The sequence below is a fragment of the Peromyscus leucopus genome, chromosome 14 (genome assembly GCF_004664715.2).
Source record: "Peromyscus leucopus breed LL Stock chromosome 14, UCI_PerLeu_2.1, whole genome shotgun sequence".
NCBI lineage: Eukaryota > Metazoa > Chordata > Mammalia > Rodentia > Cricetidae > Peromyscus > Peromyscus leucopus.
In genome coordinates, this window is record NC_051075.1 from 38,639,676 (window position 1) to 38,928,033 (window position 288,358).

General features: G+C 43.8%; 4 protein-coding genes and 1 pseudogene across 17 annotated transcripts; 3 read left to right on the plus strand and 2 right to left on the minus strand.

Annotated features, from left to right (window-relative positions):
- The first annotated feature begins 7,572 nt into the window (after positions 1-7,572).
- Arid4a (AT-rich interaction domain 4A) lies at positions 7,573-79,637 on the plus strand. 2 transcript variants are annotated; one of them, XM_028858454.2, is made up of 24 exons: positions 7,573-7,799; positions 8,753-8,810; positions 10,825-10,935; positions 13,711-13,776; positions 15,192-15,282; positions 29,386-29,465; positions 29,549-29,643; positions 33,021-33,153; positions 35,518-35,597; positions 36,423-36,499; positions 37,651-37,817; positions 49,483-49,555; positions 50,393-50,487; positions 50,642-50,739; positions 51,573-51,804; positions 54,957-55,207; positions 57,347-57,547; positions 61,013-61,097; positions 61,791-61,932; positions 65,259-66,386; positions 66,561-66,665; positions 72,968-73,174; positions 74,073-74,219; positions 77,922-79,637. In XM_028858454.2, the coding sequence occupies exons 2-24, from the start codon at positions 8,805-8,807 to the stop codon at positions 78,023-78,025; spliced, it is 3,774 nt and encodes a 1,257-aa protein (XP_028714287.1). In that variant the 5' UTR covers positions 7,573-7,799; positions 8,753-8,804; the 3' UTR covers positions 78,026-79,637. The 2 variants fall into 2 exon arrangements, with proteins under 2 accessions (XP_028714287.1, XP_028714294.1); XM_028858461.2 differs by lacking the exon at positions 7,573-7,799 and having other exon boundaries at positions 8,564-8,810.
- Positions 71,925-72,970, minus strand: LOC119088985 (annotated as a pseudogene).
- A 12,322-nt stretch (positions 79,638-91,959) lies between the features above and the next one.
- On the plus strand, positions 91,960-104,065 carry Tomm20l (translocase of outer mitochondrial membrane 20 like). Of its 2 annotated transcripts, XM_028858398.2 has the most exons (5): positions 91,960-92,135; positions 92,266-92,309; positions 98,441-98,522; positions 102,879-103,021; positions 103,899-104,065. In XM_028858398.2, the coding sequence occupies exons 1-5, from the start codon at positions 92,000-92,002 to the stop codon at positions 103,950-103,952; spliced, it is 459 nt and encodes a 152-aa protein (XP_028714231.1). In that variant the 5' UTR covers positions 91,960-91,999; the 3' UTR covers positions 103,953-104,065. The 2 variants fall into 2 exon arrangements, with proteins under 2 accessions (XP_028714231.1, XP_037066501.1); XM_037210606.1 differs by having other exon boundaries at positions 91,961-92,135; positions 102,879-104,065.
- Positions 104,022-117,187, minus strand: Timm9 (translocase of inner mitochondrial membrane 9). Of its 7 annotated transcripts, XM_028858419.2 has the most exons (6): positions 117,100-117,185; positions 112,589-112,678; positions 110,027-110,060; positions 106,962-107,026; positions 106,213-106,308; positions 104,110-104,524 (listed from the first exon to the last, which is right to left on the minus strand). In XM_028858419.2, exons 4-6 carry the CDS (start codon positions 106,998-107,000, stop codon positions 104,390-104,392), a joined length of 270 nt encoding a protein of 89 aa, XP_028714252.1. In that variant the 5' UTR covers positions 107,001-107,026; positions 110,027-110,060; positions 112,589-112,678; positions 117,100-117,185; the 3' UTR covers positions 104,110-104,389. The 7 variants fall into 7 exon arrangements, with proteins under 7 accessions (XP_028714243.1, XP_028714252.1, XP_028714279.1 ...); XM_028858410.2 differs by lacking the exon at positions 110,027-110,060 and having other exon boundaries at positions 104,022-104,524; XM_028858446.2 differs by lacking the exon at positions 110,027-110,060 and having other exon boundaries at positions 104,110-104,437.
- Positions 117,188-118,057: 870 nt separating this feature from the next.
- Positions 118,058-226,890, plus strand: Kiaa0586 (KIAA0586 ortholog). 6 transcript variants are annotated; one of them, XM_028858379.2, is made up of 30 exons: positions 118,061-118,641; positions 120,471-120,544; positions 122,254-122,323; positions 123,910-123,979; positions 132,155-132,329; positions 134,244-134,465; positions 137,687-137,837; positions 140,198-140,365; positions 141,403-141,526; positions 148,378-148,513; positions 149,731-149,948; positions 150,524-150,596; positions 152,364-152,591; positions 153,844-154,018; positions 156,436-156,630; positions 160,929-161,116; positions 163,325-163,435; positions 165,984-166,064; positions 168,007-168,200; positions 169,349-169,467; positions 173,101-173,300; positions 177,289-177,454; positions 178,627-178,846; positions 179,479-179,729; positions 181,055-181,128; positions 183,176-183,298; positions 186,306-186,480; positions 201,155-201,309; positions 203,556-203,664; positions 226,562-226,890. In XM_028858379.2, exons 1-30 carry the CDS (start codon positions 118,443-118,445, stop codon positions 226,708-226,710), a joined length of 4,593 nt encoding a protein of 1,530 aa, XP_028714212.1. In that variant the 5' UTR covers positions 118,061-118,442; the 3' UTR covers positions 226,711-226,890. The 6 variants fall into 6 exon arrangements, with proteins under 6 accessions (XP_037066496.1, XP_037066498.1, XP_028714212.1 ...); XM_037210600.1 differs by lacking the exon at positions 134,244-134,465 and having other exon boundaries at positions 118,062-118,641; positions 226,562-226,710; XM_037210602.1 differs by lacking the exon at positions 120,471-120,544 and having other exon boundaries at positions 118,556-118,641; positions 226,562-226,710.
- The last annotated feature ends 61,468 nt before the right edge of the window (positions 226,891-288,358 follow it).

Genomic DNA, 288,358 nt, shown 5'->3' on the forward strand with positions numbered 1-288,358 from the left:
AAGGTCTTCGCAGACAGGAGTAGTATTGGTTGGACTCCTGGTGCTTTAAACCTGAGTACATGAAGTTAAGAGAGGCAGCTCGGGATGGTTTCCAGTTAGACTCTAGTAGCCTCAGGGGACTGTACGGCCTCAGATGGAGATGGAGCTGCAGCTACAACGGATGGCAGAGGTGCTGACGGCGCGCTGACAAGGGCACAATTCTCACCAACGGGCTTCTTAGGGTCTGGTCCATGTTTTGAGCTGTTGTAAAATCTCTGCTAGCATGCTTTTTACAATTTTCCTCCAATGGGGCTCACAGCCACTGTGGGCAGGAAAGAACTGCATATATCTAGCAGACAGGGAATGGTACTGGATCCCTTTGACAACTCTCAAAACACAAGGGCAGGGAGGGAAAGAGGATGAACTCCCTCCATCCATTACTAGCCACATCTCCTTGGGGATATTTCATGTTCTTTAGTCTTCGTGGGTCAGAGCTAGAAATCTCAGTATTGGGACCCCAGTAAGGCTGGGCTAAGGATCACCAGGAACCAGAGCAGACTCAGCTACTGCTTTGGCCTGTGTGGTCAAGTCCCTTGTCTGACTCCTTTAAAGATACTCATACATTTCCAGCTCGCCATGCTACCTTGAGCCACTTTAGAAGTCCAACCTGTATCAACTACTTGGGCTAGTCCTGGGGTTCCAGGAAGTGGTCAGGCCCCTCTTCTGGCTCCCAGGACTTAGCAGGTTCTAATGTGCTTCAGGGGTCTCTGCCCTGGCGAAAAGGGAGGCGAAATCACCATCACCAAATCCCAGACAGAACCATCAAGAACAAAGAGACAGGACACCAAGGCTTCTGGAGGAAAACGGTTTTTATTTGTGGTAGACAGACTAGACTGTCTAGACTATGTACAGCCTTTGATATGATTTTTGTTTCTCTGCCTCCCATACATGGCAACACATAATTTCACTGGCTATTTTCAAACCACAGGGTGGGGGGATTCTGGAAGTGCCAGAATGCAGAGGAAGCAAGCAAGGGCTGCGTGGGTAATGGACAAGGTCACACATAAGCATTCTGGCAGAGCCTGGAGCACATGGTGGTCTCCTTGCTCTTCCTCCAAGGTCTACGGGAAGGCCTGCTACCAAGTGCTGAGAGTAAGTGACTGCTGAGTGCTCAGCTCTAAATAGGACATTTATATAACCCACTTCAAGGCTCAGGGGACATCACAGAGGAGGCAGAAAGAATGTAAGAGCCAGGGGAAGCCAAGAGATACGCAACCCTGACCTGACTGTTGCACCCTTGAACTCATGGTAGCTACTCAAGATCCTCCACTCAAGATCCGAACAGGATTGGGCCTGCTAACATCTGCTAACATCTCGTCAGGAAGGGAGAGGGTCTCGTGGGGCCTCACCCCTCCCTGAGTAGTTACACAGCTTGCTTGATAGAGGGAGCTTTCTTCAGGAGTGTGTACTCACTGATAGGGTGCCCTACACTTGTAAGCAAAGCCAAGAGACTTACTGGACGGGAGAGGAAAAACCCTCGACATGGGGACAGACATCAGAACACATCCAAGTGCAAGTGGGGATCAGTGGGAGCAGACGAGTACAACATTAAAAACAAAGTAATAAAGACGCCAGGCACAGTGTGCACACTTGTAACTCCAGCACCAGGGCCCTAGGGAGACTAAGGCAACATGCCATTCCCAGCTATATGATGGGAGCCTGTCTCAAAAACAAACAAAAAACCAAACAGACAAAAGCAGACTAGTTAAGGTTCAAAAAAAAGGAAGTGTATGGCTTAGAAAACTGAGAAACAAACCAAATAAAAATATCTTGTCGGGCAGTGGTCACACAGGCCTTTGATCCCGGCACGTGGGAGGCAGAGGGAGGCAAATCTCTTGAGTTCAAGGCTAGCCTGGTCTACAGAGTGAGTTCCAGGAAAGCTAAGGCCACACAGAGAAACCCTGTCTTGAAAAAAACAAATCTTAAGGTGAGTGTGATGGCCAATGCCTTTAATCCCAGCATTTAGGAGGCAGAGGCAAGGAGGATTTCTGTGAATTTGAGGCCAGCTTAGTCTACAATAGTGAGTTTCAGGCCATCTAAGATTTGACCCTATCTCAAGAGGCAACAACAAAAATTAAAAATCATCTTTAATTGATGTTCATCCCCCAGTCTCAAAGTCCTCTGGAAACCTGAGAGGGCAAATGCTCCACAGGATTCCGGCGTGCAGCTGATTCTAGCAACTCTGACAACACAGACCTCACTTTTCTGCCCTCATCTTTTTGCCAGGCCTCCTTTCCCAACTGTTTTACTATCTGAAACAGCTTTTCTCAAGAACTCCTGCTCACAACTTTCCATTTACTAGCCCTGGGTTCTGCTTGCTTAAAGGAATGCTTCTACAATATGGAACCTTCACTGACCTTTCACCAGGAACCACTATTTAAATCTTCAAAAATAACCAGCTGGGCACGAGGTTGCACCGCCTTTCATCCCAGCACTTGGGAGGCAGCAGCAGGAAGATCTCCTAGTTTGAGGCCAACCTCTTTTGAAGTATTTAGATTAACTTTGCATGGTTAATCATGGTATTTATTTTATTCACACTACACTCCCTAGGCAAAGGTCTTTGGAGGAATGTCATTAAGTAATCCAGGTCTGCTGTAATCCCTATGCTGAAATGTGCTGTCATTCTAGTTTAATTACTTGTGAATGAAAACCACCATTCATGTGGTCATAAAACCAACAACGAAGTCCAACAGGGCAGAAGATCATCCATGTATGTAAGTATGCCTTAAAAATAATAACAACAGCACCCATTCTGGCTTTTGAGCTTAGAGCCCTGTGGATGGCAGGCAACACACTTACAAGCAAGATCAACATCCCTGGTGCCCAAAATAAAAAGTCTGATTAGAATTATGTAATCCCCCAAACTCAATCTTTTGGGGGAGCAGCTACAGTCAACTTAGCTGAATCCATTCTATTTCTCAACATATCCCAATGCTTCCACAAATAAACTGTTTTCCGAAGGGTTACACAAGTCCACACATGCATACACATATAACATGGCCAATCATTCACTTAAGGATGAAGTAAAATTACAAACCAGAACCAGGCTTTTAAAACAATTAGCAGATCCTAGGTCTTCCAGAGCCAGAGCACCTCGGTTCTCCCCACAAAAGCCAGTGTTATTCTGAAAGATAAAGAGTGCATTATGAGCATGTTTCACCTTAGACCAGAACACACGGTTATGTTAAAAATGATTTTGCCTCTGAACTGCCTTCACCAATACGAACTTCCTACATCAGGCTTTTATGAATAGTAAAAGAATGAAGCCAAGCACACACACACCATGTTCTGTGATAAAAACATCAAGTACTAATAAATACAAAGTAGAAGCAAGGAATCACGGGGTATGCACAGGAAGTAGTCCCCCACTACTCTGGACACTGAAGCAGAAAGTCCTCTGAGCCCCAGAATTTGGAGTCTTCAGGTAAAAGTGAAATCCTATCTCAAAAAAAAAAAAAAAAATCCAGACATTGGAACACATAAGCGGGCAAATAAATAAATACCCAGGGCCCAGGAGATGATTCTGTAGGGCAGAGTGCTGCTAAGTCTGGTGACTTGAGATGGAGTGTTAGAACCTACATGGGAGATGGAGAGAACCAATTCTCCCAAAGCTGTCCTCTGACCTCCACCCAGATGGTGCCATGTGCACACCATACCCTGAAATAAATGTATAAAAAATGGGGGAAAAGCATTAAAATGTCCTGACCTACTATTTCAGTAAGAAATACCACCTATGGCAGCTAGTTACATTCTCACTGGAATCTGTAAAAGCTCGTTTGTTCTTTCATTTACACCTGACACAATAATCCAGCAAAAGGTCTAGGGGTAAGTATGTTGATACACTCTTTTTGTTGTTGTTTCTGAGGCAAGATCTCATTAGGCAGCCCTGAATGGCCTCATGGCCCCACTCTCCAAAGTGCTAGAACTACAGGCTCGCATTACCAGGCCCAGCTGATATATCCTTAATGGGTTTTTTCAGTCTTCATATTGTGCATGCAGTGGAGGAATCCGAGCTCCTGAGGCACCGAGGCCAAAAGGCTGATGATGTCGTGTGTCTTCCTGTCCACTTTCTACTATTTTTCCTTACTAAAACTGGCTTCACTGGCTGGCCATCCAGGCCTCAGGGATCTACCTTGCTGCCTCTATTCACTGAGCAATGGAGTCAGCTCTGTGTGCGCACACTGGGGATCTGAACTAAGCTCCTCATGCTCCTGCAGCGCGACTTCTATCCACTAAGCCATTTTACCAGCCCTCAATCCATATTATTATTAATAATCAAAACTCAGTTCAATTGTAATATTAAAAACTTGATGATCAAGACAGGATGTCACATTTTTAGAAAAGAATTACTGTTAGCTGTGGTGTATTATCTTACTGTTCTATATACTTTATTTACAAATATACACACAATTCATGTTTATATACACATGTACTAGGTGTAAAATGATCAAGAGTGATTCAAAACAGCTTTGCCTTTAGCAAACAGACAACTGATTGTCAAGAAAGTGGGGTGAGAAGTACATTAAGGGTCCTGTAAGACTACCAAAGCCCCGAGGGAACTTTAGGAAGAAGACTCTGAGGAAACAACCTGTTCTTAGTATACCTAGATGCCATTTTCTGTGTGGAAAAATGTTTCAATGTAGGAATACCTCATGTCCTCTGAAATAAAAAAATAACAACTTTTGAGAATTATTCTTAGGGTCCAAGAACAAACTTCCAGTTTACTGTATGTGTAGCTTGAAGATGATGCCCTTTCTGTGAGGGGCAGAAGGGAGAACGCATGCAGACCTAGCTAGCTGGGAAGCTGAGGCTTTCGGAAAAGACCTCTGGGTCTAGGCGTTCTGGGACAACACAGGGAACAGAGAAACAAGGTCTAAGGAGGGAGGGGGAAAAGTAACTATCTGAATAAACAAAAAGTTGCAGAAAATTTTTGTATTCTCATTTCTGAAAATCTATATCAAAGAAAAGCCAGGGCTGTTAAAGAAAACTAAGAAGCCTCGAAATGTTAGCCATTGATATTAGTTTTTAAGTGTAACATTTTCTAAAACTCAAGGCTTATCGTGGTTATTACAGCTATTACAGAAAAAAAAATCAGGAAAACTATGACAAATTAAGGATATCACATCGACTGAACAGTTCACTGGAGGTCACCTGGCTGCCATGCTGCCCAAGGGCCTGCATTCAATCACAGCACAACCAAAAATTTAAATCATGATTCATCTATCCCAGGTATCCACGGAACGTGTTTTATAGGCAAACTACTTCTGAGGATCCTACGTTTTTCCTTAGTAAAAAAACTAGTAACAAAATGAACACAACTGTATCCTTAAAAATAAAATCATTTTAAAAAACATTCCAAGTCTATGTGTACAGAATAAACATAATTCTGTAGGAAAGACTGCTAGAGATTTTTATTTTATTTTTCACTAATTTTCAAAGGCACACTGGTGTAAATTATTTATATTTAAAACCGAATAGTGAAATTATGTGTGAATGATTACCACCAGGGACGATCAGAAGTATATTTTTCTTAAAAAACAAAATGACTACAACAGAAAACAAAGAAACCTTCACTCCTAAACTCTCACTCCTAGGACCTTTTTAAGAGACTTTTAAATCAGAGTGGGAGGTCGAAATCATGAAAATATTCAGATTCTGACTTAAAACATTGAGTGTTTAAAAGTCCAGAAATAAAAACCAGGCACAGTGGCACCGTGAGATCAGGTGAAGGTCATCCTTGGCTACTTCAAGGTCACGGCAAGGTCCAGACCAGCTTGGACTACCCAAATCTTGTCTCAAAAATCCAAAGTCCAGAAAGGAGACCACCAGGAATAGGTGAACGCAAATACTGAGGGTGGCTTTAGCTGTGGATTTCATTCTGGTTTGACATCAGGAAGCTAATTAAACCGACTCATTTGAAAGCTTGAACAAAACCTTTCAATAAACACTCACATTCTAGTATTTAATTGGAGTCTACAGAAAACCTCTGCACACCCTCCTTCCACAATTCACAAGATTTCAATATACACTAACACTCACCTGTGATTGAGTTGTCACAGAGGTGTCTTGTCTTCAGCACCACTCTAGAAAGACAAAAATCCTCAATGAATTATTTACTCCCTCCACTATTTTCTAGTTTTGAACATCACCGAAAACAAGCAGTAAGATCTGAAACACAGTTACCACTAGGGCACTTAGTAAAACGACCAAAATAACACTTCACAATCCTAATAATAATAAATTTGAGAAAAATAAGTTACAAATAAAAAGTTGATTTGGCTTTCGTTAAGGTGTCCTCTATCGGGCAAATTTAGCGTGGTTCGTATTTCCCACCTTAATTTAGTGTGCAAGCTATCAGCAGTAATCCAATGGTGAAAGAGTTTTTTGTCTCATTTAACAAGGCAAGGTGCTGACGAATAAACCCACGCCTGTCCGATCGGGAGAATCCTTTCATCTAAGACAATGTCGGGGCTTCCAGCATCACCACTGCCGTCCGTGAAAAGGTGCTTATGGCACACGCCTCATGCAGTGACAAGAGGCGCTTGTCTAAGGTCATAGTGGCTGCGGCGTCCGTCCCGGCAGGTACATTCCTCAGCATTCCGAAAGCCAGGGCTTCCACGTTTCCTCCCCGCTTCGCAGTCGGAGGGACAAACCTTCCCCGCAGCCCCCGCAGTACGTTTCGAGAAACCACACCTCCTCCGCCTGAACCGGGGCGGCTGCCCTTGGGCTCCTGGGGTCCCCAGCCGGCATGTCAGCAGCCTCCGAAACGCATCCCGGAGGGCGGAGAGGCTGCTCCGTGGGGCGATGTCAGTCAATGTCGCCCGCGGGCGCACAGGGGCGCCACGGATCGCCGGAGACAGCTACACGTGCGGCCCCCCGGCCTCGCCCCCTGCCTCCGCCCCCGCCCGCGTCCCCGCTCCGCCGCCGGACAGCAGCTGCTCCCATGACTGCCCTGGCTTCCGGTGCTCCCGGAGCTGCGCCACCCGCCGAGGCCACCGGACACCTGCAGCCTCCCACAGACCTTGCGGACGGCTCCGCCACCCTGGGCCAGGCGTGGTCCGGGAGCGGACGGTAAGCCGGTGCCGCTCAGAAATAAACCTACCGGAGAAGAGTCCGCTTCCTCGCTCCCCGGGACACAGAAAATGGGATAGCGCCGTGGCCGCCGCTGCCGGGACAAAATGGCGCCGGGAAACCGGGTCGGCGCAGGCGCCCGGGGAAGACCCGGCTCCGCCCCCGTGCCAAACCCTGGCTGCAGTTCTGGATTCCGTTTCCATGGGACGCGCCGCCGCCCAATCCCCGCGCGGGACTGCTCTTCCTGACCCCTCTCTCCTCCAATCAGTGCTCAGTCAGGCACATCCGGAGTCGGCTCTTCCAATCCCGTCTCTGGGCTCCCTTACTCAATCCCCGGCCCTCCAATAACGTGAGTCTCCGCACCCAGCCAATCAGAAGTGGGCGAGGTCCTACCTGCTGTTTTCCGCACCAATCATGGAAGTTTCGCGGCTACATCCAATGAGAAAGGCAGACAGCGAGCTCCAATCCGAAGCTCTTGGGCGTCATGAGCAGCCAATGGGAGTTCGTGTAGAAGCGAGTCTGCTCAACAGCTTGTTATTTGGTGGATTGTGGCAGTAAATCGGGGCGAGTGGGGGAACCCGGCGCAGGAACTGCCGCGGCGGCCGGGAGCGGTGCTTCCCGGACGGGGGCCCACGGCGGTCAGTAAGGCGGCAGGCTGGAGAGCTGACAGCGCGCTGCACCCGCAGTAGGTGGGTAGGCAGCGGGGCAGCGGGGGCCGCTGAATGGGCGAAGCGGCGGGAGCAGCTGCTGCGGTGATGGGGTCCCGGTGCAGTTGGGAGCTCCGCAGGCGGGGAGTGGGGGGTGATGCAGAGCGGGCCGTGCCCGGGCTGCCGGGGCAGCGATCGGGATCGGGAGCCGAGGCGGCAACTGCGGGCACGACCGCCTCGGTCGCCTCCCCGGGAAAATGGCTGTGGGGCTGACCGCGCCGCTAAGTTTGCTCCGGAGGAGCGGGCTGCCGGGGGTGGGGTGGGTGGGGGGAGCCGGCCCCCCAACTCCGCTGCGTGTCCTCGGCGGGGACCCGCGCCTCTCCGGGCTCTACAAAAAGTTGAGGCGGGCGCGGGAGGAGGCGGCCGCTGCGGCGGTGCGGCTCGCTCCCCTCCCACACCCTGTCCGGCCGCCTCCCCGCCCCGCGCCTCCCCCCGCCGGGTCCCCCCGCGCTCGTTCGCCGCCGCAGGCCGCCGCCTCTGCCCCCGGGTGAAGGAGCGCTTCTCCTTCCTGACATGGTGCAGAGCGGAGGCAGGAGAGCAATGGCGCCGTGACACTCCGTTGCCGCCGCCGCCGCCGCCGCCGCCGCGGGCCGGGCCGGGGCGGGCCAAGGGGGGCCGAGCGGCGGAGGCGGGGCGCGCGCTAGAGTCGGGGCCCGGCGGGGCGCGGACCCGCGAGGCCGGGGCGCAGGGCTCCCAGTAGCCGGCGAGGCGGGGGCGCGGTGGGCTGTCCGGTGGTGCAGGGGCGGGACGCCGCTGCCCTTTGGCGCGCCTGGGGTTCTGCTCCCTGCCCGCTGCGCTGTGGTCGCCCGACGGGGGTCTTGTCCCCGGGCCGCGGTGCTCAGCCCCTCCCCGCCCGCATTTGTTTACTTTCTTTCCCGGTCGCACCCCGCCTCGGACTGAACCTCTGCCTCTCTTTCCCCTGCTTTGGCTCCCAGCGCCCGGGAAGAGAACTCGTGGAAGCTGGAACCCCACAGGTCACCAGTCAAGATGAAGGTAAGTGGAGCCAACTCTTCCCAGCCTGGTGCCCTGGACGATGCCAGTCGCGAAGTGGCTGTCGTGGAATGGCAGCTTTTTTTTGTTACTCCAAATTGATTTCTCTACTAAGCAGCACTTTCAGGAAAATGACGTGTGAATGGTGTGTGTGTGTGTGTGTGTGTGTGTGTGTGTGTGTGTGTGTGTAAAAATGCAGGCAGTTCAGTTCTCTCTTTAGCAGTTAGCACTTTGGAAAGGTCGGTGCAGCCTTTCGATTTTCAAACACTTCCTGTGTTGGCAGTACCTTCTAGAAGTAAAGCTAGTAAAGCTTTTGACCTGCCTTGGTTTTTTGGAGGCTTTTTGTTTTGCTCTTGTTTTCTTTAAAAAAACAAGCAAACAAAAAAACCAAACACACTTCCCCCTTTCCACTGCCCGTGCCATTTTCTAACAGAAATGACGCGTAGCTTGAGTAAGGGAGATAGTTCTGGGTATTTCTTCTTGGGATCAAGTAAATTAAGGTGATGGCAGTGTTTAGGTTGATTAATTCAGGCTTCATAGTATATATCTTAAAGCATGCATTCCATGTATAGTTTTTTTGAAGCTTCCTAGTCTTACAAACGTCAATGTCTGCCTTTTAAAGGGAAAGGAAGCTTTCTTAGCATTAGGATTCTATGTATTTCTGATCAGATACTTAGTTGCCAAAAAGTATTCCTCTTCAGTTTCTGTTTTCTAAGTGGACTGACGTTTCAAAGTACAAGATCTATGTTGTACTGACTGTTTTGGTATGTGCGTGTATATGTATATAACATAGTAAATATATAGTGTTTGTTTTGGTTATTGGCGACAATATCCTGTAGCTGGGATTGGCCAGGAACTCAAGATCCTCCTGCCTCTCTCCAAGTGCTGTTGACAGTCACGCACCACATACCTGACTCTGTTTAAGTATATTTCCTAATGAAATTCTCAAACTTTCTCTTGTTCTCTTATTTGGGAGTGGCAGAACCTCCTTTAATATTACTTCAGAAAATGAAAAATTGTTTCTTAAAAATATTTAGCCAAAGTATACATTGAGAACTTTGCACTTGTAGTGTTGAATTGAATTGTATGAATACATACAGCTTTTGAAATAGGTAAAATGACAGCCTGAGATAGCAATCATCTCTTACTGTCAAGATTAATATGAATTGTAAATGGAAATTTCTCACATATTTCAGTGTATAACTCTGATCATGATCAGTTTTTTTGTAAGTGGGCATTTCTTAATAAAATTTTCTTTTAAGTATACTGAGAAGATTAATGTTGCAGACTAGATATGGCTACAGTCTTTTGTGATCAGTTTATAAATGCTTTCATCAGTTAATAGACTTAAGCCTTCCAGATGCAATCTCTGGCCAATGCATTTTCTCAACGAGTTTGCTTGCTCTCTTGTCTGTAGAGATACACTGTATCAAAAGAGACTGACTGCCTCAGCCAGGCTCGGTGGCCCTGTCCTGTCCTAGAGTTTAGGAGACTGAGACAGCCTGCACCTTGTCTCAGAAGCCCAAAGCAAGCAAAAGATGTTGCCTTTATAAAGCTGTCTCATTAAATGTTTAATTATGTATTTGTTAATACTAATTTTATAGCAATATTTCGTTTTAAACTAGGAAACAGAATTACCTGGAGGCCCCAAATTAATAAAATTTATGAGACTTTTAATATCAATGCATTCCTGCTGTTTTTTCTTATCTTTCTGTTTCCTATATATTAAATTGTAGAATTTCTTAAACTTGTTGTATCTGAAAAAAAAATCATTTTTTTCCTACTGGTAGTTTCCAGTTGTAACTTTAAAACATTTTACAGCACCAGGAAATGAGTTATAAAATGAAGTAGTGTTAATAAGGTGTTTGCTTTAGGAGTATTTCCCATATTATCACTGCTATTAGGCCAGTAATTTTAATGTTCCGAGGTGACTTGAAATGTAGCCCCTTCTGATGCTGTTGGAGGCTGGGGTCGGGGAGAACAGCAGTGATGTGCAGCGTTTCCCTTCTTTCCTCAGGCGGCCGACGAGCCTGCCTACCTGACAGTGGGAACTGACGTCAGTGCCAAGTACCGAGGGGCCTTCTGTGAGGCGAAGATCAAGACTGTGAAGAGGCTGGTGAAAGTCAAGGTAAGGTGCTGCAGACGTTCAGACCACCAGGGCTTCTGAGGCCGTTTGTCCCACAGAACACAAACGGGTTTATTTGGTGGGCTGCACGTGACGGAAAGCTAGGCAGTAACTAGGGTCACTCCTGTCAGGTGGCAGTTTCTCGGAGGACATTGAAGAGATGGTGCTTTATCAGTCTTTCTAGTGAATCGGTGCTATGAGCAAGCACCATTGTATACTAAACTTACAAGGTGTATTAAGAATTGAAAACTAAAGAACTCAACCTGAGAAATGATTCCAGAATATCCAAACACCAAGGTGTGATGCTTGTGTGACGTGCCTTGGTCCTGCCGGTGGAAATGTGCTCGTGCTGTTATTATTTAGTCACTCCCTTTTCTGCATCAGATAGTGGCAGTTCCAGTGATTAGTAAGAACAATGCAGTCAGATTATGTTTTCAAGATTACACTAAAAGTGATTCCGGGAGTTGAGGGTGTGTGTGTGTGTGTGTCTGTCTGTCTGTCTGTCTGTCTGTGGCCTTTTCAGACACTTTCTGGTGATCATCTTGCCTTTGCCTCCACTGTGCCTGGCCAAGAGGTGCATTTTTGAGACCAGACAAAGAAAGTTAGTGTATTCCTGTATGGAATTTAGAAATATAGAAGGAAATACAGAAAAGGACAGGTGGATCAATATCTGCAACTTTTCAGAAATCGGTTAACATAGTTTGTTTTTCTGTAGAAAATTTTCCAATCTACAGTTCCTTTTTTTTTCTATTTTTTTGAGATGGAGTCTCATGTAGCCCCAAATGACTTCAAACTCTTGAGTATCTGAGAATGACTTTGAACTTGATCTTCTTGCTTCCACCCTAAAGAATTAGAGGCATAAGCTACCACGCCTGGTTTTTATGATGCTGAGACCAGAACTCATAGCCTTACTCATGCCAAGATACCTTAAGCCACATCTTAAGGTCTGAGCCACATCTTAAGTCTGTTGGTTTAAATACCCTTCTAATGGAAATACAAGAATAGCTTTGTGTATATAAATGTTTTTTAACAGTATAGAACCATAAAATATTATTGAAGGAAGTCCTTACTAACATTCCAAGTATTTTCTTTTTTAAAGATTGATTTATTTACCAACACTGTTTGACAGTATGCCAGAGGAGGGCACTAAATCTCATTATTAGAAGATGGTTGTGAGCTGCCATATGGTTGCTGGGAATTGAACTCAGGACCCCTGGAAGAGCAGCCGGTGCTGTTAACCTCTGAGCCATCTCTCCAGCCCCAAATATTTTCTATTGGCTTCCATATTTTGTTGTAACTGTCATAACATTATTTTTACTGTTATTGTATCATGTATTATAGCTTGTTATATGCCTTATTCAGTTACATATCTGATTTCTTACCAGAGTTAAATACCATGAGAAGGAGAAGACATTTTAGACTTTCTACTCTTGATTCTTACAGTAGTGCTTCATATCTTGTGGCCACTCGGAGTTTGTTAAATGTGTGAGTGAATGAATGAATGAACAAATGAATTAGCTAGAACGTTGATTCTTCAATTGTGGTTCCCAGATCAGGAGCGTTAGCCCCTTTTAGGGACTTGCTCAAGATACTATAAAAATGTAAACCTGCTTCTAGTGCATTTTACCAAGTCATAAAAGGTTTTGATTGTCACAAAATATTTTTAACATATATATAACATAGATTATAAATCTATGGTTTGTTCATTTGGCAGAACTCAGGACTGTATTTTATAGCTTCTTAGTGAAAACCTCTGAGAGTAGTTTTACCAAGCCTAACTTTTCAAATACAATTACGATTTAGGAGTCCTTGGTCGCAGGGAATGCGACTCATGCAGTCACAGGCCCGGCTATAGATCTGCTAGGGATACTTAATTGTTAGGATGCCATTTGACCTTCGTTCCTTCTTCATTTCATACAGGCTTTTACTGTGTAAACTATAAAACTGCACCACTGAGTATTTGAGAATCTTTGACAGTTTTAACCTTTAGAAAAATTGTTGTGGCTCGCAGTTGTTGATCTAAAATAATACAGTGGTTGTTTAGGACAACGCATACTACACTTGCTACCCGGAATTTGAGTTACTTGGGGAAGTGCTCTGCTGTGACGTTTCCCTGTACGTTTGGTAGACACGAAGTGCCAAGAACATTGGAAAGGGATGCTTGTTCATAACTGAATCCCTTCTAATATCGTAAGAGGTTTGTTTGCTTGTTTGTTTGTTTTTTGAGACATGGTCTCTCTGTGTAACTTTGGCTGTCCCAGAACTCGTTATGTAGACAAGGCTGGCTTCAAATTCACAGAGATCTGCCTGCCTCTCTCTGTCTCCCACGTGCTGTAATTAAAGGCATGCAACACCAGGCCCAGCCTCATGAGGCTGAAGGACCACGAGAGCTCTGTTTTTAAGTAGGCAATAAAAATTGAAGGGTTTTAAAAATATTTTGTGACAATCAAAACCTTTTATGACTTGGTAAAATGCACTAGAAGCAGTTTTACATTTTTATAGTATCACGGGATTATAAATCTATGGTTTGTTCATTTGGCAAGCAGTTATTAAATGGCTATAATATGCACTGACTTGCTAACTACAAGGGGAATAGTAATGAACAAGGGCTCCGGCCCTTGAGGAGCTCATAGTTAATGAGAAAGGAAATAAACATAAATACAAGACACTGTAATAACTGTTAGGCCAGAGGTAACTACAGGGTATTAAGGAGGCATCTGCAGTGGTACTACAGAGGCATTGCTTAAAAAGTAACTTGCAGATTCTTTTGTTTTTCAGGTATTGCTGAAACAGGATAACACAACACAGTTGGTGCAAGATGACCAAGTAAAGGGGCCTTTACGAGTACGTATGTCCAACAGTTCGGAATCGAAACTAGTGAACCACAGGCAAATGCCATAATTGATCAGACTTTTCATTTGTACATACACTTATGCTTTTATAGAAATGTTGAATCAGAAAACAAAATACAAATGATACCATAGTGTAAATTCAGATATTGCAATGATTGTATCTTTGAAGAACATCAAACATTGCTGGATAATTTATTTCTTTATTTTATTTTGTTTTGTTTTGTTTCTGGTTTGGGTTTTCAGATGGTCTCGTAGCCCAGGCTGCCCTAACACTCTGTAGCACAGGCCTCTCTCTGCCTCGTAAATGCTGGGATTACAGTTGTATACCACTGTGCTTGGCTGACAGAGTGGTTTCATACAGATTTTAGGATGTGCTTTCACTTGCCTTCTTCTTCTTTTTTTTTTGGTTTTTCGAGACAGGGTTTCTCTGTGTAGTTTGGATGCCTGTCCTGAATCTCGCTCTGTAGACCAGGCTGGCCTCGAACTCATAGAGATCCTCCTGGCTCTGCTTCCCGAGTGCTGGGATTAAAGGTGTGTGCCACCACCGCCCGGCTTCACTTGCCTTTTACAGGTTTGAATTCATGGACTGATTACATACATACATATGTATATATAGCTTGCTCGTTGTTTGTTTTGAGACAGAGTCTCACTATTTAGCCCTGGTTATCCTGGTGCTCAGTATGTAGACCAGGCTGGACTTGAACTACCTGTGGTTGTGTGCTGCCTACTCAGCTTGAAGATATTCCTTGTTATTTTTTTACATTGTTGCAGTATTTAAGATGATGCCTGTGATGTCGTGCCAAATATAAACTTTTCTTCTGATTTATCAGATAAACTGTATTTGTTTTATTATTCAATTTAATGAATAGCTATGTTGTGTTTTCCATCCATTTCTGACCATTTGTTTATGTAGTAAACCTTTGTTATATCGAAGTACCTCTTTGGTTCATAGCTGATATACAATGGTCTGGAAGTTGAAAGAAGGCTAACTGGTCCATTCCTCTCTCTCTCTAACTGAACCTTTATCTAAAAGGTTTCTAAATATAATTATATAAATACAAGTACTGAATTCCATACTCAATATTTTGGTGAAAGAAAAAGTATTTTTGTTGTCTTATGGTTTGACATTTGTTATAGCTAAGCTTATTGGAGATAATACAATAAAGTAAACAGGCTCTGAAGTAAGATTTTTAGTCAGGGTTTGAATCCTAGACTCTGCAAATTATCTTTTCAATTTGTAAAATACAAGCATCAAGTCCCTTACTTATGCTTAAGAACTTTGGGGCTCAGATTACATAATGAAGATATGAGCATCCCAACTGAGAATTCTCCCTAGCTTATGCATTTATCAAAATGGTTCAGGCTGTGTGTTTAAATCTTTAAGACAATTTGAGTTTCATGTTTTAGGTCGGAGCTATTGTTGAAACAAGGACATCAGATGGATCCTTCCAGGAAGCTATTATCAGCAAGCTGACAGATGCTAGTTGGTATACCGTGGGTAAGTAGTAACTACACATGGCTCTGATTGGAGGCGTGCACACCTCTGCCTTATAAATACACTGAGGGGTGTGTCGGCAGAGAACGTGAATTCTTTCCTGTGAATTTACTGCATATAGCTAGCTAAAATTGTACTGACATTCAGTTGGGACAAAAGCAAATATCATTCAGATAACTTGGCCATTTTTATTTTTTATCTAAGAGTACTTCTGTTGTGGCTTACTTGGACATTTTGTCTTCAAGAAAGTCCAATTTTTTTTTCTTTTCATAAGACAGTATTTTAATGTGATTTCTGTAATTGCAGTTAGGATTGAGCGGGAGTTACTGCCACTTGTTGCACTAAGGATAACGTAGGTGTTACAGCAGGATATAAAGATGGAACAGCTTTGCCAGAGTAGATTCAAGCCTAGGTGCTTGTAGCTTCATGTTTGAGGATCTATACAGTGGATTCTCATCTTAGGCGCTTTCAGGAACGACATATAGACTGTTAATGTGAGTTTATTCTTATCTATGTGTAAACTTGTGTTGGCTTAAAAAAAAAGTAGCTAAAATGGAGTGGTGGCTAATAACTTTGTTCCCAGTATTCAGAGGCGTTGGGCCAGGTGGGTCTTTATGAGGTCAAGGCCACCCTGGTCTACATAGTGAGTTTCTGTCCAGGCAAGGCAACATAGCAAGACCCTATGATTATGATGGTCCATTCCTGTAATCCTAGCACTCAGAGGCAAGAGGCAAGAAGATCTGGAATTGGAGGCAGTCCTTGGCTTTGTACTGAGTTTGAAGCCAACCTGGGGTACATGAGACCCTGTCTCGGAACTAAAATCTTTTAATGAGAAGCAATAAGTGTCACAATACATGCAAATTAAAACTGAAAAGTTGCACTGAAGTCCTGAGGTTCTATTGAGTAGAATAGCTGGAGTGATGTTTCCAAACCTCCTCTCAGTACTTTGAGAGTAAGCACCTCTGTGGACTTTATCCACGATGTTTACACAGACACCCAGAACCTTGATGGTTCATAAATGTCTATCTTGGGATAAGTAATATAGTGTTAATGGTTTTCTTGCCTAGTTAAATTTACTTTCAGTTTAATTAATTTACTCTTTCCAAGTACTTTTTTCAAAGGTTTTAATTCTTCTTTGGCTTCCTAGAAATTGTGGTTCATGTGGTACTATAATTCTCAAGATGTTTTCCATTGAGCTAAGTTATTATTATTCATAGGTTTTTTTTTTTTTTTTTTTTTCCCCCCAAGACAGGGTTTCTCTGTGTTGTTTTTTGGTGCCTGTCCTGGTCTCTGTAGACCAGGCTGGCCTCGAACTCATAGTGATCGACCTGGCTGTGCCTCCCGAGTGCTGGGATTAAAGGTGTGCGTCACCACCACCTGGCTTATTCATAGTTTTTAAGTATTTAAAAACTGCAATTATTACTGACTCTGAGAGATAAAGTTGATAGAATTGTGCTATATTAAGCAAGGTACAAGGTATTAAAGGGTTGATAGATGCAGAGTTATGTGAGATTGTATGATGCATATTCACATACTGATGTGTCTTCTTTGGCACTCACCTTCTTCAAGGTTGCATTCATGACCTGTATTAAGCTTTACTATGTTCTGCAGAAGCAATACCTGTACATCTTCACATTTCCTGTTTTGCATTCCAGAATGAAAAATTGCATAATCATTGAATTATGAGTCCATCTTCTACATGATTAGCATTTTGTCATTTCTAGAAAGTAGTTGCTAGTAAGCATTATTTATAGTGCTCTTCTGTGCTGGGTAATTAGAGATGAAAGTACACATTTGTGACTTACACTCAAACCACTTAAAAGCTAACTTGATTGAGATACAAAAGCATGTCTAAGTATATGTAAGAACAACTGGTTCTTTTTTTTTTTTTTTTTTTTTTTTTTTTTTGGTTTTTCGAGACAGGGTTTCTCCGTGTAGCTTTGCGCCTTTCCTGGAGCTCACTTGGTAGCCCAGGCTGGCCTCGAACTCACAGAGATCCGCCTGGCTCTGCCTCCCGAGTGCTGGGATTAAAGGCGTGCGCCACCAACGCCCGGCCAGGAACAACTGGTTCTTATCTAAAGAATATAAAATGAGGACCCCAGCCGGGCCGTGGTGGCGCATGCCTTTAATCCCAGCACTTGGGAGGCAGAGGCAGGTGGATCTTTGTGAGTTCGAGGCCAGCCTGGTCTACAGAGCGAGATCCAGGAAAGTCACAAAGCTATACAGAGAAATCCTGTCTCAAAAAATCAAAAAAAAAAAAAAAAAATGAGGACCCTACCCTCTTAAATTCAGTAGGTCTAGGGATGGGCTGGCAATGCCAGCCTTCTTTTGGTTAACACACTGGATGATTCTGATGCACATAGTTCATGTATAGAAAACAAGCTATATGAGCCAGTGTGATGGCTCCATGGGCAGAAGTGGTCCATAAAAGCCTGACGACTGAATTGGGATGGTTGTCAGAAGTAGTAGTAGTAATAGTAGTAGTAGAAGAAGAAGAAGAAAACTAACCCTTCAAAATACTCACGTGTGCATGCATGCATGCACCCCCCCCCACGCACACACTAATAAATAAATATCATAGGGCTGGAGAGATGACATACTGCTCTTCTAAAGGACCCAAGTTCAGTTCCCAGCTCCCTCATTGGACAGCTCACAACTGCATGTAACTAGCTCTAAGGGGATTCAGTGTCTCTGGTCTCCATGGGTGCCTACACTCACATGCACATACTTCTCCCCCCACATAATTAAAAATAATTAAAATATATTTTTAGTAAGTAATTCTTACAAAAGAAAAAAAGAAAGAAAAAGAAAGGCAGAACATACAAACAGAAACACTTATTTTGGAAAAACTAAAAATCACTAGGAGGACCTCAGTTACAGTTCACTGATAGAGTACTTGTCTACAAGGCCATGACTTTGATCCCCATACCATAAGAACAGAACAAAGAATACTAAGGAGTTTTGCACTTATGTGCATGAATGAGATTGCTCTGTCAGTGTTTAAGGTTTTGAAATCATTATTCATTTACGTGTGCTCCAAATACCACCCTGCTGTAAATAAGGTCTTACAGGGATGTGGACCGCACAAGGCTGATGAGAGGATAATGAGTATAATTACAATTGTAAAAGATGGCAGAATGAGATGTGTGAGCTCTCACAGGTCATAAACTGGATGTGTGTGTGTGTGTGTGTGTGTGTGTGTGTGTGTGTGTGTGTGTGTGTATGTGTATGTGTATGCACGCATGTATATAACAGAAAGTGCGTTCCGGGGAGCACTTTTTGCCTATTGGGTTTTATCGGTTTTTTTGTTTGTTTGTTTGTTTTTTCCTTTTCTTTATTTAAATTTCTAACAAAGTATTTAGTAGATTAGAAAACTACAGAAAGCACTATAAAAGGTCTTTGACCTTCTTTGACCTCCAGAGATATCTGAAGTTACATAGAACTATTGAAAGTGAAACAGAACAGGACCTAGGCTTTCTGGTGGGGCCCACATAGGGTTAGGATCAGTCATGATGGGAAGTTACCAATATAATCAGTGATAGTAAATCTTTAATGTAATAGAGACAGTTCTCTCTTGTCATAGCTGAGTAACAAGTTTGGAAGAGAATATGGGGATGGATGTGGCCCAGTGGAGAGCAGTTGCTTAGTAAGCCCTGGGTTTGAACCCCAATATTACTTCTCTGCTGGGGGATTCTGTATATGAAGGAATTTTTTTGCTTTTTTTTTGTTTTTGATTTGTTTGTTTGTCGTTTAGTCTAATAGCACTTTGCTTTCTAATATTGAACTGTATATAATCTCAGCTCATCGGGTGTTTTGTTTTAAAACCCGAGTCTCACTGTGTAGGCCAAGCTGGCCTCACACTCACGGTCCTTGTGCCTCAGCATTCCCAGTAGCAGCAGTCTTGGGGTTTCGTTTGTTTGTTTCTGAGGAACATTAGAAATATTTCTCATCAGGTATGATAGCTCATGTGTGGTACTTGGGAAGATGAAGTGTGAGATTCTCTTTCTTCCCTCAGATAGTTTTCTTCTGCTTCCTCATCCTCCGTAGCCCATTACCGTCTCTTCCTGCCTTTCCTTAAGTTCCCTCTTCCCCTCTCATGGTTCCCTTTATAGTTTCATCACATACACACACACACACACACACACACACACACACACACACACACACACACATTTGGAGTGTAGGTTTCTTTCATATAGAAGAGAAAAATTATAGTATTTGTCTTTCTGAGTCTGGCTTATTTCCCTTAACACAGTGACTTCTAATTCCATTCATTTACCTGTGGATGTCATAATTTCAATTTTCTTTATGACTGTATGAAATTCTGTTGTCTGTGGACCACATTTTTGTACACCTGGGCTGTCTGATTTCCTGGCGTAAGCGACTGTTCAGCATTGAAGATGGATGTGTCGAGTGTCTGTCTGGTATGTTGGCTTAAATCCCTTTAGGTCCAAGAGTGGTACAGCTGGATCATTTGGTAGCTCTCTTTCGTGGCTGAACTAGTTTGCTCTCTTCCCCTTCTCCCAGTGTCTAAATGTTCTCCTTACCGTGTGTGCTTGCCAGAATTGCTTACAGTTTGTTTTTTTTTTTTTTTTTTTTTTTTTTTGGTTTTTCGAGACAGGGTTTCTCTGTGTAGTTTTGTGCCTTTCCTGGAGCTCACTTGGTAGACCAGGCTGGCCTCGAACTCACAGCGATCCGCCTGGCTCTGCCTCCCGAGTGCTGGGATTAAAGGCGTGCGCCACCACCGCCCGGCTTACAGTTTGTTTTTGATGACAGCCATTCTGACTGGGCTGAGATAGTTGCAAAGCAGATTTAATCCACATTTCCCTGGTGGCTAAGGATATTGAATACTTTCCTAAATATTTCTTGACTGTCTGTAGTTTTTTTTCCAGAACATTCTGCTCAGTTCATTAGCTCATTCATTGTTTTTTGTTTCTGTTTAATTTTTGCAGTTCTTTATATATCTAGATATTAATCTCCTGTCTGGCATATAGTTGACAGAGGCTTGCTTTCATTTCTAGGCTCTGTCTTCACTGTAGTAGTTGTATCCTTGGCTGTGTAGAAGCTTAATTTTATGTAAAGCATTTTGATATTTCTTGGGCTTATCTCCTGTCCTGTTGGAATCCTGGACCTGTGAATTGAAGTGTTGTGACTGGATCTTCCTCTAGCACCTTCCAACTTCCAGGCTTATATTGATTTCTGTGTACAGTGAAAGAGGAGGAGCCCATTTTTATTCTTTGATGTGGGGATATGAAGTTTTATGAGCATCATTTGTTGAAGAAGGTGTCATTTTTTTCAAGGTTTGACATGTTTGTCAAAAATTCATTGTCTGTGGAGTTATTTCTGGGTCCTCTGTTCTCTTCCTCTCATCTGCCTGTCTTTTCCTGCTCATGTCTGTTTTTATCACCCTGGCTCTGGAGTATAGTCTGGGGTCAGGTACTGTGACACATGCCTCCAGCATTGTTCTTTTTGCTTAAGATTGTTTTGGGTATTTGAGGTCTTTTGTGCTTCCATATCAATTTCAGAGTTCTTTTCATGGTTCTGTGCAGAATACTATAGTAGTTAAAAAAATAATTTATTATTTTTATTTTATGTGTATTCGTGTTTTGCCTGCATGTATGTCTGTGTGAGGGTATCAGGTCTTGGAATTACAAACAATTGTGAGCTGCCATATGGTTGCTGGGAATTGAACCTGGGTCCTCTGGAAGAACAGTCAGTGCTCTTAATCTCTGAGCCACTTCTCCAGCCCCAAATATTACTGTAATTTTGATGGGGGATTGCGTGGATAGTTACTTTCAACAGTAAAGGCGTGTTTACAACATTCTGCCAATCCATGAGTTTGGGAGGTCTTCATACCTTCTGTTACCTTCAGTCTCTTTTGTCAGCCTTCTAAGACTTTCAGTGTAGAGGTCCCCCACCTCTTTGGTTAAGTTTATTCTTTGGTGTTGCATGCTGTTTTGATCAGGTTTTTCCAGATCTCGTTCTCAGTTCGTTATTGGTATACAGAAAAGCTAATGACTTCCATGTATTGATTTTGTGTCTGGCTGCTATGCTGAGGTGTTTATCAGGTCTAAGAGTTCTGGTGGCATATTTAGAGTCTTAAGTGACAAGTTTAAAGCAGTTCTGGAGAACAAGCTTCAAGACATTACTAATTTCAGTTTGTTTATTCATTTATTTATTTAGTATGTGTGCCAGCCATGGGTGTTGTTGGCTTTTTTTACTCTTTGCTTTTTGGGGCACCCACCACTCAGCTCCCAAATAATCACATGGAGACTTACCCTTACTTATGAATGCCCGGCCTTAGCTTGGCTTGTTTCTAGTCATCTTTCTTTTCTTTTTTTTTTTTTTTTTTTTTTTTCTGAGACAGGGTTTCTCTGTGTAGTTTTGCGCCTTCCCTGGGACTCACTTGGTAGTCCAGGCTGGCCTTGAACTCACAGAGATCCACCTGGCTCTGCCTCCCAAGTGCTGGGATTAAAGGCGTGGGCCACCACCGCCCAGCTCTAGTCATCTTTTCTTAACTTGAATTATCTCATCTACCTTTTTTGTCTCTGGGTTTTTGCCTTTCTCTACTCTATATACCTTTGTTTACTTCTTACTCCATATCTGCTGTGTAGCTGGGTGACTAGCCCCTGGTGTCCTCTCTCCTTCTCCTTTTTTTTGCTCTTCCTCTTCCTCTTTTTCTCCTTCTACTTAACTCTACTTAACTCTCTCTGCCTACCAGCCCCATCTATCTTTTCTCCTGCCTCGTTATTGGCCATTTCAGCTCTTTATTAGGCCATCAGGTGCATTACAGTAATGTAGCTTCATATAGTTAAGCAAATGCAGCATAAAAGAATCCAACACATTTTTCATCATTAAGCAAATATTCCACAACATAAACAAATGTAACACATCTTCAGCTAATATTCCACAACACATTTGGGCACGTACATGTCACAGTGCGCATGTGGAAGTCAAAGGACATCTTTTGGAACTCAGTTCTTTTTTACCATTTGGATCCCAGTAATCCCACTCATGTCAGTTTGGTGACAGTTGATTTAAATCTCTGAGCAACCTTGCCTGCCCTTTATTACCTACCTGATCTACTAAATTACAAACATTGAGATAGTTTTTTTTTTTTTTTTAAGATTTATTTATTTATTATGAATACAACATGATACAGCATGTATGACTGCAGGCCAGAAGAGGGCACCAGATCTCATTACAGACAGTTGTGAGCCACCATGTGGTTGCTGGGAATTGAACTCAGGACCTCTGGAAGAGCAGTCAGTGCTCTTAACCTCTGAGCCATCTCTCCAGCCCTCATACAGTAGCAAAATTAGTTATGAAGTAGCAACAAGAATAATTTTATGGTTGGGAGGGGTCACCACAACATGAACTGTCTTATAGGGTAGGGTCACAGCATTAGGAGGGTTAAGAACTACTGCTCTAAATAATGACATTTTAGTTATGCTGAATGCATTTTTAAAATTTCTATTTTTATGTGTGTATATTTGTGGGTTTGTATGCACCTTGTACATGCAGGTGCCCATAGGAGCCAGGACAGATCACCTGGAATCTGGAGTTATAGATGATTGTGAACTACTCCATGGATGCTGGGAACTGAACCTGGATCCTCTGCAGGAATAGCTGGTGCCTCTTACCGCTGAGCGGTCTCACCAGCCCCTGGTGTCTGCGGCTTGTTTATCATTCATATGTCAGAGTTCAGCCTGAGACAAGCCCTTCAGGCACTGTTCCAAGTTATCATCGGAGATGACCCCACTCTGCGTGTTATTGTCCCTGAACACCTTCCAGTGGGACCAGATGTAGAGTTAGAAGACCCTAGTTCTGTGTTGGCCTGGACTAATATGTGTTTGAATCTGAACTTTTTAGCAACAAAGCTTTAAGAGAAACGTAAGCTTATAGAATAGAATAAATACAGAAAGGAAAAAAGTAATTTTGTATAGTTGTACAAAGAAGTTTGTGTTTTAAGCTGAGTATTATTACATGAGACAAGTTAAAAGATACCAGGCGTGGTGGTACATGCTTTTAATCCCAACATTTGGGAGGCAGAGGCAGGCAGATCCCTTTTAAGTTTGAGGCCAGCCTGGTCTTCGTAGTGATTGCTAGATCTGTCATGAAAACAAGTTTAAAGATAGCCTGATAAATAAACTTACGGTAATCTAACATTTAGTATTGCAGAACAACATAATGTCCATCATACTGTCTTTATGAAGAGTGGTGGTTTGGAGTGATATTCCAGCCCTTCACACTCACCCTCCTCTACCTGACTTTAGTTCTGTATGTTTCTTTCACAGTAAGTGGCCTTTACGGGTCACCATTTAAAGTTTATGTATGTGGGTATTTTGCCTGACTGTCTGTGTACCGCGTGTGCCTGATGTCCAAGGAGGCCAGAAGAGGGTGTCAGATCCCCTGGGATTGGAGTTAAGGTTGTAAGCCCATGTGGGCACTAGGACTCAAACCCAAGTCCTTTGGAGGAGCAGCCAGTGCTCTTAACACTAAGCCGTCTCCCCCGCCAGTCCCTATTGTATCTTTCGTACTGTGTGCTTGCTGTTCGTGTCTGTGTCTAAATGTTTCAGTTACTAGATAGTTATGATCATGTTGTTGAGACCTACAGTACGGTACTGTAGTATGCTTGGTGTGTAGCCTGAGGGCAGTGACTCATGTGTTGTCACCTAGGTGTGGCTGGCGGCTCTACCATCTAGGGTTGTGATGACCTCACAGTCCTGCAATCACCCAGCCGTGTCTTTCTCAGGATAGACTCCCACTGCTAAGGATGCGAGACTACATATTGATCATGAAGGAAGTTAGAACCGTCATGAGATATCATCTCATACTTATTAGAATAGCTGTTAGCATAAAGACAAGACATACGGCTAAGAATGGGGAGCAAAGGAAGCCTTTCCTTCCTGTTGGTAAGAGTATAAATTAGTAAAACTGCTATGGAAAACAGTATGGAGGGTCCTCAAAAAGCTAAAACTTTAACTTTGTTTTTTCAAGACAAGGTCTCTCTCTGTGTAACCCAGGCTGGCCCTAACTCACAATCCTTCTGCCTCCGCTGTCTGAGTTCTTGGGATGCTACTGGCAACACATGACTGCAAAATGGACAGACCTACTATGCATCCAGAGATCCCATTTCTGCATTTATATCTAAGGAAACATGAAACTAGTACATCAGAGAACTTTTGTATTCCCATGTTCACTGTGACCCCCCTCCTGCCCAGGGATGGTAGGGAATTACCTAAGTGTCCATCAGTGGGTGACTAGATGGAATTGGTCTGTTGCCATGGACTACTGCTCAGTCTTAATAAATCTAGAAAGTCTTCCACTTGCAACTGCGTAGATGAACCTGGGGACATTGTGCTAACAGAAATAAACTCGACACAGACAATCAAATACTCCACCATCTCCTTTATATGTAGGCTCTGAAAGGGTCAGACTCACAGAAGGCAGAATGAAGGGAACAGGGGAAGGGAGGGCTGGGGGTGTTTGTCACATGGTACGGATTTCCGGTAAGCCGAATGGGATGTGGTGAGCTGTGTAGTCCTTGCACTCCAGGCAGAGGTAGGAGGGTTGCAGGTCAGGCGAGCTTGGGCTCCATGGCGAGAGTCTGCACCAGAGGGAAACAGCAGGGCTGAGGGGGGGACGGGGCGCCAATTAAAGAGGCGGGCTAGTGAATACCAGCACCGAGATAGATCTGAAATGTTCTCACCACAAAAAAATGTGAGGTGGTACATGTGCTAACATGTTAGCGTGTACACACATATTTCAAACCGTGTTGTATGCTGTAAATGTTCATAGTTTATTTGTCAGCTAAGTAAGGAAAAGTAAATGATATTTAAAGGACAGTTGGTTCTACCTAACACAGGCATATTTACAGTTTTCATTTCAATATGTGAAATACTTTGTTCCGTCATAACTGCTGTATACATATGTACCGAAAATTTGATTTTTCTAACCCTTTGACTTCCTCCTCCTCCCTTATAACAAGCCTAGGAGCAATAACCTAGTGTGCAATAGGCCACCTAGGGTGGTGCACATTCTTTCTTTACTTCTTCCTCATACCTACCAACTGTGTCTTTAGTTAATTAGATTGTAGCTCATTACTTAACCTTCTGATTCTAAATTTACCTATAAAGAGAAGATTGCGACTTCTAGCATCCAAATGCTGTTTTGTGGATTAGGATGTGGTTGAAGTTTAGTAAATGATGGTCAGTTATAATATCTTTGGGTAGATGACTTACTTTAGATATTCTGTTGTCTTACAGTATCAATCAGTTTTATGCTAACAGGTAGACAAGTCTTCTATGCTTAGTAGCATATCATATTGCATTCCTATTGATTATCTGTTTCTTTGAATTCTAGAAGATTGGGGCTAGGGCTTATACTTGTTTGTGTTTGCATCATTCTATTTAGAATGATTAATATTGCCAGGCAGTGGTGGCACACACCTTTAATCCCAGCGCTTGAGAGGCAGAGCCAGGTGGATCTCTGTGAGTTCAAGGCCAGTCTGGTCTACAGAGTGAGATCCAGCACAGGCACCAAAACTACACGGAGAAACCCTGTCTTGAAAAACAAAACAAAACAAAACAAAAAAAAAAAAGTGATTAATATTGCCTTGAATCTCAGCTTTGCCATTTTTCTGTAACTAAGCTTTAGTATTTATTTTTATATAATAATCAGATTTACTAATTTTGGGCTGTGATAACATGTTCGATGAATTATCTCTACAAATGATGTTTTTAGCAGTAACAAATGTTTCCAAAAACGATTAAATCTTCGTAGTTTTCACTTGACATGCTATACTGTAAGTCTGAGCTAAAAAGCAGCTACTTAGAGAGAAATAAACTGTTCAGTTTATTTCATGTGTTGTTGTTTGAGACATTCTTGCTGTGTAGCCCAGGCTGGCTTGGAAGTCAGGGCAGTCTCCTCAGCTTCCCAAGTGCCTGGACTAACCCATACCTGGCTTTCATGTCACTGTGATACCTGCGCGTCTCTTATGGTTTTAATACTGGAGATGTCAGGATTGGTAAACCCATTGTGTTGTTGTGTTCTCCATGGCTTTCAGAAAAAGTGCAAAATTTACTAACAATCGTAAAAAGTACTTGAATATCTACATTTGTATAGTCTGAATTAAGACAAGCTCTCATTATGTAGCCCTGGCTGGCCTAGAACTTACTGTGTAGACCAGGCTGATATGATCTTGTACTCACGAAGCTCAGCCTGCCTCTACCTCATGAGTGCTGAATTAAAATCTTACACTGTTTCTCTTTGTTTACTAGAAGGTTCTTATGTAAGATGACAAAGTAGCTATTTATACTACAGTTCCCTTTCTAGAAATCCATTTGGGGGCTAGAGAGATGCCTCTGTGGTTAAGAGCACTGGCTGCTCTTCTAGAGGACTGGGGTTTGAGTTCCAGCACCTACATGGCAGCTCTCAACTGTTTGTCAGCCCAGTCCCATGGCTTCCGTGGGCACCAGGCATAAATGCAGTGCACAGACATACTACCCATGCAGGGAAAACACCCACACACAGAAAATACATAAAAGTTTCTAAAAATTAAAAGTAAGAAATCCCACCAGGTATAGTGACTGGCGAATGCCTTTAATCCCAGGCAGAGGCAGATGGATCTCTGAGTTTGAGGCCAGCCTGGTCTACAGAGCGAGTTCCAGGACAACCAGGGCAACACAAAGAAACCCTCTCTTGAAAAACCTAAAAAGAAAGAAAGAAAATTTTTGACAGTATTTTCTACCCATAATAATGAATGTTGAAACAAAATATATTTTTCTCATCAAAATTACAATTTTATTTCAAAGTGATACTTATAAAACAAGAATTACAGAAAACATTGTTGAGGTTCCCCCACTGGAATATTCTAGAGTTTCCACTGATATTGATAAAACACTGTGGAGCATATTTTCTTATATAACTTTGACAGTGCCAATTGGTCTTTAAATTTTTTTCTTAGATTTATTTTATGTGTACTAGTGTCTTGTCTACATGTATGTATGTGTACCATGTACATGTCTGGAGCCTGTGGTAATCTGAAGGCGATGGATCTCCTGGACCTGAGTGAGCCACCATGTGGGTGCTGAGAACCGAACCTGGGTCCACCGTAAGAGCAGCCAGTGATCCTAATACCCAGATCCCATAATGGTATAGTTACATTTCACCTCCTCATACTTCATTCAGATGTGTGTCCATTGTCATTAGAGGCAGGAAGGAAAACTGGAATGCGTGTGTGTGTGTGTGTGTGTGTGTGTGTGTGTGTGTGTGTGTGTGTGTGTGTGTGTGTTTTGAAAGACAGGTTTCACTCTGTAACTCTGGTTGTCCTGGAACTTCCTAAGTAGATCAAGCTGACTTGAGACTCACAGAGATCTGCCTGCCTCTGCTTCCTGAGTGCTGGGATTAAAGGTGTGCTTCAATATCTTGGCTTGATTTTACTCTTTAAAAAAAAGTTTTTTGTTTGTTTGTTTATTTTTGTTTTTCTAAGACAGGGTTTCTCTGTGTAGCTTTGGTGCCTGTCCTGGATCTCCCTCTGTAGACCAGACTGGCCTTGAACTCACAGCGATCTGCCTGCCTCTGCCTTTTTTTTTTTTTTTTTTTGGTTTTTTTGAGACAGGGTTTCTCTGTGTAGCTTTGCGCCTTTCGTGGAACTCACTCTGTAGCCCAGACTGGCCTTGAACTCACAGAGATCCGCCTGCCTCTGCCTCCCGAGTGCTGGGATTAAAGGCGTGCACCACCACTGCCTGGCCTGCCTCTGCCTTCTGAGTGCTGGGATTAAAGGTGTGCGCCACCACCGCCTGGCTTGTATAGAATATTTTATTCTTTAAAATATTTATTCTTTTAAATATTCTTTAAAATTTTTATTCTTTAAAATTTGTATATTGACACAAATACATGCAGAATTATATTAAGTTTGGTTTGTGAGGCCAGGGATTGGAATTTTTCAAAGAATAGTAATTCACATGTTATGCTTGATAATGCTGCATACATCACCCTTACCCATACCCCTCACACACTGGGGATCAAACTTAGGGTCTTGTGCCTATTGCATAAGCATTCTATCACTGTGGCAGCCCGTATATTGTAATTTTGACACACATATTTTGGACAATGATAAATAACAAAGTTAAAAGTTTATCAGAATATCTTTTTGACATTTTCTTTTCAATTACTTATGGCCTTTTCTAGTAAAAGAAAAAATTTGCATTATGGAAATTTTAGATTTGGGTAGCCAGGACTTCTATTAAAATAAGTTATTTGTTAGGCAAATAAGTAGAAATAATATAATCTGTCACCATTATCAGAAATCAGACACAGAGGAAGAAAGAACAAGGAGGATCTCTGTGAGTTTGAGGCCAGCCTGGTCTACATAGTTCCAGGACAGCCTGGTTACATACTGAGTTCCAGGACAATCTGGTCTACATAGCGAGTTCCAGGACAGCCAGGGCTATGTAGAGAGACCCAGTCTGAAGAAACGTGAAAAGGGGGGGAAAAAAAAGAACTCAGACATCTGTGGAAAGTAGAGGTATTCCATTGAGAACTGTGCAGAAAAATACTTGATGCTTTGTTTTTTTAGAGACCTGGTTCTATTCAGTCTAGGGTTGAAGGCAATTTTACATTTGTTCTTTGACTGAGACCATGTTAAGAGGGTGATCCTAGGGTTAGAGAGATGGCTCAGCAGTTAAGAGCACTGACTGCTCTTCCAGAGGACCTGGGTTCAATTCCCAGCACCCATATGGCGGCTCACAACTGTCTGTAACTCTAGTTCCAGGGGATCTGACACCTTCACACCAATGCACATAAAATAAATTTAAATAAATTATTTTTTAAAAAAGAGGGTGATTCGGCAGCATAGACACTGTAAAGCAAGTGGGGATACTGAATTAGTTGACTTACGGGGACAGCCACGTCACCTGTGTTTGTTTGACATGTATAAAATGACATCTGTGGTGTATTCATTTTAGAAGGTTTTGAAAAGTAGCTGAGAGATAAATAATGAGTATTCAGCTCTGAAATAGCAGTAATGGCATTGTTTACATCTAATTAGTTTTTAATTGAACTGATGTGCACAGATTCTCAGACATCTCTCGCTTGTTGCAGTATTTGATGACGGTGACGAGAGAACTCTGAGGCGCACCTCTCTCTGCCTGAAAGGGGAGAGACATTTTGCCGAGAGTGAGGTAAGGTGGTATGGTTGATTTGTGAGCTGCAGTGACTGATGGGGATGTGAGGTGGGAATTGAATTCATCTGTCTCTTCTGCAGACGCTTGACCAGCTCCCGTTAACAAACCCAGAGCATTTTGGAACACCAGTCATTGCCAAGAAGACGAACAGAGGGAGGAGGTCCTCACTTCCTATGTGAGTTTTCCACATTTGGTTCATGTGTTGGTGCGTTAAAGCCTTCCACAGTTGACTTTCCCAGGATGGCCATGTTCTTTTGGGTAACATTTCCATAGCATATTGTAAGGAGGACATTGTACCCAGGGTAGGCTTTGTTCTTAATTACTCCCTTTACTTTGCCCAGACATTATCAAAACTCCATTTTCCAAAAGACTCTTTCAGCTTGTTTGACAACATCATTAACTGGTATGAGTTTCCATTACTGAGTAATTATTTGTAGTTTTTAATCTTTTTATTTAAGAACAATTTTGAACTTAAAATAATAATACAAAGGGTTTCTGTGTGTCCTTTGACTAGATTACCCAGCTTTTAATATTTCTGGCCTGTTGTCTTATCTTTCCATCTCTTTCTTATGCTTATTATAATTAGTTTTCAGTTTTGTAATTTTTTTTTGTGGCCCTGGCTATAGACCAGGCTGTCCTTGGCTGACAGATCTGCTCCTGCCTCTGTCTTCCAAGAGCTGGGTTAAAGGTGTGCACCATCACCACCTGACCAGTTTTATTATTTTATTTTACTGAGCAATGTGAAAGGAAGTAGAGAGCATAACAATCCTTTGTCTTTAAGTAAAATACTGATATCATAATCATAAAATTCAATTTCACATGTGTAAAATGTGTAACCCACAGCCAAACTCAGGATCACCTTGCCTCCTGGTATAAAGTACTGGGCCTACAGGTCTGCACTACCTGGCTTACAAAGTTTACCTTAAGGAGACTTTTACCTCCTGCTGTCAGCTTTTCAAGGTCCATCTGTCCTCCTAGATGCCTTCAGAGCATCCCTTCAGGATCCAAACCAAGGTCATGTTCATGTGCTTCATTTCTGTGATTTGGTTTGTGAGTTCCCTTTAATCTGGAAACATTCGTTAGCTTTTTGTTAGTTGGTTTTCATAATACTGTCATTTAAGAGTACAGGCAAGTTGTGTGGGTTTATTTATTTATTTGCTTTTTTGAGACAGGGCTTCTCTGTGTAGCCCTAGCTGTCCTGGACTCACTGAGATCTGTCGGCCTTGGCCTCCTGAGTGCTGGGAAGGCAAGGCAAGTTGTTTTGTAGACTGGTCTTCAATGCAGATTTTTCGTGTGTTTTTTATTTATAGTTTAAGATTATACACTTTTGGCAGTAAGTAATATGTCTTCTTCTCAGTGTAAGTACATCATATACACATACTATCATTTGTCCCATTACCAGTGACATTACCTTTGATCACCAAGTTAATGTGGTTCCTGCCTAACTTCTGAACTTGGAGTTCTCTTAGTTCCCTTTTCTGCCTGGGTAATTAAATAATCTATTTGGAGCTACTTTGCTATGATATGCTGTTCTTTCTCCAGCTATCATTCCTTCAGTGGCTTTATCACTCACTGAGGCTCCTTTGGTATACCAGTACCGTTATGATAGCCACATGGTGATTTTGTAATTGTTTTGTTCCTGCTTCATTTTTTAGTTACATTTAGTTACCATTTTCCTGGGCCAGCAGGGTGGCTCAGGGCTGAAGGCAGTTGTCACCGGGTCTGACTATCTGAATGTCACAGGATGGGAGAAGAGGACCAACTCAGCGGGAGTTGTCCGTGGACCTCCATGTATGTGCCGTAGCACATGTGCGTGCAAGCAAGCAAGCACGCGTGCACATGCACATACACACACACACACACACACACACACACACACACACACACACACACACACACACTGAATGGTTAAATGTAAAAATAAACTTTTTTGAAGAAAATCTTATCATCAGTATGTATTCATAGACCATAATTTGACTTAATGGGCTATGACTCATTGTTTAAAAATTTTTATTTTGATATTCAAGTTATTCTAGATCCAGCCAGTGGGCACCTCTCCAGGCCGGTTTGTATCTTTTTTATACGTGTCTCTACTTCTTGAGTACATGGCCACTTCTGGCACTGTGCAGTGTCATGAGTTCATGATCTTCTTTTTCCAGCCTCAAACCTTGATATTTGCCAGTTTTCCAGGGACCTTTGTTCCTTTCGATAGGAAAGAAATATTTAGGAACCCAGATCCAGGTACTGGCTGTGTGCATTCCTCCCGGAAGCATATATAACGAAGATGTAAAAAAGGCCAAGTCAGACATACACGTGTAAAACCAAAAAGCAGCCAGAGACCTTTGAGGCCCCTGACTGGAAATCTCGGTCCAGCCACTGAGTGGCTGTGTCTCCTTATTGCATTGACTATGTTTACATTATCTAATCCTAGTCCTCATACACACAAACAGTTGCTACAAAGTCCTGGCGCTAGTTCTTAGCTGAGGACAACGGGGTTGATAATGTCCACCAGTTTGGGAGAGGATTATATAGTGCTAGGTGCGTTTTTCATAGTGTAGCAAGTGCTCAGCATCCGATAGTGATTTAGTAAATCGTTAATGCTCTGTGATGTTCTTATTCCTAAAATAGCACTGTAGTCTTTGATAATTATAATTTTTAATAAGTCGAGTAAACTGATATTTTAGCTCAGGACACTCAAACGCAAGTAGAGGCATTAGAACTAACAGGAAAATTAGTCACTGCAGAAAGGAAGACGTGGTGATTCCTAGGCAATGAATCTGAGAGAGGAAGAAATGAAAATACAAAAAGACAAGGAACCGAATACCTCCAGATCTTTTAATAGTTAACAGCATGGTATACCATAGTGAATGACAGATGTCAGTGTATAGTCATCAAGATTTTAAATGAGAATGCATGCTCATTTTTATTTAAAAGTATAGACTTATAATTAATGCATATTATGGACACTTAAGAGTAAATGATTATCCCAAATAAATTATCTGAATAAATCCCACATATGCTTTTTCTGGACTATTTTCAAAACCCACTAGAAAATTAAACTTACATTATTTGGCCTCTGGCATTAAAAAACAGAAAGGTAATCTGTTTTTAAAGTGCATTTGGTAAGCAGGGAGTTGGTGGCTCTTGCCTTTAATTTCAGCACTTGGGAGGCAGAGGCAGGTGGATCTCTGTGAGTTCAAGACCAGCCTGGTCTACAGAGCGAGTTCTGGGACAGCCAGGACTACATAAAGAAGTCCTGTCTTGAGAAAAACAAACCAAAAAAAAAAAAACCCCAAAAGTGCATTGGTGATATAATTAGGCTTCTCTGTCCTGGCTGGGAACCTGAGTCCAGGTATTCACTGATGCAGTGACGTGAACTCAGAAGTTACTCAGGTCGCTCAGTTCCTTGTGTGAGGCCAGAGAGTGTCCATCTCCTCAGCCCTGGTTAGAATGGCAAGGCGGCCTTGGGAGCCAGGCTGAGCATGCAGCAGTCGGCACCGAGGACCGGTGATGGTTGTGTTAGCATAACGACTGGGTTGTTCTGACTCTTAGCACTGAAGATGAAAAGGAAGAGGAGAGCAGTGAGGAGGAAGAGGAAGACAAGCGGCGTCTCAGTGATGAATTACTAGGAAAGGTTGTCCAGGTGGCGTCCACGGCCGAGAGGACAGAGTGGTACCCTGCTTTGGTAAGTGAAGTGTCACTGCAGATTAGTCAGCTGTGTTTCTTGTTGAAAATGGCTTTGAAAAACTTATTGGAAATATATTGGAAATATTACAAATTTAATGAAGATTTTATTATGTGTTTAGAAATTAAAAGTCAGGTCTACAGAAGCTGGCCATTGTCTTTGATTACCCATTCTCAGTTATCATTTATTGACATCTGTCAGGTGTGTTTCCTCTGATGTGTTCTTCATTCTGTCCCTTTACCTTTTTACATCTTTAGTGCTTCTAGGTTGATCCCTAACCCTTTTTATTGTTTGTCTCACAATAGTTTAAGCTGGCCAGGAACTTACTGTGTAGCCCAGGCTGGCCTCAGATTCATAGCTATCCCCCTGTTCCAGTCTCTATAGTCGTAGGAAAGTGGTATGAGCCACCAAACCTAGCATCATAATCTTTACTACATTCGAGACTACTTATCTAGATGTCAGTTTTGAGGATCAATCATTTCAAATCAGGGATAACCTCACACAGTTTCCGTGTGTGAGGTTCAACAATCTAGTCAGACGTGGTGCTGTACAGCTGTCATCCCAGCACTCAGGAGTCCAGAACAGGACGTTTGCTCCAGGCTAGCAGCTGGACACTAACTCGGTATAACATAGAGCTTGTCTAGTGGTGATGGCGCACGCCTTTAATCCCATCACTCGAGAGGCAGAGGCAGGTGGATCTCTGTGAGTTCAAGGCCAGCCTGGTCTGCAGAGTGAGTTCCAGGATAGCCAGGACTACACAGAGAAACCCTGTCTCAAAAACAAAAACAAAAAAACAAAAACAAAAACAAAAAAAAACCCAAAAACAACCAAAGAGAAGGTATATAGTAATTCTTTAGTACTGGGACATAAACTAGAATAAGGACATAATAAAGAGGAAAGATGCACTTAGATTTTCTTAAGTTTTAGAAATGATAGTCTTTGAACAATAGAGGATATTTTATGAGAGGAAAAAGACCTCTTGGTGGTATTTATCTCACAGAGGGTCCTCTTTGACTGATTGTCAGGTGAAAGTTGAGGGAGACGAGACTGTGCACTCACAATTAAAAATAACTCGGGAGATGGAGACAGGCAGAGCTCTGTGTGTGAGCTTGAGGCCAGTCTGATCTACATAGTAATTTCCAGGCTACATAGCGGAAACCCAGTTTCAAAAGAAACAAAAATCCTTACCACTTCCACCAATTAAAAAAAAAACCAAACCAAACTGTAATGCAGGTCACACATTCACGCCAGCCATGGTACCTCCCACCTGCAGTCTGCCCTTAGTAAAGAGGGAGGAGTTCCGGGGTCAGTCATCCTTGCTACGTTGTAAATTTGAGGCCAGCCTGGGTGGGCTGTAGAAGTCCGCATCTGAAAAAAAATAGAGACCAGCCCATATATCCATAAATGTTACTGCTTTGGATACAAAATAGTCTTGGGCCTGAGAGATCCTTCCAAGGTAAGGTGCTCAAGCCAAGTCTGTAACCTGATCTTGATCCCCAGGACCCCCATGGGGCAAGGAAAGTATTATAACAAGTATTGACCCTCACAGAATGCTGTGACACATGTGTGCCCTCCCACACAAATAAGTAAACGTAATAAGAAATTTTCATTTAGCTAAGAATTCTTAATTTATATTTTGTTATTTATTTTATATTATCTAATGACTATGTTAAGTATCTAGAAAGCTAATGAAATCTTTTTTTTATTAATATTTTAAATTCTATTTCTTTGTGTATGGGGTGTTTTGCCTGCATGTATGTCTGTGTACCTCAGGGTGGCTGGTACCCGTGGAGGCCAGAAGAGGGTGTCGGATTCCCTGAACTCAAGTGACAGACAAGTGTGGCCATCATGTGGGCGCTGGGAACAGAACCTGGCTCGTCTGGGTCCTCTCAACTGCTGAGCTTTCTCTCCAGTCCCCCTGCCCCCCAGGTTATTTTTAAAATCACATTTTTGGGCCTGGCGAGGTGGCTCAGTAGGTAAAGATGCTTGCCACTAACTCTGACAGCGTGAGTTGGCTCCCTTGGAGACCCAGTGGTGAAAGGAGAGAACCACGTCTGACAAGTTGTGTTTTCAGTCTTACAAGTTGTACATTGACCTACATGAGTGCCATAGCATACTTGAACTCTCCCCTGCCCTGCACACAAACGAATAGGCATAGTAGAAAGGTTAAACATGGTCTAGGTTAGGGGTGTAACTCAGTGGTTGAGTGTTTCCCTAACATACGAAAGGCTTTGGGTTTAATTACTTAGAACTTCAAAAAAATTTTTTTTTTATTTAGTAAATAAGTAAATAAATGTGTTTTTTTGTCTTTTTTTTTTTTTTTCTGAGCAAGGGGAGTCAGTAGATTCTGAATTTGTATTCCAGGTCATCTCTCCCAGCTGCAATGATGATGTCACAGTGAAAAAGGATCAGTGTTTAGTTCGATCATTTATTGATTCTAAATTGTGAGTATTGAACCCCCGGTAATGATTCATGGGAATGGGACATGGTGATTGGCCACCCACCGTAAAGGCGAGTCACTCAAGATAGAGTTGAGAAGTTATTTAAGTTTTTATATAGGGTTTAAGTTTTTATATAGGGTACTTTTAGCTGATACATTTTATATAAAAATTGAACAATAAGTGAGAACAGTATATTAAAGACATTTATTTGTTAATAAAGTGTGTATAGTTTTTTAATTGAAAAATTCTGGATTTTTATTGTGCTATTTCATATTATGAATTATGAAACTTCTTAATAGACATTTTATTAGTAAAATAATTACTTCCATGTTTTGTTTTAAGAAACAGACTTTTAGAAACTTTCCCTTAATTTCATGTTTTTTTTTCAACAAAAACAGTAAAATTAAGTATATATTTGTTATTCTCTGTGAAAAATACACCATAATATATATGACAATCATAAGAATATTTTAACAGATTAACAAAAATTAGGAAATACTGAACAAAATAGGTGTTATTTGTAAGTATTGAAATATCTATGTTCATAGAAACTATTGTCTATAGGAAGGTTGTATATTTGGAACTATTGTGAATTTGAGGCTCTCAAATAAGAGTACTTTGAGGTCATAAAACTTAAAAAATACTAACTTTGTTTATATTATCTGCAATACTTTATTAAGGATTGGGATATTCATAGCCTACAACTTTTAAAACACTATTTACAAAATAATTTTGATTCTTGAGGTCTTATGCATGTATTAATGTGGACTGTTTAAATGGTGTTTTTTATTTAATAAGTAGTTCTCCCCGTTTTGTTCTTTTTCACAGTTACTCTATAGCAAGAAAGGACATTAAGGAACTAGACATTCTCAGTCTGCCGGAAGCTGAGCTCTGTGCTAAGCCAGGTAAAAGAAGCTGAATCAGTGTATCATTTCATGCTGTGACTGTGTCCGGAGACTCACATAGGGAATAGTCCTGACTGGTCCCTGTTACCACATTAACTCTGGAATTCTGTGTCCAGCCTGTGGTCCGTGGACTCATGGGGTCCAGTACAAAACCATTAACTTAAAACTATGAGTCGTTTGGTTTCTTCCTTCTCTTGTTGCTTGGTTGCGTGGTTCCTAAGTATGAATCTCACAGATAATGTGTTGAACACACCCTTACTTAATGGCATTTTTGTCATGTCTCGATAATACCCAGTTTATAAATTTTACAAATTTAACTTTGCATGTTTGATCAATAATATTTCTTTTTTGGTTTTTGAGTCATGATTTCTCTGTGTGGCCTTGGCTGCCCTTGAACTCACTCTGTAAGACCAGGCTGGACTTGAACTCACAGAGAGCTCCCTGCCTCTGCCTGAGTGCTGGGATTAAAGGTGTGTGCCACCACTACCCAGCAATATTTCTTCTTTTTGAAGGGTACGGGAGAGTGTCTTTCTACATAGCCCTGGTTGTCCTGGAACTCACTATTTAGACCAGTGTCCTTGAACTCACACAGCTCCACCTACCTTTGCCTCCTGAGGGCTGGGGTTAAAATCGTGCACTTCCCCACCTGGCTGGCCATTATTATCTAATAGTGGGGCTGGAGAGATGGCTCAGTGGTCAAGAGCACTTACTACTCTTCCAGAGGACCCTTCCAGGTTTGGTTCCCAGCACCCACATGGCAGTTCACAGTCATCTGTAATCAGTTCTACAGGTAGAACACTCACACACATACAATAAATAGAAATCTGTTTTCTAAAAGACTGTTTCTAATCTCTGCCAGACATGATTTCACTTGGGAGGTGGAGGCCTGTGGGGCACAAGATCCAGGCTAGATTGGGCTACATAGTGACGGTTGAGACTCCTATCTCACAACAATAAATAAACAAAAATTCCAACAGACTGTCAGAAAGGCTACATAATCTTCTAACTCCTGACACACTCAGATGCCCTGTACTATTTTATGAATGATGGCTGGGTGTGGACTGAGCTTTCTGACCCTGAATGCCATGCATCTCCCTTAATTCCATGTTCTTCATCCTGTGGGAGCAGCTGAAGTCCATGTTTCCTTTCAGGGCTCCGGAGAGCAAGTGTCTTCTTAAAAGCTAGAATCGTTCCTGATAATTGGAAAATGGATATAAGTGAAATCCTCGAGTCATCCAGCAGTGATGATGAAGACTGCCCAGCTGAGGAGAATGAAGAGGAGAAGGAAAAAGAGCCCAAAAAGGAGGAAGAAGAACCAGTAGGTTAAATTCCATGCAACGTGGAAACTTTTTTTTTTTTTTTTTTTTTTTTTTTTTTTTTTGCTTTCTAGTGAAAATAATACCTCCATGTATTTGTTCTCTGTCTAGATTTTCTGTTGTTTGTTTTTGTTTGAAACTTTTCTTAGCTTAATTTGGTTGAGGAGTTGTGGCTGTTGGGATCATAGTGTAGTGTGTGAATCAGCACCGGGTTTCAGGATGAAGTTACCGAAAAGTGCTTTTCAGGGATAATCAACAAGATTAGGGGTATGGGGGGGGGGCTAGGTGTTTCTGTGTATTCACTGTCAGTGCGTGAAGTGATTGTCATCCTGCTTTCAGGGTGCCAAGAGAGTCAGAAAGGTGCTGTCCAGGGCTGGTACAGCTAAACTGGAGCTGAGGGATTTGAACCCTGGTCTCGATTCTCCTAACTTGGAAACCCTCTAGGAAATCTTAATTACACCCAAAGAAACATTCTTCTGGAGTCTTGGCAAATCATAGATGAGATTTAGGTTGTATTTTTATCAGGAGTGGTTTTCTTTGCAATATTGCTGTGTTGTTCACAGGATGGTTATAGAAATCATCCATGAGTTACCATGGTTGCTCACATGGTGTTTGTCTGTTTATTCACCAGTGTTTTGTTAACTGGGATAAATATTCTAGTGTGATTTGGGTTGTTGAGAGGCAAAACAAAGAGCATGAGTTTACTGAAAAAGAAGATCTATTTGAGCATGAAAAAATTAGCCCTGGAAATGTGGGCTGCTTTTGTTTGTTGAAATGCACAAATGTGCACTTCTGGAATGCCGGGACTAGACTTGTGCGTGAGGAAGAGTACATGCTAGCTCTCTCTTTTGACTCCTCTGCAGCATTTGGCTTTTTACACTCTGGATTCAGAATGGCGGTTCATACTTCCAGGCTGCCTACAGAGTTGCCATAGTAACATGCTGTTGGTTTTAAGTGAGCATGCTCAGAAAGACAGGAAGGTTTAGCAGAGGCTTGGCAGGTTGCCAATGGAGGTTTGCCAGCCGCTTTGAAATGGGCTGTCTTTCTTTCCCTTTCATGTAATGTCTGATTTTTATGTGGAGGAGAATGTAAGTAGTGCTGTATAACCCCGCGGACGCTGTGCCCTAAGAGGGACAGCAGAGATTTGCCAATCAGCCTGGCATGTCCAGACCCTGCACTGACTAAGTAGAAGTGGAAGCTAACCATTTTGCATTTGAAAGGAAATGCAGCACATAGGTAAGATTTTTTTTTAAAAAAATATTTAGTTATTGTTTGGATTGCCAAAAATGGGATTAGGTAAAAATTTTAGGTATTGATTGTGTGGCTGATGTGGTGGAGCTTATAACCAAGCGTAATTGTTTCTTGTAAAAAAGACAGTAGGAATCTATTTTTAGAGGATTAGAGGGTAAAGGGTATTTTTCTCAACCATAAGATAGCTTTAGGAATGACAGTCATGAGACAATTTGGTAAAATCCAGGATTTAAAAACTGAATATTGGATGTGGTAGCTGTATTTTATCTGTATTTAGGTTTAGGTTGTGTGTTTCAGGGTAAATAGGCCACATTTTCAGGGTGTGAACTGTTAACAGTCTGTGGTTTAGCTTCTGGATTTTTATTTAACATCAATTAGGATCTTACATTGCCAAATGCCAAAAAAGGGTTAGTCTCTTTATTTTTGCTAATACTTTTAATAGGTGTTCCTTCCAGAATGCATTTTACCTACCCTTCGAAAATACCCTGAAATTTTAAACAAAGAGGCTAAAAAGAGCTTTGTAAGAAGTTGCAGAGGGTGCCTATAAAATAGTAAATAGTGCTCATGTTACAGTGATTAATTTTATAATATTGTAAGGTTTCATCAAGCTGTGAGTGATAAATGTTAGTAAAAATGAATAGAGCAGAGGCTATTATTTGAATGTAATAGTAAAGAAAAATTAAAATGTAAGGACACTTAGAAAAATAGTATCTTTTTACAATATGTTACTTATGAACTTGCTAAAATTTAGTGAACATGGTTGCTTTAGTCCTAAAAAATAACAGCCAAAAAAAAAAAAAAAAATCACAATGCAGGCATGATTCATACAGTTTCTTTTAAATTATTTTCCAGATGCTCATTTTCATAGCATTTGCTTTATTGACACAGACTTGTTGTAAACTAGTTCTCTGGCCACCTTAGTGGGGTTTCTTGACTGAGATTTAGGTGGTTTTAGGGGGGAAAATCAGCTGCATTTTCTTTGCTCTTGCATTGGAGTGAGATTTAGTTGCTGAATCATTCTAACTTGTCTTGAAGAATAATTTTAAAACATGTAATATACTGATCATCCAAGGAATGCTTTAAACTATACATAGCAAAGGGAGAAACATGAGCATGGTATATAGTGAATAATCTGATAAGCCAGGGCCTACCTGGCTTAGTCATTCTGGGCCTTTCCCACACCAGTGAGGCTGAGCTGTTGTATTGCATTACAGATCATGATTCTACCTAAGATGTATTGATAGTGTACTTCTTAGGAGGACTGGACGATGCTTTACCAGAATCTAGAGATCCTTTGCAGCATTTTGTAAGCCGTTACACTGCACCGTCGACTGTCCCCCAGTGTGGACCAGCAGGCAGGCGTATGCAGCAGAATCCCACAAGTGGTGTCCATCTCTGCAGTGGGGACGAGCAGTAGCCTCTGTTTACCCATCGTGTGTCAGACGTTTCAACATGAGTGGGAGCAGCAAGATTTGGGAGTCTGCAGCTTTCCAATGGAGCAGTAGCTCTTGGCTTTAATACTTTATTTCCTGCTCATAGCTACTGCAGGATTTGAGAGTAAGCAGTATGTCTCATACTGTGCTGGGAAGAGAATCTGACAGAAAGTAGTTCCTGCCTGTATTGGTAACTGCAACAAATAGATAATTATGCTGGAGAAAACCTAGAGATTATCTTGTCGGTGTTATTTAAATGTCTTTGTTAAGAAAAAAAATTTTTAAGAAAATTTTATATTAGAAAAAACATTACTAAATTTTTTTGAGCTTGGAAATTTATTGGAAAGTCCAGATTAATATAAATAATGATAACTGTTATTCACTTTTCTTGGCTTATGATTATATTGGATAAATATAGGAGAAATAAATATTGGATAAATATAAGTTAGAAGATTAATTATCAAGAGGAATTTAACTAGTTTTAGCTTAAATCATCATTGATTTAATGGCTTTGTATTTCAGATTTTATGTTTAGCAATGAAAATTAAAATGAGTGAAGTTTTTTTATAAGAACTGTTCTTTTTAGTCTAATGTATTAATACACTCATTTCTCCAGTCTTGAGAATTTTCTAGGGATTACCATTACATTTGGTACCCAAGATAATTTTCCATTATTGTAAAAGTCATAAGTGCTTGAGTTTTTTAATTCCTGGAAATATGAATATTAATTTTTTGGTATTTAAATCAAATGTCACCTTTGTCAATCTATGACCGAGTTTAAATTAGATTAAAGACATTTGCTGATGATTATTCAAAATCACTTTGTATATAGATCCACAGTAAATACCTGATAACTCAGGAAAACTGTCAGTAAAAGCTATAGGTTCTTAAATGTAATATAAATATTATAGCTATACCAAATAACTTCAATTAAACTAAGCTTTAAGTAAGTCTGAAACACCAACCTTCAATGAATAACTTAGATACTCGCTTACATTCAAATATAACAACTTGCTTAAATTTAGACTTCTAAACAAGGAAATAAAAAATGTCCTAACTGTAGGCTGGAGAGATGGCTCAGGGGTCCAGAGCACCGCTGATCATGCAAAGGCCCTCTGGTACTTAGCACCTACATGGCAGTTTACAACCATCTCTAACTCCAGCTCCAGGGGATTCAGTGCCACCTTTTGGCCTCCTCAGGTACTGCATGCATATGATAGATACACTTGTATACCTGCAGACAAAACATGCATACACATAAAATAAATAAGTAAATCTTTTTTGAAAAGTCTTAATGAGTTTTAAAGAATCTTCACTGTTTTAGCTTAAAGCTTTAACTGCACTAATTCACCTAATGAGACCAATGAGGTTTATACGTTTGTTCACACAAATACAGCTACATTTTCAAAATAATTACTGTGTATAGGTGTTATAATATCTGCATGTGTATCAATGCACTACTTTCATGCCTGGTGCCTATGCAGGCCAGAAGAGGGTGTCAGATCCCCTGGAACTGGAGTTACAGATGGTTGTGAACCACCATGTGGGTGCCAGGAATTGAACCTGGGTCCTCCAGAAGAGCAGTCAGTGCTCTTAACAGTGGCGCCATCTCTCCGGCACTCTAAATACAGCTCTATTTGTGTGTGTGTGTGTGTGTGTGTGTGTGTGTGTTTTTAAAACACTTTTAGTGTAATGATACTTTATATCTGTGTCATCTAAGAGGTTCGGGTGGTATGAAAAACTTGATAGCCCCAATATCATATCCTGATGGATACATACAACGTATGCACCATTTCAAATGGAAATAGTTAAGGGCAGTAGTTTACGAGTCATGTCGTTGTTTTAAGGAGACGTTGTTAAGCTGTGAAACAGTGTCTTACTGTGACTGTATCACATCCTTTGGGCTCCCGGAAGTGCTCTACATGTGTGTAACAGTGGGGGATGGATCCTGTGAATTTTAGGATCAGGTGGCATGGGGTCTCCAACTATCTCGGGTCAGTTCGGTGTCGGTGATCAGGTCATCTTCTTCGAATGTTACCGTGTCTCCACCCCGGCTTTGGGAAGAAACTCCTAAGTTCCAGTGGGAGCAGCCTTTGCCTTTAAGCCTTATCCACTACCCGGGAGTAGCTTTAGAGCCCACAGCAGGCCGCCCTTTCGGGCCCAGTCGCCAGTGTGGCATGTCTGAGAGCCAGGTCCCTGGGGTTCTGCTCTGGAGCAGGAAGTCTCTGCCTCCTCGAACGCTTCCCATTCTGTTTGCACTTCTGGTCCCGGCGTCCCCCCACCCGCTGCCCGTGCCTGCCCTCCAGCCAGGCTGCTCGGTTACACGCGGCGTCCCTGACTCCTCATGACTGTCTCAAGTCTTGTCATCACAGGCAGAGCAACTTTGCTGACAGTCACCAGAAACCTTCAGCCAAGCAGAAGTGTGTCTTAGCTCATCTTACTCCTTAGTAGCATTCAGCTCTCATGATGTGACATTTGTTTTCTGGGTTACTTCCCAACCAAATGATAGAATAACTCAGAATCTATATGCACATCTCAGCTGTCTCTTAGCGACAGGCACTTAGATTAAACTGTTGGTGGGAATTTCTTTTTATTTGGAAGTGTTCAAACTCAGTATGCACACAGCCTCACTTACCTTCCTTTCTCCTTCCCTGACCATTCCTAATTTATTTTAGTGGAAGCACCATACCCAGTTGCCTAAGCTAGATACACGGAATACACGGACAGCATCTGGACTCTTTTCTTGGTCCTCCCCACCCAATCCATTTAGGCACACAAATCCATTGTCTTCTACCAACTTGAAGAGTCCCTTAATCTGCCCACTTCTTTCAGTAACTACTCTGCCAGCCGAAGTCCAGGCAGCCACCGTCTTCCCCTAGACTAACGCGGAAGCACCTGCCCGCTGATGTGTTCACACTTACCCTCCTCCATGCCCGTCTCTGCGCTAGATCTGAAGTCAGCTTTTTAAAAACAGAAACTCCATGTGATCCCTTGGGGAATAAAATAATTTTAGGGCACAAAAGAGGTTGTGGTTTTTACCTTTTTGAATTGAAATGTTTCTAAAGCATGTTATGTAATGCCATCTCTCTTTCAAAGCAGTGTGCCGAGCATTACTTAATGTCACATTTATTCCAGGTCTACTTGTACAGGTAATTCACTGCCGTCAGAGCTCTTGGACCTTACACAAATATTGCCCATTTAGTTTTTTAAACTTATTGTTCTTGTTTTGTATTGACTCATTTGTGTATGCATACATTTATTTGGGTGGAGGAGGCAGGTATAGGCCGTAGAGTCCGTCTCAAGGCTAGAGGACAACTTTTAGAAGTGGGTTCTCTCCTACCACATGGGTCCTGATGCTTTTACTTCCGACTTAATCGCAACCACCCTTCCCGGCTGAACCATCTCGCCTCTGTATTTAAGGCAGGCGCTCTGGAACCTGGGTTGTCTTCAGACTTGCCCTGTAGCTGCCAATGACCTTGAACTGCTCCTCCTCCTCCCTGTACCTCCCAAGTGCTGGGATTACAGCTCTATCCCACCGTTTCCTGCTCAACTGTGGCTTGTGTACTTGAAACTCTGTTCATCAAAGATCAAGATTTTAAACTCTCCCTCCCTCCCTCCCTCCCTTTCCATCTCCCTCTCTCGTTTTGTGAGATGGGTGTTGCTGTGTACCCAGGCTGCCCTTGTGCTCACGCAGGTCTCCGGGCCCTGCCTCAGAGTACCTGAGGCTGCGGCGGCGGCGCAGATCACCCACTGTGCCATGCTTTTTCTTCTTACATTTTTTTTTTAGATTTATTTATTTTGTTTTATGTGTGTGAGTTTTGTTTGAATGTATGTTTGTACACTATGCACATGCTTGGTATCCACAGAAGTCAAAATAAGGCATCAGATCCCCTGGAACGGGAGTTACAGATGATTGCGAGACACTGTGGGTACTGGGAACCAAATCCTCTTCCTGCAGGAGCAGCAAGTGCTCTTAACTGCTGAACTCTCTCTCTAGCCATTTAAAAATTGTAAAGACTTTCTTTTTAAATTGAAGTCTTTCGTAACTGTTTCACTGAGGTGTTGTGATCTATTATATCAAAACATCGGCCACCAGGAAGATGCATCTTTTCTTATCATTGTTAAAATAGGCAGCTCTGTATTTGAGCAAGTGAAGATGACCAACTCAAATAATGTCCTGCTTATTTTTAAGGACTTGTTGGTTTTGAAATGAAAGCGGCATAACCCTCTTACCAGTTATATGTATGTATATTTCAGAGAGAGAGAGAGAGAGAGAGAGAGAGAGAGAGTGTGTGTGTGTGTGTGTGTGATTATGGAGGAAACTTAGGCACATTACTCCATGATTCCTTTAAAACAGACTGCCCACACTAGCAGTACCTTCTCTGTTTTCTAAGTTTTTCTTAGGAGAACACTTAGGCTGAGGTTTCACAAGTCCTGCAGGTCTTGGTTTCTTCTTTCCTATGCTGTAAATGAACCCAAGGCATGCCAGGGATTTTGTTTTTCACCCTTACTCCCCAGGGGACCCAGACAGCCAGCACTGAGAGTCTGGCCCATATTAAACCCTCATCACCTAGTTTCTGAATAAATGAATAAGTGTGGATTATGTAAAATCTTGCGAAATTACTGTTTGAAACAAGGTGTCGGACTGCTGTTTGAAGGTTAATTAGAAGTCTTTGACACAACTTCTCTTTTTTTTCAAAATACCTCTTCTTAGACAGTATACTCTTAAGTAATCTCTCTCATACTCTTGTGGTTTTTAAATAACTTTTTTCCTTTGTCCATTTTGAGATTTTCTGGACCTTGCCAAAGAGTTCTTCTCTAACAATGCTTGTTTGTAATTGGCCCACAGGAAAACCTTTAATAGCTTTCAGCCCCTATCAGATGAACACTAGATTTTGGTATCAGTGTTGCTGTCTTATGTCTTTTCATCACTGACCTGTGAAAGTCTGGCTTTCACGGATTGACCCCTGTTCACATTCTTGTCTTCACTTTCCCATATCTCCCAGCTGCCTCTCAGATACTGCTCGGAAGGAAGCTCCTGGTGCATCGTTGGGTATCTGAGTTAAATGCTGGCCTTGTGGTCCCGTTTCTCTTCTCACTGTTGACTATCACAGGGTAAATACAGCGAAATTAAACCAGTGGTGATGCTCACTTGCAATTGCAGCATTCTAGTCAGGGGCAGAGGCAGGAGGATAGCTACAAGTTCCAGGCCAGCCTCCATATGTATTTTGACAGTTTGAATAATTCCTGATTTACAGTCAATATTGTCGATTTTCTAGCTAGGAAACTTAACAGCAAGCATGAGGTGTATGAGGTGTGTGTTACTTCATTTGTAGCACATGCCTGTAATCTCAGCACGTGGACAGGAGGATTGCCGCTATTTCAAGGCTAGCCTAGATTGCAGAAGAAAACACTAAATAAAAAAAAAAAAAAAAAAAGTAACAAATTGTATTCATCTTCCCATAAAATGGCATAAAATCCATTTGTCACTAGAATTTATGCCTTTTCGGAATGAGCATTCATTCCCAGAGGTATGTGAGGAAGGTACAGGTGAGCAGTCTTGCCTGTCACCTGTGTCTGAAGAACATCTGGGGCCATCCTTCTCCTTCCATGTTTTCATGGCTTTGTTGCTGAGCATTGGTTGTTAGCAGCCAGTGTGAAACACAGAAGGGAAATCTTCTCAACTCAGTTGCAGAAATGTCTTTTCATCACACGGTGACTGTCTAACTGCATGCCGGTCATCAGAGATGAACGCCATGAATACAGTAAGCCCGCCCCAGAGCTAACAGGCCTCCTGAGCACAGCCAGCATGGATAAGGACGAAAGACAAAAGCAAGCAACCAACAGAACCTCTTACCCTTAACTCCCTCCCTCCCCTTCTCCTTCACCGAAGGCAAGGTTTACAGCATCCTCCTCCTCTTCCTTCTGGACTGCTGTGATAGCTTCCTCTTCCTCTCCAATGTGTCAGTCCCATTCATGGCTGAGAACTGTAAAACACGCACCTAATTCTTTGGAAACTTCATATCTCCTATGGTATCGAGCAGGTTCTGGGTCTTTTTTTTTTTTTTCCTCCCCAAGACACAGTTTCTCTGTGTAGCCCTGGCTGTCCTGGATCCTCTTGCCTCTGTTCCCAAATGCTGGAATTACAGGCGTGTGCACCCAGCAAGTTTAGTTCTTTATCACATTGTCCTTTTCTGATCACAGCGTGCCTCAGACCCATCTCCTGCTGCTTGCTGTACGGGGACTACCAGCCACACTGAAAGACTTTCAGTGTGGACAGCAGCCGCACCCCAGCAGAACCGTTCGGTCCACCCCTGTTCCCGCACTCTGCACTTACGCATTATGTGCTGTTGGCCTCTTCTGCCTGTCTACAGCACTTTCCAAAATCAAAGCAGCCAAAAAAGAAGGTGCCGTGTGCTCTGATTTTCATCCACAGTGCTCTTGTACAACTCCTGAGTAATGCGTTAATGGTTAAGAAATATTTGAACTTTAAGACATAATGCGTTAATGGTTAAGAAATACTTGAACTTCAAGACATAATGCCTCTTGTCAGAAAAGTCAAAATCTGATAGTGTAGACAAACAGCTACTTGTAATACTAAGTAGAATATAGTGGTGCCCATAACAGTAGACATTTCTTAACACTATAATCGTGTACATGTGTTGTCTGGATCCTTAAAATCCTCTTCCTTGAGCTGGCATTGTGACTAAGTGTGTAGTTACTCTTCCGGTGCTTGATATCACGAAGGGAAGAAGGCTGGTGCTTCAGAGAGTCCTCTACCTTTCTTCTTCCTGCTCTTTCCCACACCTACGTCCTTGAACAATGCAGCAGCCCCTGGCTCCCAGTCAGGAAAGAGGTGCTAGCGGGGCGAGACGGATGTGTGGACGGTGACAGCGAACCCAGTAGCAGATCTGAATCCCAGGCAGAGGCAGCTTTTAGGACAGGGAGGCGTCTTCTAGTGTATGCAACACAGTCCCTTAAAATGACGGTGAGATGAAATCTGAAAATCCTTAGGAGACGATTTATGTTTTGGTGGAAATTTCCTTTCAAGAAAGTAGGTATATGTAAATTGAATTTTTATTTATTTTTGTTTTTGTATCTTAGAACTGTACTTAAATTTTGTGACTTGGTTCCTCACAGAGTCTAAAATACTCTTTTTTTTTTTTTTTTTTTTTTTTTTGGTTTTTCAAGACAGGGTTTCTCTGTGTAGCTTTGTGCCTTTCCTGGAACTCACTTTGTAGCCCAGGCTGGCCTCGAACTCACAAAGATCCACCTGGTTCTGCCTCCCAAGTGCTGGGATTAAAGGCGTACGCTACCACTGCCCAGCTAAAATGCTCTTTATTATCCACTAACTTAATGCCTTTAAGCTATCAATTTTTAACCTGTAAAAATTATAGTCAATCATGAAAAATTTATCATGACTTGCTAGTACCTTATTTGTGCCCCATTTGTAGTCAGTGGGTTGATTTTGCTTCTTTGTATTGAAGAACAACGTTTTATTTATTTGTTTGTTTATTTGTTTTCAAGGTAGGGTCTTACTATGTAGCTCTGGCTGTGGTAGCACTCACTATGTAGACCAGGTTGGCCTTGGAATCACAGAGATCTTCCTGCCTCCTAGATTTTATTATATATTTTAATCGACTACATGTTCATTGATCCTGGCTCTAGTATTAGCTATTAAAATTCTTAAAGGCTAACACGATTTTAAAGTGCCTGCTGCCATCTAGGCACTGAACAATCGATATTTATTGCTTAAACATTGCTTTTATCTGAACATCGTTTTTAATATGCAAATAGTCTGAATTATTCTCTTAGAACACAGTAAAGTTATCCTCTAAAGTCATGATCCTTTATATGGAAGAAACATTAGTGTTTTATTAATTTCTCCAGTGTACTGCTGACTTTTCAGTGATTTCTGTAATCAGATGTGGTGTATTCTTACAGTCTCAGCATGTGGGAGGTGATGGTGGGAGGTTCAGGAAGAGTCGAGGTTAGCTTGTCCTGCCTGGGATACCGTCTCAAAACAAAACCAGAAACACTGTAAATATTTGCTGGTGGGTAATCTATCAACAGATGTTATACTTTTGAAACACTTATTTGTGTGTGTGTGTGTGTGTGTGTGTGTGTGTGTGTGTGTGTGTGTGCGCGCGCGCGCATGTGCCTGCCGTGACATGTGTGATGGACTCAATTCTTTCCTCCATGTGGGACACAGGGATTGAAGTCTGGTAGTCAAGCATGGTGGTAGTGCCTCTACCCCCTGAGCCATCTTGACAGCCCAAGGATATTTTATTTAATCTATAATTATATTATAGAAAAATACTATTAGATTTATATAATTATTAAATAGGAACACTTAAATAGATACTTTTTATATAAAAACATTTTTGAGCAGGGGCGGTGGTGGTCCACGCCTTTAATCCCAGGGGAGGCAGAGCCAGGTGGATCTCTGTGAGTTCAAGGCCAGCCTGGTCTACAGCGTGAGTTCCAGGACAGGCTCCAAAGCTACACAGAGAATCCCTGTCTTGAAAAACAAAAAAACAAACAAACAAACAAAAAAATTTGTCATTGTTGTGCTTATCTCCCAATATATTCGTATGGACCATATGATAATTATTTTGTTGTTGTTGTTCGTTTGTTTGTTTTTTCCCAAATAATGTCAAATGAAGTAAAAATCGTCTTGCTACATTCTGGAATATCTTCCTCTTGACTTTTATTAGTCTTTTGATGATACTCAAGGCAGGGTCAGAGTGGAAGATGAAAGGGATAGCCTGGTCTACAGTTGAAGCAGGTCTTTGTTATCAGAATGTGACTTAAGGGTAGAGAACAGACTCAGTGGTGGAGCACTTTTCCTACCCTTTGGGAGGCCTAGAGTTTGAGTCTGGCAACAGCAAAAAAGCCAAAGCATTCAAATGTGACTCCCAGGGGTTCCTGGATACCAAGATAACATTGTATCTCTTTCTGTTCACTGTGCTTGCCTTCACAGCCTGAGGAAGAACTTGACCCTGAAGAGAGGGACAACTTCCTCCAACAGCTTTATAAGTTTATGGAAGACAGAGGTATGTCATTTCTATGGCTCTGTGTTTGAGGTATAGGCATTGTTTCTGCTGTCTTAGGAATGCCTTATATCCCACTGAAAGCCCACGATCAATCAGTTATACCTGGTGGTAGTTAAATGTTTGCAATAAAAGCATAGGAAATCAGTATTTACATAATTAAATTTGGTCTCCCTTGTATTTATGAAAAGATTAAAATAGAAGTAGAAAGTGACCAATCATAACGTTACTCTGGGTAGTCATTTATTACAGTGGTAATGCTGTGCTCAGGCGAGTAAATCCACCTGATCCTTGGTCTCCAAAAGCTGAAGATAATGGACCACGTTCTCTTTCTGAGTCGGACAGGATTTCTGTAGCAATAGAAGAAATAGAACCATTATAAATCATCACACTCTGACATGTTAGTCCTAGGAAATCCTCAGGTAATTTGGCCCCAGCCATTCTGGGGCTTTGAGAAGTAATCCTGCAGAGACCTGCACACAGCTTTCCATGTGTTTAAGAGCCAGAGTGGAGCCATAACCTACCTGCTTCCTTTGCTTAAGCTGTAGTGAACCAGCAATGGCAGCCATACATAGCAGTCTTAGTTTTTAACTTGGTTTTAGCCATTCCGTGGTAGAGAGGTAACTTGATTGGTAATAGAAGTGTGTGGCTTCTAAAATCCAGAGAGCCTACACAGCTGTATAAAGAAGACAGAGGAGATTGTCTTGTGTGATTTAAGGACCTTTAAATGTATACCTCCAATTAATGGATTTTGCCAAACTAGAAGTCACTATCTTTACTTTCAAAGTAGTGTTTTTCGTTTGACTAAATGCTTTATTTTTCCCTCTGACATTGAAAAAGGTACTCCCATCAACAAACCACCTGTTTTGGGCTATAAAGATCTCAATCTCTTCAAGCTCTTTAGACTGGTCTATCATCAGGGGGGATGTGACAAGGTAAGTATAACATTGCTTGGGAAATAAGTGTTTGTGTGATGAGGAGTTTGATTGTTTGATGTTGCATTGATGTATGCATTTTTTTAAAGAACACAGAATGCTAGTGTAATGATTATTTCCTTTGACAATTGTTAACAAAATTGTAATTTTCCAGATTGACAGTGGTGCTGTGTGGAAGCAAATTTATATGGACCTTGGCATTCCAATTTTGAACTCAGCTGCATCCTACAATGTAAAAACTGCTTATAGAAAGTAAGTAGTCTGGCTTCATTAAGGAGTAAATGTCAGCCGGGTGTAGTGGTACAGACATTTAATCCTAGGACTTGGGAGGCATTGGCAGGTAGATCTCTGAGCTCAAGACCAGCCTGGGCTACAGAGGGTTCCAGGACAGCCAGGGCTACACACAGAAACCCTGTCTGGGAAAACCAAAAGAATGAAAAATGAGACAAACATTTGCAGGGAACAGCCTTTTAAGGCATTAGCACTCCAAACAAGGAAAGCAAATGTTCACGTGTGGGCTGGGAGACACTTGTGACGGAAAGGTATTCTATTTCCCATGTGATGCTGATTTCCTCTTTAAAGTCAGGGATGTGGGGTGCTAATCATCTGCAGTTCCAGCTCATAGGCTATAGTTTTCATTACATACATGTTCTAGAGCAACGGTTCTCACCCTTCTTAATGCTGCAGCCCTTTAATAGAGTTCCTCATGTGGTGGCCCCCAACCATAAAATTATTTTGTTGCTACTTCATATATGAATCGTGATGTAAATATCTATGTTTTCTGGTGATCTTAGATGACCCCTGTGAAAGGGTCATTCAACTCTTAAAGGAGTCGTGACCCACAGGTTGAGAACCTCTGTTCTAGAGCAGTGTTCTGAGGTGGCTTTGTTAAATTGTAACAGTCTTGGGTTCTCAGGACAATGTTTTAGTTTTTGGTACCTGTGTTTATTGTATCAAAGGCGTTCAGAGATTACTAACATACAAAGAATGCTTTTTAAAGCCTTGGGTTTTGCTATTTATGCACCTTATATTCATGATAAATGCAAAGACTAAGATTTCTTAAGATGAACCTTATGTGTGTTTAGATATCTCTATGGTTTTGAGGAGTACTGCCGTTCTGCAAATATTCAGTTCCGAACTATTCACCACCATGAACCAAAAGTAAAAGTGGAAACAAAAGACTTGGAAGACTCAATGGAAGAGGCTCTAAAAGTGGACCAGGAAATGCCTTTAATGGACGTGAAGAGTGAGCCCGAGGAGAATACCGATTCCAACAGTGACAGCGACAGAGAAGACACAGACCTGAAGTCTCCAAGAGTGAGTGTTGGGTGTCATCTGCTTCATGCATTAGTTTAAAAGTTTTACTGTGGACGGACATGGGTGGGCATGCACACGCACGCGCACGCGCACGCGCACACACACACACACACACACACACACACACACACACACACACACACACACACGGTTTGGGTAGTCCTCCTAGTTTCTGTTGCAGTATTTAGTAAGGTTGTAACAAGGTTATCGTAGCGACCTTTCCCGGACAACACGTTTTACTTCCTCTACTTGGAAAGCTCCTCCTCACCAGGCATGGTGGGTGCCTCATGCCTCAGCACTCAGGATCCCGAGGCAAGGGCCTTGTCATGCGTTCACCTGGGCTGCACAGCACGAAACCACCTAACCAGGTGGACAGAAGCGACACACACCTACAGAATTCCCAGTCTGCTCGGGTCCGTCTGCTGACTCAGTCCCATGTCCTCTCTCTTCTTAAGTTTCTTGCTAAAATGTCACCCCAGTGAAACCTGCACTGTCTTTATACTTGCTGCTACCTTCCTCCTTTCTCACTGCAGTCTGGAATGTCTGGGTTGGGTTTCTCTCTTTTCCTCCCTCTGTACCAGAGCTGCATTCCTTGAAGGCAAGGGTGAGTGTTGATTTTGCTCATTAACGAGACCTCGGGCTTCCAGAATAAAGAAGCACAGCACATAGGAAGTGCTCATTAACTAGTTGAGTGAATTCCTCTTGATAATTCCTGTGCCACATCTGTAAATCTGTGTGCATACTGTACGGCTTGATTGTGCACACATTGATTTTATCTTCTCTCTCTCTCTCTTTCACACACACACACACACACACACTCACACACACACATACACACACACACACACACACTCTCATACACACACACATTCTCTCTCTCTCTCTCCATTGACTAAAGATTTATAAAGGATTACCGTTCACTCTTCTGATCCATGCTCAGTGGTAGCTACATATGATTTATGATTTATCATTTTATGGGTTGCCATATGCTCAAATTTTGGTTCCTTCTTTTGTTTTTGTTTTTTGAGACAGGGTCTCTCTGTTATGTATCTCTCACTGTCCTGGACCATGCTGTCCTCAAACTCACAGAGATCTGCTTACTTCTGCCTCCCAAGAGCTGGGATTCAAAGCGTGCGCCATCATGCCTGGCTTTCAGTTCTTAATGTGTCTTATTTGTTGAAGCCATATTTAATGGAAGGGAAAAGTGAAGTTACCTTTTCTTGTAGTTCAGAAATTGTGGTTTTTTTTTTTTTTTTTTTTTGTTTTGGGAGGGAGGCACTATTTTTCTCTCTTTTTAAAAAGGTTTGTTCATTTTTATTTTGTGTGTATTGGTGTTTACCTACATGTATGTCTGTGTGTCGCATGCATGCCTGGAGCCCTCAGAGGCCAGGAAAGGGCACCAGACCCCCTGGAACTGGAGTTAAACTGACCATTCTGTCATCTAATAAGTGCAATCTTTTAGTGAATTTCATGAAATATGTAAAGTTAAGTTCTTTATTTTATTTTAAAGTTTTGTTATTTATCTTAATTTTCGAGGGGGACTCATAATAGCTCATGCTAGACTCAACTCACTATATAGCTGTGGATAACTTTGAACTTCTGACCCTCCAGCATCCATTTTTCAAGTATTGGGATTACCGGGGTGAACTATACCTAACCTTATTCAACTGTTCAGTTTTTGTTTTGGGGTGTGTGTGGGGGGGTCCCTCTCTGCCTCGGTCCCTTGAAACTTGTCCTCTCACTACCCAGAAGTAGGTTGTGGCCAGCAATCCTAGTGACCCGCTATCTGGCCCTTGCCCCACCCCCAACAATGGGGTTATTGGTGCATGTGTGGCTTTTTTTTTTTTTTTTTTTTTTTTTTTTTTGAGGTGGGTGCAAGGGATTTGAACCCAGGTCCTCAGGCTTGCACAGTGAACACTCCTACATGCTGAGCCTCCTCCCCAGTTCCTTCTTTATTTTTCACTTTTTTTTTTTAAATCCCTCCTGTGTTCTGCCATCATAGTAGGCTGACTTGCAGGAAAATTGAGAAGGTCTTGAAGAGGCTCGCGAGTTTCCTAGTCAGTTGGTGTGCTGGAGGTTTGGTAGAGGCCATAGGAGACAGCACAAGTGCCTCCTGGGACCCCGTGAATGCTCTGGGTCCTCACTCAAAGAAATCTCCCTCTTTAGTTCGTTTGTTCGTTCGTTCGTTTTTATATGTATGTGTATGTTTCACTTGTGTGTGGGTACCCTCAAAGTCCTGAAGCTGGGTCTCCTGGAGCTGGAGTTCTAAGCAGTAGTGAGCACTCGATAAGAGTGCTGGGAACCAACTCAGGCCCTCTGGAAGAGCGGCCAGTGCTCTTAACCACTGAGCCACCTCTCCAGTCCACAATCTCACTTTTTAGACATTGGTGCCATTAGGTCCTTAAAGCATAATAACACATAAATATACTGATATTTGATTTTTATTGTAAGAAAATATATTGCTATTTGATTTTTATTCTAATAAATAATGAGATTGAAGATCACAGAACTTTCAAAGAGGTCATAAGTTAGAGGGTGAGTTTATGAAGATTATCCTTAGTAACTTAAACATTTTATTTAAAAACATTTGCTCTGTGTGTGTGTGTGTGTGTGTGTATGCACGCGCATATGTGCATGCCTATATGTGAAGGTCAGAGGATAATTGTGGAAGTCGCTCTCTCCTTGCACCATGTGAGTCCAGATAGGTCATGAACTCATGTCGTCAGGCCTGGTGGCAAGTGTGTACCTTTACTCTGGCCCATCTTGCCAGCGCAACATAACTAGTAGGGAATTCTGTCATTAGCGTGTAGATAATCATCTCACATTTCTTAACCATGGTTAGCAGGTATTGTAGCGTTCCCACTGAGCTGCACTCCTAGCCCTAGGAGAAAAGAGTTTTCTTATGAATATGCATAATAATGTGTCCAGGGATCATGTAGTGTTGGACATAATTAAGAGATTGATAGTGAGTCATCTTTGACTTCCAAAGGAATAATACATAGGCGTGAATTGTTGTTCAGCTGCTGCTCCCAGGCCAGGGTGCAGCAGAGTCACTGCTGTCCACGCTTCAGAGAAAGCTGCAAAGATGTCTTTCTCTGCCTTCTCTTAATTTGTCGTGTTAGCTCTCTAAAAGCTTTTATCCCCTCCATTAGGGGCGGAGGAAAATTGTTCGAGATGCAAATTCTATTAAAAAAGAAATAGAAGAAGAGAAAATAGAAGAAAATTTCATCAGAGACGATACAGAAAATAAGGATGTCGATGACGACTATGAAACAGCCGAGAAAAAAGACAATGAGCTGCTACTCGGGAGAAAAAGCACACCAAAGCCCAAAGAGAGGAAACTTAAAAAGCAAGAGGATTCTGAGAAAGACTCAGAGGAAGAGGAAGAGAAAAGCCAAGAGAGGTACATTGTCTTATGTCTGTTCTCCAGAGGCACCTGTCTGGGGTCCAGCAGCACTCTTCCTGCTTAGAGATTCAGGTGTGAGGGAATGTCTTCTTATTGGGACTTCCGTTCCTCTTGTCTGATGAAGGTGAGACACATTGTGAAGATGATGTGTATTGCCTTTCGGGATTGGAGAATATACTGGTCGCACCATTTTAATAGCACTTGTGCCCTAAACAGTGGCCTCAAAGAAGGCTGCGCCACCCAGTCAAAAGAAAGGCCCTGCAGTTGACAGCAGGGAAGGGAGCTGGAGAAAAATGGAGGAAGTGGACAAGAGGAAACAGCGACAGCAAAATTTCCATGTTAAAAAAGGTACAACGTGGGAAAGCTAACAGACACATGGGTGCACAGTGCTAGCAGATGTTTCTGTGTGTTAGCTTTATTGACGCCATTTGTCTTTTCCAGTTGTATAGAGTAAGTGGCATGCACCCCTGATTCCAGTTTGTAAAGACATTCTTGCCCCACATCTCATCATAAATTCCAGCTTTTTAATGTCCATTCTATTTGCTGTTGAGTGAAAACTGTATTTGTTTCCATGTATTAGACTTGCATGGATTGAAGTGACTTAAAAAGCCCAAAATTAGGCAGTTGAGCTAGATCAAAGTGATGTCTCACTGGGCCGTGTCGTGGGCCATTTTGTCGTGGGATCAAATGGATTTACTAATTTTTTAGATATTAATAAAAAGGAAGTTTTAGAACAACAGCATAAGGTACTTACTTGAAAACAGAAGATCTTCTCCAGTTTTTTTTTTCCAGTTGTTTTATTACATAATGCTAAATCTTATAGAAGTTTGAGATCTGGAGCCAGATTTGGGGAAAGTGACTGAAGAAGTTTAGTTCTAAAAAGTTGTAAATAAAGTGTAATTAGGATTTAAAAAGTAGCAGGAAATAATTGGGAGCTGAGAATAATGAGTACAGTATTTAAATATTTAAAACACTAAATAAAGGTGAGCTATTTAAAAAGTAGGGTCTAATTATAATAATGAGTCTATATAAATAAATATATGGCTAAAATACTTGATACATAAATGGAGCAAATATTTTAGAACACAGAATTCAATCATCAATGTGAAGGATAATATTCTATTCTATTAAATAAAAGTTGAGTGTACAAATAACAAACAGGGCATATTCTTAGCCTGTATCAGGAATCCTGGAGATTTCTATATGTGCTTTGGAATGATTTCTTCAGGATATTCATGAGAAGTGTCCCTGGAGAGCAGATATCCTTGATGCAAACGAGTTATCAAGGCTTCAGTCGTGTGCCGAGGGGCGCCACTGCAGTGACAGCCTGTACACGAGACCTTAAGACTGCTCCTGAAGCTTTTGAAATTCTTAGAACACCTCATGCATGTCTTCTGAATCCTCGCCAGGTTAATAGGCAATACACTTTATGGTTACAGTTTCCAAATACCATCGGACTTCTCATGTGAATTCCCTCTATGTGTAATTATTAAAACAAAGAAAAGCTGATGGCAAAGGAGTTGGAAATGGAACTGGAAACCAACAAAACCTAGAAAGCTTTGTTCCACCATCACTGTCTTATAATTTCAACAAGTAGCCTCATGTCAACATGAATCAGTTTAAGAGACAGGGTTACTAAGGGAGGCAGCCCTTGTTCATTATTTTACACACCAAACAGTGTGTCTTGCTAAGAACCACTCTGAAGTGAGAACACAGTACTGCTAAAGGAGATTTAAGACAGGTAGTTGCAAGAAGTTACAAAATAGCTTCAGAACATTCTCACAAGTAAGGTGGCACTTGAGTGTGAATTCCAAAGGCCATTCCAGGGCATATGGTTTTAATTTTTTGTTTGTTTGTTTAAAGTTACTTATTGACTGCATCATCATTAACTGTGATTATTGATTGGCCTTTAAGAAGTATGGGTTTACCTTTGTACAGTGCACTTCTACATAATAAATTCCTTAGTAAGTAGTCCATCAAATCTTCTCCTTCTCCTCCTTCTTCTCCTCCTCCTCCACTGACATGTTCCTAAGGGAACGTAGGTCGTACAGCCCCTCCACGCTGGGTTCTCTTGCCCTTGTTTTTGGTCCTCCCCGGAGTGCTTAGTAGCGTTATCAATGTTGTAATCCGCTGCAGGGAAGAAACGGAAAGCAAATGTGACTCGGAAGAGGACGATGACGAGGGAGACGACACCGAACCCTGCCTGACCGGAACCAGAGTCAAAGTGAAGTATGGCCGAGGAAAGACTCAGAAAATTTATGAAGCCAGCATCAAAGGCACCGAGATCGATGACGGGGAGGTTTTATACTTGGTGCATTATTATGGATGGAATGTCAGGTGAGCAATAAAGCATGTTCTTTTAGGTGGTTAAAAAGGAGCAGTGTTGTAGGAACCTCTTGAGGGTATTTGTAAGGCACACCTTGGTTCCATGTTTTTGAGGACTTGGATTTTTGCACTGTTTTATAAACTGTCAGTGCCTTCCACCAGAGACCAGCCGAACATTCTGCCATTGGGACAACTGAGTTTATTCCTTTTTTATAGGGTGGCAGAACACTTGAGGGGAAGCCATGGGGCATCACTGTCCCAGGGTGATGGCTAAGTCTGTGACAGCCTGGGGCCCACCTCAGGAGTTGGCGATAGTCCAGCACTCTGGGGTGAGGCCCACACCTCTTGGCCATGCACATCTTTGTTTCCTTTGTGAGAAGTCAAGCCCGTGTCAGGCACTGTAAGAATTTTGAGTTGGTTAAGTAATTAAAATCCATACTGGGTAGGACGTAGACTTGAGCTTTTGTTGTGCTGTAGGTTTAAGAAAATCTTTGTTGTGTGTGCACACAGTCAGGAAGCTGATGTAGGTCTGTGATTGGTTCTCTTAGTAAATCTTACCTAGAAAGAGGGAAGGCTAGATCCAAGTTAATCCTGTAATTGGTACAGAAGCGGAAGTGGCTCATTAGTTAGAGAGGATATTTTGCCATTTTTGTGGCTTGGACAATGTTCCCTGTATTTTCTGTGTTCAGACACGATTAGGGAGTTGTCTGATTTGTTTTGATCCTCCATGGGCATGGAGCAGACTTGTCTGGTGTGATGTTCTGTGCAAACTGGTCACGTTCAAGGGAAGACAGCTCAGTCTGGCCTCGAGAGTCAGACCAGCTAGACCCTGAGGCCCAGCCATTCTGAGTTTGTTTGACTTAGAATGGCTTTTCTCTTAAGCCTTTTGAAAGTGTGAGTGTCTGTGTGTCTGTGTGTCTGTGTCTGTGTGGATGCAGACTGCTCTGGGTTGACACATTGCCACACACCTTTTCTACACACTAGTTGTGTGCTCTGTCCTGACTCAGGTCCCCCCTCTCCAGATTGGGGACTTCAGGGTCCTTACTGTATAAATAAGTTGTAGAATTATAATCCCCATGTTAACTAGCACATATAGTGCATAGAACGGTGCCTAGCACATAGTGAGTCTCTCAGCCGTGAGCACAACCTCACAGGGTCTTAATAACGAGGCAGAGGCCGGGCGGTGGTGGCGCACGCCTTTAATCCCAGCATTCGGGAGGCAGAGCCAGGCGGATCTCTGTGAGTTCGAGGCCAGCCTGGGCTACCAAGTGAGTTCCAGGAAAGGCGCAAAGCTACACAGAGAAACCCTGTCTCGAAAAACCAAAAAAAAAAAAAAAAAAAAAAAATAACGAGGCAGAGTCTCTGTGTCTTGATAAATTCGGAGCAGGACTACTTCCCAACTCAGGCAGCAGCAGCAGCATGTTCGGTCACATTTCTCCTCAGATTCAAGTTTGTTCACAGCCGTCCACCCTGTGTGCAGCCTGTTGTGCTAGGATATCTCTTTCCTGTCACTCTTCTCGTTTTCTTAAGGCTTCCCTTTCTGACTCTAACCAGTAGTCCTTTGTCACATGCTCAGGTTCTGTCATTGTCCTCATTAGTCACCCACTGATGACTCATGCGTCTTTGGTTGTCCATAAATCTTCCTGAAAGCTAGTGTAATTCTGGCTTTCAAAGAATCCTTCTAGTTTCTAGATAATTTAGTCATGTTTCTAAAATGGGAGAATCCGCAAGTGTGAGCGGAGCCCTATTGTAGCTGCTAGAAGTACCTGCCCGACACCCCACTCAGACCAGGCCAGGGTGGGCCACCCGGAGTTCCTCCACACGGGACAGAGCCTGGGCTTTGTTTGGTCCGGTGTATTCTGGGAAACTTAGGAGCAAGACATATTCTTCTTTTTAGCCCTAGGTTGGGTATATATATATCTTTCTCACTGTATTTACTAGACTGTACTCGATTATACAGTATCTCTGTTTTTATATCAGACATGGAAGCAAGGCCTTGTTCCATCTATTCTCTGTATGTTTTATAATGCCTGGTATTTTAGTAGGACCTCAGGAAATGACCAAATTAAGAAATATTTATAGGTGGGACAGTGGTGGCACACACATTTACTCCCAGCACTCAGAAGGCAGAGTCAGGCAGATCTCTATGAGTTCAAGCCAGCCTGGACTACAGAGTGAGTTCCAGGACAGCCTGGACTACACAGAGAAACCCTTTCTTGAAAAACCAATTTTTAAAAAATGTTTATGAATAAGATTTTAATAGCCATCCCTGTTCCGAAAGTTTTAGAGTCTGGTAATCTACCAGGAAATGGTTTTTCGGCTCTAGTATAGGCTTCATGGTACCAGGGCAGCTAAAACCTGTACATACTTGGGCCATGTGCTTTGTTGTCTCCATGGCAACTAGTTTACAATGTTACTGAATACTATAAATAACTGCATTTGTGTAATGCAAGAAGTGTTATTTAGTTCTGAATAATTTAATCTATTTATCTCTTCCTAGTAATGGGAAAGATTATGTTGAAATTCAAGTGTTGACAGTGTTTTGAAGAAGGGTCAAGGGACATGAGTCTTCATCTTGGGCTAAAGAAAACAAATGTAGATAAAGGAAATTAAATTAAATACAAATATCTCTAACTTCCGTCTTAATAGTGACACATTTCATAATAAAGTTTTATTAGGAATAACTGATACTAGGACTCTGGGGAGGACAAGAAAAGGGGACTTGATAAATGATTGGGAGCTGATTGCTTGCAAATTGACATCTTTATATTATCCATAGAATGAATTCTAGTACAAAAATCTTCTGATAAGTTCAGATTGTGAGAGTTTTGGGAAAAAAAAAAATTCAGATAGTTTAGAATCAAGAGTTTGCTAACCCAGACCCCTGAAACTCTTAATTCTGAGAAACACACACACTCTCTCTCTCTCTCTCCTCTCTTTTTTTTTTTTTTTTTTTGAATTTTTTTTTTTTTTTTTTTTTTTTTTTTTTGGTTTTTCGAGACAGGGTTTCTCTGTGTAGCTTTGTGCCTTTCCTGGATCTTGCTGTGTAGCCCAGGCTGGCCTCGAACTCACAAAGATCCGCCTGGTTCTGCCTCCCAAGTGCTGGGATTAAAGGCGTGCGCCACCACTGCCCGGCTATTTTGAATTTTTCAAGACAGGGTTTCCCTGTGTAATGTCCTGGAACGTGCTTTGTAGACCAGGCTGGTCTCGAACTCACAGAGACCCACCTGCCTCTGTCTCCCAAGTGCTGGGATCCCAGGCGTGCACCACCACCGGGTTTGGTTTTTTCTCTGTAATTATGGCTTTATCACTAGTGGCTATACTGAGTACCTAGGACAACTGCTAGCATGTCTTACCAACAGGCAGTTCCTAGTCTCCTTACAGTTTTGCCAACACTAGAAACTGGAGCATGCAGGGTGTGTGTGTGAATATATTTCAAATAGGATATCATTGTGAAAGCTAAACTTTTTTTTTAAGGTATGATGAATGGGTAAAGGCTGACAGGATAATCTGGCCCTTGGACAAAGGTGGACCAAAGAAAAAACAAAAGAAGAAAGTTAAGGTATGTTCATACATTCATATCACTGGCGATAGAGAGATTATTCAAGGTGTATCTTTTCTGTAAGATGCTGATGTAGAGTAGTTTTACATTCAATGCAAGAATGAGAAGGTATGGGATTTCCAGTGTGCTCTTTGCCCTAGGTGGGTATGGCCTTCTGCACTGTCGGCCCTACCCCTCACCAGAGGAGGCCATTTGTTCTAGCTGGTAAAGGCCGCAGTCTACACTGGGGTGGTGTGTACATCCGAGGTGTCAGGCAGCTCTGGGTCCTTGTGCCTTCAGAAGGTTTGGACAGATGTGCAGTGCTGTTCTCATCATTAGAGCTACCCAGAGGACCCCATCACTCTGGAAATCCACTGTCCTTCCTCTTACCTCCACCGTGTCAAAGTGGTCTGCTGGCCCACGGTCCACTTGCCCACACCTTCCAGCCACAGTTCCTGCTGTGGAGCTCTGCCTAGTGTTCTGACTGTTTCTGGTGCCTTTCATTCCCTCAGCAGGACATGAGGAACCAGGGGAGTGTTGTACTCATGTGAATCGGGTAGAAAACTGTTGTGGATTTCTCTAGAAGCACATAGTAGGAGTTGACATAAAGTTAACTGACCTTTTATTTTGGAGTTAGTAGTTTTTCCTGGAGAATTGGAATGTTTATTTTTGAAGGTCTTGGCCCTTCTCATGCCTTTTGTTGTTGTTGCCCAGAATAAAGAAGATAGTGAAAAGGACGAAAAGAGGGATGAAGAGAGACAGAAGTCAAAACGGGGAAGACCTCCTTTAAAATCTACCTTTTCGCCAAACATGCCGTACAGTTTATCTAAGACGTCCAACAGTGAAGGAAAATCAGGTACCAGAAATGCCCATGGCAGCATGACGGGCAGCTCCCCTCTGCCTGGTGAGACGGAGGGGCTCGAGGTCTGAAGACTTCACTTTGAAAACATTGTACATACATCTGCATCACTTGACAGAGGGGACTCATTCTAAGAAGGGTCTCATCGTTGTACAAATGTCATACGGATGCTTACCAAACTCAGGGACTGCAGTGTCCCGAGGAAATAGAACCACAATATACACAGCCATCATTGACCAAAATGTAGCTATGTTGCCCATGATAAATAAAACGGCCACTTTGTGAGAGCCATAGCAGGTTATCTTGATTTTAACCTAACATGATTAAAACTACACAATTTAATTGGCAGCTAATACTTATTTTGTTGTTTATTTTAATTTAAACTCTAGTGATATTAACCATGGATACCAGTCTGTCATAAGGATTTTAGACACAACTAGTTTAATCGTAGGGAAGTTAAACCATCCTTGAGTCCTCGTGTGTGATGTGCTCAGCATCAAACCATGATGCACCAGTGTCTCCTGTCGTTTGTGACCTGCAGCCTGTTAGCAGAGCTGAGACTTGAGAGCAGAAACTAAGGGTGTAGGAGTACTTGTGATGAGCATGGGTGAGCACATTTTACTGTGCCTTAATATTTCCCTTCACTTTTCTGTCCTTGTTTATCTTATCTATGCAATTTAAGAGATTTGAAATGGTGATATTCTAAAATTACCCTCCTTGGAGAGAAAACCTCTCCTGAAGGTCAGGTTCACCATTAGCTGCCATGTGCTGGCCATGAAAGCTTGTCTTTCCTCTTCCCTGCCCCCTGCTGGCTGGTTATTCACTAACGCAAGGTTTCTGGGCCCTGTGAGCTTGCATTCCTCAGGAGGCATTTCCTGGTGCAGTGACGGCCTACAAAAGCGACGTCATTGACACTGAACTGCTAACTGAAGAATGTTTGGACACGAGAAAATGGAATGCTACGTTTTACTTTTACTTTTTTTTTTTTTTGTTTTTTGAGACAGGGTTTCTCTGTGTAGCTTTGCGCCCTTCCTGGAACTCACTTTGTAGACCAGGCTGGCCTTGAACTCACAGAGATCCGCCTGGCTCTGCCTCCCGAGTGCTGGAATTAAAGGCGTGTGCCACCAATGCCCGGCTACTTTTACTTTTACTAAAACCACAAAAATATTATATACCTTTTTCCATAACCACTCAGGGGTCTGGGGAGATGGCTCAGTAGTTAAGAGCACTTGCTGCTATTACAGAAGACTGGGGTTCAGTTCTCACACCCACGTACTGTTTGTAAAGCCTGTAACTCCTGCTCCCCGATATCCGACACCCTCTTTTGGCCTCCACAGGTACCAGGCATGAACATAGTACACTACATACGTGCAAACACTCCTATTCATAAAATAAAAGTGAATCCTAAAAAAGAAAAACCAACAAGCAGAAAACATAAAACTTTGTCAAGTATAGTGGCGCACACCCTTAATCCTGGTACGTGGGAGGCAGAGACAGGTAGTTCTCTGTGAGTTTGGGAGCAGCCTGGTCTCTATATGGAGGCAGGCCAGGGCTACACACTAAGAACCTTATCTTTTAAAAAGATGAACGCATTCAGTGTTTCCCTTTTTAAAATTCTTTTGGGAGGGTGTAAGTGTTGGAAGTTCATAAATTTTTACATTATATAATTTTATACAATCCTAGAATGCTACCTTATTATTTGAGAATTTTTCTGATATAAAGAGAGTAATTTTGTCTTGCAAGCAAGTGGCTTGCCTGTGCTTTCTCTTGTGCTAATAACATTTGAAGTTTGGGGAATTCACATTGCTCGTTTTAAACATCCCTTCTTTCCAGAATAATTTTAGGTGGAATGTCGTATTTCCTTCTTAGGGTACAAAGTGATAAGCTTTTGTATCACGTCAGGTCAACTCATTTAACATACTAGCTTGTATCTTTTTTTTTGAGGGGGGGAGTCTTTTGTTTGTTTGGATTTTTTTTTTTTGACAGGGTTTCTCTGTGTAGCACTGGCTGTCCTGGAATTCACTCTATAGCCCAGGCTGGCCTCGAACTCACAGAGATCCGCCTGCCTCTGCCTCCGCCTCCTGAGTGCTGGGATTAAAGGCGTGCAACACCACCACCCGGCATAGCATTGTCTTAATACAGTTCATGCGTGCTTTCTCTCTCTCTCTCTCTCTCTTGTTGTTTTGAGACAGGGTTTCTCTGTGTAGTTTTGGTTGTCCTGGAACTCGCCCTGTAGCCCAGGCTGGCCTCAGGGATCCGCCTATCTCTGCCTGCAGTGCTGGGATTAAAGGTGTGTGCCACCACACCCAGCTCTTTGTTTTTTCAAGTGGTACTGTACCTAAGTGTCATGGCTACTGAAGACCTCTTCATACAGAACTGACTTGGTAACATGCTGTGCATTGTGTTTCTACAGTGTGGTTTTATTGTTTGTATGTACACACATGCACACATGTTTATGGAGGAAGGGGAGCACACGCACATGTGTTCACATTCCAGTGGACAATCTTGAGCAGCCTCCTTGGGAGCTGTCAACTCCTGTTACCATGGTATCCCATTTGTGTGTTGATTTTGGGGAGACAAGCCCATTTGGAGGTTAGAATTGGTCCTCTCCTGCCACCATGTGGTCCTCAGGATTGAATTCAAGTCATCAGTCTTGGTGGTGGCAGGCACTTTTATCCTCAGAGCCTTCCTTCTAGCCCTGACTTGGTGTTTTTGAGACACGGTCTCTCATTGCCCTGGGGCTCAGTGATTGAGCTGTGTTGTCCGACCACCGAGAGAGCCCTGTCTCTGCCTCCCAGACCTGGAATTGCACGGGAAAGCCAGCCAGGCTCGGCCTTTTTACATGGACTCTAGGGCTTGAACTGAGATCATGCTCACACAGTACATTTCACCAGCTGAGCTCACTTCGTAGTCCTATCTTCACTTTTTTTACAGGTTTGGTTGTTTGGGAGGAGTTTTTTGTTTGTTTTTGTTTTGTTCTGTTTTGTTTTTGTTTTTATTTTTTTGAGACTAGGTTTCTCTGTGTATCTCTGGCTGTCCCAGAACTTGCTCTGTAGACCAGGCTGGCCCTTAACTCAGAGATCTGCCTGCCTCTGCCTCTTGAGCACCGGGATTAAATGCCTACACCACCACTGCCCTCTGTCATCACGTTTTAATCCTAGTCTTTCTCCCTATATTTTAGCACATACAGATGCTATGATTTATTTTATATATGAAATTTCTATAGCGATTAGAAGTCTAGGTCTTGTTCATATTTCATAAGATTTTAATTATTACATTGGTGTTTAATTTAACTATCTGTACAATGTACTGTCTCCTTACAGACTCCTGTTCATCTGATAGTGAAGCAGAAGACCCTTTGGAGAAGAGCTTGATAAATGAAGAGCTTTCTCCTGATATCAAAGAAGAATTAGAAAAAAGTGAAAATGTAAACGATGATAAACTAGATGAAGAAAACCCAAAGATTGTACATCTATTAAAAGAAAATGACAGGACTCAGATGCCCTTGGAACCCCTGAAGGTAGAGGTCGGGGACAGCGATCACATAGTACATGTTTTTGGAAACAAAGCGGAACAAGTGGAAGAAATTAAGAAACAGGTGGAAAAGTCCCCTAAAGGGAAGGGAAGGCGGAGTAAGACGAAAGACCTTTCTTTAGAAATGATAAAGATGTCATCCTTCAGCCAGGAGGAAGCAGGCGGAGAAGCTCATGCGGACACTCACAGCCTGGAGTTTGCTTCACTAGAATGTAAAAACTTTTCTTCTACTGAAGATGAGGTTGACCAATATGAGAAAGAGAAAAGGCTGAAACGAAAAATACTAGGACACTCATCCCCAGAGAAAAAAATAAGGCTTGAGAATGGAACCGAAGCGACCGCTGGCGGGTCCCAGGAGAGGACCAGCGATGGCGCGGGAGCTGAGGGCAGGAAAGGCTCACATTTGGAGCAGCACTTTGAAACAGAAAATGAAGGAATGCCATCCCTGACCGCGGAGCCGAACCAGGGCATCCAAGAAGTGACCAGTGAGAAATTGGACAGTCCAGCGGAAGAACCTGTCCCTACGCCACTCAAGGAGGAGGAGGACGGGATGCCTCTGATCGGGCCCGAAACCTTGGTGTGCCATGAGGTAGACTTGGACGATTTGGATGAGAAGGATAAGGCCAGCGTTGAGGATGTGCTCGTCGACGGCTCTGAGTCTAACTGTCTGGTCTCTGTGCCGCCCGCGCCCCCTCCCGCAGCACAGCCTAACTTTTCCGCAGCCTCCCCACTTACTCTCAGTCAGGACGAGTCCCGCAGTGTGAAGAGCGAGAGCGATATCACAATTGAAGTGGACAGTGTGGCCGAAGAGTCGCCAGAAGGTCTCTGCGAGAGGGGGCCGGCCAACGGGTTCGAAGCCAGCGCTGCCCCTGGCACCTGTAGTATAATCGTCCAAGAGAGAGAGAGCAGAGAGAAGGGTAAGGCCTTCTAGGGGGTGCTTTCGTGTGAAATCAACAATTCAGGTGTTAGATATGACAGACGTGTACTGTTGTCTTCTTTAAAAATAGAGAAATGATGTGGACAAGTGCGGAAAACGGACCTGTTTCTAGCTTTTGGTTTGTTTTCAAGGTTTTCCTTTTCCTTTATTTCAGGTCAGAAGAGGCCGAGTGATGGAAGTAGTGGGTTGATGGCGAAAAAGCAGAAGCGAACCCCGAAGCGGACCAGTGCCGCAGCCAAGAGCGAGAAGAACGGAACAGGTCGGTGTTTCCCGGGGCTGGTGTTGTACCGCGGCAGAGGTGTGGCTTGATCACCTGAGGCAGTCCTAGAATGAGGAGAGTTTATTTTGTTCCGAAAATCATTTTTCCATTTTTTGGGGTGTGTGTGTGTATGTACACATGTGTCCATGCATATGAGCGCATAGACATGCCCCCAAGTGTAGTAGAGGTCAGAGGACAGCTTTGAGTCAGTTCTCTCCTTCCATCTTTATGTGAGTCCCAGGGGTCATACTCTGATCTTCACGCTTGCATGGCATGAATTCTTTCCCACCGAGTCGTCTCACCGGCCATCCATTTTAATCTGGAAATATCTAGTAGTTTTACTTAGAACTGGCATAGCTAAAATTATTTCATGGAAAGTAATTGACTATTAGAAAGGTATTTTAGGATCTTGAAGAAAAGAAAAATAACCATTTGTTGTGCTGTGCAAAACTTGCATTTCTACTGATAATGTTTTCTGTCATCTAGAAAAGCTGGTTTATAAATAGTATAGAAATATTTATTTTATGTAGATGAATGTTTTACTACATGTGTGTTCATGCACCATGCACCTGCTTAGTGCCCACAGAGTTAAGAAGAGGCACCAGATCCTCTGGAACTGGAGTTACAGTTGTGAGCCACCGTGTAGGTGCTGGGAACTGAACCTAGGTCCTCTGCAAGAGCAGCCAGTGTCTTAACCATTGAGCCATCCCTTCCTCCTGAAAAGTTAATTCTTACCAAAAGAAATGAAAATAGTAAATCAGTATGAATGGATTAGATTACATGAAAAGCAAACTCGGTATGAATAAAATTAAATAGTCAAAGTAAGTATGATTGATTTTGACAAGCTTGTTGCTAGACACCGCCTTAGGTAAACCAGCTCATATCCTAACAAAAGGACGGTGGAGATCGTACAGGAACAGACACCTCCAAGGATGGGAAACTGTGTTTCAGGTTTTTAGTAGTCAGAAGTGGCTTGCAGCTGCATGCTTCAGGACTAAGGAAAAGAGTGATGGAGAGAAGACTAGATGAGAAATGACAAAGGGAATATGCATAATTTTATAGTTTATAAATCCAGAAGGTACTACCTTAGTGTAATCGAGGTGAACACCCAGCTGGGCACAGTAGCATATGCTTTAATGCCAGCATTTGGAAGGTTAGAGCAGGAAAATTCCTAGCTTAAGGCCAGCCTTGGCTACATAGCAATGGAACAAACTAAAATCATGTACAGCTGGACAGAATGCAATAAGAAAAGAGTAACACCAACATCTGAGATAGTCCCATCAAAGATGCATAATGTAAATCTAATCAGTACTTCAGGACCACAACAAACTCAGCCTGGAGGCTATCCTGCACAGCAACAGGCTTCTACTAGTCAGGCCTGGAGGATATCCTACCTACACAGCAACAGGCTTCTACTAGTCAGACCTGGAGGATATCCTACCTACACAGCAATAGGCTTCTACTAGTCAGGCCTGGAGGATATCCTACCTACACAGCAACAGGCTTCTACTAATCAGGCCTGGAGGATATCCTACCTACCCAGCAACAGGCTTCTACTAGTCAGGCCTGGAGGCTATCCTGCACAGCAACAGGCTTCTATTAGTCAGACCCATAAGGTCATGAATGCAATGAGAAGAGAAAACGTTCTGGATTGAAAGAGACTTCAGGGACATGGCCACTAAGTGCATACATGCTTCTCACCTGGATCTTCTCGATTTAAAGAGTACTTGGATCATCAAATGGATGTCTGAAAATTACAATCTCTGTGAATTCCTGATGTTGATAGTGGTATAGGAATATATTGGCCTAAAATTAAAGTCTACAAATTCATTGATCTTTCCCTTTAAGAAGTGAAACCTAACTTGCCTCCCCTTGACTGAGATGAGCTCAGTGATTAGTGTCTAACAAAGCATAGTGGTGGTTATGTGCCTGTGATGGTTAACATTGACCGTCAACTTGACAAGATCTAGAATCACATGACACAAACCTGGGCACAACTGTGAGAGATTATCTAGATTAGTCCTCGACATGCCTTGATGCCGGGACATTATCTTGATGAGATTAATTGAAGGTGGAAGACTCACGCACAGTGGGCAGCGTCATTCCCGGGGCTGGAATCCTGGAGTCTGTACAAAGGTGAAAGTGAGCTGAGCACAAGCGTTCATTTCTCTCTGCTTGACAGTCCTACACGGTGACAGCTGCCCCCAGCACTCTCTGCTGTGGCTTCCCTGCCACGGTGGACTGTACCCTTCAGCTGTCAAGCTGCCTTTATCACAACAACAGGAGAAATAACTGAGACAGTGACTTTGGAGAATGGATCATAAAAGGCCCCACAGATTCCTTCTTACCCTGATGCAGAGTCACTGACATATTATAAGGATATTTCCGTGTTTGGAGAAGTCCGCAGTGAGGAGCTATAGGCATTCTGCGATGGGCTAGAGGAAAACCAAAACTGGACCAGTGGTCATGCCAGTGAGTCAGTCAGGACTTCCGAGACCAAAGCCCGGGCTGAAGTTAAAGTGAACCCTCCCAGCGGTCCTGGGGCAGGGCAGCCAGGCAAGCTGCTCCAAGGTTCTGATCCTCAGAAACCCTGTGAGATACCAAATGTTTGTTGTTTCAAACCAGTTGAGTTAGGGCTAGATAACTAATATGAAAAATGGTTCTGATTTTAAGAAATGTTTCATGCTGAAGTATTTGGATGTGATGAAGATTTTAAAAAAGAAAGTGGCTAAACAGATGTCTCAGAAGGTAAATGTGCCAGCTGAACCACTCACAGATAGAGTTTTCTGATTTGTAAAGAATGAAAGAAGGGCATGATTGGCTTTTTCTTTTAGAGGGAGTCTGGATTAAGGCGGTGACAAGAGATGAAATGAAAGATGGAGTCAGGAAAGTTAATAGGATTCACTGTGATTAGTGCCATCACTAACTGAACTAAGGACTTAGTTAACTTAGATGCGGAACACAGGACCTAGCAGCAGAGTGTTGGAAGAGTTTGGGGAGTGTGGAGTTGTTGCTACCCGGGATTAGGAAAGTAGATGGCGTGTGGTGGTTAGAAGAAAGTCTGTGTACAGAGGTCTGTGTTCACAAGAGGATGAGACTGCTGTGGGAAAGGAGTCGGAGTGAGAACACAGTGGGGTGGGAGCTCGGTCTGTCAAGTGCGTGCAAGCCTGAGAACTCACGTGTGATCCACAGAGCTCGTGTAAAACGCCAGGTGGGCTTCTGCACACTTTGAATCCCAAGGCTGGGGAAAAGGGGACCGGCAGGTCGTGGGGTTCACTGGCTAGTCAGCCTCGTCAAATCTGTGAGCCCCAGTTCCCACTGAGAGATTGTTTCAGAAGACAATGTGGACATCTCCTGAGGAATAATGCCTAAGGTTGATCTGGCCTATATGCGCGCGCGCACACACACACACACACACACACACACACACACACACACACAAAGTAGAGTTGGGGGTGAAATCAACAAGAGTGGGGTTGTATGGATTGTCTTCACCTGTTGAATTTGGTCCCTAGTGAGTTCCAGGCACAGTTAGAGAGAAGGAAGTCAGGATGACAAGACATTTCTCTCTTTTGTTTTTAGAGACAGGGTTTCTCTGTGTAGCCCTGGCTGTCCTGGAACTCTCTATAATCCAGGCTGTCCTCGAACTCAGAGATCTGCCTGCTTCTGCTGGCCGGGTGCTGGGATTAAAGGTGTGCACCAGCACAGCCTGGCTGACAAGACTTTTCCTTTTCAAGAAATTTGAAGAGATGGGAAAAAGCTCCCACCAACGAGAGCTTACTCTGCCCCCACCCTCCCTTAAGGTTGAGGCAGCTCTAGAATCTGGAAACAGAGGAATCCGACAGTTAAAAGAACATGGGTACTGTTAGTTATTTAGCTGCGTTGTGTTCTTACCCTGCAAGGAAGTGTCACGAAACACGACAGAATCCGCTTATAGAGTTTATCAGAGATAAAGGGACAGAGAGTGCGCAGGCCTGTGGGAGAGACACGTGCGTGGAGAAGAAGAGGAGAGGACCGGGAATATGGCGCTCTGCTTTAAAACCGGCTGGGGGCGTGGCCAGGTCACGTCACTACTCCACGCGTGTGCGTAGATCACATGGTCACGTTGCGCGCTTACGTGGCCATGTAACGTCACGGATCCTGGTCACGCGAGACGCCCTGGCCCGGAAATGGCTATCTTGACCTGGAACTGGCTAGGCGGAAGTGTTCGCCTGGTATATGCGACCGTGGGGGCGTGTTGTGAACCCTTCAGGTACTTGACCCAAGGGTCTTCATTCCAGGGGACCGGGTAGTAGAGCATTCCAAAGCAAACTCTTCTTTTGAGGACAAATGATAATCGTACTGTAACCTTAAAATTAAGACCCAGTAAGGGGCCAGTGAGATGGCTCATTGGGTAAAGCGTTTGCCACACAGTCCCGACCCCTGAGTTCTGTCTCCAGAGACCCATAAAGGTAGGACTGTCACGTGTCCCCCACAGCATGTGCATGCAGCCTGTCCTCCATCCTGCACACAGGAGTCAAGTGTTCTTCTTTTTTTTTTTTTTTTTTTGTTTTGTTTTTTTGTTTTTCGAGACAAGATTTCTCTGTGTAGCTTTGCGCCTTTCCTGGGACTCGCTTTGTAGCCCAGGCTGGCCTTGAACCCACAAAGATCCACCTGGCTCTGCCTCCCGAGTGCTGGGACTAAAGGCGTGCGCCACCACCGCCCGGCCTCAAGTGTTCTTAAGGGTAGTAAAGACATGCAGATGGTGCAGACGCAGGGCAGGAGGCAGGCTGGGAAACAGGTGTGTAATCTTCGGCTTTGGGAGTAAAGATAGGGTAGGGGTAAAAGGTACATGCCTTGAAAAAATGTAAAATGAAATTCCAGCTTGTTTTTATGGGAAAATCCGAACATCTCTTAGGATGAATTGGTGAGGAGGGAAGCAGAGTTGGAAATGAATTCTCTTTTGTTAACACATATATCAGAAATTGAGCGTAGACCACCATGCCTATAATCATAGCACACAGGCAGCTGAGGCAGGAGGATCAGGATTATGAGTTCCAGGATAGCTTGGGCTAGGTACTGACTTTCTGGGCTATCAAGGCCATTTTTTGTTTGTTTGTTTGTTTTTTGTTTGTTTGTTTTCTGAGACAGGGTTTCTCTGTGTAGCTTTGCGCCTTTCCTGGAACTCACAGGCTGGCCTTGAACTCACAGAGATCCGCCTACCTCTGCCTCCTGAGTGCTGGGATTAAAGGCGTGTGCCACCACCACCCTGGCTTCAAGGCCATTTTTTAAAATAAATGTTAAAGAGGAAAAGAAAAAAAAATGTTGGGCATGTTTACAACAGGATCTATTTGTGTTCTTCATACATAGTTGAGCTGGGTTGTTGTTTTTTTAAGATTGTTTTTACGTTTTATTTCAGCATCCATGGAGCTACAGAACTACAGAATATTGTTTTATAATTCTCCTTTCCCATTTAGTAATATATTAGATTTTTTATCATTATCCTTGTGAACTGTAGCTCATTCTTTCTTCTCAGTGTGTGTGTGTGTCAGTGTGCGTGTGAGTGTGTGTGTGTGTGTGTGTGTGTGTGTGTGTGTGTGTGAGTGGTCACCTGTAGGAGCCAGTTCTCTCCTTTCATCTTGTACCTGAGCACAAGCTCCCATCATCAGGCCTGGCAGCAGGTGTCTTTACCCGCTGGACCATCTCACAGGCCCTGTAGCTCATCCTTTGAAAAGATAGAAATCAAACAGTGGGGGAAAAGTCAGCAGTCAATAATAGATCACTTTGAAACATTTTTTCTGCCTAGGGTTATATATCCCTCCCCATTTGTTTTAAACCAGAGTATTTACTTTATGACGGATTGAAATCCTCAAGATGAACCGGATGCCGCAGCAGCTGCCCTCGTGGGCTTAGGTGTTGTCCCTTCCCGGAATCCATGTCTGAATCTTCGATAGACAATTTTTAGGTGTCTCCTCCATCCAGTCCCGGCAGGGTTTCGTCTCTTAGCCTGGACACTCCACTATACTTTCTCTTGCCTTGGCAGGGTAGCCATACTTGCCGCAGGTCGACTCCTGAAGGTGGTGAGCCGCAGAGCCACAGCGGCGGCACAGCTTGTGCGTCTTATTGTGACGCTTTCCAAAGATGACCTTCCTTTGTCGTCTTGATTCTGCTGCCAGAGCCCAAGAATTCATTTTCCCTTTCTTCTGTTGTAACTCTTGATGTACATGTTTACCTGTGTGATACCAAGCAGTGTTACTGCTGCTGCTGCTGCATTTTGATCTTTGAAGCTGTCCGTCATGTGTAACTGGAGAAACTCTTTACAGGACAGAGCAGTGACAGTGAAGACCTCCCTGCCATGGACAGTTCGAGCAAGTGCACACCAGTCAAGCACCTCAGCCTGGCTAAGCCGCAGAAGCTGGCTCGCTCCCCTGCAAGGATCTCGCCTCACATCAAAGACGGAGACAAAGAGAAGCACAGAGAAAAGCATCCAAATTCATCCCCTAGGACGTATAAGTGGAGCTTCCAACTCAGTAAGAATCTCCCAGATAGCCTGAATGTATATTGTAAAGTGTAACATTTCTTGAAATGTCGATTTGGAATAGTGTTAGTAATCATTAACAAATTATGTAGCCATTCCGAATCAATAGTCATCACTTGTACATAAATCTGCTTTTCTTTTCTTTTTTTTTTTTTTTTTTTTTAATTTGGATAATGCTAACTTGGTAAATATGACAAAATCTTCAGTTAAGAAACCAAACATGAGCTGAGTGTGTGGTTCACCCCTGTAACCCAGCACTCACCAGGGTGAAGCAGAAGGATCATAAGTTTGAGGGCAACCTGGGCTACACAGACTTTGTATGATATATGAGTTATATGAGTGAAAAGAAAGTACCCTCTCTGCCACTGACACTTAAAACTATTAGTTACATTACAGGTCAATTGCTTTCTTTTAATTTTTTTTTTTTTTTTATGTTTTATGATCATTGGAGTGATACATGTTTGTTTTGGGTTTTTTTAGATTTCTTTCTTTCTTTTCTCTGTTTCTTGTCTTTCTTTCTTTCTTTGATGTGCACTGATGTTTTGCCTGTATATACTCTGTGTGAGGGTGTCAGATCCCCTGGAACTGGAGTTACAGACAGTTGTGAGCTGTCAGGTGGGTGCTGGGAATTGAACCTGAGTCCTGGAAGAGCAGCCAGAGCTCTTAACCATCAAGCCATCTCTCCAGCTCCCCAAGTGATACATGTTTAATATAGAATATTGGGCAAAGAACTCTTAATCGTAGATTTAATTTAATCATATCTTCCATATGTTAGGTCACAGTAAACTAAACTTTTACTGATTTGCAAGTTAGACTATTTATAGAATTACATTCTTTTTGTCTTACAGTTATTTTGTTTTAAAATTCAGATTAACTTTCTTTCCTTTTAGATGAATTAGATAATATGAACAGTACAGAGAGAATCTCTTTTCTCCAAGAAAAACTACAGGAAATCAGAAAATACTACATGTCTTTGAAATCTGAAGTTGCAACCATCGACAGGAAGAGGAAAAGATTGAAAAAGAAAGACAGAGAAGGTAATGCTGTTTGTTTCTCCCCTCGTTTTCGGATACACTCAGATCATTTTATAAGTTTATCTCTCTCAGTTCATGTGCAGTAGATGCTGCTTTCAGGTTTAGGGCTTTCTTCTGAAGCAAGAAGTGGATGTGTCTGTAGCCGAATGAACCAGAGGGACACCCTTGAAAGGGTGCGAACTCTTCCAAACAGCCTGTGATTTACTGAGCATGTTGAGTTTTCCAGGAGGGCATACTCTGCTCAACAGATGATTACTGGGTGCCCCTATAGTTGTTATTATGAGGTTCACCAAGATGAATAGGCCTTAGGTATCCTCAGCATTGCCTATCTGGAACCATTAATCATTCATAAACATCTACAATCTAATGCAGCTCAGCAACACGGATGAGCATGTGTCTCGTGCCAGGGCCTCTGCAGGTGGTGCAGAGGTAAGACAATTAGACACAGACTTTGATCTCAGTATCTTTTTAACGTCTGTTGGGCAGTGTGTGCCCTGAGTGATATTGCCCGTCTGGCCGTTAGGCTACTTTAAATAATCCTAAGGAGAGTGCTGTCTGTGCCAGACCTTAAGAATGCAGAGTTGCCAGCTAGTCAAACATTGGACAAGGAGTCTACCCAAGCTCAGGAAAGGAAATGAAGGTTTGTGCCCTACCTCGTTAGTAATCAGATCAGAACACGCGGAAATGATCACTCACAGTGTGACTGGAGGGAGGAATAGTGTCTGGGATGATAATGCCCCCTGCTGGAGAAAATAGGAAGGGGGTCTCTGTGTTGTGCGTGCAGAGCAAATCGTGATGGCTCTTGTATTAGTTACTTTCACATCGCTCTCACCAAAAGAACGGAAGAAGAAATCAGGACAAAGTTTAGTCCCAAGGAGGCACCCCCAGTGATCTTTTTCCTCCAATGGCTCTGGTCCAAGCAGACCATCCTTTGTCACGGGATTGCTCCACTGATTAGGTCAGAGTGCTTTGTTTCTGAAAGCCCTCATACACACATACCCAGAGGAGTTCTTTACTAATCTCCCTGGCATTTCTTGATGTAATCAAGTTGACCACTGAAACTAACTGCCAGAAGATTCTTCTGAAGAGGCTAACTATGCCTAGACAAATGGTCTACCCTAGAAACCAACGTTTGGATGCTTCTGAACCTAAAAGCAAGACCCTTGCAAATCACATGTGTTTTGACCACATTAAAAGCTGCAAAGCTCAGACATGGCTTCTAGTCAGCTTATTGTGGCCCTTTCCTGTGTCTGGAAGCCACTTGACCAGGGATTTGAAGAAATCCTTCGTGTAAAGACAGAGGCTGAAATAGGAGGGGGGCAAATCCCAGAAAACTGTTACTTTTAAAAAAGCACAGAAATATACTAAAAATTTAAAGCCGGTCATGGAGGCTCATCATACCTGTGATTGTAATCTTAGCACTTGGGAGGTGGAAGCAGGAGGGTCAAGAGTTCAAGGCCAGTCTGGACTAGGTAGCTAGTTCAAGACTAGACTAGGCTATATAAGACCCTATGTCCAAGAAATGGAAAGCTTTCAGAGATAAAGAAGAATCTATGAAAATAGGACAGAGGGATTATAAAAAAAAATAGTAAAAGGGATATGTGTTGTGCTGGAAAAAAAAATCCCATCAGAAAGTACAAAAGACAGATGTTTGGTGTATACGTGCAGTGTCAGCACTTGGGATGTGAAGGCAGGAAGTTCCACTAGGCATGCCTGGGCTACATAGAGGTACCCTAACTCAAAGAAGTGGAGGGTGAACAGCCTGGGCTACATAGAGACACCATCTCAACAAAGCTACATATAGCTATGTTGTCCCAGAGAAATGGGGTAGGTGGTCAGGAAGGAAGCCGTGGGTGATGAGAGTAGAGAAGAGTAACAGAGCAGTCTGGTGAGGGCTCTGACTGATGGGATTTCTGCAAAGAAGACTGAGAATATAGGGAGAGCTCCAGGGAGGTCTGTGTTAGAAGACAGAAAGGTTAACATGCCTTTATGGAAAGTCACACCACAAAACTTACTCCACGGGCAAGAGTGAGTTCTTAGAGCTTTTTGTTTTCAGTGGGAGGTGAGGTTGGTTTTAAAACTGAGGCAGGGTCTTACTCTCTGGCCCAGGCTGGCCAGTATGCATGGCGATTTTCTTCCTCACTCTACCAAGTGCTGGGATTACAGGTCCAATTTCAGATGCTAAAAGCTTACATGTAAAAGGTACACACAGAAGTGGGTGGACAGCATCCTGTTTCTTAAGCCGGAAGCCAGACGAAGAAAGAGTGTGTGGGATCCTGCAGACAAGGAGTCCACATAGAAAAATGCTGAGTCCTCGCATGGTTCCAGGGACGCTGTAGAGTAAGGACAGAGAGGTTATTGCATACAGCTGGGCCGGGCTGTGGGGTTACCACGGGTGACCGAGGAAGCAGGGCTATGGCACACAGCTGGGCCAAGGAGACCGGAGCTAACCCCCGAGGGCGCAGGCTGTAGGGAAGCAGTGGAGGGGCTGTGAACATGAGTGGGGGAAGGCTATGGAGGCACTTCTGCACACACTGTGGCACCTACGCTCAGGCCCTTGAGGAAGGCTCTGCCATTTCCTGGGCTTCACCCTGTCGGGGAAGACTTTGCTGTTTTCCCATGGGTCTGAGACTGTGGCCCTTGACATGGCCATGCCCGACAACACACACTCACTCAGGGCTGCACATTTCTCGGGTCCCCCTCCGTTCCCCACAGGAAAACAGGGCAGACCTTGGGGTGACGGCGAAAGGCCATGGGGTGCCCAGTGCAGAGCACGTTTGCCAAGCACCTTCTCCAGGACCAGGTAGAACAGAAATAGGTGGAGCAGCTGGCTCCAGGAGGCGTCTAGATAAACCTGCCCATGCTCACACACACCTGCACACCTGATAGGTTCAACCTGGTTGAGAGCATTGCACTCCCTCTGACAACTTCTGGGGATGACCTGTGTTATATGTGGCCTTGACCAGTCCAGCAGTTCTTAATAGTGAAAATAGCATGGAGCAAATGGAAAGAGATCAAACTCTAGAACTGGTCCATTAAGTAAAGACTGTAAAGAGTTAGACGTCGTTACAGTATTTGTAATCCCAAGAGGAAGGGCTAGCAGTGTGTAATTCAGTGGAAGTGCTTAGCTAGCAGAGTAAGGCAGTGGGTTCTGGGCCCAGTTTATCCCCCACCCCACGCCTGCCCACCAGACTTCAGGCTCTTCACTCCTTACATCTTGTGATGTCTGGTTCCGTTTGGTCGTCCCTTTTGTTTCGCAGTGCTGGGATGGAACCCAGGTCCTGTGCATGCCCAGCACACTGGATACTGTGTCCTCACCCCGGCCAGCCTGTGGCATCTCTTCTGAACTAAGTCCCTTAACTGGTCACATGCTGGCTTCCCTTAACTGGGTCAGACAGAGTACTTGCTGACAGCTCGTTACCCTTTTGGACAGCATTCAGTTGGCCTGTGATTGAAGTGAATGATGTTACAGATCTAGTTCTAGCCGGGTGTGGTGGGGCACGCCTGTAATCCAGCACTCGGGAGGTAGAGGCTAGACACTCAGAATGGAAGGTCCTCCTTGGCTACAGACCAAGTTTGAGCCAGCCTGGGCTGTGTGAGATGGCCTCAACAAACAAACAACAAATCTTATTTCTAATTTAGCTTCGATTTTCGTCGTCTTTGTGTATCATTCCTTCGTCTAACCTGGCTGTGTTGGCTCCACAGTGTCTCATGCAGGAGCTTCTATGTCATCCGCTTCATCCGACACTGGAATGAGTCCCTCTTCATCCTCTCCCCCCCAAAACGTCCTTGCTGTAGAGTGCAGGTGATGAACGTTTTCTCCACCCTCCAGCAGATTGCTGCCATGGACAGAAATTCCAAACCCTGAAATACAACCACAGAAAGCACTCAGCTGGCTAAGTATCTCCTGTATATTTTTCCAGGATTGTAGCTATATCCTCCTCTTCTTTTTTATTGTTGCAAAAAATAAGCTTATTAATAATTGAAGGGTAGGTGACCTGCCATATTAGTCATAATTTTTCCTCTGTATTTTTTTCCTTTTTTTTTTTTTTTTTTTTTTGTGATAGAGAAAAAAGGGCACTTAGCAAATTTGAATTTATATAATAAAGCTTTCAGGTGTTCTAGAGTCATAGACAAGCAAGTGCACATGATCAACATCAGAATATTACCTGGCTGAGTAGTGACTGCTGCACTTTCACTGAGCTGTATTTGAACACGAACACTTGGTGAGTAGGGGGATTATTTTATGTTTGTTGTTTTTTTTAATTTCATTTTCTGTGGAAGCACTTGCTGTGTAGAACTGCCAAAGTATGTGTTGAGTAGTGTGCCCAGATCTCAAGTGTAAAGGGGACAAAATCAATTGTGAAAGGAAGTGTAGTTGACTGAAAACTGCTGTTGTAATAAGTCTTCCACTTTTTATAGGACTTTGGAGCACACAATTATGCAAATATTTTAATGTTTATTAATGTTTACAGTGGAATTGTGAATAAGTTTTCAGTGGACTATCTTATCCCTTGACAAAAATATTTTGTCTTTTTTCTATGTAATTTCAGAGTTTTTATTTTGTTACAAAAATACAAAAATGAAATATATAACAACAATGAAGTTATTTAACAAGATTTCTAAAGCTGAAAATTTTTGTGTAAAATAAGGTATTATCTTGCAACTTGTTAAATATATTTATTCAGACATTGGATGGTTGTATTTTTATGTATTTTTTAAAATATTAATAAAATTGAAAAAAAGAAAATTCTAGGTTACTTCACTCTTTGGATGGCAGTGGTTGTCAGCTGCCCTTTGGCAGGGGCTGCATCCCGCAGCCTCACGTGCTGAAGGCGGTCTGTGTGAGCCCTTCCAACAGAACAGCTGTAAGCGGGCATCTGGATCACTCAGATGGCCTTGTGTAGAGACTTTGGCAGTCCTGGTATTGAAACTGTTTGGAGGATCAAATTTGTGGTTGCCCTTAAGATGCTCTGTCACAGTTTTATGTTTGCTCTACTGCCGAATAAATTTATATCTCCCCAAGTCGAGATGCAACAATCACATGACGCCACTGTGTATGCCTTGCCTGTGAATTGTTTCACAGACTGATACATTTGTAAATACTTCTTCCAGAATCATGTATTTAAAGCAGTTTTGCATATACATTATGTAAAAAAGGCGATTTTTTTAAAAGCCGTTTTTAAATTCATGTTTGTACATTAAAAGGGGTTGTTTTGAAGCCTCCTTTGCTGTGTTTCGTACGCTGTAAGGTGATAGCCTGGGCGCTCCACACTGTGACGGCAGACAGGCACAGCCCACCTGCAATGGCAGAGCATTACTGCAGTCACTGTTCCTCAGCTTCCTTTCGCCACGTTGTGAACTGTTATTCAGATTTCTTCCATTTTCTCAGAGAATTAAAACAAAAAAGTACTCTTGTAATATGAACTTTCCTGTCTTTTCTTTGCAAAGCAGAAGTATTTCAATGTAAAATAAAAACAGAGCCCAGTGGGCGTGTCTTAAACATAGGCTTTACATTTTTAGTTTTCTTTTAAGTGATTTTTTTCCTAAATGCCAGTAACTTATAATTGGAAAATTATATTCTGTGAAAAGAAGCATTTCAGTACATTCTTCAATTTTTAAAATATTTGTAGTACTTAATTATAAAAATGAAAAAGTGTTATTCAGAACTAATTGGAACTAGGAAGCAACTTTAAATATGTTAGTGATTTCCTTGAGTAGCAATTTGGTGAATCTGAGATAAGTTACTAGTTTGAATATTGTCCCTCTAGCTGATAGAAATTTGGTACCAAAGTATTGGGATGTAGCTCCAGAAGGCAAAATTACATATTCACTAAATACATATGTAGATACTATCTAAACCATCTTATTAGGGGGCTAGAAAAAATGTGAAATTGAGTATTGATTAGGCATTATAGGTCAAATGTTGGGCTTATTTTGAGTTTGCCTAAACTTTGAATAGACTATTGCATATTGCATGTAACTAAGAAAGTAAAAGTATAAAGATATATAAAAAAGGATGTACTATCTATAAATCAAGATATTCAAAATACAGCTTTCTGTGCTAGTATTCTTCTGTGTACTTTTACTGTTTATTATTATTAAATTTCAAGTCTTTTACTAAGAAAGAAAGCACATTTTATTTATTTTTTTTTAAGATTATTTATTCATTATGTATACAATTTTTCTGCCTGTGTGTGTATTTGCAGGCCAGAAGAGGGCACCAGATCTCATTATGAGTGGTTGTGAGCTACCACATGGTTGCTGGGAATTGAACTCAAGATCTTTGGAAGAGCAGTCAGTGCTTTTAACCACTAGCCATCTCTCCAGCCCAGAAAGCACATTTTAAAAGACTATTATAACAACTATAAAATTGGCTTAGATCATAGGAATCCCTATGAATTGATTTGCTTATGTACTTTCCTTATGGGTCCTATAATTTAACATATATATCAAACATTCAGTGCTATACTTAACATCATGCAAAAACCATTAGCAGAAGAACTGAATCATTAGCAATTTATTGAGTAACTTCTGTGTATCAGCTTTTTTTTTTTTCTTCGAGACAGGATTTCTTGTGTAGTTTTGGTGCCTGTCCTGGGTCTCGCTCTGTAGACCAGGCTGGCCTCGAACTCACAGAGATCTTCCTGGTCTGCCTCCCAAGTGCTGGGATTAAAGGTGTGCGCCACCACCACCCAGCTGTGTATCAGATATTATATCCTGATGCCAAGACTCAGCCACATGAGTGAGCAAGACACAAAGGCTCCTATCTTCATGGAATAAGTGAGATCAAGTAGGGTAGACATCAAACAGTTACCCTTTTGAATTAAAATACATTATTTTTCCTTTGGCTTTTTGAGGCAGGGTCACATGCAGGCCAGGCTGATTTTGAACTGACTGTAGTTGAGGCTGGCTTTGAATTTCTGATGCTCCTGTTTTTACCTGTCAAATGCTAGGATAACAGGCATGTACTATTATACCTGGCTAAACTCATTTAATTTCTAGAACTCATTGTATAGCCCAGGATGACCTTGAGCCTCTGTACCAGGCTTTTTCTTTTGGGCTACTAACCAGCTCCCAATCATGACTCGAATTATTAATTTTGAATGCTTAGCCTAGTTTAGGCTCATTTCTGGCTAGCTCTTTTAACTTAATTAAACTTAATTCTCTGTATCTTCCTTTTGCCTTGGGGCGTTTTACTTTTCCTTCTGTATATCTTACTTCTGCTGCTTCTCGTGTCTGCCGGCTGGTGGCGGCCTAGCTGGTGGCTGCCTGGCTGGTCTGGGGCATCTCTTCTCTCTCCCTACCAGCTCCGCCTGTCTTTTTCCTGCCTAGCTATTGGCTGTTTAGCTTTCTAGTAGACCAATCATTTGCCTTAGGCAGGCAAGGTGAAACCAATGCAACACATCTTTACATAGTTAAACCAATGCAGCAGAAACAAATGTAACACACCTTTACCCAGTTAAAGTGGTTGACATTCCACAGCATAAACAGTTATCACACATCTTTGCCCAGATAAAACAATATTGCACAAGAAGCCTCAGCCATGCACGCACTAGGGCTGCAGGTATGGTAGGCATACGAAGTTACGGTTGCCAAGACCTCCTAACATGGTCACTGTTTTAAGGCTGGAATGGCTTGGGAGGGCTTTGAAGAGAAAACATCAGTTAAACTGAGGCCCACTGAGGAAGGTGATGAGGTCCAGGAGATGGGAAAGTGCTGTAGGAAGTGCAGTGTTGTAAGCAGGAAAGGGAGAAGGCGGCTGTAGAACCGCGCCGCGGCCACACCAGGCCGGAGACAGGACGTGGGTCAGGCACTCAGGCGTTGCTCAGCCTTGCACCGCTCGCGTGGCTTCTCGCCGCTTTCCCTTTCCACTGTCACCCGTGAGTGTCCAGGGCTGTCTCGGCCACTTTGCCAGGAAGCTTTGGTTGCTTCTGAACCCACAGACCATCACCCTCTTTTATCCCTGATAGCTTTCCAATCTGTTTCACCTCACGGCTCACCTTGTGCGTGTGTGTGTGTGCACGCGTGAGTGCGTGCGTGCGTGCGTGCGTGCGTGTGTGTGTGTGTGTGTGTGTGTGTGTGTGTGTGTGTGTGTTTCCCTCCTGGGCAGTCTCCTCCCTCAGTGTTGCTTGGTCACAGGTGTGCCTCACAGTTCTAGCCCAGTGTCTTAACACAGAGTAGTCAAGAGTTACTAGCTAAATCAAATCAAAGGAAAAAATTACTCAGTTGCTTTTAAAAAACTGTTGATCTGTATAGAAAACCAGACTTTTAAGATCTTAGGGCTCTTTTTATAACATGATAATGTTGAAATAGCAACTCCATGGAATTAATTAAAGTAGACTTGCTTAATGACCTAATTGCCACGAAAAATATTCCTACGCCGGTGAATTCCTTTCCCATCCTCCCTGGCTGTCCTTCCCTCCCCCATCATTTCCATGTGGCTGCAGACACGGTTTTACTTCATCACAAGAAGATGGTATCTGATAGCACTTATCATGGGGTTGAACAGCTCGGGATGGAGTTTGGAGCTGATATCAAATTTCCAACAAATATGTGCTCAGTGCTTTAGCACAGTACAGTTTGTTCTAGAACTTAATTAACTCTTCCTGAAACTGGGCCTTATGGGTAGTTCCAGGCTGGCCTTGAATTCAAAATAATTCTCTGAGCTTGGGGACTCCAGGTATGTACCCTATACTCAGTTCTTCAGCTCGCTCCCTCCCCAAATTCTAACAATATTTTCCATGTTGACAAGCACAAGATACTCTTCATTCATAGAGACCTGTTATGCATCTTTTAAAACAGCATTAAGGACAGGATAATTTTGATATTTGTAGTTAGCATAATTATGAAGCTATGTTCATTTTGTACTCTGTATCATGCAAAATTCATTTTGAAAAGCTCTGTTGTGAAGCTTAAGGAACTTTATGTATATAATAAATGAATGTATGTATAAGTAATTGGCTTTCTTCTTAAATTACATCCAACAAGAGAATCTGAGTTCAGAGTGCTGTCTGCTGAGTCGCCAGAGGAGAGGCTGCTGAGACGCCTCCGCAGGTATGGGTGCTTGCCACCAAGCCTGATGACCCGAGTTCAATGCCTGGAGCCCACGTGGTGGAAAGAGAGTACCTACTCTCTGACTTCTGACCTCCATACATAATAAATTGAAAATGAATAAATGTAATTAACTTTTTAAATTGCCAGAGTAGATGTAAAAACAGGAGATATTCTGTTAAATTTGAATTTCAGACAAATAATTACGTAATATAAATAGACCCCTGTGCAAAACACATGCTACTCATTGAAACTCAAAGTTAATTAGGTGCCCTGTAACCTGTCTTGTTCCCTTCTCTACGTCACTGTCCTCCAGGAGACCCTTTTTGGTCTCTCGTAGACAAAAGCAAATTACTAAAGTTTCTCTTGGTTTCCAAGGATGTATCAGTATGGAAGCCACATCTGATTTTTAGAAGTACACTATTCCCAAATGGGCCCTGTCTTGTTACATTGTGAGAGATGGCTGTGTGTGTACTCAGTTCTTCTGGCTGTGTGGAGGGGTACCCTCTCACTAACCTGTTAACTGCCCTCCAGAGTTGTCCTCCTTCATCCCTTGCCAGAGTTACTCTGCAATAAAACATACGTTTCTCAAAGACAAGTCTTTGTAAATGAATTAGGCCACTGTCGTTATGGACACATCTTTTTGTGTAGGCACATTTTCAGTTTTGGGGGTGAATATCCAGAATTGGGATTCTCAGGTCATCTGACATTCCCACCAGCCAGTACACAGGGGGTTCCTGTTGCATGGCACCCTCCTCTCACTATGAATTGTTAGAGTGCGGTATTAGGGGTTTTTTGTTATCATTATATTCGGATTGTAGTTGTGGTTTGCCATTAATGGCGGTGGTTTGCTGTGCTTCTGGTGCGTACTTCCTTAGTGCAGTGATGTCATATGTCACTAACATGACCAGCACCTTCACATGTTGGAAACTCTTACACTGTTAAGGCAAGTATAAATTAACCCACCGGTGTGCCCTGCAGGCAGTAAAGAGAAGAAAATCCCAAGTATCCTGAGGAAAACTGACCGTGTGCTCAGGGTTCACAGACTTGCAAATACTGATGCTTTCACACGGATGGGAAGAATTTATTGTCAGTGCTAGGAACTGGACCTGTGGGCCTTGTGCATGCTGGACATACCCGCTGCCACTAAGCTGAACTCTGTCCCCAAGGGGACTCTCAAGTGCCCATGAGTAAGTCGGGCAGTGGTGGCCCATGCCTTTAATCCCAGCACTCGGGAGGCAGAGGCAGGTGGATCTCTGTGAGTTCAAGGCCAGCCTGGGCTACCAAGTGAGTTCCAGGAAAGGCGCAAAGCTACACAGAGAAAGTCTGTCTCAAAAAAACACTTAAAAAAAAATGCCGATGAGTAAATAGTGGATAAATAAGACGTGGCATGTTCAGGCAATACATGAATTAGTTCAAGGCAATACTACAGAACAGTTAAGACAAATGAACAAGCTTGATATGGCAATATGGGTTTTAAACCTCACAAGCAAGTTGGGAAAAACAAGTTGTCAAACTGTATCTAAAGTACACAGTTTTTATAAGATCTGGATATTCAGACTACATCAATTTTTGTGTGTATAATCATAAGAACAGGAGCGGGGGAGTAACCACATGATACATGCCTGTCATCCCTGCACTTGGGTGTAGACAGGAGGATCAGAAGCTCAAGGACATCCTTTGCTATGTAGTTTGAGGCCAGCCTGGTCTACGTGAAACTCGTCTCCAAATATAATATATATGTATATGAGATACATGTATATATTATAGACAATACATATTATGTGTGTGCATTATAACATGTATGCATATATCATAATATACATAAATATATATATTCACATGTGTGTGTATATACATACATGAGGAAAAAACAAATACCAAATTCAAGGGCGTGGAGCAGAAGGAAAGGCACGGAGAAGCAGGTCTTCTGCCCCTCCGCGCACACACGCCAAAGACTAAAGCAGTATGGCAGTAAACATTGATAAGCTGAATGCTGATGCTGTTCTTCTCTGTCATTATTGCTACAGTTTGAATGTCCACAACTAAATTTGATGTTGAAGTCAATTCTCCTATGAGGTAGCAACAGGTGGCACCCAGGCTGCCTGTGCTGGCCCAAGCCTGTAATCCCAGGGCTCAGGACGTTGACCCAATGGAGTCTTGCCAGGTGACTGGCTCCGAGTAGTGGACAAGCCCATCCATTCATGGGTTAAGGTGTTATCCCTCACGTGAGTTATAAAAGCTGGTTTAAAGCCTGCATCCGTGTATGTGCACACGCCCACTCCTGCTCCCTCATCCACTCCCCTGTTCCTGTCTATCCTTCTCTTCTACACCTCCATTGCTACACTGCCTTGGCTTTTTCTTGTATGTGCCTTCGATCACCTGGGCAGCGCCAGTTCCCTTCTCACACAAGATGTTAATGGCCTTAACCATGGAGACTGCTGTGCTGCAGAAGTTCTGCTGAAGACACCTTTTAAAATGACCCAGTCGCATTCAATTATAACAGGGAATGGATGTAAGGTAACTGTTCACATATATTTAACAATTTAACTACCCAATGTAGATGTAATTCTGAACGGTCTTATTAAGTAAGAAACACAGAGCCAAATGCAGAGTTAAAAGCCCAGAGATCGAGCAGCAGCCAAGAGCTAAGACCAAGACCCCCTTCTTACCCCTCGCTGTCACTGTCACCCTTCCCCTCAGAAAGAGACCTACTTCCTGTGTGTCTGTCTTCTTATAGACTTTCTGTTCTGCCTTCTCATTGGATCTAAACTCAACCATATGACCTCCTCGTCACTGCCTGTCTATACAGACCTCCAGGTCTCTATGGTTGGTATGGAGATTAAAGGCATGTGTCTCCATGCTGGCTGTGTCCTTGAACACACAGAGATCTGCCTGTCATGTGATTGGCATTAAGGGCATGTGCTACCACTGCCAGACTTCTGCTCAATGGCTTGCTATTAGCTCTGACCCCCAGGCAACTTTATTAACATACAAATAAAATCACATTTCAGCACAAATAAAATATCACTATAACCTAATGAAGTGGTTGACGGTAAGATAAAGTAAAGAGTGGGATTGAATGCAGCCAGTGAATCAAAGGCCACATTTATGCGCTCAGGGCTAGAGTGCTTGCCTAATGCACAATTCCCTGGTGGAAAGACACTCCACAGAATCTCAGTTCTATGAAAGCATTGCTCTTTGGTTTTGAAATATGAGAAAACAGGTTCCAAGTTGTCAAGATAGTAATAAATAACAGAACTGAAGCTTGAAGCCATTTCTTCCGACTTTCCGGGTGGCTAGCCTTCTTTTTTAGTTTTTTGAGGCAGGGTCTCTCTACATAGCCCTATTGTCCTGGAACTCGTTGTGGAGACCAGGGCTGGTCCTGAACTGACAGAGATGCTCCTGCCTCTGCCTCTGTCTCCTGAGCACTGGGATTAAAAGCATGTTCCACTATCCCCTGCTCTATGGCTTGCGTTCTTAGCAAAAACCATGGTTTGCTAGGCATCAGAACGTCGGCAGGCTCAGTTCTTGAGAAGCAGGAAGACTTAATTGCCTGTGCTATCCTTAGGTGCTAGTTTGGTTTGTTGTTTTGAGCTCGTTGGCTTTGTTTTCTTCTGTGTGTATGTGTGGTACGTGCTTATGTATTTGCAGGTATGTGTGTGCATGCATATGTGTACAGAGGCCAGAGGAGTGTGTGGTGTATGCATATGTATGTGCAGGTATGTGTGTGCATATGTGTACACAGGTCAGAGATCATCATCCTGGGTCCTGCTCTCTCTGCCTTATTCCTTTGACACCTGGTTTCTCACTGAGCCTGAACCTAGGCTGGTGGCCAACCAGCCCCAGCAGTCATTTCTGTCTTCAGCCCCCACATGGTGCTACAGATGGACACACTACCATGTGCAGTTTTTTGTGGGTGCTAGGATCCAAACCCAGGTCCTTACACTTCCACAGCAAGGGTTCTTACCATTGAACCATCTTTCTTTTTTGAGACAGTTCTTCAATATGTAGGTCTGAGAGTTTTAAACTCAAAATCCTTGTGCCACCAGGCGGTGGTGGCGCACACCTTTAATCCCAGCACTCGGGAGGCAGAGGCAGGCGGATCTCTGTGAGTTCAAGGCCAGCCTGCTCTATAGAGCGAGTTCCAAGACAGGCTCCAAAGCTACCCACAGAAACCCTGTCTCAAAAAAAAAAAAAAAAAAAAAAAATTCCTTCTGCCTCATCCTCCCAAGTACTGGGATTACCAACACAAGTCACCAGACACAACCAATTTTTAGTTTTTAATCTCTTGTTACTTCCTATTCTTTATTTTTCCTTTTAAGCTGTCACATGCTAAAATATGATGACACCAAAACTTGGTTGATGGGGTGGAGGGAGTGTAAAGTTTAGACAATCTATTAACGTTTTCATTTTGAAGGGTACCTTGGCTCACTGGCCTAGTTTGTCTCGCTGGCCCAGAAAGAACCACTTTTTACATTTTGGTGAATTTACTTGTATGTCTTTTGCTCTGTGAATAAAAAAAAAAATACCAAAGTTGAAATTAAAAACACTAACTTGAGAAACATCAGTAAGGCCCATTGAAATGGCTCGGCAGGCAAACACGCTTGCTGCCAAGCCTGACAACTTGAGGTGGATGCCTGGAATTCACATGGTGAAGGAGAGACCCAACAGCTCTGACCGTCGCACAAACACCTTGGCACATGCGTGTGCACCCATGTACACATTCATACACAAGTCAATATGAAAATTGCCTTAAACATCAATAGATATTATTTTTACATTGTTTTTACTTCATTAATGAAAATTACAGAAGTGCTGACTTGATAGGACATATTCACATTCAACTTTCACATTCACAGTTTGACAGGTCAGTGAATGCAGAATGCAGAGGAACTGCTCTGGTCTTTATACACAGCAATGCTGCATTCTTGTTTCCAAAGTTGATTCCAGTTCATTTCTTCTATCATACTGTACAGCGTCATTGTTGTTGGATGAATAGGACCACAGTAAGATGGAGACAGTGGTCCCCACGCTTAGACCAACATCCAGCTAGTTGGGTTGGTATTCGTAGAACTTCGAAGGTGCTGAAGGATGAAGAGAGACACCTGCCGACTGCTCAGGAGCCAGCAGCCACCAGAAGGGACTCAGCGGCGTGGACAGTGTCACCCTGCTGGAGGATTTCACCTCATCCCTCTGGTCGCTGGTCCCAAAGCTATCTGTTTTCACTGGAATGTCTACCGTGAACACCGTTTTGTATTAATGAGTGATTACTCCACATTAACTATTGTTTACCCCACTGTACTGCATATCTCTTAATCTATTTTTGAGTCGTTTTTCTAACTTCTAGCCATCTTAACCACCAATTACAGAAGATCTTGTAGCACAAATTAGTACCAGTCTGTTGTAGACATCAGCAGTTTCTATGTCTTTCAAACCAATACTTCAGTAAGATTAGCTATCACCTAACCAAATAACAAATACCCCGCAGTGGTGGCCATCTTAGTAAGCTAAAATGTTCATTACAAACAGTGCTACAACTTGTCCAGGTCCCTTTTGATAGATACAGTGAGAATTACTACAGAATAGATTCCAGAAACTGGAACTTGTAGGTCAAAGGGTATGCAGAATTCACATTTTCTGAAATCTTTTCAGTGATGACGGGAGCATAAGTATAGAAGTGTATTTGGGGAGGGTATTTTGGTAATACCTTGATGATACTTAAAGTACACACATACTTTGATCAAGATAGACCACTTGTAGGAATTTATTCTGTAGTAATTCTCACTGTATCTATCAAAAGGGACATGGACAAGTTGTAGCACTGTTTGTCATGAACATTGTAGCTTATCAAGATGGCCACCACTACGGGCTATTTGTTATTTGGTTAGGTGATAGCTAATCTTACTGACGTATTGGTTTGAAAGACATGGAAACTGCTGATGTCTACAACAGACTGGTACTAATAAAAGGACTTTTATTTGCAGAAATCACTTTTTGTTCCCTGGAAGCACCTGGTCCAACATAGTAATAGAGTGCTTTTTGTATGTCATGTCCTACAGCAGCGTTGTAGTGCAACCGAGTGGGTGGAACGGGGCAGTGCTGGACTCCAGAGCGTTCCCTGGATATCTGAGGAAGCAGATGGAATGGATACACTTGTTAGATGCTTGAGAACTAGAGCAAAGGGCTCTCAACCTTCCTAAGGCTTCCACCCTTTAACACAGTTCCTCATGCTGCGGTGACCCCCAACCATTAATTATTTTTGTTGCTACTTCATAGCTGTTCTGCTGCTGCTGATATAAATCGTAATGTAAATATCTCTGTTTTCTGGTGGTCTTAGGTGACCCCTGTGAAAGGGTCATTCGGCTCCCCAAGGGGTCATGACTCACTGCTAGAGGAAGACACAGATTACCAATGTCAGGACTGAAGGGGGCGGCACATGGCAAGGACTGAGTCTGGCCATGTCCTGGTTTCAGTGGTGGCTTCAGGCTGTATATGGATGCCAAAACTGACCTGGTTGTGTGCTTTATAAACGTGTGTCATCTACTGTCTCTCGGCCATGTCTTCAGGGCTCTCTAACAGGGCAGCTATTACTCAGGTTAGAGCCATGCTTTGGGAACTGCTATGAATACAGTCTTAGATTGAAGACATCGGAGCAGATTGGTGTCCGTATCCGAGGTGAGAACATCTGTGTTTGCCGTAGAGACTTGCCTGAGTTTTTCCCAGCCACTTTCTTCATGAGGTCTGGTAATTTTAAGTGACGCTGTTTATTTCTCATTTCTGTGGGAGTTGTCGCTCCTTTTTTGTTTGTTTGTTTTACAAGACAGGGTTTCTTCTGGGTAGCCCTGGCAGTCCTGGAACTTGTTCCGTTGGCTTTGAACGCACAGAGATGCGCCTGCCTCTGCCTCCCGAATGCTGGGATTAAAGGTGTGCGCCACCACCGCTGCCTCCTTTCTACGTCACTGTTCAGGTTCCACTGGAACACGTGTCTGCCCCACCCCTCTCTCTTAGACTAGAGACTCACCCTGTAGGTCAGTGAAAGTCAAAGACCACACTATACTGCAGGTAGGCTGTGACGGTAGAAGTTACAGCCAGCCTAACACACGCACCTTTGGGAGCTAACTGCAGCACTCGGGATCTCACTCAAAAGTCAGTCCCAGGGTGCCGGGGAGACGGTCCGGTAGGTAAAGTGCTTTGCTGTGCAAACCTGAGGACCTCGGTTTGGAACCCGCAGCATGTGAGACCACGTTCATTAGGCCCCTCCCGGCCACGGCAAGCGATAAAAGCTGAGACCCCCTCAGAGGGAAGGAAGCCGCAAAGAGGACTCAAGACCGGACCAGCTCTCTCAAAGAAACAGAGACCAACCAAGCTGCCCGGAAGAGGTTTAGAAATGTCGCCTGGAAAGGATGCTCCAGCCTAGTGAGCTGATGCAGGCGGCGGTGTGGTCCAGGTTCCCCGCTCCTGTGAACTGCGACCCACGCTGGGGGTGGGGTGTGGGGGGGTGCGCCTTGGCAATTCATCTGTCTTCCAGTCATTTCTGCTCCGCTAAGTAACCCCTTGGCCCATATTCCTGTAAATAAATCAAACTCATTGGTCGCTTAGTTGGACTTGGGTGGTATCCATACTTTGGCCGTGCGTGGGATCCCTATCTGGAGTGAGTATGTGTGTGCCGTGTCTCCCCTGGAAATTTTCCTGACACGACAGTCCCAGATTACACCAGATCACGATATTGCCCTGTGTTTACAGCCAGGTTTTCATAATAAACTTCCCAACTAGAAGTCTCAAGTTATCATAGGAATAACATACACTACTCATGAAAGCCGTATGTAACTTCCACTAAGGCTAAGACTGAGGGCCACGGCTATTTCTTAACCCCACTGGAATTAGAGCGGTCGGGATTGCCTTGCTATGACAATAATAACGCCAGTTAAGTAGCAAATTAGTGGTAACAGTTGACTAACCCACAACAAAAATTATTTAAGTACTCTTGGAACTTGAGGCAGGAAGAGTACCAGGCCACCATGAGCTGCATGGAACACTGTTGAAAAATTAAAATGGGCCTGGAAGAGATGGCTCAGTGGTTAGAGCATTTGTTGCTCTTGGAGAGGACCAGGTTTGCCAGCACCCACGTGGTAGCTCACAACCGTCAGTAACTCCAATTCCAGGGGATCAGACGCCCTCTTCTGACCTCTGCAGGCACTAGGCATGCACGTGACACACATGCATTCAGGCAAAACACCCATACATATAAGTAAAAAGAAAAAAACAAATTTTAGTTTTATTGTCGTTATCTGGGTTATGGTGTTTGGGACAAAATCTGGCAATTTTTTTTGTTGTGTTTTCTGAATAAAGCAAACATAAAAAGAAAAGCACCAACAAAATAACAATTTTGTTTGTTGCGTGTTGTCGCCTAGACTAATTACTTCAGAATCCTTCCGTTCTCCGGAGTTACGGTGGGTGGAGAACTTGGATGGCGAGTGCTCCGGACACCCAGGAGGGCAGACTGGCCAGCACCGGCTAGGGATGGGCTGAGAGAACCCGTGCTGATCTGGGACCAAATGAATCACAAGGGAAATCCAAGCAGCCTTTAGAAGGCCAGCGGGCCCCGGCCGCGGGGATGGGTCTTGTCTGGAGAAGGCTCGGAATTCCGAGTCCTGCGGATCTGGGTTCGGGACCCCGGGTTTGCTCACGCGTGGCCGACCCGCGCCCAACGCTCGCCGGGCAGCCCGATGCGCAGCGTCCGCATCGGCGTCGGCCTCCTGGCGGCCCTGGCGGCGGGTGGCGCGGTCGCCCTGCTCGGCTACTGCGTCTACCTGGACCGGAGGCGGCGCAGAGACCCCGAGTTCCGGCGCTCCCTGCGGGACCGTGAGTGCCAGCGCGGCCGGCGGGAGGGAGGGCGGCCGAGCCCGGGCAGGTTCCCAGGGTGGCGCCCCGGGGAGGGCACCCGGGCCCACGCCATCCGGCGCTCCCAACCCGCCCGTGCCTGTGTTTGCAGGGAGAAGAGCTGGAGAGCCCAAGGCCCAGGCGTGGGCCAGGCAGGTGAAGTGTCAAGGAGCCTTCTAGAAGCCCAAGGGGAGTCCTGCCAGTGCCGGACACCTGCTTCACCAAGCTTCAACCTTCTTTACAGAGGGGAAGCGAAGAAGGGAAAAGTCGGTTTGATAAGGACACAGTAGGAGCGGTGGAGAGATGGCTCAGTGGTTAGGAGTCCAGGCTGCCTTTCCAGAGGGCCCAGGTTTGATACCCAGCACCTACACGATGGCTCACAAACCATCTGTAAACCAGTCCAGGGGATCAAACACCCGCTTTTGGCCTCCAAGAGGCACCAGGCATGTGCTCACAAGATATACACGCTGGTTAAACACCCATACACATAGAAAATCATGTGGGTTTTTTGTTTTGTTTTTTAGTATGAACAGGGCTCAATGCACACATGGGAAGGCTCAGCACTTGGGAGGCTGAGACAGGAAGAAGGAGTTCGAGGTTAGTCTGGGCCAAAAAAGATACTATCAAAAAAAGAAAGGCGTCTGTAAAGCGAATGTAGGAACAGGCACTTTTTTATTTGGAAGAAAGAAGAGAAACTTGCACGTCCCGTATAACCTCACAGGGTACACAGGTCCCCAAGCCAGCCAACAAGAAATATGATTGACTAGTTGAGATTTTATGTTTTTGTTTCTTTGTTTTGTTTTTGTTTTTTGAGACAGGGTTTCTCTGTGTAGTTTTGGAGCCTTTCCTGGAACTCGCTTTGTAGACCAGGCTGGCCTCGAACTCACAGAGATCCGCCTGACTCTGCCTCCAAGTGCTGGGATTAAAGGCGTGCGCCACCACCCGGAAAGCACTTTTACTGCCGAGCCATTTCACTGTCCTGGATCGGTCGTTTTATTTATTTGTTTGTTTGTTTGTATATTTGTTTGTTTGTTTTTAATGGGTATGGACGTTTTTCCTGCCATGACTGTCGACACACAGCTGCACACCTGCTGCCTGTGGGGGTCAGAAGAGAGCATCTGACTCCCTGGGACTGGAGTTACACAAGGATGTCAGCTGTCGTGTCGATGCCAGGGATTGAACCTTGGTCCTACAGAAGAGTAGCCAGTGCTCTTAACCATGGAGCTATCTCTTCAGCCGCACCCCCCCAACTAACAATTTTTTTATTCATTCATTCATTCATTCTTTCTTTCATTCATTCATTCATATGGGTACTTTGTCAGCATATACATCTGCACACCAGAAGAGGGCATCAGGCAGTTGTGAGTTGCCATCTGGGTGCTCGGAATTGAACTCAGGACCTTTGGAACAGCAGAGAGTGCTCATAACCACTGAGCCATCTCCCCAGCCCCCAATTAACAATTTTTAAAGAGAAGCCGGTCATCTTGGTTATTGGCTCAGCTTTAGTTAACTCCCACGAGCTCAAAAGTGCAAGAGTCTCACTCCATCTTTCAGGCGGTCACCTGTGCCTACTTAAGGTCCAGTTATGTGTGAGACACTAAGGCTCAAGTTTTCCTGTGTCCACCTGGCTCCTACTGACCCAAGCAAACACACAGAAACTTATATCACTTATAAACTGGATGGCCATGGCAGGCTTCTTGCTATCTAGTTCTTATATCTTAAATCAACCCATTTCTATTAATCTATAAGTTGCCATGTGGCTTGTGACTTACTGGTACTTTACATTTCACTTTTCATGGCGGTGGCAGCTGGCAGCGTCTCCTGACTCAGCCTTTTACTTTCCAGAATTTTCCTCTCTCTTTGTCCCGCCTATACTATACTTCCTGCCTGGCTACTGGCCAATCAGCGTTTTATTTATCAATCAATCAGAGCAACACATTCACAGCATACAGAAAGACATCCCCAGCAGGTAGGCCTGGCAGAGATAACAGTAACAGGGGTGTAAGAATCACCCCAAAGCAAGGCAGTGGACAAAGCCAACCCATGTAACAAGATCCTAGAAAAAACATTTTCAGTGTGGGATTAGTAGAGCAGCTATTCAGCTTGGTTGAGCTTAGTGTCTGTAAAATAGTCCTTGGCTTCTGAGTCCGCAGTTTGAGCCGGTTTGGGTGGGAATGACACCTTTGTTCTACTCCTTCCGCAAGGCAGGCTCCAGGGCAATCTGTTGAGTCAGGCGTCCGAGAGCACTTCCTCACGTTTCCCAGTTGATGCTGTTTGGTTGGTTATGTTTTACTCTCTGGGATCTTCTGTCTCTTTTTGGGGGCCTGCCACCCAGTTCCCTAATAAATCACACACAGAGGCTTATTCTTAATTACAAATGCTTGGCCTTAGCTTGGCTTATTTCTTGCCAGTTTTCCTTAACTTAAATTAAGCCATCTGTCTTTTGCCTCTGGGCTTTTACTTTTCTCTATTCCTGTATAGCTTTCTTTCTTACTCCATTGTTGGCTGTGTGGCTGTGTAGCTGGGTGGCTGGCCCCTTGCATCCTCCTCCTTCTCCGGCTACTTCTTTTTTCCCCTCCCAGATTTCTCCTTCTGTATATTCTCTCTGCCTGCCAGCCCTGCCTATCCTTTCTCCTACCTCACTATTGGCCATTCAGCTCTTTATTAGATCATCAGGTGTTTTAGGCAAAGTAACACAGCTTCACAGAGTTAAACAAATGCAACATCATCAAAAGTAACACACCTCAAAATAATATTCCCCAACAATGCTGGGTGTTGACTTTGCTGGAACTGGTTTGGGTTCCCAGGGGTAAGCAGGCAGGTATAGATCCTGTATATGCACTGAACACAGAGGAGAATGCAGTGCATTGGAGTACATGCAGAGACGGGAGAGCATGCCAGGCAATGCTTCTCCTCATGGCCCCGCCCAAGGACTGCTCCACTTCAATCAGAGAGGAAATAGACTCCAGACAAGGTTCTGAAAAGAGATGCTAAAATAGGGAATATTTGTTGTGACTGGTTTTTTTAGGGGTGGGGGGTGGGGAGATAAATTTTTTCTACATAAGGCTTTGGGGCTGTCACTGACCTGGGTCAAGAATGACAGTGAACTTGGGGTATGGTATCAGGGAAGTCTTCAGGGTTGAAGGTGCTGCACAGGCACAGGGATGCAGGGACTATGCTGGGGCCTGATCAGTAAGTCAGCTTGGCAAAGGAATCACTGCCGAGAACTGTGTCTGGGAAAGCTGAGCTGCGTAGGGACAGAATCTGAGAGGGCTTGGTCTGAGCCCAGGCTAAGGGATCCAGATTTAGTAGGAAACCACTGATGATTTTGGAGCAGGAACATTTTTAAAGAATAAAAGGGGGGGGGAAGAAACAAAAACTCTCAGATTGATCAGGAATGGGTGTGCTAGAAGGATTAGAAAAGAAAAAAAGTTATTGCAGCCACATTGGGGAGCAGCAATAAAAATCACAGTCTCTGGTGATGTCAGGGGTGACTGAGCTGGCTAGAGCAGAGGCGACTTACCTGGGGAGAATAGGCAGGTCGTGCTCACTAGTTAGAGGATTGAGACAAGGAAAGAAAGAACAGAAAAGGAAGAAAATATGTTGACTTTTAAGGAAGCACACAGGGAGTGTCCAAGGAGCAGGGCACATGTATAGAGAGAGAGATGCCTTTCCCTGAGCACTTTCACTTGGGCAGGGGCTGATACAGCTCAGCCCTCCTCTGTCTCCATGATGGTTGCCTTTACACTGGTGTGTGTGTGTGTGTGTATTAGATTGTTTCTTATTTATTAGACTAGGCTTCTCACAACCTTGTCTGGGTTTTACTCCACTGACTCTGTATCTAGACTAGTGTCTGGCACATTGTATTTGTCCATCAAATATCTGTTGAACATTGTTTGGGTAGGTGGAGGGCTAAAGACAGACAAGTCTGCATTTGAAATCATGAAAACCCAAAGGACTTCAAGTATGGTCGACGAAGAAGCAGGTCTTTTCAGATTTTTTTTCACATAATTCTTAAACTAACTTTTTCATTGTGTAGATGAATAAACCAAAACAAATATTCTCTCCTCACACCAGGACCTTCCTTTCCCACCTGTACTCCACAGGTCCACCTCATTAGATCTACCTATGGCCTTGAGAAAGGAGAAAGTGCAGACAGAAGCCAGCCATTATGTGGTGGGACATATCTGTAATCCTATTGCATTTAGGAATCTTAGGCAGGAGGACTGTGAGTTCAAGGCCAGCCTGGGTTGCATAGCAGAACTCCGCCTTAATAGGGCTGGGAGAAAGCTCATTCAGTACAGCGTTTGATCCCAAGCACCCACACTGGCAATCAAAAACCAAGAACAATAGAACTGGATCTGGTGGAGGGTGCCTGAAACCCCAGTGCTTGGGTGGATCCTCTGGTTTCTATGTGCACGCACACACATGCACACTTGCACTCATATGCACAAACACAAACAAAACACGCAGAACAAACAGCAGCAGACCAAACCAGAACCTCCTTTGATGGTTCACAGTCAGACGTAGCCAAGGAAACCCTAACTGCACCAGCGAGTCTAAGAATGAAGAGTGCCTGAGAGCACCTGAGAGCTTGTAGGAGATGCTGACTTCTGAGCCCTGGTCTGGTATTTCCTTTGCAGGTCTGGGTGGAGCCGAAACACTACAGTTTCACCAACACACTCAGTTGATTCTTTCTGGGGAAAATCAGATTGCCCTCAGGCTCTAGACCTCCACCCCTTTCTCCTTGGAAGAGCTTGCTCCCCTCCCAAAGTGATCTTAGCTGTCCTGAGATGTGTCCCGCCTTCAGCCCCGTCACTATTTACCTGCATGTTCCTGTTGGCATTTCGGCCTGTGTATTCACAGGTAAATTACTCCTGCCTGTTTTGGCTTCTCCCATTTGTGGTGTCGATGGCATCTGCTGACCTTAATTCATTTTGCATTAACAACCACCTCATCTTCCATACTCAATAATCAATCCTTATTTTTCTGTTTTATCTCATACCCCATTCTCATTTCCATTTCTTCCACATTGACTTTGGATTTCCTCGGAGTAACTTCCCATCTTGCAAATTAAAGGCCAGCTGTATCTTGGCACACCGCCTTCTGTCTGTCTTCCTAAGTGTGCCTGTCTTCCTAAGTGTGACTACTAATTTATGGTTAAGTCCTATTCCATAGCTGGCCTTCAGTAACTGGTCATTATTATTTTGGTTATATTCACTCTGGTATAATCTAAAGATTCCCCAGAATTTTGTGTTGTTTATGTGTTCATCAAAGGTTGTTAACCTTCCTATCTCAAGTGCTCTTTTCTAAGGAACCATCCCTGATTCTCCACCCTGAGCCCCAAAGGCCATTAGACTGGGCGTAGGTCGTGCTACCAATCCTTTTATAGACTGTGGGGAGGGGCTGGTCTCAGGGGCCTCCATTCTAGTGGTTTCTAGACCTCGGCTCTTGCTAGTGCTCGCTAAACATGTACCCAGTAAAACCTATCACCACTAATGGTTCCCGTTTTAACTGACCTAAGGTGATCCCTTTACAGAGCTGCCTGAAAGCCCAGCCCTAGGCACGGTAGCCTTGATGACGCCACCTGTGGCCTTGGCTGCAGCAAACCAAAGTGTTCTAGCCAGTCACCAACCACCATGCCACCCCACCCTAACCATGCACTTTGACCCTCCCTGAGAAACTGTGTGACTATGGAAGCTTTGTTAGCTCACTGACTGGGAATCACAAGTAAGACAAAAACGGCCCCTAGTCGAGAAAATCACACTGCTGCATTACCAGGCACCGCCACTAACCCAGGCAGGGAATCGATCCTTCCGCAAAGCTACAATCACTGTGTCCATACCCAGGTCTGCTATTCAAGGCGGGGCTACGAAAACAGGGAGGAGGGTTACTGTGAGCATCTCAACTAACCAATGCCATGCTTTTCTCTTGTCCCCTGAAACTGTAACTCCATTAGAAATTGATCAGAGAAACACTTGTCATCCATTGGATTTAGAGATGAGAGTTAAGAGGTGTCTTTTATGCTGTTTATCTTTGAGACAGAACTTCATTTTGTAGTCTTGGCTGGTCTGGAACATTCTGAACACAAGGCTCTCTGTCCACCTGCCTTTGCCTCCCAAGTGCTGAGAACACAGATGTGTCCACTAGCCTGGCCTAAGAGTCGCTTCTTTTTTAAATATGTGATTTATTTGTTAAGAGGTACTTTAAAAATAGTAATAAATTTTGAGAGCATCTATATACCTTACATTCATTACTCATTGTTACATATTTTATAAATCCTTTAGTTATGGGATCCAGCAAGGAAGGAAAAACTCCAAGAATTTTTTTTGCAAGAGGTGCAGATGGGACAACTTTGTTTAGTTAGAGGTAAGAATAAAAACATTCTTTTGTAAGTTTTTTCTTTGTTTGTTTTTTCTAAGACAGGGTTTCTGTGTATAACCCTGGCTGTCCTGGAACTCAATTTGTAGACCAGGCTGGCCTCAAACTCACAGAGAAATGCCTGCCTCTGCCTTCCAAGTGCTGGGATTAAGGGCATGTACCCAGGGATTTTGTAAATTTTAAATCATTTTTCTTCAAAAACTATTTGATTCGCCAGGCATGGTGGCATATTTGTATGAGAGGCAGAGGCAGGAAGATTGAGGCTAGCCTGGACTATGACATAGAGAGGGGAAATAGAAAGGAAACACTGGTTAATATTTAATATCAGGCAAATTAGCTATGTAGTAACCAACTCACTTCAGTTGGGGCCAATAAGGACCTATACTTCATGACCACATTTGATTTAACTTTTACCCAATTCTAGAAGCACCTGTGAAGACCTCACAACATTGTTACAATGTTAGTAGGTGATATCCGCTCTGTACTAATGCAGTAATGGGGTCTTGATTCTGGTGCTGAGTACAGCTAGGGAAAAGAGAAGGGGTAGCTGATAGTGATGGAGGGTCAGCGACATCTTATTAAGTATTGTCCTCAAGCGTGACAAGCTCCCTGCATATCACATCACCTGTTTTCTTTCTTTTTAATTTACTTAGGAGTGTGTCTGTGCACCACGTGCATGAAGTGTCCTCAAAGGCCAGAAGGGGGAGTCAGGTCTCCTGGAACTGTAGTGTAACTTCTGTAAGAAGGTTGTGAGCCACTCAGTGGGTGCTGGGAATTGACCTGAGGTCCTCGGAAGAGTAGCCAGCGCTCTTAAGCCCCACAGTTCCCGTTTTTCACTTCAAGAAATACTTTTGATTACATGTAATTTAATGTATGTGTGGAACAGTAGGACAAACTATGCATTTCATTCTCTTTCTCTCTCTCTGTCCAACCCCCACCCCAAGGTTTCTTTGTATGCCAGGCTGTCCTGGAACTCAGAGATCCACCTGCTTCTGCCTCCCTACTGCTGGGATTAGAGGCATGTGCCGCTGGGCCCTCTTTTTTTTTTTTTTCCAGAAGATCTTATGTATTAGACTGTATGTAAGTGGGTAGGGTAGCATTATCCAGGACTTATAAAAACAAGGAGGAAGGGGCCGGAGAGGTGACTCAGTGGTCAAGAGCACTTGTTGCTCTTGTAGAGGACCTGGGTTTAGTTCCCAGGACCCACACGGTGGCTAGCAATCCACAACTTCAGAACAGGGGAACTAGTCTCTTCTGACCTTTGTGGGCTCTGCATGCATGTGATACACATACATACACACAGGCAAAACACTCATATCTATGAAATAAACTCTTTAAAAAGAAACAACAAAAAAAAAAATCTTTCTAAACAAAAAAAGGAATCAAGATCCTGCACAGCTTGTAACAGTGCCCATGATTGTTACTCAGCTTGAAAACATGATAAATAATTTTTTGGGAAGGGGTAAAGCTCTTAAAACTATTGTACATTAATCATAATTTTAAAATTAATATTTTATTCAACAGCTTTCAGGTAGTCATTTTTAATTTTTTAAAACTTTATGTGCCTTGATGTTTTGCCTGCATATGTACCTGTGTGAGGATGTCAGATCCCCTGGAACTGGAGTTACAGACAGTTGTAAGCTGCCATGTGGTTGCTGGCAACTGAACCCGAATCTTCTGGAAGAGCAGTTAGTGAACCATCTTTCCAGCCCCCAGATGGTCATTTTTTAAATGAACTAAAATTCAACTTCAAATTAGAACTGACCTGGTGATGTAAGAGTAACTCTACACATGCCAGTAGAAGTTATGCTAGATATCGCAATTTTCAAGTCCCAGTTCAATTTTCTTATTCATAATTTTATGTACATTTCCTAAACAGGATTCCTCAAATTGAATAAACCAGGGGGTGTAGCTGGCTCTTTTACTCTGGGGGCTCACCACTCAGCTCCCAAATAAATACACAGAGACTTATTCTTACTTATGAATGCCCAGCCTTAGCTTGGCTTGTTTCTAGCCAGTTTTTCTAACTTAAATGATCCTGTTCTTTTTAACTACATTTTGCCTCTGGGCTTTTCGCCTTTTTTATTCTCTATTACTTCCTTTCCTTCTTACTCCATGGCTGGCTGTGTGTCTGGCCCCTGGCATTCTCCTCTCTTCTCACTCCTCTTTCCCCTGGATTTCTCCTCCTATTTATTCTCTCTGCCCATCAGCCCCATCTAGTTCTCTCCTGCCTTGCTATTTAGCTGGTCAGCTCTTTATTAGACAAATCAGGTGTTTTAGGCAGACAAAGTAACACAGCTTCACAGTTGAACAAATGCAAAACATCTTTGCATCATTAAATATTCCACCGCATAATGAGTGCACAACATCTTCAACTAATATTCCATACCAAGGGGGCTCATAAAATATGGAGTAATTGCTAGCTGTGGATGTGTTTGCAATGTACCTCAGTGGTAGAACTTGAGTTCAAATCCTGACACTGCATGGGATTCAGACATTCACATAGAACCACCTGGATGCTTCCTGGACACGGAGAAACTGAAATGGACAAAACTTTTCAGCTTTAATTTTTATTGAAAATGTGAGGAATTAAAATTTGAATTCTAAGTCAACAGGGAAAAATGTCAGGCTGTTTCTGTTAATAATGAACTGCACGAATGAGTGTACACTATATGGCCTAGGCATGCAGTAGGCTATTCTAAGTACACTCTTCAATTAAACCATCCAATGATGTCTGAGAACTAATGAACATCTCTGATGCTAACACAAAACTACATACATATTATATCACATTTTATTTCCAAAGAGCTATCACATAATAGTTTAAACTTACAGGTGAGTAAGGTACAAATTTGGGAATGATTGGAACAAAAATGCAAACTTGGGATTTTTTCCTTCTAAAAAGTGGTGATCTTTTTTCATCAGAATGTGTAATTCGTGTTATATTAAGTCTTGTTTGGTGCTTTGATAGTGCAGTTTATTTTTTAAAGGTTTAACCCACAGAGGCAGTAGCTTGATGCCAGACTGACATAGTTCTAGGCCAGCCAAGGCTACATGGTGAGACCTTGTCTCAAAACAACCAAAATGGGGCTGGAGAGATGGCTCAGTGGTTAGGAGCACCAGCTGCTCCTCCAGAGAACCCAGGTCCCATCCCCAGCATCCACATGGTGGCTCCCAATTGTCTAAGTCCATCCAGTCCCAGGGGAACGCATGTCTTCTTTTGGCTTCTGTTGACACCCTGCATGCACACAGCGCACAGACACACACGCAGACAAAACACTAATACCACGCCAGATGGTTCAGCTCTCACACTTTACCAAACGTGGATGATCTGCCCCGTACTACAAGACTGAAAAACCTTGCATGGCCACCTTCCATGTGTCAGTACAGAACATTCCCATGCGAGTGTGCATGCCTAAAGACGAGTAAGCTATGTAACCTCACAGAATTACTCACCCTGCGGCAACCCCACATAAAGGCCAGTATTCCCCCTCACACTCATGCTCTTGACTCGTCAGTCATCACGTTCTTTTAGGATTTTTTTCTTTTTGATTTTTTGAGACAGGGTTTGTCTGTATAATAGTCCTGGCTGTCTGGGAACTTGCTTCGTAGACCAGGCTGTTCTCAAACACTCACAGAGATCCGCCTGCCTCTGCCTCCTGAGTGCTAGGATTAAAGGTGTGCGCCACCACCACTCAGCTACTTTTAGGATTTTTGAGACAGGGTTTCTCTGTGTAGCCCTGGCTGTACTAGAACTTGCTCTGTAGCCCAGGCTGGCCTGGAACTCAAGAGATCCGCCTGCCTCTGCCTCTCAAGTGCTGGGATTAAAGTAGCGTGTCACCACCCGGTTGATATGCATTTACCTTTTAATGCTTGCTGCCTTCTTGGTAATTTGTAGAATATCCATTTTAAAGAGTATTAAAATCTTGGCCTGAGCTCTGGAGAGATGGCTCAGCAGTTAGAGCTCCTACTGTTCTTCCCTTACAGAGTACTAGTTAGTTCATAAGAGGCTCTGGTTCTATTCCCAACATTCACATCAGGTACATCATAACTATTTGTAACTCCAGTTCCAGAAGGTCAGGTGTGGTGGCGCATACCTTTAATACCAGTACTCAGGAGGCAGAGGCAGGAGGATCTCTGTGAGTCTGAGGCTATCCTGGTCTACATAGCAAGCCAGGACTACATAGAGACCCTACCTCAAAACAAACAGGACTCCCAAACTCCAGTTCCAGGCATTGCACTCATGTGTACACACACACTCATAGACCCCCACACATACACATAATTATTAAAAACAACCCTTTCCATTTTATTTCTTGCTTAACATGTACCAATCTGTTTCAGGAGAGCCTGGAATAGGGATTGAACATCTCACCAATGCCCTTTTAGTGTGTGGGCAGCCGAAGGAGCTTCTGATGTTTTTCAAACAAACCCTCCCTCCTGAGGTATTTCAGATGCTATTGTACAAAATTCCCCTTATTTGCCAGGTGAGCACGTATTTAATTATCCTTGTGAAAAATTATCTAACCGTGGGGGACTTGATTACACAGAAACAATGACTGGATGTGGACTCCTCAAGGTTCTCAAGTAGTATCTATTTCTGGTTCTATTCTTTCATTAAGGTAAGACTAGCTTATTTTCTGTGTTCTACTATAGTGAACTGTGTACTTTGTTATTGTATGTTTTCACCTTTCAATGTTAAAGCAGAATGGTACTTCTCACCAACTTGACAAAACACAGAAACAGCTTTGTGAATGTAAACACAGGCTAACAGTGCTCTGTAACGTGACTTTAGATGGTAACTAATAAAGGCCACTTCGAAGCTCTTCCTTTTGCCAGTTCCATTAAAAAACAAAACAAAGTACTTAAACTTATCAGCTAGAATTTTCTGTGAATGCATGAATTTGCTTCAGAATTTATTAGCCATAAGATGCAAATTTAACTGGTTCATTTTTCTCAATTGGTCACATTAGTTGTATATTATTATTTACACTCAAACCATGCATGTTGGGGTGTGTGTGTGTATGTAAATGCATTCACACAGGCACCACAGTGTAAGTGGAGGGCAGGAGACAACTGGGTAAGTCAATTGTACTGATGGAACTCAGGTTGCCAGGCTTGGTACCAAGTACCTTTAGCTGCTGAGCCCTCACTAGCCTGGACCCCCAGTTTTTAAACAAACTGCAAGACTGTAATAGAGCGTAACAGTCATGAACATTTCCAAGCTAGCCTCAAAAGGGATGTTCCCTAAAGATTTATTAAAATGCACCTAGGAGAAGAATGTGTAGTATCTAATGTGACAGGAGAAGCAAGGAAAAGGTGCCCTGAAATGATTAGCAAGTAACTGTTTTGTGTATTTGCCAGCAACTTGAGGCAGACTTGTATGAACAGAAGTGCTTAAAGGATGGCCCTGACTGAACACCTCAGCGCATCACAGCTCAGACAGAATACTGTGTTCTGTGCAGTAAAAACAACGCTCAGTGATACTTCCATTTATTTTACTTTTAGTAATAAATTTTTTCTATCTCGTACATGATTGGACACATATTTTGCTTTTAAAATTAACAGTCACAAAGAAAGGAACAATGGTTTATTTTTGTAATCAAGGTGACCACGCAGCTGAATCTTAAGGCCTCAACAATGTCGCCTCTTACCACTCTTACAACCGGACGGACTTCTGTTCCGCTTCTTTCTGGTGAAGGGTGATTTGTTTGTCCAGGGGTTCCCATTGGTCAGGCAGTTAGACAGCTGGCTCCCTCCACTCCTCTGGGCTGCTGCAGGGTTCTTCCCAGTGAACCCGCATGGCCAGCGCAGCAGCTGCGGCAATCCCAGTGCAAGTCTGTGTCTCCCAGCTTCTACCGGGGCTGGCCCAGGAGTCCTGCCTTGGCCGCCAGGGCTTCATTCTGCTGGATATGATATTCCTGAAATCTCATGGATATTCTCTGTGTCATTTTTAAATATTTCTGTAAGCAATGTTCTGAACAGGTAACCTAGAAATACAAGGGGGAGGTCCAAAAGGCAACACAAAAATAAACATTCTTGTATTCTGAAGGAGCCACCACTGGAACTTTGCTTTTCTTTAGGTAGATCTGCACATTAAATGTATCCTTGGCTTAAAGCAATAATCAGCTTCAAATTGTTTATGCTTTCATCCACTGGCTAGAATGAAAGTTGATAAAATCCCTATAGTCTACAGGCATCAGAAACAACGATGTGCTCTGCCTTCACGAAAGGTCTGGACCAGATTTTCTATAAACTCAAGGCCCACAACCCCACCTTCTTCACTAGACTGATAAATGTATCCCCAGCAGAAGGTTTCTTCCTTTTTAATGAGAAACTTGTTTCTGCATAGTCTTAACTCACAACCTTTACTTTTCTCTTGAGCAAGGTCTTGTTATGCAGCCAGGACCAGTCTGGGATTCCAGAATCTTCTGCCTTAGCCTCCCAAATGCTAGGGTTCCAAGCACGTGTAACTTCACCCACCTTAACCCTTTTCTTTTTAATATCAACTGAGGTGACCCAAGCTCAGAAAGAATGAACCTGCCAGGTTCTCCTCACAGGCAGATCCCAGACTAGAATGTATACATGTAAATGGGTGTAAATGCTGGTAAAGTACAAAAATTCACAAAGGAGACCACGAGAAGGTAATGTAAGGTGATAAGGATGGACTGTGGGCAGAAGGACACATCTCAGTCATGAAAGAGGATAATAAAGCTATTTTTTCCTAGTTTAATCTGTGGTAATTTGTATTTTTTCATGGTGGATCTGAGGTCAAGTTTCTGGATATTCAAATAGTAGGAACCACATCTGCATGGAGGAACATCTGTCTGGCATGTGTTATTCCTGAGGCAAGACTGAAAGGTGGGTTTGTTTTTCAAGTCCATCCACCACCTGTGCAGTGGGAACTCGGCATGACTGGTCACTGAGTACATCTGTTCCATTTTGGAAAAGGGACTAAAAATTTTACAACCTTAATCTTTTCCCGTTTTCTATCAAAACATTCTACTATAGTGTTACTTAATATGTAAATTATATTTCTATAGATAAAGTATGGTTTTAAAAACGAGAGTATCACATGATACATGATCAAGGTCCATCATCTACGAGTATGAAATTGGCAAGGAATAGTGAAAACATATTCCTTTAAAAAATAAATATCATACTTGGTATCTCAAACTTTGTAAGTTAAATTATAAATGAAATTAGATTTTGGCACAATGTTTATTGACTTCTCAGCAGATATATAAACATCTTTCTAAGGACACTCAAAGTTGAGATGCCGGTTAGGACTGGGTTTTAGTCTACGCGAGCATTATGTACCACCACGCTCACACTTCACGTTTTCTAAAGCCGACCTAAGTTCTCAGGGCCCGGTGAGAGCTGTGCCAGGCTTCTTTAGCCTGCTGCCGACTTGACCACCAGGCAAACACAGACCACCTGCCGTGACGTGCACCTCGGCCATCCATGCCACGCTTGGTCTCTGGAGTCTGCCTGGTACAGTGAGACTGTTAAGTCCCAGCTGGCATCATGGTCTGGTGTCACGGGTTCATGACTGATTTGGTTTCTCTAAGCAATGGTGGATGTAAGTGGCAGCCCGGCCAGAAGAACATGACATGCTTAGACGGCTTCTGTGGTTTGTAACAAACGGGGAATTTTTAGTGGGCAACACTTTTCCTACCTCTTCAGGCTTCACCTCTCTTGTTGTGAAGTCTTTAACACAGTCCAAAAAGCAGGTCTCTGTAAGTTTATTGTAGGTTCCCAGGAACTCCTTAAACTAGAAAGAAGAAGTGCTTTCAACTCAGGCTTACAGCAAAGACGCTCTGAACCGTCCTGACGCGTAGACAGACTACCCTGGTGCCCCCCGCCCCCCATCCCCTTCATTTAGATTCCTTTGCTAACTAAGTAGCTTTAACCTACAACACAGGGTCTTATTCTCTAGCTGGACTTCTCTCCTCACCCACTGGTCCAAAACAGTTTGACAGCCAGCTGCAGTGGAGTGATGTCTGATAGCCGGGTACTTAAGGGGCTGAGGAGGAGGAGGAGGATCACTTGAGTGTCAAGGCTTAGAAGCCCAACTGAGCAACATAATAAGATGCTTTTGTGGCCTCAAAAACAAAATAGAAAATGCTTTATGTCATCTCACAGACATTTTAATGTTTTAAAATGTGGTTTGGGGGCATATATTCTTCAATTTGAGTAAATATTTAACTCAACAATTCCACCCTCAAGCATGTAGCTCAGGCTGGCCCACCTCTACTGCCTTTTGAGAGGGTGTTTCTACATAGCCCTACTGTCCTAGAACTCACTATGCAGACCAGGCTGGCCTTGAACTCAGAGAGATCAGCTTGCCTCTGCCTCCTGAATGCTGGGATTAAAGGTGTGTACCACCATGACAGGCCAAGGTCCCTTCCCCTTATAGTATCTTACCTGTTTTATCTGGTCGGATTCTGGTATCTGTGCAGCCATATTCTTTCAATGTGTTTATTAATCACCTAATTTCAAAGTAAAAAAAAAAAAAAAAAAAACACACAAAACTTGTCAATTTATGTAGGGCCCTGGTCTCCTCCCATATTGAGTAAAGCCGTTGCCTGCTTGCGGACCTTGACCAGATGTCCTCCCTATGCTAATTCCCTGCCAGGTTCCACCCTCCTGAATGCTTAGGGAAAGTTCCTTGTTTATCCTGCATATTGGGTGTTAACAGCTTAGATGCAAGATTGTAAACCTCCTGAATGCTTAAGGGAAGTTCCTTGTTTATCCTGCATATTGGGTGTTAACAGCTTAAACGTAGGGAACTTTGGTCCTCTGAGGTTCTCCCATAGCGCTGTAAGCCTGTATTTAAGGTTTCCTCCCTCTTTCAATAAAGGACATTTGACATTCTGCTGAGGGGAGTGACCCGCCGCTGTCCTTGTCTCTGTTTTTCGATCACTCAAACATGGTAAAGGGGTGATGGTAGCGTGGGCGCTTATATATTTTTAAGATACTCAAAGAGTAAGGTAGCTGTTTATATTTTATAAATTTCTAATTACATATAATCACAAACCATCCATAATCTCAGATTTTAATGTCAAGTTATTTTTGAATGCTTGCTATGGAACTCACAGGCCCTGTCTTAGTCACATACCCAATAAGACAGTGCCCTACTGTCTTGTAAGCTACTTACTAAAGTCCCTTTCATAGTAAGGATTTAAGGGAAACCAAGGAAATTCGTAAATTCTTCCTCAATTTTCCTAACTATCCTTTGGTTGTAATTCAATCTGTGTTACTATCCTCTGTAATACAAAGGTTCTATCAATTGCTGACAAACACCATTTACTTTTAGCAAATCTTACTGATGATCAAATCAACACTGGCTCATGAATGACACTGGAGTTCTCTAACAAAGTTACAGGAGTTTTATGGAGTTGTGAGTTACCATGCGAGTGCTGGGAATTGAACTTGGGTTCTCCAAGAGCAGCAAGTGTTCTGAACCCCTGAACCGTCTCATTTTGATTAAATCATGTGTGATACATGATAATCCCACTCATGACCATGAGTGAACCACCCCGCCCCCACTGAGTTTTCGATCCTTTTTTCCTTCCTAAGACGTTAGATGAGCACTGACATTTTTACAAAGTCAGACATAGGGAAAGCATTGGACCTTCTGCACTTGCTGTTCTGGTCCCATTCTACATGGTACAGCCCAGTTTTCTCTGGAGTAATGACTAATGAAAAACATAACTGTGTTTACTTCAGAGGATGCCTTAATAGTAACAGGATAGAAATTCTTCTTCTGTGTGCCAGGTAGAACAGTACTCCAACTTCACGGGTGTTAAGGATCACTGACCAGTCAAAGAAGCAGGCCTCTACAAACACCATGCACAGTTCAGGGGCGGTGCAGATGTGCCTTTTCTTTATCCACTTGCCACACACAGCTGGAAAGCTGGGCATCACATATAAAGGAAATCCAAGCAAACAGAGGTGGTGAGCAAAAAGCAGACTGACAGGGGCCTTGGGATCTAAGAAGCACTGGGACGAATTCTTTGTGAGCTTTCTGTTTTCTAAGTGTCAAACTAGAGAAGCTGGCAACCTCCAAATGGGATTGGTAAAAAAACAAGACTCCCCCAAAGCCTTAGTCTAATCAAAACACCAACAAAGGATCAGCAAAAGATAGGAATACACACACACACACACACACACACACACACACTATTAGCAAACACCACCGCTAAAAACAAAACAGGAAACAACAAAAATTCCAAAGGCCCATATCCCTACCACCATTAGCTTAAGCCGTATGGGAAGCCTCGAGTTAACCCCCAGAGGCTGCAATGAGCGACTTCACACTTGGACTAGAGTGGTGTCAAGAGAAGGCTGGTAAGAGACAGGGTTTTATTCCCACCAGCAGAGCCAAGACCTAACAGTCAGTGAAACCTCCCGAGAGACGGGCAGGCCCAAGGAACCTGTGTCCTCCTCTCTCGTACTCCACAAGGCCTGGTGGAGACTCAGGGTTTGCGTTCCTGCCCTCCTTCCCATGATCAGGCCTCCTGTGGTGCTAGCAGAGGTCACACCGGGAGTGTGCGCCATGTTAGCCCCTCTCAGCCAGGGAGATACATAAGGACCGATAGGTCTTCCTCATTTGGCCAAAGACATAAACCTACAAATTCAAGCAGGTGAATGAACCTTGAACAGCATAAACTCAATGAACTCCACATTAATATAGATTATAGTCCTTCATGCCTCAAAAATGGTAGTATTTTTTGTTTTTCCTTGAGATATTTGTTTTCCTCAAGACAAGGTCTCACTATGTAGCTTGGGCTTGCCTCAAACCCATGCTCCTCCTGCCTTGGGTTCTTGAGTGTTGGGGGTTATGACAAAAATTCAACCCACATTCCTATTAGAAGTGGGAATACTTGCTACTAAGACTGGAAGCAAGCAGCTGAGTGGTATGAGTAATCCCAGTATTGGGAGGTAGAGTAGAGGCAGAGGGATCAACTTTGTAAGAGGTAAGTTCAAGGCCAGCCTGGGCTTCTTGAGACTGCAGACAAAGAGGCCTGCTATGAGGTACAAGGAGACCAGGACTAAGTGTGGTGAAGGAAAGAAGGGAGACCCAAGACACAAAGGCTGGAAGAGGGCCACAGGCCTATCCCCATCTGAGATGACACACTCTCCCAAACCATCTACAAGACAGGGAGACCCAAGACATAAAGCCTGGAAGAGGGTCACAGGCTTATCCCCATCTGAGATGACACACTCTCCCAAACCATCAACTACAAAGAACTCAGAACCCAGTGGGAGTCCAGTAAGTTCTCAGTGACACACACACACACCAAACTGCACTCCCACAACTAGGTCTTAGTGACACAGACACACAGACACACACAGACACACACACCAAACTGCACTCCCACAACTAGGTCTTAGTGACACAGACACACAGACACACACACCCCAAACTGCACTCCCACAACTAGAACAAGCACATGCGCAATGGAATTAAATGCAATACTAATTACCGTGATTCCCTTCCAGAAAGATTCAGAGGTCAACCTATCAAAACACGTACAACATTTAGATCTTGAAAACTATAGAAAAACATCAAAACCCCCCAAAATGGAGAAGCAGTACTTAGACAACAACAAAAAAATGAACTCAGCACCATTTTTGTGGGCTTTTTGTTCCTTTTTGCTTGGTTTTGGCATTTGTTTTATTCATCTTTTTGTCTCTTTGTTTTGATTTTTGTTTTTGTGGGGTTTTGTTTCTTGTTTTGAATAAAGAAGATAGGTTAAGGAGGTATGGAGGATTTGGGAGTAATGGGGGGGTGTAGAAATGATCAAAGTACATTATATGAAAATAAAAAAAAATTAAAAAAAAATACCAAAAAAGAGAGGCATTTTATGTTCATAGACCAAAAGACTTAACATAATAAGAATGTCAACTTCCCCAAAACTAATACACACACTTAATGCAAATCTCACTAAGATCTCAGTGAGATTTCTTATATAGGTAAAATGATGTTAATTAAAAGGATTGCAGTAGCTCAATGAAGACTGAACTGGGAGGGGAGGGATCAATTCACCTGATTTTTTTTTTTTTTTTTTTTGGTTTTTCGAGACAGGGTTTCTCTGCGTAGTTTTGCGCCTTTCCTGGAGCTCACTCTGTAGCCCAGGCTGGCCTTGAACTCACAGCGATCCGCCTGGCTCTGCCTCCCGAGTGCTGGGATTAAAGGCGTGCGCCACCACCGCCTGGCCAAATTCACCTGATTTAAAAACCTTCACATAGCTAGTAATCAATAGTCAACGGAAAGAAAAAAGCCAATTCTAAAAGATTATGTACTGTATGACTTTATGAAATATTCTTTCTTTTCTTTTTTGGAGGCAGGGTCTCACTATGTAGTGCTGACTGGATTGGAACTCACTATGTAGAGCAGGCTGGCCCCAAACTCAGAGACCCTCCTATTTCTGACTCTGAGTTCTGGGATTAAAATGGGTCTCTCTATATATAATGACCATGCCTGGCTGAAAATTATTGGAATGATACAGAATCATATGAATGTGGAACACAGCAATAGTTGCAATTGGCTATAGAAGCAAAGGGGTAGAAGAGGAGTGAGGTGTGGCTACATGAGAGACCTATGAACTAGAAATGTACTATACCATGACTATATTCTACCTGTATCCCAGGAGAGACACCGCACTTTGTGCAAAGCTGGATAACGGGCATACGTGATCTCTAATGTCACAGTTCTACGTGAGCCAGTAATAATCTCAGAATAAAGAGGCTACAGAAATGCTCATAAGTTAAGAGTGCTTGCTGCTCTTGCAGATAACCAGAGTTCAAGTTCCCAACACCCAAGACATCAGGCTGCTCACAGGCACCCATAATTCCAGCTCCAAAGGATTAAGCACCCTCTTCTGGCTGCTAAGGGCACTTGCATCCATGTGGCTGACATACAAATACACAGTTTTTTAAGTTACGCAAAGAATGCAAAGTATCCTGAAGGGGCCTAATATTTGGTAATATAACTTGCATAAAATTAAGTAGTAAACAAAGCTGTTTGAGGGGAACTTTAGAATGAAACATGCTTGCTTTATCAACACACTGCCAACATAAGGCAGCCTATCTCCAGTTCAAACCGAAAATGACACTTCTGATCTCCTTCCCTAGAGGTCCTGAAAACTTACATGATAATAACACTTCTGATCTCCTTCCCTAGAGGTCTTGAGAAACTTACATGATAATAACACTTCTGATCTCCTTCCCTAGAGGTCCTGAAAACTTACATGATATAACGCCAAAGTCTGGCTCTTTTCCCTATGTCTAACCTCGTGTTTCTTCAGGTTAAAATTCTTGACTTTTTCAGCAACACGTGAGTGGCATGATACAGGAAATCTTTAAATGTTGCATCAGGGATTGGTACACTGGGATGTCCCAATCCTCTCATGCTCCTGTCACTCTGGTCTCATGTAGCTCAGGCTGGCCTCTAACTTGTTCTGTAGCCAAGGATGACTTTGAACTACTGATCCACCTACCCAAATACTTCCCAAGTGCTAGGATTATAGGTGTGTGCCACCATTCCTGACTAAGTGATTTTATTAGTGTCTCTTAATATGTCTGTAACAATCTCTTCCTTTTGTGTGAGCCCGTGTCTATGTGTGGATATATGCATGTGAGTCCAGGTGCCTCCAGAGGCTAGCAGTGGGTATGAGATCCCCTGGAGCTGGAGTTACAGCCTGACATGAGCACTGAAACCTGAACCTCAGTCCTCTGGAAGTGCAGCAAGTGCTCTGAACTGTTGAGCCATTTCTCCAGTCCTGGTTATTCTTTTATTTGATTTTGATTTCCCGAGATCACTTCAAATGGCTTGTTACTGTAGGGGCAAATGTTAAAACATGGTTACTTTCTGGTTATCCCTCTGCAACCTGGAGAGAGCGGACAGCTTTCACTTGGGTCTATATATAATGGGTCTCTCTATATATAATGACTATAGCAACAGTGTTAGTTTTGGGGCTAACCAACATCTCCTAGAAGTAGAGAACTTAAGAGTAAAGGTAGGCTACCAGCCATCAAGTGCAAACCTTTTCTGATGCATGAGTTTCCTTTCTGCACTGGAAAAGCAATTGCCCCGCCTTTTGCTTGAATGTCTTCAGGGAGGCTGGATTTCTTACCTGAAAATTGAATGCATTATTATATGACTTTGGAAGGCTCTTTTAATGAAACCTGAATTTCTGTTGGCTAGCTAATTTTGTTTGTTTGGTTTTGGTTTTCGAGACAAAGTCTCTCAATGTAGACCAGGCTAGCCTTGTACTCAGAAACCTGCTTGCCTCTGCCTCCCTCATGCAGCAGGCACCTCTACCTGCTCAGCTGCTCCATGGCTTAAAAACTATTTCTAAGCCTGCCTTCATCTGTCTCAGCAGTACAAGCAGGACAGCTGTGGGGATGGTTCTCCTCCCCTGTGTGGATGCTGGGGTCAAAGGTGTCACCACACACCCTATGCTCATTTATTTTATTTTATACTTTTATTTTCAATGATTCATTTATTTTTATCTTATGTGCCTACATGTCTGTATGAGGGTGCCAGATCCCCTGGAACTGGAACTACAAACAGTTGTGAGCTGCCACGTGGGTGCTGGGAGTTGAACTCAGCTTCTCTGGAAGGACAGCCAGTGCTCTTAACGGCTCAGCCATCTCTCCAGCCCCGCTCCTTTATTTTAAAGCCTCCTCATTTTCATTATCAAACAATGACAGTATAAATCAGGTTTTCGCTGTGCGCATAGGAGTCAAACCCGCGCACTGTGCATGTTAGCAAGTGCTCCATCACCTAATCACAGCCGCAGGCCCCTCTATCCTCTTACTAAGTGAAATTAGTCTATATTGTCTGAAGTTTACAGTTCATTAGCATATTTTAAAAAGAAACACTGTCATGTTAAACTTTTCTTCGGGTTCTTCCGGTAACGCTAAAAGAAAGCTACCGGTTCAACCACCAAATTTACACCTTCAGATCCACTAGAACAGCTCAGGACCACCAGAGGCACTCAGACTGTAAAATCCAGGATTCCCCTTACACTCTAACGCCTGTACGATACACCCAATAAGCTACAATTATTATACAATATTCTCCAGATAGCCCAAAGTGTTCTAAGATCTTTTGATTTTTGACTACATCTTCACATTTATTAAGTATGTCTATAATTAATTGTGTCCTGCTTTTTGAGACATGGTCTCAGGTGTCCTAAATTTTTCTATGTAGCCCAGGCTGGACCTGAACTTGGGAGATTCACAAGTGCTGTGGGTACAGGTATGGACCACTGTGGGAGCCCACAAAGATTCCAACTTGTGGTTTGACTCCAAGTCAGAGAGTCAGTTTATGTTGCCCTCCAAGGCTGCATAATAGGGTGCAAAGGCATGGTTATCAGGTGTTTGAAAGGTCTACACTTGGTTGTACGTTGTGCTTTGATCTTGAAAGAGGGCAGTCTTTTCCCTCTCCCCTTGCTAGTGTATAAAAAGTCCATTAGAAATAAACTCAAGGCTGCTGGGTATTGACCCAGGCCCTCTCAAAGCTATCCTGTGTCTCTGTCTGTATTTCTTCCTATTATTTCTCAACTCCTCACCCCCGTCTTCAAGAGATCCTTTGATAGGTCAGGGCTGGAGCCCAGCACTGGGCCCTGACAGACCACCATGCCCAGCTTCTTATTTCTTCTCTAATGTACCTTGTTTTTCCTAAGTTTATTTCCTTCTCAGAAAGGAATTTGCTTCTTCATATCACATTTCCAGAAATTGAATACTGAGAAGTGATTAACCAGCCAGGCATGGTGGTGCATGTCTTTAGCCCTTGAGACTAAAGCACTTGGGGCTTTAGCACTTGGGAGGCAGAGGTAGGAGGATCTCTGAGTTCAAGGCCAGCCTGGTCTTCAGAGTGAGTACAAGGATAGCCAGGGCTACATAGAGAGACCCTGTCTTGAAAAACAAAACAAAGAAAATTAACAACGGCATGATGGGGAGATGATTACTCTATTTCTTTGTAAATCGTATGTACATCTGAAACTAAATCTTAATAATGCTTAAATTTAATTTATAATAAGTAATAATTCTGCTATCCTTGGCTACTACAATTGTTCCTAGTCCCTGAATAACAGGTAATGTGATTCACAACCTTGGGGTTCAGTTGAAGCCCATGAATGGACAAAAACAAGGGATATGCTAGGGAACAAGACATACCTACCTATGGTCTTCAAGCACCTCTATAGGTTACTCATGCAAGAAATTTGTTCCTTTTCATTGGCAAGACAGACAGTCACCACCATAATTAAATGGGTCAACCTTCCATCACACAAAGTAGGCAAAATTTCCTGCTGGGGTACCCTAAGGCACACAGAATCACTTTAGTGGCATTCTGGCCTAAAAATCCAGGCTCTTACTCTGATCATGTGGGAATGATCAGGAGAATCCATACTGCAGAATAACTGAAGACCTAGCCTTCAAAAATGGTATGAAGGGTGAGAGAGATGCTCAGTGGTTAAGAGTCCTTGTCTCTTTGTTTCCAGTACCCACAGAGCTCACAACCAGCAGTACCAGGTCCAAGGGATTCTACACTCTCCTCTGGCTGCCTCAGGCACCAGGCAAGCACTTGGTGCACATACACACATACACACAAACACTCACATACATAAAAAGAAATCTTATTTTTAAAATGCTGTGAAGAGTGGACAGCGGATGAGACTGAGATTAAGAGTCACTGCAATTCAGCATGTGTGAACCTTAACCGTATCCTGAACCAGGAAAGGAGGTTTTCCTTCTGGGGAAGCAGTCAGTCCCTGAAAAGAAAGCCAACACAGAATTCCCTTCAGGAATGAACTTATTAAGAAATTGGGCCCTGCCAGGTGTGGTGGCTCACATCTATAATCCGAGCACTTGGGAGAGGCATCTGCTCTTTTGAGTTCCAGGACTGTCAGAGTTACATAGTGAAACAGAGAGGAGAGGGAGAGGGGAGAGATGGGGGTGGGGTGACCATCACTTCCAGCAGAGGAGGGAGGGAGGGAGGGAGGGAGGGAGAGAGACAGCAGAACACTTCCAGTTGTGGGACCTGGTCTGTTAAGAGCTTAAGGCAGCAGTCCCTATTCTAACAATAATGGCATTTGTTTTAGATAATTAGGAGAATCTAAATGTCATCTTACATGTAATAATGTTCTGAGACTGTGTAATGTCCTTAAGGAGGCTGAAACAATTAGGGCCAAAGTTCATGATATCTGAAACTTATCTGCAAATGCTTCAGTGAAATAAAATTTATCTATAGATGCATACAGGGAGGGGGTGAGAGCGGAGGGGAGGGGGAAATGGGGTGAGGAGGAAAACATAGTTTGAAATATGTTAACAAAAAAAAAAAACCAATAATTCCCTGAGCTGCTTTTTGTTCAAGGGCTATCAGTGTCTATTTTGAGAGTTCAAGTATCTAAATTATTTTATTATCTTCCACATAGTCATTTAGATTATAGGCAACTTTTTTGTTTGTTGTGTTTTTTTTTTTTTTGAGATACAGTTTCTTTGTGTAGCCTTGGCTGTCTTGGAACTCTATGTAGACCATGCTGGCTTTGAACTCAGAGATCAGCCTGCCTCTGCCTGCTGAGTGCTGGAATTAAAGGTTGCCACTATACCCAGCGTTAATAGTAGACAACTCTTAAGTCAGTGTTAATCAGAGCTAAAAGCACTTGAAGTCCATTTCAAATCATTCAAGTCACTTTACTGGCTGCTGTTGCTCAGCGTTTTGAAATTAGGGATGGGGGAAAGGTCATTTTTTTTTTCATATCTAAGTTTTACATAGAAATTATGGAAGTTAGTTCATCTCTCAGGTCTCTGGCCGATCTGACATGGCCACTCTGTCTTCTAACCCACTTAGACCACCGTCAACCAACACATTCAACTTGCGGGACAACAAAAAGCGAAGGTTAACGTACAAAAAAACGACCGATCCCAAAACTCACGAAATGGCAAGCACCACGAAACAACAGGTTCGCCAAAGCTGAGGCTGGGAGGTGCCTTTTCGCTCTGGGCTCGCAGGGACGAACGAACGTACCCGTACCCAGGACGAAACACAAGAGACGAAATCGGCCGCTCTCGTTTCTGTCTCACCCCGTCTCGGCTTGGCTTAAGTCTGTTTTCACAGCCTCCAGCCAGGGCGCAGCGCGGGGGGGAAAGCTCCAAACCCGAGCGAGCGTCCCCCTGCACGGGAGCAGGGAGAGGAGGGTGCGAGCGCCCCTGCATTCCCGAGCCGTCAGGAGCCAGGGAGGTCTCGAGAGCCGCCGTCAGCGGGGCTCGGGTCTGACAGCTCAAGGTCACCGAGGGGACACCGTGCAGACCCCAGGGCGAGCCCCGAGCCCTCCAGCCCCGGGGCGGGCGGCGTCTCAGGGTCTCGGGTGACAAGCCCCCCACCCACCCCCGGGGGGCTGTCTGGCCTCCCGCCGCGCCGCGTTGCCCGTAGCGCAGCCCCACGGTGCACGCGGCGGCTCCCCACCCGGAGTGCCCTCCGGCCGTCTTCCTCCCGCCCCGCCGCCGCGAGCCCGCGATTCTGAGGACGGAGGAAAAGCGAGCGTACTTAGCCACGGGCTCTGGCATCCGACGCCGGCCCCGGGGCCGAGGGGCTGCGGGGCGCGGAGAGTCCGAGATCGGAGGGGAGGTAGAAGGAGGGCGCCGCGCCGCGCCGCGGGAGAGCCGAGAACACGTGGGGGCGGTGGCAGTCAAGGTGAGCGTGGACCCTTGGACCCAGATTCGTTACGGCCTGCGGACACGGAGGGGAGGAAAAGCCAGGACCCCAAGTGAATTCTAAAAAAAAAAAAAAAATCAGCTAAGAATTAAGTTTTGCTCTGCTCTGTTAGACAGGGCTCTGTACTGTTATTTTCCTTTCCCGCGGCACACGAATCTGTCGAGGTTGGTAGGGAGCCTCATATACTTACCCCTAGGTCTCTAACGGTCTACAGTTACTACGGCGTCGCTCACCCTTGATAAACGAGGGAGGTGCGCATGGGCTGATGGAGAGTTCTCCGGCCCTCGAGGAACAAAAACAAACGCGAGAGGCTGCCTTTGAAATAAAAATAAAATAAAGTCCCATCTCTTTGACGTCTCTTTAACGTTGGGGGGATTTGTTCCCACCCGGGCGGGAGAGGAAGAGCACCAGGATGCGCCCGAGCGTTCACTTCCGGTTGGGGAAAAAACAAAACCCCGAAGCTTTCCGCGCCTGCGCGCTGAGTCTCGAGGGCGGGCTGCGGGGGCCGAGGGTGTTGACCGGCGGGCAACCGAAGCCGTGGCCGTGCGAGCCGAGGGCGCGGCGTGGGGGCCGGCCTCCGTGGACGGCGTCGGGGCGTCCGGAGCTGCGTCTGCGCCCGCCCGGAGGAAGCGTCCGCGAAGGGCGACCGTTGACGGGCGGGGTTTGGACGCCGCCTGCCCGGTGGGGTCGCGCCCAGCCCTGCACCCGCCTCCGCGTCTGTCGGGGTGCTCGGTCGGGGTGCCCGGCGGTGTCGCGCCCAGCCCTGCACCCGCCTCCGCGTCGGTCGGGGTGCCCGGCGGCAGCCCCGGTGTCGGGGGAGCGCTTTGTGAGTCCCGTTCCCGCGGCGGCGTCTTCGCTCTGGCCGTGATTCCTTTCGCATTTCTTGCCCCGGTGCGTGAACAGACTCGGGGGGGAGACTAACAGGGCACCCGAGAGACTTTCCAGTCGGGTTTGGTCCTGGAGGAAACGTCGAAAGTGACACGTACAGCTTTGTGGATGTTTTGTCTTGATTTTTTTTTTTAAAGTTAAGGACTGCTTCCTGATCATTTTTTTTTAAATTCCAGTATTCCTTATCAAAGCCACCTTTACCCTTGCATCTTTTCCCACTGAAGTCTGAGCCCAGAAGACAGTCCCTCTGTTAAGAACCGCGCGGGACCTGTTTTGTGACTAGCCATATGAAAAACTTTGAGTTTAGCCTGGAAAGGGGGAGAAGGGTTAAAATGCCAGCGAGGAGACTGCGAGAGGTCCTTTCCCCAAACCAAAGGTATAACTTGGCCGTGATGGAAGATGAGCTGCCCCGTGTTCCTCCAGCACTGTCTGCAAATAAGCGTCTTGCTGTTGGCGTGAGGACTGGCTCAAACGGAACTTCATATGGTATGTGATTCCAAATGTTGCAGTTTCCCACCCTGTTTATGTTTTTGTAAAACGTTAGTCTTTATTTTCGACTCTAGATTGGGATGTGGGGGCCCCAGAATTTAAGGGAGTCAGTGTTTACATTCTCAAGTGTAAGCTACAAATCTGGTTTGTACGGACGTTTGAAAAGTAACCTGGTTCCCTGGGGAAATGGCCAGACGGTCTGCAGAATGTTTCAGCATGTAGAATGAATGAAACCTGAAAAGTAACCTGGTTCCCTGGGAAAATGGCCAGACGGTCTGCAGAATGTTTCAGCATGTAGAATGAATGAAAGCTGACTATTTCCCGTTGTGCTTCTTCTTGGTGTGGTCCCTGCGTCTTGTTCTTGTTCACACCCATGATGGATACAGTGAGCTTGTATAATCTGCTTAAAATTTACCAAATGTTCTCCCTTCTCGTGCCATCCAATCTGGCATAGGAAAAATGCATGACTTAGTCTTTGGTGGCCTCTGTATTTACAACTCACCTGCCCTGTTTAGAGCTGTGAAGTGGTACTGATTATCTTAAGGCTCACATTAATGAATGTGTGTGCTAGAAGAACAGTAAGCTTGCTGCTTTTTGGAGGTATGCTAGAGCAGACCTTCTGTTAGATCAGGCGCTTGTATCTATCTGCTGGTTTTTGTTTGTATTCGAAACGGAGTTTCCCTGTAGAGTCCTGGCTTGGAACTCACAGAAATCTGCCTCCTGGTGGCTGGGATTCAAGGCATGCCTGTCTATATACAGGTTTGTACTGGTGAATCATGTCTTTTTTCCACATTGAATAAATAAATACCTTTTAGAATTTTCAGGAAAAAAATATTTTTTTCAAATCTATCTATGTGAGTTGAGGTGCCCCTGGAGGCCAGAGTAGTTGGATCTACCTAGAGCTAGATTGACAGGTGATTGATTGTGAGCTATCTGTTGGAGGTAACAAACTCTAGTCTTCTGCAAGAGCAGCAAGTACTCTAACCTGCTTTGCCGTCTCTCCCCCAAATCCTTTTAAAATGTCCTATTTTAGGGCTGGAGAGATGGCTTAGAGGTTAAAAGCACTGGCTGTTCTTCCAGAGGTCCTGAGTTCAATTCCCAGCAACCACATGGTGGCTCACAACCATCAATAATGAGATGTGGTGCCCTCTTCTGGCTTGCAGGCCTACACGCAGGCAGAATATTGTATACATAATAAATAAATAAATCTTTTTTAAAAAAGCCCTATTTTAGCCAGGGAGTGGTGGCTTACACCTTTAATCCCAGCACTTGAGAGGCAGAGGCAGATGGACCTTTGTGAGTTCGAGGCCAGCCTGTTCTACATATCGAGTTCTAGGACAGGCTCCAAAGCTACACAGAGAAACCCTGTCTCAAAACAACAACAACAACAAAAATCCTATTTTATTTTATTGAGAGAGGATCTCACTGTGTAGCTCTGGTTGGCCTAAAATTCACTCTGTAGACGAGGATAGCATCAAACTCGAAGAAATTCACTTTTGAGTACTGCAATTAAAGATGTTCGACAGCTTGTCTGCTGCTGAACCATTTTGGATCTCACCCACTTAATTGCTTTGACTGATCATTATTTTCCTAAACATCAGCCATGAAGTCTTCCATTGGAATATATCTAAATATATTCCAGTTTCTTCTACAGGAAAGTGTCTTCACATTTGGTTTTTAAGTTAATACGGAGGTCTCAGTTCTTGTATCCTGTCTATTTAGTTGCTGAAGGTCAGGTTTTGATTTAATGCCCCTCAGATTGGACCTGTGATTCAGTGCTAGAACTTACCATGGGAGAGGCACCGCTGAGTTCCTTGTTTTCTTAGGTTCGTTGGATTTAACTTCTGCCAGAAAACATCACCAGCTTCTGTCAGAAAATCCTCCTGTAGCCGATAAAAGTGTAAGTAAAAGAATTCTAAGTCGTATTAAAACCTCAGTATTATCAAGTTCTTAAAGCTATGTTTTGTTAACATGTTTTGTTTTATTTAGGTACTTCAGATGAAGAGAAATGTTTTGTTTTTCACTTGTTCATTTTATTTTTATCACATTTTTATCTGTTTATTTTGTATACGTGTAGGTATGTGGGCATGCACAGGCCATTTTTGTGCATGCAGAGAGCAACTTTGAAGAGTTTATTCTCTTCTGTCTAGTTGGAGTCATCGGACTTGGCAGCAAGTGCCTTCCCTGATAAGCCATCTTACTAGCTCAAGAAGTGTTCTAGGACTATGACTTGAAGAGTGTGGGGTGTAGCTAGAGTTTTCCTGCCTTGCCCACAGTCAGGACAAATCTTTGTCACCCGCCAGTCCCACAGCCGCTCAGACCCAACCAAGTAAACACAGAGACTTATATTGCATACAAACTGTATGGCCATGGCAGGCTTCTTGCTAACTGTTCTTATAGCTTAAATTAATACATTTCCATAAGTCTATACCTTGCCACGTGGCTGGTGGCTTACTGGCGTCTTCACATGCTGCTGGTCATGGCGGCGGCTGCAGTGTCTCTCTGCCTCAGCCTTCCGCTTCCCAGAATCCTCCTCTCTCCTTGTCCCACCTACTTCCTGCCTGGCCACTGGCCAATCAGTGTTTTATTTATTGACCAATCACAACAATTTGACATACAGACCATCCACAGCAGTGGGGTATTAAATATGTCTACTGTGTTGTTAGTCTTACTGGTGTTTAGAAAATGAATGAACACCTGTCATCATTATAACCTTTTTAAAATAAGCTTTTTCCACTCCCGTGTGTGTGTATGTATGGAGGGGTAAGGAGTGTGTCGAGGCTGCTGTCAGGAAGCATCCTCCACTGTCCTTTCACCGTAGTTCATTGACTCAGAGTCTCTGAGTCCCAAAGCTCACTGACCACCTGCCTCTGGGGATCCCCGTCTCGGCCTTCCGGGGCTGGAGTGACAGGCAGACTGCCACAGTCTCCCAACATTTACTTTGGTGCTGGGATCCACACTCTGGTCCTCTTGCTTATGAGGCGAGTGCTTTAACTCCTGAGCCGTCTCTCAGCCCTCTTTGTTTTCTTTGGCTTTAGCAGCTAAAAGGAAGGTGAAGAGCAACATGGAACCGATCTAGTGCCTTGAGAGTTCAAGTGTGTCAGCACCGAATAGTCTTAGAGATGAGTTCTAGGATTGTGCGTAAGAGCAGAAAGCTATTGAGCGGTAGATGTACCCTACGTAGCTAGGGAACTCTCTAAGAGCGCATGAGCTCAGTGACCCTGAAAGCCTTGGCTAGTTTACAGTGCTGTACTATGAAATGACTGCCCTCCCCCTCCAGCTGACCATCCTTGACCCAGGTTAGCCCATGAAGCTGAAGCGGCTGAGGTGGAGTCCTCTCATCACATGTGGATTTGAACCAGAACCGTGTGCCGTTTCTGCTTCCTCATTCACTTTCTCATTCACCCTTCTGATACCGATTTGCTCGTTCATTGAGAAGTCTTTGAGTGGCTTCAGAACACTTGTGAACCCTGTAGTATTGGGAATGAGATAAGGAAGATGTGCAGGCCTGCCTTCCTAGATCCCAGTAGTCACATGGCTGCCAATGGTACTTCCTTACTGGTCATCGTACAGCTCATTTGGTCTTACTCTCTTCTTTTCTTCCCGAAGGATTTTTCTAAAGATGCTGTAGTTCCAAGGCTACCTTTGAATAAAACAGAAGAGAACAGCACACATAAAGGTAAGTTAATACAGTTTTTACAACTGAATTGAGATATGCTGAAATTGTTTTTTGTTCAGTTTTGAATGCATAGTTCTGTGACCGTAAGTGCATTCGTATTGTTGTGCGACATCACTGTCTTTCACCTCTGGGAATTTTCTCATGTCCCCTGCGGAGCTCTGTGCCCCTGAAGTCCTCAGTCTTGCCTCTGAGCTTGACCCCTCCCGTGCCTCTTTAAGTGGCATCGTGTAGTGTTTAACCTTGGTGCCTGGTTCACTTGAGCCAGTCCATGGTGGAGTTTGTGTCAGGATTTTACTTTTTGAAAATTGAATCTAATTTATTTCTTTTGTGTGTTTGGGTATTTTGCCTGCCTGTATGTCTGTACACAATACTCATGCAGTACCCAAAAGGCCAGAGGAGGGGTCAGATTACCTCATTTTGTTCTTCCTTTAGAGGTAGAACAAATTCTAATTTTGTCTCCGCTCATTTTTGTTTTTATATAATTTTCTAATATTTAGGATCTTGATTGTTACATTATTGCTTAGTCATTTAAACTGTACCTTACCTTTTAAAACGTGATAAATCCAGGGGTGGAGAGATGACTCAGTGGGTGAGAACATTGGCTGCTCTTCCAAAGCACCCTGGTTCAATTCCCAGCACCCACGTGACAGTTCACAGCTGTATCCAGACAGCTGTATTCCAGAGTATCCGACACCCTTACACAGACATACATATAGGCAAAACACCAATGCACATAAAATAAAAACAAATCATTAAAATTGATAAATTCTACTACCAAATCACTATTCATTCTTTTACTTTAAGATGTTGTGGTTTTTTATGTATATATGTGTGCATGCACACATGTTCGTGTGTGTAGGTCTGTGTGTACTTGTGTAGGGTTGTGTGTGTGTGTGTTTGCATGAAGGGAGGCTAGAATTGATATCAAGTGTCTAAGTCACTCTCTCCCTGTAATCTGTTAAGACATGGTCTCTTCTGAGCCCGGAATTCACTACTCAGCTCACCTGGCTGGTCAGGGAGCATCCTTTCTCTGCTGTCTGGCACTGGGGTTACAGGTGCACACTGCTTTGCTCGGCTTCTTATGTTGGTACTAGGGTTGAGATCCAGGTCTTCATGCTTGTGTGATAAGCAGTTTGCTAATGGAGCCATCCCCTCAGCCTTTTAATTGATTTGTTTTAGAGACAGGGTTTTGCCGCATAGTCCTGGCTGGCCTAGAACTTGCTATGGTAGACCAGGCTAGCCTCAAAATTGCAGGAAACTTCATGCCTCTGCATCCTGAGTGGTAGATATGGGTGTCAAATTACAGGTCCAAATTCAATCTTTCTTTCTTTTCTTCTTTCTCTCTTCTCTTCTCTCTCCTCTCTCTCCTTTCTTTTCTCTTCCTCCTTTCTTTTCTTTCTCTCTCTCTCTCTCTTCCTCCCTCTCTCCCTCGCTCCCTCCCTCCCTCCCACAGTACCAAGGATCAAACCTGTGACCTCATACATAGTAAGCAAGTGTTCTGCCACTGAACTACATGCTTAGCCCTCAATCTTGACATTTTTTCTTCTTTAGAATCTGAAATATATTTTTGTGTTTTAATTTTTCAGCAAATGACATCTTTATTTCGCAGTACACCATGGGACAGAAAGATGCTTTGCGAACTGTTCTAAAGCAAAAGTAAGTTTCGTTTACAGACACACTTGTGATGTGCTACCTTGTCGGAGGGAAACTGCTTTAGCATATGTTGAAAGATGAATACACAGCGATGAAGAACACAGGAGTGTTCTAAGATGAACCATAGCAACGTCTAGGGCTGGGGATGTAGCTCAGTGGTACAGAGCACTTGCCAACGTGCATGGTCTGGGAGTGTGAGTGTAGCTTAACAGCAGCAAGTTCTGATGGCCCCCTTTGCCCCCTGCCCTGCTTTCTTGCTAACTCTAATATTACAGTAGCCCAGCATATCTAATGATGTACACAGACGCAGGCATGAGTGGCTAGAGCTGGCACAGGAAAGAGCATTGCATTCGAGGGATTACCATACAGCTGTGTAAACCATGGCATGCCTGATCATCAAGTCTCAGCTCTGTGTTCCGTGCAGCAACTCAAAAGGAATCAGTAAAGGGAGAGACCAGCAGGCGATGTGAAGACAGGGTTGTGGAAGAGGCCATGAATGGCCGTATGGCATCCGAAGAAGAAAGTAGTGAGCTGGTAGAAGCTTGAGAGGACAGAGAGAAAAGCTTGAAATTAGTTGTGGGCCCAGTGGCTTTGTGTCTTCAACGTAAAGAGCTTTGTGACTTCTAATAGATGTTGTTTGGCAGAGTAAGAGCTGTATGATGTAAAGGAGGGCAGCTAGAAGAGTGGAATTTGGGGGACGACGACGACGACGACGACGACAAGCTAACCTCAGAAAGCTGAAGGCCTGTGGGAAGATCTCTGGGAATTGGACCCTTAACTCTGTCCTTCACTAAATCCTTGGCTTTGGTCAAGTAAATCCCATTACTTCTGGACTTCAGTTTCATTATATAAAATTGAGAAATAAGGGTAGATGATCTTAGTAAGATTCCCCACCTTCCCAGTTCTCTCTAAGGCAGTTGTCATGTAATTGTGATGAAATAATTGAGGAGACTTGGTGACTCAGCTGGTTATGAGAAGGTCAGCAGATGGAGAAGCTGAAATAACGTCACACAGTTGAGGTGTGCAGGGAACAGTTGTGAAGAGGGTCGCAGAGAAGTAGGTACAAGAGCGCTGTGCTCTGCTCAGAAGTAAGCTGAGGGGACCGTGCTGTACGTGGGCCTTTTCCTGCTGACACCACTTAGACTCACTAGGGACTCCCAGGTTTTGTCGGTCTCCTTGAACCAGTTTGTCTGGGTCTAAATAGAGAGTGCGGAGGAGCAGCTTTTAAAAAAAATGAAGTCAGATGTTTATCTGGGATTATGTATCTGAGTTTGCTGTGTTCTTTTTTTGTGGTGAGGGGGATTGAACTCAAGGCCTTGCGCATGCTCGGATTCCCACTGAGCTGTTAGCCCCATTCTGCCATACTCCTTGTGATGCGTACTGCCTAAGGGTATGTGTGGTGCCATTAAGTAAACCAGGTGACATTTATTGAAGAGGCTAGGATTCAGAAAACTCAGAACTTTTAATAGTCCTTCTTGGGACTTTGTGGTAAGTAAACTAGCAAAGAAAGAATTACCATGTAAACTAGACGGATCAGATGCATCACAGAAGCAGGTAGATTGGGGGATGCCAGAAGTTGGTTGTTGGGGAGACGGGAGATAATTACCAAAGTGGACCTTTATGTGCAGCATGACAACCACAGTGAATATTAATTACTAAGAGTGGATCAGAAGTGTTACACCAGAGAATAGGTAGTTACGTAAGGTAATGGGTATATTGATTAGCTTGATTGTGCTGTTTTACGGTGTATACATGTATTAAAAAAATCACATTATATACTGCACATACATAATTTAATTTTATCAATCATACCTTAGTTAGTTTTTGAAAAATAGTAGTCTGTATCGTTATTGTTAAAATTTTTTGAGTTGTTGGCTTTTGTTTTTTAATTTTTGAGGTCATATTTTAATGTCAACATTTCTTTCCTCCCTTCAAATTCTCCATATACCCCTCTCCACTCTCCTTCAAATTCACGGTCTCTTTTTTTCACCAGTTGTTATTTTGTGCATAGTTGTATTTGCGCGCGTGCGCGTGCGCGCGCACACACACACAGAGATAAAATCCTGTGGAGTCCCCATGTTACTTGCCTGTGTTTTCAGGACTGACCGTTTGTCACTGGACAACTGCTTGGTGTGCTCGTCCTTGGGAAGGGCCAGCTCTCCCTCTCCTGGCTTTCCTCAGTTACTGTGCTTCTTTGGGTAGGGCTGAGGTCTCTTGGGCTTCTCCCAATGCAGTTCTGCATGGTCAGTGGTGTCGTCCTTGCTCAGCTCATGTCTGGTGGCCATGTTGGTGAGACTTTATGGGTGTGGCTTCTGACATTGCTATGGACAGTGTCCCAGCAAGTCCCTGCTCCCCGGCTCGTAGGATCCCTCTGCCCCTCTGCCCCTCTGCCCCTCTGCCCCTCTGCCCCTCCTCTGCGGTGTTCCCGGAGCTGTGGGTGAGAGGGTGTTTAGTAGTGACTCCACAGCTCTGCACTTTGATTGGCTGTGGTTTTCTGAACTGGGCTCCATCCATTGCTAAGAAAAGTTCCCTGGATGGAGGCGAAGACTGCACTTCTCTGTGGGAATAAGGACAAATGTTTCTAGATTACTGTCAGGGATCATGTGGGTTGAGTAAATTAGTGGTTGTCCGTTTTCCTCCGATAACCGTGGTTTCACCAGCACTGACTAGGTAGGTAGGTTTCCAGGCATGGTCGCCCTCTTGTTGAGCAAGTCCTAAGTGCTCTGGGACAGCTGTTGGTGACCAGCAGGGTATATGATGGCCCCGTAAGCTTATCTTGCTGTGCTGGTTGTTGATGTGGTTCATGGGAGTCATAGCTGGGTGGGACTGTCGGTTGCCTTTCTTTCTCTTTTGGAAGCTAGCAGGGCCCCTTCTGGTACCATGGAAGCTAGTCCTCAGGGAGGAGCCATTCAGATCAGCTTCATCTTCGGGGCCTCTGGGCCTTGTTTTTGACGTACATAGTGTCTTCAGGGGCGGTAACCAAGGGCAACAGCCCTAGGCTGTATGTGTTGGAGTCTCTTAGTCCTGACCAACAACTGAAAAGAGGGATTCTCATGTCTGGTATTGGGTGGTGGTGGTTTTTTTAGGTGGTCTTTAGAGGGAGTGTTGTCAGCCCAAATAAAGTTGATTAAACCTGTGTATTGTATCTATACACTGAGGTGCCTGCATTACATTTTTTAGGGTAAATAGTTAAAAGTATGACCCCTGAGCCTTTTCAGCTATCCTTGCTGTTATTTCATCCTCCCTCCCCCTCCCCTAAGGAGCCTGTCTTTGTTTCCCCTGTCCCAGGAGGAGTTGTGTCCTGCTGTTCTTCTTTCCCTGTCCTCCACCTTCTCCTGTCTTTCCCTCCCTCCCACTCCCCAGGGAGCCCACTTCCCGCCCCTTCACTGCATTCCTGCCTCCTGTACTGAACCCCCTCCTCTTAAGGAGTGCACCCTTTCTCCGGTCCCTGATGAGATTACTTACGCTCTGCTATCCCCCCTCAGTTGCTCCCCAAACCACCTAGTGGAGCAATGGTCCTGTTTTCCTTTCCTGGTTTTTATAGTGACTACTGACTATGTATTCACCCCTGAAGATTCAGAGCTGGGCCTCCAATTAGAGAGAACATGCAACATTTGTCTTTCTGGGCCCAAGGTGCCTCACTCAATGTGATCTTTTCTAGTTCCAGCCATTTACCTACAAAGTTTATGATCTCATTTTTCTTTACCACTGAATAGTATTCGGTAATGTATATATACCACATTTTCATTATCCATTCATCAGTTGTAGGGCATTTAGATTGCTTCCATATTGTGACTAGAGCAGTCATGAACATGGCGGAGCAACTGTCTGTGGAGTAGGATGTTGAGTTCTTTGGACGTATACCGAGGAGTGGTAGAGCTGGGTCATATGGCAGGTTTATTTTTAGCTCTTTCCGGATTTTTCACACAGTTTTCATAGCGATGCACCAGTTTGCAGCCCCACCAACAGAGACCCAGCGTTTCCCCACATCGCTCCAGCATTTGCTGCTGCCTGTCCCCTTGATCTTTGCCTCTCACTGGGGTGTTTGGATTTGCCTTTCCCTGATTGCCAGGGATGATGATGAACACTTTTCAGATACTTCTTAGCTGTTTTTTCTTTTGAGTACTCTACTCAGATCCTAGGCATGTGTTTCGAGTGAGTGGCTCATTTGTTTTTTTGACTTGTTTGTTGGGTTCTTTGACTGTTCTGGAAATAATCTCCGTCAGTTGTGTTGCTGGCATTCTCTGCACTCCTCTTCGTCCTGTTGGTCGTTTCTGTAGCTGTGCAGAAGCTTTTGAGTTTCACGAGGTCCCACTTGTCAGTTGTTGGCTCTAGTTCTTGGGCGGGCAAATGGCGTCCTGTTCAAGAAGTCCTTCCCTACACCTCCATCATGTGCAGTACTGCCTACATCTTCTTCTGGTGGTTCCAGGGTTTCAGGTTTCGAGGTTAGGTCTTTGCTCCATTTGCAGTTCACTTTTGTGGAAGGTGATAGCAGTGGATCTAATTGCATTCTTCTGCATGTGAACATCCAGTTTTCCCAGCACCATTTGTTAAAGTTGGTTTCTTTTCTCCAGCTTAGGTTTTTGGCATATTGGTCAGATATAAAGTGACTGAAGTTATGTGTGCTCCTGTTTGGGTCTTCAGTTTTGTTCTGTTGTCTAGCTGTCTTATTGCGCCAATACCATACTGTTTTTATTACTATGCTTCTATAATATATCTTAAGATCTGGAATCTTAATCCCTCTAGCATCCCCCAAGCTCAGGATTGTTTTTGCTATTCTAGGTCTGTTGTATTTCCATGTGATAGTTTTAGGATAGTTTTTTTTTTTTTTTTTTTTTTTTTTTTTTTTTTTTTTTTTTTTAGTTTTCGAGACAGGGTTTCTCTGTATAGTTTTGGAGCCTGTTCTGGATCTCGCTCTGTAGACCAGGCTGGCCTCGAACTCACAGAGATCCGCCTGCCTCTGCCTCCTGAGTGCTGGGATTAAAGGCGTGAGCCACCATGTCTGGCTTTTTATTTATTTATATATATATATTTTTGTATTTTGTGTTTTATTAAATGGCTTTGTATCTCTTTCCACAGTCTCTCTGCTATGTTCACTTTTCTCTTCAGCCCGAAATAAAGCTTCCTGTATTTCCTGTAGGTTTCATTTGTTGGATATGATTTTGAGGCTGTTTATGTCGTGGAAAGTTTTTCTTTTCCTTCAGTTATGGCAGACAGTTTACCTGAGTATATTAGTCTACGTTGGCTGTCGTCTTTTAGCACTTGGAATGCATTGCTCCAGGCTGTTCTGGCTTTCAGAATTCCCTTTGAGAAGTCAGCTGTTATTCTGATATGTTTTCCTTTGTATATGACTTATATTCTTTTCTCTTTCCCTTTTCAATATACTTCTTTGTTATGGATGCTTAATGTTTTAACTGTGTGTACTTCTTGTAAGTGTATGGATGTGTCTTTCTGTCTAGAATAGTCACTATTCTATTTTGTGGAGGGACACCATGACCAAGGTAACTAGGGCCATGCCTCCTAATCCTTCTAATCCTTTCAAATAAAGCCACTCCCTGGGCCATTCTTTTTTGTTTGTTGTTTTGTTTTTCCAGACAGGGTTTCTCTGTTTAACAGTCCTGGCTGTCCTGAAACTCACTCTGTAGACCAGGCTGGCCTCCAACTCAGGAAGATCTACCTGCCTCTGCCTCCTGAGTGCTGGGATTAAGGACATGCGCCACCACTGCCTGGCTGTGCCTGCCATTCTTGTTCAGACCACTACACTTTCCTCACTTGGGGGAGGTTTTCTTCTATGATCTGCTGCTGTTGATCTTGGTTTCTTCTTGCTCATCTGTACCTATAATTAGAAGCTTGGTGTTTTTCCTGGTCCCACATTTCCTGTGTGTTCTTTACCTGTGAGTTTGTTTTTAACTGTTCATGTTCCTGTTTCTTTGGTCTGGGATCCTTTACTTTATGCTCAGGACCTGATGATATTCTTTTCGTTCTTGGTTCGTTCTACTTGTAAGGGTCTCCTTTGAGTTTTCTGGTTGGGCCTCTGGGTTTTTCAGTTCCATTGTCATTTTGCAGTGAGTCCTTCAGTGTTCCTGTCTCCATTGAATTCTGTTTTCAAGTCCTGGGTTGTCTTGGTCATTCCCATCAGCCTTATGTTTGTGAGTATTCGCCTTAAGCTCTTTCTCCTTGATTTCAATGGGTTGTTTCCTTTGTGTCTTCTTTAAACTCCTTGAATTTTTTGATGAAGTTTGTAATTGCTCTCTTAAATCCTGTGTCCTGCTGTCATCTAGGTAGTTCACATGACAAGCTCTTCTATAGGACTGGTGGGTTTTGGAGAGAACTGACTTGGTCTTTCATATTCTTTCAATGAGATCTGGGCGTGTGGACTTCCTTTAAGTTAGTCTTAAGTTTGCTATGGATAGAACAGGCTAGGGGAGAAGAGAGAATGTGGGGATGGGTAGGGTCTAGAGGTTGGAAGTGACTTGGGTGGAATATAGTCCAGTGGGCAGAGGGGTCTGGGCTGCTAAGTAAGATGTTTCCTGTTCCAAGATGGGAGTGTGGAGGTCTGAGTGGAAAGGCTGGAGATGACATGGTAGAGTCATGTAGTCTGGTGAACAGATAGGGAGAATACTGGCCCAAGCCTGGAGCCCTTTGGCTGTGAAGGCAGGGAAGGCTAGGCTGATGACACACTGTTTGTTACACCCAGGCTAAATCTGGTAGATTGCGGAAAAGGCTTGGATATAAGGGTCAGTACTCACCATGCTAGACCACGGAGGAGGACGGGCATGGAGTGGAGTGTGGAGCTGGCACAAATGGTCCTGTGGGCGGAAGCAGCTAGGACAGGTCCTGGTGGGAGCTTACTGTTGACTACAGTTCAGGAGGAGGCGGTAGGACTAGGCTTGGATTTGGGATTTGGGGCCCTGTGGACGCCTAAGGTCACTGCTGCAAGATATGGGTGGCCAGAGTAGTCTGGGGCGCTGCTCTGGGACCTGGGCTAGATCTCGTGAGGTGTGGGTTTGTGTGTGGTATCACCAAGGTAGACCCTGGAGGAGGATGTGAGAACTCTGAGTATGGAGTGTGTGGTAAGTACTCTTGGTCTTCTGTTTTGTTTTGTTTTTTATGTGCATGTGCTAGAGTTGGAAATCAGATGTCAACCCCAACTCCTAGTTTTATATTCTTCTGAAAGTATTTGGTGAACACAATGACCAATTCTTAGAAACAAATGCAGTTCTCCTGCCTTTGGGATCAAAACTAGTATTTAAATTCTTAGAACTCTATGTTTTATATTTGTGGTTTTTTTTTTTTTCCTCCAAGACATGGTTTCTCTGTGTAGCTTTGGAGCCTGTCCTGGATCTCACTCTGTAGACCAGGCTGGACTCGAACTCACAGAGATCTGCCTGCCTCTGCCTCCTGAGTGCTGGGACCAAAGGCGAGGGCCACCCCGCCCTGCAATATTTATGCTTCTTAATTATCTGTCTTTATAATTGTGGCTATGAAGTTGTCATGTGTAAGTCATATTTTTAAAAATACTATTACTGCCTTCAAGGGATAACTTTTTATTTCTTTAATCCTTGGTGACCTAAACTTAATAATGTTGATGAAATGACTTTAATAATCATTTTTAGAAAAAAATTATGTGTATGGGTGTTTTGTCTGTATTGTATGTCTGCATACCATGTATATATCTGGCACCCTCAGAGGTTAGAGGGGGGTATCCATCCCCTGGAACTGTAATTAGACGGTTTTGAGACACCATGTGGTGGTGCTAGGAATTGAATCTGGGTCTTCTGAAGAACTGCTGAGATGTTTCACTATCCCCTGATCTTAAAAAAAAGAAAAAAAAAATCAAGGAAATGGAGCTGGAGAGCTGGCTCAGTGGTTAAGAATGCTTGCTGCACTTGAAGAGGACTGAGTTTGGATCACAGCATCCACATCAGACAACTCAGTCTTCCACAGTGCAAGTTCCTGGCGTGTTTGATGCTTCAGGCTTTCAAAGGCACCCGACTCACATGTACACACACATCTTCTCTTACGTACACACACTGCACGTAACTACAAGGAAGATAAACATTTAAAAGAAAATGAAGAAAGCCACTTTTAGGAGATGACCAGGTTATGGCGTGTAGGCATTTCTTCAAATGACTCAATGTAGGTTACTGAAAAACTTTTATATCTTTGTATTTAAAGAGCTCAAAGCATGCCTGTTTTTAAGGAGGTGAAAGTACATCTTTTAGAAGACACGAGTGCGGAAAAGAATGCTGTTGCTCCGGAGACTGCGTCATCCCCCAATAGAATTGACTCCGCTACAACTGTGGCCGCAGCAACCGCCGCCGCCATCGCAACAGCAGCTCCATTGATAAAGGTACCTCCTTCTCCCGGGCCCTGGACGCTGAGCTGCTCCAAGGTGGTCTGTTCAGAACGGACTCCCAAATGGTGTGTCTGACTGAGGGACGTTCGAGTTGTTCCCACTTTGAAAGGCTGTTCCCATTTGTGGTTGTGAATTATTTTCAAGGCTATGAAAATCTCCTCCTTGGGAATGTGTTGGCTGGTGAAGCCAGGACTTTTTCTCTGTAGCAGTGGAAGTCCGCGTTCTGGATGCTCATTCTCTGAGAATCAAGCCCAGGGTCCTTATGCGGTTCTCACACTGAGCTGTACTGCTAGACCTGCTGTCCTGAATGAACCAGAGGATTGTACGGGACCTTATCGTATATGACTAGCCAGTCAGTTTGTAAGGGGAAACGAAATAGGTCAGGCTGGGCATAAGGCTTTAGAGTGAATGGACAGCAGAGTCAAGATGTGGATTCACAGCTGGCGGCCTACAGCCTTACATTAGAGAAGTCTGGAGAGCTGTCCTGGTGTGTGTGTGTGTGTGTTCTGAGACAGTTTCATGGATCCCAGGCTGATCTGTACTTCGCTGTGTAGCCATGGAAGAGCTTTAATTTCAGATTCTTCTCCTCCCTTCAAGTTCTGCGTTGCAGAGGTGCACCATCATGCCTGGCTTATGCAGTGCTAGTGGTCAAACCCAAGGCCTCCTGAATGTTAGGCAAGCACACGAACTGGGCTGCGTCCCGACGTTGTTCTTTCTTGAGACGGGTCCTCCTGTCTGGACTTGAACTGCAGATCCTTCTGTGATTGCAGGACTGCATTGCACAGCCTGGGTCTGGAGCCCTGAGTAGGGCTGGAAAAGAGTGAAGAAAGGACAGACACACAGACACACAGATAGACAGAAAAGCTGGGGGTCAGGAACGTGGGTGTTCTGACGGAGCCACACGTACCTCCTCCACAGCCTGCAACCTCAGCATGTTAACGATGCACAGCCCAGGAGGAGGGCTTAGCTCGTCTCTAGGGAGTATTTGTAGGACCCCAGTCTCAGGCTGTGAACATCCAGGAGGAAGCCACAGTTGCTAGTCTTTTCTTGTTTTTGTTTTCTAAGGCGGGGTTTCTTTGTGCAGCCCTGGCTGTCCTGGAGCTCACTTTGTAGACCAGGCTGGCCTTGAACTCAGAGAGATCCCCCTGCCTTTGACTTCTGAGTGCTGGGATTAAAGGCATCGGCCACCACACCCAGCTAGTTCCTAGTCTTTTTTTTTTTTTTTTTGAGATAAAGTTTCTCTGTTTAACAGCCCTGGCTGTCCTGGAACTCACTTTGTAGACCAGGCTGGCCTCGAACTCACAGAGATCCGCCTGCCTCTGCCTCCTGAGTGCTGGGATTAAAGGCGTGAGCCATGTCGTTCAGCCTAGTTCCTAGTCTTAATACACACTGATTAATCCCTGTGAACACTCACATTTGGGTCAGAGGACAAAGGCTTTGCCAATTCTGAGCCCGATCCTTATGGGAAAAGGCTTTACCAGTTTCTCACGGGCCCGCGGCCTTGGTTCTTGTCACAGCTGAGTATGTCAGTACTGCTCACGGCTTTGCCTAGCCCTCCATGTCATAATGTGTTTGCTGTTTCCTTCTCTTTAACTTTCATTTAAGAATTGGTTTTTCTGGCATTATAAAATCTGGCAGATTTGGTGTGGGTATACGTGTGTGCCACATACAGATGTATGTATAGTTTATGTATAGTGTATGTATAGTTTATGAAAGGAAACACCCCTTAGGATTGCTCCATTTTGCCTTTTAATTTTGTGACTAAAAACAAAGGCATTGAATCATGAGAAATCTTGTGAGCAGAGGCTCAAGTTTAATACAGTACCAGTTGCTGTAAGTAACCTTTCTAGGACTTGAACACATCTTTTATGTCTTTCTATAGAAATACTATTTTGATCTTTATTTTAGGTACAGAGTGATTTGGAAGCAAAGGTTAATTCTGTTGCAGAATTACTTAGTAAGTTACAGGAGACTGATAAACAGTTACAGCGGGTGGCAGAGCACCAAACAAGCATTCAGAGTAAGCAAGAGAAATCACAGTGCCATGATCACGAGAAGCAAATGAATGTATTTATGGAGCAGCACATCAGACACCTTGAAAAACTGCAGCAACAACAGATGGATATCCAGGTGTGTGTGATAAACCAGTGCACAGGCCACGATCCTTTGAACTTGCATCTTTAAGTTAATAGTAACTGACAGTTGTAATAGCTGACTAGGTCGTGACAGTGATTTCTTTTTTTTTTTTTTTTTTTTGGTTTTTCGAGACAGGGTTTCTCTTGTGTAGCTTTGCGCCTTTCCTGGAGCTCACTTGGTAGCCCAGGCTGGCCTCGAACTCACAGAGATCCACCTGCCTCTGCCTCCCGAGTACTGGGGTTAAAGGCGTGCGCCACCACCGCCCGGCAGTGACAGTGATTTCTGAAGTCACGATTGGCTTGCTCATCATTCTTTACTCCATGTGGATACTTGACATGTTCTAGGTTACATGTCATTGGTGCTGTGTGTGTGTGTGTGTGTGTGTGTTCATTCCTGTGGAGGCCAGAGGTTAGTGTAGATGTCTTGCTTAGTTACCATCTGCCTTCTTTTTTGAGACAAAGTATCAAATGCCGAGGTCACCTGTTTGGCTGGAGTGAATGGTCAGCAAGTGCCAGGATGCACCTGTCTCTGATCCCCCCCTCCTAGTCCTGAGTCTGCAGACCTGACTGCTGTGCCGGCCTTTTACATGTGTTGTGCCCAGATCGTGACCCCCAGAGAGACCACCAAAGACGAGCATGCCGGAATGCAAAAGCAAGGTTTAATTCTGGATATCCAAATGCAATACAAGCCTAGGCAGGGACTTCGTCCAATACATCCAACGCAGTGGAGGCTGGAGGAAGCGCCCACCTGTCTGCAAGCTCAGTTTTTAAAGGGAAAAGTCACAAGGTTACATCATTTAGGGGTGCTAGTACAGGTACAATTCTGATTGGCTCGCTTCTAGGGACTTGTAGAAATTACTTCTAAGGGAGTGGTTGCCCGCCACCATTTCTCATTGGCTGCCCTCAGGTGGGGGCATTTTTATGGTCAGTTACCCTGGAAACCAGGGAGAGGACATTCCATAGTCTGGCAGGCATTACCTCGTGACTATCTTGTGGCTCTGTACTTTTACACTTCCTGGTTTCTGGAATCTGAACTGACTGGTCTCAGTAACTTCTGGCCTGTTCCAGTAACTTATGGCCTGTAGCTAAAAGGAGCAGTCTTAGGCCTTTAGTTTTGGGGTGAGAGCATTTTGGTCTTATTTTGGTTCCACACATGGAGCTAGGGATCTAAACTGAGGTCTTCATGCCTGCAGGCCAAGCCCTTTACCGACTGAGCCACCCCCAGCCCAGTAACATCATTTTTAAAACAGTGATTTGTTTACATCAGCAATCTCTAGCTTGTGACTATGCACTGTAGTCACTTGGAGAGCTTTATAAAAGTACAGAGACTTGGACACCCTGGGGACTGTGGGAGAGCAGATCTGTGGTAGCTCTTGGGTGTTGTGGAAAGATTTCTCATGGCTCTGACGCTCCCAGGGACGGAACTACCTACTGTGTGTATTTGCTCCTGCATTTAATTTATTAAAAGAATAAATATTGTAATGCCTTTTGAATATGATATATTGAGGTATTATAAAAAAAGAACTAGCTTCACAAATAGCTATTATTTATTTTGAATTTCCAAGTTTTGTGACACTACCCAACTCCAAAACATTTTTTTAAATAGCAATCTATAGCCACTGTAAATTTGCATTTCTTTTTACATGTTCATTTGTGTGTTGCATGTGTGTTGCGTGTGTGAGGGCACCTGTGTAGGTATGTGTGCATGTGCTGGGGTTGATATTGAGAATCACCCTCCATCAGTCTTCCACCCGATCCTTTAAGCATGGTCTCTCAGATCAGACTCAGAGCTCATTCATACAGCGGTCTTTTAGCCAGCTTGCCCTGGGGACCTGATTTCCTCCTCCAGGTTGGAGTTCAGTCTTTACTTGGGTTCTGGGAATCTGAACTTTGTCCTTGCGCTTGTAGGAAAGCGCTAACCACCAAACCATCTCTGCAGCCCCTCATTTCTTTTTAATTGCACACTTTCGACGTTTTAAAAATTATATCAAAATGTTGCATTCAGAAGATAAGTTTATTCTGTTAGTATATTATCACAAAGTAAACACTTAAATAAGCTTTCCTTTCAAGATTTTTGTTTCTACATTCCCATTTCTCGAGACTACTTTTTTTTTTAAACTTATTTTTATTTTATGTTCATTGGTGTTTTGCCAGATGCCCTAGACCTGAAGTTATTGACAGGTGTGAGCTACCATGTGGTTGCTGGGAATTGAACCTGGGTTCTCTGGAAGAGTAGTCTGTGCTTTTAACCACTGAGCCATCTCTCCAGCCCTCTTCTCAAAACTTCTTAGTGGGGCTTATCTTAAAGTTTTCATGAGATTAAAAATACTTTATTTACATGATCGTAGGCATGCAAGTAAAGTTTTCGGAAGTCCTCCACGTGTGGATTGAGTGTGTGGTACATTATCTACTTGGAAGCTGGGGTGACTTAGTCAGACTGCTGGGCCCTCTCCTGTGAATAGCTTTACTTCTCTGGACCTTGACCTCTTTGCTTAAAAACAGTTTCTCCCTCTCATCAAAAAAGAATAAGGCTTACATTATTTTTGTTGATTCTGTTTTTTAAAGACAGTCTTACTGTGTAGCCCTGTCTGCCCTGAACTCCCTATGTCTATCTCTATAACTTGCAATTATAGATAAAGTTGAAGTCTTGATGACCTATGAGGTACATTATTTAATAAATGCTTAATGAAATTAAGTAGTTGAGTCTATCCCAATCTGCTTTATTTAGAGGGATCTCAATACACTTTTATGAGTTCTATAAAACTGAATAGTTTTTTTTTTTTTTTGGTTTTTGTTTTGTTTTGGTTTTTTCAAGACAGTGTTTTTCTGTAGTTTTGGTGCCTGTCCTATATCTCACTCTGTAGGCCAGGCTGGCCTTGAACTCACAGAGATCTTCCTGGCTCTGCCTCCCCACTGCTGGGATTAAAGGCGTGCGCCACTGCAGCCCAGCATTGTTTAGTATTTTTTGATATGCCATAAAACTTTCTTCTGAAATCAGCTTTATTTGTTAATATATATATCTTAAAGTTATTTTTATTTTTATGTGTGAGTGTTTTGCTTGCACATATGTGTAAGTATACCACATTTTCAATGTATGTTAAATGTAAGAAGCCATTTTTAATTCTGCTAATAAATCTCAATGAATCTTGTCACTTTATATCATCAAATTATATGTAAAATAATTAGAGATGAATAAAATAATTGTATTTCTTCTAGACCCATTTTATTGGTGCTGCACTCAAGGCTAACAGTCTTCAACTCGTTGGCATGTCCCCTTCCAGAGCAGTGGAGAAGCATTCTGGGAAACCAGGACATCCTAATCTTGGTAGCAGTGTTTCTTCGCATAACACATTTGTTTCTAAACAAGGTAAAATACTTAGTTTCTTGTGAATAAAATGTGCTAGCTGGGGATGTTTCATTTGTAAGAGGTGAAAATTTGCTTGTAAAGTGGTAGGACACTTTGTTTCAGAAGTAAAATTTATTTTTGGAAGTCTTGGTTTTGTATCTTTTTTTGGATCAAATAAATTTTAGGTTATTTTGAAGGTTATTTAAGTTATGAATCATAATAATTCCTAATTTATGACTTCAATTGATAACTTGAAAAATTATCAGAAATTTAGAAATTTAGGGAAAAAAAACCTACTTATTGCTGGGTGGTGGTACACATATCTTTAATCCCAGCATTTGAGAGGCAGAGGCAGGTGGATCTCTGTGAGTTTGAGGTTAGCCTGGTCTACAGAGCAAGTTGCAGGACAGCCAGGGCTACACAGAGAAACCCTGACTCAAAAAAAGAAAAAAAGAAAAGAAAAATTTGGCTGATCTAGAATTGGAATGCTTGTAGTGATTCTTTCGTCTGAGAAGCTGTGTGGTCACTGATTTCCCTGATTTGTCAGAAGAAACCTCGGGCGAGTACAAATGAACACGGTAGACCCTTACCCACGGTGGTAGTCTTAGGAGTGATTTTGTTCTTGAGGAGGGGTTTTGTATTGTAGCGCAGACTGGCTGGATCTGGCGGTGCCTCTCCCGCCTCGCTTCACAGTGCTGGGTTAACATTTTCTTTCTTAATCTTACTTCTTTAGGGTAAATTCCTAGGAGTGAGATTATTAGGTCATAAGATATTGCCAGGTACTTTATCAGTTTTCATTGCCATTGAAAGTGGCTGGTGGGGTCAGAGTGATGGCTCAGTGATTAAGAGCCCTGGCTGTTCTTAGAGAAGACCCAGGTTTGTTTCAGAGCAGTGATGTGGCCGCTTACAACTGCCCCAGTACAGGGAATCCAGTGCCCTCTTCTGGCCTCCCGGGCACGGCATGCTTGTGACGTACATGCAGCTAAAACATCAATGCACATTAACAATAAAATACACACACACACACACACACACACACACACACACACACACACAGCACCTCCTGCTATTGCAGAGGACCCAAGTTCAACTCCCAGCACCCAGATGGTGGCTCACATCCATTCATAACTTCAGTTCTAGAAGATCCAGTGCTCTTTTCTGGCACACAGGCACCAGACCACATACCCAGTGCCTGTAAGGACAGGCTAAACACTCATACATAAGTAAAATAAGTATTTTTTTGGGAAGTGTCTAGCGATGCCATTTTCACTACAGCTTGGACAATACTCAAATATTATCACACTGATTCTTATCTAGAAAACATTTAGTTTTTATTTCTTTTGATTTCTAGTGAGGATGAAGTGTTTCTTTCTTGGAGACAGGGTCTCTCAGTGCAATATTCCTTGCTGTCCTGGAGTTTGCTGTGTACACAAGGCTGGCCTTGGGCTCAGAGAGGTCCACCACTTCAGAGTGCTGCCATTAAAGGCAGGCACCATGATGCATAATGCACCGCCATGCCCAGCTCCAGGGTTTCTCACTGACCTGCAACTTGACAAAAAAGAAAGGTTTGCTCTTTTGAGAGCTCCAGGGATCCATTGTCTCTCCTCTGGAGCACATGCCCCCACACTTTTTTTTTTTTTAATGTGGGTTCTGGAGATTGAACTCAGGGCGCCATGCAAGGCAAGTATCTTACCAGTTGTGCTCAAAAAAGTTATTTTTTTAATTAACTAAAATTAATTTTTGAAACAGTGTCATACTGTGTATCTGGCTATCCCGAACTCTCTACATAGAACAGGCTGTCCTTAAACTCTGCCATCAGATAAAAAAGGTTTTTGAAGTTCAATTTCTCTTTATTATTGTGATTATTACTTTTGTATATATGTATGTATGGTGCTTAGGTGCTGAACCCAGGGCCTTATGAATGCTAGGCAAGCACTTTATCACTAGAGACACCACAAGTCTGTTTTAATGATGTCCTTCCTTTCTGTTGCAGTGCCTTTAAGAGGAGTTGAAGAGACAGATTCTGACGGGCAGAGATCTCCTCTAGAGACACCACAAGTCTGTTAATTACTTCCTTCCTTTCTGTTGCAGTGCCTTTCAGAGGAGTTGAAGATAGAGATTCTGACGGGCGGAGATCTCCTCTAGAGACACCACAAGTCTGTTAATTACTTCCTTTCTGTTGCAGTGCCTTTAAGAGGAGTTGAAGAGACAGATTCTGACGGGCAGAGATCTCCTCTAGAGACACCACAAGTCTGTTAATTACTTCCTTCCTTTCTGTTGCAGTGCCTTTCAGAGGAGTTGAAGATAGAGATTCTAACGGGCGGAGATCTCCTCTAGAGACACCACAAGTCTGTTAATTACTTCCTTCCTTTCTGTTGCAGTGCCTTTAAGAGGAGTTGAAGATAGAGATTCTGACGGGCGGAGATCTCCTCTAGAGACACCAGCGCCCCGCAGGTTTGCTCCTGTCCCTGTCTCAAGGGACGGCCGAACATCAAAGAGGGGAAACCCTACAGAAGAAAAAGAAAATATGGAAATGCCAAGTCCTAAAGGTAGGACACCAGTTAGGATGAGTATCTGCCTTTGTATTAGTTATTTTTCTTGATGCTGTGACCACATGCTGACAGGGAGCAGCCTAAGGAAGCAGTGTTTATTTTAGCCCACGGTGTGAGAAGGGGCACATTCTACAGTCTACAGTCAGAAGCTGACATCGGACGGGGAGAGTCCAGGCTGTGCAACCCCAAAGCTTGACCCCTAGTGACTCCAGCTGGGTTGTCTCTTAAAGGTTCTATAACTTAGCCAGGCAGTGGTGGTGCATGCCTTTAATCGCAGTACTTGGGAGGTAGAGGCAGGGGGATCTCTGAGTTCGAGGCCATCCTGGTCTACAGAGTGAGATCCAGGACAGCCAGGGCTGTTACACAGAGGAGCCTTATCTCAAAAAAAAAACAAACCAAACCAAAAACCTTACTCTCTGATAGAGAAACATTTAGTCATTTTACTTACATTAATCCAATTCTTACAACTCTAGTTTTTAATAAGATGAAAATATTTTGTCTTACTTGATGAGTATATTTACATCTATATTGTTGTCTTGGTTTATTTTTAGGTGCAATAACTGAACCCCACAGGTTAGGTAATTTATAAAGAAAAGAGGTTTATTTTGTTCAGTATTCCAGAAGTTTAAAAGTATGACAGTGGGTGGCATCTTCCTGTGCTGACCTCTGCTGGGTAGTGGTATGGTGAGAGTCATCACATGGCAAGGAAGCAAGCTAGCCAGAGAAAGCTGTTTTATAACCCAGTTCCTCCTTCGATAACCCACTAATCCGCTCATGAGAACAGAACCTGTATGAGCCTGTCACAGCAGGAAGACTCCACGTTTCCAATACCATTAATATGTAACTTTGAGAATTAGGGTTTCCAACGCAGAATTTCGGGAATCCGTGCAAAAGAACCACAGTGGTTGCAGAACAGGTTGAGTAGATGGTCATCGTGAGAACCTAGTTTAGGCTAGAGTGCTAATGCACACGAGATGAAATATAAAGGAGACATGAACTGATTTGGAAAATGATACATATTTTTTCTGCTTTAGGAAACGTAAGACTGTTGGAACAGATATTGAGTAGTAATGATTCTTTGACGAGAAAATGTGAATCATCAAACGTAACCTCGCTAGCCAGGTCAAAACCAGGATGGAATTCCGAGAAAAGAGACAGGTAAAAACAAAAGATTGGCACTGGTTGGACTAGAGAGAGCTTTGTTCAGAATTCTGCATTTGCTTTTTAAAGTATTTGACTTAGAAACATAGGTTGTCAATTTCTAACGGGGCAGATTCTGGTAGCATGATATGTAGCCTTACTGTGGTGGTAGGAGGAGAACGTGGGGTGGGGATGTAGAGTGAATGAAGGTAACTTTGAGAATAATGCTTCGTAAAGAGTTCCTTGTACTCCTTTTCTCTTCTTGAGTATGTTTGAAATTTTGCATACAGCTTGCTTTGAGGCCGGATGTCCAGCTTAGTGACAGGAGAAGACTTGTTCGGTATGCATGAAGCCCTGGGTCAACCTCCTGCCCTGACAAATAGTTAAAAAGGTTAAGATCAAGTAACCAGCCATAATAATATTAACTCTGATGTGATAGAACTGCAGTAAGGGGACCGTAAAGAGCCACAATCTGAGTGTCTTACTTGGAAATACCGCAGGGTTTTAACTTGTGTAATGTCTTTGTCATATTGCTGTGTGGCTTCCACGTGAGTGCCTGCTTTTGTATTAGGTGCCTCCCAGTACACCACTTTCATTCTCTGTCCTTGCCTTTGCTCCATCTGTTTGCTTTCTTAGTGGTTGCCCTAGAGATTGTAATGGACGTACTAATTTAAAATGACCTCATTCAGATTGTACCCATTTAATTTCTGCATAGTGAAAATTTCTTCCCTTTCCTTCCCCTGTATAATCAGAAAAAAGTTTATTTTTATGAGTCCAGTTATGCAGCTTGATAACTACTCCATGCAACTGTCTTTTTTTTTTTTGCCAGAAGAGGGTGGCAGATTCCCTGGAACTTTAAGTTAAAGGTAGATTTGGGCCACCTGGGTTTTGGGGACCAAGCCTGGGTCCTCTGCAAAAGCAGCAAGTTCTCTAAACTGCTGAGCTAGTTCTCTGGTCCCCATACAGCTGACTTTTAAAACAGAAGAAAAGTTACAGAAGTACAGATTTGTTTGTTTGGTTTTTGAGACAGGGTCTCACTGTGCAGCCCTGGCTGGCCTAGAGCTCTCCGTAGACCAGGCTGGCCTCAAACTTCCAGAAGTCTGTCTGTCTCTGCTTTCTACTGCTGTAGTGAAGGGGATGGGTCACAAGACCTTGCTGATGCAGGTATTTTTAACACTCGCCTTTATAGTTTTGTAGCAGGAATCTTAAAAGTTCTTATTAATAAAATCAAACCCGAGGCCAGCTATTGGGGTGAATACTGGATGGTCAGAGAGACAGAATAAGCCACAGTTACCTCACCTCGCCATATCCTCAGCTGGTCTTGTTTCCTCAGACTGGAAGCTTCTGTGTCCTCATCCCAATGGCTCTCAGCTGAACTGCTGCTCGAAAGCCTGAAGCTTAACCAGCCAAAAGCTTAACCAGCCAAATGATCCTAGTTTCTGGTCCTCACGCCTTATATACTTTCTGCTTTCTACCATCACTCCTTAGGATTAAAGGCTCGCTTTCTGGGATTAAAGGTGTGAGTCACCACGCCTGGCTGTTTCCAATGTGGCCTTGAACTCACAGAGATCCCAGATGGATCTCTGTCTCTGGAATGCTAGGATTAAAGGTTATTTATCTGCTTAACTAGTGGCTTTTCTGTTCTCTGATCCCAGATAAGTTTATTAAGGTACACAATATTTTGGGGAACACAATACCGCCACATAATTTACCTTTCCTGGTACTCTATTTCTTCGAATAGGTCACATTAGAGTCTAGTGACTTTTTGTTCCACCATGAAAGAGCCTCTTCTTTCTTTGTAGGTTATCTCTGATAGTAAGGAATTTGCTCTATTTTTGTTTATCTGGGATCATCTTTAGCTTCTTTATTATTACTACTAGTATTATTATTATTGCTCTAGAACAGAGCTGTAAGTCCCAAATAAGGGTGGAAACAGGCCTGACTTCTGAGTCATCCTTCCTTGGTTTGTGGAGGTCTACCCTCCTTTGCATGCCTCTATCTGGTGTCCTTACTCTCACTTTTAAAGGGTATTTAATTTTTCTTTTTCTTTTTTGGTTTTTCGAGACAGGGTTTCTCTGTGTAGCTTTGCGCCTTTCCTGGAGCTCACTTGGTAGCCCAGGCTGGCCTCGAACTCACAGAGATCCACCTGCCTCTGCCTTCCGAGTGCTGGGATTAAAGGCGTGCGACACCGCCGCCCGGCTGGGTATTTAATTTTTCTAGAATTTTTGACTGCCCCTCCAAACCCCGGAGTGTTGGCATTTGTTTGCCTTTTCGATTGTGGCGTCCTGGTGAGAATCCAGGAGCCATCTTGTGGAGGACTCCCTGCCTGCCACCAGGCAACTCTTCTTTTGTCACTTGGAAGAGTCTCTCTTTGATGTACTTTTGACAAGTGGACTGTAGTGTGGTTTTTGTGGTTCCTTTTTAAGTTATGAAGCAATAGGTGTCATGTAGCATGGTCGTACGTAGATGTTGGTATAGTTGGTTCTTAGCCGTTCCTTCCTTCCCCACTCCCGTTTCCCTTTGGCTGGCCGCCTTCCTCTCATAGCCCTCCCTTCTGTGTGCATCAGTCCACTGCTGTCTCCTTTGTCTGCACTTCAGTTCTTCCCCGCCTCTAATGGCTCCCGTCCTGTTTCAGCACACGCATGCACGCACGCACGCACGCACGCACATGAAATCTAAAGGTTTTTATATGAGAGAAAACATGTTCATTGTCTTTCTGAGTCTGGCCTATTCAACCTACCATGACGCTCTCTAGTTAGGAATTAGTTAGGGATGGCTTATCTGTGAGTCTGTCCTGCTTGCGGTTTGTTGAGCTTCTTAAGTGACTAGATTAATTCCCATTAAACTGGGAGAGTTTAGGGCTGTTATTTCTTTATATAGTTAAACTGTATCGTGACCTCACCTGCCCTTCTAGGATTCTACTAGGACTCATTGGCATGCTTGATGGTGTTCTATGTCTCTGAGGCTCTGTTCAATTTTCTTTCTAATTTTTAGCATTTTTTTTTTAAACCCTCTGTGTTTACACTTCAGAATACCATCTTGTTTTTGAATCTAGTACTTCTGGGGTCTCTGTTGCTCTCTCTCTCTCTCTCTCTCTCTCTGTCTGTCTCTCTCTCTGTCTCTGTCTCTGTCTCTGTCTCTGTCTCTCTCTCTCTCTCTCTCTCTCTCTCTCTCTCTTGTGTGTGTGTGTTTGTTTTCTGAGACAGGGTCTCTGGTCCTGACTGTCCTGGAACTTGCTCTGTAGGCCAGGCTGGCCTTGAGCTGAGGTGATCTTGTGTCTCTGCCTCACAAGTGCTGGGATTAAAGGCCTGCACCACCACACCTGGCCACGTCTAGAGTCTTTTGGTCAAGTGTAGACATATCAGATAGGGAAGCAAGGAAAAGGTGACAAAAGAATGTCACCGAAGCAGGGGTACCAGACTCATCTCAGTCTGGACTGCGTCCTCCTCCAGTCAGTCAGAGGCAGCCTGGGCTTATTGTTAAGGCTTGTGAGACCCTTCTGAATCTTGTTCTCACCACTGATGACCTCTCTGGGTACTGTGTGCTTCCCATCCATCCGTTCACACCTAGAGCAGGGACAGAGAACTGCCAGTCTTTTGTATTGGGACCCTGTTTGCTATGGAAAGCAGGCCTGCAACTGTGCCTGAGATTTTCTTCATTGCAGATGGCCTCTGAGGACTCTAGTACCATCTGCATAAACAGAATTTCCATGCTAAATCAAGAAATCCGTTATCATCCTGGAGAAGTGTGTTGTGTCTCGGTGGAACCAAAAGAGGAGGAGGAAGAGGAGGAGGAGGAGGAGGAGGATTGGAATAATGACAGATGTTTATAGACCTGTCCGGTTTATAACATCCTGGAGCCAAACGGACTGTCATGAGTTCTCCAGGGCAGAGCTCTGACGGTGTTGGCTAGCTTAGGCCCATCTTCAGACACTTGATCTTACTCCAGCAGCCAGTTTCCTGATAGCACGTGCTGCCATCCAGAAACCTCAGTTAGCCCATCTTTAGAACTGTTGATTCTTCTGATCCAGATGGCAGACTAAGGCCTGTCTTAGGGTTCTATTGCTGTGACGAGACACAGGACCACACCAACTCTTGTAAAGGAAAACATTTCATGGGGGCTGGCTTACAGTCCAGAGGTTTAGTCCATTATCATCATGACAGGAAGCATGGTGGCGTGCAGGCAGACATGGTGCTGGAGAGGTAACTGAGAGTTCTACCCCCGGATCTGCAGGCAGCAGGAAGAGAGAGTGACACGGGCCAGTCTTGAGCTTCTGAAACCTTGAAGCCCCAGGGACCTTCCTCCAACTAGGCCACACCTCCTAATAGTGCTGCTTCCTGTGAGCCATTTTCATCCTGACCACCACAAGGCCCCTAGTAACTAACTTTACATTTGAAGTTGAGCATAGTGGTGTACACCTGTAATCCTAGCAGTAAGAAGCTGAAGGTCTTTAGTTCAAGGCCAGATTGGGCTACACTGTGACATGTTCAAAGGCATTTTAGTTACTGGACTTTCACCTGCAGAATTTCTCTTTTCTTCTGGTTTTTTTTTTTTTTTTTTTTTTTTTAACTTAATATTTGTCTAGAGGGTTTTTTTTTTTGCTTTTGTTTTTTTTTCCTTTTTGAGACAGGGTTTTCTCTGTGTAGTCTGGCTGTCCTGGAACTCCCTCTGTAGACCAGGCTGCCCTTGAACTCACAAGAGCTGCCTTCTGCTGCCTCCCAAGTGCTAGGATTAAAAGCATGTGCCACCACCACCTGGCTTTAGAGTTCATCCTTAATATTCTGGGCATTAAATAGTACAGGCCTATTATCCTAGCTGTTAGGAACCCGAGTCACAAATTCAGGGTTTGCCTAAGCTAGAATGAATTCAAGGCCAGCCTGGGCAAATTAGTGGAACCATGTCTCAAAATAAAAAATATAAAATAAGCAGTAAATAGCTCAGTTATAGAGCACCTTGCCTAGCATTCATGGTACCCTATGCTCAGCCTGCCTGAAAAAGAAAGGAAAAGTTTATTTTAGTAGACTCTTTCTGGTAAGTCCAATGTGTGGGCCTTCTCAACAACAAACTATATTCCCATGTCTGGCCTCTGATTTCCTATTGCTTTATGAGATATATATATATGTGTGTGTGTATATATGTATATATATATATGTATATATGTATATATATATTTATGTATGTATATACACACACACACACACATACATACATATTTTTTAAATTTATTCATTTTTTAAAATGAAAACTGAGTAATTGAAATAGTACAGTGGCCAGGTGGTGGCGGCGGTGGTGGTAGTGGCGGCGGGGGCGGCGGACGCCTTTAATCCCAGCACTCAGGAGGCAGAGGCAGGCGGATCTCTGAGTTCGAGGTCAGCCTTGTCTACGGAGTTTGTTCTAGGGCAGCCAGGGCTACACAGAGAAACCTTGTCTCAACCCAACCAACCAACCAACCAACCAACCAACCAACCAACCACAAAAAGAAATAGTACAGTGACTCGGAGTCTTCCAGGAATATTGTTTGCAGGTTACTCTGGTCGATGCTGGTGGATTAGTGACTTCGCTGGACCAAGTCTGGATTCTGAATTCTTTGTCTTGTGAACACACTCAAGTGTTGACTTTGTTAGTTTAGACTGTTAATGCTGTGAAACAGATTGTCCTACTTTGTTAAGTGTGTGTTCTCTTCCTGCTTGTGCAGAGCATCCCAGTCAGCCACCTGTGAGAGGCTCAGATCTCCTTTGGTCTTTCCTGGGCAAGCACAGCCTCTGTGAGCACAGGGTCCTCCAGAGCCCCAGAAATCTGGTGAACTTATCAGTGCTTCAATAGGATGTCTCATTACCTAGATTGAAAATGTTTACTGGCCACAGTCTTGTCTGCTTCAGTTGCTGTCACTGAGCTATTTGTGGTGGCTGGGGTATCACACAGTTGTCTCTGTTGTTCAGAACACCCTGAGGAAAGCTGCACAACTTTCAGTTCATTGTGATTGGCTATACAATGGTAAACTCTGTAAACTGGATGGCCGACCCCCACAGAAACTCCAGACCTGTTTTTCTCTTTTCTGTGGGTTGGAATTAATTGTTTTCACAGCTACAAAGTTGGGAAAGGACTCTTAAGAATGGGTGAGTTTAAAACAAATGTGTAAGTTGGAAATGGAGGTACACACAATTAATCCCAGCACCCGGGCAGGGGCTGGTGGATCTCTGTGAGTTCAAGGCCAGCCTGATCTCCATAGCGAGAGTTCCAGGATAGCCAGAGCTAGATAGTTAGACCCTGTTTTAAAAAACCACATGTGTACAGCTTGCTCCTCTGACTCAGAATCGCCTGTTTTGCTTTGATAAATTCTCCTCAGGTTGTTGTAGCCCTTTCATTTCTAGAGTTTTGAAAGGAAAAAGTGCTTCAAACGCTCCTTCTCCACTGTTCTGTAAGTGCATCTGGATCTTGGCTTCTTGGAAGCAGACCATTTTCTGCTTTTTTCCCTGATGCACATATGTATTTCTGGTCAAAATTTTCTTTATTGTGTTTATAATATAACTGATTAATTTATGGTATTATTTTAATACAATACTATTTAGTAATGCACACCTCAGAGTGTGTCAGAGATTCATGTCATCAGATGTTTTCTGCACTAGAAAGCTGGCTCAGTGGTTAAGAGCACTGGCTGCTCTCACAGAGGACCTGAGTTCAGTTCCAAGCACCCACATGGCGGCTCACAGCTGCCTGTAGCTCCAAGTCCAGGAGATGAAATACTCTCCCAACCCCCGAGGCACCAGGCACCCTGTGGTGCACAGGTACCCATGCAGGCAGAAAGCCATGTGTAGAAAATGCTTACTGAGTTTATGTCAACTTAGGACTTTTTTTCTTATCTTTTGTAGCATTGAAACTCTACGTTCACAGAGAACGTTTCCTTCCTCTGAAGAGCTAGGAACAGCTGAAGTAGCTATGCAAAAGTATAATGATGATGTTCATGATCTCGGCCAGAAGAAGAAACAGACAAATGACCTGCTCCAGGTAAAGTAGGACTAGTGTTCAAATCCATGGTCATAAGGTAAAGATTAGGAAGAGCTAGGGATGTACATCCGTTAGGCAGAATGGTTGCCTGGCATGCCTGAAGCTGGATGCAGTTGGGCATGTTGGCACATGCTTGCAATCCCAGCACTGTGGGGGTAGATGCAAGAGAATCAGAAGTTCAAGGTCATCCTGACCTGCAGATTCTGTCTCAAAAACAAACAGATAATGTGTACTGTAGTGTGTATGAATATACATCTAGTAAAATGCAATAATAATGCAAGCAAACAGAATAAAAAAATCATAAAAACAGAAATCAGAAAGAAGGATGAAAATAAAGCATTGAAAACATGGCAGTCAGATCTGTTCTCTTTACAAAATAATTTTCAGAAGTCTTTACTAAAATGATTTCTTCTTAGCACTCTGGCCAGACCTGTGCCACTGACCATTTCCTATTTTCCAACCTTTTTTCTTTCTTTTGTTCTTTTGAGGTCATTTTAGTACATAGCTCTTGATGACCTAGGAGTTGCCTTTAAACCGGATTGGCTTCAAACTTCTCGATCCTCCTTTCTCTGCTGAGTGCAGGGATCTGTGATGGCAGTCTGCCGCCACACCTGCCCTGCCTTTCTGGCTAGGAAAGGAGCGTAAGGCAGAGTGAAGGGCGTGGACAGCTTGTCTGTCCGTCCACTGTGTCTGGAGCAGCTCACTCTTGATTTTGTTCTGCTCTCTTCACCAGTAGAGCTTTCATTGATGGTCAGGTGACCTGGCACTGCTCTGGATTTCCTGTCTGTATTGCATATAATATTTGTAATAATTTCTTTATGTGGAAAACAAACCAAAGAATCCCAAGTGTACAGTAACTTTTCATATGGACAAACTGAACCCTAGATAGACTATGTTGATTCTAGTGTGTGGTCACAACAATGTACTAGCTAGCTCTTCTTTGCATTAAATACTTATTTTTTTATGTATATGTGTGTGGGGGCGCACATATGCCAGATGTGTGTGAGTGCCCAAGGAAGCCAGAAGAGTGTGTTAGGTCCTGGACCCGGAGTCACAGGTGCTGGCGAACCCCCGATGGAGTGCCGGCAAATGAGCCCTGGTCCTGGAAGAGCAGTGGGCCTCCTAACTGCTGTGCCTGTTCTCCAGCCTTCCTTCTTTAGAGTAAGATCAATGTGAGTTTAACATAGTCAGTTTTCTGCCTTCTGCTTTCTTTTAAGGTAAAACAGTCCCCAGTTATCTTGAAGTTTTCAGATCTTCCACAGAATCCTGTTAAGCTTCAGACAACGAATACACGATCTGTCTTGAAAGATGCTGAGAAGATTTTGAGAGGAGTACAAAACAATAAAAAAGTGCTAGAAGAAAACCTGGAAGCTATTATCCGTGCAAAGGATGGAGCTGCTGTGTATTCATTTATCAATGCTTTATCCACCAATAGGTGAGACAGGACGTGGGCATCACAGAGCTATTTATGAAGCTGCCAGACCTGCTTACTAACTTTCTGTTTTAAAGATTCATTTATGTGTAGGAGTGTTTTACCTGCATGTATGTGTATAAACCATGTGTGTGCCCAGAGCCCATAGAGTTCAGAAGAGGGATCTGCTGGAGCTGGACTTAGGGATGGTTGTGAGTGCTGGGACCCAAACCCAAGTGTTCTCTCCAGCCCCACAGGTCTACTTTCTGATTTCTTCCCTAAGCACTCACGGTGCTTACTGTGTTTTCATGTTCGGGAAAGGGCGTTATTGCCCCTGAAGATGTGGGACCTGTTGTGGATAGACATGGAGGTGCTGGGTTTGACTGATTGTGATTTTCCATTTCCTTTTCCCTCCTCCTGATACTTCTCTTCTTCACAAACATTTTCCTTCTAACATTCATGAAGGCTGACACCGTGACTTTTTGTTTTCTCAGAAAGGGTTATACACTAGCGTTAAAATTAGACTAGACTCATCTGATCCTGGTCCTGTTCTCAGTATATTTAGGTGATTTAAGAACATTTCTTTTTCCTTTTTGTAGGGAGATGTCAGAGAAAATTAGGATCAGAAAGAAAGTAGATGACTGGATTAAAATCATTTCAGCAGAAATCCAGGTATGTCATGAAAAAAAATGAAATCAAGTCATTTGCTCTGACTTGGAAAATCAAGTCATTTGCTCTGAATACAGCATAAATTCCAGGTTTTTGATAGGCCTTTTCTCAGAATAGTTACCATACATAAGTCCAGTTACGATGTTTTGTTTCTTTTTTGCAGTGCTGAGGCCTGAACCTAGGGCCTGTCTCATGCTAAGCCTGTACTGTCCCATTGAACTACATCCCTTACTTGGTTTTTACTTTTTTTTTTTTTCTTGGTTTTTCGAGACAGGGTTTCTCTGTGTAGCTTTGCGCCTTTCCTGGGACTCACTTGGTAGCCCAGGCTGGCCTCGAACTCAGAGATCCTCCTGCCTCTGCCTCCCGAGTGCTGGGATTAAAGGCGTGCGCCACCACTGCCCGGCGGTTTTTACTTTTTTAAAAAAAATAAAGAGTTATGTTTATTTATGTGTGTATATGTTCGCGTCTATGTGGCTAAATGCCAAATGTGTGCAGGGGCCCACAGAGGTCAAAAGAGGGTGTTGGGTGCCCTGGATGTGGAATAACAGGTGATTATGAGCTGCCCGGTTTGGGTGCTGGGAACTGAGCTCAGGTTCTTTAGACGCCCATCAAGGGCTCTTACCACTGGACCATCTTTCTAGCCTCCACTGTGGACTCTCTGAATTGGTGACCGAGTTTCCCAGGCTTGAACTCACAGTAGCCTAGGAAGGCCTTGCACTTGAGATCTGTGGAGATGATAGACATGTGCCTCCAGGTCTGGCTCATGAGTCTTTTTTTCCCTTTTTGGTTTTTCGAGACAGGGTTTCTCTGTGTAGCTTTTGGAGCCTGGAACTCACTTTGTAGACCAGGCTGGCCTCTAACAGATTCACCTGCCTCTGCCTCCCAAGTACTGGGATTAAAGGTATGCGCCACCACTGCCCCCGGCACATGATTTTTTTGTTTGTGGTGTTTTTTGGCTTGTTATTTGTTTTTTTTGAGAACTGATCAGCTCTGGCTGTCCTGGTGCTCACTGTGTAGACTAAGTTAGCCTCATACTGATGAAGTCCACCTACTTCTGCCTCCTGAGTGCTGGGACTAAGGGTGCTGTCACCACACCCGACCTGCTTTATAATTTTTAATGTCACTGACATTCTTTACGTTTACTTATCGGCGTGCATAGTTTTATTTACTAAACTCTTTGTTATTCTTACAAATTTTATTTGGCTCCTTTGTGCCAAATTGTTAGACAATAAATGAAATATGAGAAATATGAAAGAAAATTTGGCAAAAACGGAAAACAAACTTCTACTTGCAATGCTGTTCAAGACAGCAGATTGACGAGTCCTCTTAGGTAAACTCACCAAAGTCACTAAAGCGTAGACATGTCAGTTCCAAGGGGAATCTTTCTCACACCCATGAAGGGCACAGCGTGTCTTCAGACATCAAAAAGTCTCCTAAGTGTTGTGTATTTGAAGTGTAGACCAGACAGGGTAACCATTACTTTTATCTTGGAATGCAAGGCAACTGTTCTCCAGTTTTGTGTGCTTGTCTGTTGCGGTGGTGTCTCCTGAGTGTAGGAGCTGTAGGCATGTACTGCTGTGCCTAGTGTCTTTTAGTTTTTGTGTTCATTTTTTCTGAAAGTTTTTTTTTATGTGTAAGTTAATATTCTTCATTTTTAAAGCATTTAGAAGTACTAAACAATGTTTATATAAAAATAAATTTTAATATTTTATTGTGTGAAAGTATTGCTGTTTGCTTTGGCTTAAGTAATTTTAATTTTCTTTGCTTTAGGATGAATTTTCGAGAAAAGATTATGAACAAAAGCTATTTGATCCAAAGAATCAACGGAACAAGCAAGCTCTGACTATGAGTAGAGATATTAAAGTCAACACACAAGACAGAGCAGCGAACAGATCTGTCATTCCAAGAAGACCTGGTCAAAAGCCAGTGCAGGAGCAGTCTAGAGGTGTACCCGTAAAGAGCCTTCCGACCTCAGGCTCACAGAAAGAGAGGAAAGAAGTGAGCTCCTTCTCTGGCTTTGCGTTTAGATGCCACACTGTACTGCTCTTCCTCAAAGAGGGAAATAATGACATGGCTATGAAAAAACTTTAAACTATGTAGAGCTCTACAAACTAGACCAGATTTGTACCGTAAGACTTTCTACCTGCAATGTGGAAACCCACACGAAATCTGTACTTTCCTCCTTCTTAGTTCTTTTATGTTGGTTTGTTTTTAAAAATAATTTATTTTTATTTTATGAGCATTGATTAGTGTTTTGCCTGCATTTATGTCTGTGTAAGGGTGTCAGATCCTCTGGAACTGCAGTTACAGACAGTTGTGAGCTGCCATTGGGTGCTGGGAATTGAACCCGGGTCCTCTGGAAGAGCAGTCAGTGCTCTTAACTGTTAAGCCATCTTTCCAGCCCCACTCTTTTCTGCCTTTTGTTTCTTAAGAGACAGGGTCTTCTGTGTTACCTGGGCTAGCCTCAAGCTCAAGCAGTCTTCCCACCTTAGCCTCCAACAGGCTGGGCAGACAGGCACACGGTGCCATGCCCAGCTGTGGAGCTCTTACTTAGAATCACAGTATATAGTATGTCTGACTAGAGATTATTCAGCTGCCTGTTACTAGTCAGATCTATGTTACTAAAAAGCATGTTCCATCTTTTTGTGTGTGCTCTATTTTAAACTTAAAAAAGTACTTGTAGTGCCTAACGAGTGCAATGGGGCTGGGTACTAGGTGCTTGGAGGGCTTTTCTTTACTGCTCTAACTGGGTATTGATGCTTTTTGTGCTAAGACGGGTTGTTGAGCAGAGAAGGGTCTAATTTAATGCTTGGCTCTAGTTCTTAATAAATGCTGCATTTCTATAGCATTCTGAGATTTATTTATGTATTTTATATATATGGGTGTTTTGTCTGGATGTATGTCGGTATACCAGAAGAGAGAACTTCAGATCCCCTAGGACTACAGTCATAGATGGTTGTGAGGTACCAGGAATTGAACCAGGCTCCTCTGGAAGAGGAGCCTGTTTTCTTAACCACTCAGCCATCTCTCCAGTCCATTTCTGTGACATTTTGATTGTGGTTGAAAGTGGAACTGGGAGTGTATAAAGTCATTTAAAGACTGTTTATTGTATTTAAGCATAATAACTATGTAAAATGTGATTAAACATTAGAAACTGAAAATATACATAGTACTGTAAGAACTTTTATGTTTCCTAGGTAGAAGATGTTACTATTTTTATAGTAATGTTAACATTTTTTTGCATTCGTAGGGTCTCCTGAAGTCAACCACAGTTTTACAAGACGAGGATTATATGTTACAAATATATGGGAAGCCAGTTTATCAAGGCCATCGCAGCACTCTTAAAAAGGGACCATATCTCAGATTCAGTTCTCCATCTCCTAAGGCCAGACCACAGAGACCAAAAGTAATAGAGCGAGTCAAAGGTGAGGAAGCTCATTGGTTGTGTTTTACTGCATTGTTTACAGAATGAACTTCATACATAACGGTGCTTTTTACCTGTTAGCTCTGCACACAGCTCCACATCTGGTGTCCGGGGCAGGAGAAGAAACAGCAGAGCTCCAGTATCAGCATCTGCTGATTGCTGGTGAAGCGTGTTTGTGCTTTTGTTACCAAAGAGCCTTAGCTGACAAAGATGATGGATTTTTTTCCCGGCTTTTAATTAAATCAGAACATTTTCGTTTATTATTGTGTGTTCTGACTCATGTCAGCCAATCCATTGGTACATTTGAATATGACTTCGTTAACTACTGACTCTGTTCATTTGGGTTACATTTTCAAGTGTCTCACCTTACATCTTAGACATTAATAAGCTTCACTGACAGTATAATTAGTGGGTGCTGGCACACGTCCTTTCCCTTCTGGAGGTAGAGCTGTGGCAGTGTTCAGTTCTCTTCCCTTTGTGAATGCTGGCTGATCAAATTGGTGATCCACTTTCCTGTAAATCCTACTCATACTATTTTTAAAGGCATGCAACTTAGGATATTTACCCTAATATTTCTCTTAAACATTGGAGATTTATTGTTCAAATTATATTTGGTGTTTTGAAAACCTTTCTAAAACAATAGCTTAAGGTTTTAAAACACTTCAGATCCTCAAATAGCGTTTTTTTCAATAAGCCTTTTAAGATAAAAGTGAGTGAGAGCCGGTGGACACAGTGTGCGTCCTTGGGCTTGTTACCTGCCCTGTGGACACAGTGTGCGTCCTTGGGCTTGTTACCTGCCCTGTGGACACAGTGTGCGTCCTTGGGCTTGTTACCTGCTCTTTTTCCTCTCCATGGGGGAAAAAGAAATTCATCTTCTCAAGAGAGACACATAATAAAAACTTGAAGTTTTATGTTTATTTGGTTTTGTGTTTTTGTTTTTTGTTTTGAAACCAGATCTCTGTGTAGCCATTGCTGTCCTAAATCTCACTATGTAGACCACTCAGCTTCAAACTCACAGAAATCTGCCTGCCTCTGACTCTCAAGTGCTGGAATTGAAGATGTGTTTCCCCATATCTGTTTTTTTTTTTTTTTTTTTTTTAAAGATTTGTTTTTATTTATGTATGTTTGTGGTGTGCCCATGGAAGCCAGAAGAGGGCGCCGGATCCCCTAGAACTGTAACTACAGGTGGTTGGATTGTGAGCCACCCAATGTGTATGCTGGGAACCGAACTCAGGTCCTCTGGAAGAGCAACAATCACTCTCAATCCCTGAGCCATCTCTCCACCCCCTCAATCATTCATTCATCCATTTATTCATTAATTCATTTATTTATTTTGGTTTTTCAAGACAGGGTTTCTTTTTCTGTGTAGTTTTGGAGCCTGTCATCTGTAGCCCAGGCTGGCCTTGAACTCACAGAGATCCTCCTGGCTTTGCCTTCGAGTGCTCAATATTTTTGTAATTTTTAGAGGTAGGGCTCTTGATATTGTAGCCCTGGCTGTCCTCAAACTAATGGCAGTCTTCCTGCCTCAGCTTCCTGGTCCTGGGCTACTAGTCCTGACACATTGAAAGATTTTGATAATTGAGAATGTAACATCTGCATAGATCTACATAATAGAGATCGAAAAATATGCAGTAACATTAACTTCTATAAGGCTTAAATAAGTATCGAATTAGATTAACTATACATAGTTTTAAAGGATAAAGGCTGGTTATTTAGAATCATGTAATGAGTAAAGGTGTAATGAGAGAATGGGGGAAATCCTATTGTAAAAAATGATCATTAACTTTCTTGTATTGTGAAGGAAAATTCTTCAAAATCTTTATTCAACTTTTTAAAAATTACTGTAGTATATACAGTAGCTCTCTATACAAGTGTATCAGGGACAGGCAACTGAGATCTGCAGGTGAGCTGCCTGGTTTTTGCTTGAAGTAAATTTTTATTTGAGCATAGCCACGCTCATTTATAACCCACGGCTACTTTCCCGTTACATCAGCAGAGGTGAATAGTTGCAGTTGAGATTACATGGCCAGGTAGACCGCAGTGATTCCCGTCAGGCCACTCAATAAGTTTGCCAACCTCTGGCCTATGCGGTGGTTTTGTTTTGTCTAATTTTTTCTTTTTTAAGATTTAATAAGTATACAGTGTTCTGCCTACATGCCAGAAGAGGGCACCAGACTGAAGTACAGATGGTTGTGAGCCACCACGTGGTTGCTGGGAATTGAACTCAGGACCTCTGGAAGAGCAGCCAGTGCTCTTAACCTCTGAGCCACCTCTCCAGTCCCTATGTAGTGTTTCTACTTGAGACCTTATAAACATATTAAATTGAATAAAATCGTGCTGAAAAAAAAGTCGTATTTCTAGGTGGCTGGTTAACAGATACTTGTCATATTAAATGTCTGCTACTGATGGTCATTTCAGGCACTAAAGTCAAGTCAGCAAGAACACAAACTGACTTTTATACAGCAAAACCTGTGAAAGTGGATTCTAAAGTGCATCAGCCCATCACCACACTGCCTCACGGCGACCAGCAGTATCTGTTCAGCCCAAGCAGGGAAATGCCTACTGTCTCGGGTACCCTGGAAGGTCACCTAATTCCAATGGCGATTCTTTTAGGTAAGGAATGGTAAATGTGCAGCAGCAGAGAAGGGAAGGGCTCATTGCTGATCATCAGTAAGTCACCTCCTTTCTTATGTCTGGGGAGAGCCTCAGAATGTAGCTTCTGCAGCGACAGTGGTCTCTTAAACAATGAGTTCTCACCATAATCTTACTCACAGGAAATATTCTCTTGGGGTTTTGCTGTAGATAACACGATTGACATGTCACTGGCGTGAGCAATAATTCAAAAGTCGTTTGTTTTTATATTGTAAGTGTCAGGAGAGATACTTTAAAGCACTTTTCTGTACTTTTGAGCCAGGTTACGATAAATAGAAGCTAGGCAGTCATATGTTCTAGGTGAATAGTTGCTTATTTCCTTATATGAGGTCTTTATTTATGAGTTATCCTATTAAAAGTGGGGCAGATCTGCTGGTGTGACATCACATACCTTCACTCGAGAACAAAAGGCATGAAAACTACATGTCTGTGGGTGCTGGGAATAGAACCCCCAAATACTAAGCAGCAAGTGCTCTTAACCGCTCGCTGAGCCATCTCTTCAACCCTAAATACATTTTTAAAAAAGATGTGTATTTTTATTTGTGTGTTTGTGTGTGTTCCTGTATGAATTTATGTGCATCAAGCGTGTGCAGATACCAGTGAAGGCCAGAGGGCATTCTGTCCCCTGGAACTGACATTATATAAGTAGGTGGTTATCAGCCATCTGGAATGGGTGCTGGGAACGGACCTGCTCCTCTAAAAGAGCAGCATGTGCTCTGAACTTCTGAGGCATCTCTTTAGCCCTTATGTCTGTATATACTACATAACACACACACATATATTTGGACATCAGAGATACTTTTATGAGTTAGTATGTCAATTTGCTGACTAATCCCTGTTCAGACCTTTAAGTAATAGAAAGCTAAAACTTTTGAAGCCTAAGCATTTGTGGATATTCACTCCATTTTAATCCTTGTATAAAACACTTGGTAGCAGATCACTTTTATAGATAAAAATGAGCTATCAGGAGTCTGTCCAAAGCTACACGCCTGGAGTGGAACAATTCAAATGCAAGCAGTCTGGCTTTGGAGTGTTTTTAGTAGGTACGTTGTACTGTCGGCCATTTTTAAAAATAAACTTAAGTTTATCAGACCCAAAGTCTATATATCTCAGTTAGAATAGCTGTTCAAAAGCTGTGGTGCTTCAGTTACATACTTTGAATATCAAATATATTTTTGGGCGTTTATCCGCCACTGAAAACAAAAAACTCATGACAGGGCTAGAACTGGAAAAACAATTGTTTTCTGTTCTCTTTCATAGCTTGTGTCCATAACCTGTGTCCAGCTCTTTCTCATGCCCTAGTACTTAGGCTTTTTTGTTCTCTAAATGCTATCCTGTACCCATGTGTCCGTTTGTTTACATATGTGCATATGGTATTGGCTAGATCCGGCGTCTGAGGGAGAACATGCAGTTTTTTTTCCTGAGATAGGGTGACCTTGCTAAATATTTATAATTTTCATGAAAATCTTGTAATTATATTTTTCTTTAGAGCTGAATAATATTCCATTTTATATGTGTACCAAACTTTCACTATCCGTTTGTCTGTTGATGAACAGCTAGGTTGGTCCCACTTTGCCGGAGTGAATAGAGCAGCAGAAACCACACGGTGCAAACCCCTGTTAAGGGATGGAGTTCCTTGGGTGTATGTGGGGAGTGAAGTAGAGGGCCGTATGGTAGTTCTCCTTGTGATTGTTTGCGAAATCTTCGAGCTGATTTCCACAATGGCTGTATTAATCTGCGCCCCAGTGAATGTGGGTTTCTTTCCAGCCAGCATTTGTTGCCAGATTTGTTGATGAGAGCCATTCTGACCAGGGTGAGGTGGTATCACAAAGTAGTTTTAATTTGCATTTCCCTGATGGCTAGGGATATTGAATACTTTAAAAATATTTATCAATCATTTGTGTTTTTTTTTTTTGTTTGTTTTTTTTAAAAACTATCTATTTAGTTCATTTGCCTATTTGTTGACTAGAGGTTTTATTTCCTTGACTAGCAGTTTTATTTCCTTGGTGTTTAATTTCTGCAGTCCCTTGTAAACGCTGGCTCTCAGCCCCTTGTCTGAAGAGTGGCTGGTCAGATGTTCTCCCGTGCCGGGGGCTGTCCGTGTGTCCTTTGCTGAATAGAAACTTGATTTTCAAGTCATCCTGTCTGTGGATACTTGGGGTTAGTTCCTGTTCTGTTGGTTCTCTATTGAGAAGGTTCTAGCTGAGCCAGGTGTGGTGGCTCATGCCTCGTGCCAATCCTAGCACTCGGGAGACAGAGGCAGTCAGATCTCTGTGAGTTCAAGGCCAGCCTGGTCTTCCAGGACAGCCAAGGCTGTTAGACAGAGCAATCTTGTCTGGAAAAACAAACAGAAATGTTCTACCTACCACAGTATCTTGAAGGGTATCCTCTGTGTTTTCTTCTAGAAGTTGCAGTATTTTAGGCTTTAAATGAAGTCTTTGATCCATTTTGGAATTTATTTTCGTATAAGGTGAAAGATAGGAATCTGATTTCATCCTCTGCGGGTAGAAACCCAGCTGTACCAGCACCGTTTGTTGAACAGGCTTTCCCAGGGGACAGCTTTGCTTCCCTTGTTAAAAATTAAGTGAGCTTGGTCATTTTATTTCTGGGTCCTCTCTTTTATTCTGTTGGTCTGTCTGTTTTTATGGCAGGATCAGAATGTCTCTGTCACTGTGGCTCTGTGTAGTATAGTTTGAGATTGGATACTGTAATAGCTCCACAGTGTTCCTACTTTATAGGATCACTTTGTCTATCCATGGTCTTTTGTAGTTACAAATGAGTTCTTGTATTGCCTTTTCTAAACTTGTGAAATATGACATTAGAATTTGGATAGGTGTTGCATTAAATCTGAAAATGAATTTTGGTAGTATAGTCATTTTCACAACATTAATTCTGCCAATCGAGGAGCATGGATTGTCTTTCTGTCATCTGGTATCTTCTATAATTTCCTTTCTTCATATCTGAAAGCTTTAGTTGTAGAGGTCTTTCACTTCTTTGGTTAAATATATTACTAACACATAAAGTTTTAGAGTTATTTTGAGTGAAGTATTTTTCCTGATTTCTTTGAGAGTACACAGTTAGTATAAATAAAAACTACATTTTATTTTATTTATTTTTTTAAGATTTATTTATTATATATACAGTATTCTGTTTGCATGTATCCCTGCATGCCCGAAGAGGGCACCAGATCTCATTACAGATGGTTGTGAGCCACCATGTGGTTGCTGCGAATTGAACTCAGGATCTTTGGGAGAACAGCCTGTGCTCTTAACCTCTGAGCCATCTCTCCAGCCCTACATTTTTTTTTTTATTTACTTGTTGAGATGGGGTCTCACACTAGCCCATACTGACTTTGAATTCAATATGTAGTCTAGGCTGGCCTCAGACTTAGAGCAATCCTCCTGCCTTAGCCATCTAAGTCCGGGGATTATGGGCATGTGCTGTGTCTTTGCACAGTCTCAGGGTCTTGGACCTGACTGAGTCAGCAAGAGAATGAAGACAAGATAAACACAGATGATGGTATACAGAAAAGCTGGGATCCAGTGGACTGGGCTCTCTAGTGAAGAAACCTTTACACTTGGGAAGCTCACTGTTTATTTCATACAGTTGAACCGAGAGGCTGGGGTTATTGAATAGAGCTGAACATGGAGACGGTGTACATGCTTACAGATAAACAAGGAGACAGTCGGTTTAGTTAATCTTGACTGATTGGTTCGGTCTCTAGGGAAGGAAACACCCAGGGGATACGGCAGGAGAGAGCTGTGGTGGACATTTTCTCCACACACTATCTACATTTGCACCTGGATAAGGTGGGCGGTCTTGCTGTTCCTTGAGCCTAGCCAGGGCAGCGCTTTGCCATTTTCCCATGGGGCTGAGGCTTTGAGATCCTTGAAATGACTGTGCCCATGCCAACAGCACACATTCACTCAGGGCTTTGGGCCACTGGGCCCAGGTCCTTAAACTTTGCTTTGAAATGTAAAAAAAAGTAGGATTTTTGAGATGAAAACTGACAGTATGGAGCATCTGCTAATGTGTAGATACTACTGTTTATTTTAAGAATCAGTGTGTGAAATGGGAATTACATACAAATAACTAATTGCTGGCCACAGCTAATAGGCTTACGTGGTGAGCACATGGTGAAGAGAGGCGCTTGTGAGACTTTCCTTTTGTGTGGGAGAGCAGTCACAAAGATCCAGGCATTAAATTTGGTTGTCTGTGTGTCTTAGAAATAGTTCTCATTCTCTACCCTAAATTCACAGGACAAACCCAAAGTAATAGTGATTCCATACCACCTGCTGGAGTAATGGTAAACAAGCCACACCCCATAACTGTGACTACGTCCATTCCTCCGTCATCTCGGAAAGTAGAAGCTGGAGTCAAGAAACCTAATGTAGCAGTTGTAGCAATGAAATCAGAGAAGAAGGATCCCCCTCAGCTCTCTGTACAGGTATGCCAGGGTGCACGAGCAGACCCTCTTACAGCCAAAGTAATCAACTTAAACCATTAGTACCGAAAATTGATGACATAATTTTATGAAGACTTTGCTTTCATTAAGATTCCTTTATTACTGTAAAACTGTGATGCCGTTATCCTTGTTCCACATCAAAGTGACCGGACAGTACTCTAAAGGGATGGTTGAACAGTGTACTATAATTAACTTTTAAAAAGCATTACTGTGCTGAGCTTTGTGGTACATGTAGTCTAAGCCTAGGAGACAGCCACAGGAGGATTGGCACAGGTTCAAGGCCAGCCTGATCTACCTAGCAAGTTTCTAGCTAGCTAGTCAGTTAGGTCTACACAGGGAGTCACTGCCTCAATAATAAACAAGTAAATAAATAACTAAACAAGCCAAAACATACAATAAAAGAAACAATAGAGTTAATGAAGGATGTGACTAATATAATCAATACTTCAAATTTTATCCAATCATAAAACATGACAGTAAAAAGAACTCATTTTTATACACAAACTATTCAAGTTACCGGTTCTTCTCAATTTAATGTGAAATTTTAGTGAAATGCTAATTTTTAAAGCGTGAGATTTTGTTTCCTTAAACTTTAGGATAATTTTTGATATCTGAAAGAATAAAGGGTTTAGAAAAATAGTTTTGTTATGAGCTGGGCATGGTGGCTTATTTGATCCACCATTTGAGAGGTACAGGCTGAAAGGTCAGGAGTTCAAGGTCATCCTCAGCTATATAGAAAGTTCAAGGCCAGGCAGTGTAGTTTACTAGACTAGGGTAGTGGGATTTTAGAATTAGCTTTATTATTTAAAAAGAATGTAGAACATGATAGAGACTTGTTATGTTAATGAGAGTGGAATCCATGTAAGTGAAATAATGTATGTCACATTTGGCTTAATGACATAAAAGATTAGTTTTAGACTCCAAATTCTTTTTTTTTTTTTGTTTTTTTTTTTTTTTTTTTGTTTTTTTGAGACAGGGTTTCTCTGTGTAGCTTTGCGCCTTTCCTGGAATTTGCTTTGGAGACCAGGCTGGCCTCGAACTTACAGAGATCTGCTTGCCTCTGCCTCCCGAGTGCTGGAATAAAGGTGTGCGCCACCGCCTGGCTAGACTCCAAATTCTTACTGTATAGCAAATAAGCCCAAAATTGGCCAGTCTAAATTATAAAATATAAAATAACAAAAATTTAAAGATAATTTCATTGGACTTTTATTTAAACTGAAGCAAATTCTGGATATTGGACTTGGATAAAGCAAATACTTTAGATATAATTGGGAATCAAGATTTGAACTTAAAATCTAAAGGTTATACATGTCAAAGGAATTTAAAAAGGAAAATAGTGTACAGTGAGAACATAAAGATTCTGGTAAAGAATTTGTTTTTAAATGCAAAGTTATAAGGAAACATAGATCTAAATCCAGGTGTAATCCAACCCATGAACGAAAATCTACAAGAGGGTTAAGTATAGTTTATTAACAAGGAAATTAAATGTAAGTTTTGCCTGTAACTAAGATAATGAAAATTAAAATAATGATAATATACTCCCATTTAATGATTGCTATTGCAAAACTGCCAATTTCAGTTGAGGGATGGAGAAAACTTAGAATTATGTTTTTAATGACGTAAACAGAGATTGGATAGTACTTTGCCAGTAATTACAAAGAATATTGAATATTCGTGCACTGTGGCCCAAAAAGTTCATTGTAATCTACTAACATGATGCAATAATTCAAAGGTTGGGAAGAAAACACTGCATGTGTGAAGACATTGGGGTTTATTTTGTTGTTGTTGTTGTGATCTGTGTGCAACAGTGGGGGGAACTGGCAATAAGGAATCTGATTAAATAATTCAGGAATGTATGGTCTTTGAAATGTTATGCAGTTATTTAAAATATGAAGTCTACAAAGAAGCAGGATAAGGTATTTATGACCTAATAATAATGAAAATCAGGACTGCGAACACTTATCTTGCTTAAATGGTTAGTAAACAGAAGAGTATAGGTCATAGAAATGAAGTTATGTTAAGACAGAATTTTTTGTTTTTCTCTTTAAATATTTTGTATAATTACTTTCATAATTCAAACTGTCAGTTAGCCACATAACAATTTTAAGGGCATGTTTTGCTGTCTGTTTTTGACAGTTATATTTAAGTCATAGTGATAAACAGAAAGCCTGGTGTTCTGTTCTGTTATAGATGTTACCTAGTGTGGATATTGATAGCATTTCATACAGCAGTATTGATGGGGTTTCCTCTCCGCCAAGTCCCAAAGAAGCCTCTCTTCCTCCATTGCACACCTGGATCCAGGTAGGTTTCAGAGTTCTTCTGTGTTGTTAACTGGTCCTCCATGCCGAGCCCTTATCATATAACATATTAGGGTGGGTATGGTGGCTCACACTTTTAATCCCAGCACTTGGGAGGCAGAGGCAGGCAGATCTCTGTGAGTTTGAGGCCAGCCTGGTCTGCATACTGAATTCCAGCCAGAGCTACATAATTCATAATATAGCTACATAATTCATAATATAGCTACATAATTCATAACAATAATTTAGGTTTATAACAAATTGAAATGAGTGTCAAATTGTTTATAGATTTCTAAGAAAGTTGGTTTGAGATCTTCATAAATATTCAGAATTTGGTAATAACATACTAATTGTGAGACTTAACAGGTGAAGAATTTCTATGACTTTGATAATATTTGATTTATATGAAAACTATAAATTAGAAGGTTTTTTTATACATTTACTTATTGTGTATGTGTCTGTATGTATATGTGCACGTGCGCACGTGCATGTGTATGTGTGTGCGTGCCACAGTGCACATGTGGAAGTCAGAGGACGGCTAGTAGAGAATGTTTTCTCCTTCCACCATGTGTGGGTTTTGGGGATAAAACTCTGGTCATCACGCTTGATGCCTTTACCCATCTGGAATTTGAATTTTAATATCAACAAGTAGTGTTTATATTTTAAGGTATTAAAATTCTCAAAAATATGCATTTTTCTTATATTAATTTGCTTCTGAATAATGATATCATGACTTTTATTACAACAAAATGGCACTGTAACCTATCCCTGGCCTTATCTACTGTAGCAAACTGATCCTTGAGTTTAGAATTTTTAAAAGTATCAAAAAGTGTTGGGTGTGATGGCAGAGCCAGGCAGGTGTCTGGGAGTTCGAGGTCAGCTACACAAGGGCTGTGTGGTGAGACCCAAACACAGAAAACAAACAAATTCCTAACAGAACAAAAGTCAGACATCAGCTAGGCACAGTGGGCGCACCTTCAATCCCAACAGATGCAGGCCACAGAGACAGGGAGATCTCTGTGAGTTTGAGGCTGCCCTGATCTGCTTAGCCAGGGCCAAGACAGCCAGGGTAACAGTGAGACCCTGTATAAAGGGGGAAAAACAGAACTCCAAAGTCTTTCGAGATTATGAACACTGAAATAGAATTGAATCTAACTAAGTAACTTTTTATAAGTAATTTTGTTTACTTATTGGAACATGTATGATAGTTTATTGGAACATGTATGATAACAAATAATATATTTTGGAGTCTGTATAATTCTGCTCTCAGCAAGAAACTGTTGTGGTTTTTAGTAATGATTTTATATAGCAAGGCCCAAATAGGTAACTTGAAGATAATTTTATTACTTTTATTAAAAAAATTAAAGATTTATTTATTCATTTTTAAATTTATATATATGTGCACCTGTGTGAGGTTTTATATGCACCAGGTCTGTGCAGGTGCCCATAGAGGCCCGAGGGCAGTGGATTCCCTGAAACTTGAGTTATAGGCTAGTGTGAGCTGCCTGATGGGGGTGCTGTGAGCCAAGCCTGGTCTCTGCATGGGCAGCAAGTGTGCTTAACCACTGAGCCATCATTCTAATCCCAATTTCTTTCTAATTTAAGTTACAGTTTTAGGTGTGTGTGTGTGTGTGTGTGTGTGTGTGTGTGTGTGTGTGTGTGTGTGTGTATGCAATCCATGTGCATGGTTTGTGTAGCTGGGCACATGTAGGGATCAGAAGACAACTCTCAGGAGTTGTTTCTCTCCTTCCAGTACGTGAGTCCCAGAAATGAAATGCAGGTTGTCCAGTTTGGTGACAAGTACCAGCTAAAGTCCTGCTGAGCCATCTTGCCAGTCACGTTTTTCTTTACTTTAAACAGTTTGATCTGCTTCTGTCTGTCGTGAGTCTGTGAACGTGTATACTTACATAACCACACATGCAAGAGCTTTACTCGGCCTGTTGATGGTTGCCTTGAAGTTGGCCCTGGGGTCCTGGGGAGATGGCTCAGTGGGCAAGAGCGCTGTGGCTGAGCCTGAGGACCTGAGTGTGATCGCAGGAACCCCCATAGAAGGAGAAACCAATTCCTGTGATTCTCCTTCGACCCTCCATATGGTCCACACCAGCTTTGGTGTCGTCATGGACACACACTAAATAAAATAAATGTTAAGTTTTAAGAATCTGTGTTTATCGGTGCAGTTTAAATGTCAGACTGGCATTTTGTTTGTTTTGTCTTTTGAGACAGGGTCTCACTGTAGCCTAGACTCTCTTAGAACTCATTAAATAGCCCAACTTGGAACTCACAGTAATCCTCCTGCCATGGCCTCCTGATAATGCTTTTTTTTTTTTTTTTTTTAAATATTTGTTATTGAAAGTAATTTTCTATAGTTCTTGAAATGATGAGATAATGGATTGAGAGAGGACTGACCTGGATTTTGTTTACTAATTAAATCAGTTCTGAATAGAATATCAAAATAATAGACATATGAAATTATAGTATATGTGAAAATCTGATAAATTACATGTAAGTATTTTAAAATTGAAGGCTATAAAACTTTCTAAATATTTCCTTAGACTCCGAAGTTTCTGAAGGTGGATGAAGAAGAGGTGAATCTTCCAGGAACTAACTTTGATGAAGTCATTGATGTTGTTCAGGTAACAAAGCTTGAGACACAGGAAGTCATTGTCCCACAGATAGTTTTCCAGGTGGTCACATGTCTTTTGACTATCACAACTGTGTTGCAGGGCTTTGAGAAATTTGTCTTTACTTTGATTTAAATTGACTTTGTGTTGCAGGGCTTTGAGAAATTTGTCTTTCCTTTGATTTAAATTGACTTTAACTTTTAAATATGCCTATTTCAATTTCTTTTAAAGTTAGGAAGTGTTTTTCTGTAGTATAGTTTTGTCTTCAGGAACTATGATGGCCCACCATTTCCTGCCTAGAGCAACTTGCTGCCTTCATTTTTCTCGCCTTCCTTTCTCCGATCTAGGATATTTAACTCCTGATTTCTGGAGGCAAAGTTCAGTTTATTCTGAGAAAAAAGTTATAGTCTAAAATCCAAGGAATACCCTGTATGGATGTCAGTTCTGAAAATGATGGAAATAATAAAAGAGGAGAGAAAGACGGAAAAAGTAAAATACATGAGAAAGGAGACACAAGACTGAGACTGTTTTAGTATTACGAGGTCATTTAGCATTTGCAATCAGCATTTCCTTGACTAACTCAGACTGACTTGTGAATGAAGTAAGGAGGGCTGGAGAAACGGCTGGAGAGAGCGCTTGTTGCTCTTGCAGAGGACCTGAGGTCAGTTCTCAGTCACCCAAGGTGACTGACTCACAGCCGCCTCTAACCCCAGCTGCAGAGGAGCCACCTCCTCCTTCTGACCTCTGCTGGCTCCTGTACACACGTGCCACACATACTTAAAGTCAGGCACACACACACACACACACACACACACACACACACACACACATTCTTGAATAAACTCTTACTTTAGCGTATGCGTGGGTATGCATTGTATTCATGTGCCAAGGCATGTTTTCTCCTGTGAATGCTGCACAAGTGTGTTGAAGCTAGAAACCGTATTTGTCTCTATCTTCCTGATGTCCAGCGTGCTGTTGTTGTCTGATTGACTTTTCAGTGTACAAGTGAAAGAGGCAGTTATAGACTACTTAACAGTGGACTTGGGTCGAGTGGCAAGAGTTTCTCCTATTCTAGCTCTTCCACTCACTGCCTGAGGGCGTTATTCCTCAGTAGGATATTGATGAGCTATGACATTTAAAGAGATGGGGTGTTTTTGAGATGCTTCTGTAATTATGGGTAAAATGATATCTGTGATTTGGGTCAAAGCGGTACATGAAAGAGGAAGTGGATGAGGTGGACCGTTTAGGTGGCAAGGTTGACCTTGAGTTGATAGTTGTTGAAGTTGGGGACCAGAGACATGTAATTCATATTATTTATATATAACACGTAGCAACTAGTTGTTATATTGTTAATTTTTAAAGATGTGGCATTTACCATGAGGAAAAATTTAAAAAAATTACAGAAATAACTTTGAGATATGATATGATAATGAAAGAAATATGTAAGATTATCTATATTTAAATGCAAATTTCACATTCTAATAGAGTATTTGGGATTGTCAAGTTTTTTTTGTGATAACCAAGTTTAGAAATTTCTGGGTATTTCACAATGTTTAATGCTAGAATCCCCAAGGTTTCTAGCTGTATGACTATATAGAATGAATATTGAATTTTATTTTATGTTATGTGTGTGATGATGTGGAATCAAACCCAGGGCCTCATGCATGGTGGCAGCCGTTCTACCACTGAATCACACCCAGAGCCTGAACACGGAATTTAAAAAGACAAACTGTGTAAATGCATTTTCTCAGTGTCGTGTATGATTGACGTCTGTGTTGTGATAAGTGTAGTGTGTGTGCTATATTTAATGTCTTATCACCTAAGTAGAAAGGGTATTGGTTGGTTTGTAAATGTTGGTTAATTCAGATAGCTGAGTTCTTTGCCTATGCTTGGCACTGAATATGTGTTGAACAGATACATGAATATAATAGTTTGGTTTTTATGATGTTACCAGGAACAGGAACAGCGTGATGAAATCCCTGAATGCTCTGCACCAGTGTTGGAATTTAACAGAAGCGTTAAGGTCATTCCTACAGAATATAATGGTCCTTCTTTTCCTCCAGTAGTTCCTACGTTTCATCCCACTACTGATATTTTGGATAAAGTAATTGAGAGAAAAGAAACATTGGAAAATAGTTTAATTCAGTGGTAAGTTTATATTCCTGTTGGCATGCTTAGAATCAGAATAGCAGATATGAATGGAAGTGACTTAGAGGGATATTCTGTAAGAGTGAAAGATAGTGGACTGTTTATAAGTAAAGCAAGAGACACAGTGTAAGCCTAGTGTGTGAGACCGTAAAGTAAGTTTGCACTGATACGGAAATATGTATCAGGTTAGTAAGTGTATTTATCTCTGAATCTAGGATTATGAGTGAACCAATTTTTTTTTTGTTTATTTTTTGTTTTTCAAGACAGGGTTTCTCTGTGTTACAGCTCTGGCTGTCCTGGAACTCAGAGATCCACCTGCTTCTGTCTCCCGACTGCTGGGATTAATGGCATGCACCACCACCTCCTGTCTATGAGTGAACCGATTTTTAAAAACAACCTTACCAAATTTTAAGAACAATTTAATTTTCTGAATTTTCCATAATGAACATCTATCATTCCTATAACAGTAATTTTTAATATGCCTATTAGCTGCACCAAAGAACTATATTGAAAGATGTCTCCTCCTCTGTCCTCTTTTCTTTTCCTTTACCTCCCTAACAAGGACTTTGGAAATAACATTTTTCTTTCTTTTTCAAGGAAAAGAACCCTTGGAAAGGGTTCTATCCTGCCTGTGTGTTTATGTTTTTGTTGAGAACAGGACTTTTTCTAGCATTTTTTTTTTTTAATAAAAGCACTTCATTCTTATTAACTCACAAGTAGAAACATCACATGGCTAGTGTAAGGATGCTGTTAAGTGCTTGCCCAGTCCCCAGCTCTGCTCAGGGAACTTGATGGAGCTCTGATCGGATATGACTGCATGTGTGTGCTCTGAGTGAGAAACATACCTTTCAAGTACATGATACCCCACATAATCATCGACCCAAATTTTATGCTTAATTTGGGGGTGCGTGGGTTGCAGGAAGCTTTCTGTCAGGCTAATATGAAGAGCTCTAAGTCAGTTTCATAGTCTGTGCCTAGGAGGACATCCTGGGCTTGTCTTTGGCAGAAGAGACAAGTTCTTTTCCTTCGGGATGCCAGATGCTGCTTTTGCATGTCTGTGCCATGAGCACAGCTTATTGTTAAGGGGGACAGTAGCTAATGTTTTATACTTTTAACCAGTTTGGGTCTATTTAACTTTACGCTTCTAGGGTAGAACAAGAAATAATGTCAAGAATTATCTCTGGACTCCTTCCACTGCAGCAGCAAGCCAGACTTGATGACAGCGTTTCAGTCAGTGAGGCAAGCGAGCCGTCAGCTTCTGACATTGGTACGTGAAGTGGACCTGTTGTCCTTGTTGGTATGAAAAGAGAAAGCCTTCAGTTAGTTCTTGTGGGTTTCTGTGTCCCGGAGGTCTCACTTTCTGCTTCTTTGTGCATGAGATTAGAATTCCTTTTCCCCTCTTATTACATATTGCAGCTTTCAGGTTGCTGAACCATCTCCAGTAATATATATATATTATATATAAATATATAATATATATTATATATAAATATATAATATATATTATATATAAATATATAATATATAATATATAAATATATAATATATATTATATAAATATATATAATATATTATATATATTATATATAATATATATATGATATAACTTTTTATAAGCTACATAAATATGTTGTATGCCAATATGTATACATTATATGTTATTGTGGAGGGACAGTAGGATACTATGTGTGTGCATGAGTGCATGTGTGCCCGGGTCAGAGACAACCTTTGGAAATCAGTTCTCTTGCACAGTGGGTTCTAGGGCTTACTCAGGTCCTCAGCGCTGGGGACAGCTCCTTTCTTTCTGGTTCCTGCTTTTGTTTTTCTCATTGCTGCAGCAAGTACCTAACAGAGGGAAACTTAGAGAGGAAGGGGTTGTTTTGGTTGATGGTTTGAGAGGGTAGAAGCTCGCTGTGGTGGAATGACCTGCAGTGGGAGCCTGCTGTGGCCGGTCACACCACTTCCTCACTCAGGGAACCAGGAGACATGAAGCTTCACACTCAACGCCTTCCTCTTTCAAATGCAGCCCAGAACCCTAGGCCATGGGATGGTGCTGCCCACCTTCAGTGAGGGTGGGCCACTTCCTCCTAGGTAAGTCTCTCTGGAAATGTCCTCCCAGACATGTCCAGAAGTGTGTCTCCTAGGTGATTCCAAAATCCATTGAGTTGACAAGATTAATCATCAGAAAACATTTATAATAGGTACCAGAGTCTATGATGGTTGCCCTACATATCTTCCTCACTCACTGGACTATGAATCGTTCAGTATTAGAGATGCTGCTTCTTTAGTGCCTGGCTCTTCACTGATGACCTATCGAGGGATAAAGTATTCACTGACGACTAAATGAGCCTTTCTGTAAGAAGCCCACGCCATCCTCTGCATCTCCCACTTGCCCCCCTTGACTCTTTCTGATTCTTCTTTCCTATTCTCCTTCCTCTGCCTCAGTTTGTCTTTTTATTTTTGTTCCTCCCTATCCCCCACCCCCACACAACTTGGTGCCCTTTCTTTCTCTCTTTAGAACATAGACAGGCAAACAAACAAACCAGAATTGGGGGGAGGGGAGAAACAAGACACACACACCAAAACAAAACCCATAAAAACACAAAGTCAGAAACCGTAATATACAAGCAAAAGACCAAAAAAAAAAAAAAAAAAAAAAAAAAAAAAAAGCTCAAACAAAGCAGTATAACACAACAAATCTATAGAAGTACCATTGAGTTCTTTTTGTCTTGGCCGTCTACTGCTGGGGTGAGGCCTACCCTTTTGTGTGGTTTTTATACCCAGTGAGACTCCACTAGAGAAAACTAAGGGTTTTTTTTTTGCAGGCTGGGAGATAGCTTCTTGTTAGGGATGGGAACTCATGTCCACTTTCCCTTCTCATTTGGGGTCTGGTCTCACTTGAACCTGTGCAGGCCCAGTGCGTACCGTCACGGTTTCTGTGGGTTCATGTGTACACCAGTCCTTTTGTGTCTGTCTGGAAGACTGTTCCCTGGTGTCCTCCATCCTCTCTGACTCACAATCTTCCCAGTGCTCTTCCTCATAGTTCCCCGATCCTTGAGAGGCTTGACAAATAGGTCTCAGTTAGGACTGAGTGTTCCAGAGTCTCACTCTCTGCACATTGTCCAGCGTGAGTCTCTGTGTTAGGAGATGTTAGCTTTAAAGCCTTTGATAGGCCTGCTATGATCCTCCTAATCACAGAGGTTAGGTATAGAGGAAAGGGCTGGGGAGGGGGGGAGGGTCTCCCAAGGAATGGGGAATAGAATATAGAGTGTGGGGAGGAAAGAGCTGAGAAGGGGAGGGAGGGTCTCCCAAGGAAGGGGAAATAGAATATAGAGTGTGGGGAGGAAAGGGCTGAGAAGGGGAGGGAGGGTCTCCCAAGGAAGGGGAAATAGAATATAGAGTGTGGGGAGGAAAGGGCTGGGAAGGGGAGGGGAGGGTCTCCCAAGGAAGGGGAAATAGAATATAGAGTGTGGGGAGGAAAGGGCTGGGGAGGGGAGGGAGGGTCTCCCAAGGAAGAGGAAATAGAATATAGAGTGTGGGGAGGCAGCGGGGGACTGAAGCAGGAAATGGGGAGGGAAGAACGGGTGGTAGGGGAAGGAATATGGGGAGGGACAACTAACACTAAGTGCCGGTTGATGGTTGTGGTGATACAGTGCTTGTAATAAAGCTTGCCTGAAGATCAGAGGGCAGAGCAGCCACAGAGTTAGCCGCAGAGGTCAGGCAGTGGTGGCTCACTCCTTTAATCCCAGCACTTGGGATCACACACCTTTAATTTCAGCACTAGAAAGATTGAGACAGGAAGTGATATGGCTGGGCGGAGAAAGGAATATAAGGCGGGAGGAGACATGAACTCTCTCTTTAGGCTGAGGAGCTGGTGAGGTAAGAACCAGCGGCTGCTGCTCTGCTTCTCTCATCTTTCAGCTTTCACCCTGATGTTTGGCTCTGGGTTTTTATTAAGACCAATTAGGATTCATGCAACAAGGGTGCCTATGGAAATGTGCTGCTTTAGAAGCTTCTTCAAATAATTATCTGTCTATCCATTTATCTATCTATCTATCTATCAATCAATCTATCATCTATCTTCATACATATTATAAAAGGCATCAGTCTTTTTAAAATTGTAATTTAGTTGCTTTAGAACTCACCAGTTCTAAGTATACAGTTTGACAAATTCTAAAGTAGTTATGCATTTAATCATGGTGCCAGAAAGCATTTCTGTCAACACCGTGCCCTCGTGCTGCTTGGCAGACAGCTCCTCCTCCACCACGTGCAGCGGCCCAACAACTGCAGTCTGGCTTTCTGTCAAGCATTAGATAGCATACTTTTTTTGTTGGCGACTTGCATGACATTTTTATGTTAACTTTTTAAATTGATTTATCTGTATTAGTTTATGTGCACCACATGTTCTTCTTAAAAAACATTTTTTCTTCCTGTCTTTCCAGTCTTAGACTAGCCTGTTCTTCTTTTACAGCCTGACCTTTAACTCCCCAAATCCTGCTGTAGAAGCCTGAGGAGGCTTAGCGTGCAGTGTCACTTACACATGCGCCTGAACTAGAGGGAGGGAGCCTGGCTCCTGCTTACTGCATCCAGTGTTTGGTCAGAAGTGGGCATGCATTGTTTTCAGCTGAGGAAATGAGCATAGATGTAATATTCATTAATCTCTGCAGTGGTGGGAAGAAGTCAACCTAAGTAAACCTTTACTTGTGTGTGTTTCTCCCTCTCAGCTTGTTGAAAGGGGTGTTCGTTTAAGCTGTTCTCTTGTCTTTCTGGTGCCAGGAGGTTTGCTTCTGTTCTCACCGTCCACCCCTCCTGTCCTCCTGTGCTCCTACAGCAGCATCTCTAAACTTGAAGAAGGGAGGTTCGGCTTGCAAACCACGTATCTGAAGTTCTTGTGTTTTAGTCCCAGGAACAAGCAATGGAGCACTCCAGCTTTTTGTTGATGCCGGGGTTCCTGTGAATTCAGACGTGATCAGCCGCTTTGTGAATGAAGCTCTTGCTGAGACCATTGCCGTCATGTTAGGGGACAGAGAGGCAAAGAAGCCAGGGCCTGTTGTCACAAGTGTTTCTGGGGATCTTTCAACAAATGAAACTAACTTACCGGTAGGGATGACTTTTCTCCTTTCATGACTTAAGAATTGTGGGGAATTTTTAGACATTATTAAAGTGTGCGTGTGTGTGTGTGGTGTGTGTTTGCTTGAGGCAGAATCTTACCCTATAGTCCAAGCTGGCATGCAATCTTTTAGACATTATTAAAGAGTGTGTTTGTGTGTGTGTGCACGTGCGTGTGTGATGTGTGTTTGCTTGAGGCAGGGTCTTACCCTATAGTCCTAGCTGGCAGGGAGCTCTCTGTAGTCCAGGGTGGTCTCAAGCTCATGATCCTACTTGAGCCTCCTAAGTACTAGTGTTACAGATGGGAGCCATCACACCTACAGAAAAAGATACAGTTTAAACTTCCTATTATAAGATCACAGATTGTAGCCAGGTGGCGGTGGTGGCGCACACCTTTAATACCAGAACTTGGGAGGCAGGCAGGCAGATCTCTGTGAGTTTGAGGCCAGCCTGGGCTACAGAGCGCAAGTTCCATGACAGCCAGAGCTATTATACAGAGAAACCCCATCTCAAAAAAACAAAAACAAAGATCTTAGATTGTGATAGAATTTTATTCCTTGTTTCTGTAATTACCAATTTCCCTAGCATTTTATTATTATTTTGTTTTTGAGATTGGGTTTCTTGTAGCCCAGGCTGGCCTTGAAGTCACTGTGCAACTGAAGCTGGTCTTGAACTGGGTTCAGATAAAAGCTATCACATGTAACATTTTTTTTTTTTTTAGAAATTTTAGTATCTACAGAAAAGTTACATGTGTGATACAGTGACCATTTTTTTCCTGTATTTACTTACATTTCACAATTGATGGCAGTTGAACACATTTCTAAAATCTCTCTGTATCTGCTATATACTAAAAAATTATTATTTCAAATGCAAGAGTGTTTTTTTCTGCATGTAATTCTGTCACTTGCATGCAGTTCCCACAGAAGCCAACAGAAGGCATCAGACTGTCTGGAACAGAAAAATGTGAGCCTCCATATGGATGCTGGGAATTGAACCCAAGTTCTCTGGAAGAACAGCCAGTGTGCTCTTAACTGCTGAGCCATCTCTCCAGCCCTCTATTATATTTAAAACATTCAAAAGTTGGGGATATGTGACTCCCAAAACCACTGGCAGTATTCCCTAAGAAGACATTTTCTTTGTATTTTATTAATCGTTTTCAGTAAACATACAAAAATAATGGGTTATAACATTTCCACACATATCTATTGTTTACTTTGCTGATATCCTCCACCTTCCTTTTTTCCCTCTTCGTCTTCCCCGTTACAGAGCGTGGAGTTAGGTGATGTACTGCATGTGCTGACTCCTGTGCATTATTAACTGCAGGCAGTGTGGCTCGCCCAGAGTGAGGACTTTCCACCCCAGTCTCTGTGCTCACTCCTTCATTGTTGTGTGGCCATTCACTGTGCTGCACATGTTTTCATGGGGTGATTAGACAAGAACCTTTGGAAAAGCAAGTGTAAGCAGGAAGTTTCTAATTGTCGAGAACAGGCTTTTGGGAGAACTTGAATTGATACCTCGGCCCTCTGTTTTATTAGCCTTACCTATACAAATAGAGATACCATAGAGTTTAAAATCTGCTTTTTGAATGTCTAGTATGGCAAGCCCATGCCCTCTGAGGTGTTCCTTTTCTTCAAGTCTGTTATTGTCACCCTTTTCTTAGCCTTTTGACTATATATATTTTAGGAATTTTAAATTTTAATTTTGGGAGTTTTTTATTTTTAATTTTAATTTTTTTAGAGTTTGGGTTTTATTATATTGCTCAGACTGGTTTCCAGCTCTTGAATTCCATCTCTTGCCTCAGCTTCCCAAGGAACGGGGATTACAGGTGCATGCTACCACATCCTGCCTTTCAAAATTTGTTTTTAAGTTCTATTAAAAATCCTATTGCTTACTGGGTTTCAGTAAACTTGTTTTTCTCTCAATGAAATGAAGGATTTGGTTCTTAGGTTGCTTATACAACAGCATAAAACACTACAAGAGCCTTGGTTATCACAAGAATCTTAGAAAAAAGTCTAAGGTTTGTAGAAATGAGTCTAATTTTGATTTGTCTCTTTGGGAAAGATAGACATTCATGATACTATCTTCATCATCATATAAAGTTTCATGGAAGATCAAATAACTGATAGATAATCTAGGGTCTAGAACTTTGTAATACTCAGTTCTTAATCTATTACCAATTGTTCTTATCCATTACCAATGCTAGAAGAATACCTCCAAATCCTCTCATGCGAAATAGATGGGGCATTTTATTATTATTTATTTATTTTTAGTCTTTTTATTTTGTTTGTTGTTGTTTTGTTTTTCAAGACAGTTTTTCTGTGTAACAGTCCTGACAGTCCTGGAACTCACTATGTAGACCAGGCTGGCCTTGAACTCACAGAGATTCGTCTGCCTCTGCCTCCCAAGTGCTGGAATTAAAGGTGTGCACCACCATCGCCCAGCAAGGGGAATTTTATATGTAAAAAATATATATAAATAGATTTTTACTCTGTAGGTATATGTAGTCAAGAAGTAGAAAAGATAAGATATAGTATATTATTTCAAGTGAAAGAATTTCTTAACTGTTGAGCAGTGTTACAGAATTTCTAATAAATCTTCCATCACTTTGTATGATACTGGGTGTGTTCAGGGTAGTATGGTTGTTCGACGCCTCCATCAGTTTAAGTTAGGTAGTAGTTTGCAGCATGGTATGGAATATATAAAGGCTTTTTAGAGTGGAGGTTAAAAGATAAATATGCTTTTAAAATGAGCAAAGGAAAGAACTACAGATTGCCCATATACCTATAAAAGGTGGTCAGTTCCCTGGGACTCTCCACGTTTGATAATTTACTCGACAAACCCTGGAAAAATAGGCATTCTCATACCCTCCGCTGATAGTGGGAAATAGTGCAGTGCTGGAGGGGAACTCTCCCAGTGTCTGCTGTAAAACACAGTGTAGCTAAAGTTTTCCTGCCTTGCCCACAGTCAGGACAAATCTCTGTCACCCGCCAGTCCCACAGCCGCTCAGACCCAACCAAGTAAACACAGAGACTTATATTGCTTACAAACTGTATGGCCGTGGCAGGATTCTTGCTAACTGTTCTTATAGCTTAAATTAATCCATTTCCATAAATCTATACCTTGCCACGTGGCTGGTGGCTTACCGGCGTCTTCACATGCTGCTGGTCATGGCAGCGGCTGGCAGTGTCTCTCCTGCCTCAGCCTTCTGCTTCCCAGAATTCTCCTCTCTCCTTGTCCTACCTACTTCCTGCCTGGCCACTGGCCAATCAGTGTTTTATTTATTGACCAATCAGAGCAATTTGACATACAGACCATCCCACAGCAACACAGTTCTTTCGGTAGTTAGGACGGGAACGTATTCCATAAATTAATCTCTGTACGTGCAGTTGACTTAGGTCAGGAGCAGTTGAGGGGAGACTCCAGATAGAAAGGGGACAGGACACCATTTTCACTATTGTCCTTTGGTCTTGGAGTTTTGGAATCTTCTGAATAGTAACCACTTGACAAATGAATATTAAAATGTTTCCTCTTTCCTTTCTTTGCTTCTGGCTCTTACGTTCATCTCTCCCAGCCTCTCCTCCTCACCTCCTGTGACCTTTCACATGCTGGCCCTTCATTCTTGGAGGGGACGTTTTGGTGTCTTGTCAGTCAGTTAAAGGGCTGCTTTTTGTTGCATGGTCTGTCTACCCATCAAGTTTGTGGTTGGGTTTGACTTTCATTTTCATCTGGCTAATCCTCTCTGTGTTAGAAGAGGATAGCAAAGTTTTCTTTCAGAGACAGAGATACTTCACTTGCCCAAGAGTATTGTACTGGCAACTAAATATTTAAGAACCAGAGAACTTAGGCTCCTATTGCATTGTTACTTTGACCATCCCCTTAGATTCTGTGTGGTCTGTGATTGAGTTCATATTACTGTTTCATATTATCTTTGTTTGGGTGATTGTAAATCCAGTGTGTCTTGTTTCACTATTTACCTTAGGAAAGAGTTTGTTCTCCAGTGCCTACACCGCAGCCTACTCCTCCGTGCTCACCCTCTCCTCCTCCTCCTCCTCCTGAGGAGTACGTGTTAGCAAAAACTCCTGACTCTTCCTGGGATTCAGAACAGGAGGTGGCTTCCCCTAGTAAAGAAATAAGTGCCGGAGAAGGTAGAAACCTGGTTTCTTAAAAAATGTTTTTCGTGTGTGTGTGTGTGTGTGTGTGTGTGTGTGATGCGTGTGTGTGTGTGTGTGTGTGATGCGTGTGTGTGTGTGTGTGTGATGCACAAGTGTGTGTGTGTGTGATGCACGTGTGTGTATGCTCGTCATGACACGTGTGGAGGTCAGGGAGAACTTTGTGGGGTTCCTTTTCTCCTTCCACCTTTATGTGGGTGCCGTGATCGCACTCGTCACGGGTGTCAGGCAGACGCTCCTTCACTTGCTGAGGCCTCTTGTCTGCTCCTGAAAATGTTTCTATCGTTCACGTTTACTTTTGGCAACTATAATCTTTGCTTAGCAGGCTTAGTCTTGCTTAGGAAATGCTGATTCTTGCAAGGAAACCGAGGAACGGTTGTCACTTGACGGCTTACGTAGCTGTAACAGAGTACCATACACTAGGTAATTCTTAAGTTACGGAGGTTTTTTTTTTTCTTTAAATTTTGGAGTCTGCGAGGTCGGACCCAGGGGCTGCCTCTGGTGAGAGCTCTTTTCTACATCATGATGACACGAAGCATTCTCTAGCAGCCAGAGAGCCTGCAAGCTGAGGTCTCACTTCTCATGGAGCTGCTAACCCCGTGTCAGGTTCATCTACCCCTGGGTAGCTCACAAGGGGCCTCGCTCCACATTGCAACATACGGATCGAGGATTTAGTTTCTAACATGAACTTTAGGCCATGTTAGAAACATTTGCGCCACAGTAGTAACTGAAAATATGTAATCTAGTAACTGCTTAGACTGCTTTAAATGTATGGTAGTTTTAAAATGCCATCTTTTCAAGGTTTTAATTTTTTTTTTTTTTTTTTTTTTTTTTTTTTTTTTTTTTTTTTTTGGTTTTTCGAGACAGGGTTTCTCTGTGTAGCTTTGCGCCTTTCCTGGAACTCACTTGGTAGCCCAGGCTGGCCTCGAACTCACAAAGATCCACCTGCCTCTGCCTCCCGAGTGCTGGGATTAAAGGCGTGCGCCACCACCGCCCGGCCGGTTTTAATCTTTATACCTTAATAAATTTAGAAATGTTCTTATTGAAAGCTGTTATTGTTATCATCATTACGATTGCCGTTATTTTAATGTCAAAGGTTATCTGAAGCAATAAATCATCTTATGCGTTTTTCCTTCTTTAATCTTCAGGAGGCGCTATACCTGCCGTCACACCTGTCGGTACCCCGATGGTTACTCCTGTTACTACACCCCCTCCGGCGGCAGCGCTTACCCCAACTATGTCAGACATTTCCATCGACAGGTTGAAGGTGTCAAGCCCTGAACTTCCCAAGCCATGGGGCAGTGGAGACCTGCCCCTGGATGAAGAGAACCCTAACTCTGTTCAAGAACATCTTCACCCAAGAGCTGTGTAAGCGAGAGCGCTCCCTGGTTACTCTGCAGCCTGCCAATTCCCTCCCCACACTCTGTCCCTGGGTGCCGAACGGCACAGAAAGGCCTGGGGTGGGGCTTGCTGGAAACCCAGGCTGGTCTGGAAATTTCTGGAACAACTGAGGTTGTTCTTAAATTGGTAATCCTCCTGCCTTGACCTCCTTAGTGCTGGGATGACAGGCATGTTGCCACCATTCATGGTTTTAATCTATTCTTTGGGGGAAAAATTGTTTACATTGTAAATATCTTAAAATTAAATTTATTCAGTTTCTCATCTTTGCAAAAGGTTTAAGTAAATAAGAATAAACTATCAGATTATTAATGAAATATGAAATTATTTCTCTAGTGTAGATCATCATTTGCTCTGCTCAATTGATGTTTATATTACTAAATATCCCATATCGATTTCCTTTTTGGCTAGAGCAGCATTTAAAGTGGCCTCTGATTAAAGCACAACACCCTCAGAAAAAGGAATCTTGTTGGTTAGTTCTGCTAGTGTAGATCATAGAAATACTTTGAGACTGTTAAATGCTTTGAGACTCTGCTTTTGTACATATGAGTGGATGTAGCTTCAGTGACCTCATCATTGAAAATGTGCCTTTATCTTTGTAGTGTGATGTCTGTGGCTAAAGATGAAGAGCCTGGGAGTGTCGACTTCCCTGCCCATCCTGTACCACTGGAGCCGGCTCCCTCAACACTGCTTCCTGAGGGCACCAAGGCTGCTCCTCGGCAGACCCCCAGCTCTGGCTCCTCAACACTGGAGAACACGCTCAGCGTCACTGTCACTGAGACAGAGACTTTAGACAGGCACATCTCTGAAGGGGAGATCTTACTTAGCTGTGGTCAGAACTTGGCTCCCAAGAGTAAGTGAACATAGTCATTGGTTCGTTACATTATAGTAGTTTCATTAGAGATAACTTCTTTTAACGTGGCTTAGTAGGAAGAAATGATGTTCTGTGCAGGTTGGTTAACTTTTCTGGGCTCTGATTTTGAAGAATAAAATCTCCCTCAGAATTCTTTGTTTAGAATTAATTTTAAAATAGCTTGAGATATATTGTCAGTCTATTTTTTTCTTTGCATGCATACATACCCCAATACATACTTATGTGTATATATGTACCTTTATATAGGACCATGCTGTGTATATTATTGTAAAACCTAAATTTTTACCAGGTAATGTATAGTGAACATATTTCAACATCAACACCCACGGGTCATGTCTTTTTCCAGTGGTGTATCAACATCAACACACACGGGTCATGTCTTTTTCCAGTGGTGTATCAACATCAACACACATGAGTCATGTCTTTTTCCAGTGGTGTATGACCTATTCAAGTAGTGCCTAAGTGAGCGACCTTCATTTAGATTCTGGACTAGATGCCAGGCTGTAATGACCATTCTTGAACATAGCTTTGTGCACTTACCTGATGACTTCCATAACCCATGTTTACATGTGGAATTGCTGAGCAGGATTGCCACCTTTAAATTAGCAATGCACTGTCAGTGTGCTTCCTGGAAAGATTAACCGGCTTTTCCTTTTATTCAGTTCTTAAGTGCGTTTAACGACTTGTAGGAGTGCCCATTTCTCAGTTTCATAGCTGTTGTGCTGCTTGGAGTTACTTTAAAATTGACAGCCTGGGGCTGGAGAGATAGCTCAGTGCCTAAGAGGATTTGCTGCTCTTCTAAAGGACCCATGTTCAATTCCCAGCACCCACATGGCGGCTCACCTGTCTGTAGCTCCAGTTCCCGGGGATCAGATGCCCTCTTCGGGCCTCTGGGTACAGCATGCACATGGTGCACGGGCATGCATGCAGGGAGAACACCCACACACACAAAATGGTAACAAAATTAAATGGAAAAACACTTCTGAGCCAGGCATGGAGATTGAGGTGGGTGGATCGCTGAGGTCAAGGTCAGCTTGGTTCACAGATGAGTTCCCAGGACAGCTAGAGAAACCTTGTCATGAAAAATAACAAGAAAAAAAAAATCCAACAACAACAAAAGCGGTTGTGACAGAATAGTTGAGATAAAACTCTTGTGCTGGTTCTGGCGAGGAGTTTACCTAATCATGACTTAACGCAGGACTCTACCAGTGTTTCTACTCCGCTAAGTTTAATTGTGACGTTCCGTGCTTTCTGGCCAGATTTCTTAGTGAATGTCTTATGTTTTCTAATCACTCTGCTTGTAGTTTTAGGGAACGGGGACTTGTATCTGAACATAAACGACAGCTTGTCCAGCACTCTGCAGGACGCCCTTGAGATGGTAAGGAAGAGCTGCCTTTCGAGCAGGTTTCCCCGACTGTGTGAGGGATAGACACAGAGCTCAGTGAAGTGTTACCCGTGCGTCCCTGCCCGTGGTCACAGACCTCCCGAGGCCGCGTCCCACCACCTTGCTTCAGGGGAAGGAAAGAGATCCAGGGTTGCCGAGTGCCACATTCCGTCCTGTAGTCCTGTGTGACGGGAGAAGGAGAGGGAGGCTGTTCTTAACCTCTAGGGTCTGATGGTCAAAGACACTTGTTAACTCAGTCAGGAAATCAAACCTAGAATTGCTTCAGTGGTGCTGTGCGCAGGATCTTCAGTATTCTTCTCCTGTAGTACATTGCTACTGTCCTCTAGTCACGGTTATGTGACTGCAGAGCTGGCCCAGCACTTAAGAGGAGGTACCGCTGTTGCAGAGGACCTAGGTTTGGTTTCCAGCCCCCCCCCCCCCCCCCCCCCCCCCCCCCCCCCCCCGCCTCGGGCGCTTTACAGACACCTGTAACTCCAGCTCTGACACCACCTTCTTCTGCACTTCATGGGCGTCTGCACTTAATGTGGACATAATCACACACAGACATGCAATGAAAAGTAATAAAAAGAAATCTTTTTAAAAAAATAAAATAGAAATAAGACCCAGGGAAGGTAATCTTTCCTGGTTGTTATCTAGTGCCATAAAAGAAAAAAAATTGGTGTTGATAATGTCATGTTGCATATTTTATTTCCTTTACAGCTGTTAAAGGAACACTCTTTATGTGTTCAAGGAACTTGAACAAAGAAAGATAATTGTACTCAGCTGTCACTCACACCAGATCTGTTGCTAAGCATTGTTGTTAGTGTTATTTCTTTCAAAGCATTATTTCACAAAGGAGTAAGAAATTTTTGAGAGTAAGAAATTTTTTGAGATTTTGTTTCAACAGTTATTTTTTTTAACAATGCCTTAAGTAATTAGTTGAGTCTCCTGTGAAGAGAGTTACAGTCACTGTTGTGAAATAATATGGAGAGAAGACATAATTGTGCTAATCTTACTTTCAGAGGAGAATTATGTGTACATTTGCCTGTTTAACACACCATTATGAGATTGTTATTCACTCTTAGAACTTTATCTGGTATTAAAGTGAATTGATCAACGGAACCAGGACAAAAAGAGTGAAGAATTCTATTCCTTAACCTTTCTTTCTCTCCATTTGAAAATATTTCTAATTGTAATATTGTCACTGCATGCAAATTTATAGTAAATGTAAATGTAAAGTATGATCTAGGAAAACCCAGAGTTAACTGAAGCCATGCGCCATTAGACATTTTATCCCTAAACAACTAGGAGAGGTATTCAGAGTTAATAAATTGTATCTTATTAAGACAGAATAACCAAAAATAATTTAAATGCATTTATTATACTTTATCTTACAGCCAAGAGGCAAGAAGTGATTGTTTTAATGAATTTTAAGTCATATTCATACTTGTACAAGGAAATGCATTTCGTCTGATGCAGCGTCCCTGGTTTCTCAGACAGTCGAGTTTTGAGGCACAGTGAAGCATAGATAGTGTTAACAGAAATGAAGGCTTTAATACCCCTCCCCCTAGTTAGACAGCCAGGTGTCAGCGCGGCGGTGGTGGAGGAGGAGGAACACTGAGGGTCTGGAGATGCTCTCCTGTTCCTGCAGCTTTTATGTTGTCTGTGGTCCAGGTTGCAGCATCACCCCAGTGCTCGGCTGCCTTTGCCTCACCGTGGTGTGATTTGCACCACATAAATGTGAAGCAGGAGGCCATGTGAGCCCTAGACAGAAGCTCAGTTTGAACTTCACAAAAACACTTAGGAATCACTGTGGCTTAGTTGCTTGAGACAGAAGATCCCACTGTCGTAAGTCTACTCCTGAATTGCTTTGTATTGTTGTACACATTTGAGGCAGATGTGAAATGGAAGTTAGCTACATGAAAATAAGTTCATCTTTTGAAAGATACTAGGATCATGTCTTCCTAAAGTTTTATTAATAATACTTGAGCAAAGTGTAATTGTTTAATAACCTTTTCTGATGTCTTTGTGTTTGCTCTAGGAAGATGACCCTCCCAGTGAAGGAGAGGTGATTAGGAGGCCCCATAAAAAGCTTCATGCAAATGCGATTCTTTCTCTTTTTACTAAGCAAGAACAGGAATTACTAGTTTCACAGCAAGAAGAGGTACTTTTCAAACTTAAAGGGTTTGTTGATTGTTTGTTTGTCTAGATATAAATACAGGGGGGAAAATCCAACTTTAAAAAAATTTCTTTTGAAGACAGGGTTTCTCTGGTAACAGCCCTGGCTGTCCTGGAACTTGCTTTGTAGACCAGGCTGGCCTAAACTCATGGAGATCCACCTGCCTCTGCCTCCTGAATGTGGGATTAAAGGCCTGGAGCACCACACCTGGTTTAAATATCCAACTTTTAATTTAGATAAGACAGTGTTTAAGTTTCTCTGTAATAAGTGTTATGGCCCCTTTAACTTGGCCTGAACTAAGTTTTGTAACTGAGAAAAGTTTAGACAATCTGTTCCAATCTTTTATGCTACAGTTTAAAAACAACAACAAAAAATGCAGCTTTAAAGATATTTTATAAGCTGGGCAGTGGTGGTGCACGCCTTTAATCCCAGCACTCAGGAGGCAGAGCCAGGTGAGTCTCTGTGAGTTCGAGGCCAGCCTAGTCTACAGAGTGAGTTCCAGGACAGGCACCAAAACTACACAGAGAAACCCTGCCTTGAAAAACAAAAAAAACCCAAAAAACTAAAAAATAGGTATTTTGTAAATTACATTTGTTTTTGTGTGTAGCACTTGCGCTTGCACATGAATGTGTACGCTCATACTGCAGCACTTCTGTGGACATTAGAGGAAAACTTGCAAGAATTTTCTGTTTCCATTGTCTTGGTAACGGGCTCAAACTCAGGCTTGATGCCAAGCACCTTTTCCTGCTGAGCCCAAAATGAAGCCATTGAGAAGGATCTGTAGCCTTGCTCACTGCCGGGTGAGAGTACAAACTGACGTCGTCGTCATTGTCACTGTGGCAATCAGTGTGGACATTTCTCAGAAAGCTCAAACTAGAATATCATCTGACCCAGCTAGTCTATTCCTGGGCCTTTACCCAGGCGTCTAACGCCTGCCACAGAGCTACTGCGCATCCATGTTTATTGCTGCTGTAGTCACAGTAGCAAGGAAAGGCAGTCAGAATAGTGCAGCAGCAGCTCAATGGAGAACTTTAAAAGGTGATGCATACACCCAGTGGAATTTTACTCATTTATTAAGAAAACCAAAATGGAAATTTCAGGAAAATGTGTAGATCTGGAAATGGTTAAGTGAGGTGATCCAGATGCATAAAGACAAATATCACATGCACTTTCTCTATGGAGCCTAGCTTTTAATTTTTTATATGTGTGTATGTATGCAGCTGTTAGTGTAGGGGTGAAAGGGACCAGGAGAGAGGGAGAAAGATTTGAAGGAGAGGAGGGGGCAGTGGAATCCATGTGACATGCAGTGGAGCCTCCTGGGCTGGAAAGGGTAGGAGGCAGTGGGTTAGGGGAAGTGGGGAGGGGGGGAAGAGGATCGATAGGTCAAAGTTTAAATACGCCAGAGTGAAACTGTTACTGATGATGCTGTTAAAAACAAAGGGAAATTATTTGTGAGAACATCCACTTAGTCACTCATGTCAGTCTTTTTTGTTTGTTTTTTGTTTTTCGAGATAGGGTTTCTCTGTGTAGCTCTGCGCCTTTCCTGGAACTCACTTGGTAGACCAGGCTGGCCTCGAACTCACAGAGATCCTCCTGGCTCTGCCTCCCGAGTGCTGGGATTAAAGGATGCGCCAGCACCGCCTGGCTTTCATGTCAGTCTTTTATTGTCTGTTATATACCACAACCTTGGGAAAGATGAAGATACTAAGACATGCTCTCCACCTTTAAGCTCTAACACAGGCACTGTGAAATATTATAACAATTACTTGGGAAAACGTATCTGGTATCACTCTATAAACACTGCCCAAGAATATTCAAGAGTGATACTAATTTCAAAGCAATGTTTTTACTTTCTCTTTCTTTCTTTCTTTTTTTTGGGGGGCGGGGATTGGTTTGAGACAAGGTTTTTTCTGTGTAGCCCTGGAACTTGCTTGGTAGACCAGGCTGGCCTTAAACTCACAGAGATCCTCCTCCATCTGCCTCCCGAGTGCTGGGATTAAAGGCGTGCGCCACCACTGCCTGGCTCATGTTTTTTCACTTAAAGCATGATGAGCCATGCACTACCAGGCATGTCACTACAGTCTTAGCTCTCAGCAGGCTGAGGCAGGATGATTTGGGGTCGGAGATTAGCCCAGGCTACGTAGCAAGACCCTGCCTCAAAAAGAAAGAAGACTAGTTGTTTCTGTAGATAGAATCCTTATGGTAGTTAAGGTATATTATTCCCATCAAGTAATTCAAGGTTCCCACCAGCAGTTTTCAGCAATTTTAATTCAGAAGGAATGAGAAGTATACTTTTTACTCCAGTTATAAACCGTTTGAACAATGTATAATGGGTACCAGCATTTTCTATTTTAAGTTAAAGTTTGCTTAGATATTGTTTCTGTTTAATAGAGCTTGAAACCCAGTGTTAGTCCGTGCTCAGCACACAGGCACGCGGACCTGAGCTTAGATCCTCCATAGCCAGGAAAGGCTGGGGATGGTGACATAGACCTGCAGTACCAGCTCTGGGAATGCGGAGGAGACAGGAGGTTCCCCAGGGCTCACTGGCCAGCCACTCCTGACAGTGGGGGTGGATGGTAGGTTCAGGGGGAGGTTAAATGTGCATGTGCAGCACCAGCCCACGCATGTATACACGCGCGCGCGCGCGCGCGAGCGCGCACACACACACACACACACACACATCACTGTGTGCCTTACTAACGTCTTTTTGAAGGAAAGGTTACACTGATTTATTGTATGGGAGCAGGTTGCAGTAGGCTGTTTCCTACCACGTGGGCCCCGAGCATTGAAATCGGGTTACCAGACTTGCGGCGGCGTTCTTACTTGCTGAGCCATCTCGCTGGTTCCTAAACTGCTTCCTAGACTTCTCTTTCCTGTACCTTAAATGTGACATTAGAAGCACTTATGTGCTGTGTATCATGATGTTTAAAAACTGTTTCCTGCTCTGACAGTTTTGATACAGTGGCCTTAGCAGTTTTTCTCGTTTTTAAAGGACGTGGATAACAGCGTGGGTGAGCTTAGTGAAGGACAAAGGCTGGTGCCGGTGGCAGCCGAGGACATCTTAGCAGGACTGTCCATCTGCCTGCCGCAGCCCACTACAGCTGCAGAGCCTTGCAGTCAGCGAGCAGCCCCTGGGACGTTCCTGCAGCCGTCTGACGTGACCTCAGGTACGCAGGACTCTCGTTCTTGATGTTTTATAGAACGGTGCTTTAACCCTGTTCTTGCATTCTTCTCGTGCTCACGGCTAGACTGGGTTTACCTTATAATCTCCAGTCGTGTTCTTTATCTGAATCGAGAAGTGCAGCGTTGTTAGATGGAGGCTGGAAGATTTCCTTATTAAAGGTTTTTCCTTATTAAAGGCTTTTCTGTGATACACAACACAACAAAGTGCACCACTGGAAAGGATATTAGATAGTTTTTGTAATATACATACAAATGCTTGCAAATTTTAATGCAGATGTACTATTTTATTATATACTATAAAATGCAAGTGGCCCTCAGAACCACCAGTCCTGTGTAGGGCAAAGTTGAATGAGATCACACCGCTGGAGAAATCAACTCTTTGATTGTCTGATTTTCTAGACGCAGTACCCAGTGCATTTGGGCTGTCTTGGAGAGTAATGGAATACCTGTTTTTAGTGTTTTGGAAATTACTAGCATTAGTTAATTTTCATTATCTGTGGTAGCTGTAGCTTATAAAGAAAGCATATAGCTGGGCGGTGGTGACGCACACTTTTAATCCCAGCACTCGGGAGCCAGAGCCAGGCAGATCTCTGTGAGTTTGAGGCCAGCCTGGTCTACAGAGCGAGATCCAGAATAGGCATTAAAACTACATGGAGAAACCCTGGCTCAAAAAACCAAAAAAAAAAAAAAAAAAGAGTATATATTAGCAAACACTGAACTTGCTAATAGGATTGGGTTCCTGCAAGCCTCTTGTATATTGTCAGTTGATCAGTACATAGCCTAGTTTCATGTGTGTATTTCTGTTTAAAGACATTGTATCTAATTGATGTTGTTGATTACTAACACTGAAGTCACAGCCCACAGCACTGTAACTCATGCCTGAAGGAAGTATATCTATCTAACACACTTATCTGCATAGGCACGACAGAGCCTTCTTGTGCTCAGGAACATTGAACAGTGATTCTCTTTTAAATTGGCTTGGGTACCATTCCAAGTAGCATTGTGTGTGTGTGTGTGTGTGTGTGTGTGTGTGTGTGTGTGTGTCTCACACACACATACACACACACACAAGTGGGGAGGGAGGAAAGAAGAGGGAGGAGAGATGGAGAGAAGGAGAGATGGAGAGAGAGGAAAAGAGGAGAGAATGAAGACAAATGTGAAGCTGGCGTTAAACTTGCCGTGCAAAGGTCACAAATGTGAACGTGGCGTTCAACTTCCTGTGAAAGGTGACTGCAGTGTCAGCTGGAGCACCCAGGCCCACACAGTAGAGGGTTGTATCGGCTGAGTCAGTTCTTCACCACTTGGTGTAGACCCGCAGAATGACCAGAAGTTCCTATACGTATTAATCTTTCATAGAAATAGGTGTCTGTGAATGGGTGACTTTGCAGATGGAAATTGGCCACTTAATTGAGCTCTGCGTGTTCTTTGTTACTGACTTTCCCAGGCTCCTTACTGCGTTCTGTATTAGGTTGATGCAAAGTGCACTGAGGTTTCAGATTAATTTTAAGTCACTGTAATTAGACTCAAGCCTGTCAAATAGAAATCAGAGTCAACACAATTTTTTGTCAACAAAATATAGATTTGCTTATTTCTATAACAAAACCGTATGCTTCCCAGTTTGACAAAGTCTTGGAAAGTGTTTTCTGTGTTCTGCTGGCCGTGGAAGCATTTAAACTGATGAAAGTTCTGCGGACACGTAGAGGCAGCAGTCAGTTGGTGAGAGATAGGTGAATTTGGTCACGAGGCAGACTTCATAGCTAATTTCATCACACCCAGCTTGTTCACCATTTGAAGCTCTGGCTGTGGGATTGGTGCTTGGCTGTGGTCGTGGAGAAGACACCGACAGAAGTATTGGGCCCTCCTGACCAGGGCTGTTTCAGGCGGCACAGTTTCTGTGCGTCTCAGTTGGCTGAGCACACTTCTCAGTCATCGTTTTCTGGGGTTCAGAAAGCTGTAGCGGGTAGACGGGCAGCAGACAGTAATCAGGCCCGTTTTTACGTGCGAAAAGTTAGCTTTGGGAAGCGCTTTGGAGCCTCTCAGCCAGTCCAGCCATTAGGTTGGTCGTCACGGCTGTCATGTACAACCCACTTTTTGTTTCGGGTCACGGTCCAGTTTGAAATGGTTGCTGGTACATAGAATAACAGGGGTGGAAGTTCAAAAGTATGATCTTTAAAAAGTTTTCAGTCATCTGGTGAGGTCCTCACTGAATGTTTTCACTTTCTCAACTTAATTCAAATGTCCAGTGACCCCTCAGTGGTCCACAGTGAGTACTTGGCAACTTCTAGTGTAGTTGTGAGAACATCCGCTTCAGGAACTGGTCACTGTGCTCCTCGTCTTGAAGGCCCGTCTCCTTTGCAGAACATCTTGACCCCCCCTCGGCCTGGTGTGTTCATCAGCAGTTTCTGGGCCAAACACATTGTTAACGTTAGTTTTCTACGCTGCTTTGTGATCTGTTTTCAACTGGAATAAGGAAAGACTTCAATTTGCCTCTTGTCCAAAACCATTCCTACATTATAAAATAAATATAGTCAGCGAGTAATGTCACTAGCAAAAAAAAAATATGACTCAGAAGTATAAGCCTTAAAATAATGTAGGACATGACCATATGTAAGAATGTATTCCAGTGTCAAAAGACAGATTTCAATAGTGCAAAAAATTTTTACTTTTTACACCAAATTAAATAAATGAAACATTAAAAAAAATGAATGAAACATTAGTGCAGACTGTCTATGCCTAAAATTAGAGCATTTGTAGAGTATTTAATATTGACTTCATACTGAGTAAGAGCCTTATATTGCTCAGAACTGAAAGAAATTCATGACTGGAATTTCTCGGGGAATATACATAAAATTGCTGTATTTATCATTTTGTGCATATGGTGAGAGTGTTACACTTGTTACACACTTTCAGATTAGTTTTTATATGGCGTATAACGGGACACGTGGTTCACTGTGCAGAGTGCAGTAACAGAGTAGACACTAGAGGGCGCTCATAGATCACCTGCGAAACTCTAGGAGGCGAGCCCTTGCAGAGTAAAATCTGAGTTCACAGCCTGCCTAGCATTTCCTTATCTCTCTAGTAGTAACCAAAGTCACCTGTGGTATAGTAAATAATTGTTGTATTCAATGAAAACTTATTTTTAGAAAAATCCTAGTCATTTGACAACGATTAAATTACCTCTTTTTGAGACAAAGAAGTAATTATTTTTAAAAGGTAATTTTAGCGAGATCCAGGACAGGCACCAAAGCTACACAGAGAAACCCTGTCTCGAAAAAAACAAAAAAAGAATAAGATGGATTGTGTATAACTTGAATACCTTTTAGTATGATTAAAATTTTTTTATTGCTTATCTATTTGTGTGTGTGCGTGTGTGTACACATGTGCATGCATGCCTCACACCCTTAGGTAACGACTTCCAGGCTTGATTCTCTCCGACCGTGTGGGTCTCAGGAATTAAACTTAGATCTCAGGATTGCCTGCCAGTGCCTTTACCCTATAAACCATCTCCGTGGCCTTTTAGTGTGATTTAACAGACTGTTCTGAATGTACAGTATTCTGAAATACACAGAAACTAAAAATAATATATATATATATACTTGATCCTTGCTACCATCCAATACAATATGAAAATTATTTTAGAAAATATTGATTACTTCTATCTAATTATCTAGTTTTCTTTTCTTTTTTTTGGAGCTGAGGATCGAACCCAGGGCCTTGTGCTTGCCAGGCAAGCGCTCTACCACTGAGCTAAGTCCCCGACCCCTTATCTAGTGTTATTATTCATCCCTTCTCCACCCACCTTTTGTCACCCTTCTCACTTCCTGGTGGTTCTTCCACCCTGCCAGGTGGTTTCCTTCTTTCATGTCACGTGGATTCTATCCCCCTTCTCCCACTCATCCTACTCCCCTGTCTCACAGTCCCCTTCTGTCTTAACCCCACACACAGGTGAAATGTGGTGTTTGTCTTTCTGAGTCTTACTTTGCTTAGCACAGTGATCTCAAGTTCCACCCATTTTCCCACAAATGTCATTTTTTTTTTCTTTACAGCTGAACATAATTCTGTCATGTCTGTGTGCATTTCTTTTAATCTACTCATCTCGATAGATGTTTAGGCTGGTTCCATTTCTTAGCTTATAAATAGTACATCAGTAAACAGGGATGTGCATGTGTCCTGTGTTAATGGTACTTACGAGTCCTTTGTGGTTCAAGCAGTTCCTGTGGGGATTTTGTCTTTAGCTTTTGAGAAACCTGCGCGCTGATGTCCAAATGGCAGTACCAGTTTACTGACAGTGAATACGGGTTTTCCTTTCTTTACATTTTTAGCATTTGTTGTCCTTCTTTCTGGTAATAGCCATGCTGATTGGGGTAAAACTCTCAAGCAGTTTTCATTTGCATTTCCCTGTGGGTAGGAATCTTAAACACTTTTCTGAATATTTATTTACATTGTAGTTCTGTTTAGAAGTTGTCATCTGTGTGTGTGGAGAGTTGTGTATGCAGATGTGCTCACCCAGTGGAAGTCTGTGCACCTATGTGGAGACCTGAGGTCCATGCTGATGTCTCCCTTTACCACTTTAGCCTTAGTTTTTGAGATAGTGCCTCTACTGAACTTGGCGCTAACCAGTTGGCTTGACTGTCCAGTGAGTCCTTAGGCTCCACCTCTGTCTTCCCAGCACTGGGGCACAGACACTGGCCTGCCTGGATGTTACATGTGTGCTACGATCTGAACACAGGTCCTCCTGGTGGCATAGCAGGCCTTGTCCTCCCGAGCATCTCCACCCTTGTCCTTCTCCGAGAGCTTCTGTTCAGTTCACTACTCCGTCATTGCTGGGACCACTAGTTTTTAGTGGTTTTTTTTAATATATTTTAGATATTAATCTTCTGTTTGATGTGTAGATAGATATTTTTCCCATTCTGTAAGCTGCCTCCTCACTCGGTTGGTAGTTTCTCCATTGTGTAGAAGCTGTGTGATTTCATGTAATCTCATTTGTTTATTCTTAGAATGATTTCCATGTTACCATAGGAATTCTTTCCACAAGGTCTGTGCCTGTGATTGTTGTCTTAAAGACATGGTTTCCTCTAGCAGTTTGAGAGTTTTGGGCCTTATAGTGGGGTGTTTAATCCATTTGTAATTGTTTTTTGTGCAGAGTAAGAAATATGGGTACAGTTTTATTTTTTTACATGTAGGTATCCAGGTTTTCCAACACTTTGTTAAAGAGACTGTCTTTTTTCTAATGATTGTTTTTGTCAAAGATTAGGTGGCTGTAGTTGTGTGGCTTTATTTCTGAGTCCTTTTATCTCATTGATCTGTGTCTTATTTGTGTGTCTTGTCACTTTAACCAAAGCAAGCTAAGGAAGGGTGAGTTTATTTTGACTCAGTTCAGGTGTCCATCGTTGGAAGGGAAGCGTGGTGGGCAGAGTGGGAGGCCGCTGACGTTGACTCCAGAGAACAGAGTGCTGATGGTCACCTTGCACTCTTTTAATTCAGTCTGGACATCTGTCTGCCCATGGAATGCTCCAGGCCAGTCTTCCCACCTCAGTTAACCTAGTCTAGATCATTCCTCACAGGCACACTCAGGGCTTGTTTTCTAGGCGATTTTAGATCCTGCCAGGTGACGCTGTTGACCGTCACAATTCTACCTCGTGCCAGCTTGACACCCGACCCAATTACCTTTATCACCGTAGACTCATGACCTTTTTATAATAGAAAAGTTGATTTAGTACAAAAAGTCTCCATTGTTTTTAATAATTACAGCGTTGTTTAAAAATCCAAAAGGGAATAATTGGGACAATAGTAAGGAGTGATCAGACCAAAGTCCAGCTCAAATCTGCAGCTCCACGTCCAGCTTCGGGGACCTATGATGCAGTCTTTGGGGCTCCAGAGGACTTGGCAGCCCCTTCCGATCCTCCAGCTCTCACCTGCAGCATACATAGCCTTTTCTTTTCTCTCTTTCTTCTTTTCTTTTCTTTTTTTCTCCTCAAGACAGGGTTTCTCCATGTAGTTTTGGTGCTTGTCCTGGATCTTGCTCTAGACTAGACTGGCCTGAAACTCACAGAGATCCGCCTGCCTCTGCCTCTGAGTGCTGGGATTAAAGGCGTGCGCCACCACCGCCCAGCTTTATACATGGCCTTTTCTTGGGTCAGCTTTACTCAGTGTCTGGAGTTTTCCTTGGCAGATGTCCCTTGGTCCTGGTGGGTTTGGGTCCCGGTATTTCCAACATCCTGGGTTCTCCATTGTAAATTAGTTTTTACTTTGCAGTTTCATACAGTGGCGTCTCAGGACCTCCAGCTTTGTCATACACTGCTTTGCCTCAGGACTTTCTGACACTGTGTCAGGCCTCCACGATCCTCTTAATCTATTTTCTCATGTCTGCAAAGCCAGTGATGCTGCTACCCAGTTGTGCTGCCCGCTTGGCATGGAGCCTGAGCCGCTCAGCCCACAGGTACATCAACTTCCGTGTGTCAGCCCTGGGGAGACACGGCTAGGCTTCCAAGGAGCAAGGAGCGGCTTCAGTGGGGTCTGTTTCAGGGTAGGTGCTCCCCTTTCAAACGAATTAGTATTGTTCACAAAGTGGAGCTTCCAGTGACTGGAGTCTTGCCCCCAGGACACCGTTTCTGTTGTGTTAGAACAGAGTAGCATCTTCCTTAATGGTGCCAGGCACTTGAGCAGTAAGTAGAGCTGCTTTCAAACCTGCCTTGTCTGTAAACACACATCTAACATCTTTCTGCTTCGCTGGTGGATCGCTCACGGAGACCTAGAGGAGAGCTGTTAAAATAGTTGCCACACCACGGCCTGAATGTGTTCCTGTCTTGGAATTTCCTAAGTCAAACAAATCAGTCTTTACATTTAAATTCAACCCCACTCAAGTCCTCGGGATACAGATGCAGCCAAATTCTTGGCCAGAACATCACAGGAGTGCCATTAACCCAGTTTCCAACAGGAGTCCTCAGTCCTCTCGGAAGCCTCATAAACTCCACTGTTTGTGTTTCTCTTGTTAGCTTGTCTTCTGGGCCCCTACCAGAATGGCCTGTTAACCTCTGCGTACAGGATCCTAGGCTTAGATGGCCCATCCCTGACAGCCTTCCACAGGCTCCCTGAGACCGGTTCCAGCGCCGCCGGAACCACGTGGTCAGGTTTATTACAGCTCCAGCCCACTTCTCAGCACCAACTTCTGTCACTATGTGACCTGTTGCTGCGACAGAAGCACCTTAAGGGAGACAGCGTTAGTTTTGGGTCACACCTCAAGGGCACAGACATCACAGGAGAAGGCGGGACAGTTGGAGTGTGAGCTACTGACCACCGAGACTCCATCGTCAGGAAGCAGAGTGGTGATGATGATGCTCAGCTTGCCTTGTCCTTTTTCGTCAGTCCGGAACTGCAGCCATGGATGGTCCTGGCACTCTTGAGGCTGTCTTTCCTTCTCAGCTATCTTAACTCCTCACCAGCATGCCCAAAGGCTGCCTGTCTACTAGCTGATTGTAGACCTTATCTAATTGACAGTATTAACCTTCACATTCTATATCCCTCCTCGTTAAACTTTATTTTAATGGGTCTTAAAATACTGAGACAAGTTTTTGGTCAAGTTACTTCTATTAAAAAGTACTGATTTTAAAAATTAATGACTTAAAGGTCCACAAGAGAAAATATTCTCCCTCCTTGGGCGGGGGATTTTACTGTGCTTTGTTATTAACCTAGTGTTGAACTTAAGTGGCCCATCGAGACAAGTAGTCCTGAGACCATCCATGCAGGTGGAACGATGACACCCATTTTGTTTTTTGAGCTTCCTGGGCAGAGGTGGTGACCTTGGCACCTTCAGCAACCCTCTTGTCTGTGGCCTTGATGGTACACACAACAGCCTGATTCATATGAGGAGCAAAATGATCCAAAAGAGGAAGTCAGAGAAGCTCTCAACACAAAGGCTTAGCGGGAGCCATACCAGTGGTGGCAGCTTCGTGGAGCGGGGCAGTGGAGGGCTGTCTTCCGGCTTCCTCTCGGAAAGGCCACCAGCCTTTCCTCCAGCCTAGCACCTTTGCGTGCTCTGTAAGCCGTGGCACAGTCCAGCCCAGGGCCATTGCCAGCTTGGGTTTGGCCGAGTGATTCAGGGTGATCACCTGAGCAGTGAAGCCAGCTGCTTCCATCGCGGGGCGTTTTTGTGTTGCCACAGAGGACATCTCGGACAGATATTCTTGACGTTGACACCTGCAGAGCCACCAGGAAGAGCCTCAGCGACATTTCAATAGGCTTTATACTTCAGTTGTGACATTGCCTGGAGCAAGGTTAACCACCAAGCAGGAATGCTAACAGCAGTGTCCACTTGGCCCACAGTACCAATACTACCAATTTTATAGACGTCTGGGAGAGAGGCAGGTGCAAAGGCTTGTCATTGGACAGATTGATGGTGAGATCCATCCCAAAGCCACCTCAAGTATGCTTGCATCGTCATTGCTAGCTTTATTTATTTATTTTTAATGTGCATTGGTGTTTTGATTGCATGTATGTCTGTATGAGGTTGTTTGGTACCATGGGTCTGGAGTTACAGACAGTTGTGACCCTCCATGTGGGTGCTGGGAATTGAACCTGGGTCCCCTGGAAGAACATCCAGTGCTCTTAACCGCAGAGCAGTCTCTCCAGCCCCAGTCACTGCTGTCTTCATGAGTGACTTTGCGTCCTTGGTACCAACGTGTTGTCAGCATTCTAAAGAGAGATGACCGCAGAGTCTACCATGCCAGGTTCAGAGCCAGTTTGCTTTAAAAGCTCTTTTCATTATGTATGTGTGTAGATGTCGGTGCACCACGCATGTGCCTGCTGCCCACAGAGGCCAGAAGAGAGCATCAGATTCCCTGGAAGTGGAGTTACGGATGGTTGTGAGCTGCCATATGGGTGCTAGAAACTGAAGCTGGGTCCTGTAAGATTAGCCAGTCCTATTTAACCACTGAGCCGTCTTTCCAACCCGTCATAGCCAATTTTCTTAATGTAGCTACTGACTTCTTTAACAATTTCTTCATATTTTCTGGCTGTGGAGTGGCTCCATGGAATCCATTTTTTGATAGCAACAATGAACTCTTTTATACCCAGTGTTTAAACCAAAGGGCATGCTCATGATTTTGCCGTTTTTGGAGAGTCAGCTTCAAATTCAGCAATACCCACAGCAGTCATCTGCCGGTGTGGTCAGCCCAGATAGGCCTGTAAAGGCTATGTCCTAGGGCGTGGATATGATCCTTGCCGGTCTAAGTTCCAGGGAGATGTTACTAGTGATTCCATTCTTAGCTTTAGTTTGTCCAAGACCCGGGTAATCCTGGAGGAGCTCATTCCCGTCTCAGAAGCACCTCTCTCAAATTTTTTAGTGGTTCTTTGTCTCTCATCGAGTTTGTAGATCAAATGGCCAGTAGTGGTGACCTTGCTCAGTATGTGTCCAGTGGTGGGGATGTTCTTGTCTTTCCCTTTTTATCTTCAGTTCAACGGGGTTTTTGTAACACGTGCATTCTCGTGACAAACTATTGTGAAAAAGTGTGTGTCCGTTTTTGTTGCTAATGTGGCATAGGGCAGAGATTAGTGAGTTAGAAGCTCAAAGACCAATATATAGAATCACACTGAAAGTTGGTTCTTTGGAAGAATGAACAAGATTGGTAATGCTGCAGCCAAACTAACGCACGGGGGGGGGGGGGGAGAGGAGAGAGAGAGAGAGAGAGAGAGAGAGAGAGAGAGAGAGAGAGAGAAGAGAGAGAAGGAGGAGGAGGAGGAGAGGAGAGAGAGAAAAAAACCTACGCTGGAGGTGCAAAGAGGGTGTACAGCCAATTCCAGCAAAGTCCTGTGACTCATTAGGGAATAAGTTTTTCTGTTTTTTTTTTTTTGAGACAGGGTTTCTCGGTGTCACAGCCCTGGCTGTCCTGGATCTCACTCTATAGACCAGGCTGGCCTCGAACTCACAGAGGTCCACCTGCCTCTGCCTCCCAAATGCTGGGATTAAAGGGTATACCACCACTGCCCAGCCTCACTAGGGAATAACTTAAAAACATATCCCCCAGCTGGGTGTGGTGATGCACACTTTTTTTTTCTTCTTCGAGACAGGGTTTCTCTGTGTAGTTTTGGTGCCTGTCCTGGATCTGTCTATAGACCAGGCTGGCCTCGAACTCACAGAGATCCATCTGCCTCTGCCTCCCGAGTGCTGGCGTGTACCACCACCGCCCAGCGATGCACACTTTTGATACGAGCACTCAGGAGGCGGAGGCAGGTAGATCTCTATGACTTTTATTCCACCTGGTCTATATAATGACCATCCAGGACAGTTAGAGCTATGTAGTGAGAGACCCTGTCTTGGGGAGGGAGACTGCCCCCAAACTGAAAACAAAAAGAAATGGATAGATTCCTAGGTAGCTATGACATCAAAATTAAATCAAGAAAGTACAACCAACTGTTCCTCTCATAATTTATTCTTTCCTCTGTTCTCGTGATTAAGAAGCTGCCTTTCTTTTCTGTGTATAGCATTCCTTTGAGAAGCTTGTAGTACTGGCTTAGTGGTCGTGAACTGCCTTAGTTTGTGCTTGTCCTGAAATTACCCCCCCCCCCTTCTTCCTCTCAGTTTTAAAGGTAGACTTGCTGAGTATAGCAGTCACAGCTGGCAGTTCCTCCATCTCAGGACTCAAGGCCATCAGATTAGGTCTGCTGAGACCGCTTGGCCGATGGTCTGAGCTCAGGCCCCAAAACTCACGTGGTGGAGGGAAGGGGCTGGGTCCTCTGGCTCCACACAGGCACCAAGGCATGATTCCCCTCCCCCAACACATACTAAATAAGTAAATATATGTTTTTAAAAGAAAGAAGAGCTTCCGGTGTTAGGGTTGCTGATGAAAGATCTGATGTTCTGATGTTTCTGCCTTTGTAGGTGAATTGATGTTTTTCTCTTACAGCTTTTAATACCGCCCCTCCCTCTCTCTGTGTGTTTTTGACATTTTGAATATAATAAATTATAGAGAAGTTCTTTTGTGGTCATGTCTTTTTAGGATTCTAAATGCCTTTTGGGTTTGGATTTACGATTTGAGGAATCTTCTGTTATAATTTCACTGACTGGATTCTCTAGTGTTTAATCTTAGCTCCTTCTGTCCTCTGAATTTGTAGGTTTGGTCTCTTGCCCTGTTCCCAGAGTTCTTAGATTCAGTGGTCCTGCTGGGTTTCCCCTTGTTGCTATTTGAACATGATAATCCCTTGACCTTGACCTCCATCCTGATAGTGTTCCTGTATCTGGTTCAGTCTATCAGTAAGGCTTTCTACCATGGTTTTATTAGATTCATTGGGTTTGTTGTTTGTTTTCCAGAAGATTTTATTTATATGAATGTTCTGTCTGCATGTACACCTGACTGCCTGTAGAGGGCATCAGATCCTATTATAGGTAGTTGCTAGCCACCAACCATGTGGTTGCTGGGACTTAAACTTAGAATTCTGGAAGAACAGCCAGTGTTCTTAACCACTGGGGGTGGGGGTGGGGAGGCCAGTGTTCATTTTTAACATTTCTGAGTTTTTTGTTTGTTTGGTGTTTATATTTTTATCTCAGTTTCCTTGCGGAAGTTATATATTGCTAATTTCCTCATCTGATTTGCAGACCTTTTGCTCTGTGCTGCTGACTTTCCTCTCTAGGTGTTGGGTTCATTTGTCTGCTTGTTTGTATCCTCTTTCTGAATACCATAGATTTACCACAAGTAGAACATTCCACATATGGCCTTGTGGAATTTTTGACTTTCAGTAAGATTTCATAATTGTCTTCATATGGATTCTACTAATTTTGTTCATATTTTATAGTTTTGATCATGATAGTAAAAGTTTTTCCATTCTTTGTTCTTATTGCTATAATGAAGAGAAAAGCTAATAGTTTTGAATGTTTATGTAGTGTCCAGTCATGGCACCAAAGATTCTTATTAATTCTCAGTTATTTTAGTCTATTTCTATTAGACTAGAATCTTTGGTGTTTACCATATCATTAGCAAAAAATGTTTTTAATATTTTGCTTTCAACATTGAATATGCGTATTCTCAGTTTCTTTGACAGACAGTTGTAGACAAGGGTTGTAAAAGACATAGGACCGGAAACAGGAATGCCGCTCTTTAAAGAGCAGATACAACACAGGAACTTTAGTAGCTCTTCATTTTGTACATTCTTGCCACTGTTTTAATGAACCTCTGCGGCACTGGAGAGTTAGCCCATCAGCCATTTTCCTAATTGCTTTGTACATAGGAACCGCTACTATGTAGGGAGACGTTAAAGCTCAGTGGATATAGTTCGCTTTGTGCAGAGCCCATTAAAAACCTGATTTAACATCAACTGTCAATCAGAGACTGGTTGTTTGTTATATCTAGGAAATTGTCAGCTGTTCAATTCCAGTGAAGGTGATTAAAGCCTTTAAAATGAAAAGGTCTATGGTGTCATTAAAATACTCCATTTTAAACAATTTAGTTCATGAATAACTCTTAAAGTCTTTCATGTTGATTAAATGAAATTATGCTATATTTAAAAGATAAGCATTAATAAGAAAATCAAGATTTTCTTAGAAGTATTTGTGGAAGGAGCTGGCTGGCTTAGTGAGGGAAGCTCTTGCCTTGAAAGTGTGAGAGCCTGGTGCCTGAGCCACACAGAATGGCAAGCCTGCGGCTGGAGAGATGGCTTAGCCTTTAAACCGCTGGCTGCTCTTGCAGAAGACCTGGTTTGGTTCCCAGCATGGGAACTCACATGCATCTGCTCATGGGATCTGATACTGCCTTCTTGCCTCTGTGGGCAGCTTGCTTCTGATAGGCACATGGAGCACATGCATGCATGCAGGCAACTGTCATACACATAAATTTAAAAACCTTTATTTTGGGGGTGGGGAGGGTGTAAAGCCAAGCATGGTAGTATGCACTTGTAATCTCAATGTTGGAGCAACAAAAGGATCCCTTCTGACTTGCTGGCCATCCAAAGTAGCATAATTCTTGAACTTCAGGCCAAAGAGAATCTTAAAGGAGATTGACGGCACTCCCATGGATGGAGACCTGAAGTGGTCCTCTGGCTTCTACACAGTCAAGCACACATGAGTATGGACACTCATATATACATCCGCACCTGTGTAAGCGTGAATGAGCACACACACAAACGCATGTACTAAAAATATTTTAGGAAGGACATGAAATACGAAGCCGAGAGTTGGAAGTTGCCAACTTTAAGTCTTTGCTGCTGCTTAGCTTTCAGAGAACTTATTGAATAAGTAATATATTTGAAGGGGTTTGAAGTGTAAAGAACAATACAAGCATACAGCCATGTCATTTGCATAGAGATTTCTGTTCTTTATACTGGTTTGATTGAAGTGACATTTAGATTAGAAAAAGGGAATGTGGTCATGTGAAGAAAAATACAAAACAGAGCTGATTGCTACCAGCATTTTCTAATCAGGAGTTGCTCTTTAGTATTACTGTTTTCCGTTGACATGTATTCATTGTACACAATACTAGGTTTCATAAGAACATTTTTGTTTGTTTGTTAGTTTGGTTGTTTTTTCAAGACAAGGTTTCTCTGTGTAACAGTTCTGGCTTACCTGGAACTCCCTCTGTAGACCAGGCTGGCCTCAAACTCACAGAGATCTGCCTGGCTCTGCCTCCCAAGAGCTGGGATTACAGGCATGTGCCACCCCCACCTGGCTTTCATAAGAACATTTTTATAACACTGTAGAATGTGCTTTGGCCATGTCCTCTCATACCCCGTGTGGTAGCTTTGTCAGTGACACAATCTAGAATTATCTGGGCGGGGGTGGGGTTGGGGGGGTAGTCTCAGTGAGGGATTATCCAGATTAGCTTGGCCCAGGGGTATGACTGTGGGAGATGATCTGGACCACTGGACAGGGCCTCCTGGACTGTGTAAGAATGGAGAAGGCAAGCCGAGCAGCAGCTGCATGCATTAGTCCATCGGCCCTGCTCTGGACTGTATGTGTCATGTGACTAGTGCTTCACGTGCCTGTCACCCTGACCTCCGCACAGGGGCTGACTGTGACCTGGCACTTGAGCCAAGTCAACCCTTTCTCCCTCCCCTTTGTGTCCTTCCTCCTCCTCCACCGTCCTATCCAAAGTGTCGCCCTGAGTCTGACCACTTAGTGATAGGGTAGGCGAGTGGGAATAGTGTGAGTGCTGTGGGGAAGGAAGGGGTGGGCTGCATGGGTGATGCTGATTGGACCTTGTGTATTTTAAAATGGCGGGAAGGAGTCACACCATACAACAGGGCCAGCGTAGGTTTATCATCGAGGGGAAGGGGAGAGAGAAGGGCCCAGGAAGGGGGCCGAGACTGGTCCCTGGGGACGAGGAAGAGAAAGGAGAGAGAGACAGGAGGTGTACACGGCCCGCCTTTTATAAGGAAATGTAGTGAATGCACACAGGGGGTACTCTTAATGGCTGCAGCTGAGGGGTATCCTGTCAGGACCCTAAGGGCAGGCCGGGATAGATGCCTGAATGCTAACTGACCTTACTTGGGATATTCCGTAGATTGTTTGAACATCGCTAAGTTTTGCATTCTCTGTGGGCTTTGGCTTTCCTATAGATACAAGCTTAATAGCTGTTTCCAATAACTGCTTGGGAATGCTGGTAATTGTAGTTTGTCACTTGTTTTTCTGAGCTAACTCTGACAAGTTAACTTTTGTTTACATGTTTAATATAGGGAATATTTGTGAAGGTTCATGTGCCAGTCATGGTCCAATGAGTTTAAGGGAATTGGAGTTGCAGCCTTGTTCTAGCCTTGTTCTTCCCATGACACACAAAACAACAAAAGGCAATGATGCTGAGTTACCAGGAGCAGCTGAAGACTCTTTTCAGGTACCAAAGCAAGAACTTTGTGTTTTACTTAAAATGAGAATCGGAACTCTGTGAGTTCCAGGCCGGCCTGGTCTACACAGCAAGTTCAAGGATAGCCAGAGCTATGTAGGCAGACTCTGTCTCAAAACAAACAAAAACAGACTAAGTTCAATACCTAGAACATTTTTAGTGGAATGGGAATGGCAGAGAGAGACAGGGTCTTGCTGTGTAGTCTTGGCTGGCCTGAAGCTCCCTATGGAGACTAGGCTGGCCAAAAACTCAGAGAAATCCTCCTGCCTCTGCCTAGCAATTGATGGGATTAAAGGATTAAAGGTGTGCCTCAACACAGTTAGCATGTTCTAGAACATTCTTTTTTTTTTTTTTTTTTTTTTTTTGGTTTTTCGAGACAGGGTTTCTCTGTGTAGCTTTGCGCCTTTCCTGGAGCTCACTTGGTAGCCCAGGCTGGCCTCGAACTCACAGAGATCCGCCTGGCTCTGCCTCCCGAGTGCTGGGATTAAAGGCGTGCGCCACCACCGCCCGGCATAGAACATTCTTAAAGGAGGAAGGAGAGAACCAACTCCACAAGTTGTCCTTTGACCTGCACATGAACACTGTGGCAGACACAGACCCCTGCCCATGTATATAAAATATTATTTATATCTCTGTGACTGTATAAACCCAGCTCAGTAACTTGTACCTATTAACTATTTGATGTTTATAGCTTTAAAATACATAAAATACATTCCATGAAAGCATAACAATATCATAATTAGTGAAGCCAATGGCCCATGAAACCTTGTATATTAAAAAAATTACGATGATTGTTCTTGAAGATCTTAATCTAAATAAATGCTCATGGTAATAAATACAGCTTCGTATTCATGATTAGCAATTCATTCCTCATTGGGAATTAATTTATTCAATCAATATTCATTGCATGGTATTTTACAACATTGTATGGTTTCAAGGAAGAAAATTAAAAATATGTAATAAAGATTGCTTATGGAATACCACATTATGTAGGGTTTGTTATTGCTAATCTGTGTTCAAGCAAAGATCAGGAAAATCTAATAAATATGCTAATAGTGTCTGTATCAAAGAAAATCTTTTTTGACTAAGAGGCAAGAACTTCCTGCATGTGATAGAGAAAGCGTTGTTCATGAAATGAGAGAATTAAAAATTAGTTTACCAAACATAGGGACTTCTCTTTCCTCCAGAATAAGAGCCTCTCCTCCTCCAAACACAATATTAAGAGACCAAAAAGATAGTAGAGTGGGAAGAAAGACAAATCCAGAGAATTCAATAGTAAACAGCTGAAGTGAAAATGAACAAAAGGTTTGGGCATATACTTCATCTAAAAAAGATATTTGAACAGTAAATTAGCATGGTACTAAACATTAGGAAATGCAGATTAAAACACGAGCTACCTCTGTCTGTGTGTTCACTAGAAAGCGGAAGTCCCAGAGGCTGTCTGCATTTGTTGAAGGATGTGGAGCAGTAAACTCTAGTCCGTTGCTGGCTGGGACGCACACATGACCTGTACATTTTACTTCCCAAGAGCATAGAGAACAGGAGTGTCTATAGGAACTTGGTTATTTGTGGGAGCCCCAGATTGGAAACAACACAATGGTCATCAAATGATGACTGGCCAAAGAGTGTTAGGTTCTCTACTCTCGAGTACCACTACTCCCGTGCCCTCTGAGTATAGGAACGCTGAAGAAGTACAATAATTGGCTTTTTTTTTTTAAACAAAAATTATGTTTTGTAAAAGCTAGACCTTTTCCCCACAAAAATATATCCTCAATGATTCCATTTAATAAAATTCTAGCCAAATACAGGGACGAACACTTGTAATCTTAGCACTTAGGAGGCTGAGTCAGAGGGTCCCAGGTTTGAGGCCTGTGTGGTCCACACATTGAGACGATGCTTCGAAAAGAAGAGGGCAGTGAAAAGAAAGAAAGCCAGCTAGAAATGCAGTCTAATCTGTAACAGAAAACAGTTCAGGTGTGGGCTTTGAGTAGAGGCAGAGGATGGGCGGACACCTCTGTTGACCTCACTGCGTTGGCCACTCTGGAACCACAGGTCATGAGCTTCAGCATCGGCATTCTGCGCGGGGTGATGCTTCCAGGAGGTGTGGACTTGTTCACGCACCCCCTGTGCGTTAGTCAAAGGACAAACCAAGTTATTACATGTTTATATAATCAGTTTAACTCAGCACATTTTTAATGAAAAAGTAATATTATAGCTTCATTTCTTAAATTCTTTAGTACCAGCAACAGCAAGACGCAGACAATAAACAAGTTGAACAGAAGCCAGTACACAGACAGCTGACCTCTGTAAGAAATAAATCTGACAGTTCACTTTCACAACAGAAAGGTAAGCTGTTTTTGTAACAAACAGTGATGTCTTACTTAAATAATCATATTTATTAAATATTTGATTATATTTATCAGATCAAACTTGATGTTCTGATAATGAATATATAAATATATAATGAACATATATATATATTTTAAAGATTATTTATTATGTATACAGTGTTCTGCCTGCATGTATCCCTGCACACCAGAAGAGGGCACCAGATCTCATTATAGATGGCTGTGAGCCACCATATACGTACTGGGAATTGAACTCAGGACCTCTGGAAGAGCAGGCAGTGCTCTTAACCGCTGAGCCATCTCTCCAGCCATGAATATTTTTATGACTCTCACCCTTGTCCCTAGGAGTTATTTCACTTGTTTTTTCTTATTTAGTATATTTAGATGGAGAACCTTATATTTGACAGTAAGATTTGTAGCTCTTTTGTTTAACCAGTAAACACTATTTCTAACTCTTAGGCACTGTCCTTCCCTCTAAGGACTCTGCCATTAATATGCTGCGTTAAGCAGCTAGTGTTACACAGTGCCATTGACCAGCACTGGAGCTTACAAACGAATGGTGCTCCCATCGTGTGCTGCTAGTGAAGTGTTCTGTCCTCTTGTCGGCGTGAAGGCATCTGTGTTTTCTTTCTATTTCTGCAAGGCTGTTGGCCTCCTGTTTCATGTACCTGTCTGTTTGTTAGTTGTTCGCATTTTGAGGAATCTAGGTCTGAAGTGCAGGTCATTCTGTGCCTTAATGAGATGTCACTAAGACTGTGCCACAGGAAGTTGGGCCCTCACACTCCATCTCCCTTCCATTCTGTCGCTCCAGCCTTTCAGGGCTCTACCCCAATCACGTTCTTAAATTTGTTTTGTTAAATCAGCGTACAAAGCAATAGATTTCATTATGGCTTTTTCACACACAGTTTTGTTTGTTAGCTTGACCTTTGAACCCCCTTCCCACTCCCCTTTCCTCCTTGTGTGCATTCTTGTTGCTCTCCTGTCCCCTTCCAACCACTCCTTGTATGCTTCCATGGCCAACGCATTCTGTTATCTTCTTTCTCTCCAGTTTTCTACCTCTCCCTCCTGTGAGACTTAGTGTTCAGCATCCTTAGCCATCAAGACAGTGCCAATTAACACTACTTTGGTTGTTTTGGTTCTTTTTTTTTTTTGAGACTGGGTTTCTCTGTGTAGTTTTGGTACCTGTCCTGGATCTCGCTCTGTAGACCAGACTGGCCTCGAACTCACAGAGATCTGCCTGACCCTGCCTCCTGAGTGCTGGGATTAAAGGTGTGCGCCACCACCGCCCAGTCCAGAGGGGAGATTAAGGAAGACATTCTGACTTTCAGTTTCTGGCTTTCCATACAAGTGCACACCAGCACGCTCACTCCCCATCCCACACAACACTAAAAAGACAACTGAAGTCATGGCATTTGTAGGAAAGTGGACAGAACTGGAACTTACTAAGTGAAGTAACCCAGACTACACTGCATCGTTTCTCCCGTATGCAGGTCCTAGATTATGATTTTTATGTATGCACATGCTTCAGTTCTGTTGGTTGCTGTAAAGACACCATGACAAAGGCAGCTTAGAGTAGGAAGCGTTGAATCGGAGGCTGGCTTACCGTTCAGAGAGTTGGTCCTTTATCATCATGGCGGGGAGCGGGGCAGCAGACAGGCAAACGTGGTGCTGGGGAGGACTGAGAGCCCCTGCTCCACAGGCACAGAGGAAGACACTGGGTCTGGCAGGGGCTTTTGAAACCTCAGAGCCCACCCTAGTGACTACCTCCTCTAACAAGGCCACACCTCCTCCAGTAATGCTACGCCTCCTAATCCTTTTCAAGTAGTTCCATTAATGGGGTTCAAACATTTAAACATGTGAGCCTATGGGGGGCCATTCGCATTCAAACCACCACAGTATGTATATATATTTATGTCTTGACTTTTTTTAAAAGATTTATTTATTTATTATGTATACAGAAGAGGGCGCCAGATCTCATTACAGATGGTTGTGAGCCACCATGTGCATGTGGTTGCTGGGAATTGAACTCAGGACCTCTGAAAGAGCAGTCAGTGCTCTTAACCTGTGAGCCATCTCTCCAGCCCCTTGACTTTTTTTTTTTTAATGTTATCAATGTTTTACCTACACGTAAGTCTGTGCATCATGTTTGTGCCTCGTGGGCCCCTGAGGCCAGAAGAGGGTGTCGAGGTGTTAATCCCCTGGAACTGGAGTCAGGAGTCATTGTGAGTTGCACTGTTAGTGCTAGGAATCAAACCCGGGGCCGCTGGAAGAACAGCAAGTCTCTTAACTGCTGAGCCATCTCTAATCCCATCGAATATTTTTTTAATGTAACACATTAGTGTTAAATTGTATTTTAGAATCTGATGAAAAGTGGCCTATTTTGGAAGATCATAAATTCAAAGCCAGCTTGGGTTACATGAAGAATTTTAGGTTAGTCTAAGTCATATAGCAAGACCCTGTCTCAAAACACAACAACAAAAATGTTGTGTAGATGTAACCAACCATCTTATTAAATAAGAAACACAGAACCAATGTAAAAGAGAAAGCCAAGAGGTCAGAGCTCAGAGCTAAAATCTTACCCTTCCTCCTGTGGTGGTCCTAGCTCTCCGAAAGAGAGCTACTTCCTGTGTGTCTGTCTTTTCATAGTCTTTTTGTTCTGCCTTCTCATTGGTTGTAAACCCAAACACGTGGTTGCCTCATCACTGCCTGTAAGTACCGCCCCCCAGGTCTTAAAGGCGTATGTCTCCAATGCTGGCTGTATCCCTGAACACACAGAGATCTACCTAGCTCTTCTACCAAGTGCTGGGATTAAAGGCGTGTGCCACCACCACCACCACCACCACCACCACCACCACCACTACACTCTTGCTATGGCTCTAATAGCTCTGACCCCCGGGCAACTTTATTTATTAACATACAATCAAAATCACATTTCAGTACAATTAGAATACCACCACAATGTTGCCTATAAAACTCTTCTAATGATGGTTTTAAAGTTAAATTAGTCATGACAGTATATAGATATGAGCAAATAAACATTCCTAAGATAGACTTGCTCAAAGCGCTATTGAGTATTGCAATCATTCATGGTCAGTATAATTTAGCAAGTTTGGAGTTTTTTAATGTCTTAAAATTAAAAATGAATTTATTTTCTTGATGGATTCTATCTATAACAAACAATCACTCTGTCTGGGAATAGGGAAATGTCTGTGGTATCCTAGTTAATGTGACTCTGTTTTCAGCTACATACATGTGTGTGACCAGGGGATGGCCGTATTTATATTTGTGTTGACTTGTAGCTCCGCTGTTCAGTAGTAGCTAGCTGACATTTGATAAGTCAGTCAATTTCATTATGAAAAATGAGAGGAACCAAGATATTTGCTAACAGGAAACTTTTATTTTGTTTTGAGATAGGGTCTCACTTTAAATCCCTGGATGGCATGAGGTCTCTGTGAAGACCAGGCTGGCCGTGAACTAGTAGAAATGCACCTTGCACCCACCTTCTGAGTGCTGGGATTAAAGGAGTCTGCCACCGTGCCCAGGCCAGGAGGAAGTTTTACTTAGAAGTTATTGAAGGTTATCTTAGTGTTTTTGCATCTAATTTTACATCTGTGTAAAAAGTGGTGCACACCTTTAATCCCAGTATTTGGGAGGTAGAGACAGGTAGATCTCTCTGAGTTTGATCTACATAGTAGGACCCTGTCTTGAAAAAAAACCAAAAAGGAAAAAAAGAAAAGGTTAGGTAAGTAGGCCTATTTGAGCTTTGACTAAAACAAATAAAAAAACCAGTGATCTATAAATAAACCATTTACATAGATATAAAGTGTCACTCCACAATTGATACCTGGCTCTGTACAGGGTAATCTTGAATGAACATTGTTGCCTTGGCACATAGTCAGAACCTTTTCCCATAAAATGTGCGCACTTGGTTTATTCTTCCCTTCTCTGAAATTCTGAAACATTTCCAAACATTTCAGAGAATAGGAGAGGCGGGGTGCCAAAATAATCCCTGGGGCCCTTAGGACCTTGTGACCTTGAAGGAATTCAGTCCTATCTCTTGTGCACAGAAGTCTTGAAGACAAGGAATTTGCCCCATCATATGGGAATCAAAAGCACATCTTTTCTTGCAGTAAATGCTTCTAAGAGTACTCAAATCCTAATTATGGCTCTTTTACAGTGGAGTTACCATGTATGTTACTTTGAAATGCATAGTAGCTTATTGTGAGTATATTAAGAAGTCAAGCAGACTACTGGAAATAACATCTTCAGTGAGCTGCCTCCCACGGAAAATTGATGCAAATTGTGGTGGGACATAGGCTCTTGCCCTGCGTGGCTGAAGAATTACCAAGATCTTGTTTTATTTCCTGATCTCAACATAAAATAAATTAAATTCATTATTTTGCCAGGTGATATCTTTGGAGTATAATAAGAATAAGATCCTTTCAAGCCAGATGTGGTGGCAAATGCCTCCAGTCCTAGCATTTAGTAGACTGAGGCAAGAGGTTAATATGGGCTAGTCTCAAAAACACAGGAATAAGCAAACCAGTAATTATGATGAAATTCTTTCACTTGCTGCTGAATTTATTGGGTATGTTCTTTGACCCTGGGGTTGAAGCTTCCACTCTTGAATCAGTGTACTAGTCATGTGTTCAGCACTTTTTCATGAAAGCAGCTTCTTCAAAAAGTGGATTTTGTTTCTGTTTTTTCCACTTTTGCTCTATCTTAGTCAGAATTCTATTGCCATGAAGGGACACCATGACCAAGGTTACTCTTATAAAAGAAAGCATTTAGCCAGGAGGTGGTGGAGCACACCTTTAATCCCAGCACTCAGGAGGCAGAGGCAGACAGATCTCTGAGTTTGAGGCCAGTCTGGTCTACAGAGTGAATTCTAGGATAGCCAGGGCTACACATAGAGAAGCACTGTCTCAAAGAGAGACAGGGAGCGGGGGAGGGGAGAAGAGAGGAGAGAGAGAAGGGGGAAAGAGAAGAAAACTTTTAATTGGGGGCTTGCTTATAGGTTTTGTTCAGAGGGTTAGTCCATTATTGTTATGGCAGAGCATGGAGGCATGAAGGCATGGTGCTGGAGAAGTAGCAGAGAGCTACATCCTGATCCATAGGCAGCAGGCAAAGAGAGACCCTGGGCTAGGTATGGACTTATGAAACTTTCAAGCCCACCTCCAGTAACATACCTCCTCTAACAAGGCCACACCTTCTAATCCTTCTCAAATAGTGCTGCTCCCTGGTGACTAAGCTTCAAATACACGAGCCTATAGGAACGATTCTTATTCAAACCACCACATACTCGAAGTTAACTTTGACCTTTTTTTTTTTCTGTTTAGGTTAACTAATATAAATGAAAAACTAGTTCTAAATCCATTTATTTATGATGAATCAGGGAAAAATTAAGTTGCATAAAGTAGTGTGATAAAGTCATCAGTTTAAAAATATTTTCTTTCTTTGGGTTTCTCAGAGTATTTTAAGATTCTAAGTGAGACATGGCAAGTAGAAGAGCAAACATACTATGCTGTAATCAGGGCAGAGATTTAAGCTGTTTGTTTTAGGATTAAATGCTAGGACAGTTTAGGTTGTCAAGGTATGTGAGAATCACAGAATTCTACTGTTTTCTTGCTCGTGGATTATCTGTGTTGCTCAACTATATATATATATATATGTAAGAATTCAGATGACTTTGTCGGGATCCACTTCCACTTTGTGGCAGCACACTTGGAGAAGCCCGTGCTTTCCCGGCATCGTGCCCAGGTCACTGCCTGGCACCTCACACCGGTTCTGTCGCAGACTGTGGGTCTAACTCGGAGTGTAGGAGAATTAGCAAACACAAAGTTTCTGTCTATTTAGAAGATGTCTCTGTGCAAGTAAAATCATTTTTTATTTAATAAAATTATTAATTTTGCCTTCGTAATTGAAATATAGCTAAAGTACAATCCCTACCAGAATTATCATTATCTTAGTAACTTTAATACCATAGCTGAACTTTTTTAAGTAGACTTTTCTGGTCTTAATGGTGGCCACTTCAAATCACATGTGTGGGAAGTGTAGCTCAGTGTTAGGCTGTCAACCTTGTGCACAGGCCCTGGATTACATTCCCAGTACCAGAAGTTTGCAAAGTACAGGACAGAGATGTAGGTCTCAGAGAGGGAGATGATGAGGCACAGACTAAAAAGCACCAGAAATCCATATATTCAAACTGGTAACAAGCGCTGTCTGAGTATTGTATCTTCTACAAATCTATACTTTCCTAATCTAAAGTCCCAAAGTCCATATTCCTCCAAACAAAAGCATGGTCAAGCCTGTCACAGCACCCCCACTCCTGGTACCAACTTCTGCCTTCGTCACTGTTCTCTTGCTGTGAAGAGACTCCATGACCATGACAACTCTCAAAGGAAAGCATTTAACTGGGGCTTGTTTACAGGTTGAGAGGTTTAGTCCCTGGTCATCATGGCAGGAAGCATGGTGGTGCAGACAGACATGAGACTGGAGAAGTAGCTGAGAGTTCTGCCCCTGGATCCACAGGCAGCAGGAACAGAGAGTGACACTGGGCCTGGCTTAAGCATTTGAAATCTCAAAGCCCACCCCAGTGACACACTTCCTCCAACAAGGCCACACTTACCCTAACAAAAACACCTTCTAATAGTGCCACTCCCTCATGGCTAAGCATTCAAAGCTATGAGCTTATTCAAACCACCACATCATCTTTGTGTTTCAGTTTATGTGAGGGTGTCTGCATACAAGCCAGAGTGTAATCCTCATGAGGAAAGACACTTCTCTGGATCATTAATGGGTTTTAAAACAGATGATTATTTTAACTTCCGTTTCTGTATGAAAATGTATAAAATAGGGGAAAATACAGATTATTTTGGGGGGAGAATGCACAGCTAAGACAGTGGGGGTTTTTTGTTTGTTTGTTTTTCGAGAAAGGGTTTCTCTGTGTATTTTTGGTGCCTGTCCTGGAACTCACTCTGTAGCCCTGGCTGGCCTCGAACTCACAGAGATCTGCCTGCCTCTACCTCCCGAGTGCTGGGATTAAAGGCATGTGGCACCACCACCTGGCAAGACAGTTCTTTAAGAATGAAGTAAACAGAGGGCCAGAGAGGTGGTCCAACCATCACTAAGCCTGGCCACCTGAGTTCAATCCTCAGGACCTGCATGGTAGAAGGAAAGAACCAAGCCCCCAAATTTGTCCTTTGCCCTCAACACGTGTGTATTGTCTGCATGCACACAAGTAAATAAATGTATAATAAAAAAGGTTTAGGGAGGGCATGGAGAACATGTATATTATCTAGGAGAGAAGTTCATAATTACGTCCTTTAAAATGGACAGACTGCATAAAGGATTATATTAGAGTATAAATAAGCCATGCAGGTGGACAGAGGACAGTTTCAGGAATCAGTTTTCTCCTTCTCCCATGTGGTCCCGGGTTAGACTCAGGTCATCAGGCTTGGAAGCAAGACCCTTTGCCTGCTGAGCCATCTTGCGAGCCCTTGAAAATCACTGAAGTAATGTGTGTAGATTGACAGCATCTTCCTGGTTCTTTATTAATGAAGCAGACAGTCCTGGGAGTGGGAAAGCCGTCTCCAGGGCATCTGAACCAAGGACCCGAATTGTCACTATTGGGAGCATCCACTCTTCTAGTGTGCACAGGTCTCCTGTACAGCACAGCCGTACTCCAACAAAAATTAACTACAGCTACAAGTTAATGTGTTACCAATGCTTCTCTTTATTTTCCTGGGTTTTCGAGACAGGGTTTCTCTGTGTAACAGCTCTGGCTGTTCTGGGATTTGCTTTTTAGACCAGGCTGGCATTGAACTCACAGAGATCTGCCTGCCTCTGCCTCCTGAGTGCTGGGATCAAAGGTGTGTACCACCATGCCCGGCTACCAGTGCTTTTCTAAACAGCACAATTATTTATTAAATGCTTTAGTAACTTAAGTTACTAAATAAATAAATAAAATATAAAAAACATAAATAAAATAAAATTAAACAGCATTTCAGCCAGCATAGCAGTCAAGTTTTGTCTAGTCCATGTCTACCCGTCTCCACACTGGAGACCAAGAGGATTGCTGATTGCAGTCAGCATCAGAACCAAGACAAGATGGACGTGTGCTGCGCTTGCAAAGCTGGGCGCTCCTGTGTCGCTCTTTGGTGTCTGAAGACAGGACTTCTAAACTTGAGCAGATAGGAACTTTTCTAGTTATTGAAACACAGATTCCAGGCTTCACCTGGCACTACCTCCGGTGGAGTCCGGGGGTGTGCAGGTTTAACTGGTGCTCACAGGTCTGACTGGGAAGCACACTTTGGAGCAGCACTGCTGAGGGACTCCTTGGTGTCAGGGACTTCCGTGCTCTGCTGTAGACATAGAGGCCGTGCAGTCTAGAGCATGCAGGCTGGAGTCCGGCTGCCTAGGTCCAAACCATAGCTCGGCTGGTGAGTTTGTACACGATGCTTAACCTCTCTGTGCTTTTCTGACCTGTAGTGTCATAGATGCTTCATTAGGTTGATACAGTCAATGAAGAAAATGCCCTTATTGTAAGACGGCACATTAGGAGCTGTGGAAATAGTAGCTGTAAGTAGCATGGCTGCACGGAGGACAGGGCTCCCTTTTCCCCACTTAGCGTGGCGGCAGCTGCTCCTTTCACTGAACCTGAGCCGGTCCTGAGCTTTAATGACGTCGCTGTGACAGTGCTGGCAGGAAGTGTGTTCTGTGGGACCCAGGCGGACGCAGTGACTTTCCACAGCATGTTTGTTTGTCATGAGTGTCGAGGGGCGGGTAGAGCCTGCTTAAATTTGTACGTGCTGTGTGTACATACTGGGTTCATCAGCACAGTCCCTTTGACGTGTACACTGTACAGTGAAATCTAACCAAGTTTATTAGCAAGGGGGCCTTTCATGCTGTAATTGTATCTGTTGGCAGGTAGTGTTTTTAGTAACTTGTATTCTGTCAGCACTTCTCGTGTGTGTGTGTGTGTGTGTGTGTGTGTGTGTGTGTGTGTGTGTGTGTGTGTGTTACACATTTGAGTGCATGTGGTAGGTGTCCATGTGGAAACTAGGAAGTGACCTCAGATGTCCTTGGTTCAGCTAGGCCAGCCGGACAGAGCTCTCAGGATCCGCCTGTCTCCACGCCCATCTCTGGGGTCACTGGCCACATCCAGCTTTCCGTAGGTGCTGTGGACTCAGCTTGTGCAGCGAGTGCTGGGCCGTCTCTCTAGTTCCAACTGTCACATTTTTACATCCAAAAGAGAAGGTGATCGTTTGAGGCTCAGCAGGCATGTATAGATCATGACACTCTGGTTCAGACTACATGCGAATACATACGAAAGGATTGACTACATAAACTACTACATTTCTCAGAAAAACTACCTCAAAATTCTGTGACAAAAGGCAACACAGGAAACGTCTTTAAGAATAATCAGAAAATAAGTACTTTCTTAAAGATGCTAGTGTGGAACCATAATTACTCTTATGTTACTTTAAACTGGAGTTCCGTTTGCTCTGTAAAACATGTAACTGAGCAGTAAGATGACTAATGGTGTGTACATGCACACACGTGATATGCGGGGTCACGCCAGCAGAAGGGTGGAAGGTCACCACCCAAAGTGACCTTAAATCCAATGGTCGGCTAGACTCGACGTGGGGACGTGGCCCCTTTCCCCGTTACCGTAATTGTGGTAATACTTGATTATCTGTGAATCAGGAAACTATTTAGGCAGCAATATAGTTCTGTTGGGAGCCTTCAGGCCATTCAAAACTTAGGCCGATGCTGGGGACTTTCTAATTCCTGTGTCGGTGTGGTAAGTCATCTAACTGTGGCCCTCTCCTGAAGTTGTTTAGTGTCTACTCACAGCACATTAAAGGAGGCAGCACAAAATTAGTCTCTGTGTCTCCATTACTTCTGTGGTGTCACAAAATATGTATATTCTGCAAGTGAAATATTTATTTTTGGCAAAAAAAAAAAAGTCAACACCACACCAAATTGCAATTAATGAATGTAGGAATTTAGAAATCAAAACTTTGTTTAGTGTGAGGAAAAACAGCTCTTTCAACTATATCCACATGGTTTCTTGTTTGTATCAACTGCGGGTGACTGTTACTGTCTTCTGTGAATTCTCCGGGGCAGGGGCCTGACTTTGTTGAATGAGCCAATTGTTTGCTCTTGTGTTGCCCATGGCGTGAGTTCCCATCTGGTCTGTATCAGACTGTTTTCACAGCCACTGCTGCCTTCCCTGTATCCTGACACTCCGGGGCTGGTGCAGCAGGGCCTCACAGCGTGGAGCCGTTATCAGAGTCATGGGGACTAGAACCTGGACAGGCTGTGTTCCCGCTGGTGTCTGTGCAGTGAGCAGACACCCAGCCTCCTTCCCCGTGCCTGAAACTTACCACAATGGCAGATTTTTCGGGCTCCTGATTTAGGACATGGCATGTTGTTCCTTATTTTCCAGCGGCTTCCTGTGTGTGGAAACTCATTTTCCATTCCTTGACTCTTCTAAGGTTACCAGGTCCAGCCCAGGGGAGGGGAACTGGTCACAGTGTCAGATTTCATTTTTGTTCTCAAATTTAGTTAGAAGTGGTTAGTGTGGCAGAAACCACCATTAACACAACAAACACAGACGATGCCTTGGAGTTTTAGTGACAATCGCAAGCCATGACTTGCGAGAAATGTTTGTATTTAGGAAGGGTTCCATCTCAAAGTAGATTTTCTGTCTGTAGATTATAGAAGCTTTCAGCTCCAACTCACTTTGCAAAGGGTAGTCATTTTGCCTTCAGCCTCTGCAGCTGCCAAATGTCACTTGTAAGAACATTGCAAGAGAGACTTTCTCCAGCCCGCTGTGACCTGGTACAGTATTGTCAATGAAATCACAGGAGTCAGTGTGGAGCACCAGAGTTCTGTGCGGAGTGGTTACGGTCCCATTCCCTAGGGGCCTGTTCTGCAGAGAACGTAAAGAGATATGTACAGAATGTCCTAAGATTTCAGAAACATTTTCAAGATTAGTTAAATTAGTTTGCTTTTATTTCCTTTTTTGTCTTTTTCACTTACAGAGTTTGTTTTTAAATCACGTAGCTAATTGTCAAAGTTTCATGGATAGTAAGCTGTGTGAGACTCAGTATAGCAAAAGCAAGAACTCACCTTGGCTTCTGAAGAGGTGTGTGCATAGTATGTCCGAGTGAGGGAGCTCTTGTGCTTGTTGGTGTTTGTAAACAGGCTTTCTCTGGGTAGCCCTGACTATCCGAACTCACTCTGTAGCCCAGGCTGGACTGAACTCACAGAGATCCACCTTTGTCTGCCTCCTGAGTGCTGGGATTAAAGGCGTGCGCCACCACTGCCCAGCAGGAGCTGTTTGTATTCAGTTTAGCAGTAACAGTGTTATGTCATCATTAAGAAACAGTTAAAAACTCAGTTATACTCCCTCTTAATTTCTGAAACTAACCTAATAGTTTTCCCCAATTTTAACTTTTTTTTATGTATGAATAACACATATATGCACAGAGAAAAGTACACATCATGTGAACACACTACCGTTTGGAGAACCCACCCAAGCAGACCACGCTTGCACAGTCGGTGTCCAGCTGGAGAGATCCGCCTGTGGCCCCCAGGGCCCTTAGTTCCCTCTCCATCATGTCCTCCACCCACAAGGGTGCAACCACTGTTCTAACTTCTAGTAACGTTTTGATTTTGTACTTTATGTAAATGAAATCATCCAGTGCGCATGGCTTCTTTCACAGGCAAATCTATTATAAACTTCTAGAGATCCTTTTCATTTTAAAACCATCATGGCGTGCTTTTATAAAGAGTTGTCTGGGAGGAATTTGTTTTAGTAGCTGTCTCACAGGCTCTTGAACCAACAGGAAGTACGCTGCAGATAAAGCTGTCTACTAAAACATGGTCTCTCAGTTCTCAACCAGATTTTAACTATGGAATGTCCCTCCAGACATTCTTGCCCCTGAAAGGCACGCAGACCATGTCATAACAATACAGAGTAATGCATTCACGTACTTAACTGCTTTTTAATGACTTTTAATAATTAAACGTACATTATTAAAGTAAATCATGATCTGTATTCAGTATAGATAGTGAGTCGTCAATTTCCTGAATTAACCAGCAACTTCTTGACAGTTGGAAGAAGCTTTTGTGCTACCAGATGCTGTTTCTGAGAGTGCTATTATTTGTGTTGATGTACCTACTTAGACACAGCCAACAAGCAACTTAATTTAAAAGATTGTTTGTTTAAAAATACTAACATCTTTTTAATGTATTTTTAAATACCCTAATAATAGTCTTAGTTTTTTTTTTTTTGTGTGTGTGTGTGTGTATACTCAAATTAAATTAAAAATGAATCTGTCATGGGTGTTTCTAATTTTGTCTTATTTGTTTTAAATTCTGGACATTCATTTCCAAAGCCATGTTTGGATTTATGAATGAAAACATTTGTTTTAAGAGGGATCATCCATATATCCCTGTTATATAGTTAAGTGCCCTGTAGCTTGTTTTGTTTAATAATATATTGTATGGTAAATTCTTTGTTTTAGATTTTTAAGAAGGAATTTGTGTGGTGTTTTGTCTGTATGTCTGTGTGTGCATCCTGTGCCTCCTGGGTGCCCAGAAGACATTAGGTCCCCTGGAATTGGAGTTGTGGACAGTTGTAAACCACCTTGTGGGTGCTGGGAATCAAACCTGGCTTCTCTACAAGAGCAACAAGTGCTTTTAACCACTGAGCCACCTCTCCAGCTCCTAGATATTTTTATTTTAAAGAGTGTGTGTGTGTGTGTGTGTGTGTTTTGGTTGGGGGGGGTGAGTCGTATGATACTGGAAATGTGTGGTAGGCAAGCCCCTATACTAATGAATCCTATTTTACCTTAATTTTAATTAATATTGCAAGGCTATAAGACTGAATGATTATTTAAAACAAAAGACTAATGTGCTGAAATAAGATGTGTTTATTTTAGACAAAAAAGGGGAAATGTGATGATATTTTTGTGATCTACCAAAAAAAGCTTGCCTGAAGATCAGAGTGCGGAGCTTAGCCACTAGTTAGCAGTGAGGCCAGGCAGTGAGTGGCGCACCCCTTTAATCCCAGCACTGGGGAGGCAGAGGCAGGTGGACCTCTGTGAGTTCAAGGTTACCCTGAACTACATGAGATTAACCCAGTCTGAAAGAGAAACAGAGCCAGGCAGCAGTGGCACACACCTTTAATCCCAGCACTAGGAAGGTGGAGACAGGAAGTGATGTGGCTGGGCGGAGAAAGGACGATAAGCTGGGGGTGGGGGGGTGGGGGGTGGGGTGGTGGTGAAAGGAGCTGGGCTTTCAGGCTGAGGACTTGGTAGAGGTGAGAACTCTAGCTGCTGCTGCTCTGCTTCTCTGATCTTTCAGCTTTTGCCCAGGTATCTGGCTCTGGGTTTTTATTAAGACTGATTAGGATTCGTGCTACCTATGTGTATACATATGTGCACATACGTACATACATATATGTGTATAATAGTTTAAACCAGTGTTTCTCAACTTTCCTGCTGCTGGGACTGTTTAACCCAGTTCCTCATGTTGTGGAGACCCCCAACCATAAAATTATTTTTATTGCTTCTTCATAACTGTAATTTTACTACTACTATGAATCATAACATAAGTATCTGTGTTTTCACAGGGGTCTTAGGCAACCCCTGTGAAAGAGTCAGTCTAGCCCCCAAAGGGGTCATGACCCACCCACAGGTTTGAGAACCACTGCTTTAACTGAATGTTCCCAGTCAGAATGTGTGGCCTGGACATAGGAAACATGGAGTGCTTATAATCATCCTTGTAGTTTCTTTTTGAAGACCAGTTTCTCACTATACAGTCTTTGAATGCTGCTATGGGCGTGAGCCATCAAGGCTGGCCTAATTCTTACAGTGATGCTCACTTATATCTTACTTCTTATAAAGTCTGCCCAAAATTCTTGTCGAACTAAAGCTTGGGGGCCAGGAATGTAGCTCAGTGACTGGAGCTACTCACACTGGTGACCTGAGTTCCATTCCCAGGGCCCGTGTGGAGGGAGGAGAGAAATGACTACCAAAGGTTGTCCTCTGACCTCCACACACGTGCCTCCCAACACCCAACAATAAAGACATGTCCGTTTTTTTTTTTGTTTTTTTTTTTTCTTGTTTTTGTTTTTCGAGACAGGGTTTCTCTGTGTAGCTTTGCGCCTTTCCTGGGACTCACTTGGTAGCCCAGGCTGGCCTCGAACTCACAGAGATCCGCCTGACTCTGCCTCCGGAGTGCTGGGATTAAAGGCGTGCGCCACCACCGCCCGGCTTGACATGTCGGAATTTTAAAAGAAGCTCGAGAGTCAGGTTTTTTGACTCATAGAGGAAATGGTAAAGGAAATACTGATTGTGACACGTTTCTTTCACTACTGCTCGGCTCCAAGGGTTTGTTTGAAACAACAGTTGGTTGTTGATTGGCTGTATTTTGGAGTGCTGGTTAACACCATGCCATCAGTGTGGTCCAGTTCTTGGTGTTCTCAGCATTTTGTTGGCCTGAGAACTGTAGGTTCTTATCTAAAATGTGTGGGACCAGAAGTGGTCTGGATAGAATGTTAAAATTTCAGAATATTTGTATATGGATAATGCTATGTAGGGATAGTACTCATGATTAAACATGAAATTTACTTATGTTTCACACGTCCCTTACCTTATAGGTTGGAGATTATTTTATACAATATTTTTAGTGCGCATATATTATGGTTATGGTCGTGACGTGAGGTCAGCTGTGGAATTTTCCACATGTGGGTTGGCTCTCACATTTTGCTGATTTTTGGAGCGTTTTGGATTTCAGAGTTTTAGATTAGAAAACTTGAGCCTGTGTATGAGCCACAAATTGTTTCCCGTTCCTCTGCTTTTCTTCCTTCTCTGACATGAAAAGAGATGCCCGTGTATTTCAAATAACTGTTCTTCCCTTGGCTTAGCGCTCTGTCGCCTTTTGCTGCCTGGGAACGGATTGTTTGGAGCAGTGTGGCCTAAGCTGGCTAGGGCAAGGGCCAATTCTAAACTTCTTTTTGTAATGATTAAGTCCTTAGGTAAGAGAATGTGAACTGTAACCTTCTAAGAAACAGCTCGTGAGTTGCCTTCATGTTTTACAAATTGGTTTAATTTGTGGAACTGCAGCTTCATTCCTGGTCCTTTGCTTCCTCCTTTCTCATCTTTTTATAAAGATAAGCATCTGTTAGACGACTTCTCTTCTATGACAGTCATTGCCTTCATGTGTTTGACTTCCTTCTTTACTCAGAGGTCCCCGGTGTTCAGGCTTCTATTGACCTGCTTTTATGAGAGGAACTGTAGGGATGAATACATTTGGCCCGAGGTCTTTTTTGTGAAGAGGAATTGTGATTCTTTCTGTGCTCAACTGGTTTTTACTGGGGAAAAAAGGCACAGAATGAGGTTTTAACGTAGCTTTGCTGGGCCGCGGACAGGCCACCGGATAAGCCCAGTTTGTGTCTTGCCTGCCTCTGTATGTACTGGTGAGATCGCTACTTTCAAGGTCTGGAATTGGGAGCTACGTTAGGCTTTTCCCACTCTACCAAGGCTCTTCTCTCCCAGTGAGCACAGTAGAAACGCTGGGTCCCCTGTGAACTCTTGAAGGTGTGTGCAGACTCACCCAGGACTAAGCCTCAGCTCTCTGAAAGGCACATTAGGGACAGGGAAGGAAACCATCCTCTGGAAAGTTTGTAAAACGCTGAATTAAAAGCTGCAGGTGTGGTGTAGAGAGCAGCGAGGGCAGTTCTTGGGATAATTCCATCTGGGGCAGGTTATTTGTTGGGACAGGATAGTGTTTAAACTTTGAAGTCAGTTTTAAACAAAGTGGAGCAGCTGGAAGCTGGCGTAAGAAGAAACAAACCTTTCACATTAACTATTGCTGTTAGAGAAGAGGAATCGGAGTTGTTTTCACAGGTGCCTGTGCGTTCATTTTCCTATGTGAGGGAAATGTGTTTTCATCTTAAATTATAAATTTAATATAAGCATTTGGAAAACAGAAGCAGTAGTAAATTGAAGTGTAGTAGCTTACATGTCTGCAACGCACGTTAGGATAAGACCCTGAAGGTTAGAGATAGCTCGGCCGTCAGAGGCTGAGGCTCACAGCCACAGAGAAGATACTGTAACTCTTAAAATACCGCTATAAGGCTGAGAGATAGAGTGTGACTAGTGATTATGGAAAGTGAAGGCAAGTAAAACGTTACCCATGACACGGAGTGTCATGTGACCAGTCAGCTTCTTCAACACATGCAGGTTTGTTCTCAAGCACTGATAGGATGTTGCAGGATCCACAGGCTGGGCTAAGTATGTGCGGAGAATTGAATGCAGCGAGAGAGTTCAGCAGCTGCTTCCAGAGCCTAATGAAACACCGCGAGATGCTGTGACGTTGGCACACAGCTGGCAAGCAACTGCGCTGCTGGGAGCAGTTGTGAATTTTACAGACAAGATCTGGAGTGGGGATGCGAGTGTGCCTTAGAAGAGCCCTGGGTCCTCAAGGGAGAAGTGGTCTGTCTGGTCTACTTGATTTCAAGATCCAGTGTGTGCCTAGCATCGTGCTGCAGCTTTGTAGAAAACGGACACTAATGAGGCCGTCCTTGGTGCAGAGAAGCACACAGGTTAGCAGACTAAAGCTAGTTGGTCTGGGTGTAGTGGCGCACGCCTTTAATCCCAGCACTGGGGAGGTGGAAGCAGGCGGATCTCTATGAGTTCAAGGCCAGCCTGGTCTACAGAGTGATTCCCAGGACAGCCAGAGCTGTGTAGAGAGACCTTGTCTCAAACACTAAAAAACAAAACAAGCTTGTGAACCTACTGTGCTAGTTAGTCGTCACTCAGGGGACAAAGACTCTTAGTCCCTCTCCGTGCTCTTGAGGAAATGACAGACACATAAAGAACTAGTGACAGTACAGCTTGGTGGCTCGTGCAGTCAGGTTGCATCCGGTATTGATCAGAGAGACACTCGTAACCATTTACCGCTGCTGCAGGGAAAAGCACAGAGGGTGGGTTCACCTGCCCCGGGTCAGGGCTAGTCTTCAAATGAATGGCTGGAAGGAGTGAAATAAAACGAAAAAAGAAAAACATGAAGTTGGGAGCATAGGGAGGTGGGGGAGACCTGGGAGGATTTGGGGGTGAATATGGCCAAAATACATTATATGAAATGTTCAAAGAATTAATAAAAAGACCTCTTAATTGGGCAGTCACAGGCCCTTTTAAGATACTGAAAGCTGTGACTACCTGTCTCCTTCCCAAACTCTGCCTAGGTGTAGTAATTTTCAGTTTGATGGTGTTTATTCCCCTGGACTAAGTAGGATCCTCTGTGGGCCTGGATTAAAGATTATTACAGTTGGTTCTTTTTAACTTTATTTTCAGTGTCACAGTTTATAAGAAACTAATCTTCATTGACATGTAGAAAAAGCCCCAATGGAGGCAATCAGAAGTCTTACCACTGCATAGTCATCTTGTAGATCCCCATAATTCATACATGTGTCTTGAGCCCAGTACACACACCAGCATGAGACATTTGTGATGCCGTGGTCCTCTTTGGAACTGCTGAGAAAAAGGCTCTTCTCTTTTGCTCAGTTGTTTTAAAGGCAGGGCTTCGTTTGGGTCCTCTTAGCATGCAGGAAAGAGATCTAATAATGGGTCACCAAGACTCTTAAGGTTTAGACCCATCATCCATGATCTGCTCATGCAGTGGGTTCTCTACCCAGAAGTATATGCACTTTGTACACAAGAAGCATTAAAAATTGTGTATTGAAGGGCTGGAGAGATGGCTCAGAGGTTAAGAGCACTGACTATTCTTCCAGAGGTCCTGAGTTCAATTCCCAGCACCCACATGGTGGCTCACAACCATCTGTAATGAGATCTGGCACCCTTGTCTGTGTACATAATAAATAAATAAACATTTAAAAAATAATAATAAAAAAAATTGTGTATTGAGCCTGGTGTGGTGGCATGTGCCTTTAATCCCAGTACATGAGAGGCAGAGGCAGGTGGATCTCTGATTTCGAGGTCAGCCTGGTTTGCATAGCAAGTTCCAGAATAGCCAGGGCTACAGAGAAACTCTGTCTTGAAAAAAAGAAAGAAGCAAGCAAACAAATAAATAGTGATTTTGCATTCCTTAGTCTTATAAATCCAGCAGCAGAGAGTAGAAACTATTTATGAATTTTCAGTATTTTAAAGCAAAATTTTAGTATTCTGAATTTTCATAAGTATATTAAATTACGTCTCTGGATGTGTCAGATACAAGGTCTGACTCTGGCATCTCCAGCTTAAATGCACGCCAGGCCTAGTGACACACTGCAGATGCGTGTGATCAGGCCGGAAGCAGCTGTTGAAACGATGACATCATAGTGTAATTACACAACTGGAGAGCTCACACTTGAAAGCGTCAGTCACATGTACTAGAGGTAGAAAATTGGTGTTGGTGCTAACGGGGACTTAGGATGTTCTGGTCTTCCAGTGTCTGTCTTGCCCTGTGACAGCGGTAACAGGGTGTGATTGCGTCAACCTTTTGTCTGTTAACAGTAATCAAGTGGTACTTTTTTTTTTTTGTTTTGTTTTGTTTTGTTTTGTTTTTTGAGACAGGGTTTCTCTGCGTAGCTTTGCGCCTTTCCCGGAGCTCACTTGGTAGCCCAGGCTGGCCTCGAACTCACAGAGATCCGCCTGGCTCTGCCTCCCGAGTGCTGGGATTAAAGGCGTGCGCCACCACCGCCCGGCAAGTGGTACTTTTTTAAATGGCTCATCTGAAAATTTTTCTTTTAAAGTTCTAAAGCCTTGATTACTTAAAAATTTTTATGAACTTAAAAAAAAAATCTTCCCAAAACATATTAGCAAATAAAAATGGTACATTTTATTGATATAATTTTTATTTAAAATGGTGGTGTACCTATTTGGAGGGTCTCATCGCCCGGCTGAACTCTAACCCCACCTCCACCTCCAGAGTGCTAGTGTCACAGAGTTGAGCAGCGTGTGTGTGTGTGTGTGTGTGTGTGTGTGTGTGTGTGTGTGTGTGTGTAGCTGGAGGTGACACCCAAGGATCTGTGCGTGCTGGACAAGCACTCTGCCAGCCCTGTGTTGTTTTCCAGGTAACATTCCCGCCATTCTCCCTGAAGCAGAGTGCCTGGTGTAGCCCTCCCCACAGGGCTGGTGTCTGTTGGGATGTCCTGCTCAGTTCCCTAGGAGTAAGCTGACTTCATGAGTGTCGGTTCTGTGTTCCAGTGGCTTAGAGAACACCTCGGATGACCCTGGTTAATACTCCGCAGACCCTTTGTGGCCATCTCATAGATGAGAAAATTGATGTGGCTGTCTCACGGTCTCTCGTTTGTCTCTCCTGCCCTTCACCTGCTTTTCTTTATTCCATTTACTGACCTTGCACCCTTACTTCCTTATGTGGCTGCCATTCCTTCCATATATCCAAATGGTTTGTAGATCAGTGAGACTGGAGCTTTTGTTTCTTCACTGTTGTGTTCTGCAGTCTAGAGCAACGCCTGGTGTAGACAAGGTGCTCACTGGGTGGTTGTGGGAGGGAGGGAGGGAGGGAGGGAGGGAGGGAGGGAGTGTGGGAGTGTGGGTCCAGCTCCTCTCTGTTCCATAATCCGTGGTCTTCCCTTCCCCTCCCTTTACTCCCTGCGTGGGAGCCTCACATGGACAGTCTGTGTTGGCTCATTCCTAAGCTGACCTCGCTGGGTCCTTAACCGTGACCTCTCCTGTGTGCAAGGCTGGCGACCCGAGTTTGACCCCCCCATACTATGTAGGTCCTGGGTGAAGGGAGAGAACCCACCAGAGAGTTGTCCTCTGACCTTTACACATGCGCTCTGCATGCACACGCCCCCCCCATCATACTCACATACGCACAATACACACAGTACACACACACACACACACACTACAATGGCAGTTTAGAGGAACTAGTGTTTGAAATGTCGTATCTTCCTCTCCTTAGCTGTCCCGGTCACTACATGCTACCAACATGAAATTACCTCCAGTTGCCTTTGAAAGCCGTGGTTCTCACTGTAAGTACAGACAACAGTGAGTTATAAACCGGCTCTCCCAATTCTGACTTGGACAAATGACACTAGCCTTTTTCGTTCTGACAGTTCCTTGCTGCACACATTTAGTTTCTCTTTGTTCACTTTTCTTAGCACTTCCTCCATCTGCCCACTGTGTTCTCACTCCATCGTACCCCTCTAAGTGAGTGTGTTCCCATTACACTGAGCATCATGTCTGTGGCTGAAACTGCTCTACAGTCTTCGAAGGCTTTGATTCCGGTCGCCTGCTGCAAGTCCATGCACACCTCTGGTGACATCTCTGTGGATCAAGGGATAACTATGGGCCTGCTGTCTTTGATCCCTGTGCCCCTCCACAGGCCCCATTGCTGTCTCCCCAGTCCTCCAGACCTGCCCTTGACCACATTCAATGCCTCCCCAAGTACTAGCCCAAGTGTCTTGACTCTGACCATTGCTGCGGACCCGCCTTCCTGAGGTGCATTTGCTCCTATCGTCCCTTGCTTTGAAGTCTCTGTGAGTTCTCCTTTGTTGTTGTTGGCTGGTTTGGTTTTTCCAGACAGGGTCTCCCTGTGTAGCCCAGGCTGTCCTGGAACTCGCTCTGTAGCCCAGGCTGGCCTCGAACTCACAGAGATCCGCCTGCCTCTGCCTCCTGACAGCTGGGATTAAAGGCCTGCGCCACCACGGGCTCCTTTTTTTTTAAACAGGAGCTGGCCCTGCCTTCTTTAGCATATCAGCACTCACCATCCTTTCAGCGCGGGTTCTATTTGACTCAGAACACACAGTGCCGCTGGGACACCACTGAAATCTAATCTCTTCTTCCCCTTTCCTTGGTTGCCTTCCCAACATCTTTTAAGTCCCAGCTCAACTGCTGCATACACTTGATTTGAACTATACCCTTGGCAATTCAGAATTTTAAAAAGTCATGTTATTGAACACTAGTGAGTGAGTTTATGCATATAGATGAGAGCAAGGAGCATATGACAAAGCAGTTTTGTACACTGTTTGGCATAGTGTAGTCTGGGATAGCTAAGTAATTCAAGGAATGGAGTTCTTCTTTGTGCTACTTGGGGAAGTAAGGTTGAGTGGAGAGTATGGGCAGAGCACCTGTAACTGTATCTCCAGTCAGTCCCTTGCTAATGTAACTTTATTACAAATTAAGGCCGGGCAGCTGGTGATGCATGCATTTAATCCCATCACTGGGGAGGCAGAGCCTAGTGGATCTCTGTGAGTTTCAAGGTCAGCCTGGTCTACAGAGTGAGATCCAGGACAGGCACCAAAACTACACAGAGAAATGTTGTATCGAAACACCAAAAATAAATAAATAAATAGATAGCTAAATAAATAAATAAATAAATAAATAAATAAATAAATAAATAAATAAAAGCTGTGCTACTGGATGCTTCTCTGGGTTATTTTGTATACTCTGAATTAAAGCTTTGTAAAATATAAGTGTATTTAATAAGTCTGATAGCCTATAACTATTTTTAGATGTAGTGTTTGTTTGTTTGTTTGGCTTTTGTTTTTGGTTTGGTTTGGTTTTGGTTTTTTAAGACAGAGTTTCTCTGTGTAGCTTTGGAGCCTGTCCTAGAACTCACTCTGTAGCTCAGGCTGGCCTCGAACTCACAGAGATCCACCTGCCTCTGCCTCCCGAGTGCCGGGATTAAAGGTGTGCGCCACCACTGCCTGGCTTAGATGTAGTTTTTAATATTTCTTCATTTTGATGACAGGTCTAATACTGCTTGCAATCAATGGAGTAGAATTCTTTTTCCATTATTTAATTAGATATACAGAGAATGGGGAGAAATCACTTGTACAGAATGAATGCTTGCTAGTCAAATGTCAGTACTATTTGAACGACCACTTCAGTACTCTCTCTTAGACAGTGTTGTATAAATACGTTAATAGTGGAGTGCTGTTGGTCCTCATCAGTAAGCAGTTGCTAACAGTACATCCTGAGCTGAGAGCCCTTTAGTAGAAATAAGAGGAAAAGCATGGTGCTTTGACAAAGTTGGACTTGGATTTGGGGTGTTTTCATTTTATTTTGAAACAGGCTGCTTCAAATTCACCATCCTCCTCCTTCAGCCCTCAAGGGCTAGGGTTACAGGCCAGCGCCATGACACCTGCTTCAGCTACTTCTTATATTCCTCATTGCTTCTCTGTAAGTCCTTACGTGCTCACCAGTCCCTTCTTGGGCAGAGCTGCTCCGGGGGCTTCTTGGCACTAATGCAGGGCACTAATGCAGCCGTAGGGAACAGGCTCTGGTAGGGAGGGAGAGCGCTCTGTCTCTGAGCACTCACTACAGTGAGGGGTGGTTTGAAACGGTGCCAACGGTGCTGAGCTCTGTTGTCGAGGTTACTTTTTCGTGCACTGTGCGAGGTGGGTTCTGTTCTGTTTAACATGAAGACACTGAACTGTCGAGTGGTAAATGACAAGGTCAGCAGCTAGGTTCCTGCTCTAGCAATCTTAGTACTACAACTTTTTAATTAACTTTTTGACAATTTCATACATAGATCTGTGACAATACCGCCATCATCCTTTTATCATAGATCTGTGACAATACCTCCATCATCCTTTTATCCCTTCTATTTCTGCCGACCCCTTTCTTCTTTCCAGCTCATCCCCCATACTCACACTCAGTGGGGGAAAAATCCCAATCTTACGTACTACAATGTTTAGTGCCTATTTCTTTTGTAAAATATTGCCTCTAAGAGATCCACGGTAAAAGGAAAAGCATGTTTTATCTCTGACAAAGTGTGAGCACTGTGAGAAAAGACATTTCCCGTGTGGGATCCTTATTTTCACTGTCTCCGCACGGTTGGAAAGAGAACGCAGCGTGTGGTCAGGAGTGCTGGTGTTATGAATGCCTTTCTCCTCTGTGCAGGTGCCGCGACGGTCCCACTCTTCGCTGCACACATGTCACCCACCAAGATGTCTGTGACGCTGCCCTCGGCGAACCTCGAGGACGGCTCTCAGTCCTTGAGCACCAGCATGCAGGCCGACGGGGAGTCCTCGGGGACAGACACCTTCTGAACAGGAAGAACGAGCACAGCGTTGGTGAGGACAGGCCACTTCACTTCAGACTGTTCCCATAGACTGTTTTGCCTTTGAGCATATTTTTTGGGGGGAAACCATTTCTAATGTTTTGTTAAAATAAAAGTGTTCTTTGAATATTTGGTAAGGCTTTTGAATAAAGTCAATGTAGCTCACTGAGTCTGGCTCTGAGTTGTTTCTGGGGTGGCTTGGAACAGTGAGAGAGCACAGCTTTTGACTGGAGAATTTATCTTATAGGTGTAATTGTGAACTTACAAAGTTCACGGTTATTCATTCTAACATTTTTATAATAACAAATAATTCAGGGTAATCTAATGTCTGTCCACAAGCGACTAGATGAAGTAATGACACATTTGTATGTTGTACAATGTAGTTCTAAAAAGAATTTTAACATGTGTGTGCATGAGATGGAATTCATCTGAAAAGGAGAAACCTACTTTTTCTGATTTTAGAGTAAAAACACAGTCCTTATTATGGTCCTTATGATGTCCTTAGGCATTTCTAAAATGGTGCCTGCTCACCATACTGTGTTGGAACTGGTTCTGTCCAGGTTTACTTATACACACTCCTCTGCCACCCACCTCAAATCCTTGTGGAATAAGAAAACTGCTCATTTTGTCTCCGGGGCAGGGAACTGATGACTAAGGAATACGAGTCAAGGATGACCGTGGTTAGGTGTGCTTCGTTGAGTACAGGAAAAGTGATGATAGGCGATGCTCATTCCATCTGTGCCTTAGAGAGGCTCTGTACACCTCTGTACCTTTCAGACTTGTGCACCATGTTACTCTATTAACTTTCCAAACATCAGTGCAGTTTAAGGAAAATGAGAAGGCACAGCTTTGTAAGGAGGTTTGATCCTTGTCCCCATACCTGCTGGCACTGTGATGAGCCTCTTCCTCTCAGTTGCCTTGAGTTAATGTATTTGTAATTATTTTTGGAGAATAACAGAGATTGGTGATCATGCATTTGTCAGGGTGCTAAGCGTTGGGGGTTAGGTGAAGTAGGCCTTGCCCAGCACAGTGCTTGGTACCAGGTGAGTGTGTAGTAAATGGTACCCCTCTCATCTCCCTAATGCCTCTATCATTCCTCCTCCTCCAGAGGCTCAGGGGTCATCACAGAGCAGAAGGTGGAAAGATGGTAAGAGTCAGAGGCAGTGGGTGACGAAAGGGAAACGGTATTTTCCAGACTCAGCCGGGCAGTTGCCCAGGTGAACCCAGTGGCTATGACTCCTGCTCGCACAAGAGGTGGGCAAGAGCAAGCCAAACAAACCCCCGGTGTGGAGGGGAGAGGTGGGCACGAAGTCCTACCATAGCGGTGGAGGGGAGAGGTGGGCACGAAATCCTGCCATAGCAGTGGAGCTGTTGGAAGGTGGTGATGGTTGCTGGGAGAGGGAGAATCAGTTTTCCTCAAGGATTCAGCCGTCCCCAGGAAGCTAGTACTCCAGTAGAGGCCCTCCACTCACGCACACAGCAGCACGAAGTGGACAACAGTGGGATTAAAACAATAAAAACACAGGAGCTGGAGAGAGACTGACTGGCCGGCTGGGGAAGGAATTGGAGATGAAATGGAGGTGAACTTGGAAAACATACTGCAAATGAGTTTATTAATTTCTCAAACTAAAATTTACCTCCCCCAAATATTCTTCTCTGTCACCACTGAAGTTGACACACGCAGTAATTACAGTCACCATTCACCTTTCGGAGCGTTTTCCAATGTTATTTAGTAGGACTCGGCTCTGCTGCACAGGGGAACCCGAGGGAGCTCTGGAAAGTACTAATGCCTGGGCTACATACCAGAGATTCTGGTTTAATTGACCTTGGGTGACGTCCAGGCCATGGTATTAAAAGTGAAAAAAGATCTTTTTAGATGACTTCAGTGTACGCTCAAGGTTGAGAATTACCGAAGAGCACTTTAGAGTTCCTTTTCCCTCTAGTAGGGCCCAGGGTCTGGGGATTTCTTCTTGCTGAAGTTGGAAACCTGTGCACAGAGCCTGTGAGCCTGCCACGTGCATTTCCTCTCAAGTCACGGCTCCTTGGACTTCTCTTAGGTATTTGGTTACTGAAACGGTTTGGGTTTCATGTGAGGACGTATTTTCTTTGCTGGGGCACTGAAATAGAGTTTTCTGCTTAAAATAGATTAAACTGGTGGGAAGAAGTGTGCCGCTCTGCGGACCTTGGCTTGGTTTCGGGGCTCACAGACCAATCTGGGGAGAGGGAACGGGGCTGACGCACCTGAGGGCTGCTGTTTGCGCACGGCCCTCTCCACGGCCTGGTGCTCCAACCTTTCCTGCCTGCAAAGGATTGTAGCAAAAGCTCAGGATAGCCCCAGGCAGTTTTTACTTAGACGTAGTTTTCCCCAACCCCAATCATAGACAACCTGGATTTTCTAATTTTAGAGTAAAAATACAGTCTTGAGCGTATGGTCCTTGAGGTGTACTTGAGCATTTCTTTAAAAAATAGCGTCTACTCAGCATTGCTGGTCCTGTCCGTGCTTACTCACACGTTTCTCTGCCAACCACCTCAAATCCTTTGGGAATATGCTCATTCAGTGATGCTGTCCAAAGGTACCCCTCCGACCTTCCTGAAACACCCCCTCATAACCCATTGAGTTCAAGTAGTATTGCCAACTGGAATGTGTAGTTGGTTTTTTTTTTTTACTCTTTGGGGACCCGCCACTCAGCTCCCAAATAAATACATGAAAACTTATTCTTACTTATGAATACCCGGCCTTTACCGTGACTTGTTTCTAGCCAGCTTTTCTAACCTAAATTATCTTGTTTCTCTTTAACTATGGTTTGCCTCTGGGCTTCCACCTTTCTCTATTCTATATATCTTTCCTTCCTTCTTACTCCATGGCTGGCAGTGTGGCTGGGTGGCTGGCCCCTGGCATCCTCCTCTCCTCCTCCTCTCGCTCCTCCCTCTTCTCTCAAGCCTAGATTTCTCCTCCTATTTATTCTTTCTGCATATCAGCCCCGCATATCCCTGCCTTGCCTAGCTATTGGCCGCTCAGCTCTTTATTGACCAATCAGGTGTTTTAGACAAAGCTTCACAGAGTTAAACAAATGCAAGGTCAAAGAATGCAACACGTCTTTGCATCATTAAACAGATGTCCGACGGCATAAACGAATGTCGCACATCTTAAACTAATGCTCCACAACAGGAATGGTAACTCCCGCTGCGGGCTTGATCTTACGCCGGGCGCCAGAGTTGCGGTGAGCTCCAGAGTGCACTGGCCGGGGCGTGTCCAGAACAGCATTTCACAACATTGCTCCTAGTCTCCCACTCTCGCTCTTTTTTTTGCACCTCCTCTTCTGTGGTGTCCCCAAGCCTCGGGTGAACTGGGCTGCCCCGTTTAGGGCTGAGCACTGGGCTGTCACTCAGCACCTTGACCAGTTAGGAGTCTCGGCGGCGTTAACTGCAGACCACCGCAGGAGCTTCTCCAGCTGAGATGAAGGCGGCCCTAGTCCGCGTCATGCACCTATTTAGAAGACCGTTTGAAGCCGGGCGGTGGTGGCGCACGCCTTTAATCCCAGCACTCGGGAGGCAGAGCCAGGCGGATCTCTGTGAGTTCGAGGCCAGCCTGGGCTACCAAGTGAGCTCCAGGAAAGGCGCAAAGCTACGCAGAGAAACCCTGTCTTGAAAAACCAAAAAAAAAAAAAAAAAAAAAAAAAAAAAAAAATAGAAGACCGTTCGACACTGACCAAGGCAACAGTAGCCGAGTTCCCCTTTTGCCCGCCCCCTCAGGGCCTATGACCTCCCAAGCTGGGTTTTTTTTTTTTTTTTTTGCCAGGTTTATAGCGCAGAATAGGAGTCCGCTCTCCTGGAACAGGCCTCAGGTCCAATCAGAAAGTCGTTGGTTACCTCCATCACCTTCACGCCGGCATTTTCGCCAGTAGTCACATCGTCTACTTGCTATTACATCATTCAGAACTCACTGCTGGCCGATACCACTGACGACTTGTCTGCCCCAGGGGCCTGCAGCGCACCCAGCACCAGGAAAGCCAGCCAGCAGGGAGGAAGTTTTTAGGTCAATTTCAGTTCAGTTTCCGAAACCAAAGTGTGTATTGTGCCTTCTGCCGTAGCGGCTTACCATCTAGTGCTGGTGGACAGCCAGGGTCAGTGGCAATGCCTGGTGCTGTGTGGTGGGGGCGATACTTCATGGGAAGGTGTCCCATACCTTGCACGGAGATTTCATTTAAATCCTTGTGTCCTCTTAGGGGAAGCATTCTCCACCCATGCAGTGTGTCCGTGTTCGGTTTCCTTTTTTCAAAAAAACGTATTTTTAAATTAATTTACAAAGTTGTGGGTTTCCATAAGGAAGGAAAAAAAATACATTCTTAGTTTTGATTAACCCAACACCCCTCTTCTCCCTGACTTCCCATCCACACTTAGGTGACCCACCCCTTGGAAACGAGTGTTACTATTTTGACCCACCCCTTGGAAACCAATGTTAATATTCAGACCGGGCGTGTTTTCCTGCACGCGCAAGATACCCTCAGGGTCCCCACGTAATAATTCATAGCATTGGTGCTAGTGGCTGGGCAGGGGTCCTCCTGGCGCATTTCTCCTGCCTGCCGGCACTCTGAGACACTCTGAGACACGCTAGGGGCCTTGGAACCTTCAACACTCAGCCAATTAGTAAGCCCCTGCCCCTCTGGTAAGCAAGCCTCCCTTTTGGCCAGTTTCCCACAGCTGAGGATTTGCTGTCCCTCTCGATTGATCGTGGTGCTGGCACCACGTGTTTTTCGGGCTCTAAGCCCCTCGGGCCTGTCCTCCACGGCCCATAGCCTCTGTGACCACGGTCCATTGGCTATCTTGCGTCACTCATTCTCGCGGACTCTCCGGGACGCTGGAGGTCAGTCTCCTATCGCTTGCCGGGTCTCTCAGGCTCCTAGCCCCTCGGCCTCTGCTCCTATGTGATGGCACATGGAGGTGGCTTGTGCCCTCTGAACTCCACGGCCCATAGCCTCTGTGATGACGGTCCACTGGCTATCTTGTGCTGTTATACCTCATTGTGGAAAAATGTGCCTACCCACTCCCAGCTCCCTCCCTGTCACCCACCCACCCATGCTCCAGCCTCTGCTGAGCAATTACATCATTCCCCGTCACCGGGCTCCTTAATGCGACATGCAGAATTGCCCGCCAGGCAAAGCTTGCTCTCTCTGCCTGTCCCTTTCCTCTAACTCCTGTCCTTGTCTGCAGTTCTGTCTCTTAAATCTTTTCCCTCCTGCAGGACTTTGGTTCACAGCCCTGAGCCCCACCCCGCCCCACCCCACCAGCTGCTCAGAGCCAAAGCCCCTCCTCCCTCTGCAGCCTGCCTTTCCTCGACTGCTGCCGCCATCCCGGCTTGAGAGACGCCCATGTTAACTTGTTTCTGACTAACTTTTAAATGCTTCACTTTACCTGTTCCTTATCTGTTCAAGCCTCCATTTTAAATCAGGGCAACCACGTGATCAGTTGGCACCATCTTAAATAAGGGCAACCCCTTGGTCAAGCCGCCATCTTGGCTAGGGTCAAAATAGGTCATATGACCTCATCACCACGCAGCGTGGGTGGGGCAGAGGTTCAGTCGCAACCTAATGTCTGTTCCTCTGCAGCTGCACATGTGGGCAGGGAGAGCACGATCCGATGCCAGGATAGGTTAGCAGCACTAATGCTTAAGATTTTAAATTTCAGATTTTAACATTAATACAATTCTGATACCCTGTGGATCACAAGCTCAGGATTTTAAAAGGATTTTAAACTTCCCTTGGTTACTCATTACCTGCTTTTCTAGGATTTGGATTTCAGTACTGATTGATAATACTAATTTATCTAAAACTTTTTTTCTTCACCTGTCTATTCCTGAGATTGGCATTTCTCTCTCTCTTGGTCTTCCTTTCCCAATTACTAAGACCATGGGCCAAGAGGTTCCAAATAAATTCATAAAATTTTAACTCTTGCCTCTAGTCTATTATCCAGCAGGGTGGCAGAAACACCAAAGCAGCAGTTGTGAACCACAGCCTGTGGCGCTTTCCCTGCCACGGATGCCAGCAGAGACTCTTGTCTACCTGACATGGAACAGCCCAGTCAAACATAATTGATCCCTGCCTCTACAGCCAGGTCAGACACCACATGCTTCTGACAAATGCCCCACTGCCCAGCCTTTGACTGGCCTTTCAGCCTTTTGGGGGGCCCTGACAACAATGCCCCAATGCCAGCTCAAAGCAGTTTCAGAAGAGGATACATCATCCCATGTTCCCTGTCCAGAATAGTCTGAAATGCTGAGTCAAAATGAAACCCCCTGGCATAGAGGACTATAGATTGACTATCTAGTGCTCATTGATATTTATTCATTAAAATGGTTCTGCAATAATATAAGACACTTGACCTTTATGCAGAACCAGGGAACTATTGTATGACTGTAAGGAATTATTATTTCTATATAAATCTTTCGGGACGGAGTTTCTGGTCCACCAAGAGGGTCCTTTTCTCAGAGTTGGGCTGCACCCTGACTCACAAGCCCCTTTTCTCCTGTTCTCATTCAGCCTTAGGATCTATCTCTATCATTCTTCTTTGCCTTCTCAGGAGACAGCTTAAGAAATAATTATTTCTATATAAGTCATTCAGGATTATAATCTGGCTATACTCAAAGATCAGCCTCCTGTCCTTGCTCACTTCATTAAGCTGTAACTAACTGGGAAATCTGTATAATCAGATTTCAGTCATATATATACATATACATATGTATATTTATGCTCTCAAAGTTATAAATACAGCTAACAGATTTTGTTCTCCCAGTCCTCAAATACCTGTAGAGATCTGAGAATATGGCATTGAATATGAAAGTTTTTGTGATAAAGAGACATGTCGCCAGGCGGTGGTGGCTCACGCCTTTAATCCCAGCACTCGGGAGACAGAGGCAGGCGGATCTCTGTGAGTTCGAGGCCAGCCTGGGCTACCAAGTGAGTCCCAGGAAAGGCGCAAAGCTACGCAGAGAAACCCTGTCTCGAAAAACCAAAAAAAAAAAAAAAAAAAAGAGACATGTCAGGTCCTGGCAGCAACATGTATCTTCTTCAAGATGACAGATGGCCACAGAAGAACCTCCACCCAGAAGCTCATGGCAAGGCCGGCCACACAAGAAAAAGCTGAGATCCTGTCTAGACTGTGAATAAGAGGAGCAACAGGGACCGCTTGCGTCCCCCGAGACAGGTAGGTTGACCTCCCCAAATTTCTACTCCACAGAAAAATCTGTCAGATCTTCTGGACCCATCAGCTGAACAAGTGCTGCCTTTGGGGCTTCTGTCCCCCAAAGACCATGGAGAGACTTGGGATTGCTGCCTAGGTAGCTGGAAAGCTGTCTCACTTCTTAAATTTATCCTTCTCAGATCTGATGATGTTTGATGACCAGGGTATCAGTTTGACAGCCCTAATCCCAAGATTACTGACAGTTCATTAATAAGTTTCCTATTGAAATTACAGACAGGTACGCCTCATTCACAGACTTCATGGTACAGGATAGAATGGTTTCAGATATAACTCCAGACGTTCAAATTTTAATATTGATAAATGCAGCTTTGATAAATTGATACAACATTGACTACAAACAATTCTTAAGAGTCCTTAAATTTTCATGGATTTTTTTTTAACCCTTTTGCTATGATATAAATCTATTCCAGCTGTCTTACAGATACCTACAGGTCCCTGGGAAAAATTCTTCTACTGCATCAAAAAATCTGGTCTTGGGCTGGAGAGATGGCTCAGAGGTTAAGAGCACTGACTGCTCCTCCAAGGGTCCTGAGTTCAATTCCCAGCAACCACATGGTGGCTCATAACCATCTGTAGTGAGATCTGGTGCCCTCTTCTGGCCTGCAGTCATACATTCTGGATACATAATAAATAAATAAATCTTAAAAAAAATATATATATATACATATATATATATATATATATATATATATATATATATATATATATATATATAAAAATCTGGTCTGACGAAACCTAGCAATCTCCAGAGCCCATTTTTACCTCACCCATTTTTGAGCATATTTTGCAGCTTCTCTCCTCCTGCCTGGGCCAAGGGGCTCTCCAGATATGTCAGCCCCTGCACCAGCTCGCACCAGCTCCGAGGATGCCAACCTCCAATTTAGGACACCCACTGGGATGGCTGCACCCCCACCTCCAGAGAAATGGCAGATATGATCATGAAGAACACATCCTTCAATTCACTGCCGCAACCTCAAGGAACAGATGCCTGAGATCTCCACGCCAGAGATTCGCATGATGACAACTGACAATGTTTCTTCACTGGCACCCTCCGGCTTCCCCCCTCCCCACTTCACCCCTTGTCAGCTTGAAGTAGTCGCAACAATTCAGTGCCCTTGTTCCCCTACTTGCTCCCATAACTCACCTCTTTTTACAATAATCAAAACGCAGGAATGTTAATATTCTGACTTGCCCCTTGGAAACCAGTGTTAGTATTCTGACCCGCCCCTTGGCGCCGCCTTGCTTCTTGGAGTAAGAGCTTCATTTCTAAGGAAAAACTCCTCCCCTTCCCCCCCCTCCCGCTTTTCCTCCCATGAGGTATGCACCCTTGATCTCTCTCTCTCTTCTCTCTTTTTCTCCCTGTCTCTCTCTTCCCTATCTTTCTCTTCATCTCTCTATTATAATAAACTCTCCACATGGATGCAGCATCTAGGTTGTGAATTACTGGCCGCCGCTGCTGCCGCCATGCCCACATGGCATGCATCTGCCCAGCCCACCGCTGCATCTGCCCAGCATGTTTCCCTCACGCAATAATTCATAACAACTTAGTACCCCCCCTGTACTTTGTAGCATGTGTTTCTACTATCTCCTCAACCTGTGTTGCGCCCTTAATGCCCTTTTGTCTAAAGCACCTGTTGTTGTTGTTTGTTTTTTATTTTTTTAAGACAGAGTTTCTCTGTAGCTTTGGAGCCTGTGCTGGATCTCGCTCTGTAGACCTGGCTGGCCTCGAACTCACAGAGATCCGCCTGCCTCTGCCTCCCTAGCGCTGGGATTAAAGGCTGAGCCACCCTTGCCCGGCTCACCTATATATTTAAGTTTACATTTAAAGGACAATAGACACTCTTCGTGGGGTCATATGCGAGGGATCAGCATAGGGAGTAGAAAGATGTGTGGCCATTTTTGCACTTTAACACGTTGCTCTCTAGTGGGTCTGTCACTGCGTTGCAAGTGGTATAGAGGTTTGAATGAAATCTTTGGAAAGGTGGCTTTGAGAGACTGGGCATAAAACAGCCCATTGGGCCGGGCAGCGGTGGTGCACGCCTTTAATCCCAGCACTCAGGAGGCGGAGGCAGGGGGATCTCTGTGAGTTCAAGGCCAGCCCGGGCTACCAAGTGAGTTCCAGGACAGGTTCCAAAGCTACACAGAGAAACCCTGTCTCAAAAAACCAAACCAACCAACCAAACAAACAGACAAAACAAAACAACAACAACAAAAAAAACCCATTGGTTCTGACAGTAGCTAGATCTGCATGTGACAAAATACAGTTGTTAATGGAGTTATTCCTAACACAGAGAGTTTTATAACTGATGTTCCAGGGGGAAATCTGTGTGAACTATGAAGAGGTGATTCTGTAGCCATTAACACCAATGGTGACACAGTGAACTAAGGCAAATTAAGGTCATGGCTAGATGAGACCTCAAGTTGGCAAATTTTCTCCAGATAGTCAATAGTCACAGGTTTGCAGGGCATACATGATTTCTACTTCCATAGTCCTTTCTCTACATTTTTTTTTTTTTTTTTTTTTTACAAATATTTAAGGAACACTTTCTAGCTTGTGAAGCATCTGAAAACACAGCCATATTTGGCCCAGGTCTATGGTTTGCCAGTGTATGGTTGAATAACTAGTTTTCATTAGTAATAAACACCACTTGGGGTGTGTGTGTGTGTGTGTGTGTGTGTGTGTGTGTGTGCCTCATGCATGCTTGGTAATTGCATGACCACTGAGCTATACCCCAGCCTCCCGTTTGTTCTCTTCTGCCTTTCTCGAACGGAGAGTGAAGTTTTCTGTCTTAGGAGGAAAGTCCTTCAGAGTTTCCGTGCAGTTGATGGATTGAAATGGTCTCCACAGTCACTGTGTAGGACAGTAGGAGCTGCCTGTGATGGGATCAAAGTCCTGCAATGTTTTCCTTCTTGGCCATCGAAAGCGTTTCATCAGGGTATGGAATGCCCACATCTTAATACCTTACAGACTGTTAATATATATTATAGGCTATTTTTGCCTTTGCTTTTGTGGAGTCAATTCTGAAAGGACTTTCAATTATCATTGCGTTTAGGTCCTTGGACATGATGGACATTTGTGTTTTGGAGGATTATTGTAGTGTCTGCCGAAAGACTGTGACACAATTGTGTAGCTTCACATTTTGTTATTATGTAATTATAAAAATTTGCTTACATAGAATAAAGTTAGATGTAGCTGTCTTTGTCTCTTAAAGGTTTTTTTTTTAATGTATTTTATGTTTAAGAGTGTTTTTGCCTGCCTGTCTGCTGTGCACTGCATAGAAACTAACCAGGACAGATATTGAGACAAGTATGAGGGTGATCCTCTAACTCAAGTCCTGTCATTTTTCATTCGTAAGCCACAGACCTTCTAGGGTTTCAGTGGGATACTAATTGTTTACTGGATCCCTCTGAATGGAAGGGTGTGAGTTTCTACTTAGCTCTATCTGGCCTCCAAGGCTTTCCACCCCTGAATTTCTTCTCAGTACATGTGTGGCTCAGTAGTCAATGAGGAGTTTGACAGAGTATATAAGGGAGATTGGAGACACCCATACCTATGGTTCCTATTTTTTAAAAAAAGATTTATTGCCGGGCAGTGGTGGCGCACGCCTTTAATCCCAGCACTCGGGAGGCAGAGGCAGGCGGATCTCTGTGAGTTCAAGGCTGGCCTGGGCTACCAAGTGAGCTCCAGGAAAGGCGCAAAGCTACACAGAGAAACCCTGTCTCGAAAAACCAAAAAAAAAAAAAAAAAAAAAAAAAAAAAAAATTTATTTATTTATTATGTATACAGTGTTCTGCCTGCATGTGTGTCTACAGGCCAGAAGAGGGCACCAGATCTCATTACAGATGGCTGCGAGCCACCATGTGGTTGCTGGGAATTGAACTCAGGTCCTCTGGAAGAGAAGCCAGTGCTCTTAACCCACGAGCCACCTCTCCAACCCCACCTATAGTTTCTTTATGGTGTTTCTCGGTTACTTGTTACTATTCAGTTTTTGGCTTTTCTCATTGGGAGTGTGTTCTCTGTGTACACGGGCACTGGGAAAAGCCCAGATAAATGTGTATCTCACCAAGGTCATTTTCTTACCTTTGAAGTCTGAATATCCTGTTTCTATCTTCAAAAGACGATTTTATATGCTGCTGGCCAAAAGTTAGCATTGAATTGGAGGGACAATCTATCTTTGTGAGACGTTGCTTGATTTACAATGGGGTTACGTCCCGATGAACACATTAGGAATTGAAAATACTGTAAGCTGAAGGTATGAATAATACACCTTTCAGTGATCATCATAGTTTGGTTTAGCCTACCCTAAGTGTGGTCAGAACACTTACATAGGGTACAGTTGGGAGATAGCTAACACAAAGCCCATTTTATTTTATTTTATTATTTATTTATTTATTTTGCCAGCTTTTCTTTCTTTTTTTTTCCTTTTATTTTATTTTGCAATACCATTCAGTTCTACATATCAGCCACGGGTTCCCCTGTTCTCCCCCCTCCCAGCCCACCCTCCATTCCCACCTCCTCCAAGATGAATCCTCCCCCGAGGACTGCGATCAACCTGGTAGACTCAGTCCAGGCAGGTCCAGTCCCCTCCTCCCAGACTGAGCCAAGCATCCCTGCATAAGCTCCAGCTTTCAAACAGCCAACTCATGCAATGAGCACAGGACCCGGTACCACTGCCTAGATGCCTCCCAAACTGATCAAGCCAATCAACTGTCTCACCTATTCAGAGGGCCTGATCCCGTTGGGGGCTCCTCAGCCTTTGGTTCATAGTTCATGTGTTTCTATTCGTTTGGCTATTTTTTTTTTCAATAATTGAATAAAACCGAAATTTATTATAAGCCACAGTCGTCCTAGGGACCTCCATGCCATATATATAGCCTCCATGGTTCTATGGGTTGTGGTCTGATTGTTCTTTATTTTATATCTAGAATCCACCTATGAGTGAGTACATACCATTACTGTCTTTCTGGGTTTGGGTTACCTCACTCAGGATGATTTTTTCTAGTTCCATCCATTTGCCTGCAAATTTCATCAAAGCCCATTTTATAAAATGTTGAAGATAACATGTAGTTTCTTGACACTATACTGAAAGTGAAAAGTGGATGGCTGTGTGGATACACTTTCTCACCATTGGAAGTTGGGAACTCCTCACTGAAGGTTGGGGACCATTTGTATCACCATTGCTGGACACTAGCGTAGAAGGAGCAGTAGAATGTTGGGGGGGTGCGGGGTTCACATCACTGTTAAACCTCTTTCTGGTCCTCTTTCCCAGCGCGGGCACCTGCCTAGACATGCAGGAACCGAGTAAGAGGAAAGGATCATGATGGCATGCGGGGATGAAAAGGCAGCTCAATTTGAGAGAGAAGCGCTCTCCCCTAGTAGTAGTGCATGTCCCTTCTCTCCCAACCAATTGAATACTGAGTGGTTCCAAATCAGGCTATGAGCTAAGACCTGCAGTCCCACTCCTTAAGGGGCCAGCCAGCACCGGGCGGCGGTGCCACATGCCTTTAATCCCAGCCCTCAGGAGGCAGAGGCAGGCGGATCTTTGTGAGTTCGAGGCCAGCCTGGTCTACAGAGTGAGATCCAGGACAGGCACCAAAACTACACAGAGAAACCCTGTCTCAAAAACAAACAAATAAAAGAAAAAAGGGACCAGCCAGCAGCTGCTGGACGAGCCCAGGTGGTTCCGGTGCTTCTCTAGGGCTGGGAGCCATAAATAGGAGACAAGTGGCCTCGAGTGTTTCTTGAATGAATGAGTGAGTGCATATGTAAAAGTGGCTACAGGGAGACCGTTCACACAAGTCCCAGCTGCCCCCTCCCTCACAGGCTGGCCTTCCTGTAAATTGAGTTGTTGAAGGCTTGTCCAAGTGCCTTGGAAAGGATCAGCCAGTGAGTTTTGACACTGATATATGATGCCTTGCTTCGTGGGGAATAGTTCAGGGCCAATCCGGAAGTCTGAAGTCCGTTGAGAATGTGCTAAATGTGGGCTATTCTGTTAGGTTTTCATTCTCTCGTCAGTCTTAAAATTTGTTTGTATTCCAGTTTATATGCCCCTGAAAAGGCCTTTTATTTCCCTTTATCTGTCACTTAAAAACACCCTTAATGTAGGAAGCAAGCCTCACTTATCTTTAGAAGTGTTTTGCTTGGATTCAAAAGCAGCTGAATTCAGATGCTTTATGATGCCTGAAAAATAACACCCAGAAGTGGTTCTAAAATGACTTCAAAATCCTCCCTTTTTAACAAGAATCCTTCTCCTTTAGGAGGATATTTTTTAAAGAGGAAGTAATCTGACCCTTAGCATTAACATTAGACATTAAATGTTCAAAAAGAAAAAGAAAAGGCTCTTGAACGTAAGATGAACAAATAAACATTGAATTTCAGAGACTTAAACTGCCCACTATGAAGAGACTTGCTTCATCCTCCATGCTGAAGGCCTTAGGGTCAGGGCTGGAAGACTTTCCACAGCAGGCCTTACACCAGGGAGACAGGATATGGTTCCCATTCTCCATGTGCTGAAGGTGACATGGGGTCCCTCAGGAGATGTCCAGATGTGTCATTATATCTTTACTTCCCTGGGGGTTAACTGCAGTCAGTTTTATGAAGGAGAAAGTATATGGGTAGGGGGGTGCCGATGTGTGTGTGTGCCAATGTGTGGGTGGTGGGGTGCCAGTATGTGTGTGGGGGGTGCCAGTGTGTGTGGGGGGTGCCAGTGTGTGTGTGTGTGTGTGTGTGTGTGTGTGAAGGGGTGCCGATGTGTGTGTGTGGGGGGCCAGTATGTGTGTGTGGGGTGCCAGTGTGTGGATGAAGGGTGCCAGTATGTGTGTGGGAGTGCCAATATGTGTGTGGAGGTGCCAGTATGTGTGTTTGGGGTGCCAGTGTGTGAGTGGGGGGTGCTGGTGTGTGTGGGATGCTGGTGTGGGGGGTGCTGGTGTGGGGGGGTGCCAGTGTATGTGTCGTGGGTGCACATAACCTGTGCATATGAAGGCAAGAAGAATGTATTTGCATATGTTCACGTGTGGGCAGGTGCACACGTACGTGGATACATACAGATGTGTGCTGAATGCATGGGCATGTGCAACCCAGAGGCTAACCTCAAAGAAAGGAAAGAAGGAAGAGAGGGAAGAGAAGGTTGAGGGAGGGAGGAAGGGAGGGAGAGGAAGGGAGTAGACAGTAGGTACGAGAGTATCTATTTGGGAACTTTATTAACTTTTTCACATTAGAAGTCCTGAAGTTTTACTCAACTTTCTGCTTCCTGTAGTCGACTGCCTTGCCCGGATGGTTAATGAAGGAACGGAGAGGTAGTAGCTGGGTGGAAGATGTCTGAGGCACAGGATTTACAATGGACAGGCTAAACTGAAAGTGTGTCTCTTTTTACATCTCCTGAACGCGTTTTGTGAAAGGACCCCTCACTTGCATTTTGATGATGTTCTTCCTTAATCCCATCTCTTTCTTTCTGCCTTAGAATGCTAAATATTCTTCCTCTCTGGAGACTCAATTAGGTGCATCTTGAATTTATTTTTTAGGACGTAAGAAATCTTTCTTCCCTCTATAAGCTGCCAGGACCATTTATATTTCATATGAAAGGCAACCCTTCTCCCGAGGAAGGGACTAAAACTTCCTCTGGGGATTATCTAAACAACGTCACGTGTCCCCTTTTCTCTGGTCCATCTTCACATGAGAAGGCATAAATCACATAACCCAACAAATAAACACGACTGACATGTTATTTCTCTTTCTTTGGAGACATCGGTTCTTTAATCTCCCCTCTCTTAGAAGCAGGCTCACTCGAGAGTGCTGAAATCCCAGTGTATATACAATGGTATTCTGTGAGGAAGAAGGGACGCCGCTGGAGCGGTGTGGTAGAGAAAAGCCACGTAACTCGACCACATGAATACCCCTGCTGTTTTGCGTCTCTCGTCCTGTTTTTTGATATAAAACCCGGAAAGCATTCCTGCTGAAGGGAGGAATAGCAGAGCCGAAAAGCAGGGCCTATGTGATGCTGGCAGGGCTCAGTGCCAGGAACCTGAGACTTTCTTCCAGGCGTGATGTTTTATTGTTGGAGTTTTATAAGAATTTAGCTTTACTGACTTAGAAACAGAGGGAAAGGCACAATGTTGCCCCATTCATTTTCTTCAGTATAAACATGGTATTGGGGTAAAGCTTTCTTGGCATAACATGAGGCTCTGAACTAACAAAAGAGGAGCCATTAAAACTCACCTGGCCCCAAAAGGCTTCTTTCCATAAAAGCTAAACTGTTATGGCTGGCACTCTGTGGCCAAGATTGGTTTTGGAGGCTGGCAGAGACTTTGAATTGGTACAGAGGAGGTCTATCAAAATAAAACTGGAGGCACCAAGAGAGGAGCTGCTGGGTGTGTGTTGGGGTGTGCGTCTCTGAGTCCATTCCCAGGAGAGTCTCTGTGACTCGGAGTCTGCTTGTGTGAGTGGCGATTTGTGAGTCCCTTCTGGCAGTCCAGGGGTGCCTTTGGAGGTCTAAGAAAGGCAAAAGGTGAATCTTGTTCCCAAGGAAGTGAATCTCACTGTGGGTTTCTCTTGTTTCCTTTGTGTAAGTGAATTCCCAGCGCACAGGTTACAGCCTACAGCAGCAACCTGGGCCGTAGGTGTCGACTAGCGGTGTGGTTGGGGACAACCTCAGAAGGCCAGGGCACTTAGTGAATCCGGATTACAGGAACGTTTTTTTCCTTGGGGAACACTCAGAATGTCTCCACTCCAAGGTGAAGTGCTTGACCACAGAGGGCATTCACCAAGAGGGCGGTGAGGACCAGAAGCTCACCTCTGCTTGCCAAGACAGAAGAGGTTGATGTCACGGAGCAGAGAGAACTTCTTCAGAGAGGGTTGTCCTGAGGTTGTGGATAGGGTGGCGGTGCCCAGTGCAAGGTGCTGGGAGAGCTGCAGGCCTCTCTGAAAGGATGCCTTGGGAATCTCAGGGTGAGAGTCTCTGGCCTGCAGAGTCAGAGCCACACACGCATGCACTTGAGCGCTCGAGCACACACACACACACACACACACACACACACACACACACACACACACACAAGCATTACTTTCTTGGATCAGAAGTGAATGATGTGGGAAAGAGCCCCACCTGAGACATTTTCAGTTTGCTCAAGGGACTGCTGCCTTAGATGATTGATGTGACCCAGGCCTTGCTGGGTCACTAAATTCTCTGGAGCTGAGGAAAGAAAAGAAAAATAAAATCAACCAGTCAAGGGATATGCATTATTTACATTAGAAGATTTGTAGTCTCAAGAACCCAAGATGCACCCCCAAACCAGAGAGGGTTTTAGCTACTCACCCAGTTGAGGGAGCCTCACCTGAACTCGCCTCTCCAACCAGAGGGTTCGCTCACTTGAGATCTTTATCATGGTCCTTTTGTCTCCCACCCTTCCCTGCTCTGTCACCTGGAGCTATGGGCATCTAGCAAGTTCTGGAGGACGGAAAAGGAGACGCAGACAAAGTGACAGAGAGGACCTGTCCCTATCTCAGCCTTCCTAGAGAGCCCTGCATTCTCGGTGGGAGAAGATCTGACTTTGAACTGAGAGACTTCACTTTGTGATGGTTTTTGTGACTTTGATTGACCGCAGGACGTTTTGTTAACTAGGAATGAGGAAGTAACTGTGGGCCCTGCCTAGAATGTGTATTGTGATTCTAGTTATCAAAGAATTAATAAACCGGGTAGTGGTGGCACACGCCTTTAATCCCAGCACTCGGGAGGCAGAGGCAGGAGGATCTCTGTGAGTTCGAGGCCAGCCTGGGCTACAGAGTGAGTTCCAGGACAGGCTCCAAAGCTACACAGAGAAACCCTGTCTTGAAAAACCAAAAAAAAAAAAAAAAAAAAAAAAAAAAAAAAAAAAAAAAAAAAAAAAAGAAAAGAAAAAGAAAGAAAGAAAGAAAGAAATAAGATGACAATGTGATTATAATATTAGCGTCAAAACTTGAGGAGAGACTTGGGATTTCATCCAAGAATCAAGGAACAATTAGCCTCTAGCAGTGGGTTTGAATGGGCAGTGGAGAAAATAAGTTTAAAGTTGTTTTTTAATTTCACCAAAATTTGAGAACTTACTTTTTTTTTTCTGAGACAGGGTTTCTCTGTGTAGCTTTGCGCCTTTCCTGGAACTCACTTGGTAGCCCAGGCTGGCCTCGAACTCACAGAGATCCACCTGCCTCTGCCTCCCGAGTGCTGGGATTAAAGACGTGCGCCACCACCTCCCAGCTTGAGAACTTACTTTTTAAAAAAAAAAAAATTTTTTTTTTAACATATTTAGGGGCTGGAGAGATGGTTCAGAGGTTAAGAGAGCCCACTGCTCTTGCAGTGGACCTGGGTTCTGTTCTCAGTCCCTACAGGGGACTTCTTGTGACTCTAGTTCCACGGGACATGATGTCCCTCTTTGGCCTCTGTGGACACCAGGCACACACGTGGTAAGCATATATATGCAGGTGAAACACACAAAGAACAAAAATAGGTAATTCTTTTAAAATACATTTTAAAATCCACATTTAATATCTCTCATATCTGACATAGGTATTTTCTGCTCCTAAAATGCATTTAGGTAGTAAATAAGTGATTTCCAGAGCAACCTAGAACATAGAGAATTTTAAAAATATGTGAAAACAAAAGGTTGCTATGGACATCTTCAAGAGCTACAGACCGTGTGTTACACGTGGCTCCGTGTGGGACAGAGATGTTTCCCAATGACCCTAAAGGCAAGTAGGAGGCTTGGAAACAAGAATTAACACGGCCGTTTTTGTGTGGTAAAAGAGTCATTATGTGTGGGGCCGTGGACAGGAGACATCCTGCTTTTTAGCCGCGTCTCCTCTTAAACATTCCCCATCACTTTATGAGGTCACTTCTAGGGTTGGGTGGGTTTTCCTTTAATGATGTGCTAAGTTCTAAAATACCCTGTTAGCAGCCTGTTCCTGAAGTAGATTTCCTCAGAAAATGACAGGGTGCCCAGTTCAGAACCGTGACTCTCCGCTGTTGAGGAGAGCGATCTGAGGTCAGGTGAACATCTGTTCCAGAAAGATGCAAGCTGGTAAACTGATCCGCAGAATTTGCTTGTGGGTGTGGAGGAAGGACATGCAGCAGGACAAAGCTCTCGAAAGCGCCCTTTCCTAGTGTCGTGTAGCATGTCCTCTTAAGAAGGTGGCAATTAACATCAGACCCGCAGAATGGTTGACAACTGCTATTTCGTCCGTGTTTTTATTGGACTAATGCCTGGTCACACATTCAGCTTCAAGAGAGGAACCCTTTACCTATCATTTAAAACGCTGTGCAGGTCTGCAATCATTGGAACGCTTTTCTTTCACATGGCCAGCTTCTGTCTTTGGGAAGAAGAGGCATGATGGCCTGTGAAGGCACAAGCAGGCTGTGCTGGGTCTTAGTATGAGCTCGGCCAGGCAATGCTGCTCTTAACTGTGGAGGCATTGTGTCTTCTTCAGCGTGGGGAACCCCCAACTCTCTGAGCAAACCCAGAGTGCAGGGTCTGAATGGCTCTTTCACTTTGGGTGACCCGCTTTTATTGGTAAGAGTATCCTCCAAATTGCAAACAAATGTTAGCATCCCTACATTATGGCAGGGCTGACTGGAACCTTTGAGAAAACAGAACAAAGAGATGAGCTCAGGCGTTTGGTCTTTATCACGGGTTCTTTCTCTTTGTCAGCACCATAGTTCTGCCAGGCTGCCCTCCATTTAAAGCAAATTCACAGGCTGGTTGTGTGTTGGGGTGTTTGCACACGTGCATGCTTGTGCACACGTGCATGCTTGTGCACACGTGCATGCTTGTGCACACAGGCACGCACCTGCATTCGCTTGTTAGTGCGGGTGAATGCAGTTGTGTGTGTGTGATACATACGTGCATTGGAAGCTCCAGGTCCATGTTACATCTTTCCTTGGTGCCTCTCCACCCTTTATTTTTTTTTTGAGACAGGGTCTCTCACTGAACCTGCCATGAGTCAGCTAAGCTGGCTAGCCAGTGAGCTTCCGGAATCCACCTGCCTCTGCCCCACTGGCTCTGGGGTCTTGCAGGTGTGAACTGCCATGCCTGGATTTTTTTCCTTGTGTTTTGAGGATTCGAACTCGGGTCCTCATGTTTGCACCACAGGCTCTCTGCCTACGGAGCCGTCTCCCCAGCCCGAGACTGACACTTTCCTTTGTGAGCACAAGGTGCACATCAAGAAATGCAGCACTTCTAGATCTTTTTTTTTTTTCCAATTAATTGCTTTTATTTCATATGTGCCTATGCATGTTCATGTGTGTGTAGTTGGGTGCACATGCATGAGTATGGAGGACCAAGGTCAATGTCCCGTGTCTCCATCATTCTCTACATATATGCATTGAGGCAAGGTCTCTTGCTGAACCCAGAGCTCATCGATTCAGCTGGTCTAGCTAACCAGTTTGTGCCAGAGACCCTCTGCCCCACCTTCTGTGAGCTGGGATTATTGATGGACCACCACGCCCACCCTCTTTTTCATGGGTCCTGGGCCTCTGAACCATCATCTGAGCCATCTCCCCAGCCCTTTATTATTATTATTATTATTATTATTATTATTATAATTATATTAAAGTTAGCATTCAAAGCAGTGGGTTTTCTTACAGTGTTTTCATACACTTTGTCCCTCCCCTGCATGGACCTCTGCTGAACACCAGCTCCCACTCTGGACGGCCCCCCTTCTTCTTCCCAACGGTCTCTCCTTCTGCTTTCGTTTCCTGACCTGGTGCCCATGGGCCCCATTCTGCTCTTTCCTCACAGCTTGCTTTTCTACAACTTTATTTCCATCCACTGTCCCTTCAGCAAGTCAGGGAAACTGGTTGTGGAAGGTGAGTGTTGCTTCTTACGGTTGGTGACTAGCTAGAAAGCCAGGACAGGCCTTCTCCCGGGCATGTCTAACTTGGGGACTGACCTTTCTCCCTCTAGAGACAGCTGATGAAGAGTCCTTTCCACAGGACTTCAGCCCAGTGCAGTTTAAAATGTCCACGTGACTTGTACACACACACACACACACACACACACACACACACACACACACACACACACACACACCCCTAATGGGGAGGCAGCTTTAAAGCAAAGGCAATGGAATCTTTTCATTCCTTCGAGACTGTGGTCCAAGGCGAACACATTAACTGTAGAGCTTTGGATTTATCTAATGGTTTTCAGAAGCCAAACTCACAGCTTTGATGAATGCTGCCTCCTAATGCCAATGATGTGGACCCAGTAAATCATGAGGACAGTTTCCCGTTGGTAATATATTAAAGCCATACATTACAGGCTACTGCGGCTCAGGTGATATATTGCTTAGGTGGGGGTGGGGGTGGGGGCACACACCCAACTGTTTAAAGGCTGTGTTGTGTACACCAGGGCTGACTTGAGCCTGGTTCCACTCTGCAGAGGAGCCTGCTTGCATCACTGAAAGTCTCTGTAAACGTTTCTCTGCCCCCAAGACAAATTCAATCCTCCCCCACTTTCTATGAGTCCTTTGTCCCAGAGGACCCAAACTCTGCTCAAGTGCAAATGCCTTGAAGAAATGTTAAACAGAGACTAACTATGGGTTTCAGGGTCACATGCATGGTTCCAAGATCTCTCATTTCAAGGTCTATGGGGTCTGAACAAGTCAGTCATTTCAGTTTTCAGTAATCCGGGGAGTGGGGTGTGTGTGTGTGTGTGTGTGTGTGTGTGTGTGTGTGTGTGTGTGTGTGCGCGCGCGCAGAGGACAACTTGCAAGAGTTGGTTCTTTTTTTCCATGATGTGGGTGCCAGGGATCGAACTCAGGTCTCCATGCTGATTTAGGTAGACTCAATAAATAAGCAATATAATATATGTCATAAACTTTAAAGCAATAAAAGTCTGAGGAGCTAAAAGTAAAATTTTCACCTCACCCAAATAAGTTTTAGTTGTTTCAATTTTTTTTCCAGGAATGATATTAACCAAAAATGTTATCCGTACTTCATTGTATTTGCTTACTGTGTCTTACAACAGAGAACTTTCCATGCTGGTCTTGAGCAAATGTTACAATCTGCCTTGCTTCTCTTGCTATTTTTAAATGCTTCTTTGTGTTGCTAAATATTCTTGTAATTACATTGGAAGAATGAACGTAGCTGAATTGAGTCCTAGGTGGTCATTGGCCCCTGAGTTGATTGGTGAGTGTGAGGGTTTGGATGAGAAGTATTCCCATAGGGTCAAGGCTCAAATATTTACATGCTCGGGCACCAGTTGGTGGAACTGTTTGGGAAGGATTAGGAGGTGTGGCTTTGTTGGAAGAGGTATGTCACTGGGGTGGACTTTAAGGTTTCAAAAGCCCAGGCCACTCCCAGGTAGCACTCTCCCTCTCTCTCTGTTTCTACAGCTTAGGATCAGACATAAGCTCTCAGCTACCGCTCCAGCAGCATCCCTGCCTGCCTGCTGCCATGTTCCCCACCATAATGGTCACGGACTCACCCTCTGGTACCATGAGCCCCAAATTAAATGCTTTCTTTTATAAATTGCCTTGGTCATGGTGTTTTGTCATGGCAATAGAAAAGTCACTAAGGCAGCGAGTCACGGAGTAGTTTCATGGAAAGGAAGCTGGTCCTCCCCATTCAGTAGACCAGGCAACCCAAGCCTCCCAGTTCCTCCTCAGTGTCAGACAGGAAGCGGAGCGTCCTATAAGTCTGAGAATTCTGAGGTCGAGCCAGGCTTCAGGACGACTCCCAGGAAGTTTCTACCTGGATTACAGACATCTGGCCAGTACACAAGAAATAGTACCACACTTGATCAAACACACTCCTGGTGGCCAATCCACTCACCTGTTTATTCACTCACGAGGCATCTGTTTCATTCCGGTCCCTGTACCTGCCTGTACAGACCCTGGTCATGGCAGTAGGCAGCCTGTATGGAATGCTTCCTATGTGCAACATTTGTGCCGTGAATTGATGGCTTCTTGCTTAAGGTTCACAACCCTCCCAAGTAAACATCATGCTCCTAATTTTACCGATGAGGAACCGAAAGACAAGAGATGAAGTAGCCTGCTCAACAGTATGCACAAAACAAGCTCCAGAGCCGCTCTGATGCTTACCTGTGAAAATTGCACCCCACTTACCCCTCAGGGAACAGGTACCCCAAAGTTTTTTTTTCCTTGAAGCCAGATAATTGATCAAATAGCACCCCACCTTTCCTGCTGCATCGTGCAAACACTACGATTATCACTATTTTCTAATGGCTTCCAAAGACCACGTCACTTCCTTTACCGGACTTGACAGACTTTAACTGGGGCTGTCCTGTGGACAGTGTGGAGGGGCTGAGGCCTCACAGCCACAGGAGGCCAGGCCCAGCTGCAGTGAACGCTGCTGTGAGGACTAAAGATTCCAGGAGGGAAGCAGTCGGAGAGGCTGTGGTGTGCTCTCCACCTGGCATCAATTACGGACTTTCTGTCAGCAGAATATTCCAGATGGGGTGGTTTCTAGGGGGAATTCCAGGGTTTTGGGTTCTGAGGGGGGAAGGGAAGAGAAGAATCTGGCAGGCCAGGCGGTTTGAAAGGCTATTTGTTAGACCCCCACGAGTCAGTGACCTGCCACCGTCACCGTCACCAGTGTTTTCTGTGAATTGTTCCTTAGTTTCCGAGCACAGAAAGGAGAGCCAGAAGACGGTAACTTTGCCACGTGACTAGGGGCCAGCCTGTTTCTAGGATCAAAGCTCCAGGGAGGTGACGGGGTACAACCTGTCCCTGGAAGCTGTGCTGTGGCCATGATGTCTGCCTAGCATCCTGGAGCATGAACTGCCAGCTCCCTCCCTAAGGCACAGAGGATTCTAGGGTGGCTGGAGCTGTTCAGGGGTCCCAGGGCTGTTCACAGAGTGAAGCTACCGGAGCTGGATCACGTGCCTTGTGCATGCTGTAGCCATCTCCTGTTTCTTAGGGGCAAAGGGACACATTCTTGGTCCCACTGACTTGTGGGTAATATGGCAATGATTAACATTTCCTGGTGATAAGCTTTCTGAAGGGCTCGCTGTTAGCTAATGACTTCCAAAGACACAGAATCTACAGTAGGATGAGCTTACGAGAGAATAAAGTTCTTCAAAATATTAGTTCAACAAGAAGGAAGGAAGCACCCCAAATTATGACCTCATCATCTCCAAGGACGGAGAAAGATGAGACAAGAGCCAGGAGGACTTGTACTTCAGGTACGTTGTTTGAAACCAAGAAAGCTGAAACAGGAGGTTTGCAAGTTTGAGGCTAGCCTGAGCTAAATAGTTAGAGCCCTTGCTTATGTAATTAATTAAGCCAGGCATAATGATGGCACACGCCTTTAATTCCAGCCCTTGGGAGGCAGAGGCAAGTGGATCTCTGTGAGTTCAAGTTCAGCCTGGTCACACAGAGACTTTCAGGCCAGCTGTGGCTACAGAGTCAGACTCTGTTTCAAAATAAAAAATAATAATAATTTAAAAAACCCTCCAATATAATTGTTTATTTTTAAATAGCGAGTCTATATTATGCTATTTCCTACAACTAAAACATTTTTCCTAAAACTATTTTATGTAATGCAGAAATATTCTTGAGTTCAGTGATCTCAAATGATAGAATTCTCATCAAATCATCTTTTAAAAGAACCCATACAATGCCTGAAAAGAAAAGAATTTAAATGACAGGATAGTCTGGGATGAGAATCTCCATTAATGCCGGGGTTGTTTGCACTGGGGATGGACAGATAATACTTGGCAAATAGTTTGTGATTGCCAAGTGCCCCAGGAGCAACCCTCATCTCGTGACTACACTGTTGACAATTTTTCATCTTCCACCTGCTCTGCAAATGGTGTGAGCACACTTTTGCTGCAGTTGGAACCTGAGGTACAGAGAGGGTAAAGGGACTTTTTCACTTGACTTTTTTGTGGAGGTGGACCTAGCAGTCGATGGAATGCCAAGGAACTGAAATGCAAGAATTGCGTTAGTTAATCACCAGCAGGACGTCCTTTGTGAGTCGCTGTTTATAGGCCGTGTCTCGAAGCTTGGAGTCCTGCCTGCTGAGGCCTAGTGTGAGTGAAGGTGTTTTACAAAACCCATTTCTTTCTACATGAGAGTTTCTCCCTGGGTTAACTTGCTCTCTTCCCCTTGGAGGCCCGACAGTGGGAATGTGTCACCCGTGCTAATAGGTAAATGACTTTTGGTAGGACTCCTTGCTGGTCCTCTGCACATGGACCAGAAAACCCGAATACCCCCTAGGTGGCCATGGCTTTGGACTTCTGTGAAAGCAGTGGTTCTTGAAATACAACCTGTCCCTGGAAGCTGGGCTGTGGAGTAACTTCAAGAGATTTTAGCTGGTGTGGAGCACAATGCTCGCGTATTAAGGAGGACCCATCATACACTTAATGTGGCCTCCTTTTTCTTCACAGGAACGATGGTGTGTTGGTTGGCTTTCTTCTGACAGAATACTGGAAAAACTCAAAAGGAGAGAGTTATTTTTATCAAGCCATTGAAGATTTCCTTGGTTGGTTGGCCCTGTGGATTTTGGTTTGTGGCACAAGACAGAGCATCATGCCTGAAGCATGAGACAGAGGAAGACCGTTTACCTCATGGGAGCCAGGTCACAGAGAGGGATGAGCCCCCAACATCTCCTTCAATGGGGTGCTCCACGATGACGTAATATTCTTTCACTCTCCCCCACTTCCTGTTGTTTCTGTCACTGACAAATCATCAAGGCTTTCACATGAGACTTTGAGAACGTTCCAGATCCAAACTCTAACACCTAAGAAACCAAAGAGAAGCGTGTAGCAGGATTCTTAAAAGTTCTTATTGATAAAATGAAACCTGAGGCCAGTTATTGGGGTGAATACTGGAAGGTCAGAGAGACAGAATAAGCCACAGCTATCTCACCTCGCCGGATCCTCAGCTGGTCTTGTCTCCTCAGACTGGAGGCCTCTGAGTCCTCATCCGGAATGAATCTCAGCTGAACTGAACCAGCCAAAAGCCAAAATGCTTAACCAGCAAAAACGCTTCTAGTTTCTTGCCCTCACGCCTTATATATCTTCCTGCTTTCTACCACCACTCCCTGGGATTAAAGGCTGGCTTTCTGGGATTAAAGGCTGGCTTTCTGGGATTAAAGGCGTGTCACCATGCTTGGCTATTTCCAATGTGGCCTTGAACTCACAGAGATCCAGAGGGATTTCTATCTCTGGAATGCTAGGATTAAAGGTGTGAGTGCCACCATTTTCTAGCCTTTGTATCTAGTGGCTGTCTGTTCTCTGACCCCAGATAAATTTATTAGAATACACAATACCACCACATTTCCTCTCTTTTTGTCTAAAATTAAAGAAAGCTTATAACTAATACAAGGAAAACTATCTTCAATAAGTATATGCAATATACAGTCAAGATTACATTAACAATGTCTAGTCCATTAACATTTGACAGATCCAGACAAAAAACTTCATTATATATATTAACAATGTCCAGTCCAGTAACAGAAGCGTCCACTGGTGGCTACATGGATTGCTGAATACACACTCCTGTGGGGAAGGCAGGCTGATGTCTCCTTGTTAGCAAACAGCGTTTCCTGGCTTTTGGCCGGAAACCAAGTGCGAGGAACTGTAATCTTGAGTGCCGGTATGTTTAGTTGGGTTTTGTAAAAACCACTCTGAGCCTTTTCTTGAGAAATGTCCCCTCCAAGCTTTGTTGTTGTTGTTTGTTTGTTTTTTGGGGGGAGGGGACACTAGATGTGAGCCATTCTGTTTTCAAATAGGATCCATAGACCTTTCCCCTTCCTGGCTTGTAGGAATTTCTTCTTTGGAATCTTTCTCAAAGTCCTTTCCTGCCTTTCTCTCAGGATCTCTTGAGGAAATCTCAAGATCTCTCTGCTCAAGAAACTCTTGAACACGGCTAGAAGAGCCATCGACCTAGAGCGTCTTTGCCTTCAGCCTCCCTGAAAAAACGCCGAAATGCTGTTAGGGATGGTGGGCAGCGGGACTGGAAAATATCCTTTAATACGTCAAAAAGTCACGGCATTCCACCTTTTAATAGGAATAATCCAACCCCTGCACATGCACACAGAGCGTGGTTGTTGCGAAGGCTTACCTAGTGGCCCCTCCTTTCGGCCTGATAGTGCCTGGTGGAGAAGCAGCCAACGGTGTGGTGAGCCCCAGGGAAGGAGGAAGAGGCCCTGACTTGGAACATTTGCTTCTTTCCATGGTGGAAGTGCTCCCACCACGGCCAGTGATCTCACGGCTCTGAATGTCTGGACATTTAATCATGGGCTCCGCAGAGCTGATGTGAGCAGACTGTCGCAGCTCTGCGGGGGCCGGACACAGAAACGCAACCTGTGTCCAAAGTGAGCGAAGTGAATGTTGTACAGATAACAAAAGGAGAGCAAAGGCTTTCAGCCCATGCCTGACACCGCGTGAGTTCCTGGCGAATCCTTGCCCACCCCACCCTCACCCACTTCACCTTCCCTGGTGCTGGGATTCTGTGTCTCTTGCTGGGGACTCGCTCTCCCAGGTAACTCCTCCTTTATACCCTGGACTCTCCCTCCCCACCATCCCTCTGCCCCTCCATCCCCCCGCCCCCACCCCTGCACCTCAGATTTCCTCCCCGGCCTCTTAGCAATCTGAAGCCTTGGCCCTCCTCGCTTGATCCCCTGCTCCTGCCCGTTCTGCATTCCTCTTAAACGTCTGGACGGCATTCGTGGCTTAGCGTACGGCGGCGAAGACTTGGGGGTGAAATGGATCTGGACTAGAATTCTGGTTCCGTTCATCTCTAACAGTGTGACTCTGCACGTGCCGTCCATCCCTGTGCGTGTCTCCATGAGTTCTGTTTGCCGATGACCTCTGTCCTTCCTTCCAGACTAACCCTTGCAACCTCCTCACAAAGAGTCCAGTCCTCAGCTGATGCCCTTTGTCTTCCGACCAATTTGGGTGGCACCCTCCTGTCCCAAATGCAGGACACCCCTCGTGGGAACCCTTGTCTCACAGGTGGCGGCCCTGCTCAGTCCCGCCCCACTTGACCCTGCTTTATTCCGCGAGTGAAAACACGGGCCAACGCATTTTTCTCACTGTGTCTCAGCCTCATAGTTCTGCCGCAGCCCAGATCCCCCTTCGACTGGTTGACGACATAGTGAAGCCACGTTTAGTCGGATTCCTAAACAACTTAATGTGCATCGGGAAAAGTTCTCACCATAAGTGATATCTGTATATGTGCGTGTGTTTATCTGTCCAAGTTGGTTCACTTTTCCCTTGATTGTGAAAAACAGCCACTTCTGGGTTTAGAAAGACTTACCTATGCCTTTTAAGTACTAAACCATTGAGTTCCTAGAAGCCTGTTACCTTAGGTTTAAAGAATGTTTTGGCGATGGTTTGTTTAAAAACACGCTTCCCAATGCTGAGCACTGAAAAGACAATTTCACGGGAACTTCTGTTCTGGGGGTAAATCCACACGTGTGGGATTGCTGTCCTTGGGGTGACGTCACTGGAAGTTTTGCTCTGTCCTTATCCTCCTGCCAGGATTGCAGAAGCTGTGGCAGTAAGGATGGAGTGGTTTTAAAATCTTTTTATTCTCATTTCAAGAATAATTCTCAAGTTCAGACAGTACAGGATCTTTAACACATAGCACTGTTACTAGTTCTGTACATGCTCAGGTGACCTTGTGGTACAGACTCACAAACCTAAAAGTGTAGGTGAGCGCATGGTGCGTGTTCACACACGACTTTTCTCACTGAGAGCAGGCTGCCATTTCGACATCCATAGAAAAAAATTTGACCAATTGCATTCTAATGGCATAAAACATCAGTACAATTTTAAGTGAGCTCATTCATTTTCATTCCGTCTAACCACAGAATGCCTGGTTCTTCTAAGATTTTGCTGACTAGTGTCTAATTCTTTAAACAGACAGCTCTTCCTGCCTGAAAATTCATTGATCAATAATTCATTAGCACTTACAGGCAACTGCATATCTATTATTTCTAGGAAAGGCTGGGCTCATTTAATTAGGAGAATTTATGCAATGAGGTAGAAACAGCACCACAGAATGAAGAAAGCTCTACACTACTTTAGACACTGTCTGTTGGACATGTCATTGTTGTGGCCAGGCTTCAATAACTATTTTTTTGAGAGCTTCAATAACTATTTTTTTTTTTTGAGAGAGAGAGAGAGAGAGAGAGAGAGAGAGAGAGAGAGAGAGAGAGAGAGAGACTCACTATGTAGCTCTTAACTGTCCTGGAACTTGCTATCTTGCTATGTAGACCAGGCTGGCCTTGAACTCACAGGGATCTGCCTGCCTCTGCCTGGAGAGTGCTGGGATTAAAGTGTGCATCTCCATGTCCAGATAGACAGCTTTTTTTTTCATGCTGATTATGGAACTCCAAGCCTAGGCAGGTGCTGTATCAATGAGAGTAACCCAGCCCGTTCAATAATCTCAGTGTGTGTGTACCAGTGAATTTAATTAGTTTCTTATAGAAATATGAGTGAAGGGTTTTTTTGTTTGTTTGTTTTTTATAGAGGCATGGACAACTTGTCAGCGGCTAAGTGGCTCCACTACTAAAGAAAATCTCTCTCCCTTCCCCAGCAATCTCTAACAGACTATCTACAGCCTCAAGGAAGGGCCTAGAGACCTTGTGAGAAACTTTTCAAAGATTTTGATATTTTCCTGTCAATATCAAAAGTTCTTACCAGAATTATACAAAACATTTGCCTATACTTTGAAAACAAACTGTTCTGTAAACCTTCCAAAGTGACATCAGTGAGATCAATGAGTTTGATTGTGCCGTGGGAGGATCCAGGCGGCTCGCACTACTGCTGAGACCTTCAATCACACCAGGTATGGGAGGTTCACTTGCTGCAAATTCTTGGCTCTACCTCCCATTGAGAGACAATGTCAATTCCCTCCCCCCTTGAATTTTAACAAATAGAATACAACAAAAATGATATCCTTTCACTGCCAAAACCAGGCCATAAGAAGCCTTAAAATATCTGCCTAGTCTCTTGGAAAGCTTGCTGAATTCACCAAAGTGTGATTATTTCAACCAACCTGTGATAAAGAACAGGTATTCTGAGGAGGCCTAATCAGCCACATGGAGAGGCGTTGAAGAAAGAGAGGCCTGCTGAGTTCCAGCTCTTCCTGCCTCTCTGGGTTGGATATTAGACTTGTGAATGAAGATGCCATCTTAGAGCTGGGTATGGTAGCAGATGCCTGTAATCTCAGCTTTCAGGAGAAAAAGGCAAGAAGATCAGGAGTTCAAGGCCATCCTCACTTATGTAGCAAGACTAAGGCCAGCCTGAACTGTGTGTCTCAAAAAACAGAGAAGCCAGGGCAGGCGAAATGGCTCAGTAGGTAAAAGCCCTCGCCATGCAGGTCTGAAAATCCAGCTTTTATCCTCAGAACCCATGGAAAGGGGGAAGGAGAGGACCAGTTCCACAAAGGTACACTGTGACCTCCACATATGTGCTGAGGTATCACACACACCACACACACACAGCACACACACACCACACACACACACACACACACATACACATCACACATACACACACACACCACATACACACATCACACATAAATATACACACACACACATACACATCACACATACACATATACACACACACACACCACACACACACGTCACACACACACATCACATACACACATCACACATACACATACACACACACACCACACACACACATCACATACACACACACACACACACACACACACACACACACACACACGCACAATAAATAAACAGATAGGAACAAAACAAAAAAATCATGTATGGCTCAGCTTTGGCAGCTAAAACATAACACAGGTATTACCCAATATCATTGTAAGGGGTTCTTACAATTCACTGAGATAAAGTCCAATTTAAACACCAGAAAAATTGACCAGACAGTTCATGAAAGAAGACAGATGAAGGGTCAACAGAGACAGACAAAAAACGAACCCATCAACTTCATTAGTCACAACAGACGTGCGAACAAAGACACGGGCATGTTGCTTCACACCCATTAGTTTAGTTCAAGTGGCAAACACTGAGTGTACCAGTGCTGGCACGGGCACAGACCCCATATCCCATGACACATGCATGAAATAAAAACAATGCAGGGACTTCGGCCATTTGTTTCTAAAAAAGAATTAGAAATACATACCAGCCATTCCATTCCTTGGCATTTACCCAAGAGAAGTGAAAACATGTGTCCATACGAAAACTAGCACATCAGTGTTCAACAACAGCTTTATTTGTCATCTTCAGAAACTGGAAACAAGTCAACCGTCCATCACCATGGAAACAAGTCAGCAGTGCATCATCACCAGGCGAGGGGCGAAACAGCTGTGACAGATCACACAGTGGCAGGCCGCCCAGCCCAGTGGTGGGAAGGAGTGAACTATTGATACACGCAACCACACATCTGAATCTCAGGACGATCGTGCTCAACGGCAGAAGCCAGACAGGAGAACACGACTTTAAGCATGTGAAATTCTGGGGAATGCACACTGATTTATAGTGATAAAAAGTGCATTAGTAATCTCTGTGAGTTCGAGGCCAGCCAGGTCTACAGAGCGAGATTCAGGACAGCCAGGGCTACACAGAGAAACCCTGTCTCGAAAAACCAAAAAAAAAAAAAAAAAAAAAAAGAAAGAAAGAAAAGATTAGTAGATGTCTAAGTATTGTAAGGTAACAATTTTCAACACACCTTGGGGTGAGGGAATGTTACTGTTTATGGTAGTTATGATTTATACACACAGCAGATAAGTCTAAGGGAATACTGACTTCTCCCTCCTGGTGTCTACCCTTGGGGTAATCATTTTTCTTTGAGTGCAGTTAGGGGATTGAACTCATGGCCTCACACACTCTAGGCAAGTGCTTTACCACTAAGCACTGCAGTGCAGAGGTCTATCTTTTTATCTATTCCCTTTGTGTGGCTTAAGCAAAGAGACACAATGAGTCTCAGCATCTGTGGGGGGATCCCTGTAAGTTTCATTGTCGGCAGGGAAACAATCTGCCTGAGGTAAGAAGGAAAACCCGGTTCAGCGCCTCTAGAGTCTGATACCAGGCCACCTTATTTCAGACGTGTCTAGTCTAGTACAATTTTGGGGAAAAGTGTCTTGGCGACAATTAGCCCAATCCCATGAACATAATAAAGCTTAAGGCACGACTACGTTGAGACTCTTTCGCAAAGTACATGTGACTTCTACCATGCAGACGGATTCTATAACTTAAGGGCCCAGGATCTGGTGTAGTCTCTGATCCGGAGAGGTCCTGTAAAGTACATGTGACCTCTCCCCTAAGGAAGGGGTCTATTGACTGAGAAACAAAGGTAAAGACAGAGGTCCAGGGAGGGAGACTGATTCCTATGGCCTGTGCACGGTTTGAGTACCCCGGGCTTGCTCAGGCCTACCACAGAGAGTTAGTTGGCTGTGGATTTGGTGAATTCCTTCAACACAGTACAAGCCAGGAGCTTAAAAAATGCTGTGTGGAGAAGATCCAGTTCTTTAGAAACACGTGACAGCTCTTGCAACCTTCCCTAAATTTTCCTTCTAAAAGTGTCCGGTTCGCCGGGCGGTGGTGGTGCACGCCTTTAATCCCAGCACTCGGGAGGCAGAGCCAGGCGGATCTCTGTGAGTTCGAGGCCAGCCTGGGCTACCAAGTGAGCCCCAGAAAAGGCGCAAAGCTACACAGAGAAACCCTGTCTCGAAAAACCAAATAAATAAATAAATAAATAAATAAATAAATAAAAGTGTCTGGTTCAGTCTAGGCTCTCTGAAGCCTTAAGTGTACATTGTTGGGCCGGTGAGCAGGATGGAAAGAGAGTCAACTCCCACCGGTGCCCTCTGACAACCACACATGCACCCGGGGCCTAGGCACACAACCCACACACAATTGAAACATGTGCTATTGCTTGGTGGGTCGGGGTAGGAGAAGGAGAAACGGGAATGTGCCCCTTTTCATGTTAGCACCGCAGCTGAATGCCTCCTTAAGACTGGGGAATTACGTCTCTAAGTTGATCAAAGAAAGTAACTTGCTCATAGGCACCCGAGAAGCTCTCTCTGTAGGGGGAAGGGCCTATATTTGTACCAGGAGCTCCCACTCACTTCTGCTGGGTCTGCAATGGGTCATTTCCTGGTAGCAAGTGGAGAAGTACTAGGTCAGAAAAAAGGAGGGGGAGGAGTGGACTCGGTATGAAGTTCAAGTCAAGCTGCTGGATGGGAGCAGAAAGAGCGTCATATAACACTATGTATGCTGATTTCTTTTGTGAAGTGTGCTTTCTAACTTATGCCAGTAAGGCTCAGGAAGCAGGAGGATGGCAAATGAATTTTAGAACTTAAAAGGAAAAAAAATTATATATACATATATATTGCATTCAGTCTTCAAAGCAACTTGCCCAGCTGTGGAAGGCCACCCAATTAGTTAAGAAGAAAAGGCATGTGTCATCATGGCTGGTTATTTCATGTGCTCTAAAATAGAGGAAATGGTTACAATTGCCTTGCCAGGGGTGTCCAACCCCCCCATTAGACTAAAAAAAAAAAGGCATCTTACACCATCAGACAGCATGAAAAGATGTAATAAGGGAACTGCCTTGCTCTGCACATCTGTTGAGAACATCTGGCTCCGGTCTGAGCCCTGCCTGGTAACGCTGGGAGTTAGCTGGTGGCCCACAAACGAGGCAGAGTCCGTGTCGTCAGGCTCGCCTCACCACCGGGCCCCCAGGGGGGCGGGGAGCATCAGGAGTTTTGTGGCCACCATCTCGTGGTGACGACGTCCTTCCCTGGCTATGGACTTCGGAGACAGGCTTTGGAGACGCAGGTGCTGGCACAGAAACGCGATGCGTCAGAGCTCCGTCACAGGCGGCTCCTCATCAGGGCATTTCAAGGTGGCGGGGGCTCCGACCCTGAACTCCTACTTCAGTTCGTTAGTGACGCTGGGTCGCGAAGAGTCATGCCTTGTGGCCGTCTCCCGCGCCCACACTGTGGCCACAAGGACATCTCTCGTCTCAGCTGTTCATCTGCAATGTGACCCCACCCTCCGCATCCAGCCTCGTTTCTATCCTCCTCAGTCCAGGCTAGCCACAGTGACTCAGTTGCAGCTAATGAGATGGGTAGGGCAGTGGTTCTCAACCTATGGGTCGCTACCCCTTACCAGACTTCTAGCTCCAAAAAATATTCATATTAAAATTCATTATAGTTTACAATACATACAATTCAAAAATGTTTACATTACAATTCATTACGACTTCATAACATATAAAGTAGCAATGAAAATAATTTCATGGTTGGGGGTCACCACAACATGAGGAACTGTATTAAAGGGTCGCAGCCTTAGGAAGGTTGAGAACCACTTGTTGTAGGGTAACTTCCAAGGTTAGGCTAGCTGCCTTCCCGGGAAGGCTTGCTTTCACACATTTTCTCTCCTGAAGAGTTATCTCCCACAACCAGCATGAAACCCGAGCTGGGAAGCCTAACGCATGTAGGAAGGCCACAGGCACATACATGTCTCTATCAACAGACTTCACGGGCCATTTCAGCATACATACTAGGCACGTGAGGGGAAAAACAAAACAAAACAAACAACAACAACAAAAACCAACCAAGCAAATCTCCAGATGATTCCAGATCCCTGACAAGTTTTCAGCTGAGTCTCAAACATTGAGGGACTCATGAGAGAGGGGTTCACAGTGGTCACCTCTAGCCGAGGAACTATTCAGAGCTGCTATGGCTGCAGGATGAAGGGAATCGTGTTCATCAGAGATGTGGCCCTTGGTAGCACAAACAGCATTAATTGGAGTCAGTGGAAGTGGTGCGCGTGTGCGTGTGCGTGTGCGTGTGCGTGTGCGTGTGCGTGTGTGTGTGTGTGTGTGTGTGTGTGTGTGTGTGTGTGTTGTTTTGTTTTGTTTTCAGAGCTCAAGCTGTATTCCACTGCCACTTAGCACAGACTTCTCTAGTGCCTGGGAGCCTAGGCACAGGCTCTTGAATTCTTTGGACTTCAGTTTTCTCTACCCAGGGAATAAGTTGGTTTAACTGGTGATTCGGAAACTTTCTCATCATGATATCCTGTAGCCAAGCAGAGTGGAGACGGAGGGCTTATTCTGAACCGGCTGCCAAAGCTCACCCCAAAACCGTGTGCACACATTTGCTTTGCTTACACTCCCATTGCTCACCGATTTTAATACTTTGTCTAAAGACCGTAGTGGGAAGGCAGTCTCTGGCCTCAGTGTTTAAAGTAACAGGGCCCCATTGCCATTCTCTATCAGGAGCGGATTAAAATGGCCACAGATTCTGATAGGAGTCCTACCAAGCTACATCTGGGTCCACACAGAAGGAACAACGGTTGCTCCGGGCAGGTGCTTCTTGAGGTAGGGTGGTGTGTTACACAGTCACAGCTACTGAGACCCTCAACCTGTTGTATTTTCCTTACCACCAGAGATGGTCTGGATTTGACTCATGCTGGCTCATGAGCGTCGAGTGGGACATTTCCAGGAACTCTGTGAGTCATTAAACAAAATCATTATTAAACTTAATTATGTCATATAATTTCATTGCATAAAAATAAAGATCGTAGGTTCTCAAATACATCCTTCCTAATTGTGGAGAGCGCCGCCAGTGGGCTGTGAGGTATTCGGCAATTAGGATGTCGGTGCGAAATTCGCCTTTCGAGTTGGGTGGTCGTGGCACACACCTTTGATCCCAGTACTGGGGAGACAGAAGCAGGCAGATCTCTTGAGTTTCAGGCCAGCCTGGTCTACAGAGCAAGTTCCAGAACAGGCTCCAAAGCTACACAGAGAAGCCCTGTCTCAAATAAACCAAAACCAACCAACCAACCAACCAACCAACCAACCAACCAATCAATCAAACAAACAAACAAAAAAAAACCCAAAACCAAAATTTGCCCTTGGAATATGCCCAGTTTATTCACACACCATTCCTCACATCTCAATATAAAGGTTGAACAGACATCTTGGCTGAGCAGAGACTGCCGCAGTAGGGTTCCACCTGGGAATCCTCTCCCTTTAGCAGGAGCAGGCTTGGCTGTGAAATCCTTCAGCTGCGGCCAGCCAGGAGGATGGCTCTGGTGGAGGTTCCAGAAGGTCCTCGAGCTCACTGGCCAGCAGCTAGCACTGACAGTTCACGTGCGTGAACTCAGCGATAGTGCTGGAGACCTGACGGTCACTGAGGCCAGTCACACGGGAGCCAATCGCAAAGTTCCCTTGGTAACGGGTGTCATTGTAGAGGCCTGATACATACACTGCATGTACCCTGTTCAATAGACTTGAGGAGTCCAGCAGTGCACTCCTAAAGGCCACTTCCCAAGCTCCGACGTTTGTATCTATTTTTAAAATATAGTTTATTTTTACTTTATGTGCATTGGCCTGCATGTACGTCTGTGTGAGGGTGTCAGATATTGGAGGTACAGACAGTTGTGAGCTGCCATGTGGGTGCTGGGGATTGAACCCCGAGTCCTCTGGAAGAGCAGTCGGTGTGCTTAACCACTGAGCAACCTCCCCAGCCCATGAACCATCTCTTCAGCCCAACTTTTGTATCTTTTCATTGAGTTTTAGTTTGTGCTGACTGGAGCTCGCGGCTTGGGACTGGTTCACTAACATACCAGTGCCAGCTGGGGGTTAGTTCATTAGCGTATCAAAGCCTGGCATGGGTTTGGCTAGTACAGAGCTACCTTGTGGCTGGTTCATTAACATCTTGAGGTTGCTTTGGGGCAGGCTTCTATCTTACAAACACTACCTTACTCCAAGTTGCATAAAATCATTTTCAAGTTACACAAAATGGACTCACTTATGTTCCTAACACTATCCATTAATTTTTTTTTACTCTTTTTTGCTGTTCTGCGTTCTTGGGGGTGTGTCTCACGTCTGATGGGAATTCTACAATAGTACATGTTAGCATTCAGGCATCTGTACTGGCCTGCTCTTGGGGTCCTGACAGGATATGTCCTCAGCTGCAGCCGCTAAGAGCACCCCCTGTGCGCATTCACTGTGTTCCCTTATAAAAGGCGGGCCTTGCCCACCTCCCATCTCTTTCTCTCCTGCTGCTCTTGATCCTAGGGATCAGTCTCTGCCCCTTCTTTCTCCTCTTCCAATAAACCTCCCCCGTGAGCCCTGTTGTGTGGCGTGACTCCTTCCCGCAACATTGACATATTGTGCTGAGACTCGGATAGGCTCTCCTGGTCCCTGTGCTCCCCTTTGTGGTCTGAGCGGCACTGGGACCCTGCCCCTCATCTCCAGTCCACCTGCAACAGACTCACCTTCCGGCTCACCGATAGCTCAGCACCCTTCAGTCAGTGCAAACATTTCCCTGAGTCTGAGGAAGTGACCGTTGATGGTCTGGCACCCCTCTGGTACTCTTAGAGGCAGGGGTACCCTCAGCCACAGTCCTTAAGGCTGTGGGTGGCTCTCTTCATCTCACCCCATCCCACCACCCTTGGAGCGGCAATCCTGCAGCTTCATCAGGCCCAACTGGGTTATGGTGCCCTCTCCTGACCCCTTTTTCCTGTCCCCACCCACCCGAGCTGACCATAATCCCACAGCTCCTCTAGGCTCTGTGGCTTTTGTGACCCCATTCCTGACCCTTTCCTGTGGATGAGATCCCTCTTAGAGCTCAGTTTTCTCCTACACCTTCTGGCCTCTATGAAACCCTGGTACCAGGCGCCAAGTCTCCTCCGGCTTAGTTCGGGAAGCCTGACCTCCATTGAGTGTGGCGACAACCCTTCTCACAATCAGCTGTGCGACATGTGCACCCTTTAAAAGAGCCCGCCAGGCAGAGCTCGCCCTCTTGATCTCTTCTCTTGCCTCTTACTGCCCCCTCTGTCTCTGATTCCCTCTCTTGCCTCTTTTTTCCTCTCTTACTTCTCTTCCTCTGGTCTACCTGCCTCTCTCAAGTCCTCACTCTGACGTGGCCTTTCAGCGTGAGCCTTTCTCTGGCTCTCCCCCCAACAAACCTCTCGCACTGACTCTGTTGTGTGTGGCGTGTTTGCTTGGTGGCACACCTTGGCAGGGCCCGCCAAAGGTACCCACTTCACGCTAGGACCTTACCCACCTGCCCCACCCAAGACAGATCCGCTCTCTTCTGCCTGCAACAAATCTGCTTTCTCGTTCACAACAGCTCTGTCTTCCATTCCTTTCCAACAGTTGGGTCTCCGGCTGGGCTACCCGCCTCTGACCATTGCCTTGGATGGAAGGCTTCGTTTCTCGAGGTCAGTCCTCGCCTTCTGGCTTTTCTCGAAGTCCTGGTGCCAGGTGACTGTGTCTCACTCGGACTCCTAGCCCTTGGCCCTGGCCCTTGTGTGCCGATGCCCTGAACAGCCCGTGGCTGCTGTTTGGTCCTCCTCTGAGTCCCAGGGACGCCTGAGGTCTCAGGTTCTGGACTTCTTTCTGCCTCATCTTTGGGAACTGTGTCATACATCTCTTTTGGAGACCCTAGGACCAGTCCTTTCAAATCGAATCTGGCCTAAATCAATCTGGCCTCAGTATTTCTTTGCTCCAAGACCTGCTTGTTTCTGTCTGCTCTCCTCTAAACTTCCTAATATCCTGTTTGTGTGTTTGCTGCAACATGCAAGTCAGAGATGGAGAAACCAGCTTCCTCTTGCTTACACACACTGGTTCTCCCTTTCTTATTTACTCAACTCCTGTTTAATGTGTGTGTGTGTGTGTGTGTGTGTGTGTGTGTGTGTGTGTGTGTACGCATGTGACTTGGATTTAACCCTATATGTGTAAATGTAAGATGGATTTAATTCTGCGTGTATGTGTCTGTAACTTGGATTCAACTCTGTGTATATGTGTATATGTGTATGTAACTATTGTTTAGAAACACATTTTTTTTTTTTCGAGACAGGGTTTCTCTGCGTAGCTTTGTGCCTTTCCTCGAACTCGGCTGGCCTCGAACTCACAGCGATCCGCCTACCTCTGCTGGGATTAAAGGCGTGCGCCACCACTGCCCGGCTAGAAACACATGTTTTAAACAGCAACCACATGGCTCTCCTCCATCTTGGCTGGTGACCTCATCATGATACAAGCAACTACGTGGCTGGCAGCCATCTTTTACTAAGGTTAAGGAGTACACCTCTTAGTCCTAATGAGCTCTTTGTCCATTGTATCTCCTTTTAGTCTAGGCAACAAGCCTCAAATATTTTGAGTTGGTATGGACTTTTGTATGATGATAGCAATGTAAAGTTATATGTGGTTCAACTCAGGTTTAGAATATATTCTATATGGTGATAAAATTTAAGGTTATATAGGTCTATTCAGATTAACAAAAGCTGACTTAAAGATTTACACCTAAGTACTTATGTCTTTGCCAAGTGTTCAACACCAAGTTTCTAGAGAATTTAAATAAGTGGTGATGTATGTTCGACAAATAAGGTATTTGGTAAACAAGATATATAGTCTATAATGGACTTTCTGGTCTCCAGAGAGGGTCCTTTCCCAGAGTTTGGCATTTGGGCAGAGGTCCCCATGGCTTGTCAAGGACAATGCTGGCCTCTGTGTTCCCTCAGTCCCTGCTTACAGGCCAGCAAAGTTTGTCTGTTAAGATCCACCTACTAGATAGACAGTCCTCAAATGCTTCAAAGATCTGCAGAATATGGCATTTACATGTTCAATTAAAAAAGCTTTTCATGTTAGACAATGCCAGGTCCTGGCAGCACCCCTATCTCCTCCAAAGAAGATGGATGGGCACAGAAGAACCTCCACCTGGAAGCTTGCTTTAAACGTGGCAACGCTAGCCACTGAGTGAAAAAATTGCCTTTCACCTCAGCTGCTGCCCAGACCACTGTCCAGACTGTGGACGACAGGACACTGGGAAATGGATGGCCTCATTTTGCCTAGACAAAGTAGACTAGTCCCCCGACAAGTTCTTACCCTACAGGAAAGTTTGTCAGATCTTCTGGACCTGGCAGCCAAAGACTGATGCCGCCCTACGACCTCTGCCCCCAACAACCACGGAGGACCCTGGGGTGACTGTCTAGGCAGCCAGCAAGTCAGTCTCTGTGACTTTTGCTAACTCAAGTAAACTTTCCTTCTCAGGGCCCTGATGCTGTTGGATGGCTAGGCTGGGGACGGCTCCTCAGTTCTCTTTACGTGTAAAATTCAGGCCACAGGTCTCCCTCTCCTAGAACGACTAGGTAGAGACGCGATTTACCTTGCTAACCAGATCAGAAAATATAAACTCACAGAACAGATGTCGGTGTAACTTTTTTACTATGGACTGCCCTCAGTAATCAACCACCCTTGTCTCCTGGTGAATCGGATAGAAAGAGGGTGTCAAGGTGATGCTGTGCTGATGGGAAAGGACCAGGTGCTTTAAGGTTTGTTTAAAACCTTAAATTGAACATGTGCAGATAGGAAAGCTTAAGTGCTGATAAGGAGAAAGTGATTTGAGATGTATAAAAGAATGAAACTTGTTCCTGATTTCTCTCTCACTATGTTACTGTTCACAACCTTGACATTAATTGATGGAATTCTGATAAGCTATTAGTCTAGCTCTGGCAGAGTACTAAACAGTATACTCTACCACTACAGAATTGTGGCCACAAGCTCAGGATTTTAAATTCCCTTTGGTAGCTTTCTAATGTGTCTAAAACTTACCTCTTTTTGTAAACTCAAAGTTCTTGTGAGCTCGACTTGGATCCACCTCAAACAGCATTTTGTCAGGTCTGAGCGGCGCCTGATGGTTCCACAGAGCCTGGACAGTGAAGTGAAACAACCAGCTACCCCAGGATGTGGCCGGCAACCCAGCTTTATCAGGTCCCTCAGTGATGACCAACGCCCCTCACCCAGGTCTCAAGAACACGGCATCCTCATCCTGCCTCACCTGTCTCCCCTTTCTAACGCCTCACCTTTTTATAGTAAGCTAAAGGGAGGCATGTTAGCATTCAGGCATCTGTACTGGCCTGCTCTTGGGGTCCTGACAGGATATGTCCACAGCTGCAGCCACTAAGAGCACCCCCTGTGCGCATTCACTGTGTTCCCTTATAAAAGGCGGGCCTTGCCCGCCTCCCATCTCTTTCTCTCCTGCTGCTCTGGTTCCTAGGGAACCGGTCTCTGCCCCTTCTCTGCCCCTTCTTTCTCTTCTTCCAATGAACCTCCCCCGTGAGCCCTGTTGTGTGGCGTGACTCCTCCCGCTGTTTAAACTCGAACAGTACAGAATGTACAGCTCTCCCCAGCCCGCTGCCCACAATGGCAGTAGCTTTCAACTGCTTGTGGGAGAAACAATTGCATAAAGGAAATTGTCAACTGCCTCACAGAGAAACCGGTTGTTAAACACCTGCTGACACCCCGCTACCCCGGCCCCTGTACTTAAGACCATCGGAGACGTCACAGGTACGTAGATGCTCAGCGTTTTGTTCCCGTGGTGGGTGTGAATTTCCCAGGAGAAGCTTTGCCTTTTGTCAACCATTGTTTTCTCAGAGCCCAGATGACAGCCAGGCACAGAAGTGTTCAATGAGCAGTCACTGAGTGAAGGTAGTTGTACTTCTCCATAATGAATGAGGAGTGAACCCCCGTGCTGTCTGCCACTTCCTGTTGCCTGGATACGGCTTACTTCACTCCCCGCCTCTGCTCCGTTTGCACAGAACAGTGGCCTTCCCTCCACTAGTCACTTGGAACCAAAGGAGAGAACCCAAGAAGATAATGGTGTGTGTACTGAGTATGCTGAGGCAGGAGGATCTCCCGACTCCCCAGATTTCCAGGCCAGACCGGGTAACATAGGCTGACATCATCTCAGCATGAAAATAATCCGGCAAGATAATGTTTCTGAGGGGGCAGCGTATGAGAGTGTAAGCCAGCAAGGAGAGGGGCTGGCCCTTTAAGAATGTGAACTAGAGGACTAGAGAGTTGGCTTAGTAGTCAAGAGTGGTTACCGCCCTTGCAGAGAATCCGGCTTAGGTTCCCAGCACCCACTTGGCAGCTCACAACTTCCCTTGACTCCAGTTCCAGGAGACCCAGTGCCCTCTTCTGGCTTCTCCAGGCTCCTGAACAATGTGGTACACATCAACTCACATAGGCACACGCAAATGCACATTAAAAAAGTATCCAATTAATTAAGAAAAAGTAGAGTATGAACCAGGTGCTGGAGAGATGGCTCGGCAGTTAAGGGCACCCGGAAGACCCAAGTTTGATTCTTAGCACCCACATAGTGGCTTACAATTGTCTGTAACTCCAGTTGCAGGAGACCCAGTGCCCTCTTCTGGCCTCCATGGGCACCAGGCATGCCCATGGTGCACAGACATACATGTAGGCAAAACTTCCACACATATTTTAAAAAAAGAAAGAAAGAATGTGATCTAGGGGCTGGAGACATGGCTCAGCACAAAAAGAGCACATAAAGGCTCTTGCTACACACAGCCTAAGTTTGGTCCTTAGAATTCACCTAAAAGTGGGATCTCTGTGTTAATTACCATCTCCTGCAAAAATAAGCTTCTCTGATGAGGGTTTAAACACCAGTCTATGGGTATAGTGACAAGTCATTAGGAGCTAATTTAATACTGCCATTCTGTTTTTAAAAATTAAAACAGCTTTAGTCAGGTGTGGTGGTGCATGCCTTTAATCCATCCCTGCTTGGGAAGCAGAGGCAAATTGGATCTCTGTGAGTTCAAGGTCAGCCTGGGCTATAAGTGAGTTTCAGACTAGCCAGGGATACATACTGAGACCCTATCGCTAAACAAACAAATAAAAATAAAACAGCTTTGCTTCCTGGGTGGGAAGAGTTTCTCTTTTACAGCGCATGCACCTTCCAGGACACCCTGAAATTCACCTCAAAGAGAGCTTGGCATGTTCTTCCTTGTGTTTGTTTTCCAGAGTCCTGTTGTTAACGGAAGTTTGTTAATGGCTGCGGCATCTCTCATTTTTCCTTCAAAACCTGTGTAATTATTTTAAAATACTGTAAAATACTTTCTAGCAATGGGGCCGAGTGACTCACCACCCAGATTTAATAAATCTTTCTCTGTTGTTCTTTTCTTTTTTCTTATTTATTTATTTATTTATTTATTTATTTATTTATTTATTTATTCAAGACAGGGTTTCTCTGTGTAGCTTTGCGCCTTTCCTGGAACTCACTTGGTAGCACAGGCTGGCCTCGAACTCACAGAGATCCGCCTGGCTCTGCCTCCCGAGTGCTGGGATTAAAGGTGTGTGCCACCACCGCCCGGCTTGTTGTTCTTTTCTTAAAGAAACCTCAGATGGCACACACAAAACCAAGCCCCCTTTTGTGGGTTCCCTTTCCCTGTCCCCCATTCCTCTAACTAGCTACTGCAAGAGTGACAGCTTTGTTTCCGAACGTTCTCTCACACCAGAGATGCCGAATAGTCCCATTACATGGTCACAGCAGTGAAGGCTACGTTTTCAATGAGCATCTGGGTACAGAGTCTGTGCTCCCAGGCTGACGCCTGCAGCCCCCGACACAGACCCCACCATGGTGATGGACAGTGGGTCTGTGGCCCTCTCTTCTTTTCCCAGTGTGCTGTGGTACATTCTTTAATGGTCCCTTTTGACTCCGAAAGTCTCATCTGTTCCGTCGCTTCACTCATGCTCAGTTTATAGTCTAAACTGCTTCAGACCATGTCCCCGACTACACCTTGGATAAGAGAAATTAAGAGGGATGTTAAACCCAGGAACTTTCAGTATTCTTTCGCCTCGGGGGAATGGGGCCCTTCTGTTATTATAGGTGCAGATCTGAGTCCCAGAAGCACCCGTCCTGAGATTTCTAGGTCCTTGTGCTTTGGAACAAAGAATTAGACCAGGAACAAGTGGATGGTTCTAGAAACACACACAGTTTATTCAGAGAGGCACTCCCCCAAAAATGGAAGTGTAATAGAGAGCTGGGACAGGTCTGAGGCTCAAAGGTCCCCGGCTCTCAGTGTCAGGCCTTTATAGGTCATTATAGTATACATTGTCTTATTTAATTGCCACATGCTGTTTAATCTCACCGAGAAGAGAGATGGGGTTTGCCCCCTGCCTCCAACTTCAAACCCAAGCATGTTTATTTCAAGCGGCATCCAAAACCTGGGACAGGGGCTGGAGAGATGGTTCAATAGTTAAGAGCACTGGTTGTTCTTCCAGAGGTCCTGAGTTCAATTCCCAGCACCACATGGTGGTTCACAACCACGTGTAATGAGATCTGGAGCCCTCTTCTGGCCTGCAGGCATACATGCAGGCAGAACACTGTATGTGTAATAAAGAAACAAAAACAAAAACAAAAACAAAAACAAAAAACCTGGGACAGGCTATCCCTCTAGCCCTGAGACAAGGAAAAAGCCAAGAATAAATTTATCAAGTCCTTGAGAACATCTAGAAGGTAAACCATCTTCAACAGACTTTACTAGTTGTCTTAGTTAGGGTTTCTATTGCTGTGAAGAGACACCATGACCATGGCAACTCTTATAAAAGCAAACGCTTAATTGGGACGGGCTTACAGTTTCAGAGGTTTAGTCCATTATCATTTGTCCCGACATCCAGCTCCCAAAAAATGACACAGAGACTTCTTATTAATTAGGAAAGCTCAGCCTATAGCTTCGGCTTGCTCCTAACTAGGTCTTATAACTTAAATTAACCCATTTATATTAGTCTGCATTCCATCACGCGGCATTACCTCTCTTCCATCTTGCACCTCCCATTCCCCCTCCATGTCTCCTGGCATCGCGTCTAGATTCTCCTCCTCTTCCTTTCTCTCCCTGGAAATCCCACCTATACCTGCTGCCTCGCTATTGGCCATTCAGCTTTTTATTACATCAATTGCAGTAAATACATCTTGCACAGCGTACAGATCTCCCACGACAGTCATCATGATGGGAAGCATGGCAGCGTGCAGGCAGACATGGTGCTGGAGAAGGAGCTGAGAGTTCTACATCTTGATCTGCAGGCAGCCGGAGGAGACTGTGTGCCACACTGGGCCTGACTTGAGCACATATGAAACCTCAAAACCAGCCTCCTCAGTGACACACTTCTTTCCACAAGGCCACAAAGCCACACCTCCTAATAGTGCTACTCCCTGTGGGCCATGCATACAAATACATGAGTCTATGGGGGCCGTTCCTATTCAAACCACCATACTAGTGTTCATCCCATGGAGAGACTGGTTTGCTCTGTTCTGCCTGAGGCTGATTCCAGTTGTTTGGCCCACTGTGTTCTGCTCGGTGGTGTTAGCTCAGGATCTGATGCTACCTTTGTTGGCTCCCTCAGTCAGGCTGCTCCAGTTTTCTCCGCTGGATGTTGTGCGCTCTTGATTTGATGATTTTTGCCGTCTTATCACGGTGTCTCTCTCTCTGCTACTTACCATTTATTCTTTTGCTTTTGTTTACAGTGTACTTAATAAACTTCTTCATTACAAGCCAAAATTATGGCCGTCATAGGTAATTTTCTGGACCACAGAGAACAGTTACTTTCATAGCTCTCACCTTTCAAAGGTGCCCACTCTTTCTGAGCATGCTCTGACCTTTAAGTGGTAGCCTTGTTGACGGGAGTTTCCAGTCTTTCTAGAGGCTGCTTTCTTCCATGTTAATCTTGGTACCCCTCCCTCACACACACCTTCCTGCCACACTTTGGTGATCCCGGTGATGGGGGAAGGGCGAATGCGTGTCTTCCTGTGTTTTAGATGCGTGAGTCTCCACACATACCAAGGCACCGGGGGGCCCCAACTGCACAGCTGAGCTCATGCAGAGTTGCCTTCTTGCCAGCTTGGAGAGGCTGTGAGACAGCCTTGGTAGAGTCTATTGAAGGTAAGTGGAGGTGGCCGGGCATGGTGGCGCTCGCCTTTAATCCCAGCACCGGGGAGGCGGAGGCGGGCGGACCTCTGTGAGTTCAGAGCCAGCTTGATCTACAGAGTGATTCCAGGACAGTCAAGGCTACATGGTGAGACCCTGTCTCAAAAAAAAAAAAAAAAAAAAAAAGGAAGGAAGGAAGAAAGGAAAGAAGGAAGGAAGGAAAGAAGGAAGGAAGGAAAGAAGGAAGGAAGGAAGGAAGGAAGGAAGGAAGGAAGGAAGGAAGGAAGGAAGGTGGAGAATCTGGACTAAAACTACAGAAAATATCGGGCAGGAAATGACTAATCTTTGAGGTGGAATCTATTAATTCTGATCCTAAAGCTACAAAAAATGAAAGGGGTGGAGGAAATGTGGGCGTTAGTTGAAATGACGCATCTCCTAGGTTTCCGAGCTTTGAACAAAGGAGCCATTTCTCTAGGATAAAAAGTTGCGCCTAACTTCTGATTTAGTAATTTAAAAAAAATTATTACATTTACTTATTTTACTTAGTGTGTGTATGTTCTCTCCTTCCACCATGTGGATCCTGGCGATCAAATGCAGATCCTCTGGCTGGGCAGCAAGCGCCTTCACCCACTGAACCATCCTACCCCCCTGGGCTTGACTTTGTCTGAAAGGCCTTTGTGACAAAGGACAACTTTCCCTTCACTACATTCCAGGTGGCATCCGTACCCAGACATACTCCGGAGCCCGCTCACTTGTTATCTGGGTGATTCTGGCCCATGACGCCAGACTTGGAGCCAGCACTGGAGGGTGAGAGAGGAAGTCATAATTGTAGTTGAGTAGACTGCTTAGGGAGTGCCTGGCCCTGTCCAGAGTCATCCACGTGCCTTATTTCTTGTCATTCCCATAACAACCCTCTTAGGCAGGTATTATCATTATCCCCGAGATCATGCTGGGGAAGTTGGGAGTGACCCAGAGCCTGGGACCAAGGGGTAGGATTGATGTGTTCCTTTCCACTGGGCTCCAGTTAAATTACCCTAGAACCACCTCAGCAGCCAGACACTACTAATAGCTAACCGTCTCGCAAAGGCTGCATTGTCTTGGGAGCCTTAAACACAACCCTTTTAATTGGAATTGCTTCCTAATTCGGCTTTGTGTATCTTCTTCCCCCCTCACACAAAAGAATCCATTGTGTGGTCTCGGGAACACGCGGGATGCTCCTTTGATATACTTTGCATGTAAATGTAGGGAACGAGACTCATTTGATTCATTATATCCTTTATTGATGCGCCTGCAGCATTTTATTGGAGGTTTTTGTGACCAGAATTCCTAACAAAAGAGAGAGCCAGCTTTTAGGCTGGCAGCTCAGCGAGAGAGGATTTACCACGTCAAACTCTGAAGGGACGCACCCTCCTTGCTATTGTTGTCTCCGGGCTTTTCAAAGGGCTGGGTGTTTCCGGGAGCTGGCACTATTCCGTGGTAGTTGATGTGTTATCAAGACAGGAGATGAATGCAGGGGAGCCCGTATGTACTGGGTGGGGAGTTTGCTGAAGCTCTCAGAAAAACAGTCTGGCTGATGATACCTTGTCTCTGGGAAGAATGTGCTGGGTGCCCAGGACTTACACAAGCTTTGTGTATTTGCTCTATAGGGAGCTGGTATCCAACCTCTCCCCCTGTAGTGATGGGCTCCTGGGATTGTAGAGAGGGGTTAATTATTCCCAACATTCTTCACTCTCCAGATGTGCCCAGGTTTGGGGTGGGGCTTTACCCTGATAAACTGATTGAATGGAAGCACAGTACACCACTCGTAACCTGCAGAAAATCCTAAGTGATCGTAGATTATATTCTCATCTCTCACGGTTGTGTCGCCATCTGTGAGCTATGGCTGCTAGGCAAGGCTCATACTGAATCATGGTAGCTTGGGGTGGGCGGGGCAGAATTCGGAACTCAAAATGGGCAGCATGGCTGCTCTTGGATGCACATTGCTTTTGCACCGTGAGACATTCCAAGCGCTATAAGGCGGGGACGATCTGCCATCCCAAATGACATACAGATGAAACGCGGTATGAAGCCATGGGACTGGAGGTGACAGAGACCTGCCGCTGCTGGAGAAACACGTCTTCCTGGAGGCATGCTCATCCTAGAGGCATGCTCATCCTGGAGGCAGGCTCATCCTGGAGGCATGCTCATCCTGGAGGCATGCTCATCGCCTTCGGTCTTAGATTGTTTCTCCCAGGTGCAGCTCAGTTTTGAATTACTGGGGCTTCTCCGGCGGTTTTGTGCTATGTAGCTACAGCGGATGGGGGACAGAGTACTGGGTATTGTGTTGTGTTGCGGTTCTGTGTTTACTCTTTGCAGGAACCGACGGAATCCATACTGATTTTTCTCAGTTTATAGGTAGGAGATGGGCACAGAGCGACAAAGCTAGTATGCCAAAGGCTTTATCAGTTGGGGTCTGGTAGGACACATGGCTTGGGGGTGTATCTCTGTGATAGTGTATGTATCTAGCATGTGTGGAGTTCTGGGTCTCATTCCCCAATAGTTCCCATCACAGGTAAGATACTATTTCCGCATCTTTGAGCTTTCTCTCTTTCATACACTGGCTTAAAGCTCTGTCCGTATCCTACCCAGAAGCCTTTGGGGGTCCACAGGCTTCCTGGTGGACACACCTTCCCGATGGCCCCCTTCAGTGTTCTCTTCTTCAGCGTCCATCTGGGTTCATATTGCTGCCTCCCAGCGTTCCCCATCTGGGACGCCTGCCTCCCGCCAGCCAAGGTTCCTGGGGTCACTTGATGAAAATGAACTGAGTGTAGTTTCACCAATTCTCCCCTTCAGGAAATCCTGATGTACAAAAATCTGTATCAGGAAAACAAACTCTAAGTTGGCTAACTAATTATCCCACCCCAAACTAATTTGTTGTCCTGCAGAATTCCTTCAGATGCTAAGCTCCCAGAGAACATTGAGAATGAGGTTCATCTGATGACGAAGTTGACTCAGCCTCTCAAGAACTAAAGCATTAACAGCAGTTTGCTTTAAGGCAGTTCTTTTGATTATGTGCCTCTCTCTCTTATGACACAGGAGATTCGATACTAAAAATTACTGAGGAGTTTTCAAAGCTTCTGGACCTCAGTGGAGCTCGGTTCTTTTCTCTAGATGCAGTACAAACAGCAGTGCCCTGCAGTGAGCTCAGGATTCACATGCTTCGGTCTTTAATTACCTGAAAGATCTTCGTACGTGTTGACTGGCTGGTGTGTTGGACAGGACAGGCGCAGTGCATGGGATTATCCTTCAAAGATGCTCCGGGGGAGCCAGAACTGCTGCTCCTTGTACACAGACGTGCCGGAGGATAATAGCTCCCAAATTTGTGTTTGCTTTTCTCTCCGTTCTGCAATAAGAAGTCTGACCTAGGCAGTAAAGCAGCCAGGCCTCTGAGTGTGCATCAGGTGATAATCACATGCGAGTAGGTTTTATTTCCCACATGAAAAGGCATCCTTTATTGCCTTGCTCGATATTTTCCTGTTGGGAGACGAGCTCAACCTGTGACTCCCAGCACCTGCGCATTTCCAGTCAGCTGTAACTAAAATGCCATCTAGCCTGTAGCGTCACTGAGAGATTGATAGGTTTTCCCATTTAGCCCTTATTCTTTATTTTGGTCCTTTCTTCCTTTTTGATTTTGTTTGTTTGGCTTTTGAGTCAGGGTCTTTTCCAGTTGCTTACACTGGTTTCCAAACCAACGGGCATTCTCCTCCAGCCTCCTGAGTTCTGGATTGCAGGCAGGTGCCACCATATCTGGCTTGACTCTGTTTTCTATGTGCAACTGCACAGCAAATGACCTGAAAATCAGTTCCAGAGGGTAGTGGCACTTCCTGGAATCGCCGTGTTGGCAGCCAGGGTCTCCTTGGAGGCTTAGATCCTCCTTCATAGTCATATAGCTGTCGGCCAGACTCATTGTCTTGTAGCTGTAGAATTTATGGTAGCCTCCTGCTTCCAAACCATTATTTCTAGCCTGGCAGTGGTGGCACATGCCTTTAATCCCAGCACTCGGGAGGCAGAGCCAGGCGGATCTCTGTGAGTTCGAGGCCAGCCTGGTCTACAGAGTGAGTTCCAGGACAGGCACCAAAACTACACAGAGAAACCCTGTCTTGAAAAACCAAAAAAACCCCAAAAAACAAAAACCATTATTTCTGATCTTCAGTGTTCCCTTTGAAGGGGTCTTGTTTTGTTTGTTTTTGCTTTTTTGGGGGGCCTGCCACCTAGCTCCCAAATAAACCACACATGAAGGCTTATTCTTAATTATAAATGTCCAACCTTAGCTTGGCTTAGTTTCTAGCCAACTTTTCCTAAATTATCCTGTCTACCTTTGCCTCTGGGCTTTTCCTGTTCTCTTACTTCTGTAAATCTCACTCTGTGGCTTGCTGTGTAGCTGGGTGGCTGGCCCCTGGAGTCCTCTTTCTCTGACTACTTTCTTCTTTTTCCTCACAGGTTTCTCCTTCTACATATTCTCTCTGCCTGCCAGCCCCACCCATCTTTTCTCCTACCTCACTATTGGCTGTTCAGTTCTTTTTTTTTTTTTTTTTTTTTTTGGTTTTTCGAGACAGGGTTTCTCTGTGTAGCTTTGCGCCTTTCCTGGGACTCACTTGGTAGTCCAGGCTGGCCTCGAACTCACAGAGATCCGCCTGGCTCTGCTCCTGAGTGCTGGGATTAAAGGCGTCCGCCACCAATGCCCAGCAGCTGTTCAGCTCTTTATTAGACCATCAGGTGTTTTACACAGGCACAGTAACACAGCTTCACAGAGTTAAATAAATGCAACATAAACAAAAGTAACACACCTTAAAATAATATTCCACAACAGGATCTGATTGGGTCAAGACAACCCATATAATCTCTCTTAATTTAAGGTCAATGATCTTACTTACTGGTCTATTGCTATGAAGAGACACCATGACCAAGGCAACGTATAAAAGAAAGCTTTTAATTGTGGGATTGCTTATAGTTTCAGAGGGTGAGTTCAAGACCATTGTGGTTGGGGGCATGGCAGCAGACAGAGAGACGTGTCACTGAAGTGGGAACTAAGGGTTTACATCTTGGTCCACAAATCAGAGGCAGTAAGCAAGACTGGGCCTGTTGTGATTTTTCTTTTCTTTCCTTTTTTCTTTTTTCTAAACAGGGGGCTCTCTGTGTATCCCCTGGCTGTCCTGGAGCTCTCTAGTGTGGAACAGGCTGGCCTCAAACTCACAGAGATCCTCCTGCCTCTGCTTCCCAAGTATTGGGATTAAAATTGTGCTCCACCAGATCCAGCCTTTTGGCTTGGGCTTTTGAAACCTCAAAGCCCACACACAGTGACACGCCTCCTCTAACAAGGCCACGCCTCCTAATCCTTCCCAAACAGTTCCACCAGTTAGGGACCAAGCATTCAAATGTATGCGCCTATGGGGGCCATTCTCATTCAAATAAGCTGATTTGGGACTGTATGTACATCTGAAAAGTCCCATATAGCGTCTCAAAACCATAAGGATGATGTCCCATTATCTTTATCATATTGTGCTGGTTAGAAGCAGCTTACAGGTGTGGTTCAATGAGTCACTGTAGAATTCTTGGGCTGAGCATGGTGGCATCCACTTGTAATCCCAGCACTTGGGAGCGAGGGCCAGGAGGGGCAGCAGCTCAGGGTCACCCTCAGCCAGGGACATCAAGGCCAGTTTGAGGTACAGCCTGAGAGCCTGCCCCAAAGCAAGAACCCGAAAATCTGAGAGCAAACCGAAAAGAAATCTGCCTTCCACATCTCCTGTCCGGATAAGAACCAGAAAACAAGGCTGGTGAGCCTCTCTCGGGCATTCAAGACAGTAACGTGGGGTTAGTGTCTAACAAATGCCCAGCTTCATCTATTTACATCACAAAACCAAGTCCCAGAGTCAGGCGTCCGTTTCCTGTCTTGGGCAGTCATGACATCATGTGACTTTAGGTGTGGGCCAAGGAGGCGACCCAGTGAGTAAAGGCACTGGATACCAAGCTGGATGACCTTTGTTCCCAGAACCTAGAACCCAAGGAAGGAGAGAAGCAACTCCTGTAAGTGGTCCTCCCATCCCTACATACATACACACACGTACACAAAACAAACAAACACAAACAAACATTTTTACAGGGGAAAAAAGTATGTGGATGCTCCATTCTTTTTTTCTAGAATGTGGGAAGGAGAGAAAGCCCTGAATGAATGAAATCCTGAGTGGATGTGTACTGTTTGACATGGGCATGGCCAAGTTTAGAACCATAGCCTCGGACCCTAGGGAAAAATGACAAAGGCTTCCCTGAGGAAGTGTGCAGAAAATATCCACCACAGTTTTCTCCCCGCAGCCTGAAGACTGCTTCTCAACACAGAGACGCTCCAAGTGAAATCCACCTCTTTGGTCAGCTGTATTTAATAACCCCGCCTCTCTGGTCAACTGTATATAATAGACCGAGCTTCTGGGGTGCTTTGGTTCCCCCATCAGAGAGCCCAGTCTCCCCGATTCCAACTTTTCTATGTGTCTATGTTTTCTTCATTACCTTGTGTCCCAGTCCCAGCCAGGTCCATCCCTGGAACCATGCAAGAATGAGGCACTAGAGCAGTGGTTCTCAACCTGTGGGTCACAGACCCCCCCCCCCCCCGAAGCAGTGAACAAAGGAAAGTTAAGAACTGCTGCACTAGAGGTACCAGGGAGCTGTGGAAGTGTGGTCTATGAGGAAGACTCTTGTTCAACCTCAAATGGGAAAGTAAATGGGTTTCAGAATAATCAAATAGATACATAATTGGGGATATCTTTATGTATGCTATGAATATATGTTGTTCTCATTGGTTAATGAATAAACTGCTTTGGCCTATGGCAAGGCAGCTTAGAGGCAGGCAGAAATCCAAGCAGAGAGACAGGAAGAGGAAAGACAGGGCAGAGAGAGAAAGAGAGACGTCATCCTGCTGTGCAGGGTGCAGCATGTCATGGCACACAGGTAAAGCCATGGAACATGTGGCAACATATAGATTAATGGAAATGGGCTGAGTTTAGTTATAAGAGCTAGCTAGCAAGAAAATTGAGCCATAGGCCATGGCCATACAGTTCTTAATTGATATGTTAGTATCAACTAATTGATATATTAAGCCTCTGTGTGTGTACTTGGGTCTGAGTGACTGCAGGACTGGGTGGGACACAGGAAAACTTCCAGGTACAGATACAGGCCTCAGGTCCAAGGCATCTGGGTACTCAGCCTCCCTTCTGTTTGGAGTGAAAGGCATTCTTTCTGCTCCTTGGTCTTCTCAAAGGCCAAACGATCCTGATGAAGGCTGGGGCTCACAGAGAGACAAGGCCCCGCCTCCTGTTTGTGTTCCAATGATTTCTCCATAAACACTTGAGAGTGGGATGCTTTCGTTACAGCTGCTCCCTCCTACTTTCCAATTAGCACTTTCTCTTCCTCATTAGTCTGGCTCTGGCGATGGTGGTAAAGCTACAACAGGAGAAATTACGGCATAAACAACACATCTCTGAGTCAGAGCGCATGGGTCTTAGGGTCGGGATCTGTACATCCTGAGATGCGCTATTGAGAAGAAAGAAGGAGAGAAGGGCCCAAACACGCGCGTGTGCATTCACTGGGCGTATGTGCGCTCTGTGTGCACTTCCTCACTGCTGCTCTACACGTGATCCTGGAGTAAAAGGACCCACCATTTCCTGAGCACAACTGCGTGTGAGCAGGTTACACACAATCTTGCTAACTGTCTATCATCTATCATCCATTACCTATTTTAGTTTAACGTAGACCATATTGGGTTGACTTTGAAAACTGCATACAGTTGGATTCTGTGGAAGTCCTATGTTGTCACAAAGATTGAGGTTGGCTCCTTGGGGTCACTGGAAGCTCTTGTTATGTGTCCCCCCCTGCATTCTTACACTTGATGTAGCCGGCCCTCTGGATCTCTCTCCTTGTCTGTCCCATTTACTCAAGGACAGCCCTGTTCCTGAAGCAGGGCTGGTCGTGCAAGATGAAAATGAGGCAAGATGGCCAAGGGGAGCAATGGAGTATGGGTTCTTTGAAGCTGGGGGCCTGTGTGACTGCGCAAGTTTCATGCCCTTGCTGATGGCTCCATCTGGGCCTTTTCCAAAAATGCCACTCCTGAGGAGGTAGTCAGGCGGCCTGGTTGTATTTTTGTTAGAGGTCCTGGGACAGCTGCAGTAGAGGAGTGAGTCTGGAGTCACTGGTTGCTTGTCATGGAGAGCTTCATATTAAATAGCTCTTCATATTTCTCTTCATATCTGAAATTTAGCTATGATTCCAAGTTTTCCCCATTGATATCTTTCCAAATCATGACCCAAGCTCAGGTTTTGACTATAAGGTGCTAATCAAAACATTTTGTTAGGGGGAAAAAATAGTTCCTGAGAGAAATTGTTTCCTTCCTTATAGATGGGAACAGGCATTGTTCATTGTATTTTAAGAAAAATTATCCTGCCTGCTGCTAATTCTCATATGTACAAGGGACTGTTATCATTCTTACCAGAGAAGGAGTTCTGACGCTCAAGGGGACGTAGCTGAGGTGGTATCCGGTTTCAACATTCACATTCTGTGCTGCTCACTGTCTCTAAGTCTGGACAGGTTTATGTGCCGCTCAAAGTGGGCACAGGTTTGTTTTTGTTCCTTTGTTTTTTGAGACTTTTTTTTAGGGGTGTAGAAGAAGTAGAGCATTTGCCTAGCATGGATTTGTGTCCCCCAAACCAAACAAAACCCAAACCCAAGGAATTAGCCACAGAACGTGCTAAGGCTATTTCTGTGGCACACCATCTGGGATACATCTTTCAGTGAGTCCGTCGGCACTTAGCAGTTTGGACCATTGACGTCAGATTATCATGCGAAGCAGGCGCGGCTAAGGGCGTCATGGAAGGGAGTGGTGAATGTGTTCTTCCCGCTCAGGGCAATGTTGGACTTTAGGGCCCTTTATTCAGTTCTTTATAGAACTGGAAAGTACTAGGAATATCTTTATGCTCTACAAGCAGCAGGGAGCATCCATCTTCTCGGGACTGACAGAACCACAGTCTCCTCCCTCTACTTCCTTCTCCATAAGGGAGGGGGAGTGCTATAATAGTTTTTAAATTATTATTTAAAAATTGTTCATCTTCTCTGTGTGTCGCCTGCATGTGTTTGTGTGCACCATGTGGGTGCTTGGTGCCCTGGGAGGTCAGAAGAGGTGGTCAGATCTCCAGGAACTGGAGTTATGGATGATTGTGAACACCGTGTGCATGCTGGGAGTTGAACCCAGTCCCCTGCAAGCATAACGTGTATGTGTGTGTGTGTGTGTGTGTGTGTGTGTGTGTGTGTGTGTGTGTGTGCTCTTGACCACTGAGCCGTCTCTCCAGCCCCGCTCTACAGTATTTGGTAGATAACCATGGAGACAGTTCGTCCAGTGTGGGGATGCTCATTAGCCACTCAAACCCTCATTCTAAGCCCGGTGACTCATCAGCTGTTCTGTGTGACCTGAGTTTGCACACACCTGCCGCAGTCTAGTGTGTGGAATAATGATCACTCTGGAAGTGATGCCTTAGGAACAGAAAGGGCCTATAGCTCATTATCCAAGCGTGGACACTTTGAAGAGTAAAAAGCACACTTATACACACATTAACAAGCTTGTGAATCATGTGTTATAGGGCTGGAAGTAGAACTCAATCTTAGGACATTTGCCCATGTACAAAGCCCTGGGTTAAATCCCTCTTGCTGGGCATGATGATGTCAGCACTCAGAGGCTAAGACAAGACGATTGCTTGAACTCAAAGGAGTTCACAGCCAACCTAGGCAGCATAGCAAGAACCTGCCTCAGTAAACAAATAAGTACATAAATATGTAATACATGGCTGGTGCAGTGTGCACCCTGTCTCAAAACAAAACAAATGTAATATATGTATAAATATAAAATAGAAAAGGATATAATCACAGTCATTATTTTTTTCTTTTTTGGTGGGGGAGGGTCTCACTATGTAGCTCTGGCTATACTGGAGCTCATTCTGTAGACCAGACTGTCCTTGAACTCACAGAGATCCACCTGCCTCTGCCTCCTAAGTGCTGGGATTAAAGGCATGCACCACTATGCCTGACTTCTTTTTTCTTTTTTCTTTTAAATTACTCTTGATATAATAATGTGATTTAATCAGTTTTGTAATACTCTGTCTAATGTGCCACTGGTATTTTTCTTATGAATATATTGTTAAATATAGTTTTATTGAGTTAAAAAGATTTTTGAGAAAAGTTCTCATGTAGCCCAGGCTGGCCTCAAACTTGCTATATAGTTGAGGTTGGACTTGATCTGATCTTTCCACCTCTACCTCCCCAATACTGGCATTACTGGTATGTGCCATCAGATCTAGATTCACTTAAAATTTTAATATTTTCTACAAGAAAATTATGCTAAATAAAACTTTAATCAATTTAATTTTTATTTGAATTGTTACAAATAATTCAATTTTCAGTGAAAATAGAATGCTTCAGACCAGTTTGTTTTTACCAGGACTGTATTTTTTGTCTCTATTTAGAGAATTTCAACAAATGATTTTTAAATCCAAAAACTCATTGAATAAAGTTGTCTCCATGAATTTCTATACACACACAGCACTTGAGACAGGATCTCATTATGTAGATCAAGCTGGCTTCAAACTCAGAGAGATCCTCCTGCCTAAGTCAGTCTTCTGCATCCAGAGTGCTGGGGTTAATGGCGTGGACAGCCATGCTTGACACCACAGATCTCTTAAATGTTTTTACCAAATGTAGATGTTCCTAACCTAATGACCTTTGATTTCTTTCCACTCAGGCACGGAGTACACATTCATCCACTTGAAACGAGAATGTCACCAAGAGATATGCCCAGAAGCCGGGATGTTCCAAATCACAATTACGTCCTTCCCAATCACACCTGCGGCCCATGCCACCCCCTTCTGAGGCGTTCACTTCCCCTCTGCTTTCCCTACTTGTAAGCTTTGTTACCAACAACTGCGATTTCATTACACTTCAAAAATGGAAGTATCTGTCATTCCATTCAATTGATGTTTTCAGTATTTCTAACTATTTTGAAGACCAATTTAGAAGACCCATCTTTAAAACGTAACACATGAGTTCTGACCTGGGTGCTGGGGAACATCTGTAGATCTAGGATGTGGGATCAGAGGCAGGAGGATATCAAGTTTGAGTTCAAAGTCACTTTAGACTGTGTAGCAAGACCATGTCTGAAAATACAAACAGTGGCAGCTGTTCAAAGGCTCAGGCGTTTCTAACATCCTGTAAGTACTGCGCAGGGATGGGAGAGTGCATGTTGCCAGTATTTGGTAATTCAGTAACACATTGGCTATCAAATCATATTTCTCTATATTTTTGTCTAAATTATAGTGTCTTTGTTACAGCTTGTTCTGATGTCATAAATTATTTGACTATCACATCAGTCCTTAATGTTAAAAAATGTTTTTGTTTTTTGTTTTTGTTAAACAGAGTCTCACACAGTACAAGCTCAGCCTCAAACTTAATGAATGGATAAGGTTGGCCCTGTGCCTGTGATCCTCCTCCATGGACCTCTCAAATGCCGGGGTTACAGGACCTGGTACCTCAGCAGTTTTTAGTCCATTTTTGCTTCACAGCTGGAGAACATTGAAATTGTTTGTTTGTTTGGTGTGGTGTTTTTGTTTTTTGTTTTTTCAGCTTGACATACACTAAGGGTCACTTGGGAAGGCCAACCTTAATTAAGAAAATACTCCATCAGATCAGCCTGGAAGGAACCTGTGCGGGTCTTTTCTTGATTAATGAATGGTGTGGCAGGGCCCAGCCCACTGTGGGAGGAGCCACTCCTGGGCAGGGGGTTCTGGGTTGAATAAGGCAGCAGACTGAGCCAGCCAAGGAAGCAGAGTTCCCCATGGTTTTCGGTTCAGTCCCCTGTGGTGAGTTCCTGCCTTGACTTCCCTTCTTGATGGACTGCAAGTATAAACTGAAATAAACCCCTTTTTTCTCCCCAAGCTGCTCTTGGTCGTGGTGGTCTTTATCACAGCGACAGAAGGTTTTGGTTTTGGAGACAGGTCCTGCTAAGCTGCACAGGCTGGACTTGAACTAAACCCCGAGAACATTGTTTTTATTCTTCCGTTCTGCTTCGTCAACGTGGGTATCACTGTCACCACATAAATCGTTTTATTTTCAATGTTCGACTTTTTTCTTCTTCTGAGACAGGGTTTCTCTGTGTAGTCCTAGCTGTCCTGGAACTCACTCTGTAGCCCAGGCTGGCCTCCAGCTCAGAAATCCACCTGCCTCTGCCTCCTGAGTGCTGGGGTTAAAGGCGTGCGCCACCACACCAGGTTCAACGTCCAACTTTTAAGTAGAATTTTCAGTTACATTCACAGTAATGTCGGGTGTGGAAAGATTATCAGCCAGAAGCTTTACTTGGATTGGGTAAAAACATCCAGCCAGCCATCGTTTCAATCAAAAGATTTTGTATTGAGCCCAATGTGGTAGCGCACACGCCTTTAATCCCAGCACTCAGGAAGCAGAAGCAGGTGTGAGTTCAAGGCGGGCCTGGTCTAACAGCATCCAGGGCTGTAACACAGAGAAACCCTGTCCAAAAAACCAAAAAGAAAAATACATATATTTGGAGCAAATGATGACACTTACACAGAACTGATGATGTTCAACAATCCTGCCAACGGCCACAGCGGGTAGCATGGAATGTTTTATTTGCCACATGTGAAAGACTGTTCTGAGCTGAAAATAATGTTGAAGTATGTTTAAGAGGACAGTCATTGGTCTGAACCAGAAGTCTTGGTTCTAGAGTGGCATGTACCTGTTGAAGCCTTAGTAGGTAACTGTCCTGCCAGCCTATTCTTAAAGTATTGACTGCTTGCTATTGATTCTTCAGCCGTCAGCGATGTTACAACCCATGGAGATGGTGAATGTCAGCAAATGTTTTCTCTAAGAAAGGTATTTCATTTGTTTCTTAAACTGAAGTTTAGTACTTAAATTTCATCAAGTACTCATTTCTATTGATCCCATTGCTCTCAAGGGGATTTTTCTTCTGCAGTACAGATACATTATCTGTAGATGAACCGTTGTAGATTTACACAATACAATAGCAAAAACCACCACGTAAGAGCTTAACCCCTAGACTGTCTCTCCCACATTCCACGAGGGTGTCCCCGTGTCCTACATTTCTCACTGATCCGGGCATCGTTCACTGTCGTTGGCCATGATATATCAGCTGGCACACCAGCTCCTGGCACTCTCACGGTCCCTGAAAAGCGGAAACAGTAAGTGGCCTGTGGCTGTGCTGTTCTCTTCGCGCAGCCTAACAAGAGAAGAGCTAGTCATGTGTCACTCGGAGCCTGGTGAAGACACAATGTCTCTGTGGGTTAAAGAGAGAATCCCATTCAGTTCACATGTGATTTGTTCCATAAGATGTGATTCCAGAGAGACTTCTGGGGTTTTTCAAATGTATCCCAGCTTATCATAGTGCAGCAATCGCTTAATTGCACTTTATTAAAAATCCTAAAAAATCCAGAGCAAATTCAAAGCCAGATGAAAGACAAGACAAAAGGAATTGACCAGAATCATCCCCAAACCTAAAATAAAGATGATGCCTGACCCAAGCATTAATGAGGACATAGAAAAATGATTTCTGATACAACCACTTTAGAAACTACTTTTGTGCTGTGGGATGGTCTGTATGTCAAATTGCTCTGATTGGTCAATAAATAAAACACTGATTGGCCAGTGGCCAGGCAGGAAGTATAGGCGGGACTAACAGAGAGGAGAACAGAGAAAACAGGAAGGCGGAGGGAGTCACTGCCAGCCGCCGCCATAACAAGCAGCATGTGAAGACGCCGGTAAGCCATGAGCCACATGGCAAGGTATTGATTTATGGAAATGGATTAATTTAAGATGTAAGAAATAGATAGCTAGAAGCTTGAGCCATTAGGCCAAACAGTTTAAATAATATAAGCGTCTGTGTGTTTATTTTATAAGTGGGCTCTGGGACTGGTGGGGCTTGGCGGAAGCTGCAGAGAAATTCTCCAGCTACATTTATGTGTTCCTGATCAAAACTACACTAAAAGCTATTTATCCTATAATCCAAAAATTGAGGCAGGCATGGTGCTGCACACCTATAATCTCACCACTTTACAGGCAGATATGGGAAGATATTAAATTTGAGGCTAACCTGGGCTACATAGCAGGACCTTTTCTCAAAACATAAACAAACCAAAATCCATAAGTCCTATGTATGAACATTTATCTACAAGAAGTGAAAACTTACCTGCAAATAAAATTACATATACAGGTGTTTGGTTGTTTTATTTTTAGTTGTGTGTGTGTGCACACACACACACGAGTGTGTCCTCAGAGGCCAGAGGCATCGGATCCCCCAAGCTGGAGTAACTGGCAATTGTGAGTTGATGTGGGTGTTGGGAAACACACTCAGGTCCTCCCCAACAGTGTTACACTCTCATAACCACTGAGCCATCTCTCTAGCCCCCTCTGTTTTACATTTGATAGCCCCCAAAATCAAGCCCTATGATGCTTCAGTGCATTAATACTTTGAACAGACTATGGCAGGTTCAACCACAGAACATTGTTCTGTACAGAAAAGTGATATCCTGCTAACGCCTACAACAACTTGGTGGATACCCAGGCGTTATGCCAGATTTTTGTTGGTTTATTTGCAGTACTGGGGATTGAACCGAGGGCCTTGTACATGCCAGACAAGTGCTCTACCACTGAGCTACCTCCACAGTCCTGAGCTAAGCTTTAAAAGCCCATTTTAAAATGTCACATACTACTTCAGTCCATTCCTATGACATTCTTAAATGAGCGGAATTAGAGACAGGAGGTGACAATTGGTGCATGTCGGGTGCGAGGGACAGGGATGATGGCAATTGTATCACTCGGTACCATGAGTGAGTTTCTGGAGCGATGAAACAGCTCCATGTTGATTTTGGTAGTGTGGTACCTGAACCGACCTGCGATAAAAGTGTGTAAAGCCACACACACACACACATGCACACACGCACACACACACACACGCACACGCACGCACAGGTGCACAATGTACAGATGAGTTTTTCCTGTCTATTTCTTCTTCGTTCTGCAATGAACATGTATTATTAACACAGTAAAGATAACAGTTGAACTAGTAATGTCGAGGTTGAGGCTCAAAAGATACTACATAGAATCAGACTACATAAAAAGAGAAAAGAGAGGAAGAGGGAAGGAGAGAGACAGAGAGACAGAGACAGAGAGCACAAAGCTAATAAGAGGATGTTTTTCTTTTTTAAGATTTCATTTTTATTTATATGTATGTGTGTATGTCTGTGTATGCGCCATGTGTGTGTGGGTACCCAAGGAGGCTGGAAGAGGGCATCAAATTCTCGAGCTAGAGTTACAGGCAGTTGTGAGCTGTGTACTGTAGATGCTCCCTGGTCCTCAGGAAGAAAGCAAGTGCTCCTAACCACTGAGCCATCTTTCCAGTCTGGACATCTTCCTTTTAGGCCAAGTTCATAACTGGAATCTGTCTATGTAAGGGCTCATGTCCTTCGAATGTGAAAGAAGCCATGTAGGGTTAAATGACAAACAACATCTTATGGGGTCCGGAGGATAAATCTTGGGCATGATCACACCTACTTCTCTGAAGTTGATAAGCTAAGACTACATCATCATCTAGGAAGGTGGCTTTATATTATAAAGAGCTGGCCAGGTATATAGGATGCTGAGGTACCACTAAGACCACCTAGGCCTTAGTTAACAGCAAAAGTCTAAAGAAAAGGCAATCCCTTATCTTTCAGAGCAGAGCTGTGAAAGTTTCATAAGTGAGTTGAGGGCACCTTGAGGTCAACCCCCAACTCACTCCTCCTGAAGGTCAGGCTTGATGGAGAAGCGCGGAGATCGGATTCTTTGCTGGACTTCACTGACCTGAGAACATCCAAGAAGGGATCTTATTTATCTCTGTGTTCACCACAGCCTGCCCTCTCCACTGACAGTCACCCCTGCTCCTCCTCAGAGGCGTCTTCATGGACGTACAGGTACACGATGCTTGTGGACCCAGGACTGTATACTTCTCTGTTCCTCATGGGTGTCAGCCCACAGGCATATGCCAGCTGCCTTCTCTTCCGGTGCAAGTCTGGGCAGCTGAACTGAGAATAATGAATTTGGAGTGTGTGAGTCCCTGCGTGTGCTTCCTTCTCAGGTGGGACAAGGCACTCATGACATCTCTGTCTTGTGGCCAGATGGAGTCTGAGGACCTGCAGCTACTTAGAGAGGCAGTGGGAGCTTTCTTTGAAACAGCACTTAATCCTCAGGTTGGTTTTCCTTTTCTTCATGGAATGTTAAGTGGAAATTATAACAAACCATTTAATCAGTTATAATGGAGAAGAGGCAAACTAATTGGGAGCAGAATTACAGCTTTTACAATAACTTTTGATAGCACGTTGGGGGCACTTTTCTGGATGAGCAATTATTTCTTAGGAGCATGATTCAGTGAGATCTTTTTCCCCACCAGATAGGCTGTCTAAATTCGCTATCATCTTTAGTTGGGTTTGTTGGTTGGCTTAATGAAGTAGGGTCTCTATGTGTAGCCTGGCCTGGCCTTGAACTTGCAATTCTCCTCCCTCTGTCCCACCTCACCGATCGGAGTCCCATATCTTTATGAAAATGATCCTGGGCCAAGGCCAAGGATGGGACTAAAGA

What these genes read in the sequence shown, in the direction of transcription:
- Kiaa0586 (XM_028858379.2), top strand. Translation starts at nt 118,443, where the DNA reads ATGAAAAACTTTGAGTTTAGCCTGGAAAGGGGGAGAAGGGTTAAAATG. An exon ending in TCATTTCAGCAGAAATCCAG is followed by an intron (nt 150,597 to 152,363) that starts GTATGTCATGAA and finishes TCTTTGCTTTAG; the next exon opens with GATGAATTTTCGAGAAAAGA. An exon ending in TGCAGGACGCCCTTGAGATG is followed by an intron (nt 181,129 to 183,175) that starts GTAAGGAAGAGC and finishes TGTTTGCTCTAG; the next exon opens with GAAGATGACCCTCCCAGTGA.
- Timm9 (XM_028858410.2), bottom strand. Translation starts at nt 107,000, where the DNA reads ATGGCTGCACAGATACCAGAATCCGACCAGATAAAACAG. An exon ending in AATCCGACCAGATAAAACAG is followed by an intron (nt 106,309 to 106,961) that starts GTAAGATACTAT and finishes TCTTCTTTCTAG; the next exon opens with TTTAAGGAGTTCCTGGGAAC. An exon ending in GAGAGGTGAAGCCTGAAGAG is followed by an intron (nt 104,525 to 106,212) that starts GTAGGAAAAGTG and finishes TTGTATTTCTAG; the next exon opens with GTTACCTGTTCAGAACATTG.
- Arid4a (XM_028858454.2), top strand. An exon ending in TGCTAGTTGGTATACCGTGG is followed by an intron (nt 15,283 to 29,385) that starts GTAAGTAGTAAC and finishes CGCTTGTTGCAG; the next exon opens with TATTTGATGACGGTGACGAG. An exon ending in TAAGTGGAGCTTCCAACTCA is followed by an intron (nt 73,175 to 74,072) that starts GTAAGAATCTCC and finishes CTTTCCTTTTAG; the next exon opens with ATGAATTAGATAATATGAAC.
- Tomm20l (XM_037210606.1), top strand. Translation starts at nt 92,000, where the DNA reads ATGCGCAGCGTCCGCATCGGCGTCGGCCTCCTGGCGGCCCTGGCGGCG. An exon ending in CCCAGGCGTGGGCCAGGCAG is followed by an intron (nt 92,310 to 98,440) that starts GTGAAGTGTCAA and finishes TAAATCCTTTAG; the next exon opens with TTATGGGATCCAGCAAGGAA. An exon ending in ACAACTTTGTTTAGTTAGAG is followed by an intron (nt 98,523 to 102,878) that starts GTAAGAATAAAA and finishes AATCTGTTTCAG; the next exon opens with GAGAGCCTGGAATAGGGATT.